This window comes from Labeo rohita, chromosome 6, assembly GCF_022985175.1.
Source record: "Labeo rohita strain BAU-BD-2019 chromosome 6, IGBB_LRoh.1.0, whole genome shotgun sequence".
NCBI classification, from domain to species: domain Eukaryota; kingdom Metazoa; phylum Chordata; class Actinopteri; order Cypriniformes; family Cyprinidae; genus Labeo; species Labeo rohita.
In genome coordinates this window covers 2,518,036-2,738,433 of record NC_066874.1, presented here as the reverse complement: position 1 = coordinate 2,738,433, position 220,398 = coordinate 2,518,036, and the positions used below count along the sequence as shown (strand labels likewise).

At 33.3% G+C, this 220,398-nt stretch overlaps 3 protein-coding genes across 3 annotated transcripts; 2 read left to right on the top strand and 1 right to left on the bottom strand.

Annotated features, from left to right (window-relative positions):
* The first annotated feature begins 81,257 nt into the window (after positions 1–81,257).
* Positions 81,258–95,183, top strand: hyi (hydroxypyruvate isomerase). The gene is made up of 8 exons (XM_051111376.1): positions 81,258–81,593; positions 82,793–82,904; positions 88,611–88,725; positions 89,828–89,906; positions 89,996–90,045; positions 92,916–92,985; positions 94,356–94,490; positions 94,746–95,183. The coding sequence occupies exons 1-8, from the start codon at positions 81,395–81,397 to the stop codon at positions 94,799–94,801; spliced, it is 816 nt and encodes a 271-aa protein (XP_050967333.1). The 5' UTR covers positions 81,258–81,394; the 3' UTR covers positions 94,802–95,183.
* szt2 (SZT2 subunit of KICSTOR complex) lies at positions 94,994–205,667 on the bottom strand. The gene is given in 77 exon segments (XM_051111345.1): positions 94,994–96,289; positions 97,701–97,769; positions 98,563–98,676; positions 104,810–105,350; positions 107,299–107,421; positions 107,500–107,683; positions 109,501–109,714; positions 114,692–114,709; positions 114,711–114,758; positions 117,594–117,668; positions 119,129–119,212; positions 121,670–121,775; positions 124,903–125,105; positions 125,679–125,804; positions 127,843–127,922; positions 129,604–129,868; positions 136,927–137,109; positions 137,411–137,532; positions 138,990–139,037; positions 140,643–140,770; positions 140,934–141,066; positions 142,456–142,553; positions 143,816–143,982; positions 144,196–144,398; positions 145,874–146,065; positions 146,156–146,332; positions 152,634–152,684; positions 158,019–158,103; positions 159,567–159,731; positions 160,195–160,313; positions 162,650–162,737; positions 163,039–163,153; positions 165,111–165,213; positions 165,308–165,460; positions 167,189–167,309; positions 167,450–167,558; positions 169,347–169,485; positions 169,573–169,647; positions 169,949–170,216; positions 171,656–171,934; positions 172,051–172,236; positions 173,550–173,619; positions 173,697–173,813; positions 173,907–174,045; positions 175,203–175,505; positions 175,854–175,932; positions 177,788–177,880; positions 177,971–178,142; positions 178,222–178,486; positions 180,146–180,273; positions 182,273–182,320; positions 184,026–184,233; positions 184,355–184,597; positions 184,905–185,043; positions 187,112–187,209; positions 188,108–188,308; positions 188,429–188,548; positions 188,630–188,744; positions 189,185–189,353; positions 191,217–191,305; positions 191,398–191,476; positions 191,574–191,810; positions 192,761–192,966; positions 193,082–193,196; positions 194,028–194,180; positions 194,375–194,520; positions 195,181–195,310; positions 195,396–195,627; positions 196,165–196,335; positions 198,907–199,117; positions 200,527–200,633; positions 200,813–200,972; positions 202,128–202,250; positions 202,343–202,513; positions 202,594–202,767; positions 204,223–204,348; positions 205,520–205,667. Coding segments are annotated over 77 exon segments (11,262 nt in total). The 5' UTR covers positions 205,544–205,667; the 3' UTR covers positions 94,994–96,145.
* A 323-nt stretch (positions 205,668–205,990) lies between these two features.
* med8 (mediator complex subunit 8) lies at positions 205,991–208,264 on the top strand. The gene is made up of 7 exons (XM_051111622.1): positions 205,991–206,109; positions 206,370–206,491; positions 206,572–206,716; positions 206,819–206,959; positions 207,601–207,688; positions 207,775–208,011; positions 208,095–208,264. The coding sequence occupies exons 1-7, from the start codon at positions 206,104–206,106 to the stop codon at positions 208,157–208,159; spliced, it is 804 nt and encodes a 267-aa protein (XP_050967579.1). The 5' UTR covers positions 205,991–206,103; the 3' UTR covers positions 208,160–208,264.
* Positions 208,265–220,398: the final 12,134 nt, after the last annotated feature.

Below are 220,398 nucleotides of genomic sequence, written 5' to 3'. Positions count from 1 at the left end.
TTACAGATTAATTAAAAACCACTGCATGGATTTTTATCATTATAGGGTAGATTTGTATATACACTGCCAACACACATTAATGTTCAAACAACATGAAAAAGTGAACTTAGCATCCAATGACCCCTTTAACGGTTAATTTTTTAACCCAACCGCTGACTCAAAACAACCCAATTGTTAGGTTTGTCCATATTTCCTATATACATATGCAACATTATAATAAAACATAAAATGTATCTACATCTTTGTTTACTAAAACATGAAAAACAGAGAATGTTTCACAAACAAATCATTCAAAATAAAGAGCTGATTCATTGTAACACAATTTAACCAGTTTATAAAAACTGACCCCATTTTTTACTTAATGTTCATGTTTGTAGTTTGCACAATTTGTTATTCCAAATAAAAATAAATATGTAACAAATTTGATATATGAAAAATAATAATAAAGACATTAAGCATCTCTTTTAAGTGAGCACTGAAATTAATCTTAATTTTGAAAGGCAAAATTATTTGCAATATTTGCAAAATTTGTTTTTTACTGCCAGCTTGACTGAGACAAACAGCAACATGATTCATAAATCTATCAGCTAAACTATCAGCATCTGCTCTGAGAAATGTGGATGACCTAAAATTGTCTCAAACTTGACATTTGCGATCAATCCACAGTTCAGAATTAACCTTTTTTCTGAAGTTTGTAAGTGCTTGAAGATTTCTAGTCATTCCCTCATCATTGAGTTTGATTTGCATTTAAATGGTGGAGGAGAGACATGGCACTTACACCACTGATAGAGTATTCACTGCCATTACATGTGACATTTTCTGACAATTACATTTTCTCTGCTAAATTACAGAAGAGGACCTCTCTTTTAGCCCTTTTTGACCGTGAAGAACCAGAATCGTAATTTACCAGCAATGAGCTCCTCTCATTAAAACTTAAAAGAGAAATCCGCAAAACCAATGTAAAGGATGAGAAAAAACGGCCATACAATGACTTGACATCATTCAGCTTTAAAGGAATATTATTCTCACCTTATTGTCTGTGCACTGCATCTGTCTTATACAGTCAGCTTATAATATGCAATGGTTTTGGAAGTATAATCATAACAAATCTTAACTATGTTCTGCAAAATCACTCACAGCTCTCAGAATACTTAATTCTGATGGGTCAATAAAATATTACAAGTTCAAAAAGTTCACTTTTGTGAATCACTTTTTTGGTTAAAAATATGAACTGATTAATTCTTTGCAGAAGTCCCTGGGTGCCATTTTGCATTTTGCAAATAAAAACACTGCTGTACATGTTTCATACTTACACACAATTTCATACTTTGTGTTGCATTTATTATAAATAAACTAAATAAATAAATAAACTAGTGCTAATCTTAAAAAAAATGGTGTAGGATTTATTTAAAACAATTTTCACTCAGAAACTGCTAGCAAATTTCAAACATTATTTAAAAAATTAATTACACAAATTAAATGTGCAATTTTTAAGTTTGAGGTTGAAACAGGTAAAAAAAAAAACAGTGTAAGTGTATAATTACTTTAAGTCAACATAAAATCAAATTACTAATAAATGCAAAGAAAATAAGCAGATTTTTCAAAAGAAAAACGGTTCACACTGTATGCTAGGTGGCATTAACTAGTATTCATTTAATTAAAAACTATAAAATTGATTACTTTTTTATTGAAACGACACTCAAAATGCAATATCATGGGGGAAAACGCTGATGGGAACGAAAACATTGAAAACATCTTTGTTTTAATAGAAAAACATGGAAATAATTTGGAATTATAGGAATTAATATTTTACTGTTTAAGCTTTTTAAAAGACGCTTCTGAGTTTTACTAGTTTTCATAATGTAAAGAGTGTTAATTTATATGATCATTTATTTTGTTTTTATCACTTTTTTTTCAGCTTTACTTTTGTTTTAGTACATCAAATTAAACTAAAATAAAAAAATAAAAAAATAGAAACTAGCTGAAAAGTTTTTCAGATTTCAACTTTAAGTATTTATTTATTTTAAACTATAACAATCTTGCACCAATTCCCCTTATTTTTTGAGAATAGTTTTTCAGATTTTAATTTTTGTAAGTTATTTATTTTGCTTATTTTTAAAACAATTTCTTTAAGGATTTACTTTCAGCTGCAGTTAACTATAATAATCTTGTACCGACTCCCCTTATTTTTGGAGAAAAGTTTTTCAGATTTTAATTTTTTCAGTTATTTGTTTATTTGTTTTTTTTAAAACAATTTCTTTATGGATTTAGTTTCCATTTTAGTTAACTATAATAATCTTGCACCAATTCTCATTGTTTTTATCAACTCCCCACCAACCATCATAGACACACTTATCAAATTATTGAAAGTAATTTGAAAATAAAGGCAAATATTCCTGCAAGTACCAGCTAGTTTGACTACACTAGTTTATCGGCGTGTACAGCCTTTGGCGGGTTATACTGGGTCACCCTAGATCCATAATAATCAGCAAAGGAGCTAATCAGCAAAGTGAAGTTATGGATTAACACTGTGCATTTTCTAAACATTCTCATCTATGCTTTATGAGGGAGCAAATCTGTTAGCCTATCTCCCGATTCGAGATTGCTACCTTATGACTGCTAATCCATTTCTATAACAGCAAACTCCCATTTCACAGGGAAGCAGTGGATAAATCTAAAGTTCAGCCCAACCTCCATTTAAAAAGGAATCGATCTGTTGTCTCAATACAGAGTCATGTGATGAATTGTATGAGGATTTGAGAGCAACCTCAGAAGAGGAACAGAAAATTGACTGGGTCTCATTGTTGACATGCAGCAGAGCAATCAGGAGCGCAGAGGTTATGAGACACAAACAGCACTTTACAGACAAAACGAGGAGAAACTCAATGAAATGGAGAGTGAAGGGTCATTTCTTCTGTGCATTTGAACAATCTCAACATATTTCACAAATAATTACAAGGAAACGGCAAGCAACACATTGAACTAAAAGTGGAAAGAATTTGTTTTTACAGTGTAGGAGTGGATGTTAAATAATGTAATTACTTTTATGCTTCTATTTCTGTATATGGAAAACATGATTTGTTTTTTATGCTAAATTAAGATTTAGATTGCATTACATATCAATATGACACGTCAATCAAAAAACTAATTTGCAGAACATAAAATAAACATTTTCTCTGTACTTGGGAATCTAAACAAAGATTTAGATTACATAACACTAATAATAATTTATGCAACACAAGGTATTCAGAATGGATACCATTTGTTTTGAATACACTAAAATGTTAGGTTTCATATTAATATCCATCTAACTGGGTAAGTACCACATTCACAACTACAAGCACAAATTAAATGAAAGGCGAACCAGATTTTATGTTAATTTATACTAAATTAAAGCATTGCGTTAAGTTACTTAACGGTCTAAAAAAACAGCAAAGCAGTGTTTTTTTTTTCCCCACCAGTCTGAAATATATTTTTTAAAATTGCACCACGTTTGTAACTGTTTAAAAATGACAAAATTAATTCAGAAGGTACTGCATGGAGCAATGACCTGGAGTCTGGTTTCACATGTGATGCCGCTGAATAACCTCCAGCTCATGTGTCATCTGTTGAGAGTCTGTGACATAAATAACACAATTTACTCCAACGGTCAATTAATTCAGCAGAGAATCGACTGGTTGATGGGTCATGGAGGGGTAAATGGTACAATTCAAATAAAGCTAATAGACCATCATAACTCGAAATGCCAGTTTATCCAAGATTGAAGAGCATCCAGTACATACTGTACTAAACAACATCGCATTAAACCAAGCTTTGCACATTTGAATGATGTCATCCCTACATACGTATGTGTAAAATTTTATATTACGTCATCAAGCTAACTTTTTCCTCTAGAGATGTACATATTTAATGTAATGCTGTTGGTAGTGAGTTTGTTCTTTATATACTGCATCTGAAGGTTTCTTCAAGGCAAGGCTGTTTCACTAGGGGATGATATGAATATTATAGCTGTGCAAGGACACAAGATGAGCTATAACTGTGACAACTGAAACTGAATCATGTCAGCCATCTAGACTTTCTCAGCTTACTGATGTAAAAGCATGGGTGTTACTGACATCTGACTCAAAAGTCAGTTTAGGATGCCGCCACACAGGATGTGTTATATTGGACATTAGGCCTTGATATTAGAGACACTACCATAAGAAAAGCCAAATTTTGAGCAAGTAAATCTGTTCAATTCATGTGCATCCATGCTCTTAGTAAGATGACAGTGATGCACAAAGGAAATAGGTTATATAGAACTAGAAACTGTAATGCGTAAGCATGTGCAAAATTCCCATGCGCATGAGTTTCTCAAGGGCACTTTTTCAGTTATTATTTTTTATTTTAGGGGCTCTCTATGTTGTCACTTTGAGAAAATCAATGAAAAAAACTGAGAAAATAAAAATATGTACAAATGACCATACTATATACCAAATATAAAGCTGAAAATAATGCTCTATGAACCATTTATGTTAAATTTGGTCTGAAAATTTTGGGAGGTTTGGAAAAGTATGGAATTTTGAAATGGAAAATGTGTTGATTATACATTGATTTTAATATCTCTTTCTCATTCATGATTTGATCAGTTTACCAAAAGATGGAATTTTTCACACATAATCAGATTAACAAATAGAAAATAACATCAATTATTTTCAAGATGATAACTGGACACCACTAAAACGATATATACGCAGTTAGAGTCAAAAGTATTCAACCCCCCTGACCTGCAAAACTTTCTGCTGCCGTGAACTATTTTTTTTATAAAGGCACCAGCAAACTATTATAGAAAGTTTAATAATACAAATTTGAATGATTCTGAGAATGTCAAGTTGATAAAAAAGTGAAAATAGCTTTAAACATTCACATGCACATTCATGATTAAAAACTCTGGATCTTCAGAAAAGCTTACAATTGTAAATTATTACAGTCTCTGGAGGTAAATAATTTTAATTACAATTGTGTGTGTGAATATAAACATATAAATGTATATAAATATATATAAATTTTGGGCATGGGAGAAATAGTTATGCAATAATGTTGACTATAAGCGATCAGAGCATTGCAGATTTTCTCCAATGATGTTACTCATGTTGACTTTTTTGTAATTTTATTTTTATATACAGTACATATTGTTATATGTTTTTTCACTGTTGTTTTTGAATACGTGTTATGCTCGCCAATGCTACATTTTTTTTTAGTCAAAAATAAAGTAATTTTACAGTAATACAGTACTTTTATGACATACAAGGGCTTCAGATATTATATTATATTATATTATATATTATATTCTAGAGCCGTCCACTTTCTAAAGAATATCTTACTATAAAATGACATTTCATGGCAATGGCTGATGCATCACTGTCCATCTGTCCTCATTTTGCTTTTTTCCCCACAATCAAATGTTACCTTCAATCGGCTCATCAAGGTCTTTTCACTATCATACCGAGCATCGCCTGTGACTGAAATCAGTTCACCCTGCTAGTCAAAGACAAAGATGAGGCCTGACACGTCAGGGGTCACGAATAAAAAAACAATCTGCACAGACCGTCTGATGAGTTCTTCCTAATGAGGAAATGTAGGCCACAACTGTCATTCCATTCATTTAGTGTGTCAGTCAGCCGCTTTCCCAGAGCTTTCTGTATGTATCTGTATAACACATCAAAGCTAAACGCACTGAGAGTAATACTACAGTAATGGCAACGCCGTGATTTTTAAATCATGATAAGTCTGTAAATGTTTTATGATAAGCCATATGCTAACAGATACTCAACAAGGGAAATGTCTTATGAAACCTACATAAAGTACGGCTTCATTATAACAAGAGGAAAGGGATCGACAATACAGTCTGCCCAAAATGATGCTCAATTTATGTCTTATTAATGGCTCCTCTACTGATTTGCAGGCTTAACTAGGCAAACTGCAACCATCTGCCACTCACAGAACAGACTTTCCTCACAAAGAGCAATTTTCACCACCTGTGGCCCTGCTTAGAGAGATAAAAACAACTGTAGCTTTAAGAACTGCCAATGCAGCAGATAGTTAAAAGTGGAGTATGACACTTTACGGTCATTCCATATGGACCATACCGCAGCTAAAGTGACAGCTTCAGAATTCCTAATGAGGAAACAGGGTCTCAGAAAGGAAGCCATGTCACGGTAAACAGCCCACCTGTGACAGCGCCGGGGATGTGCTGGTTTTATCAGCGAGTCTATAGCGGGATGCAGTTTAGCAGTCGGAGGCTGGTGGTCATGGGCTGCAGCTTCTTCATGCCTTCATGCTATGTTTATATCCCTCCATCTGTCCAAAAACAGAACGGATGAGTCAGCCCAACTGACATCAACTCCAACTCCAGCCTGGACACATATACTGTAAATAACACCTGGATTCACTTATTTCTGAGTTCATTTGCTCTGCTTAGAGTTGTGCACTTGAACTTTCATTGAGAGCATTGAAACATTGTTTATTAATTCAAGCATCAGTAGAACTGAGGTTCATACTTATAGCAATTTAAACAGTAACACTTTACAATAAGGTCTCATGGGTTACACTCATACACAGACTGTAACTGTATAAGATTTCAGTTCGATCTGAAAGCGTAAATCTAGGCTCTACGATGCTGGTTTAGACAGCATAAATTAGCAGAACAACGTATTCAGTTTGTTTACAACTACACAAGTACTTACTTGCTGGCAACCCGCCAAAATAAAAACTCATATTTTAGGTTTGAAAATTATATATATAAAAAAAAAAAATCATATAAATATACAAAAAAGAAAGAAAAAAAAATGTGAAAATGTATATATTCGTATTGTATTTTTTTTAAGTATACTATAAAAATATATATTTTTTTATTTTAATACTCATTTGTTATTTTAAAATATGATAGTAGTATCACACTTTTTAAAAAATAAACAAAATAAATAAATAAAGTGCAATAATACTACTATTACTTTTATTAATTATCTTATTTTTATAGTTATATTTAATGTCACACTATGTGCAGTGTGAGCACCGAACCAGATCTCCAGGTGCTTTCATTAAAACCAGACCGAAAAACGTATGTGCACAATGAGCTCTTTTCTAAAAGAAATTTACACTTTAATTCAGCAAGAATGCAATCAATTTAGCAATATTAACAGTAAACACATGTATAATGTCACAATAAAAAAAAAAGATTTTAAATAAACACTGTTATTTTAAAACTTTTAGAATCATGGAAAAAAGTATGATTGTTTTCACAAAAATAAGCAGCTCATCTGTTGTCAACACTGATAATAATCATGAATGTTTCATGACCAACAAATCAGCATATTAGAATGATTTCTGAAGGATCGTGACTGGAGTAATGATGCTGAAAATTCAGCTTTGATCACAGCAATAAACTATATTTTACAATATATTCACATAGAAAACAGCTATTTTAAATTGTAATAATATTTCACAATTTTACTGTATTTTTGACTGAATAAATTCAGACAATTTTTTTCCATTTTTTTATATTTATTCATCTTTGGTATAATCTTTTGCATGTTTGTATGTTTGTTGCTGTTAATAAAAATACAAGTGTTCATTGGTCATTCACGTTAGTTCACAGTGCTTTAATGGATACAACTTTTGATTTAAAAAAAAAAAAACTGTACAGTAGATGGTGAAATTTAACATTGTTAAAGGGGTCATCGGATGCAAAGTTCACTTTTTCATGTTGTTTGAACATTAATGTGTGTTGTCAGTGTATGTACAAATCTACCCTTAAATGATAAAATTCCAAGCAATGGTTTTTAATTAATCTGTAAAAATAATATCCCCTTTTTCAAATCAAGCCATTCTCAGATGCCTGTCGGTGTGAGGCCGCTCCCACAATAGTTGATTGACATGAACGTCTTACCTCAGACCCGCCCTAAATCAGCTGTAACAGTCCGACCTCCTTTGTTTCGATGCCAAAGCAGGGATGTAAGTTAGACAAGAATATCTCAGGTTGAGTGATTGAGGTGTTGTGTTGCTGGTCATTTACTCCCGACATCTGAGCCGCTGAAGATGCAGTGGATTAGGTTTGTTTGTGAAGGGAATGCGCCTCCCGATCTACATATATCTGTCTATGTTCACGCGAATCATTCATGATCCAGCTTCACTTACAGCAGAAGGGAGTATAAGGGTTTTTTTTATGAATCTCTGCAATCGCCTCTCCTAATAACGTGCTAGTTAGCAAGTTTAGAGGCTAAACGCGTTAAATGCGGCTAAAGTAAACAATCTCTCAGAGCACAGCTCCAAGAGAGGGGCGGGGCGAGCAGAGCTCATTTGCATTTAAAGAAACAATCCATCAGAACAGAATGATTTTTGCAGACAAGGTAAAAACTGTGTTGTTTTACACTACCATTGAGAATTTTTAACCAAAGTGTATTATAGACTTTTCATTAAGACCCTAAAGAATCATATCAACTTGTGGAAAACGGGCATCCGATGACTCCTTTAACAATCTGACAGACTTAAACTGAAAAAGAAGTCGAAGTCATATCAACTGCAGAGACAAGCATCAAATAAATATGACCATTCTGCTCGTCTCCTCGACCCAAAAACACAGTCAACAGAAATGTGATCATCAGCAGTATATGATGCGAACTGTGACAGGAAATTGGATTCATGAACTCTTGAGTTTTATTTGGTGGGAAAAAGAGCGTTCCTTTATCCACGAGCTGTCCAAATATTTCCCATCGCTGTCAGACAGCTGGAGCGAACGTGTCAGATGCAGTTTGTGCGGAGCAGCTCTTCGAGTTAAAGGCGGCGAGTCGGAATGATTTGATGGTCACTCCCAGTATTGAGTTCCTCCTTCAAGTGCTGCCGGTGACTGTTTAATTCCTATTGATTAGCAATACAAACAGCCGTCCTCCGAGCAGACACTGCAGTCCTGCTTTAAACCGCTTCTGCAGTCCTTTTAGCTACCACCGCAGGATAGACCAGAAAGAAAGCGTCAAAACTAGTTTGTTATTATTACGTATGAAAGTTCAAGAAGAGTCATGCCGAACAGATAAGACTTAAACTGAGACCAAATGGAGACTTTCTCAGGAGAAATAAAACTTCTCTTATTAAGTCTAAACAATCTGAGCTGCTTTTCACACTCTACCAGTCACCAATTTGACCATTTCATACTGACAGGACACAATACGTGCCCGTCTGTTACTGACCTCCCACACAGATTTCTTTACGTTGCCTCCCTAGCGGCCGTCTCTCATTAAAGTGTGTTTAATTAGGGCTCTAATAGAGGTAAGTAATGGAAAATCACATGCACTCACAACCCTTATCGCTCCAGCAATTTCCTCTCAAATTAAAAGTCATTACTGCTGCTCACTTTTATGAGATTGCAGTGTCACTTGACATGGCTTAACCATGACCAGACATCCCATCAACAGATCTGCAGTAATTGTCAGTTGGACATCTGCCACGATTTACATGAAAATAAAGTTTTAATGTCCATAATTTAAAAAAGTAAAAATCACAAGAGTTGGGGAAAAAATGGCAGTTTTTGCAGCTACGCTCTGTTAAAGTAAATGCCTGCCAAAACAAGTTCAAGTTCTGCCATCATTTATTCATCCCGATGTCAAATCAAACACAAATGACTTCCTTTCTTACAAACTACAAAAACAGACCTTTTTTTGTTTTTACGGTGTTCATGCTACTTTTACATACAATGATCGTGAGCTGACAACACTACACTATTATTTCAATGTTTTGAAAGAAGTCTCTTCTGCTCACCAATATTGCATTTATGTAATCAAAAATACAGTAAAAACAGTAAAAATGTGAAATATTATTACAAATTAAAATACCTGGTTTCTATTTGAATATATTTAAAAATGTAATTAATTCCAGTGATGAAAAGCTGGCTTTTCAGCATCATTACTCCAGTCTTCAGTGTCACATGATCCTTCAGAAATCATTCTAATATGCTGATTTGCTGCTTAAGAAACATTAAAAACAATTGTGCTACTTCTTATTTTTGTAGAAACCGATACATTTTAACTTTTCTGGATTCAGGATTCTTCGAAAAATAGAAAGTCAAAAAGAAGTGTTTAGTTGAAATATAAATCTTTTGCAAGATTATACATTCATGGCCAAAAATATCGGCACCCTTTCAATTCTGTCAGAAAATGGAACACGTCTGTCAGAAATTTGTTCCAGTTCCAAATGTCTTGGTATTCACATGATTATTGTTTTTGTTTGCACAGCAATAACAACAACAACAAAAAACAGAAGAAAAGTCAAACTTCATAACATTTCACACAGAACTCAAAAATGGACTGGACAAAATTATAGTCACCTTGTCAAAGTTGTAATAAATAATTGCTTTTCAAGCATGTGATGCTCCTGTAATTTGTATTTAGACACACCTGTGGCAAGTAACAGGAGTGGGCAATATAGTAATCACACCTGCAACCAGTTAAAGTGAAGAAAAGTCAAATCGACCTTTGTGTTGTGCGTCACACTGAGCATGGAGAAAAGAAAGAAGAGTAAAGAGTTGTCTGTGGATTTGAGAGAACAAATTGTGGAAAAACATGGACAATCTCAAGGCTACAAGTCTAGAGATCTTAATGTTCCTGTGTCCACTGTGTGCAATATCATCAAGAGGTTTACAGCCATGGCACTGTAGCTAACCTCCCTGGACGTGGACGGAAAAGAAAAATTAATGAAAAATTACAACAAAGGATTGTCCGGATGGTGGATAAAAAAACCCTGATTAACTTCCAAACAAATTCAAAAGAAAGCTGCATCTCCACCAGAGGTCATGGGTCTTCCAGCAGGACAATGACCTGAAACGCACTTCAAAAAGCATTCAGAAATGGTTACAAACAAAGCGCTGGAGAGTTCTGAAACGGCCAGCAATGAGTCCAGATCTGAATCCCATAGAACACCTGTGGAGAGATCTCAAAACAGCAGTTGGGAGAAGGCATCCTTCAAATCTGAATGAACTTGAGCAGTTTGCAAAAGAAGAGTGGTCCAAAATTCCAGTAGAGAGGTGTAAGAACCTCATTCATGGTTACAGGAAGCGACTGATTTCAGTTATTTTTTTCCAAAGGGGGTGCCAATAATATTGACCAGTGCATTTTTTTGGGTTCTGTGTGGAATTGTATCAGATTTGACTTTTCTTCTCTGTTTTTTTGTGTTGTTCCAATGCAAACAAACAAAAAAAAATAAATAAACGTGACTATCAAAACATTTGCAACTGCATTTTCTGAGAGAAGTGTTGCACTTTCTGACAGAGTTGCAAAGGTGCCGATATTTTTGGCCATGACTGTAAATGTCTTTACTGTCACTTTTGATCAATTTAATGCATTCATGATTAACTTTTTTCTAAAAAAAAAAAAGACTCTTATTATTATGGCCCCACGTTGAAGTGCAAATGAATAAAAATATAAACAAAGACATCTGTGCAGTATATTCCTTCTAAAGCAAATTAATAAGCTAAAACTACCCTAGTCATAAAGTAATAGATTTAAAATGCATTTATTTCATACTAAGTATAGTTCAAATCTATTACATATCGCTTGAGACTTACTGACATAAAAAATGTAATTAAACTTGTGCACAATGCACATTTCTTAATATTAAGCCTAAAATATGTTTTAATGTCACTATTGATGAGGATTGTATGTTCTTTAAATAATATCAGTCTTTAAATGCAAAATATTTAAAGAGTACCTACTTGCAATAGTTCCACTTTAGCTCAATCAAATATACTTACTTATATCTTTAGTTGGACTTCTGCACAATTAAAATGCATTAAGTACAAAATTAGTTGCTCCAGTTTAACAGACTTTAAATATACCAGTTCAGCATAGGCTACTAAAAGTACAACTGCAGGGTATTTTTATTAAGTACATAATATGTAAATGTATTTGTAATATACTTAGCATGAAATAAATGTATTTAAATACATTTTAGTATATTTATTTTTCACTAGGGTAATTAATGTATTAAAACCCCCTTCTCCTCAGTCACAGCTCTCAAATCTCATTCACACTTATGCATATTCAAACATGGCATCTCAAAGATGTTTTTGGGTCACTAGTTGTTTAAACACTGACAGAAAATATACAAATCTGACTTAGACAGTGAATCCCAATTTGCAGTGTGGGAAGAGGGTCACCTTCAACGACACGTATGTGTGTGTGTGAGTTTGATCGTGGCTCAGTTGGATATCTGCGGTCTCTCTATGGCAGTGCGGAGAGAAGATCACTGGCTACTCATTTTGGCTCTGTATCGGAGAGGGAGACAGAGAAGATTTCCACTGAGCTGCTGTGAGTTCAAGGCCAGTTCTCGTTTAGCAGCCCACAGATCTGCTACGGGCAACGCCAGCTTCACACAGATGAATGGCCATCAACCCACGGCTCCCGCGCAAATACTACTGAATACAGTCAGCTCACACACAAACACACAACAACAGCACGAGACACATGTGGAACGACGGTCGGCTTTTCATGTAATGTAGGCAATGTGATGTCTGTGATGCTGAAAACAAGGACAGAGTCGAGTCATAAAAACAGAATTTAAAGTATGATACAGAATGTCAATGACTTTTGGATGAATAAATCAAAAGTAGGGCTTTTCTTCACCTCCAGAGCTGCTCTGAGACACTTCACCAGTATTTCACAATTTTATTTGATAAAACTTTGTCAGATACACACAGAAAAAGTCTTCACTTAAAAAAAAAAAATAAATAAATAAATAAAAGTTCAGTCTAACTTGCAGAAATTCTGACAGAAATATTTTGTTATTGTAAAGTAGAATGTCTTTCATGTTTTTTTTATTTAAAAAAAATTGTAATTAATATATATTTTTATGAATCCAATTGATTATACATGCATTTTTTATTATTTAATTAAATATAACATAATCCAGATTAATTAAAATAGAAAAAAAAAAAAAAGATTTTGGGGAAAACAATAAAACCATTTTTATAGGCCCCTATTATTGTAAAAGATAATAATAATAAATAACTAACTAACTAAATAAATAATAATAATAATAATAATAATAACAAAAATAACAATGAATTAAATTGGTGAAGTATTATAATTCAATTGATTAGACATGTTTTTATTTTTTTAAATTAAATGAACTATTAATCCATTAAAACTGAATCTAGACTCATTTAAACTGAAAAAATATTTTGGGAAAAATAAAACATTTGGGGAAAAAGATTACATGAGGCATGTGTACGCTTTATTTTTTGTTTACTACATTTTAATTTAACCATTAAAACAGATTCTAGAAAAATTTAAATGGGAAAAACAGAATTTGAGAAAAAAAATTAAATAGAATGTGAAAATAAATACATTTAAAAAAATCATAAGCGGCAATAAACAATATGAACATCAAACAATATGAACAATTTAAATGGAATCTGGGAAAAATTAAAGTAGATAAATAAATAAATAAAAAACTAAAAAAAAGAGCAAAATAAAATTATGTTTGGTGGTATGTGACCCTTTAAGCCACAAATCCTGTCGATGGAGCTTCACTTGCATTGAATCTAAAACAAATAAACAATCCTTTAAACACATGAGCTGGAAGCTGGAACAGATGGAGGACCAAAGACCCTCCAGACACATGGAGATTCACAGCTCTGTCAATCTGAGGACAGTCTTTGGGTGTCCAGAGGAGCAGCTTTAACCTGTGAGCAACACCCACAGACAGAGCATGTAAAAGCTCCAGTCAAAAGATCCTTCCTCTAACAACGAGTGGTTTGAAGCCGCAGCTCGTGTCGTCTAAAAATGTAAGTCGACATCACCGGAGCATCAATCACTCGGACAGCAGCAGCTGCAAGCGAACAGGAACAGCAGGATAATCAAAGACTCGCACAATACAAGACAGAACTGACACCCGATGAAGAATGAGGAGAGAGAAGCCATGGAAAACACAGGGAAAAATAAATATATAACAGGTAACAAGGAGGGAGGGGAAACGCCAAAATGATGTACTCGTTTATGTAATAAAAAGTCACTGAAAAACTTCTGCCTGACTAATACTGTACATGAATGACCCTGACGGTGAATATGATTATTTCAGTCTGTTTCAGTCCGTACAGCAGTTATTAAGATTTCACTTTTTCTGCTGAAAGCAAGAATGAATCATTACACACAACCAGAGACAGCTCAATTATGCTAAATTCTACAGGCTAGAGTTGTCACGATACCAAAATGTCAGCAGGTTCTGATTTCAACTGAGACACTCTGCTAAAATAAGTAAAAAAAAAAAAAAAAAAAAATATATATATATATATATATATATATATATAAAGCATTAGTCATTTTCTAGGTAACTAATGCTAAAATCTAAAACCATAAAACTTTGTCTCTTGAAATAAAATAAAATAAAATAATGAATGAATGATTTTTTTTTTTTTTTTTTTTTTTTAAAAGTATCAGTAATTTTTGTGGCCTACCAGGTCAAGGTTATTCTAGGCATGAAATGGAATGAAATGAAATAAAATAAAATAAAATAAAATAAAATAAAATAAAATAAAATAAAATAAAATAAAATAAAAATATTTTTGTATTTAAGTATTAGTCATTTTTCTGGTCTGCCAGATCAAGGATATTCTAGTTAAAGGAGATCCTAGATCAAGGATAGTCTAGCTAAAACTGAAACCATAAAACTTTATCACTTTATAAAATAAAATAAACAGGAAAACATTTTTTTTTTAAGCAGGTTCTTCAATAACTCACAAGCTATTTGTTTTTTCTTTTTTCTTTTTTTTTTTTCGTTAAATATAAATATTAACAGATTAATATAATTAGGTAAAGACTGCTTCATCTTTGATTACTCATGTAATTATTCCAGCAAACTGTCAGTAATGAAGAAGAGAAAAGAAAATAATTATAAGTTGTTTTCCCTTTTTTTGTGTCAATATTGTTTTTTGATTTACATTACAATTTTAGTAGTCAATGGAATCATTACATTATCAAAAAGACATGGCAAAATGTGTAAAATACAGATTTATTGATCTCACCATACGATTCTCACTTGCAAATGGAATTTGTACAAGATGAAGGCTGGAATCGAACCAACACCTGCCATATAAGCATCACTGCTCCATGTGATTTGAGCACAAGCATTAGAAAACAGCTCTAACATAAAACACGATTTATGAGCAACAACTCCGTATATGTACAAGATGAGCACTTCATATTTCTATAAATCAAATTTTCTATACATTTCATGAATATTAATGAGCAGTAAAAAAAAACAACAGTGTTTCTTTGATTATTTAATGAATAAACCCAATGTGTTCTTTCCTTCACTAATTAAGCTAAATTTACCATGCATTTAAAAAGCTTCGCTAACGAATTGTTAATTAAACTCGTCTTCAAAGACTATTTCATCAAGTTCCTCTTGCACTGAATTAAATGTACGTAATTGGCCTGATCTGATGTAAAATTCATCTGAGATAAAGAACAAACACAATTACATGTTTGAGGCAAAGCCACAAATATAAATAGAAATATGCACACATAGATGATTACGTTGAGAGAGACAGGAGTGTGATTGTAGAAACAGTCCTGTAAATAATAATCACGCATAGAAACTATAACTGTATACTTGAACGACACCTTGAATTAGCATGAAAAACATAAAAGGTGGAAAAAATACCTAAGAATATCACAGAGGCCTGACTATTGAGCCAGCAACCACCCACAACACAATTTTTTAAATAAATGTATACTTTGAGAAAAAGAAAGTATTGAAGCTTATTTATGCCATGGAATAAACAAAAACAATAAAAGATAATTGAGACTTTTCTCTCTGAATTGCAGTAAACTTGGGATTCTGACTTATTTTTCTCGCAATTGCAAGTTTATCAAGTATATCCCGCAGTTCTGACTTCTTTTCTCAAAACTGTGAGATATAAACTTGCAACTGTGAGTTAAAAATTTAAATTCTGAGAGAAAAAGGTCAGCTTTTTGTAGCAGAAGGTCAGCTGAGATTGCTTTTTATCTCACAATTCTGACTTTATAACTTGCAATTGCGAGTTTATATGACGAAACTGAGAAAAAAGTCAGAACTTGCAAGAAAAATGTAAATAATAAACTATGTGAGATAAAAAGCTGCAATTACCTTTTTAATTATTTATTCCATTACAGAAACAAGCTTTCATAAGAAATCTGCTCAGGCATCGAAACAATGGAGGTCAGACTGCTACAGCTGATCTGAGGTAAGACGCTTATGTCAATCAACTATTGTGGGAGCGGCCTCTGACGGTGTGATAGGGGATATTATTTTTACAGATTAATTAGAAACCACTGCATGGATTTTTATCATTATAGGGTAGTTTTGTACATACACTGCCAACACACATTAATGTTCAAACAACATGAAAAAGTCAACTTTGCATCTGATGACCCCTTTAAAGAAAGTTTTTATGAGAGCCGTTGTTATTCTTAATTTTTGACATCAATTAAAATTTTTACACCAGACATATATATCGGTTCAAAATATCGGTTATCGGTCCACTTGATCTGTAATAACTGGTATCGGCCCTAAAAAATACATACCGGTTGACCCCTAATATATATTTTAAATACTTGAAAAAAGTAAAACATGAAAAACTACATTTGCCAAAATAACATTGCACATAAAAACAATATTAAAATAATTCTTTAAACATATATGTATAAAAAAAAATAAAATATATATATATATTTATATATGCATGTATATGTGTAGAAAAATCTGAGAAAGTACAGTTGAGGTCAAAAGTTTACATCCCCCTTTCTTTGGTAAAATAATGTTAATTATTTTACCAAAGAAAGAAAGATCAGACAAAATTCATGTTATTGTTTATTTAGTACTGACCTTAATAAGATATTTCACATAAAAAATGTTTACATATAGTCCACAAGAGAAAATAATAGTTGAATTTATAAAACCCCATTCAAAAATTTACATCCCCTTGATTCTTAATACTGTGTTGTTACCTGAATGATCCATAGCTGTGTTTTTTGTTTGGTGATAGTTGTTCACAATTTCCTTGTTTGTACCAAACAGTTAAACTGTCCACTGTTCTTCAGAAAAATCCTTCACGTCCCACAAATTCTTTGGTTTTCCAGCATTTTTGTGTATTTGAACCCTTTCCAACAATGACTGTATGATTTTGAGATCCATCTTTTCACACCAGGGACAACTGAGGGACTCATATGCAACTATTACAGAAGGTTCAAACGCTCACTGATGCTCCAAAAGGAAAAACCATGCATTAAGAGCCAGGGGGTGAAAACTTCTGGAATTTGAAGATCAGCATAAATTTTACTTATTTTGTATTGAGGGAAACATGTAAGTATCTTCTGTAGCCTCTGAAGGGCAGTACTACATGAAAAAATATGATATTTAGGCAGAATAAGAAAAATGAACACATCTTCATTTTGTTCAAAAGTTTTCACCCCCCGGCTCTTAATGTACTGTAAAGTCATCAGACAATTTAATAATAATAATAAAAAAATTATTTATATATATATATATATATATATATATATATTTTTTTTTTTTTAACATTTTAGTTTCATGCCACATACACATACAATCATAAAAAGGGGCTAGTACACAGTGCACTTGTACTCTTGTACAGTGTGCAGTGCACTTGTACTCTAAACACACTTACAGTCACTCACTTACAGGTGCCAGGGCATAAAGGTTAAAGGTCACCAGCAGCCAATTCACACTCAATCACACACACACACAAAAAAAAATTACTGCAAAGTCACAAAACAGACTCTAAAGCAGTGAGCCCTAACAGAGACAAAGCCATTCCACCCGTTGTGTCTCAGGGCGGCTGTCTCTGTTGAAGCAGAAAGCTACACATGACAGCTTCCCGCTCCGTCGCCACACTAATTGGCAGATGTACTTCACAGCTGTGTGCCTCTCAGGTCAGCCACAGTCCGGTGCGCGTCAGTCCGCCGTTTCTCGGCCCGCTGCGTTTTAGTTCTACACATTTTCCTCCAGATTCAGCGGCGACAGGGGCTTTGCTGTTCCGCAGCACTGCCGCTCGCACTCAGCTGGACACGAAATCCAATTTCACCCGCAGGGCCATCCAAGCGTCCCAGGCCTGAGATGGAAAGTGTGCCGGAACGATTAAAGCCACATTAGACGATGAACCCAGAAAGGAAAATCCTGTCATTTATTTACTCACACTCATGTTGTTTCTAACCTGAACACAAAAAGAGGATTTTCGCAGTTCATCCAGCAGAGAGACGAGGAGCTGTCAAGCTCCAAAAAAGACAGAAATGGACCATAAAACCCCCATGACTCACATCCCAAGTCTTCTGAGGCTACAGAGGTTAATTCAGGATAATCAGGAAATTTTTTGTCTTAAAGGCAAAAATGTCCAGATTTACCTCAATTCACCCTATGTTAAGTACAGAACCCAATTTAAGTTGTAATTCTTGGATAATCTTCTCTTTGAATCTTATTCTCCAGCCGCAAACTGCATATTCCACACATGAATTTTAAACTTAACAAAAAAGCTGGATGTAAACATTAACAAAAACAAAGATACAAATGCACTGAAAAATGATTTTTTAAAGCTGTAAATAAAGAATATTGGCGTATATTTTACAAGTAAATACCTTTATTTAAAGGAACAATTATACTAGCATACTGGTTGTTTATTAGTACTTACTGTATAAAGCACATAACATTGCCATATTTTTGCATGACCATATTTTAGATCCCTTAAACCTAAACTTAACAATTACCTTACTACTGTAACTATTAAAAAGCAGGCAATAAATACTTTGCAGCAAAATTCATAGATAATTAGTTAGTGATGAGAAATGGACCTTAAAAATAAAGTGTAACCAGAAATACTAAGTTCAAAAATTAAAAATTCAATTTCAAATTATAAATAAATAAATAAATAAATATACATACACACACATACATACATACATATGAAGAGTTCAGATGAAAAACCAGCTAAAAGCCATCTCGGTCAAAATTGAGATAATGATACTGAGTGAATGCTCCTGACACATAGTATATGTCCATCAAATACTTTTTACTTCAAACTTACTAAATTCCATCCTCAGCCCAATCAGAAGTACCAGTACTTACATAGAAACCTATACAAAGTAGCCAGAAAGAAATGCTCGTTTTAAAGAAATACATCAGATGGATTTAGAGGCCTTTACACACACATTTAAAGTTATTTGGCATTTTTTGGGGGGGGTTTTGCCAAAAAAAAATTACTAGCAATTTCTGAGTAAAAAAATTGTTTTTACACTTACAGTGTGGATGAAAAGAAATACCAATAAAAATTTCCAGAATACACACAATTTTCATATTTTTTTCTGTAAATACATCCCACAAATGGGAACACATTTACTAAAAAAATTGCTAGGTGCATCAAAAAAGTTATGTGACTTTGCCTCAAGTCATGTGACTTAATTTGCTCAAAAAAGGGAGAGGAAAAACACTAGGCATCTGCTATAAACTTAAAGTTTGTCAGAGAAAAATCACTTCATAAGTATAATAAAAGAGCCACAATGGCTTCCCTAGTGGCTACAACTTACATTTACACTTACTATAAATTTGCAGCAATTTGTTTGCAAATTGCTTTTGTGATTTTTCAATTTTTTGCAGACATTATCTGCCACATGCATTACATTTTACCTTTATGCAGTGACTTGCACTGTTCATGCATCCCCCAGGTATCGAACCCATGACCTTGACTTTATTAGCATCATGCTCTATAAGGATGGAAACATAGAAAAATTTACCATCAATTTCTGAGTAAAAAATAGTTTTTACACTTTTTGTTCCAGTGTGGATGAAAAGCGATATTAATAAAAATTTCCAAGATACACATGAAATGTAACATAAAATGGTTATATTTTTTTCCGCAAGATGACATATGGGAACACATTGTAGCACATCTGCTACAAACAATGTTTGTCAGAGAAAAATCACTTCATACATTTAATAAAAGCTACAATGGCTTCCCTAGTGGCTACAACTTACATTTCCATTTACTATCAGTTTGCACAAAATTTTGTTGTGATTTTCTCATTTTTGCACCCATTATATGCCATATGCATTACATTTTACCTTTATGAAGTGGCTTGCACTGCACAGTTCATGCATTCCCCAGGAATCGAACCCGTGACCTTACTAGTATCATGCTCTATTTGGATGGAAACATGGAAAAGTAGCTAGTTTGAATGCACCATTAAAGATAATGCAGCAAAAATATCCTCAAGTTCAGAGAGACAGTGGAAAATGATCATGAAAAACAAAATGATGACTGTTTTGTTTGACTTTTCTAACAATATAATTAAACTGCATTTGTTTGGATCCAATACAACTGAATGAGTAAATGATGCAAGCCTTAATTGACTTTTGTTTGTTATCCATCCAAAAAAACTCCATCCACAGGGGCTCCTCTTGGCATATTAATTCATAAAAGTGTAACACAAACAGGTTTACATGAAGTAATGCCTCAGGATACTTTAAACAAGCAGCTTATAATGCTGGTTAATGGAATATGCTATAGGTAGACGCATTTGTGTTGGCGTTTTTCATTTTTTCTGCCATAATGAGGGTAAGGGGAGAGTCTTAAACACATCCGCAGAGATCTAATTACAGTTCTGGCATGACTTCATGCAGCACTATACGTGCCTCAGTCTTCCCAATGAGTAATCGCATCGACGTATGGAAAGGACGCTTATTGGAGATGGCTAGTCTGTGGAAATTTCTCATAAGTAGCACAATTTCTCCCAGGAAACTCTCATATAGCGCAAGAGTCACAAAGACTACACTGAACGGTTTTAAAAAAGTGTGAAGATTCTTATTTTGTGTTCCTCAAGAAAAAGACGAAACAACATGAGAGTGAGTAATTAATGAAGTAAATAAATATCCTTTTAGAAAAGCTAGATGTCTACAGTGGGATTCAATTCAAATCTCTATCCCCTCACGTTATAGACTTTTGGGTTGTACCGCTCATTAATTCTTTACCTCTGGTTACAGATGGGAGGATTTTAATGAGCGATGGAGTAGAATATGCATGTCAAATCAGCCAACTACATCCTTGTGATGAATAGCCTTCTCAAGCTAGTCTGAATTAGTGTAATGAAGTGTCTGCTGGTGGCTGAACATCTCAATTTCGGATGAAAATACAGTTCGGACCATTTCTATCTGTAGTATTTTGACATCTTGCAGAATGGGAATCTTTACACTATGAAATCCAATTAAGAAACTATTTAATGCACTGTTCCGTTAGGAAAAAAAATAAATAAATCACTAGGGTAACCATCATTTTCACCAAACTACCAAATTATCGTGCCTACTGTAAAATCATTACTAGATTTCCTTTGTTTGTCCATGCAAAAGTTTCTATTGTAAGGTTATTTCAAAAATTGTTTTAATTGTTTTCATAGAGACTGATTCATTTAAAGATATAGCTGACTCAAAGAAAATTTTGTCATCTTTTACTCACCCTCAAGTTGTTTGAGAATGTTGGTAATCAAACAGCTGACGGTAGCCATTGACTTCCACAGTATATCAATGGCTACCGTCAACTGTGTGGTTGCCAACATTCTTCAAAATATCTTCTTTTGTGCTCAACAATACAAAGAAACCTGAAGAACAACTTGAGGGTGAGTAAATGACAGAATTTGATAAAACTATGACTTTTGCCTTAAACTCCTAATTTGTTGCTTATTAATAGTTAATAAGATAGTTGTTGTTTGGTATATTTAGGTATGGGGTGGATTAAAGGAGAAGTTCACTTCCAGAACGAAAATGTAAAGATCATTTACTCACCCCCTTGTCACCCAAGATGTTTGTGTGTTTCTTTCTTAAGTCGATAAGAAATTATGTTTCCTGAGGAAAAAAATTCAGGAATTATCTCCATATAATGGTCCCCCAAAGATTTAACTTCCAAAATGCAGTTTAAATGCAGCTTCCAATGGCCCTAAATGATCCCAGCTGTCTACATGAACTCTGTTTTTTTCCAGTTCAATACGGTCAATACAGTTAGGGTATATCAAAAAACTCCCATCTCGTTTTCTTCCCCAAATTCAAAATCGTCCTACATTGCTGCAGAAGAACCGACCCAGTGTTTACAAAGTAAACATGCAAAGATAATCAAACCCTTTACAAAAAAATAAAATAAATAAATAAAAAGTGTTAAATAACGATGTAGGACGATTTTGACGTTGAAGAAGAAAACAAGACCAGAGTTTTACGACATACCCTTACTGTATTGACCCAGATTACACAGACTACACATAGACAGTTGAGACGAGCATTTGAGGTTAAAAAGTATATAAATTGTCAATTTGATTCAAAAATGACCAATCGTTTCACAAGATAAGACCCTTCTTCCTCTGCTGGGATCGTTTAGAGCCATTTGAAGCTGCATTTAAACTGCATTTTGGAAGTTCAAACTTGGGGGCACCGTTAAAGTCCACTACATGAAGAACATTCCTGAAATGTTTTCCTCAAGAAACTAGGGATGCAACAATACAGTTAGTCCATGGTATGCATACCAAGGTTTTTAACCACGGTTTTCGGTTTGGTTCGGTTCTGATAGCTTTTTTTTTTTTTTTTTGCATCTAATTAACAACAAAATACTCCTGTAAACCTCTGTACACTGGAAAAAGCGTGGATTGTTATGTCTGCTTAATATTTCTTTTGAGAGAGGTAATATTTTTCCAATTTTTACGCAAAATAGGATGGGTTTCATTCATATTGGACACCAGAGGGCGCCCTCGTGCAGAAAATCCAGATAAGCGTCAAAGAGATAACACTGATGACGTTCCAGCCAGGAAATCTCTAATATGGATAATGGCATCGCTGTTGCTGTAACTGAATAAAAACAATATATAACGTTAAATGTTTTGAATGATGAAATGTAGGGACAATAAACACTCGTCTGCAATAATATATGGTTTATAATAGCCAAGGGGGGTTTTAGGCTCTTCGCTTCACGTTGTGTAAACCATGGCTTCTTGGGGCTTATTGCTTTATTAGCAATAGGGGACTATAAATGATCTTGCCATTTCAATGGAGCAGGAGAATTTTCCCCATATAAAAAAAAAACAATCCAGCCAGGAAATCTCTAATATGGATAAAGGCATCGCTATTGCTGTAACTGAATAAAAACAAGATATAACGTTAAATGTTTTGAATGATGAAATGTAAGGACAATAAACACTCGTCTGCAATAATATATGGTTTATCTGTGTTCTTCAAGCCATCTCGGGTATTTTCATAATGATTAAGTATATTTGTAAGCCATTGCTAATCGACTTACAGTATTGAATATATTGTCTGACTCATTCTATGATAAGAAGCCACATTAGATCACAAAAGGAAGATATTTCAAACACTCGACTGATGCTGTGAAGTAAAAATAAGTTATAATGTTCTCTTTTGTTGGACAACAAGTTTAGAAAGGCTTATCATTGCATTTCGTTAGAAGGGAAAATGCTCTGCAAGTGTTGCTTTTTCAAATATAATTGGGGAGGCATTTCCTCATCTCAGCATGTGAAATCGCGGGCACACACACAGCAAATTTCGAGAGAAAAAAAAAACAAGGAAATTTTTTAAATGCAAAACCGAAAAACCGCAATTCACAAGCGCGTATTGAACCGTGGATGTCGTACCGAACGGTTCAATATTATATTGAGTATTGTGACATCCCTACAAGAAACATAATTTCTTATCGACTAAAGAAAGAAAGAAAGGCATGAACATCTTGGATGATAAGGGGGTGAGTACGTTATCTGTAAATGTATGTTCTGGAAGTGAATTAAAGCTTTAAGGGATCTAAAATATGCTCATACAGAACAAGGCATTAATATGTGATTGTACTAATAAATAGCCAATATGTTAGTAATATGCATGCTGGTTAATAGTGAGTGTTAATGAATTTTCATTGGTGGGTGAACTATACCTTTAAATGAAGCTAAAAGTCATAGATAAATTAGTGGATATGCAACAAAATTTCAATGACAGAAACTTTTTGGCTGAAATAGAAAAACAATGTTTTTGGCCAAAATCATTGACCGAAACAGTGAAATTTACAATAACTAGCACTCCTCTGACTGTGCAAATGTCAATTTAAAGTCCATTAAAAATGAGAAAATTACTCTTGTATTACCACAATTACTTTACAAGTCTTCAGTTTGAGTCTTTTGTTCATTGCATCATACAGTGCTTGTTTTTGTACTCTCCATTAAATTAATCACCCAGTGTTTTCTGAATGAAAGAATCCCATTTTTTTCCTGAGTCATCTAATAGACCTCATCAGTGTTGTGCTGCCGTTAACCAACACCGGCAGCCACAATGCCGATATCTCCCCTCAAATAATCCCCATCAATACCGAGAGAGTCCGGAGTGAAACTGACGCAATGCAGCGCGGAGAGAGAGAGAGAGGAAAGATCAGCAGAGAAAACCGTGAACAGGGAAAAAGACGATTCAGCTTAAAGTTCCTCATGTGATATTACTGAAATTGCTATTGGGTTCAGCTTATTAGTCTGTCGCTTTCAGTTTCTGTCTGACAGACCTCACTGGCCGCTCTCCACACACACTTCCCATCAGTCAGTGGGCGGCTATAACACATCATTGTTATTACTTTTATCTGCACAGACACCGTCACACACTCATGCAACTCATGCAACTCAGCGAGAGGCATTTTGACAAGCCAATTTAGCTATTAATCCTCCAGTGTGGCTAGTGAAAATATGAATTACACTAGTAAAAACACCTTCAGCTTGTAAGAATGAAGATATCTGCATTTCAGTTTAACTACTACTGCAGTCCAGTCGTAACTACTTTTTGACTAATAAGAACTGTTTTTACAAGGCAAATTAACTTTATTTATGATTATAAAATGGATAGTTCCAGTCCTTGATTCTGATTGGTTGAGCTGCATTCAAAGCTGTTGTAAATTATTCTTCAAACATACACTTTTGTTTAGTACTGTGTGTTGCTCTGCAAACACTTTGTTGCAACCACAACACAACGTTTCTGAGGAACTACATTGTTTGGTGGAAGAATACTGTTTTTTTATTTTTTTATCATTTTACTTTATTTGCTGTTTTATTTTGTGAAACCTTACTACGTATATGGAATAACCGATTTATAAAAGCAATAAACCCAGTGGAGTCATGGTTTACAGTGAATTTATAATAGCCAAGGGGGTTTTAGGCTCTTCGCTTCACATTGTGTAAACCATGGCTTCTTGGGGCTTATTGCTTTATTAGCAATAGGAGACTAAAAGCTAAATGATCTTGCCATTTCATTGGAGCAGGAGAATTTTCCCCATATAAAAAAAAACAATGCATGAAGTACAAAAATAAAATACTATGCAATGTGTGTGTTTAAAATAACACATTTTCATGAAGTAACACTGTCCAACAACAACAGCGGACAACATTTATACAATTCAATATGAATTGGTCAAATGTGACAGGTATTTGTTGAGGATTTGGTGACTAAGAGTAAAAAAGGAGTTTACTTTTAAAATAATTATAGTCAAACAACAGTAGTAACAAATGTAAAATATAATTAAAAATGCTTAATGTCATTTGTCTTGATGTTAATTTAAATATACAAGACTGAGCTGTAGCGCTGGTTTCTTGTTGATAAAGTACAGTGGTGGCACGTCTTTAATCTGGAAAGCATGTAAACATCAAACGGAACATGAATTTATATTAGACTATAAACCCAAAAGATAGAGAAGGGACTCGTCTTCTAATGTCAGAAGTCCACAGCACACCACTTTTTCATGACTAATAAAAAGTGAATTATGGATAATGTGGGCCTGGGATTTTTCCCCAGACAAAATTGCATAGATGTGTTCAATGTGAATTATACCTAGAAATTACATTATAGATCTCTGAAATTGTAGTTAAGAATAGCAATACTGAGGGCAACTTGCAATGTGTAATTTTGCATATCTTTGAGATAATAGAAGATTATCAGATACTAGATTGTAGTTTTTATACCTATTTTGAATTTGTTTTTATTTCTGTTTTCATTTTAATTCCAGTTCAAGTTTTAAGTCATTTTTGTCATTTTCAATAGTTTTATATTTTTTTTTAATATGTCTATAATACTTCATTTTAATTATTTTATTGCATCAAGTTAAACCTCTGAGGTTGAAGACTGCACCGGTGCAGTCTGTCATGTTTTTTCTTGATGCCCGTGAAAAGAACTAAAATTACTCTTTTAGTTCTTTTTTAATGGCACAGATAAGAATGAGGCATTGTTTTAAACTGCAAAATGGTCTACTTTTAATTGTGTATAGTCATAATAACAATAAAACAATGTGCTTTTGTAAAATAAAGAAAACAAACATGATGCGCTCTCTGCCATCTCGGTTTTTGAATCTTGGCTAATACTTGCCTCACAGACATGATAAATTTATGCATAGAGTTAGATTTCTTGCATTATTTGCTATGGTGTTATTGTGACAACTTGTACACATTTTACTAGTTATGCTTTTCCTAAATGAAAATGAGAAATGTTTCCTTGGGAACTAGCTGAAATGAAATTTATTTTGAGTAACAATTTGTTTTTAAATGGTTGAATTGCACAGTTTGGTATGAAAGCAATCCATCATAACTCATGGAACTGAACCATTATGGATGACATTTGCATTATTATAGTACGAAATCAAAAATCAAATCGAAACAAGTGGTTTTGCTGCAATTTTATTGGTTGCCATCTGAGAAAGTAATTTAAACTGAATAGCTTATGAAATGTCTAATGTCCTTCAGATCTCCTCACTGACTGTGTTTCAGCTGTGGTGTGAGCACTCATGTGTGTTCTTCCAAGAACTAAAAATACCCCGTAATTTGTAATCATACAGATAAGAATAAGGCATCATTTGGAACTGCAAAGGGTTTACTTTTATTTGTGTATAGTCATAACAACAAAACAATGTGCTTTTGTAAAATAAAGAAGACAAACATGGTGTGCTCTCTGCCTCACAGTCACAGTTAACTATCTTTACAGACACGTAAATAAAACAACCTGTATTTCAACGAATACTTGCTTCACAGACAAGATAAATAAATGCATAGAAAGCTTAAAATGCCTACTTTTAAATGACATCATGTCAAAAATATTCTCGAATCTGTATAAAACTAACGTGAGGTAAAGTTTACCATCTGTGCTCATTATTTGTAATGTGACCACACCCACAAGCAACTTTCGCTTTTCATATTACAATCGACCATGTGAGACGCACAAACTTGTAAACGCCCACACCATATCCGTAAACAAAGCCTTAAGATCCATCATCAAGTTCATCCTGCATACTTTTTGTTTTTGGAAGATGAGGAACGGAGTGGAATAACAAATAATTTACCTCAGATGAAGAACGCGATGCACCAGTGAGTAAGATTACTTGTGTTAGGTGCTATTGTGTTATTGTGACATAACTTGTACACATTTTACTAGTTAGACTTTTCCTCAATGAAAATGAGAAATGTTTCCTTGGGAACTAACTGAAAAAGAAATTTATTTTAGGTAACAATTTTTTTTAACGGTTGAATTGCACAATTTGGTATGAAAACAATCCATCATAACTCATGGAATTGAATGTCATTATGGATGACATTTGCATTGTTATAGTACAAAATCAAAAATCAGATCGAAACAAGTGGTTTTGCTGCAATTTTATTGGTTGCCATTTGAGAAAGTAATTTAAAGAGAATAGCTTATGAAATGTCTAATGTCCTTCAGATCTCCTCACTGACTGTGTTTCAGCTGTGGTGTGAGCACTCGTGTGTGTTCTTTCTGTTTAGATGAAGTGATGAAGTGTTGAATGTAGTTGGTCATGCTGTGATGGAAAACAGTGATATCTGTCAATTTCACAGTGATAGATGTCTTAATGTGGCTCTACACACTTGAAAAGAATAAACCTCTTACACACACACACTGTTCATGCTGAGAGATGACCTGTCAATTATTACCACTCCTTTAAAAAACACACAACATTTACTACACTGCAGATGACCACGATTACAAAATAATACCATAATAATAATAACATGGACACATGAGTCAAATGTTTAAGTCTGATGTTGATACTAAAGTGCAGCACAAAGAAAAAATTTGCTGGCCAGAGGTTAGCTTACAATTTCTCCCTCTAATGTTTCTTGTCTTTCCTTTTTTTCTGTTTTTTAAATGACTGGCAATAGAAATACTTGAAATTACTTTCACAGATGGCAGCCAATAAAATGCTAGCATGTATTTCTCATTTCTCAGCATGAAGCCCTCATCATTTCACTCTTACACACCTGCTGCTGGATGCTTTTAACTGAGAGATGTACAATAGTAGTTCTAACTGTTCTATAAATAGCTCACATAACTTTATGTTCCACCCACTCATGTTACAAGGGATGCACATCACACTGCTGGATGTTCATGATAGAAAAAGACTCTTGGTTTTATTGGGACTTCTGGTCACCCGTGACGGCACACTCATATCTCCTGTACAAAAAAATGCAATCTAAAAATAAAAACAATTCAAGTATTTAAATAAATATTTGTGCATTTCAATTTTCAGAAAAGCATTTAAGGGTTTCTTGAAGCAAAACCTATATTTTCTATAAAATATATATATTTTACATAAAAAACTTCAGGTCACTTTTTATTTTAAGGTCCAGTTCTTGCTATTAACAAATCATTAACTACGGCTGTTGCCTCAAACTCCTAATTTGCTGTTTATTAATTGTAAGGTAGCTGTTAAGTTCAGGTATTGGGTAGGATTAGGGATGTAGAATACGGTCATGCGGAATATGTGCTTTATAAGTCTTAATAAACAGCCAATATGTTAATATTGTTAATATGTTAATAGGCATGCTAATAAGTAACTAGTTAATCGTGAGAATTGTTCCCTATACTAAAGTTATATCAAATTTCACATTAAAAATTGTATATTTATCATTTACCATTTTTACATTTACATTGTACAAAAAAAAATGAAAGAAAAAAGAAAAGAAAGAAAAAAAACAAAAAGAAAAAAACATTTAACAATAAATAAACCCACAAATAGTACAATTAAATACATATACACCTCCATAAACAAAACACTGCAATTTTAAAATGAATTCATTTATTAATTTTATTTATTTAAGTAAACAATGCAATATTTTTTCCATAAAATGCACTTAAAAGGTTTCCTGCAGCAAAACTTTTTAGATTTTATTTTGACTTATTTTTATGGAAGCCCATTTCCACCAAGTAAGAAAAAAATTCATGCCTTAAAAAGTCAAATTTATGACATAGTTAAGTCATAATTGGAGATAAAAAGTTAAAATTCTAACTTACTAAATCAAAATTATGACTTAAAATTCATAATTGCGAGATAAAAAGTGAAATGATGACTTACCAAGTCGACTTTAAAAGTCGAAATTTTTACTTTTTTAAGTCATAATTACGAGATAAATAGTCGAAATTATGAGAAAAAAGTTGAAATTATGACTTTACACATTTTTAGATTAGAATTTTTTAGAATTTTTTTTAGATTTTTTTTTATATTATTAAAACTTCACACTGAAAATTACATTTAACCACTAAAAATGTTTACACTTCCACTGTAAAACAAATAAAATAAATAAATAAATAAATATTTAAATAAATATTGCAACTTTTTTTTATGAAGTGCACTTGAAGGCTTCCTGCATCAAAAGCATATATATTCTACTATTTTTACTTTATATATATATATATATATATATGTATATATTCACACAGACACACAAACACATACAAGCCTTTAAAAAACTAGCTGATGGTGAGAAAAAGTAATGTAAAATTAAAACTAAAATTTCTCTACAAAAAATAGCAATTTAATTAGTTGATGTAGTTTATGTAACAAATGTTTCTCAACATCAGTCCTAAATCTGCAGTGCAATAATCATGCTCCATCCACACTGAAACCACAAACATGAATTAAATGGCAAATGGTGCAGACTGACAGAAACTGTCTGAACGGGACAAGCTCCTTCCTCTTGCCACACATTCGGGCCACAAATCTGCCATCAGAACAGCCTCAGACCGTAATGAAATGCGAACATGCCCGCAGGTCCTCTGACACACAATCAAGTTTGACAGAACTGATTGATCATTCATTTACATGCTCTGCCACCAGTCAAACGGCGTTACGCGTGAGCAGTCTTTGATTTATTTCTCCTACACTTCAAAACAAGATATTCCAGAAGTTGCTGGCAAGAAACAAAGCAAGAACAAGTGAAGAAAACTTTCCTCCAATCTTTCATACAGGTTAATCTGTTCCTCCATTAGAAGCATCCGGATCAATGCTTTTATATGCAGGCCGGCATGAGGAAATGGGAAAACAGTAGTTGGACGGATCACTTGGGAATGATAACGGACAATGAGGGAAGTTATGTTGTTCCCGTGTTTACGATTCCCCTCAAACCATCATTAAATGAAATGGGATGGGATGTTTTCTCTGAGGGCAGACTATCAACGCTCCTGAAATCCCAGCATGACGCGCAGCAGTCCTGCTGACTGCACCAGCAAACTTCAAACCACACATTATCTGTCACGCTGCCACATTTCTGCTGGAAAACGTTCAAGTTCAACATGAGCCAAGTTCCCATTATACACTCTTGCGTGACTGAGAGGTGCGAGCCTTTAAGAGCCAATGTTAATGAACTGCATTGTGGTTCTTACACATCATAAACTACACAGCAATACTAGACAAAACAAACAAGAGCATGGAAAACAAGAGTAGATCTTATGGTGCTGAACACCTGGGGACGGGTTCATTAAACATTCTTAAAGGGACAGTACTTAAAAAAAAAAAAAAAAAAAACAAAAACAAATCAAAGCTAATGATTTACTCACTCATTCCAAACTTATATGACTCAGTAGTAAGTAGTAAGATTTTTAATGATTTTTTTTTTTTTTTTTTTCCAGTTGTTGTAAATATTAAGCATTCCAATACAATCTAAATATAATACATTGATTAAACTACTACAACATTTTCTGTATTTTTCTTACCTACTATGTAAACTCCCCTATAACAGTTAATATCATTAAACTATTACACTTAATGCACTTTACATTCAAAAATGATTGTCTGGTGCTTCCTATTTTTTAAAACATATGGACAAATACTTAAGATTTACTACTGTAAAGCTTTAAACTTCTTATATAAGATGAGTCAAATGCACAAGTAGGATAATAAACAGACATCATCATAATCTGTTATTTTATTCTTAAGAAAATGAAGAAAAGATGTTTGTAAGGAAGTGTAACTTATTGCACCTACTGTATGAATGTTCTTACTTCTTACAATTTATCTTAACAATTTTCTTCACTTTTATTTCAAATTTTGTGAATTTGGCTCTGCCTCCTCTGGCTTAAACACAATCTGGACAAAGCAGGTCAGTGATAACTGAAGCAATGCCTCTGTTTGCATTTACATTCATCTCATCGTGAACACACGTATGATGCCTAACAATGCTGTGTAGGCTGATACCTCAAAGAAAAAAAGGGTTTGAAACTAAGCTTTTATCATTAGAAACAGATGCTGCAGTGATGTTGAAAGCAAATTAGCACATGCACAAATATTGGGTGAAATAGTAAATGTTATATAAAACAATTAAGGCAGCATCATTTTACCACCTACAGTTTGAAACAGATTTTGTGTTGGAAGCGCAACAAAAAATGGGTTCATGCTGTCCCAAACCTACACATTTTATAAAAATCACCAGCCAGCCTCTCAATGTTTCATGTTGGGATACATAACTGTCAACTTTACACTGCCTCAAACTTACATATGTGTGTGTTATTTGTCTTTAAAAGTGACTGTATATGCAATTAAACATGTTTACATTTCAAAACAGCTAACATACTGATTCAATTAATCATCATAACATAGTCCTTCTGAGAATTCATTTGATGGACAGCACCAAAATAGATTTGCATTGAGCGCATTTGCATTTCACAACTTTCCGGCAATTTGAGAAATATGAAATGACATCTACACAAATTGCTGAACCCAACATGTTATTTATTTTCTTAAATACGGAACTGAATGCATTAGCATGGTCACTATAAAAACAACATGATTTAACTGCGATTGACAGCCCTATTTTACCCCGTTGCGCCCCCAGATTCGCTTCTATGCAGTTGGCAGAGACGCTTAGCTCATCGTCATGGCAACAGTTTGTGATGATGTCAGGGTTTGTTAAAAATGCTTAAACATTCTAAGAGCAATAAACAGACACCATCAAAATGCTAACAGGGTTAATTCACTGATCCACTGGAGCTGACACAGTGTGAATTAGCCTTAAAAAAAATACTGTCTTGGGAGGTTTAAAATAGTGCCATGCTGAGAAAATATCAGCTATTGAAAAGAATCCTGAAATGCATTTTTTTTTAAATAATTGTATAATATGTCCTGAGGTGCACTAACTGTATAATCTCAGCATGTTTCTTTATCAAAAACTGTCATAATTTAGATATAAATGGTCATTCTTTTCCCTGAATTTAGCCTTTGATTTGAACACTCTGTTGAAAGGGGCGTGTCTGCTGCAAGCCTCAGTGTAAACACCCACTGCTGTGACTGGCTAACATTCTTGCATATGTAATGAGCATTATATGTGGAGCTCTCTCCTGAAAGCTTTTACTGTTTTCTACTACAACAGCCACCAAGATGAACTAAATGTGAAAAGGGAATCAAAAAAAAAAAAAAAAAAAAAAAAAAAAGTTGAATCAAAGGTTGCTGAACACAAACTGAGCACACAACAATCACAATGATCTCCTTATTGCAACGCAATCTCACCAATACGTTCATCTGCAGGGGGTTCCAGGTTTATATCCCGGACGAGCCCCCGATTATTACCGTTTCTGCATCAAGTCTTTACCTAACAGCAGTTAGGTATACATTCGATGATGATGCATGTTAAGGATGTGTGAAGGAGAAATTGTGACATCACGATTCTCCTGATTTTTAATGCGGGAGTTTCAGAAGGGTAGAAAACAATCATTCATATTTTAAACGGGGGAGTTTCGAAACATGCAGCATGTTTTTATTGCAGTGTAACTTCTCATATGTGCAAAAATCAAGATCTCAATTTCATGACCCCTTTAAGACAGCTGTGATTTTGATTATAACCAGTATGATCCAGGTTACTGTGGTAGATTAAGACGGTGGTTTCTCTCTCAGACTCCAATAAGTTTTTACTCAAAGTTTTGAACATTTTTGTCAGCGTGAGTCCTCGGAATCTGTGACAGTAAGCTCTCTTTCTTTCTTTCAATCCAGTCACCAATAAATGTCACATTCTTCTCTTTTCCTCTGAATTATGCAGTTCTAGCAGCAGTCCCGATAAAATAAAAAAATGAGTGTGAAGCTAATCGCAGAGCTAACTGAAAGAGGCCTTTGAAAGCATGAAGAAAGGGAAATCTCTCTCAATGCATGGCTCTTTCGTCCTTCTTTAAGATGGAGTCCTAAATAAATCCTGCTTTTTTTGCCTAATAGGGCCATCTGCTGCGATCGGGACCCTCCGCTAAGAGACGCGCTCCCCGAGGGGAAGGAAGTTCTCCTCATTTCTGCATCCTTCAGCCATGATGAAGATATATTGCTGGTCACTCGCTCTAAATCAACGTAGGAGTGACTGATATAAAGCGTGCCCAGAACCTTTCATGTTCACACAGTGATTGTGCTTTTATTGCATTTCATTTAACTGCATATAAACGTCATCTGTCTTAAATGACGATGCACATCCTACACTGGGGCGTCTGCTTGCAGATTTACCTTTGCTTGCTCTGGTGTTTAACATGCATCCACAATTTCAATTGTGCATTTGTGCCAAATCAGGTAGACCCTTAGTAAACAAAAATATATGCTGGAATATACTGTAAAATTTAATGCAATAAATTAAACAATATATGTCCATATATAGGACCACTAAGTAGCATGGGTATATTTGTAGCAATAGCCAACATAACATTGTATGGGTCAAAATTATACCCATACATACCATGAATATATCAAAACATATCAAAACTTTTTTGATTAGTAATATGCATTGCTAAGAACTTCATTTGGACAACTTTAAAAGGCGATTTTCTCAATATTTATACATAAATGGAAATCATCTTTATATTTATTCAGCTTTCAGATGACGTATAAATCTCAAAAACTATATTATACTGCAATATATGCATGTACCATGGCTAAATATTAATAAACATTGACAAATTGCACTATACTGCACTACATTTTTATATGAAGCTTATTTTAATCACTCAGTTTATTCATTCTTGTTCATGAGATAACATGAGTTTACATGTAAGCTGAACACATATGTATAAACATTACAAATTTCATTTATGAAAATATGTGTACTTGGGGGGGGGGGATCAAATATTAGAATTTTTGGACAATTAATTAAAGTTATGACAACATAGTGGGTGAAAAATGAGATTTGACATGTATAATTTAAGGATTGAATGATAAATAGAAATATATGGATATATATTACAACATATGTTTTCCTAGTAATTGTGAACATATATTGCACATACATATAGTACTTTAAAGCAATAACCCCCGTGAAGCCGTGGTTTATAGTGAATTTATAACAGCTAAGGGGGTTTTAAAACCCCTTAGCTGTTATAAATTTACTAAAACGGTTACTCCAAATACGTTTCTCAAAATAAAACAAAGCAAACAAAGTGTAATGATATTAATAAAAACATTATTCTTCCGCCAAACAATGTACACTGAAAAAAGTTTTCATCAGTTTCAACTTAAAAACTTAAGTTCAGCTGCCTTAAAATTTTAAGTTAAATCAACTCAAAACTCAAAGTCATTTCAACTCATTACAATAAAGTGAGTTAAAATAACTGGCACTGTTAAGTTGATTTAACTTAAAATTTTAAGGCAGATGCTAAACTTAAGTTTTTAAGTTGAAACTGATGAAAACTTTTTACAGTGTAGTTCCTCAGTTGCCAAGCAACACACAAATGTAAACAAAGGTGTATGTTAATTTACAACAGCTTTGAATGCAGCTCAACCAATCAGAATCAAGGACCGGAACTATCCGTTTTATAAATATATTTATACACACACACACACACACACACACACACACACACACACGTTTGTTTTTGTGAATTGTGGGGACTTTCCATAGACTTCTATAGATTTTATACTGACCAAACGATATTGTCTATCCCCTAACCCAACCCTAACCATAAACCTAGTCCTTACGGAAAACATGTTTGCATCGTTACACTTTCAGATAAACATCATTTACTATTTTTTATCGTTTTTTAACATTGCCAGACAATGTCAAAAATTTCAGGTTAGTATCCTTGTGGGGACATTTGGTCCCCACAATGTAGCAAAAACAAGTACACACACACACCACCATATTTTATCAAATGTACATCTATAAATTAAAAATGGTATTAATACATAAAAATTACATACATTATGATAAATATATAGTCATTTTTCAATAATAAAAAAAAAAAATATATATATATATATATATATATATATATTAATGCAATTTCTTTTGCATTATTCAATAGTGCAATGTATTAACAAAATACACTATTGTACATTTTCAATAAACATTATATATCGTTAATATATAAAGAAATATATTATCTTTGCGTAAGGGTGGGTTGCTAGTTGACTAAATAATCTTAAAGGCCTTCCGCTGTTTTCAGGTTCACCTGACCCCAATTAAAAACACATTTGCAATGTGTGCAGTGACACTAATCATGCAAAGAATGATGCATCTCAAGTAAAAGACAAATGAGTATTCCACCTCATTTTAATCTAATAAACATACACATGGGAGAAAATATAAAGTAACATAAGAAGGATGCACATGCTCTCAAAATCACAGATCATCCCTTCCACAACCCCATCAGAATCATGTTATTCCAGAGCCTCAACTGTTGATACAACATTAATATTATGAAAGCATGACCTGGAAGAGCAATGCCTGAAGTCAGGAGAGTTCTTACTGCTTAAGCATTTACATACTGTGTTAAGAGGATATATTAACAACTGTATTTTTATACAAGAAAAGGCGAAACGATTAAACTTATGCACACGAGGGTGTGCATTTATTGACTGCTTTATTTATTGCCTTGTTTTTTATTTATGAGTAGCTGATATTTATGCAAATCATGTGTGCAGAGTGCATGCACTGTTGGCGCCTCATGAAGTGTTTTTCAATTAGATCCTTAAAAGGAAAATAGCCGAGACTTAAATATTCAATTAAGGAGTTTATTTAAAGCACATCGCACTCGCTCTCTCTCGCTCTCATACTTGCATGAAGCCTTTGACAGTTTTCATAGACTGAACCAAAGACAGCAAAAATACAGAATAAGAGCTACTGTGCACTGAGAGATAGTAGAAATTATAGTTTGACCAAAAAAAGCACTATTACTTTACACGTTTTGGAATTGGTAAAATGTGTTTTGGGGGAAAAAAAGGATCAGAATATTGACTAAATATGCATGCACTGTAATCCTTTGGAGGACCCAAATATGACTTGTATTCTAGAAAACACTACACTTTATGGGTTTTTTATGGAGTTATATGAACCAGAAAAGATCTATGTGCTATTCCCCCTTTTGCTTTCATACGGGTTTGGAGTGGCATGAACTCGAGTAAATAATGACAGAGTTTTAGATGACTACTCCCCGACTCCCAGAGCCATTAGACACAACAGATAGTACGTAAAAGATTTGATCACAAGTTCAAGGGTTGTGCTCAGACCTTTGGCCGTGATCAGACCTCAAACTTCTGCTCTAATCGTTCACCGTTCTCTCTCCTGGAGATGGAAGAGGAAAGCAATTACCAGGCCTCAGTGAAAGTCCCTCACAACTGATCACAGCAGAAACGAATCGGACTCGACTGCAGGAGAGGCTTCAAAAGCGATTACGGCCACGCTCTTGACGGAGGGTGTGGCGTTGTGCTTGTGGTGGAGGCGTGTGAACCTCTCGCCCTTAATCTACCACTAGACCACGAAACAGGCCGGTGATGGATGGGTCGGGCACCTGGAGATGCTTTCTGCTGGAGCACCACCTCACTGGAGGACCTGTACGGACTCAAATCATCCAGGACGAGTTAAAGGCAAAAAGAAGCTCAATGCAAGGTATAATAAAGGCCTCTACTCTGAGAAAGGGCATATGGTTTGGATAGTTATCTTCAGTAGGCTGGTAAATATCATAACTAAACATTATCCAAGCAAAAAAAGAGCTCTTAAGTGTGAAATGGGCATATATTGTCCCTGTTTGCTACTCTGGACAGCACTCAGAGTTAACAGATCACTTTCTCCAGGTATTCTAGACATATCATGTTTTTTAAAATTTAAATTGTGATTTGTCTGATGTTGTAAACTTACTTTTATTGATGGGTAAATGTCATATTCATGCATGCAACTGGAAAAAAAGAAGGATGTCAGAATCTGCAAAATGTCAATCGTTTTACCAAAATAAGAAGGTTCATGCAAAATGCATGTTATTTTTTATTTAGTACTGACCTGAATAAAATATTTCACATAAAAGACGTTTACATATAGTCCACAAAAGAAAATAATAGCTGAATTTATAAAAATGACCCTGTTCAAAAGTTTACATACAATTGATTCTTAATTCTGTTTTGTTACCTGAATGATCCACAGCTGTGTTTTTGTTGTTTTTGTTTAGTGATAGTTGTTCATGAGTCCCTTGTTTGTCCTGAACAGTTAAACTGCCTGCTGTTCTTCAGAAAAATCCTTCAGGTCACACAAATTCTTTGGTTTTTCTGCATTTTTTGCATTTGAACCCTTTCCAAAAGTGACAATGATTTTGAGATCCATCTTTTCACACTGAGGACAACTGAGGGACTCATATGCAACTATTATAGAAGGTTCAAACACTCATTGACAGTGCTGGGCATGTTACTTTAAAAAGTAATTATAGTTACATCATTATAAAAGTAACTAATTACCAGAAAAGTAACTATTGTGTTACTTAAAAAAAAAAAAAAAAAAACAAATGTGTCAAATAACTTGGTCCCCAATATTAAATATGTTGAATGAAATGGACACTAAATAGAATAAATTATTATTATAAAACATTGTACACTAATACTATAATGTACTGTAATATTGCTGTGGGGCAATGTGAGAGACACCTATCAAATTCAAAAAATTATTATTAATATTATCAACCTTCTATGGACACCTTGGCAATAGAACTGCCATTAGCTAGTAATTTTTTTTTTTTTTTGTTTTTGTTTATTCACCAGACTAATATTAAATATCTATAGTTTCTTTTTTTTTTTTTAAATCTGAAAGTACATATGTGACCCTGGACCACAAAACCAGTCTCAAGTCGCTGGAGTATATTTATAGCAATAGCCAAAAATACATTTTATAGGTCAAAATGATTGATTTTTCTTTTATGGAAAAAATCATATCATGTTCCATGAAGATATTTTGTAAAATTCCTACCGTAAACATATCAAAATGTAATTTTTGATTAGTAATATACTTTGTTAAGAACTTTATTTGGACAACTTTAAAGTTGATTTTCTCAATATTTTGATTTTTTTTGTACCCTCAGATTCCAGATTTTCAAATAGTTGTATCTCGACCAAATATTGTTCTATCCTAACAAACCATACATCAATGGAAAGCTTATTTATTCACCTTTCAGATGATGTATTTTTTGAAAAATTGACCCTTATGACTGGTTCTGTGATCCAGGGTCACATATAGCAACAGTCAGTCAAGCATTATAATATAATATTTAAGAATTTAGCATTAAACTGTAGTAATTAGAACTTTAGTAATTAGAATAACCATGTATGAATGCATATTTGTCGTGTTGACTGAACTTAGGACTGGTGGTTGTGCTGAAGATAATTGTTTGTCATTTAGTGTTTCTATAAAAAAGGGGGGAAAAAAAACAAACAAACAATAATACTGATAAGATAACAAAACTACTATGAATGCTACTACCAATAACAATATAAAACTAAGGATTAATGAGCTGCTGGATTCATGAATATTAATCACGTTGTCTGCATTCGCTTGAACTGATTTGCTGAAATCAAAACAGGGACGATAATAAGTGAGCGTCAGCCAATGAGATTGCCGTTTGCCGGGGGTGAAACCTTTTGAATTTGAAGATCAGGGTAAATTTAAAGGATAAGTCCACTTTCAGAACAACAATTTACAAATAATTTACTCATCCCTTGTCATCCAAGATGTTCATGTCTTTCTGCCTTCAGTCGTAAAGAAATTATGGTTTTTGAGGAAAACATTTCAGGATTTTTCTCCATGTAATGGACTTCTATTGTGCCCCTGATTTTGATCTTCCAAAATGCAGTTTAAAAGCAGCTTCAAAAGGCTCTAAATGATCCCAGCCGAGGAAGAAGGGTCTTATCTAGCGAAACAATCGGTATATAGTATAGTATAGTGAATATATAGTAAATTATGCTTGTATTGCAAAAGACTAGAGATAAATAGGTTTATTGTGCATTCGGACCATATTTTCATTAGCAACATGAACATGCTTTCATACACAGTGTGAACACTGTAACCCATTAATATGGATACATATTTCACCTCAAGGTAAAAAATAAATAAATGAATAAATTAAAACAGAAATTTTACTTTGCATACAGAAAATTATTTTTATTATTAATATTTTATATTTATTTATTTTTGTAATTTACATTGTAAGTGACATTATTTTCATGAGAATTAAGCATATTATTGCCCACATTGCCAAAAACAAAACACTAAAGAATTTGCAAATATTTTGTTTGCTTGCATGCTCAGTAACAAACATTAAAATCATGCATGTGTTGTTACTGAAAAATTAACTTCAATAATCTCTGGTGCCAATGTTTTGTTCAGTTATTAAAATATTGAGAACTTGATTTATTTATACTGATATTAATCACCTTATAAAAATGACAAAGTCTGGTCTTATATAGGCCAATAGTCCAATAAATAAATAAATAAAAAATTTCTTTTAATTTAGATTTTGTTTTGTTTTTTGAGAGATTAGTACTGTTGTCTCTGTTGAAAACTCATTTCCTCTTCCTCTCTCGTTAAAGTGCGTGTTAGTTTGGTGGCCTGCTGTCCTGTGTTTAATCTCTCTTTCTCTTGGGTCAGAGCTCAGATTAAAAATTTTACTCTAATGGGTTTGTGACTGAATCTCCTGAACCAGCCGCTGCACCTTAAATGAGAACTAATTAGATCTGGTCCACACAACACACAAACACAACATGATGCTCACAGTTCGTTGCTTACCTGCCTCCTACCGTTGAAGCTTTGCTCATTCAAGAATGTAGAAAAAACATATTTTTATCATTTGCATATTCATAATTAGAGCCAGAAGGAATTTCATCACATAACAATGGAAGTCAAATGTGTCTGTGTAACTCAATCAGCATTCAGCATCTGTCAAGGAGTTTCCATCCTGAGTCAGAATCACTGGCATCTCTCCCTCACACAAAGACACACACACACACCTGCATGCTCATGCATATGTAAAGCTAAAGTTCAGCTGAAGGCTTACTGCAGGCACGGACAGGGTCAAAGGTCAGGGTCAAGAGTTGCATCAGTTTCACAAAGTGGAGGAAGTCTGTCGTGTTAACATGCTTCTGAAGCAACCATTGAGCAGACAGGTCAATAATGTTAGGTTATAGTTCACAAATGTCCTTGTGCTAGTGCTGCCTGATGTGTAAACAGCTGCCCTCTACTAACCCCATCAGAACAACAACAACAGAATTTTGCAGCTTTTTGGCCATACAAAAGAAAAAGCTGAAGAATTTTAAAAGACAAAGAATGGATCCATAAAACGCATAATTGCATGCTAATATATGGTCAAAACAACTGGTGAATTTAAATTTACATATGGTATGTGTGAATACAAATAAACAAAAACAAATACATAAATAAAAAACAATAATATAATATAATATAATATAATATAATATAAAATAAAATAAATGCAACAACAATAAATAAATAAATTAAATGAATAAATCAAATGAATAAAATAATTAAATATAACAATCATGAAAGAAAGAAAGAAAATTAATCAGTTATAAGAATATGAGATGTTAAACAGGGTTGCCAGGTTTTCACAACAAAACCCACCCAATTGCTACTCAAAACTAGCCCAATCACATTTCGAGTGGGGTGCCCTGTTAAAAAAGGCATTCTGCAGGGTATAATACACGTTTTTTTTTGGTGGGCTTTCCCTGATAAAATTCACATTTCAGAGGATAAATATCAAGTTTTTGGGGTCGCTTCAACCTGCAGACATGAAAAAGAACCCGCAACAGAGCTAAAGTAGCCCAATTCCATGGGAAAACCACATATTTGGCAACGCTGTACAAAAGAAAATAAGAAATACAAAACATCACTTAAAACATGTTTCATAAATTTACACACTACCTAAAAAAAAAACACTTTAGACATGAGGTTTTCTATTTTGCATTAGTATAATTTGTAATACAATAAACATTTAAGTAGTTCAGTTAATGATGAACTGTCAATAATGCAAGTTAATTATATAAAGGATTTTTTTTTTCATAAAATACTACATTCTAGCCCTAAAAGTCGAAATAAACTTGGCAGATATACATTTTCAAATAAAAAAAAAAAAAGGTGTGTACAGTTGTTTTTCCAATAAAATACTTTTTACCATGATTTATTGTAAGCTTGACTGTTTTGTTTTTATACTTTTATTTATTTAATTAAATTGCGTTTTTTTTAAAGCACAGCCCATCCAATGTCTCAACAGAAAATAATTCAAAATAGGAAAATTGTTTAAGTTTAAGTTTAAATTGTTCATTTCTTTAGGTCTATAAACACCACAGAGCAGCTGTAAAAATGGTTGGGTGAACCTATTCTGCAAACAAAGCCAAGTCAAAAACCACTGCATCACAGCTAATGCACAGTATAAGCAGCGTTTAGTAAGTCACAGAGCTATAAGCTATCACCCCGACTTATACTCTTCAGAAATGAGTTCTCCACCCAGAGCCATCTTCGACAATATCAACTAGAATCAGGTGCGAGAGAATCCGGCATACATCATCTAATTCCTTAAGATAGGACTCCTTTAATGTGTCTTCCATCAGGGCCTTGGGTTTAGTGCTCTCTTGCATTGTCTTCTCCGTTCGCAGGAACCTCGATAATGAGGTGCGCTCTGACATTCAGCACAGAGGCGGAGAGCCGCAGCCTTAAAGACATCAAACGCAACAACACGGCCTTATTCCCATAATGGATTAGCGCAGAGGAAATGTGCATCTGAAAGCGCTGAGTGCAAAATCCTCCTGCTTGGAAAAGCTAAGCGTGAGCATCTGAGCCTGGCAGGTACGAAATGGGTGGTTAATTACCGTTTTCATTTCGGGGCCATGAAGGAGCAGGGAACTCTTAATGAAGGGCGTTCTCATGCGTCTGAGACTTTTAGAAGATACGGGACAGAGGCCTCAAACACACTGTATAAGAACGCTTCCCAAGCTCAGTTTTATGTGGTGTTTCATTCAGTTCATGCACAGCGACATGCACTTCATGGTGGAGCAACAGACTGGTTTAATGGTTGAAACTGGTCAAAAATGAAATGTAACGAATAACGCTGATTCAGGGCATCATTAGACTGGTATATAATGACTTATTTTGTTACAATGTTGCTTTTTCTACTATTTTCTACAAAATGTCAAGATTCACAGCCAAATTACAGGTGGGTTAAAATGACTTTAGAAAGATGGCAGCATCATTATGTTATTGTTAGTAGCTTTGTAGAGTTTGGTAGGTCTGTTAGTAAAATCTGTTGACTTTAGCCATTTTTGTTGAAGTATATGCCAGTAGTGACCATTGAAAAATGGGGGAAAAAAGCACTTTTGAAGTTTTTCTCCAAAGTTTGCATGCTTGTAACTCAAGTAGTATTAAATATATCTTATTGCCCTATTAGATTTTGGGTCTTAACAAACTTTGTTGTTGTCATCTTCATTTTTAAGGCCCTATATGGTTCAGTTCCAGAGTTACTGGATTTTCAATATGACTGCAGGAGTAAATTGGACATCCTAAAATGTCATAAGAATAAAACCACACATCGGATCACGTCTCCTCAACAACTCTGATTTGTAATTACTCAATCCACGCAAAATCAATTATTGCACTGAAAACTGCACAAAATAAGTCTTCTTCATGGGAACAGAGCACATATAGACCTACATCCATGGCATTCTTCAAAATTCTCCTAGGTAGTCACCATTGTCAAATGCATGACTGAATGACCAAAATATTGTACAACATCTAATTAAACTGTTAAAATCTTTCAAAGTTGATCAAAGTTTGTCTTTTAAGATCAAAACACATTTATTAGTATTCTTGGTCTCTACACTTCTAGTAAGCGTAATTAAGGCACCAACACCTCCCACGTCTAGACATTTTTCACATTATTCCAAATTTAGAGGCCAGTTATGAAAACATTTGCAACCTGAGGAGGTTCAGAAACACTTGGACTTGAAGAGAATGAGTTTGTCTATGAATCTACTAATTCTTGTGAAGAGAGCAATTATAGTTTTTCAGATATCATACTCTAAACATGGCCTCAGATGCAATCTTAAGAAAATCGACCTACCGACAGCTGAATTCTCTGGACCATTCTTCAAGATTCACCTAGGTAGCCAAGATCATTAAATGAGTGGCTGAATGACCAACGTATTGGACGATAGCTAATTAAACTGTTAAAATCCGTCAAAGCTGATCAAAGTTTGTGTTTTAAGATCAAAACATGTATTAGTATCCTCGGTCTCTACACTTTTAGTGAGAGTAATTAAGGCACCAACACCTCCCACGTCTAGACATTTTTTACACCGTTCCAAATTTAGAGGCCAGTTATGAAAACATTTGTACCCTGAGGAGGTTCAGAAACACTTGGACTTGAAGAGAATGAGTTTGTCTATGCATCTACCAATTCTTGTGAAGTTAGCAATTATAGTTTTTCAGATATCATATTCTAAACATGGCCTCATATGCAATGTAGGACATCAACCTACCAATGTTTTACAGTTCTCAGGCTTCAAATTGGGACACAAGACAGCATTTCAGCACCAAAAAAATGATTCACTTCAGCTCTACAGTTCACACTACCTTACATGTGTAAATCAAAACGTTGCTCATTTCCATTTCAATATCTCTTTATTCTCTCAACCTCACATCTTTCCCTGAGGATGTTGGAGCCACAATGCAGCCCTGAGCCATTACATTTAGTTTAATCCAAACCTGAACATTGAAAAATCACTATATGCTGCGTCACAACAGCTAGTAATTACGGTATTCTTTACCTCTGAGATCCAGTATGAAATATGTTTTGTGCATATGAATGTGTCCAGTGTTCATTTTCGAGTTTACAGATGTCACATTCTGACACTGTGGTTAAATAATTTAGCTGGGAATGTGCTATATTGCTGGAGTGGGGAGGGGAATACATGAATCTCTTCCATTTTAATGGATTCTGCTCTCCAAAGGCTCAGACAAAGAACATGATTTATGCTTTTATGGGCCTCTCGGCCACTTAACATGACAACTGTATCATGCCAATCCAAAAAATACGTGGGGAAAAAGTGAATACCCATAACCGGCTAATCAAACAACAGTTGCATCCCAAGGCTTTTGAGACGCATTAAAACACAAGAAATTACATAAGATTACTAAGTGCCAAATGGCACACTTGTGGCCTTGCAATACCCAAAAGTCCAAAAAAGACAGCCATGTCCCATTTATCATTGTCTTACGACTGACACTTTTTCAGCTGCTACTGTATGTGTCCTAATGGAGCATTGCCAAAACGTAGACTAAGTGTAGGGCTTAATGTGACATTTGGGACAGAGTTTTTTATCCCTGCAAAACATAGTATCATAAATGACAGCAACCGTTATTGAAGTGGACATAATTATCTGTCATTCTAGATTCATCCATCATTATACTGACATCACCACAGGAGCTGTTAACAAAAAGCAGTGCGAGCTAGACTGGTTTTCCAATTATATATATAAAAAAACCTAGATAATTTTTCTTTCTCGATTAATAATTTAATATAGAGTTAAGGAGCACTTCATTTTACAGTCCTTTAACGTGTGTGCATACTATGTACTTATTATAGCAATTACAATAACTAGCTACCCCTAAACCCAACCTTAACCCATGAACAGTTAATTTCAAAAGTTTACATCCGCCTTTTGGAATCATTAAAAATGTTATATTAAACGCTCACTGATGCTTCAGAAGGAAAAACCATGCATTAAGAGCTGGGGGGAGAAAACTTTTGAACAGAATGGAGTTGTGTACATTTTTCTTTTTTTTTTTTTAGTACTGCCTATCAGAGGCTACAGAAGACATGTACATGTTTCCCAGAAGACAAAATAAGTTTAATTTACCCTGATCTTAAAATTCAAAAAGTTTTCACCCCCTGGCTCTTAATGCATCGTGTTTTGTTCTGGAGCATCAGTGAGTGTTTGAACCTTCTGTAATAGTTGCATATGAATCCCTCAGATGTTCTTAGTGTGAAAAAATGTATCTCAAAATCATACAGTCATCGATAAAAAAGGTTCAAATATACAAAAATGCTGGAAAACCAAAGAATTTGTGTGACCTGAAGGATTTTTTTGAAGAACAGCGGACAGTTTAACTGTTCAGGACAAACAAGGGACTGACGAACAACCATCACTAAACAATGGGATGTAAACTTTTGACCTCAACTGTAGTTACCTTATACTATCCAGTACTTTATTGGGTAAGAACACCAAGTACACATATTGTAAAATAAAGTGTAACTGTTAAGTAATGTTGTCTTATCCATAGTGACTCAGTACTTTGTTCCCTGAAGCAAAGCATTTAACAGCACAACAACATTGGGATCATAGTAATTCTCAAAGAACTTGAACCATCAATCTTTATCTGAATAGCCTTCACCTAAGATACAGCTACAGCAACTCCATTGATCATTCTAGATGATTATCACAATGCATTCTGGGATTGCCTTCTGTGAAGGATACATACTCCACCTTACAATGAGGCATCTTATAAATTATGTCTTAAAATACTATGTAGGTAGGCAGATGACATTTGACACATTACAAGCTCACTCGCAGCTACATGCATTCTCAGTCCTAGTTTTATTTATGTAGAGTAGAAAATTAAATATGTTTCTCTCTATATATAAATCCGAAGATAAAATTGTGCTTTCCCTCGTCTGTGTGCATGTGCTGCAGATTTAAATGTGTGAGGGGCAGCTGGGTTCAAAAGAGAGGCGGCTGGTGTTGATACACAACTGAAACACCATCTATAATCCATACAAATAAAATGCATCAGTGCTCTATGCTGGGAAATGTCTTTAAAGTTAGATCATGATGAGGGATATTGAAGTGAAACAAGAAATATAACAAAACAATACAAGCTGAAAAGAATATTTTAAAAATTCACACATTTTTCAGAAATAGTCTTTGCTGAAGCTTTCCACAAATGGAAAGTTAAATGGTCAAACAAACACCTGTCGAGTGATTTATAGCAAATAAATCAGCAGTTAAACAAAGACCACAAACCAAAATTTTGTCCCAACTAGCTCCTACAGTGACAGCTTCAATTAAATCAATTAATTTTATTTAATACACTTAAAGTACTTGTCAAAATTTAAAAACGTTACAATTTTTAAAGGTTTTTAATTAAATCTCACCAAGGCGGCATGTATGTGCTCAAAAATACAGTAAAAGAAATTTTAAATATAGCTGCAAGCAGCAATTACCAGGGTTCAAGTGCTTTAAAGGAGAAGTCCACTTCCAAAACAAAGATTCACATATAATGTACTCACCCCCTTGTCATCCAAGATGTTCATGTCTTTCTTTCTTCAGTAGTAAAGAAATTATGTTTTTTGAGGAAAACATTTTAGCATTTTTCTCCATTTTGCCCTGATTTTGAACTTCCAAAATGCAGTTTAAATGTAGCTTCAAACGATTCCAAATACGGTTGTAAACGATCCCAGCCGAGGAAGAAGGGTCTTATCTAGCGAAACGATCGGTTATTTTCATGTGTGCTCGAAATTAACGCTGCAAAGGTTGCAAAGTTTTCCTTTAGGCTTTATACGATTTTGAGTAAATTCGGACAGGCCCCTTTTCTAAACGACCCCCTCATAGCTTCCCAAAGGGTAAATTTAAACTTTTTTGTTTTTTGAATTGTACTACAGTGCTTTTTTTTTCCAGACCGAGCGAAAAACCTAGGACTAGTTCGCAAAAGTAGGTTTTTTACATCTCAATCATTTAACAAACAATTTGATTGACAGCAGTGGTTCTAGAGGCAAAATTGTCCAGAATGAGAAGTTCTGTCATATGATATGAATATCGTGTGTATGTGCGAAAAAACGTGCAATGTACAAACGTTTATGCCCTTGAAAAAAGCAATATTGCCCCCCCAGTTGCCGATTTCTTTCAAATTTCTCACAGACCTTTGGTGCCATGAATCAAACAGACCCACCAAGTTTCGATCCAATCGGCCTCCGTTAACCATGATAATAATAGGTGCTCAAACTTCATCGACCATGTTTTTTGAGATACGCAAAAGTCCTTAAAGTCACTTGTGGCACTTTGGACCAAGACCATGCACAGAGATTTTCACGTCAAAAGGACAAATGCTGGAATAGGTATAGCCATTTTTATGTTTTTTCCCCTCTCATAGCACCACCATTGTGTTCTGAGTTTGGTAAAGATATCTCATTCCGTTCATTAGTTATAGGCATTTTACTAAAAGTGGCGCTGCTCCTTCTGAACATTTTGCCGCCCTTTTATGACACCGAGTAGAAAGTTTGATTTTTTTTTTTTTTTTTGATAATTATTTATATTTTCTCTCCAGAGATTCTTTCTGCACTGGTTTAGTTTAAATCGAGTGAAAAACCTAGGGCTAGTTCGCTAAAGTAGGTTTTGCAAAAAATCCAAAATACTCGAAAATTTTGCCAGGCTCACGATTGAGTCATTGAGGCATGTTTTTTGTCCAACGTGAGCCCATAATTCCAACAACATAAGACACTTATGTTCTGCGACTGATGGTTTAGGAGTTTACGTACTTTTGATTGCTGTAGCGCCTCTGTCTGGCCGATTGGGGTGAACCTTGGTCACGTTGTCGGCGGTGTGATTACTACCATCCCTCCAAGTTTCAAGTCTCTATGACTCATGGTTTGGTCTGCGCGATCAGTTTTACTTGAGATCGCTGATCCATGACCATTCTAACAATTACAATAGGGTTTCAGGACTACTCACTTGAATCCCTAAAAATAAATAAATAAATAAATGTTTTCTATTGTAATCAGAATATTAATGAAGAATCTTGTGACACTGAAGGCTAGAGTAATGATGCTAAAAAAAATAAGCTTTGCATCACAGAAATAAATGACATTTTCAAATATATTCAAAGAGGAAATGGTTATTTCAGATTATAATATTATTTCACAATATTACAGTTTTTACTGTATTTTTGATCAAATAAATACAGCCTTGGTGGGCAGAAGAGACTTCATTAAGACATTTAAAAGTCGCAAAAAAGTAAACCTCTATTCACAGCAAAAATAAATTAAAATAGCTCATTGGCTTTTTGAGATGGACAAGCAACACTTTCTGAAGATCAGTCGCTCCAGTTGGAGGAAAACAAAAACAAAACAAAAAAACATTCACCCAGCATCAGTTTAACAGTTTAGTCAGCATCAGTTTAACATTAATAAGACCACACAAATGTGTGTTTATCGGTCATTTGTCTCTGTGCAAAACATCTTGTTGACTTCCCAGAAAGGCATTTGTCGCATTTCTCAGAAACTGCGTTCGCCTCCAAAGACGACATAAATCTCAAAGTACATTCTTCCCACTTACTGCTAATTATCAAAAAGGAATGTCATTAGAAAACTGTGTTAGGAAGTGTATGGTGTTTCCTGCAAGGCACTAATTAGAGACATCTTCTGCGCTCTCTACGGAAACGAGCAGCAGGTCCCAGAAACATTGATATTCTGTTTGTACACCGCTGAACTGTTGACCCTTTCCTCTCAGACACACACACACAGAACTGAATACATCTATCCAGCTGAATATCGGGTTATTATTTTGAAGGAATCCAAATGTTAATCTCATTAGAACCATAATCAAATCAAAACAAAAACACATATTAGCCACATTAAAGAGAACAAACAGGCCGTGCGAGTGTGTCTTTGTTTCCTCACAAACCAACATAATTAGTGTGATTACTGTTTGAGTGGAGACACACAGAAAGAGCAGAATGAGCGATTATTTGTAGTTTTAATTTTCCATCTCTATACACGAATGATGCAGTAATTGCATGTCTGTGATATCCTCTTCCTGTGCATGTTCTCCCATGAACAAAAAAGCACTATTAAATGTAATACAGCCCCGTGCTTGACTTTGACACTGATTGATGAATTAATTGCTGAGTAATGGAGCTGGGCAGTAAGATGGTAGAAAAGACTCAGACTCTCTTTTTTTGCTTCTCACAGTGAAAACAATAAGCTAATTTTCAGGAGCCACTGTATGTTTCAGTATGACAAGGTCATGGGTTCAACTTGATTTTTGAGGAAGCAGAATCAGTACTTTTGACTGATTCAGTAAGTGAATCATTAGGCCGATTCAGACTCATTACTGATTCATGATCGCTTTTGACAGATGCATTATAAAGACTTGGTTAATAACAATGCATGCACAGGACAACACAATCACACAATGTAAATAAATAAATAAAACAAAACAAAACAAAAGCAACAGAAACATGGAACCACTTCTATATTTGTAATCCTAATAACATTTATGTTTACTATTGAACTAATTAACTATTTTACTAACTAGAAACTACATAGGAATGACAATTACATACAGCACTGAACTCACTTTATTGAAGTGAGTTTAATTGACTTGTAGTTTTGAGTTGATTTAACTTTAAATTTTAAGGCAGTAGCTAAACTTAAGTTTTTAAGTTGAAACTGGTGAAAACTTTTTTACAGTGTATTAACTTTTTTTGACTGGAAATTATATAAGAATGAAGAATTATAGAGATACAAAACTTGACATTTTCACTGTTTTTGTTTTGTTTTGTCTTTTTTTTTTTCATGTGGTTACATTTCTGGCATGTCTGCCAGCCATTTCAATTTGCAAAATGGTTACAGCACTTCAAAAAAAGAATAACAAGGAACCAATTCAATTTTTCTAAACCTAAAGTTAATATTTGTGCATTTACACAAACACATCCTGATAAATTGTTGAACTAATCTGCAACTATAATTGCACTCTTTGAAGATAAAATTATCATAGTTACATAATACTGTGAGATTTGTTTTCAGCAGAGCTTCCCAGTTTGTGTATTTGAAGTCTACCTCATGCTGAGAAGACATAAGTCGCCAAACGCCCGTAAATCATACACATGCTTGAGCGAGATCTTGAAAACCTTCTGCTCGCCGTTAATAGCTCTACAGCAGAAAAGAGCAACTCAAACACATCTACAGCCCGATTCAATTTCAGGTCAAGATGCAATATATTACGTTCATTTCACGAAATAAGGGCAGCAAGATTTTGCTTGATTGCTGTGATTTTCAATTTCTAATAATGCCGGTGTATTTTTTTCTAAACGAAGGTCGACGTGAAGGTGAATAATCTTATTCCATTTCCTAAACATAATCAAAAGCACAATGCAAAGCCAGTAAACAGGCTCCTGAACTCAGAATAAAGGAAAAGCGGGTTTCAGGTTTTAGTGTCGGCCCACCCGTCTCCTGACCTCTCCCTCAAGACTCTCGGATACTGCGACTTCTATTTCCATTCTAATGAGAGCGGCCGGTGGAGACCAGCCACAGATCCAGAAAGAGGCCTGTGGATGCAATTCAATTCCACCCAGTTGGTTATTAGTCTCAAAGGCACAGCAGATGTGAACGTCCCAACAACCCAGAACTACATCTGCATTTCTGTAGAACAGCAGGCGGACAAATAACCACAACAGATACAAAGATGTCTGAAAATTTGCATCCTTACTCACCAGTGATGTTTAACAGTTGCATCAGTTTCGCCTTTTAATTAGGGGCGAAAAAATGGACCAACTTCAATCAGTCATATTGATGCATGAGAGTCTTACATAAAATCCAATATTCCTTCCTTTGCCCTCAAACTTATGCTGTCCATGTTAGCTAACACTATGAAAATCTTTTTTTAAGTTGAAATAAAGCCAAAAAATACAAAATAAAATAGAATAAAACAAAATTAAATAAAATAAAATTCTTAAAGCTTAGAAAATTAGAAACATTGCCTTGCCAGCCAACTATATTAAAAAAAGTTTATTGTAAATTAAAATAAGAGCTAAATACAAATACTAAAATAAGGTAAATGACAAAAGCACATACTGAAACTTAAAATTAAAATGAATATTCAAATTGTTAAAAAAAAATACAACAAAATAAAATATTAAATGAAAAACTTAAAAAAAAAAAAAAAAAAAAAAAAAATTAGAAATGTTGCCTTGCCAACCAACTACAATTTTCTAAAATAAAAAAGACACTAAAATTAGCACAAACAAAATTAAAATAGGAGCTAAATACAAATATTAAAACAAATACAAATATTAAAAAAGTGACAAAAGCCCGTAGTGAAACTTAAAATTAAAATTAAAATGAATAAAATAAAATAAAGCAAAATTAAATTAAATGAAAATCTTACAACAAAAAATAGAAATGTTGCCTTGCTAACTAACATTTTCTAAAAAAAAAAAAAAAAAGGGAAAAAAAATTCAAACTGAAATTAATATCAGAGCTAAATACAAATACAAAAAAGTTGAATGACAAAAGCAAATACTGAAATCTAAATTTAAAATGAAAAATCAAATTGTAAAAAAATAAAATATTAAATTAAAAACTTAAATTGTTGCTTTGCCAACTACCTTAAAAAAAAAAAAAACTAAAAAACCTAAAATTAAAACCGAAATTAAAATAAGAGCTAAATACAAATTTAAAAAGTTAAATGATAAAAGCACATACTGAAAATTTAAATTAAAATTCAAAATGTAAAAAATAAAACAAAATAAAATATTACATTAAAAACTAAAAACAAAAAGTTATAAATCTTGCTAACTAAAATGTCAAAAAATAAAAAAAAATTAAAAACTAAAAACACGAAAGTAGTAAAACTGAAATTAAAAGAAGAGTTCAGTACTAATATTAAATAGGTTAAGACAAAAGCACTTACTAATACATTAAAAACATAAAATTGTGCAAATAAAATACAATAATAAAATAAAATAAAATATTAAATGAAAAACTTCAAACAGAAAATTAGACACATTGCCTTGCCAACTAACAAAAATTGTCTAAAAAGGCTAAGCACTAAAATTAGCAAAACTGAAATTAAAATAAGAGCTAAATACAAATATGAAAAAAGTTGCACGAGAAAAGCACATACAGATACTTAAAGTTAAAACTTAAATTGTAAAAATGTAATATTTTATATTAAAGAAATGTATTTGAATTTTATATAAATTTTACAAAACGTTAATACAAACTGTAAGAGTATATAAATAATACTAAAATAACACTGTCCTAAACCAAGAAATAGTTCAAGAACTGTTATATAGCATATACATGTCCTAACCAAGTACAGATATCAAAACATCATCAACAACTTAAAAAAATGCACAAACAAATTAAAGTTTAACTCTGCATGTGCATGTGTCTATCAAGCTGATTGACCCGTTTACAAAAAATACTTGAAATACATTTAGATTATTTATATATAAAATAAGTGAGACTCTTGATATACGCAAATAATTGAATGCATGTAAAACCATGATTATTTGTTATGTATGTAAATAATGTCTGGATGATAAATCAAAGCTAGAAATGTCATGTTGTATTTAATTAAAAAAGTTCTGTCAGTCAGACTTTGAATTAACAGCTAAACAACCAATTAGTGAAATGAGTCTGCATCACCGCAGCAAACATGATACACCCAGACCTAAATTCCCAACATGTGCTCAGCATATCCAGAAGTCATGAATAGTAAACATCATCCAGCCTGAAACCGTGCGGATGGCAGCTTGAATAATATCTTCAATTGCTCGGTATCCAGTGAAGCACCTGACAGGAAAGAGCTGCAGTGGATTGACAGTTGCCGGGTGGCAACAGCAGCACAAACATTCAGAGATCTTATTTCAGATACGTGCTGCAGCCAACACTACTGTAGACTGACTCACGGCTCTCCGCCGCACTACCAGACACATGTGAATGTTATATGATTGACTACGCAGGGGAAGCAGAAGAAAAGGCGGAGGAGCGCGGCATACAGATAGGATGGAGATACCGGAGTAAAACTATTGTGTCTCAAAATGCAATAACTTTTAACTAATAATAAGTTTAGCGGTGGGCGGCTACTGGTTTTTAATGGCTGAACTATTACAATGAATATGTTCATGCAAAATGATTACTCTAAATATCCTTGTCATTTCTGAACATGTTAAAGGAATAGTTCATCCAAAGATTTCCTGATTATTTATTGATCCAAAATGCCACCTATGTTACATGTGACCTTCCCAACATAACATACGTTACGTGAGAGGTCATGAACTAAACCAAGGGGAGCATCTGTAGTTAAAAAGTACAAATTATTAAATCATCTTACATTTCATACAGTTGATTAGTGATGAACACGATGCAGGGAAACAAGTCACTGTGTGGTTTATCCTATTGAATACAGTTTAAATTAGTATAAAGTTAAAGATTTTGGGGCAAAAATGCCACTATATGATTTTTTTCCCTCATATATCATATGATATAGTCAAACAATTTTACACGATTGCTGTTAATTATATACAATGTGATACTGATTTTATGTCAGTATCACATTGTATTTTAGACAATATTGCGTTTATTCTCAACTTTGTCAATGAAAATATTACCTCTAAAGCCACAGCAGAACTGTTGTGCATCTCTGGTGTGTCGTTCCTGAATGAATCCGCATTTTGAACGAATCAGGTGAATCAATGATTCACTGGCCCATTCATTTCCCATTCCCATTTACTTAATTCCTTAATGAATCAGCCATTTGAATGAATCAAATGAATGAGTGACTCAATGACTTACTTTTTTGTGTAACATAAAAGACATTTGGAATAATGTTGGGAGTAATGTTGTTCCAATCAATCAAAGAATCAATCAATCTATATTTATATATTATGGCCCTATGATTTCCACGATGCAATCTCTAGAACTGCTCTGAGAGTCATTTCATGAGCATTTTAACATTTCATTTGAGAAGAGAAACGTAAAAGCATTCACAGCATCCCATCAAAATAAAAACACAGAACACAGAATTTGAAAAAAAAAACCACCTAAAAAGGAAAAAAAAAATTTCATAGGGCATTAAAATGTCATTTTTGTTAAACCTTTAATAAAGGGCTGTTAAATTGTGTACGTTTCATGATTTAAATGAATTAATTAATGCTTTTTGATTAATAAAATGTTAAGGCATTAAAAGAGTCTAGAAAAAAATGGAACAGAAAAAAAAATTTAATGGAAAAAATGGAATTTTGAAAAAATGAATAAATAAAATGGAATTTGAGGAAAAATAAAACGGATTTCATAGGGGTAATACTATGTTAAATCAAATAAAATAAAAATATTTATTTATAGACCTACTAATGCAGTTTTTTAGCATAAAAACAGACTGCTCATTTTGCTATAGAGATTACCCTTACTGCTGCTTAAATACGAATTTTGGACCATCTAAAATAGTCTACGCTGAGCTCCATTTATTTGCAGTAGATGGAGAAAAGTTCTTGAAAAAGTTCTATGTGTCTTGGATGGCCAGGTGATGAGGAAACAATCAGAAAGTTTTCATTTTTGTAATAACTATTCCTGAAATACGGCCTTTTTGCAGACAAGTCAACAAGTCAAAAGACTTTCTACAGGTCGATATTTTACCACATCTACAACAAAAGTTGCATCTGATACCCGTTCTTTGGCGTTTCCTTTGATAGAGTGGTGAAAGCTCTACACGAACTTCAAAGCTGCTCTTTGAAAACTGCAGTGATGACGTCAAACTGACTCAGCGTCTTGAAGTGCGTCTGCCCTGTCAAAGACCAGAGTACCATTATCTTCAGGAAAGAGACATGTCTCTGGCCCATTTTTGCCCGTTTCTCTTAACGCCTACAGCGGATGGCGTAACCGTTTTAAATATTGCATAATAAAACCGAACAAGCGAATATGTGCCCTGTCAAATCTGCTCAGATGTTTGCCTGGAAAAGAAAGCCTACAGTCCTCTCTTAAATGTAGACGTTTCTGTGGACTTACAGTCTCATTGACTCTATTTGCATGTTTGTGATGTTCATAAGATCATTTGGCAACCCACTTTATGCAATTTAACACATAAAAGTGGAAAAAAAACATTAAAGTCATATATGGCTTGAAATCAGATTAAAATGTATGCATATGACAAGGTTTTTGAGCATGAAAACAACACACAAGAAAGCTATTTCCACCGTATGCATAATGCATAAAAATACACTATAAAAATATATTACTGCAAATTTTTCTCACAATTTTTTTTTCCTTGCAATTCTGAGAAATACATTTCAGAATTGTGAAATATAAACTTGCAATTCAGATGTGAAAAAGTCTAAATTAGTCAAAAAACTCAAAATGCTGAAATTTTTCTTGCGATTATGCATTTTACTTTTTTCCTCAGAATTGTAAGTTTACATCTCATAATTTACATCGCTGATTTTGTTTCCAGATTTTTTTTTTGTAATTGCCATTTATCTCACACTTAAGTTTTTTCCTAACAATTTTGTTCCCAGAATTAAGTTAATATCTTGCACTTCTGCGTTTGTCAGAATTGCAAGAAATAAACTCACAATTGTAAGAAGAAGAAAAATTGTGAGATATAAAGTTGAATTTACCTTTATTTATTTGTTTGTTAGTTTATCTAATTATTTATTTATTTATTATCCCATGGTGAAAAAGTGTTTCCATACACGTTCATTCTGACTTTTATATAGTCTAATTTTATAAATGTAGTATTTATTTTATGTATTATATATGTTCTTATGCATATTTATGTATTATCATAATTATCAATTATTTCTATTCTAATGTTGATCATTTCTATTTTATTGCATTGTACTATTGCGCTGTTTAACTGAAATACTCTTTTTGCATTGTTTTCATTTTGTCAATCACTTGTACATTGGATTTGATTAAAAGGTGCTTTTTGATCGACTGATGGATATGCATTGGCTTACGCCATCAAATTATCAATAAAGTGAAGACGGTGAAGTCTGAAGACAATATTGGGTGCCGTTGGTTTATTTCAGCGATGCTCAGCAGGGTGTTTTTCCACAGCTCCTCCAGCTGGTGTGGAAGATTAATATACATCCATAAACGCACAACCTTTTTGTACAGACAGAGAGAAATCCCTGACACCTTCTATAATAGAGCACAATCCCTTTCATTTCTTCCCTCGGCTGTCGATGAGACCTTGAGATATGGCACAACAATCTTTAATAAAAAGCGAAATCTCGCCAGCTGACAGCTCGCAGACAGATCCCCCTCCCCAGGCTGATGAGCCGCTGATGGCATGTGAAGGAGACTCTCTCTCTGACAACCTCCCAATTAATGCTCTCCCAGCGTCTTCCTCTGTCATTCCCACAGCACGCTGGCTATGACAGGCCAGTGAAACACAATGCATGTGTGCTGCAGGAAGGTGGCTTCAAACAAAAACAGGAAATGACATTTTAATGCATTCTTTACTCATCTGAAGAGATCAACGGAGAATGAACATTGATTGGGTGGTGCATGAGAGTTATAACGATACGCCGTAAACAACACCTCATTTGCATAATATGCAGAAAGCGTTTATGCAAAAGATTTCTTCACCTAATTACATTTTCTTTGTGTGGTTTTGCTTCATCTGACACAATGCAATTTTAGTTTTTTTTTTAATCTATTATCTTTAAAGCTGCATATTGTTGGCACAACCAATACTTTCAATTAATTTTTTACTGATTCAGTGAAGTGTTGACAGAAGTCACCTTTTACATCCTGATTTCTTTCTACATTGTAAATAAAACACTTTTTTTTTTTACAAAAAATTGCAAAACTTTAAAATGTTACATTTAATTCAACGTGTTTCTTGCCATTTCTTTGTAATTGTTGGTGAAATTTACTAGAAATTTCTGAGTGAAACTATTTTACATACCACCAGTCATAAGCAGCACATGTATATTTGTAGCAATAGCCAAAAATACACTGTAGGGGTCAAAATTATAGATTTTTCTTTCATGCCAAAAATCATTGGGATATTAAGTAAAGATCATGCTCTATGAAGATATTTTGTACATTTCCCACTGTATATAAATTAAAACTAAATTTTTAATTAGTAATATGCATTGCTAACAACTTTAAAGGTGATTTTCTCAATATTTAGATTTTTTTGCATAGATTCCAGTTTTTTTAAATAGTTGTATCTCAGCCAAATATTGTCCTATCCTAACAAACCATATATCAATGGAAAGCTTATTTATTCATATTTATTTAATTCGTATTTATTCAATTAAAAAAAAAAAAAAAAAAAAAAAAAAAGACCCTTATGACTGGTTTTGTGGTCCATGGTCACATTTTTTTTCAGTACAGTTCATGCTACACAATTTAAAAAAGGAAGAAAAAAATTGCTAATTAATTTTACAATCAATTACAAAGAGACAGCAAGCAATTGAATTAAACATATTTTAGAAAAAACGTAAAATGGTATTTTCTTGTAAGATGTACTCTTTTTAATAATCTGTCTAATTAACGACTTCAAAAAAGTTGTGTAATAATGTGTAAAATGTTTTAGTAAAAAGTAGGTAAATAATATTGTTTAATACCATGTATTGTTACATAAATTAAACTATATATTTATATCTTATTCATTTACAAAATGATAAAAATAATGACTGAAACTGTAAGCAAAACCTATTTTCCTGTGATGTTTTGTGGTTTTGGTTGAACAATAAAAAATAGATTTGTAAATCACACCGTGACATTGTCTGTCAGGAGGTTTTTCTTCTCTAACCTGTCAGTTTCATGGAAGTGCTCATGTTTCACTGGACGGTTGAAGGAAGAAAGAACAACATACATCCCATTCCCACTTAACAAGTGCGCCTGACATGTGAAGATTCACATCAAACTTTACACTTCTGCAGATGAGAGATTCTCTCGTAGATACGGATACTGAACTCCCCCTGCAGCTCTTACAGACGCTTGCATCACCCCATCTCAAGCGCTCATGGTCTTTCTAATTGTTTAAAACAAATAATTTATGACTGGCGGCATTATTGGCTTTTCAGGTCTCAGCACAGAAATCAATAAGAAAAGCCTTTATCATCAATACAACAAACAACACGCACTCACAGCACACAAGACCTCAGGGTTACACTGACAGTGGAAACTAGGAAGTATGAGACTATATACTTTGCAGCAATAGAAAAATGCCAAATGGCACAGATTTTGAAATACCATTATACGGCAACAGATACACCACACGGCCGAAAGTATGTGGATATACTTTCCAATTCGTTTAATTGGTGCAGAGACAATTTTGACTCATAAATTGCTAGTAAATCCACAAATAATTACAAAATAATTGGTAAATAATTACAAAAAATAAATTTAAAAAAAGTCAAATGTGGTCATTCTATATCAGCTCAACTCTGGGTTCTTATTGGTGAAAGAAATAAGAGCAAAGCCAAAATATTAAATGAAATCTATTATTTTATAGAGGAGGGTAAAAATGGCAATTTTCACCTGAGATTTGGAGCCAAATTACATGGGGGTAATTATAACTTAAGAAAAAAGCCAGCTTTGTTATTTTAGTTTTACACAGAGATTGGTAGGTCTATTAGCAAAATCTGTTTATTTTACTTTTTTAATCTGTTTACCTAAAACATTTTTTGAGATTTCTTGAGTTACAACCATGCAAACTTTGGGAAAAGAAAAAAAATGTTTTTTTCTTCCATTTTGAAGTGTTGTTATTGGCATACTGTTTATGCTAATACACCTACCAATCTCTGTGCAAAAATAACATTATCATGCTGTCAACTTTCTAAAGTAATTTTACCCTACTGTAATTTGGCTCCAAATCTCAGCTGAAAATTGTAAATGTTTACAAAATATTGGATTACACAATAAATATTCTTTTGTAACATTTAATATTATGTTTGTCTTTCTTTAGAAAAACATCAACAAATCTAAAAAAAAAAAAATAGAGTCAGGGAAATTTCTTAAAAATTTGTTTGGTTTGGCAAGTACTTTCTTGGCCAAAAGTAGGGCCCTATGAGATCTGTTTTATTTTTTTCCAAATTCCGTTTTATTTTTTTCCATATTCTATTTTTTCCATATTTCATTTTAGGGCATTATGAAATGTTTTATTTTTTCCTCACCATATGTTTTATTTTTTATCAAATTCTGTTTTATAGCATCTCTAATTATTTGAATGCATATTATTCAAATTGAATCTTAAAATAGCCTTACGAAAGGTGTTTTTACCCTTAGAAATTCTGTGTTGTGTATTTAAAATGTTCTGGTTATCAAATGAAGCCATAAAACAATTTCATTTATCTTTTAATTATTGAAAATTAAGCAAACTTTTTTTTTGGCAAACAAAGGGGAATTTACTATTAAAATTAAAACATGGAAGAAATGTAGTAGTAATAGTAGTAATATATATCTGGCACAATATCTTCAAGTTAAACCGGACTTTTATTTTGACAGGTTGCCGTGTCTAGCATTACATTTCTGTGTGTATATGATATAATGCTAATTTTCCTAAAATGGAACGGTCAAATGCTCATGACCTGACTCTCAGCAGATGTTGTTCATGTATTTATGTCCTCATTTAGTGAGAAGACAGACGCTGAAATCATCGCGAGCGTCACACGCGCTTCTGTGTGTGTAGTAAACAAAACCACTGTCTGCTCCATTCATTAAAACAGAGACACGCAGAACATCTAGGATTCACATTTAAATGGTATTTTTGCGGCGTAATATTTACATAAACTAGTCCATATTGTGGTTTGATTTAAGTGATTTAAGTTATTAAATGACCTACTGATTAATTCCGTGACATTCCGCGTTATTCAAAAATTCCGTTTGTATGACTAGATTCCACGATTCCGTCCGTGTTTTTCGCGTCGCAGACATCATAGGGCCCTACAAATGTAACATACTCCAGTGATCTTTGTGTTATTTACAACTTTTTACAGTGTATAAAGACATTGCATTTCCAAGCAAAACCATCTATTTTCTGATAAACACTATAACTCATATGTGATGTACGATTTTGGTCATTCCGCCCAACCACACCATTCCCAACCATTAAAAAATATACTGCAGGCCAATGCTATTAAAGCATGTCAAAACACAAGTCATATCTCTGCTATTGGAACTGAATATAAGACTGTAAAAACGTCTATTCCAGAATAAAACTGGCGTGTAAAACTCTCCTCTGAGATAGCATCTTACCGCATGAAATTACCCACCCGAAGAAACTTCCAGCAAGAAAAGGTGATCTCACTACAGTACGAGGGTCCTGATGTGATTTTACCCAGTGTAACGCCGACATCTCCCATGTAATTTCGTCAGAACTCGGCAAGGTAACATCTTGTTTCACACTTAAGTGGATAATGGATACAGAAGGTAATGTTGTCTCCTGAAATTGGAATCAGCTTGAAATCATTTCTGACAGCCTGGCTTTTGTTGTGGCAAACATTCCCCAAATTACCCTTCACTTTACGGCATCAGCGTCCAGCAGGGCCGCGATTCACAGATGCTGCTGAAAGAGCCGTTTATGCACACAGGCTGAGGGAAATAAGCCGCAGTTTCTTCACTCAGCCGTGCAGATGTGCTGTTTTAACGGGCTTCTGAAGCACCCGCAGCTGCTCATTAAGAAAAAAGCCTCCATTGATCCACAGCGCACACCTGAAAGATTCAAACTGAATGAAAGCCCGTGTAAATGCTGTGTGACACGGTTCTTTGAACCGGCAAAAACACACAAACAAACACACACCCTCCAGTCAAACCACAGAACAACAGTTGTTGCTCTGCTGAATGTTTGCTTGTGAACGGCAGATCTGATGCATGTAATGATGCTCTTGAACGCTCAAAGGTATAAAAGGATCTGTGAGGACTGTCAAGCATCGTTAGTGATGTTTGATCAAACTAAACATCATTATAATAATTGATCATAAGTAGCTTTCAATTACTGTGTGCAAAATATACTACGCCATAAGCCTTTTTACTGTACGCTTAAGGTTTTTTAATTAAACTAAATGAGAATAGATGCCTTCAAATGCTTACTCAAATGGATTAAAAAAGACTTATAAACATTTACAAGCATCTGCCATCAAATTAAGAACCTTTTTTTTGGTGTTATCGGAATATTTGGTGCAACTGCATACTGATCTTGACATTTATACAGCCTATTACTGCATGAACATACAGAGGTTTTGTAATCTCACTTTAAATAATCTCACTAATAATCCATTAGTAATTCGATTTAGGGGAGAGTGGGGTAAGTTGAGCCAGTGGGTAAGTTAACCCACCCCTTGTATCTTGGCTACTGTACACTTTTACTGTCATGGGACCATGTATTTTGGAATCACACATCATTTCTGCCAGTCTGTGTAAAGGAGAAACACATTGGTGGAGTGGGAAAAACTGTTTTTAGCTTGTCAAAGTAAAATTTTAGCATAACAGATGCAATGGCTGTTACATCAAAGCAAATTTATCCAGTTCTAAAAATATTTATGATGCATATAGGTAGTTTAGCAACATATTAAACCATGTAAATCATTTAACTAAATACTAGCCTGAATTGGTCAGCTATAGGGCAAAGTGAGTCGAATGTGGGGGTAAGCTGAGCCAACACTGAAGTTAAGTTAAATCTCCGGAGTATAGACTGGTATTTTAATGTGACATTACACAACTGGTTTAGTTATCATATATATACATATTATTTGTAGTTTATTTACCAACTTCTTCTCTGAGAACCAGAAGATGCTTTATCACATTATAATCAAATATATATTTCCATCTGTAGTCACTAATGGTCTGCTTGACATTGCAGAAAAGCTCCCATGCCAAAAATTTTTTGATTAAAATATTTATTCGTTTCAGTGACATTTATTCTTTCTTTCTAATTCAGTTTTTATTTTGTTTTACTTAACAAACTAGGTTTTGGGGAAAGGTTAAAACTTTGGTGTTCAACATATTGTTTCAGAAATGCAATCAAAGAGTTTGAAAATTAAACTTCATTTGATTGGTTTTATTTTGTTTAAGTTAGCTTTAAGAAAAGATATATGGCTGTTTGTAAAATGAAATTTGATTATTAAGTTCATTTTTAAAAGAGATAAATTATCTTTAAAGATGGTCATCTCAAATGACATCTTACCCACTGACTCAGGTCAATTTACCCCTAACCTGGGGCAAATTGAGCCAGAGGAGCACTTTTTTTATAAGAAGCCATAATTTTAATACCCTTTGTCACATTCCGATAATTTAAAATGATAGGAAACATCCTGAAATTACTTTAGATAATTTCATTGTACTTCTATGTCATTTTCCCTTATCTTGAGGACCACATTAGTTTTAGTCCACATTAAAAATTATTAATATTACCCTACTCTCCCCTATAGCTTTATCAGAATAAAAAGCCTTCATGAAAAGATCCAGTTGAGCTTGAATAAAATGTATTTGGTTGAAAAATGGAAAAGAGTGATTAAATAAACCATAAACCAAAAAATAATTGTATGTAACCAATAAATCTGACGACTAAATCAGATTTATTCAAGGTAATACTCTCATGTCCATACAGTAGATGTCAAGTTATGGACGGTGGAATAAGCATGCAACATGGTTTCTAGATGTTCCTCATAATTCTCATATTTTGTTTAATTGCTAACATGAGCATAATGATACATATTTCAATATATAAGGCATAATTAAATATTCTACCAATTCTATACCAATTCATAAGTCAGATGACCTGCTTCTGACAGAACCTGCTAAAGATAAATGACGCTGCACACAATCAGTGATGTTAATTCACCAAAACGACGTTTAAAGACCACCAACCCAACACAAAACACCTGTGTAGACCTATAACTTAGACCACTGACAAACCATACCACATTCACAGCATCATTAAAATCTCGAGATAATTGTTTAAAGAGCTTGCTAATATCTTGCTAATATGTAATAACTGGTCCTTTTGTTTGTGAGCGTTTATGGTCCACAAAAACATTTAAAAAAATATTCTCACAGGTTCCCGTAGTTGAAGCACCAATCACACATCTTTATATCTCCCAAAATAATGTGTAAGATGATATTTAAATGCTTAGTTTTAAGATCAAAGCTCTGTTATTTTATTGGGAGGAGCATAACACAATGCAATGATGTTGCAAATAATCATTCCTCAAAATTCCTCATATTTAATTAACATTAAAAAAATGCATGGATCAGTAAACATGCATAGCAGTCCAGTAAATGTTCATTTAGAAGAACATACATAAAGTTATGTTTACTTTATAAAAAAAACATAAATGACAGAAGTAGTGTAGAGAAGTTTTTTTTTAGCAAAATTCATCAGTTCATCATTTAGAGGCCTTAGAAATTCATGTATCAGATATGATACAGTAGGCATTACAGGGTTAAAAAAGGGCCTACTTACAGTATATCTCCTCCTAAAGCAAAATATGATGTCTCAGTGGGGTGGTTGTTAGCTATCTGAAAACCCACAGTGGCAATCAAAGAGGATGGTTTTGCTTAATGACATACTTAATGATGTGAGCTATATGCACTTCTCCTCATCTCTCACACTGGCACCTCCACGTCTCTGAGCTCTGAGCCGTTCTACAGCAGTGTCCCCCGGAGAGACATATGTGGAACGGCACCGCTTAACGGCCTGCTGTGGCTCTCCTGTAAGAAAATCCTATAAAACAAGTTCAGTGTGGCACAGAAAGAGTCACACTATCTGTTATCTTAATGAGAAGCAACCAGACTGGCTTCAATTCACACTGCAGGCCAAGCTCATTCATTCCACATCTATTTACATAAGGAATAGAGAACAGGGAGAAATTAGTCCACATGTGCTGAGTCAAATCCTCATGCTGTCATCCCTCTCAGGAACCTTTTCTTGTTTCACTAACCGTTAATGCTTTCACAAGCTCCCACTTCACTCCTTTACTGTCAGAAATAAATGTATATGTATACATGAATCTGAAAAGCAGGGGTGAGACGGGGGTCACATACCTGAATCTGATGGTTTATCCCAAGGGAAATTGTGCATATAGACCTTTAGGTGCTGTTTATATCAGCTTTCAAATGTGCTTTGTTGTGTGTTGACTGAGAAACTCCTTTGAGATCATCCTACCTGTGAACTCTTGTAGGGTTAAAGCGTGGCTCATTAATATTAATGCTGTAATGTGATTGGACACTCAAGGATGGCTGCAGAACAACATCAGCATGACATAATTAATATTCATGAGCTTATGATTTATTTGCAACTTCAACTCAGCCAATCGGACAAGGCATTCTGCTCTCTGATTGGCTGCTCCTGTCATCTTCATTGCTCACCTGCAATATGACTGTAATCTGAAAAGTCCTAACAAAATTACAGAGTTGTAAATGATATTATAAAGTTCTCTGTCACATATATGGGGAATTTAATATTCTGGGAGAAATTCAGCTATTCAAGAAATGACACTTATAGAAGAATAAGATCAGGATAAAATACTACCAGAAATGTCAGCCTACCCCAACCAAATCAGAAAAAGTAATACTGTGGGAGGGAAAATACATAGAACCTTAATACAAATATTCAGAATTATGTCTTGGTTAATTAAAGGAATGGTATACGCCCCCAAAAATGGGCATTTTCTTAAAAAGAAAATAAGACACAGACAAAAATAAGACCAAAAAGAACATGTTCAGTATTTAAATTCAGCCCATGATGAAAACTGTGTGATAATTTTACTTGCCAAAAATTGTATGACATTTTTCCTCTATTGGAATAAAGTTGCTGTTCACTGATACTTCCCCTAATTTGCATCTACAAACATTTAAACTTGTTGCAACACAGTCTGTTCTGAGACATACAGTATGAGATGGCTTGCTATTATTTGCTACTATTTACTATTATTTATTATTCAGACCTAGCACTGCACATCTTGAATACCATATGTGCAACACTTTGTGCTGGAGGAACGAGGCACAGGCACAAAAATGCAGGTGAAAAGGACTTGTTACCCGAGGAGCTATTACTGGGTTTAACTCGGGGAATTTAAATGCAGTGGTGAATATGAGATAAGTTTTAGGAGTGCTGGAGGGTGACTGTGTGTCCTCTGGGACTAAAGATTCCTCTTAGACCCAGAGAAAGTTACGAGTTTGGTGTCCAAAGGGATGTAGTGACCCGAGGGAGAAGCAGAGGAAAGCGTTGCCTTGGAAACAAGGGTTTTCCAGGGTTCAGGAAGAACACATTGGCCATTGTGTGGAGATCACGTTCATCTTTCTGACTTGAGTTTGGTGGTCACATCTTCTCTTTATAAATTAATATATATATATATATATATAAATTTAAGATTTGTGTATTTGAATTCCTTATAAAATTCCTACATTCGCTAAAAGGATGTGTTGATTTTTAACACATTTTTTGCATTAACTATTTTTTGCGTTGTATATTTGTTAGTCATACACTCTCAGAAAAAAAAGTACAAAAGCTGTCACTAGGATGATATCCTTTTAAAAAAAAGAATTTAGTACACTTCTAAAAAAAATGCCATGTTTAATACAACCCAGTGCTGGGTAAAATACGGACAAACCCAGTGACTGGGTAACCCAATCGCTGGGTTTGTCCATATTTTACCCTGTGCTTGGTTCTATTTAACCCAGCATTTACAATTTGTATTAATATGTGACTTAAAATCACTAATATGCACCCTTTAGAGGTAAATAAGGTATAAAAGTATACCATTTGAAAGAGCAATGCCCCAGGGACAGCTTTTGTACCTTTTTTGCACACATAAATGAAATCAGTTTAAAACAAACATGATTTCAATAATAGTACTAATAAACTAAATGTGTTTTAAATCAATAAATCCATGATTTTTTTTTATTTATTTATTTTTTACATTTCAAAATTTAATTTTGCTTGTTTCACAGCTAGCCATAACCATGTTAATCATGTTTAACTAAATAAATGTAATGGTTATCACAATTATTTACGCTGATTCAAAGATATTTTAATAAATGCATTTTTAAATATATTTAAATTAAACCAAATAGATGCAAATAGTTAATAATAAACTACACCATGATTTACTGAGTGTGGAAATCTTACCGGTTTTATTCGTGTACGACTGACAAATATGCATTACAATTAAGCAACGTAATATATGTTTTTAATTTGAAATATCAGTTTAAAATTACATTGATTGCACACTTCTTTTTTTTCCACACTCCTCCTACATCTGTTGTGGGTGTATGTAAGTTTGGTGAACAGGTAGAAAATTCTGTGAAAATGGCAGATTGCTTTACGGCAACAACAAATGCCTTGACCTGCAGCCAGAGATTTTCTTACTATTGAGACATGAGAGAGTCTGTATTACTTACTATTGGAAAAAGCGTAACGGCTAACTTAGATCATGTGTTCCTCAATAACCAATCGCATTCCAGCCTTGACGTCACTGAATTTCAGTTCAGAGTTGTGCAACATTCAATCACTGTTTACGGATACCATAGGAATGAATGGGAAGTGCCGTAACCGAATCCCACCTATCGCAAAAAGTCAGTGACTTCTCTTATAAAATGCCATTTTTTCCATGGTAAACTCTAAAAATAGTTTAATCCAAAAGTACTGTTTAGTATAAAACATGCTGAAAATTAGGCAATAGGTGGTTGATTCATTAAATGATAAGCCATTTCCTCTAAAAAGCTGTTTATTCAGCATAGTGAAGCCTCTTCTCCACTGACATCCATTCAAAGAAAACAGGCTCTGGTCTCCTTTCCCAAACCAGAAGCGTTAACTTTAGTGGGGGTACAAAATTCCACAAAAATGGCGGATTGCTTTATGGCAGCAACAAATGCAGCCACAGAGATTTTCTTAGGGTGATGAGAGGGTCTGTATTATTGGAAAAAGCGTAACGGCTAACTTAGATCATGTGTTCCTCAATAACCAATCACATTACAGCTTTGACGTCATTGAATTTCAGTTCAGAGTTGTACGACACTCAATTCCCGTTTATAGATATCATAGGAATGAATTGGCTATAGATTGCAGGCTTGCTTTCTACTGGCTTTGTGGGTACGAAATTCCATGAAAATGACAGATTGCTTTATGACAGCAACAAATGGTAGGCTATATTTACGACAGTGAAAACTACATCCACTTGTTTTAGTTTTAGTAAAAACTGTGCTTTTTTGAGTGTAGAGGTGAGATGAAGAATATGCATTTCTTTGTTACTACACAAATTAGTGGACACGCTTGCTAGAGATCTTAAGCAGCGGCTCGCCACAACATCCTGAAAATCGATTAATTGCTGTCCATGGGACACTAGACTTCTTAAGGGAAGGAAAGCACACTGACAAGTACGTGCCAAACAATCAAGCGATCAGATAAAGGAAAAGACAGATTTCTTGTGTAATAATTAAATCATTAAAAGCAATCTGTCGGCCTCGCTTCTATAAAAAGGGCCCCTGACAGTGTGGTCTGTGAAATCTGTGATTTTTATCTCTGGAGGAGGCAGTGAAAGGGTTTGATTGTGCCATCACACTGTGCTGAGAGAATACGGAGCTCTATGTGGGTGAGACGGGGCCCTGATCTTACACACTTTTCCCCGGTGATTTTTTCAATCGTAGGAAGAACGCGAGAGCAAAAGGTTTTTCGAGCTGTCTGTTCCATTTGCCACTCCGTTCCTGTCTCTCATACCCCACAATCTGCCCACCTTTCCCGTCTTCTTCTGTCGCTCACCGGTGACAGATCAGCCGTGACCTCAGCGTATGAATACCGAGCAAAATGACAAGCTCAAATTCACATGTACCCGGTAATTGTTTTCTATCCAACTCACCTGTTCCTTTTTGGCACACGCGGAAAGCGTAGCCAAATTTGCTTTTCCGTTCGGTGAGACATTATGAATGGATGACTTTAATTAGTTTCTATCTGGATCAGTTAAGCACCTTGAACCCTGGCTGCAGGTTCGCGGAAGTGACAGGATCCGGTGAAAGCGTCATTATCGGGCCGTGTCAGCTCTTAGCTCTAGCATACATTAGAATAAGTGTGACCGCCTGTTGCACGAGAGATAATGAAGTTGACGCTAGAAGACAGAGCACTTGTAGAGCTTGAAGAAGACTCACTTTTCTGGCACGCTGCGCCATGTTCCGCTCGCTTATCGAGCGCGTTATCCGAATGTCTGCAACCCGCCGAGCGGCAATCTCAGTCGGCAATGAAAGAGGCAAATCTCTGACATGTACTTCTTTGAGCTGCTCCCGCTAGGTAACCATTTCCATGTCTGGATGGTGCCTATCAGCTGGGAAGTACAGATTTCTGCTCGAGTCCCTCTCTAACTCGGCTATTTGAATGCATTCTTGGGTAGTTGTTTCTTGTAGATGTGTTTCCTAGGGCGCACGGGTTGACTGAATATTTCCTGATTTTGATTAAAGGAGCGCTTTTCTCTGAAATGTAAGATCTGTCATTTTTTACTCACCCTCAAACCTGTATGCTGTTATTTTTGTGAAACACAAAAAAACAGATATTCTTTTCCATAAAAACATACAGTGATTACATCTGTCAATCATAGAAAATGACAAATTAGCACCATAAAAGTTGGCATTCCACAATTTCTAAAGTCATAGTTGTTTGTGTGAGCTGCTTGAAGGAGAAGTCCACTTCCAGAACAACAATTTACAAATAATTTACTCACCCCCTTGTCATCCAAGATGTTCATGTCTTTCTGTCTTCAGTCGTAAAGAAATTATGGTTTTTGAGGAAAACATTTCAGGATTTTTCTTCATATAATGGATTTCAATTGTGCCCCCGATTTTGAACTTCCAAAATGTAGTTTAAATGCAGCTTGAAGAAAAGAAAAATCCTGAAATGTTTTCCTCAAAAAACATAATTTCTTTACGATTGAAGACAGAAAGACATGAACATCTTGGATGAGAAGGGGGTGAGTAAATTATTTGTAAATTGTTGTTCTGGAAATGGACTTCTCATTTAACTTTGGTTGTAAACCTGAAGAATGAAATTAAAGAAACAGTTTACCAAAGATGTAGATGAGTTTGTTTCTTAATCAGATTTGGAGAAATGTATCATTCCATCACTTGCTCACCATTGGATACTCTGCAGTGAATGGGTGGCATCAGAATGAGAGCCCAAACAGCTGTTAAACATATCACAACAATCCACAAGTAATCCACACCACTCCAGTCCAACAATTAACATCTTGTAAAGCCAAAAACTGTGTGTTTGTAAGAAACAAATCCATCATTAACATGTTTTTAACTTAAAACCATTGTTTCAAAACCATTGAGTCCTCTATCCCTAATATTGCTTTCTCTAGGGAAAATGTCATCTTGTCTAAATCAGGACAGAAATATGCACAGATCAAGCATTGTTTACAAGCAAAAAAGTCCAAAACAGTTCAAAACAAGCATGTGGGTGGATTTTAATGTGAGGGAGACTCATATTTTAGCCAGAAACAATGGTTTGAAATTAAAAACATGTTAATGATGGATTTTTTTCTTACAAACACACAGTTTGCGCTTCACAAGATGTTAATTGTTGGACTTGAGTGGTATGGATTACTTGTGGTTTACTGTGATGTTTTATCAGCTTGTACAGCATTTTGACGGCACCCATTCACTGCAGAGAATCCATTGGTGAGCAAGTGATGGAATGCTACATTTCCGCCAATTCTGAACTCAGAAACAAACTCATCTACATCTTGGGTGAATTATTCCTTAAAGTAATTTCATTCTTCATGTTCAAAACAAAAAAAGTCCATCATTAACATGTTTTTAACTTCAAACCCTTTTTTCTGGCTAAACTATGAGTCTCTCTTACATTAAAGTCCACCCAGATGTTTCATTTTAACTGTTTTGGACTGTTGTTGCTTGTAAACGGTGCATATTTCTCTCTTTGATTCGGACAGGATGATTTTTTTCACTAGAGAAAGCAATATAGAAGGAGGACTCATATTTTAGCTGGAAGTAATGATTTAAAGTTAAAAGCATGTTAATGATGGATTTGTTTCTTAAAAACACAGCTTTTCAGCTGGAGTGGTGTGGATTGCTTGTGGATTATTGTAATGTTTTTATCAGCTGTTTGGACTCTGATTCTGACAGCACCCATTCACTGTAGAGGATCCGCTGGTGAGTGATGCAATACTAAATTTCTCCAAATCTGTTGTGAGAATCAAACAAATGCATGTACATCTTGGATGATCTGATGTTGAGTACATTTTCAGCAAATTTTCATTTTTGGATTCATTCAAAAACCCTTCTGCATCCTTAGTACTCAAAATAATATGTGGCAATTAACATCTGAATTATTCAAGAATTAAACCTGAATCTGAACTCTCATTTGTGTTTGTGTTAAACTTCTCTAAATTGTTCTCCAAATCAACAAAAGACTTTAAAATGATGCAATAAATTTTGTCAGCACCAAATGGAAGAGAATAGAAAATATAAAATTTTTATTGCTCTGTACATAGCAGAATTCTTCCTGAATTACCGTACGTCTGAGAATAACTGACTAAATGAAGTCTCAGTACATGCGAGGAGGTGAAAAATGCATGCACAAGACTTAAAGAAAGCTGGCTAAACAGGATGTTAAACATGCTAACGGCCCACAATTCTCAGAGCTGACACAGGTCTAACATTAGACGCATGCAGCTAAAATGTTCAGAAAAAAGTGCTTGTTTTTTTGTATTGTGCTTGGTTAAAGAAACAGTTAACTCAAATATTCTAATTCTGTCATTATTTACCATTCTTTTGTAGAAATTGTGGAAATCTCTTTTCAATGCCTTAGAAGAGAGAATTAGGAATAAAAAAAAAACACTGAAGAAAGAGAATATTGATCTTTATTGACCTCTCACGTTTATGTATGAAAGACTGCAATCGTGTGACCTTTGCACTAATCATGTCCTTTGTAAATCATTTTCATCTGTATCTTATTTAAATCTGTATGAAACTGCGAGGCCTTCATGGTCTGCATATGCAGCGCATTATTGTTCCTGATATGTGCGCTTCATTTGCATTTAAAGCAGTTCTTTTCAGCACGCTTCTCTTGAACGGGCCCAAAATATTTAAAGTACATCCTAATATCAGAAATATGAGGACATGCATTGTTAACTAAAAGCTCAGTGAGTAGGACACAAGCCCAAAGCTCTTAACCGTCCTCAATATCCAATGAAGAAATAGGTCTATTACTTTCTTTCCAGTAGTGACATTTACTATGTATCAAATGCGGGCCCTCATTCACTGCCTCCCCTACAGAGCAAATCCATTTCCTCCTATGATTAATTTCATTGTTGCCGGAGATATTATTATTCTCCTATTCTGCTCAGCCTGGGTCCAGGGCTCGGGCTTGATTTGTAATTCTGCTTGGGTTTCGCTGTTGTTAGGAAGCACATGCTCACCAGGGCTACACGGTAATAAGATTCCGGGCACTCGTTTCTCCCGTCAGCACCCAAAACATCATTCCAAAGCCAGGTTATTATGGCAACACAATGCCTTGCCGGATAGCGGGTCACAGCGGATTATTGCCAAATTATGACGATGAAAAAATTAGAACGTATCAAACCTGGAACATTGCGGTCCAAAGCACACAGGTAATCATCATTTACACTGATTAAGAATGAGCCATTTCTCAACAATAATGGTCAGTGTGTTTGATTCACTTATGGGTGAACGCCAGTGGATTTACATTATAATCTCGTCATGTCTTAATTATTGTTATATTTTGATCTCAGGGAGTGACCATCTTGTAAAATAATTATGTTGGTTTCATTCACTCTTATTGTTTGAATTTGGTGTTTTTTAATTGCCTAGACTGCAGGCACACACACACAAATATATACATTAATTGAATTAAAATATAAATAAAAATAAATAACAGGTGTAGAATTGCTAGTATATTTACTATTTTAGTCTTTGAAATTTAGCAATTTCTGAGTGAAAACTGTTTCAGAGTAAATTCTACACCATTTTATTTTTCAGTGTTTACCAATAACAGTAATAACTAGATAAAAAGGTTTGTCAAGACAAAGCAGCTGTAAAAGCTTAAAGTTGTAAACTTTATATAGATAGATTAGATGATTAGCATGTTGCTAGCATGATTAAAATGTAGTTAGAATGTTTCTAACATTTTTCTAGCATGTTTAACAAGTTGCTAGTATGTTGCTAGCATGTTTCTAACACGATTAGCAAGTTGTTAGCATGTTTCTAGTATGATTAGCAAGTTGCTAACATGTTGCTAGCACGTTTCTAACATGATTAACAAGTTGCTAGCATGTTTCCAGTATGATTAGCAAGTTGGTAACATGTTTCTAGCATGATTATCAAGTTGCTCACGTGTTACTAGCTCATTTCTAACATGATTAGCAAGTTGCTAGTATGTTGCTAGCATGTTTCTATCATGATTAGCAAGTTACTAGCATGCTTCTAGCATGATTAGCAAGTTATTAGCATGTCGTTAGCATGACTGACAAGTTACTAGTATGTTGTTTGCATGTTTCTAGTATGATTAGCGAGTTGCTAATGTTTTGCTGGCATGTTTCTAACATGATTAGCGAGTTATCATTATGTCGTTAGCATGATTAACAAGTTACTAGTAAGTTGCAAGCATGTTTCTAGCATGATTAGCAAGTATCATGTCGTTAGCATGATTAACAAGTTACTAGTATGTTGTTAACATGTTTCTAACATGATTAGCAAGTTGCTTGTATTTTGCTAGCATGTTTCTAGCATGATTGGCATGTTGCTAGCATGTTTATAGTATGATTAGCAAGTTGCTAACATGTTGCTAGCATGTTTCTAACATGATTAGCAAGTTACTAGCATGTTTTTAGCATGACTGACAAGTTACTAGTATGTTGTTAGCATGTTTCTAGCATGATTAACAAGTTGGTAGCATGTTGCTAGCATGTTTCTAACATGATTAGCAAGTTTGTTGCTAGCATGTTTCTAACATGATTAACAAGTTGCTAGCATGTTTCTAGTATGATTAGCAAGTTGCTAACATGTTTCTAGTATGATTAGCAAGTTGCTAACGTTTTGCTAGCATGTTTCTAACATGATTAGTGAGTTACTATTATGTCGTTAGCATGATTAACAAGTTACTAGTATGTTGCAAGCATGTTTCTAACATGATTAGCAAGTATCATGTCGTTAGCATGATTAGCAAGTTGCTTGTATTTTGCTAGCATGTTTCTAGCATGATTAGCAAGTTGCTAGCGTGTTGCTAGCATGTTTCTAGTATGATTAGCAAGTTGCTAACATGTTTCTAGCATGATTGTCAAGTTGTTAACATGTTGCTAGCATGTTTCTAACATGATTAGCAAGTTACTAGCATTGTTCTAATTGCTAGGCTTGGTTAGATAAATAGATTAGAAATATTAGAATGGAAGTTTGAATGAGTTTGAATTGATCAAAAAAAAAGTACATAAAAGGGAAGTCTTGATTTAGTCTCAAGGGATTCTGGGAGTTTCAAATTTTGACAGTTGGAGTTTGATGAGTCTTGCCTCATTTGAACATTCCGTCAATGTAAGTCTACGGGATTTTTATGATTTTTAAACTTCATTTTTATGAAAACTGTAAGTCGGATCAGTCTGAAGAGCTGGGCTGAGTTTGGTTCTCAAGCCAAACTAATAATGACTTTAAAAGCACTGATGAGAAAACAACAACAGCCCATAATAAAACATCATCAAAAACACACAAAAGCAATACATAAGTCACTTAAAAGCCATCCTAAAATAAAAGTATTTAAGATGATTTACCTTTAGAACACTCATGCAACACCTTAAGAAGATTGGAAAGACTACTGGTGCCTATAATCTGTGGTTTCTATAACCTGTAGTATTTATGCTTGCAATGCTCTTGGGAAATAGAGCCCAGAACAATGTGCCAATACGCAGAAGACCCTTGCAACACCCTAGCAACTATTCAAAACATCCTAGCAACCTGCTTAAAAGGCCTGTATCCTCTCAAACCATTCAAAGTACATAAAGCTTATGAGCTTCAGACTGTTGTAAACATCCAGACAAGGCCAACATTCATTTTAGTTAAAGGGACAGTCATCTGTCATTCTGTCATTGTTTTCTATCTTCTGGTGAACAAAAAATACGATATTTTGTAGAATGTGGTTAACCTTGCTGGCAGCCATTGACTTCCATATAGGGAAAAAATAGATGTTGTAAAGTGTATGGCTACCAGCAAATGTTTAGTTACCAACATTCTTTAAAATATCTTCTTTTGGTTTCAACAGAAGAAAGAATTTCATACAGGTTTGAAACAACATAAGTGTGAATAAATTATTTTCTTTTTAAAGCAACACTTTTAATGATAGACATTCAAGAAATCTACATAATATGAAGGCTTGATGACTTTATATTCATCCTTGTCATTCTCCTGCAGATGTGCGGTAAACATCTGTCCGAGCTGCAGTATTAGATGATGGAAAGTGCCTCCTGAAGATTGGACTGATAAGTGTGGCGGTGTCTGGCTGTCATAGCTAAAGCAGGCTTGTTAGGGCTCAGACCTGAGAGGTCTAAACGGTCCCACTTTCAATTTCCTGCTTCAGTGACCCCTGCTTTCTCACGGCAGTTCCGCCTTTCTTCTCTAGGGGGGTTTGTGTGCATCAGACCGTCCACCATCTGCTACATATAGCTTTTCTATTTACTGAACACTGCACAGTATACACTGCCTCATATTCTGTTCTTCAAAATGGCATTCAATATATGACATATACTGCCCTACATCAAGAGTAAAATTACCATATGCTTTACTTTTAATGCCATATGCAATTTTCACATGCATACCTATCCGAGTAGGCGAAGATATATGTTTATAACATACAGTTGAAGTCAAAAGTTTACATACACCTTGCAGAATCTGGAAAATGGTAATTATTTTACCAAAATAAGAGGGATCATACAAAATGCAAGTCATTTTTATTTAGTACTGAACTGATTAGGATATTTCACATAAAAGTCGTTTACATATAGTCCACAAGAGAAAATAGAAGTTGAATTTATACAAACGACCCTGTTCAAAAGTTTTGCATTTGCTTGATTCTTAAAGGGGTCCTATTATGCTCTTTTACAAAGTCTTGATTTTGTTTTGGTGGTGTACTAGAACATGCTTTCATGCTTGGTGGTTCAAAAAACGCATTATCTTTAACATAATTTACATTATTACAATACATTTCTCCCAGACTGGCACAAATGGCTCGATTAGTTCCGGGTTTAATGAAGGCCCGCCTTCCGAAAAACTAATTGTGTTGTGATTGGTTAGCTGTCCCACTGCGTCGCGACTGGCGAACAGCTTAGACGGTGTTTCAGTACTGCCACGGCCCTTGTCAAAGAAGCAAGTTCTGTGTAAAACTGTTAGCGCAAGCTAGATTAAAATGATTCTTATGTTTTAAATATGGATATTTTTCTTACAAAAATGCATCGATTCGCTACAGTAGGTCTTTATTAACCCCCCCGGAGCCGTGTGAGCCACTTTTTATTATGGATGGATGCATATTATTGGACTTGTTTTGGACTGATAAAGAGAAACACCCGTCTATGCCATTCTAAAGCTTGGGAGTGCCAAGATAAATTTTAATATAACTCTGACTGCATTCGTCTGCAAGAAGGAAGTCACATACATCTAGGATGCATGGAGGGTGAGTAAATAATACGCTACAGTAGTGTTGGGTCCTGTCGTCAGCCTGCGAGATTGCCAATACATGATATTATTGTGCTAATGTATTTAATTATTTACATACTTAGTTTCATTGCCCGAAACCAGCTCCAGCATAAGGCTAAAAGCAGCCTAACATTATCAAAGAACATCATCACTGATTAGCCTAGCCTATTCTAGTGCAGGTTTATGCATTTTAAAAAAACACTTGCATTATAAGTGAAGCTGTCTACACTGTATGATGAATAAATCTCTTACCACACACTAAATACGTCTGCGGCGCGTTACAGCTCTGAAGCGGCCACTCTAGTCAATGCTTGTGTTTATACCCAAAGATACACACCACACACTGACTAATGTTAAAAAAGTGAAAAAGCATAATAGCACATTTAATACTGTGTTGTTACCTAAATGATCCACATCTGTGTTTTTTTGTTTTTGTTTAGTGATAGTTGTGCATAAGTCCCATGTTTGTTCTGAACAATTAAACTGTCCGCTGTTCTTCAGAAAATTCCTTCAGGTCTCACAAATTCTTACATTTTTCAGCATTTTTGTGTATTTGAACCAGATCTGTCTTTTCACTCTGAGGAGAACTGAGGAACTCATATGCAGCTATTACAGAAGGTTCAAACCCTCACTGATTCTTCAGAACACGATGCATTAAGAGCCTGAGTAAAAACGTTTTGAATTTGAAGATAAGGGTAAATTTAACTTATTTTGTCTTCGGGGGAAACATGTATCTTCTGTAGTCCAAAGGGCAGTACTAAATGAGAGGAAAAAAAAAGAAAAGATATTTAGGCAAAATAAGAAAAATGTATACATCTTCATTCTGTTCAAATGTTTACACCCCTGGCTCTTAATGCATTAGTATACTATCATTATTTACCACCCTGGACCACAAAACCAGTCATAAGGGTCAGTTTTTTAAAATTAATATTTATACAATATGTGAAGGATCTCACACAGAGGATCTCACCTGGACCACCAACGTCACGTCGCTCAACAAGAAGGGCCAACAGTGCCTCCACTTTCTCCGCCGGCTGAAAAGGGCAAGTCTCCCTCCACCCATTCTCACCACTTTTTTATAGGGGCACCATTGAGAGTGTGCTGACCAGCTGCATCACTGTCTGGTACGGGAACTGCAGTGCTGCTGACCGCAAGGCCCTACAGCGGACAGTGAACACAGCTGCAAAGATCATCGGTGCCCCTCTCCCCTGCATCCTGGACATTTTCCTTGCACGATGCTCCAGCAAGGCCTCCAGCATCATGAAGGAACCCACCCATCCCTCCCACAATCTCTTCCAGCTCCTGCCATCAGGTAGAAGGCACCGGAGTATCAAAGCTCGCTCTGTCAGATTTCTCAACAGCTTCTTCCCCCAGGCTGTGAGAGTCCTTAACTCCAATCTCCCTGTCCCCCTCTGAAACCATGAAAACCTCAGCCTCTTCCCCCCAACTCATTAAAACTGCTGACAATCTTTCAAAGTGCAATTCTGAGTGTGTTACACACAGGTGAGTGGGCTATACAAACCACCTGTAGTAACACACTTATGTACATAAGACACTTTTTATAAACACTTGCTGCTACGAAGACTCAATGGGATTATATATGTTTATTTGTGCATTGCACTATGTGCTGCTTCCCTCAAAATCTCTCTTCAGCACAATTTAATGCACAAAATATCTCTTTTGCACAATTTCATGTACACGTCTCTTTTGTAAAACGTCATGTACAGTACTTATGTAAAGTTTTTGTTGTCTCAGTTTTGTATGTGTAGTCTACTATTTATTATAGTATTTATAGTATGTATAGTCAAATGGTTAACTGTTGTATAAGTCTGTAATTGCTTTTCTTATTCGTGTACTGTTGTATGTTTATATTGTTTAACTAGTATGTAGCACCATGGTCCTGTGAGACACGACATCTTGTTCTACTATATGTCCACACATGTAGCAGAATGACAATAAAGCTTGACTTGACTTGCCTTGACTTGAAAACTGAATAAATAAGCTTTCCATTGATGTATGGTTTCCACTGACAATATATGGCCGAGATACAACTATTTGAAAAAAAAAAAAAAAAAAAAAGAATCAAAGTATTGAGAAAATCGCCTGTAATATGGTCCAAATATGGTGGAAGATAGCCTTGTGGTTAGAGCTCTGATATATAGTGCAACTGCACTTCCGATGACCCAAGTGCGAGTCCTGACTCACGGTCCTTTGCCAATCCCATTCCCAACTCTCCACCCCACACTTTCCTGTCATTCTCTACTGTCCCGTCTGTAAAAAGCATAAAAAAGTTGTCCAAATGAAGTTCTTAGCAATGCATATTACTAATCTAAAATTAAGTTTTGATACATTTATGGTAGGAAATTTACCAAATATCTTCCTGGAACATCTTTACTTTATAACCTAATGATTTTTTTTGGCATAAAAGAAAAAAAATAATTTTGACCCATACAATGTATTGTTGCCTATTGCTACAAATATACCTGTGCTACTTACGTCACATTTACTCTGTACTTACTACACGCTGCAGAAATAGTAAAATCTATCTTAGTATGCTATAACTCAAATAACTCACATGTGAGCAAAGATTACATGTGCCATCATTATCACGCTTATTCTAAACAATTTGTAGCCGTAATGACATGTAATGCTCTTAGAGTGGATTCTAATGAGCTCCCTATGGAAAAACGCCAATAGAAAATACTTCTAATGGACATTTGACGTGGCTGCATTAAGGAGCGATTGTCTTAGTGAAGATAGAGAGATGCAGCTTTTGTTGACTTTTATTCTGAGCCATGTATAATGTGTTACTCTTCTCAGATTGTCCTGTAGTTTTTATATTCCATGAGCGTCGCTGAGCTCAGGTTGTTCATTAACCTTACCTGACCTCCATGTGGGTGTTGTATTGAATATTTACCATAAACATGAAATGATATGCAAGACACTCACACAGGATTACATCACCTTTCTATCGGAATGAGTAAGAAAAAAACACACAGTAGGTGTAAAACAATAACTCATTAATATTTATAAGATCTAAAAGATGATCTCAGAACTCAGATTTAGTTTCTGAGATCATCGTTTAGATGATTATACCAATATACCTAAACCTACGCATAAAATTGATTTATAGTAAGTATTTTTTTTCTCAGTTAAGCTTATGATTCTTTTATAAATTGATATTTCTTATAAACACATGGTACATAAATCATAAGTTTGATATTTGCATACTATACACTTAGATTATAACACTTCGAAAATAAATTAACATAACTGCAGTAATATAAATGATGCTTCTGCCTATAAAACTGCTTAACAGCTGCTTTCAGGAACCAAATTAATTTAATGTAAAACTATGTTAGATAAAGTTTAACAGCCCAATGTGGAGCACTTCAGCATGTGTCTTTCCTGAAAACATGACCATGGGGAAAAATAAAAACAACCGCATATATTTCATTACAACAATGCAATATAAGTATTTTTTAAAGGAGAAGTCCACTTCCAGAACAACAGTTTACAGATATTGTACTCACCCCCTTGTCATCCAAGATATTCATGTCTTTCTTTCTTCAGTCGTAAAGAAATTGTTTTTTGAGGAAAACATTTCTGCATTTTTCTCCATATAATGGACTGATATGGTGCCCTGAGTTTGAACTTCCAAAATGCAGTTAAAAAGTGTTCTGGAAGTAGACTTCTCCTTTAATAGCATGTGAAAAAAAAAAAAAAAAAAAAAAAAAGAAAAAAAGGAATGTTAACATATGTGACCACCAAATCCTAGAGGGTCAGATCGTGTCACACATGACAATGGCTCTGTATACAGTATATGTGCATGTACTTCTGTGAGATACAGCGATTTAAAACTGGATGGCTGGGTATCCATTTATGAATACTGTCGATACATCATGCATGAGGCATATACGCCAGCCAAGCAGAAAGCATTTGCACTTTCAGCGCTTCCTTCATTGCTCATTGTTATCATCTTCAAACATACGGGAACATTGCTCTCAGCACCACCGTTTCTCCTGTATCTCACATTCAAATGATCCTGTGAACACGTTTTATCTCTGTCAGCCTTGAAATTCAAAGGTAATGACTTTTAAAATCATTAAAGCAATATTGTTGAAGCTATTTTACAAGATACAGACAAAGAAAAAAGACAAAGATGTTTCTAAATGTCAAAATTTAGTAAGTCAAATCTAAAACCTGGCAATATTCATAATAAAAAATATCCTACAGGTGTCTTTTATTATTATTATTATTATTTTTAAATACATTTTCAGTACTTATAAGATTGTGAGTTAAAGTCCAGCAACACAAATAGTTCTTTTCTCTGGCATTGGTTTAATATGTTGCTTTCAAACATCTACTTACCTTAAATTAGAATAATTTGTGTGAAATCTATTCTCTAAACTTTGTGTGTGTGTGTGTGTGTGTGTATTTTATTAGATTTTTCTTTTAATTATTGTTTATTATTATTATTATTTTGCAGTCAAGGCTTTAAGGTTTTTGTCTGTGCAAAGGTTCCTTTAAAAAATATTCCCTAAAGTGTGACAAAATGTGATCCTGGACCACAAACCCAGTCTTAAGTAACACAGGCATATTTGTAGCAATAGCCAAAAATACATTGTATGGGTCAAAACTATAAAAAAAATCATTAGGATATGAAGTAAAAGTCATGTTTCATTAAGATATTTTATAAATGTCCTACCGTAAATATATCATTTTTTTATTTATTTATTAGTAATATGCATTGCTAAGAACTTAATTTGGACAACTTTAAAGGTGACTTTCTCAAAATTTTTATGTATTTTTTTGCATCCTCAGATTTTCAAATAGTTGTACCTCGGCCGAATATTGTCGTCAATCGATGAAAAGCTTACTTATTCAGCTTGATGTATAATGTATGAATACAAATCTCAGTTTCTAAAAAATGGCCCTTATGACTGGTTTTTGTGGTCCAGGGTCACAAATTAGTCCCCTCTATGTGGAAAAAATAGTAAGATCATGTATTATAATGTCAGTAATGATTATGAATATTATCAATAATCGCATAAAAGATGTATTAATGCTGATAAAACTACATGTAACAATGTGTAATATTAAATAAAATTTGGGTAAACGCATAATCGATCTAAGCGTCAGCGCGCATGCGCAGAGAGTCACGTGTTCAGTCAGCTGAGCGCTGAGGATGTAAACACTGGACACGTGTTTGGACAGCGGCTGATCAATAAGCCCTGGACTTCGCTCATTCAGTTAGTCATTAGTTTTGCTGTCTGTGTATCATTCAGCTGCATGTGTTTGTCCTGCTGCAGGCGTTTCAATGCCGCCATTAAAGTTTTGTGCCAATATTTCATGGCTCTTCACGGAATTGCCGGAGTTCACGCAGCGGATGCGCGCCGCGGCGAGTGCGGGGTTCCGGGCGGTTGAAGCGGCGTGGATTTACAACACTGACCTGAAAGAGTTAAAAACAGTGAAGGATGAAACGGGACTCGAATTTGCGCTCATAAACACACCCCCGGGTAAGACAGAAACAGACTGGAAGTGAATGACAGACAGACAAACGTAAACATAGATAGATAGATAGATAGATAGATATTAAAGCCAATGGGAAACTGCAGATGCAGTGGGATAATGAGTCGTGTTCTGTAACCTGTCTGCTCGCAGTTAAAGGTCTCCGAAGGGAGTTTGTCACTGACAGGAATAGAATAGCACTGGGTTCATTGGTCGCAGATATAATGGTGCTTCATATGCAGATAGAACTGCCTAATGGAATAGATCCGACCTTTCTCAACTCACGGGGGAAGCATGAACCCATGTGATGCAATTCTGCTCTGATGTAAGACTTGTTGCACCACACTAAATCACCATTTAACAGTGTTGCAAGGCAGAAATGCCTCTTTTTCTCCTCCACAATGTTCTGCGATTAATTCAGCTTGGAGCACTTTAGGAGCAGACTTTTTGGATCACTTCAGTCTTTGTGTTGTCAGTCTTTAGGGTTTTATATATAGTAGTCAATGTTAATTCATAAATACTGTTATAAGGATTAGTTGTAAAACATCAAATGTATTGTAAAATTATATGCTGCGAACCAAAAATGATTCAGACACCAGATATAATTGTAGATTTTTTTTTACTAGTGGGTGGAGGGCACTATAGTTCATTTATGTAAGTGAGGATAGCAAAATACAGTAAACTGTGACATATTATACCCAAAAGTCTGCATACAGTGGACAACCAGAAAAACTGACAATAATTTGGGACCAAAAATTATTCAGACACCTTAACCTGACCATGTTTTGCTTATGTGTTTGTTTGTTTGTTTTACCACAGACTGAACAAAATTAAGCATTGCTTTGTAATTAGTATTGCTAATTGTGTAAATATTCTCATACTAACAGTTGTCTGAATTTTTGGTTGATTGTAATCCATTACACACCTTTCTATCTAAGTTATCTGACATTATCAAGAAGAATTTGTTCTGACACAGTTTAACTCTGAATTCTTGTCACATTTGATTACCATGTTCTAAACTATAGCGAATAAACTGATAATGTGAGAAATGTTGAAGGTGCCTGAGTACATTTTGGTTTGACTGTATGTTCATTTTTTAGATAGCTTGGCATTCAAAATTTCAGTGCATCAATAATGTCATAATGGCCTGAAATGTCATGATACCTTTAGAAATGCATTTTTTCCTGTGTTATTTGCTGTCCTCCAGGAGATGTAAACGCAGGAGATCTGGGATTGGGTGCCGTTCCTGGACGAGAGCAGGAGTTCAGGCAGGGTTTGGACCTGGCGGTGCAGTACGCCAAAGCACTGGACTGCAAGAGGTACTAGTGTGATTACACATCGTTGCCAGCATTTCTTTGCCAGGTTTTGCCTTTGTTTTCCTGTTAACATTCTCTCTACAGCCCTCATACATCATATGTACTCGTATTCACATTGCTTTGACCGTTCTCTGTAGATCCCCACTTCTCGCACACCACAATTAGTTGATTACGTACCTGCATGCAATTGGTCAAACTACTTTTTGTTCAAGACCTTCAGAAAGTATGAAAACATTAGGAATCCAAAGCCAAAACCTGCAGAAATTGCAGATTTTCATGCATATTAATGCAGAAATCTCCTGCTTCCCACTTGAAGTTGTAATTATGAGTTTGTGGTGTTCAAGTGTTGTCGGAAAGAACAAAAGTCATTGTGGGCGGCCCATTCATGTGTTTATTCTTGCCTTTTTTTGGGGAAATATCCAGCAGGGTTTCAAAAAAATGTGTTGCATTGCATTCATTGGATAACCATATAAACGTTCACTGTGCTATCTAGATATTCGTCTGGCTCACGATTCCTAAATTTCGGTCAAATAAATGCAATTTTGACTGTTTACAATATATACAATTTTCAACAAATGGTTATTTACATACGTAAATATACATGACTGTCTCAGAGTTTTCTAGTTGTAAATATGACTTGAGAGGCCATTCAAGTCCAATTTCAGAAAGTCATATTTATGATATTTTCCGATAACATGTGAAGTTACTATGAATAAGCATGAAGACCTGGGCCCTCATTTATCAACGTGTGCATCAAAAAATCCAAACCACCAATGAATTAATTTTAAATTTTGTCATAGATTGTACTGGACACCGAAGAAATGCTTTCTAATTAAAATGTTGCCCCCACTGTAATTTTTGTCCCTACCAGCAATTGGGAACATTCATGCATATGGTGTGGGAATGTGAGGAGGTCTATGAGTTTTGGGGAAAGACCTCATCAGTACTGTCTGATATGATAGGAAAAGATAAACCGGTGCAACCAGTTGTACTTCTTCTAAATGATGACTCTAGTTTAGGTTTTACAGAACTACAAAGAAAAATTTGGTTGGCAGGACTAACATCTGCCAAAAAGATAATTGCTCAGAGATGGCTCACTCCACGTACTTTATCTGTTCGACACTGGTTAGTTCAGTTTCATGATATATTAATGTTAGAACTTTCAACAGGCAGAATAAATAAAGCTAGAGCCTCAACCATTGAGGAATGGAAAGTTATTGCAGATGGCTTGATAGAAAAACTTCAAGATAGTAGAATTTAACTTGGGGTATAATTTGAAGTTTCAAACCTCTGATGATCTATGTGGTACTCTACTTAAGTCTGTCATATTGCACACACAACATCTGTATCTGTATTTTGTATTCATTTATTTATTTTTTGTTTTATATTATTATTATAATTGTATTTATTTATTTTGTTTGATTGCAATTTTATTATAAGGTGGCCTGGACTTGGGGGATTGGAGGGGTTCAGAGGGTCAGATTGAGCTGTTTTTTTTGTAAAGAAGCAATTGTACACAATTGTATATGACGCTTTCTATGCAAAACCAATAAAAAATCGATATAAGGACAATGATAAAAATGTTGATAAATGAGGCCCCAAGATTTTAGTCCAGGGAAGTACTGCAGGGATGATGTATTTCTGTAAGCCAAAATGTACAAGTACATCTTAGCACTTCGGTTTCATCATCCTTAAGTCTTTTTTTTTTTTTTTTTTTTTAGGTTTTTTGGCTGAATGCCTGAAATAAGGCCTGTGGTGAACAACAATATTTTCATGTTTTATTCTACAACATAAAGTCCATCATTAATACACCTTTGAGATTTTAAAAGTTTTTGCTTGTCTTGAAAAAGGAGGCTGCTATCAAATATCTAGATGGGACTACAGAGGCTGTCAGGGACATTACAATTCATCAGGCCAAAGAGAGAAACTCATCTACTAGTTGCTTTATAGCCTCATTATGCTTGTAACCTCACTCTTGTAAACTATTTCAAGGAAAATGTTTTTAAATGAAGACAGAAGGAGCTGTCAGAAGTCTAGTGATGCTGACTTTAAAGTTATGCAACTGTAGTATAGTCTGTAAGTTTTTTGTTTTGTGTTTTTGTTGGTCACAGAGCTACTTTTCTGCAATAAACCAGAAACCAGTGGAAAAATTCTATTGGGTTTTTGTTAAAGGAAACAGGGTGATGCAGCACTCTATTGCAATTCAGTTTAGGCAGGGCTATTCTGGCCTGATGCAAAAATAAAGAGACAGTTTGGTGTTGTATTTACATGGAAGTATGGAAGCCCAGGAATAAAGTCTATATTTTTGTCCCACGATTTAGAGTTTTTTCCCCTCGTCGCAATTCTGACTTCTTGGAACAAGTCACAATTACCTTTTTTTTTTTTTTTTTTTAATAATTAAAACAGAATTGCAAGATTAGAATTTAAACTTGAGTTTTTTTCATAAACTCATAATTGTAGGAGTTTTAAAGAGAAAAAGACAGAATTGTGAAATAAAAAGTTGTAATTACAAAAAAAAAAAAAAATCAGAATTCCAAGTTTACATTTTGAAATTGTTTTTTTTTTTTTGTTTTTTGAGGGTGATTGTGACTTTTTCTAATGATTTTGACTTTTTTACAATTCAGACTTTTTTTTCAGAATTGTGAGATATAAACTTACAATTGTGATAAACTTGCTGTTATGGGAGGAAAAATGTCTGAATTGTAAGATATAAATCAGAACGGCAAGAAAAGGTCAGAACTGTGAGACAAAAAGTCACAGCCACAACTGTAAGATGTAAATGCACAATTCAGACAATAAATTATTGTATAATTATAAGATGTAAACCTCTCTATTTCAGAATTGCAGGTTTACATTTTACAGTTCTGGGTTTATATCTTGTAATTCTGACTTTTATTCTCAGAATTGTGAGAAATGATCTTTTTCTGTGGTGGAAACTGATTACATGTATTCTGGATTACATAAGCAGATTCCAAAAATGAAGTGCTTGTAATTAAAGTAATTTACATTTTAAAATATTTATTTATTGATTACATGATTACATATTATTTACACAATAGCAATAAATTATTCATCATTTATTGATTTTCTCTAATTCCTCTTTTTTATATTTAAAAATCTCCTTTCTAAAATAATCTACCGCTTATATACACTCAGAAATTCATGTTTTGTGGACATTCACACATAGACTAGTCATTAGTCAGGCAGTGACACAGCATTTGACCAATGGATTTACAAAAATCATTTCAGGTTTAAGAAGTGTTTCAACATTGCATCAACTACTGATGAACACATTCATTTTTATTTGAATTATACTTATTGAAGTCTACTTCCAGAACAATGATTTACAAATGTACTCACCCCCTTGTCATCCAAGATGTTCATGTCTCTCTGTCTTCAGTCGTAAAGAAATTGTTTTTTGAGGAAAACATTTCAGCATTTTTCTTCATATAATGGACTTCATTGGTGCCCCGATTTTGAACTTCCAAAATGTAGTTTAAATGCAGCTTCAAAGGCTCTAAACGATCCCAGTCAAGGAAGAAGGGTCTTATCTAGCGAAAAATTTGTATACTTTAAGCACAAAAGCTTGTGTAGCACAGGCTCTGGGATGCGCGTTCACGACACTACGTACTATTGAATCATGTCGAAAGGTCATGTGGAACTACAGACCCAGTGTTTACAAAGCGAACGCACAAAGACAAGTAAGTCAAACGCTGTTTACAAACAAAAAGGTACAACGATGTCGGACGATTCTGAAGTTGTAGGAGAAAATAAGATGGAATTTTTCCCCATTCTCTACCTTTTTGAGCCGGAGTACACAGACGATGAACTTAGACGTGATTCGTAGTAGTGATGGGAAGTTCGGATCATTTTACCGACTCGGACCTTTGAGTCTCGTTCAGCAAAATGAACAAATCTTTTTTCGAGTCATTTCACTAATTTTAGCGAAATATAATTAAAATGTTACGTGTTACTTCCCTAACACATCTACTGCTTACACAAACGTTGATCACACTACAAACAAGACAAAACTATAATGCTATAAGAAACAGAAAAGATTAATTGATTGTTTACCTGGGTCTTTAGTCTATGATTAGCTCACCTCACCTCTTATCTGACAAGTTTTCGGGCTTGAGTCGTTCGTTCATCACGTGACAGCCCCATAAGATGAACGAACGACTCGAAAAACCCTCGAAACAGGTGAACTAATTCCAGTACAGAACCAGAATAGGATGTTGCACATGTGTGACTGAATGAATCACTACCCGAGACGACTCGTTCTTCCTGAGTCACATGAAAGATTCGTTCAAAATGAAAGAATTGTTCAAGAACACGCATCCCAGAGCCTGTGCTACATGAGCTTTTGTGCTTAAAAAGTATACAAATTTTTATTTTTCGAAAAACCGAATGACAGATTGTTTCGCTAGATAAGACCCTTCTTCCTCGGCTGGGATCATTTAGAGCCTTTTGAAGCTGCATTTAAACTACATTTTGGAAGTTCAGAATCAGGGCAACAATGGGGCAAGTCCATTATATGGAGAAAAATCCTGAAATGTTTTCCTCAAAAACCATAATTTCTTTACAACTGAAGACAGAAAGACATGAACATCTTGGATGACAAGGGGGTGAGTACATTATTTGTAAATTGTTGTTCTGGAAGTGGACTTCTCCTTTAAAGGGGTGGTTAATCAGCAATTCTGTAAAAGACAATATCTCCCTTTGCATTGAAATTTGAGCATCACAACTTTGCAAATGTTGTTTGTGCTCAAACAGTGACATTACACACTAACTAAAGTTAAAAAAGTGAAGTCATAATCAAAAAATGAGATTTTAAAATAAATGTTTTAATTAAGTATCACATTTGCATGTTCACGGTTCGCCACTGGTCATATGGCTTGCAGGTAAACATAAAATATGTTAAGTGTGTTATTTTAAAATGATTTATTTTATGATTTAATTAATCACAAAGCCCCTGCATTTCCTTTAGGAACCTCAGTTTGGAAAACCTTGATGTAATATAATGTTTAATGCACTTCATATTGTTAATTACAATAAAAAGGAATATATTTTCTCACTCTTTGGATTTTTACATCATTATGATACAAGATTATCCTGTTTAAATCAATGTGATAAACGAGTTGGGTCAAAAGTAATCTAAAAGTAGTCTGATTATATTAACTAAAATGTGTAATGTAATTGATTATGTTACTGAGTACAATTATTGTCACATAATTTGGAATCAGTAACAGATTACAATTTGTAAGCAATCTAAACACATGATTTTTGTTGCTTGTTGCTTTGTCTTTTGGCGTCTGATTAGGACACAAAATGCATAATGCAGCTAATACAAGGACGAAGCATTTCATGAACCTGATTCATATTCACAGTTCTAAGCTTCATTTTTATCATGTAAAGCATAAAACAGGCCTCCCGCTCAGCACGCGCTAAAGCTCACATCGTACGAACAAAACTTGAGCGTCTAGACATGAAGGTTCACGCTGTTACTCACTAAAATAGTCAGAAATGCGCTGAAACAGGCTCCCTGGAGGCTGGCATGTGTGCAGCGCTGCCCCAGATGTCTGAACGTCTGATCTAACACGCTCACGTCCTCCACGGGAACCTCGTTTTCTCCATCAGCTGCGATTTTGCAGGCGATCTCGAGATGTTTTACCTCTGCTGAGAGTAACTCATGTTAATGTTTCTCTCCAGGATCCACTTGATGGCGGGGAGGGTGCCGGCGGGGGCGGACCGCTGCGCTGTTGCCATGGAGATGGAGGACACCTTTGTGCAGAACCTCAAACATGCTGCAGGTGTGCTCTCAAAGGTGACCTGCATACTACCGCCCCGTTACTGCATACTACAAGCTCAGGAGATCTTCTGCTAAGCTGTTTTTCGTTCAGAGCTCGCACAAGTCTCTGTATTTATCAGTATTCTGATATGTAATTCTGGACCACAAAACCAGTCAGAAGGGTCAGTTTTTTATATCAGGATGCTGAATAAATGAGCTTTCCATTGATGTATGTTTGTTAGGATGGACAATATTCGCCTGAGATACAACTATTTGAAAATCTGTAATCTGAGGGTGCAAAAAAAAAATAATCTAAATATTAAGAAAATTGCATTTAAAGTTGTCCAAATGAAGTTCTTAGCAATGCATATTACTAATCAAAAATTAAGTTTTTATAGTTTATATTTACGGAACATGACCCATACTATGTATTTTTGGCTATTGCTACAAATATACCCGACTGGTTTTGTGGTCCAAGACCACATATATCAGGCTAATTCATAGTAAAGATTCAAATAAACATCCCTAGCAGTCATAATAATGTGTAATAGTAGTAAAAAGTAAAGCCTAATAAATAATAAATCTCTCAAAGACTGCTGATTTGATCGGTAATCACTAGTTAATTCAGTTTAATGTTTGCTTGTTCATGCAACATTCTTCTAATAGTAAAAATGTACCTGTACATTTAATATTTAGTGTTGCAAAACATTTCTATTTCAAATAACTGCTGTTCTTATGCATCTCGAAAGAATCCAGAAAAATAAAATGTATCAGTTTTTACAGAAATATGAAACAGCACAGCTGTTTTCAACATTGATAATCAGAAATCCAGACTGGAGTAATGATGCTGAAAATCCAGCTTTGATCACAGAAATAAATTACATTTTAACAGATATTTACACAGAAAAGAGTTATTTTAAATTGTAATAACATTTCACATTTTTACTGTTTTTACTATATTTTTGATCAAATAAATGCAGCCTTGGTGAGCTGAAAAGACGTCTTTTAAAAACATGAAATAATTTTAATCTCTCCAAACTTTTGAATGAATGCTAGTGTATGTTTATGAGGCTCACTATCAGTGTTAGTTGTGCGTATTTTGTTTATCATCAGCTGTGACTGTTTCTTTCCCGTACAGGAAGGCATTCTGGGATTGATTGAGCCAATCAACACTAGGGTGACAGATCCACGATATTTCCTTGACTCTCCACACCAAGGTAAGAATGTTTTTTTCCAAGCATGATTATGTGTATTTTGATTTCAGATATTTATTTATTCATTTATTCATGTTTTTGTCTTTCTGAAGCTGCAGTGATTCTACAGAGAGTCGCTCATCCCAGCATCAGGATGCAGATGGTGAGTGAACTGGCACAACATTTGAGTTTACAACTGAAATCAAGGCTTAATTTTAGTCATTATCATCATTATAATTCATAAAGCTTCTATCTCAAATTAATTGAGATGCATAAATTATTAGTATTTTTTCACACCAGAAAATCATTGAAAATAATCTAATGAAGGTGATTCCAAACCAGTTGGCCCATGATGATCTTTGATTTGCTCTAACATCTTACATAGAAACATAAGAAAAAATGCCATGAAAGCATATCTTCATTCCTTATTTAGTGATTGATTGAATGATTTTCAAAGGCCAGTTGTTCAAAAAGTTTAATTTGGATTAGAATGGTCTGGATTTGAAAATCCCATGTTTTGCTATCTAGGATCAGGTAACCCATTGTACTTTGTGCCATTTTTTCAAAGCAAAATTGGATTGGATCACCCTGATCCAGATACACACTTTTTAAGATTTTTAAATCTGCATTCTAGTTTTGCATTGCATTTACACAAATAACTTCTGACTGGTCCAATTAAATATACTATTTTTGTTTGATATTGACAGCTGTTTGGGGACATGTTAAAATGTGGTATTAAAATTTTATTTGTAAAGTTTTTGTTCCTGAAATCCACCCTTCTAATAATCAATTTTTTTTTGGAGCAAAATTATCCCAGTCTTACTAAAAAACAACACAAACCAGATTAAAACCAAGAATGGATTTTGTGATCTAATCCAAATTCAGAATCTTTTTTTCTTTTGAACAACCCATTTTCAAGATTTGATCCAATCCGATGGCCAAAATCCAATCAGATTACTTTTGAACAACTGGACCCTGGTGCTGTTTGGTTATTTCTGACCAAAAAAATGTTTTTGTTTGTTTGTTTGTTTTTTGTTTTTTTCCGATTTTTATTTTTATTATTATTTTTTTTTTAACTTCATCATCAGAATGGTACAAAACTTAAAGGTCTGGCACTAGCTATGCGAAACACGTACAAAAAAAAATCATGGATAGTATTTGAAAAGATTAAATAATCCTGAAAAAATAGTCACACTTGTACTTTTCACAGTTAAAATTTCATCTATAGGAATATTATTGAAAGCTCATTTTCTGAGATACCAACTTTAAATTTAGAACACAACCTGTTTATAAAAAATTGAAGAATAGCATTTTTGAGCATTTTTCATAATAAGCAAATTATTTTTCTATAACTTTTTTTCCCTTCAGTTTCACTTTTTTTTTTTAAATGATTTTCACTTCAGCAGTAATTTTTACTAGGTGTCTTCTTTAAAAGAGACTAAACTAAAGTCTGTGCTCCAAACCATTCAAAGCGTACCTGCTTAACAGGTTATAAATGAATCACAACTATTCCATAGATAGAATTAAGAACTATATATATACAGATGTCACGGCTTGGTACGTACCTCGGTTCGAGGTTCACGGTACGATACGATTTTGGTACAACAGAAGAGAGAAAAAAAAAAAAAACATACCATGCTAGGTTTCTTTCATTTTTTTAATTTTAAACAGACAGTAGTACAAATTACAATTTTTTCTACCTACATGTGAAAGTACTAAATATTATATCAAATTAATGTCATATATAGGCTATAAAATCTGCAGTACATCTATACAAACAAGGAATAAATACTCGTAACGTAGCCTATATTTGCTGAGTTTCAGTTCAGTTTTGTGACAGAAAGGAAACTCAAACGGCAGAAAGCGACATTCTATATATGTTTTTTTTTTTTGTTTAAGTTGCTGGTATGAAGAAAGTTGAAGTAATCGCGCCGGCGCACACAAACACAAAACATATCATTCCAGGCTTCTAGCATTGCTAACTTGACAGTGCAATTGGTACTTTATCAAAATAAAACACAGTGAACCAAACATCAGCGCGCCCGCCTCACTTTCACCTTTAGAATGCGACTAAAGTACAAAGTCTGTTATTTGCATAATAAATAATAGTTTAGCATTTGGATGCATCTCAAATATGGAAATATTATGGAATATTTGGATTTGTGCCGAATGAGAAAGGTAGGATACAAGAGCACAAAGCTCCATTTCGCAGACAGTTGAGTGCACAAGCATTTAAAGTAACGTTACACTCCTTTGTCAGTGAGAGCCGTGTTCACAATCAGCACATGGTCACTGTCTAGTGGGCTTTGTTGTCAAGTGCGCAACTCCTGGCATTTGCTGTTCTTCTGCCGCCGGTTATCAAATAGAGTTGAACTACTATGGGCGCCCCCTTCTGGATTGAGAGTGAATTGCCTGTATTCGTTGTAAGGCCTCATGCTTACTGCCTAACTCCACTAATATATAAACACATATATATACATATTAAATTAAAATAACATTATTAAACTAAAGTACATTTGTTTCAGTGGGAGAAAAAAATGGTCATGGTTGACAGCCACACAAGCAGCACCAGAGGGCTAGAAATCACATTACATTCCACAGCTCAGAGAGCACACAGTCAAAGCACTCACGTTTTCTGTGAGAATCTATTCATCTGCTCTTTCAACCTGTCGTGTTGTGCGTTTTACCTTAATTGTTGTTGTGTTTGCAGCAGCTGAGAGGAATGAGCATCACGTGAAGTCATTTTCAGTTATCTTATTACGGAGCGGGCTGCTCTGCACATGCTGTCTTTTCCGGGATAATAAAATCACTTTCAGCGCTCTTTGATTCCTGTGTTGAATAAATGATATGAGGGGAGTTTGCGGAGGCCGGCGGTGCATTAGGCAGCTGCTGTGTTTGCGAACGGCTCTCTGTCTCCAGCTCAGCGCCGTCTGAGGAACACGAAACAAAACCCACAGCAAAGATGATCAACCGCAGTCTAAAACAACACAGATTACACAACAACATCACTGCTCTGTCTCTCTGCTTCTGTAGGACATCTTTCACTGGCAGATCATGGACGGAAACTTAACGCAGAATGTACGCAAATACTTACCAATGACGGGTACGTGTGGGAGTCTTAATTAAACAGGGTTATTATAGTTAATGAAAACTGAAAGTAAACTTCAGTTAAAAAAAATCCTACTTGAAACAAATATGAAAGCCCGTTTCCGCCACTGAATTAAAAAAAAAAGAAAAAAGGTCATTGCGATTTTTTTTTTTTTTTTTTTTTTTTTTTTCTTGCAGTTCTGACTTTTTTTTTTTTCTCAGAGTTGCATGATACAAACTTGCAATTCTGACTTTTTTCTTAGAATTGTGAGATACAAACTTGCAATTTGTTTAAATCAAGTCAGAATTGTGTGATATAAACTTACAATTCTGACTTTATCTTTGATTTTATAACTTGCAGTTGCATGTTTTTTTTTTCCACAGTATTCTGCCTCTTTTCTCAGAATTGTTTATATCTGGCAATTCTGACTTTATACACAAAATTGCGAGTTATCAAGTCAGAATGGTGAGATATGAACTCGCAATTCTGAGAACATGCCAGTCTTTTTTCCTCCCTCAAAATTGGATTTTATAACTCAGAAATGCGAGTTTAGATAAAAAGTCACAAAACCTATTTTTATTTTTTATTCAGTGGCGGAAACGGGCTTCCATAAATAAACATTAACTGAAAAAATAAATAATAATAATTTTATATATATATATATATATATATATAGATAGATAGATAGTTATTCAGCTAGCTGTCAAGTAAAACTTATAATATATATAAACAAAAACTTCTAAAATGACTACAAAATTACTAATTGAATTATAAAAAATAAAATATATCTATATATATATATATATATATATATTAGTCATATATTTTTTATATACTATTATGGTTTTTGTTATTAAATTATATTTTATATTTTATTTTAATTTTGGTTAAAGTTCTAGTAATTTTGTTGTGTTTTTTTGTGATTATTATTATTATTATTTTGATATATTTATACACTACTATGGTTTCTTAAATATTTTGAATTACATTTTAGATTTTATTTGAATTTTGGTTAAAGTTTTAGTAATTTTGTTATGTTTATTATTATTATTGTTATTATTATTATTATTTTAATATCTATATAGTTTTTATTACATCTTAGTTTTTAGGTTTATTTAGTTTTAGTTATTAAATAAATCAGCTTAAATAAAAAATAAAAAATGTTGATTGGCAATTAGCTGAAATAAAATATATTACTTTTTTAAAAAATATATATTTTGAGTTAATGCTAGTTTCATTTCAGGTAATGTCTAATTTCTTAAGTGTCATTTCAGTTGTTTTTGTTTTAGTTAAGAATAATAGCCCTGCTCTGCATTGGGGCTGAAACATCCATGCATTACATAAGAAAACCTGTTAATTAACTCACGTCTTTACCGCCGTCACAGGTCACATCCAGATCGCTCAGGTTCCTGACCGTCACGAGCCGGACAGCGACGGAGAGCTCAGTTTCTCGTATCTCTTCAAGCTGCTGGAGGAGCTGGACTATCAGGGCTACATCGGCTGCGAATACAAACCTCAGCGTAAGTCACTGGATACTTGACATTATGCCAATTTTAACATTTGAATACTCACCATTGCTTTCATTAGCAGGATTGACAAGTCCACCGCTCACAAAAAAAAATCTATTTTTTTTAAGATATATAGAATATAGAAAGATGAATATAAAAAGATCTTAAAGATATATAAATATTACTTACACATATGGTTAAATATTTGACTTGACGTGTTTCATATTGCATTTTTGATAGTTCATATTTGTAAATGTGATTGTCTAGGTTCCACAGAAGCGGGTTTGGACTGGCTCAGAAGATACTGGAAGAGCCACGACTGATGACCAATTTCACTTCATTAATTCCTGCTGTTTCTAAAAGACCATCAAGTATTAAAATGACGAGTGTAATTTTCTAAAGCTTAAAATTGACCCACAGACTCCCACTTTCAGTTGTTCTTTTAACATTTCACTTGTCAGTATGTGTGAAATATTCATTTTCCTGTCGTCCAAGGCATCACACATGAAGAACACTTGATGTTTTAATTTAAGATTTATTGTTAAGCGTTTTTCTTACAAATCCGCCTCTATATACATAATGTACAAATGACATTTTCACACATTTGAATTGCTAATTCATATTCGAACATTTTAACAAACCTTTCCTCCAAAAATGTCCAGTGTGCTTCAAGAAAACAAAACAGTAAAACATTTTCATTCTTCAGTTTCTGTCATTACAGGAGGTAAATCTTGCCCAGACATTTGGTTTCCTTCATGTGAAATGAGTGTCAGCGGTTTTCCAGTGTCGTCTCAGCGCTGTGCTAGTTAGTAGGACTAGTTGTTACCTGCTCTTAATGTTGATGGTATATGAAGACCGTGCAATTAATTTAAAGGAACAGCGCGCCCAAAAATTAAATCATGTCATTTACTCACCCTCATGTTATTTCAAACCTGTATGAGTTTATTTTAGCTCTTGAACACAAAAGAAGATAGTCTGAAGAATGTTGGTAACCAAACAGCTGACGGTACTCATTGACTTCCACACTAGAGAAGTCAATGGGTACCGTCAGCTGTTTGGTTACCAACATTCTTCAAACTATTTTCTACCCTCAGCAGAAGAAAGAAACTCAAACAGGTTTGGAACAACATGAGGGTGAGTAAATGATAACAGAATTAAATTTTTGGATGAACTGTTCCTTTAAGAGATTCATCTTGAAAGGTGGATATAATAGAATAGCTCCTATCAGTTTCGTATGAAATAAAATAAAGGCACTTTTGGGATGGATAAACGGCAGTCAATAATGTTTCACAACGTGATGCATTATGCGGCTAAAAAAAACAAAAACAAAAACTGAAAGATGGAGAAAGCACACAGCACAAATGAACACTAGAAGAACAGTATGGCTTTGGCAAACCAGCGGAGTCTCACACGCAATAAATACACCCTCCCGGCTAATCGCCCTCCATACAACAGGGCGGCACATTTAGCTGTTTTCCTGTGCAAAATGTTGGCAATGCAATTGCTTGAATGGATGCAACCTGGTCGACGCAGCAGCATTACACACGCGAGACGCATTCAGTCTCAGTCTGTGAGCGACAGGCGGCTCAGAGCTCCATCCTTGCACAAACCGATTCCAGATACTTTACTCCATCCGACGCACCGAGGACAGAAACGCACGCACTGGTTCACAGCAGGCCCGTCCAGAGGTTGTAGCAGGCGGTGTTGATGACGGACTCCAGATGGTGGTACATGGAGACCAGCTGCGGTGGAGGACTGCTGCTCGACTGCGTCTGCGCAGGCAACGGCTCCCTGAAAACAACCTTCAGACTCTGGAAACAGCAGAAGACAGTGAAACAGTGAGATTTACAGTAGGGTCATGTTTGATGTGCAGGAAAATTAATAAATTAATCTCATCTGACATGAACAGGTCGCATTTCACCCTGAAATCAAAAGTATGTTTAATAATAGTAATAATAATAATAATAATAGTAATAAATAAATAAAAAAGTATGTTTTGCAGCTCAATACAAGCATATTCACATCACAGTTCTTATGGTAAAGCAAAAAAAATAAATAAAAAAAATAAATCATTACTATAATACAACAAAAAGGTAAATAATAAAATAGTAATAATAAAAAGAAACAAACTCAATGTTATTTAGCATAATTTATGCATCAAGGTAGTATTTGTTGTACTGTTTTTAAATTATTTAAAATGTAATTAAATATTTAATATTTAAATAATTATATCACAATACTTCTGGATTGTAATATAGTGAGAATTTAGTGTCAAAAATAAGAATCATCATTTATAATAATAATAAATAAATAAATAAATACATTTATACTTTGCAGCTCAATAAAAGTATATTCACACCCCAGTTCTTATGGTAAAGCAAAAAATAAATAAAATAAAAGAATCATTACTATAACACAACAAAAAGGTAAATAATAATAAAATAATAATAATAAAAAGATACAAACTCAATGTTATTTAGCATCATTTATGCATCATGATAGTCTTTGTTGTACTGCTTTTAAATTATTTAAAAATGTAACTAAATATTTAGTATTTAAATAATTATAAAATAATTATATTACAATATTTCTGGATTGTAATATAGTGAGAATTTAGCGTCAATAATAAGAATAATCATTAATATTAATAATAATCAACCAATCAGTCAATCAATCATTTAATCAATCAATCAATAAATAAAAAGTACATGTTGCAGCTCAATAAAAGCATATTCACATCACAGTTCTTATGATAAAGCAAAAAAAAAAAAAAAAATCATTACTATAATACAATCAAAAAGGTAAATAATAATGCTAATAATAATAAAAAGAAACAAACTCTATGTTATTTAGCATAATTTATGCATCATGATAGTCTTTGTTGTACTGCTTTTAAATTATTACTAAAAATGTAATTAAATATTTAATATTTAAATAATAATAAAATAATTATATTACATTACTTCTGGATTGTAATATAGTGAGAAATTAGTGTCAATAATAAGAATCACCATTAATAATAATAACAATAAAAAAAAGCATTATGGCAATGATATTTTTGTTTAAAAACATAATGTATAATAATATTCTATAATTTTAGATCCATATTTTATTTAATAATAACAGTAATATTATGTATAAATATTATTGTTATTATTAAACCAGGAATAAAATAAAATAAATTAAAATAATAAAATAAAATAAAATACAAAGTGAACTCACAGTTTTTCCTGCCTGTGTGTCCAGGAAGACGAGCACAAAACAGTCTGTGAACTTCTGGTTCAGGACGGCCTGTGAATCACAGAGAGTTTATATCTAAACAACACATCGTTTAAACATTCAACATCTCGACTCCAGATGTTTGTTTCTTTTTAAATTTAATCCTGATCTTCACAATCCATTTCACACGGATTGCTGCTCAGCATTAGGAAACACAGCGTCGACCTCAGGAAACAAAGCCAGGTGTTGTTTTAGTGTATATGGAGGGTGAAACAATCATCAGTTCAGAAAATCTGCATGAGCCAATAACATCTCCAATTACAGAATCAAGCATGAAGTGGCCTTCAGACACACTTAGGGATCTGATGATTATCATCAGGAGGATTTGCTCATGTTAACTAGTTCACAGGCACCGAGGTCTCATAATGTAACAGTTTATCATGTGCCTCACTGGCCTCAAGTTACCGAATTCAAGGTCTTTCCAGGAGAATAATGAATCAAGAGTGCTTTGCCATCAGCGCTTCCAGTCTCTTAATGTACTATGACACGGCCAACGGGACTAACATCTCACACGACCCACGACACGACCGACTGTACAGCCTGAGGATCTGCTTCATGTGCAAAGCTGAACATGAACACTGAAGATCAGCACATTACAATGATTTCTGAGAAATCACGTGACACTGAAGACTGGAGTGATGATGTTGAAAATTCAGCTTTGATCACAGGAATAAATTACATTTTACAATATATTCAATTAGAAAAGAGTTATTTTAAATTGTAATAATATTTCACAATTTCACACATTTTTTCTGTATTTTTAATCAAATAAATGCAGCCTTTGTGAGCAGAAGAAATCTCTTACCAGGTACTGTATGCCGCTGTCGTCTTTAAAGTGCCTGCAGTTCTGTGGGAAGCGGGACAGCAGAACTTTGATGAGACTCTGGTACCAGGCGGGACTCATATTCAGGAAACAGTCCTAAAAAAACAATCACAAAAATTTAGACGGGTTTGGAATGACATCATTTTTAATTTTGCACTTTTATTAAAATTATTCTGTTTTTTTTTTAATTCGATTATTCTCAATTTTTTCTTAAACTAGAAAACAATAATTATTAATTATAATAATATTTCACATTACTGTTTTTACTGTATTTTTAAAGTAAATTTTGAAAGAGACTACTTTCAAAACATTAAAACATCTTATCAACAAGAAACTCGGGTTGACATAAGAGACAGAATTTTCATTTTGCACTTTTATAATGCTTATAAAAAAAAACTGTTGTTGTTGTTTGCATAGGTTTACTTGATTTTCTTTACCGTTTTACACCATATCAGCATCAAAGGCTAGATCATATCAAACTTACGAATAAGATTTAAAATTTTCTTATATTCTTAGACTTATAATACTTCAAAGAATTGTATACAGTAATTTAACAATATTATTTTACAAACTAATTAAATTAAAACATGAATCAAAAATTAAATATAAAGATTATATGCAATCTTTCAAATTGATATTTGATTAAACAAATTTATATTTTTACAGGATAAACATTAATTTTTATTTCCAATGTACTTTCTGAATAAAAATGTTTCCTAGTATCATTTAAAGCAGCACATGCCTAAATAAACAAATCATTTATATAAAGCGTTCAAAAGTTTAGGATCAGAAGATTTTCAATGTTTTTAAAGAAGACTTTTCTGCTCATCAAGGCTGTGTTTATTTGATTAAAAATACAGAAGAAACAGTAATATTGTGCAATATTATTATAGTTTCTAATATTGGTTTCCTATTTTAATATACTTTAAAAAATAATTTATTTCTGTGACACATCACTGAATTTTCATCAGCCATTACTCCAGTCTTCAGTGTCACATGATCCTTCAGAAATCATTCTAATATTCTGATTTATTATAAGTGTTAAAACTGTTGTGCTGCTTAATATTTTTTTGGAAACTGATTCTATTTTCTTTGATTCTTTGATGAATAAAGACTTAAAAAGAACAGCATTTATTCAAAATATAAATCCTTTGTATTTATATTTTTTTCTGTTTTTCTATTTAACACATCCTTGCTGAAGTATTAATTTCTTTAAATAAATAAATAAATAAATTTAGAATAAACACTGTTCTTTTTAACTTTTTATTTTTCAAAGAAATTCACAGGTCCCAATAAATATTAAGCAGCACAACTGTTTCCAACACTGATAATTCATCAGCATATCAGAATGATTTCTGGAGGATCATGTGTAACGATACTGAAAATTCAGCTTTAAATCACAGTATAAATAAATTTTAAATAAATTTTATTTAAAAGTATACTAAAATAGAAAACTGTTATTTTAAATTGCAATAATATTTAACAAAATTACAATTTTTTCTGTATTTTTGATCATATAGATACTGCCTTGATAAACATAAGTAACTAAAAAAAAACAAAATTGAACATGGTCAAAAGTGCAAAATAAAATAAAAATGACACACGTATAGTATACGCATAACAAAAATGATATGTGCATTATGAACATGAGTAAGAGTTGAAAAAGATTATTCTGTTTAAAAAGCCTTTGAGGGTCTGAAAGACTGGAGCAGAATATTTCTCTTTAAATTAGCGCGGCCTGTGCACACAAAGCATTATTATTTTTTAGATCAGATTTCATCCAGGATCTGCCGGCGAGAGCCGCAGACGCTTCAAGTCAGCGAAACCACAGGAAGGCAGTTTTCACAGTCTGGCTGTGGCAGTACATTTTTAAAAAGATGTAATTTGCTGCAAGTTTCTCCTGGTCTGATATCACAGCAGGAGTACATCTCCACTTCCTTTGTGAGCGTGTGCGGCTTTGACAGCGGTATACATCATCGCAGCGCTCAGATTAGCATTAGCAGTCGTGGCACAGGAGCGGCCCCGCTCGCTAACATTGACTAAGCGATTCTGCACGCGTGAGGGGAATACAGAAGCGTGCCACGCATCAATAGACGAGGAATCAAACGCAATTGATATGCGGGTACGGAGAGACGGCCGTCCACGGGGAATCTCTGAACGGGAGCGTGTTTGTCAGCCGTGAACCCGCGGCACATCACGGCCCGTGTCACGTATGACGCGTCAGCGGTGGAGGAAACGTTGCATCTCATTCTCCAGAGCTCAGCTGCATGGGGATGTGTGCGATACGGAGGTGAAGAGGCCAATGAAACGATAGAAACCCCGGAGAGGAGGATCAGGAGGAGGTGAAAACTTCAGGTGAAAGCGGAAAATAGTCAATATGGTCATATAAGCGCTTTTATACAGCGCGCACACACACACACACACACACACACACACATATATATAGAGAACTGGTTTCTATTCAGAATCCAAACAAATACTGAAACTGAATGATTTTTATGATTTTTCAGTTTTGCAAAACTGTAACAAAATTCTACCTGTTGGATCAACCAATAGGAGCAACTGACCACAACCTCATTATCATATTGGAAATATCAGTCAGAAATAACTCTGTAAATAAATGGATAAATACAAATGAAATTGATCCTTAGAATAAATAAATAGAATAAACTCTTATTATTAATTTAGATTAGTAAATAAATAAATACAACCATATGTGCCACGATAAAAAATAAACATTAGGAGATTAAAATCGTAATATTTCAAGAATTAATTCGAAATTACAAGAATAAAGCTGAAATACTAAGAGAATAAAGTCAATACATTTTGAGAATAAAATCAAAATATTGTGAGAATAAAGTCTAAATATTTCGAGAATAAAGTCAAAATATTACAAGAATAAATTCGAAATACTACGAGAATAACGTTACTTGAATAAAATTTAAATATTACGAGAATAAAGTCGATATATTTTGAGAATAAAATAAAAATATTTCGAGAATAAAGTTGAAATATTACGTGAATAAAGTCAAAATATTACGTAAATAAAATAGAAATATTACCAGAATAAAGTCGATATATTTCGAGAATAAAATCAAAATAATTTGAGAATAAAGTCTAAATATTACGTGAATATAGTTGAAATATTATGTGGATAAAGTCTGAATATTACGAGCATAAAGACGAAATATTATGAGCATAAAGTCGAAATATTACGTGAATAAAGTCGAATTATTATGCGAATAAAGTCAAAACATTTCCACTTTATTCTCGAAATGTTTTGACTTTATTCACATATTTAGACTTTAGAATTTAAATCTGGGCCATTTGCATGCACAATGGACTAGAATATAATCTCAAAACATTACAACTTTAATCTCGTAAATGCTACGAATTAGTTCTCGTAATTTTGACTTTATTCTCAAAACATTTCAACTATATTCTCGTAATTTTGATGTTATTTTTGAAATACTTTATTCTTGTAATATTTCTACTGTAATATTTTTACTTAATTCTTGAAATATTACAAATTTAATTCCATAATCTCAGATTTTTTTTTTTTTTTAACGTGGCACTAAAACACTAAAACGCCATTGTAAATATATGACTATATATTAAATATAAAATTTAAATACAATTTTTCCACTGGATGTATCATGTATTCTGTGCCATATACATATTTGTTTGTTTACACAACTTTTTAAAAGTTTAGGGGCAATTTGGGATTTTTTGTTGTTGTTAGTTAAAGAAATGAACACTTTCATGTTTTTAGCATGCATTAAATTAATCAAAAGTGACAGTAAAGACATTTATTCTGTTAGAAAACATTTATATTTCATTTAAATGATCTTTTATATTTTCTATTGACACAAATAATCCTAAAAAACAAAAAGTACCATGGTTTCCACCAAAATATGAAGCAATTGTTTTCATCATTTATAATAACAAATGTTTCTTGAGCAGCAAATCAGCATATTAGTATGATTCCTGAAGGATCATGTGACTGAAGACTGGAGTAATGATGCTGAAAATTCAGCTTTGATCACTGGAATAAATTACATTTTACAATATATTCACATAAAATAAAGTTATTTGAAGTCGTGATAATATTTCTCAATTTTACTGTATTTTTAATCAAATAAATGCAGCCTTGGTGAGCAGAAGACAAATATATTTAAAAATGTTACTGTCCCCAAACTTTTGAACGGTAGTACATCAGTTATTAATAAACTAATTTACTTTATATTTCACTGTTCTGATCTTCCATATAACAAATCCTCAATTTCTGAAGCTACATAAATCCATGTCGTATCAAACATGTTGATGTTTGTTGACATGAGCGATACATATACTGTAACTACCACTGCGTAATCAAATCTCGAACGAGCACCCTGTTGGTGAAAAAAACGGCGTGTCAATCTGCGTGTGTTGGTCCATGAGGGATAATTTATGGCGTAAATAAGGAACGGAGTATAATATTAAAGGGCTGATTTCCTGTGCTAATTAGCTGATGTTTATTGCGGTGTGCTGATGAGTCGGCTGTGTTTTTCCCTACGGAGTGCTGCATTAGCTCGTCTGTTGTCAGCCACATATCAAACAAACTGCACTGAGCCAGCCACTGATCAAACCGTCCTGAATAAACTGCAGAACGAAGAAAAAAAAAACATGCAATTTTCCCACGGTTTTCAGTGTGGAAGAGAGAGTGCTCCACTTTCCATGAACAGGATGTCCTATTGCTCTTTAAAGCTTCAGAGACACAAATCACAATTTATTTTATTTAATGTTTTGTTTAATTTTTTTATTCTATTTTATTTAAATTCTGAATTTATTAATTATTATTATTATTATTATTATTATTATTATTTATTTATTTATTTTTGAATTCCAAGAACTATTTTGTCAGGACTGAGTATAAAAGTAACATGCAGAGTACTTTTAAAACATATACAACATATTGTTAATTAATATTCCACAATAGTGTTAAACAATGTTTACTGCATTTGTCAACAATTCAACCTTGTTACCAAATTTAATTTAAGAACCAAATCAAACTACTTTTATTTAATCCATGCAAAATACAAGTTATCAATAACTAACAATATTTGGGCCCAAACTAGCTACCTAATTTAGGGTAAATCTGCAATCTAATTCAATCAAAAATGTATTTAATATTTATTGCTAGTTTTTGAAATTTAATAATCACACAGAGAGGGACAAAGTTAAATTTAATTTAATTTAATTTTAAAATTTAATGACATTTATAATCACACAGACAGGAATGAGGGTTTAATTTAATTTAATTTTTAATGTAATGAAATTTAATAATCACACAGACAGAGGTGAGGGTCTAATTTAATTAAATTTTTAATTTACTAAACTTTAATAAATCACACCAACAGGTATCAGGGTTCATTTAATTTAATTTTACTTAATTTATAATTTAATGAAATTTAATAGTCACACAGACAGGATCAAGGTTTAATTTAATGTAATTTAATATAATATAATTTAATTTAATAATTTATTTTTTATTTAATGAAATTTATAATCACACAGACAGGGATCAGGGTTCATTTAACTGTATTTTATTTTAAGTAATTTTAATTTAATGAAATGTAATAGTCACACAGACAGTCATAAAGGTTTAATTTAATTTAATTTAATTTAATTTAACTTAATTTAATTTATATTCACACAGACAGGGATGAAGGTCTAATTTAATTTAATTTTAATGAAATGAATGGGGGGGTACATTCATTAATGAATATTTTAAGTTAAAATTAAATAATGAATATATTCCAGAATAAATAATTTAATAAGATCTACACTTTATAATTTTTTTACAATAACTAATAATAATAATAATAATTATTATTATTATTATTTTATTATTAACATTATCATATAATTATTATTATTATTTTTTATTATTATTATTATTATTAATGTTATGGGTAATACTTGTAATATTATTCATTTCATTTTATTTAAGTTTAATTAAATTTCAATTATATGTCACAAAAAACGGGACCATGGTTATATGAACTCCTTTTTTCAACAAATTCAACAAGTTCATTGAGTATTTGCTGAAAAAGGTAAAAACTGACCCTATTCAGACCCTATTTTGTACCGATTTGTGTAAAGTGGCTGAGAAAGGAATATAAAATGTTAGATGAATGGGTATAAAAGAAGGTCTCGGAGGTGAAGGGCAGTGTATGTGTTTTCATACCAGCTGTGGGTCAATCTCAGCGACCGATCTGCTCTGCACAGCGTCCAGCAGCTCTTCCAGTTCACCGAAGGCCAGCTTGCTGAGTTTGAGTTTATCCAGAGCCAAGTGCTCTCCGTGAAAGAGCCTCCTCCAGAGGTTATCCCTGCGGCAGTGGCCCATGGCCTGCTCCACGCTGCTCTGAATCTGCCGGCGCGCAGACAGCACCTCTGAACTGAGCAGGGGGAAAAGAGGACACAGGTAGAACAGCCCCTGAGAGTCGTCCGCATCGGTAAGGCCAGCCGGTCCCGCGGTTAGGAGGCTCTCTATGGGGTCAGACTCGGGGCTGGCTGCAGGGGTGACGGGGACGGTGGTGTCCTCCCACAGGTCCAGTTCGGATTCCCGCGTCCCCACGCTGCCCACCTCCATCCGCTCCACAGGGATGCGGCCGCTGAGGTCACCGTGGTCACGGTGGATCTGAGGAAGCTTCTTAAAGCGCCGCATGTCTGCGGTCAAACGCGGGAACAGCTCCCTCTGACTGGTCATGATCACGTAGAAACGCAGCCTGAAACCAGTACAGATACAAAAATGAGTAGAACAGAAAACATGACGTCAGAATGGACCCAGATAGTTTTTTTCCCCCTCATCGGTCCACATTACTCCAAAATTTAAAGTGGAAAACAATTATAGCGTTTACTGCATTAGTTACAAAAGTTATTTTAAGAACCAAATCAAACAAATACTTTTATTTAATTCATGAAAAATATAAGTTATCAACAATAAACAAGATTTGGTGTAATTTAGTGTAAATCTACAACCAAAAATGAAATTAATATATTTTAAAATGAAGTTAATTTAAGTTAAATTAATTTAAATTATCACAGAGACAGGGATCAGAGTTTAATTTAATTTAATTTTTTATTTAATTAAATTGAATGATCACACAGACAGGGATCAGGGTTTAATTTAATGGAATTTTTAATTAAATCAAATTTAATAATCACTCAGACAGGGATCAGGGTTTAATTTAATTCAAATTTTAATTTAATTAAAATTTTAATTTAATTAAATGTAATAACCACACAGACATTAGGGTTTAATTTTATATTTTATATTATTTTATTTACTTTAATTTGTCATTTAATGAAATGTAATAATCTATAATGAAAATGAAATGACTTTTCTTTCTGCTAACATAACCATGCAGCTGGAAAAAAAATATAAAAATTTGTTTATTAATACTTTTTTAAAAAAAGTAATTAAGTATTTTTTTAAAGTAAAGAATTTAATATGATCTATAATATTATGTATTTGTATCATTAGTTTATTATACACTTTTTATAATATTATTTATTTATTAATATTATTATTTACAATACTTACAATACAAAATAGATCTATATTATTTTATTATTATTATTATTATCATTACTATATACCCATAACTTATTAATAATTATTATGTATAATAATTAATAATAATAAAATAATTACTTATTGTAGTGTTATAAATATTTAGATTATTATTTATAACATTTTAAACACAGTTATTATTAATATTTTACAAATATGATTTATGTATATTATTATTATTGTTTATAATAATAATAATAATAATAATAATTATTATTATTATTATTATTATACTTATTTTGTAATATTATTTATGTCTATGTATTAATATTATTTACAATACTTTGAAAAAATACATTGGATCTATAATATTATTTATTATTAATTATTATTATATAAATATATCTTATTATTAATTATTATGTATAATGACTTACAATAATAAAATAAATACTTATTGTAGTGTTAGAAATATTTTAATATTTTAAAAAATCATACAAATATGATTTATTTACATTATTGTAATTATTAATATTATACAAATATTATTTATATTATTATTAGTAGTGATATTATTATTATTATTTTTAGAATAGTACTACTACTAATTATTATTATTATTATTATTTTGTAATATTATTAATATTTATTTATTAATTATTATTTACAATACATAGAATAAATTAGCTCTATAATATTAATCATTATTTTGTTTTAATATTATTTTATATAAATATAACTTATTATTATTGTGTATAATAATTTTTAACAATAAAATAATTACTTATTGTAGTGTTAGAAATATTTATAATATTTCTAACATTTTAAACGTTTTATTAAAATTATACAAATATTATTTATTTAAATTATTATTACTATTTACAGTAATGCACCTATAATATTATTTGTAATATTACATAATAAAAATGGATTGAAATGGAAAAACACTATCCAAAAGTGCCAATGTATATTGATTTCCTCCAATTATTCATTTTCACACAGAAAATACCTCTCATCACATATGTGAACTATATTGCAAATGTTGTTTCATGTTGTTCTCGCCTGCTGTTTTATTGTATTAACTGCTGTACTGAGTTTTTTAACTATGTAACATTTAACTGATGCTTCACAAAATCACTGTATTCCTCAATTGCTTGTACCTGAGCAGGTGTCTCTCTCCCTCCGACTGCTCCTCAAACGGGACGGCGTTATGACAAACCAGCAGTGACACGTCAAAGTCATCATGGTGTCGCAATCCCTCCAGATCCTTAAATGAGCCAGAGCTAAAAGGCAATGACATTATTAGAATATAAATAATAAAAACATCACCAGCTCAAACTAGGAGTGAACCGATAAAGCACCTGTTCCACAGAGCGACGAGTGCGTACTCGTGCAGGTCTGCGCTCGGCGCCCCCTTTTTGTTATCAGTGGTAACTGCAGCTTTAGACATGCGCAAGGGCTTCATCCCGTAAGTGCCGGCGTGATCCGTGATGTAATTATACAGCTGATGTGCAGTGATCATCCCCGTCGATATGGAGAAACTCCCTAGGACACATCAAAATATATTACGCATGACTGTAAAAAAACACCAAAAATAAATATACCATTACCAATACAATATAAGGGAAAAACATGTCCACGTCACATCTAAACCCCAAAATTAAAAGAATATAAATACAAAATTATATTTTGGATAATGAATTTGAGATATAGACAGATTTTACAGTCCAATTAATCCAATTTAGTAACGTCATTATTATTACTAATTAGATTCAAATTTTTTGTATTTTGATGATTTTTTCAATCAGCATAAAGTACTATGATGTATAAATAATTTACATGTAAATATCTATTTTTGTTTTGCGTTACAGTAATACAATCTCCAAATCCCACTATTAAACATAAAATAAATAAATAAATAAATAAATAAATGTCACTATTAACCATAAATAAGTAATTAAAATTATATATAAATATACATTTATGCCACTATTAAACATACATAAATAGGTAAATAAATAAATAAATGTCACTATTAAACATAAATAAAAATATACATAAATACAACTATGCCACTATAAATAAATAAATAAATAATATGTAAATATATCCCACTATTAAACATGAATACATAAATAAATATCACTATTAAACATACATGCATAAAAAAAACATACATAAATACAAATGTCCCACTATAAATAAATAATCAAACAATAATATATAAATATATCCCTCTATTAAACAAACATAAATAATAAATAAATAAATAAATAAATAACTGTCACTATTAAACATACATGCATAAATAAAAACATACATAAATAAAAATATACCACTATAAAGAAATAATCAACTAATATATATATATATATATATATATATATATATATATATATATATATATATATATATATATATATATATATATATATCCCTCTATTAAACATAAATAAATAATTGTCACTATTAAACACAAGTAAATAAAATTATACATAAACATACATTTAAGCCATAATTAAACAAATCAAATAAATAATACATAAATATAAATATATCCCACTAAAAATAAATAAATAAATAATATAACTATATCCCACAATAAATAAATAAATAAATGTCACTATTAAACATACATATGTAAATAAAAAAACAATATATAAATATTAATATAAGCCAATGGCAATATTAAAACATAAATAATATTAAATGAGGTATAAGTGTATCCCACTATTAAACAAACATACATCAATAAAAACATACATAAATACAAATATAACACTATAAATAAATAACATAATAAATAATATATAAATATGTTAAATTAAAACTAAATACATAGAATAGAACAGAATGGAATAGAATAGATTTTTAAAAATAAATAATATTAAATTACGTATGTGTATCCCACTATTAAACAAACAAACAAACAATTAAATGCCACTTTTAAACATACATACATAAATAAAAATATATATAATTACAAATGTGCCACTCTTAAACATAAATACATAAAATTATGTATAAATAAATAAATGTGTCACTATTTAAAAAAAAATTAAGTATATACCTAACTAATTAAATAAATCCCATTTAAAAAAAAAAAAGAATAAAACTATATATTTTTAAACTATATATATATATATATATATATATATATATATATATATATATATATATATATATATATATATATATATATATATATATATATATATATATATATATATATATATATATATATATATATATATATATATATATATATATATATATATATATATATAACTTTTATCAAATGTGCTTTAGCTGAAAATTCAGAGTGAATTGTAAATAGATGTACGTTTCTGACGTGCGCTCACCCTGAAAGACGTGGTTGCGTCCGAACTTGGGTATGTCAGGGTGATGGGCGATGAAGTCCTCCAGAAAGGCGGTGAGCTGGTACCCCTGCCGCAGGGTCATGTGACAGCCCACGAGGTACTGATGCACCACACGCAGGTGGAAGTCGTAGCTGAACGAGTGAACGTGCATCAGATCCCGCACCTTATCGCACTCCTCGGTGAACAGCATGGACAGCTGAGGGCAGAAACACACAAAAAAGCGTTACTGCAGGACCAGAACACACCGCTGCATCACTCCACATCACCTGCGAGAAATTGTCGGATCAAAGACATCAGAAACCCAGAGGAAGAACGCAAGCAGTAGGAGGAACATCATCCCATCAACTTCAGATCCTCAAACCTAATGAAAGAGCTTCTCTACAGATGGTCAAATGAAACCAGCATTGCTGCGAGGTTTGGCGAAAAAACATGTCCAGCTCACATTTCCACCCAAAACCAAAATAAATATGAAATTATATTTTGCATAAAAACATTAAACCTTGCTTAATACCATTGACATTTGTGATGTTATTTTCATGACAAATAATCAGATTTTACACTGTAATGCATCCAAGTTATATTACTACTAAGATTCTTATATTCTCAGATTAGATTATCATAAATGTAATGTTTTTTTTTATTTTAATTTTATATATATATATATATATATATATATATGATATATAAATACTGAACAATTTAAATAGTAAATCTTAAAAAAAAGTCACTATTAAGCATAAATACATAAAAAACAAAGATACATCTATTAATAAATAAAATTATTAAACATTAAAAAAAACATTAAACATAACAAATGTAATAAATAAATTCTAAAAAGTATATAAATATTACTGCTATAGCGAATAATTGCGATTAACCACATCCAAAACAAAAGTTTTTGTTTATATAATATATGTGTGTATATTTTTTATGTATATATAAAGACACACACATACAGCATATATTTTGAAAATATTTACATGTATATATTTATATTCATGTAATTTATATTTTAACATATTTTTCTTAAATATATACATATGTGTGTGAATTTATACATACATAATAAATATACACAGCACACACACATATATTCTGTACACAAAAACATTTATTTTGGATGCAATTAATTAATTAATCATTGCCCAGCAGTAATAAATAATATTTCACTATTAAACATAAACAAATTTATCAATCAAACCAATCAATCACACTATTTAACAAATAAATAAGATATATTTAAACATATGCCACTATCAAACATAAATAAATAATTAGAAATACGTATAAATATATCCCACTATTAAACAAAAATAAATAAATAAAAAAAATACATTAGATAAAAAGCATAGAAATATTTCACTGTTATCAATCAATCATTCTCACTATAAACCAATAATCAGATAATAATAAATATGCCACTTTTTAACAAACAAACATAATAAATAAATAAATACATAGATTTTTTTAAAAAAGGCATAATTTTAACTTTTCAGTGAGGACTGGCAACTTGTCAGTGGAAACTTGTTGCGTAATGTAAAATGTGTAAATGTCATGGAAATGAAGTCCCAATGCACACAATCTTAATGGTGCTTGCTTTGGGAGCGAAATCTGAACCAGACATGTTCTTGATGGGTTTGGTGAAAACCACCCAAGCGCACCTCAAACCCGACATAAAATGTCTAAAACTGGACATGGTTGACTTGTAAAGAGCAAACCAGCAACCTGCCAAAACCTTTACAAGAGTATTTTTAAAAGCATCTGTGATATCAATCAAGGTAATAACTGTATCCTATTTAATTAAATCTCACATCAAAGCCGTGCTTACAAAAGCATTAGTGGCGAATGCAAATGATTGCAGAGGGAGAAAGCAGGAGTAATTACAGTACAATGGGAGCAGGAGGTGGGGAGGGCGCTGGTTTCGACGGCTAAACGCTATTACCGCTGCCGCTTTCATCCTGACCATTACCCTGGAACAAATGCAAATAGGTCTTATCAAATCAAAGAGTTGAGGATTAAAAAAACCCTGTTCATTTGACGCCGCCGTGGCCGTTCCATTTGCAGAAAGCAGAAAACATCCCGCGCGATTGCACCTTTCATCCGTGCGCGAGAAACGTTTTTCACGTCAACATTTTGAAATCTGCCGGTGGCCCATTTGACTAAGTTCTGAGGAAAGATAATACCGCCGGCCCATTGTCCTCTCAGTCATGTGCTGGTGCGTATAACAGCTTTTGGAAACGCGGAGCATGAAAACGGCTCCGTTCACAGCTTGCCATGATTGCAGTGGTTAGTCTGTTGTGTTTGCATTCATGACACTCTTACAGCATAATTACACCTTAGACCTGAGTCATGTGTTAACCAAATGCCAACATTCAGAGCATTAAGGCCTTCGAGAGGCCTTTGATGTTTTCCAATGCACTGAATTCTATGGTGTTTTCCCAGATGCCAAAAGGCGCACAGGTCAAGCTCTGTAACGTGTCACCAGACACTTTATAAATTGAGGAGATGGTCCACTTGAACATATAAATGAGAGCAATCATAACAGCAGCTGTAGTCCTGCCCTACGGGTAAAACAGCCAATATCCCTTGTGATAGAGGCAGAGCCACACTCAATAAAGCAGCTGAATGCATTATAGTTCAAATAGCAAACAGCCTGTTTGTTTACTATTGACGATTCAAGTTCATAGCTGGGTTTTGAGTGATTTGAGCTTAAGAAGCACTGTTTTTTAAGCTGTGATATAACTATTGTTAGATCTTACTGGAACATAATTTTGACAAACACTTCTGGAGGTTTTAGTTTTTCTCCATTCAGTCAGATGAAGCTGTACTTGCATGGCTGAAAACAGCCCAAGGCGTTACGAAAATGACCGTTGAGTGAACTTGCATTTAAGGGACTTTGGCGTCACTTAGAGAGTTCGAGGTGTTCCACTTTCTTACTTTCACAGTTTTTACTGTATATTGTGTACTTTCAGTACTTTCTGGCTGCCTGGTAAACTTACAAAATCACCTTTCCATGAAACTAGATGCAGAAGTCCTAAAAAGTCCCTAAAGGCAACATAAACATTTGTACTTTTTTAACGATGGTATCTTATCTTATTGCACAATTCTTATTTGTGCTCATTATTCCAAATACAAAATGTAAGAAAAATCTGATGAAATTGCAATAATTGGTAACACTCTATTTTAAGGTGATGTAATTAGAGGTTAAATGCACTTACTGTAGTTATTACAGTAAATTATGCGTAATTACAAGCAATTCCCCTAAATAAAACAGTGTAACAATTTTAGTGTTTGTTATGCATTATATGTACTTACTGTAGTAACAGTAAATTATATGTAATTACAAGTAACTAATGCGAAATCAAACCTGGTAACACCTTATTTTAGTGCCATTGTTATATGTAATTACTGTAGTAATAACAGTAAACTGTGCATAATTACAAGTAATTAACCCTAAACCAAACCTGATAACACCTTATTTTAACATTGTTACACGTACTTACTGTCGTAATAACGGCAAATTATGCATAATTACAAGTAACTAACCCTAAACCAAACCCAGTAACACCATATTTCAGTGCCCTTGTTACATTTTACACACACTTACTGTAGTAATAACAGTATATTATGCATAATTACAAGTAATTAACCCTAAACCAGATCTAATAACACCATATTCTAATGTCCTTGTTACACGTTACATGTAATTACTGTAGTAATAACAGCAAATTATGCATAACTACAAGTAACTTACCCTAAACCAAATGGTACTACTACTACAGTGTCACTGTTACACATTACATGTAACTACTGAAGTAATAACAGTAAATTATGCATAATTACAAGTAATTATCCCTAAACCAGATCTAGTAACGGCTTATTTTAATGTCCTTGTTACACGTTACATGTACTTAATTTAGTAATAACAGTAAATTATGCATAATTACAAGTAACTAACCCTAAAACAAACCTGGTAACACTTTATTTTAGCATCCTTGATACACACTACATTTAATTACTGTAGTAGTAACAGTAAATTACGCATAATTACAAGTTATTAACCCAAAATCAAACATCGTAACACTTTATTTTAATGTTCTCGTTACACATTACAAGTGTCTATTGTAGTAATAACAGTAAATTATGCATAATTTCAACTAACCCTAAACAAAACCCTGTTTCTAACCCTATAGTAAGTACATGTTGTTAATTAATATCACCCAGTATTTGAATGCGTAATTACATTGTACTAAGGACACCAAATAAACTGTAACCCCAACCTTAACCCTACAATAAGTATATGCAGTTAGTTAATTTTACTCAGCACTTATTTGTGTAATTACACTGTTACAATGTCACCTTAAAATAAAGTGTAATCCAAAAATTAACTGCACATTATTTCTTTTCAGTCAATATCATGAATCCATCCTGGATTTCACTCCATTTCACCTTTTACAATCTAGTCAATTTCCACTCTTCACTTTCTAGACGAATATCTTATACATCAGATTTTGGGTGTAAAATACATTGAGCAAAGCATTTATGCTGACTTTAAGTCTTTTGTTTCCTGTCTTGTTTTCAAGCGGAAGCAATCCTGATAGAGTGGAAACGCTCCACTTTGTGATTTCTTAATTTTGAAACAGTTTAGCTGTGAAAAGCAAATTATGAATGTTCCAAATTAGCCAAAAAATTACAAAGTGAAATGAAAGAAAATTAGCATTATCAGATTTGTTTCTTCTGCTTATCTGTAATGAAAAAATATTATATATTGAACTGCCTCAGAATTAAAGTTGATGATTCCCTTAAAAGGAAACAAGCAGATCCAAATCAAGATGCAAAAAGAGAGGAAGAAAATCAGGGATAATCACCAGGCAGATAAAAAAAGAGATCATTGGCCTGTCAGAGCTGCAAGAAGAGTGACCCCGTGACCTCTCAGAAGATGCCACATTCATGAGCACCTCGAGGCCTTTCCGGCAAGACGCATCGCTGACAAACACAGACAAACACACGGAAAGGAATCATCTGGTTTTCAATGAACTGCACACAAAGTTGTGATTGGGGCCGCAATAGGAAAAGGGAGGAGCCAGGCACTACACTGGGGAGGAGTCTAGAGAGAAAGACTGAAGCCTGATTGGTGGGAGATGAGCCCCGCCCCGAGGATGCAGAGACATACCGCAGAGTCAGAGGCCGTGGGCGCCTCGGGGGAACGGCTGGCTAGGAGGTTTGTTGAGAAGAGAGTCCTGATGGAAAGAAAGGGTGAGATGGGACTAGACACACACATTCACACATTCACACACACAATTGCCATATGCAGGACAGTGAGACACACACACAAACAGAGACAGACAGATGAGAAACATGCCACACAGAGAGGTTAGAAGTCAATTCTTACAAATGAACAAAACACACATGCACAAGCTGACTGTCACACACTGGTACAGACTGTGCTAATGTATGAGGGGGTGTGACAGGAAGTGACATGAGATGATCAATAATGATGAGCGTGAAGCGTGTGCAGTCTGAATAGATGAGAAGCAGCTGTGACCTTTCACTCTATAACTCTGCTAAATATCCACTTCTTACGGCTCATGTTACATCATGATCTATTCCCACTGTTCACGATTCCTGCAGCAAACGCCTGATAAATGTCAGATATATAGCAAGTATTCTCATGGCGTCCAGTGCCACTTCAATATCAACTCCATCCTGTGCTACAGCGACTAGAGGAGTATTAGTAGCAGTAAAAGCATAGCCTAAAATAAATACTATGCATTAATAATGAAATGTAACATGTCAGGGAGTAGATGATTAAAATGAAAATGAATTATAATATTTAGTATAAAAAAATTTTTGACTTAAATTATATATATATATATATATAAAATGTAAAGTTTTTTAAAGAAGTCTCTTACGTTCATCAAGGCTGCATTTATTTGATCAAAAATACAGGAAAAAAAAACAGTAATATTGCTAAATGTTATTACAATATAAAAGAATAGTTTTTATTGTAATATACTTTAAAATATAATTTATTCCTGTGATGCAAAGCTGAATTTTCATCAGCTGTTACTCCAGTCTTAAGTGTCACATGATCCTTTAGAAATCCTTTATTTAAAATAGAAAGGTTTTGTAACAATATACAGTACTGTTAAAAAATTTTTATTCTTTCTTTTTTTGAAAGAAATTAATACTTTCATTCACCAAGGATGTGTTAAATGAATAAAAAGTGATAGCATAGATTTACATTGTTAGAAAAGATTTAGATTTTGATTCATTGTTTGATTCATTGTTCATTGTTGTTCATCAAAAAAAAAAAAGAATCACAGGTTCCAAAAAAAAAATTGGCAGCACAACATTAATAATAAATCAGCATATTAGAATGATTTCTGAAGGATCAAGTGACATTGCAGACGGAAGTAACAGCCGATGAAAATTCAGCTTTGCATCACAGGAAAAAATGATATTTTAAAGTATATTAAAATAAAAAACATTATTTTATATTGTAATAACATTGTAATAACATCTGTTTTTTCTGTATTTTTGTTTAAGTAAATGCAGCCTTAATGAGCACTAGAGACTTTTTCAAAAAAACATTACAAGTCTTACTGATCCCAAATTTTTGAGTGTGTGTATATATATATATATATATATATATATATATATATATACACACATATATATTGATTTATTATATATTAAAATACAAATATAGAAATTTTTTTTATGCATTTAAAGGTAACAGGGTTGATATAAAATAATACAATACATCAAAAAAAATATGCAATTTGTATTTTTTTATAATGTTAATCTAAATTAAAACATCTTTGTTAGTTTTTTTTCCATATTAATCGTTATTTATCTCCAATTTTTATAATTTCACTGTTTTTCCATTTTAAACTTTTTTTTTTGTAATGAATTACTTGTAGGTCTTATTTCATGCCATTTTTTTAACCTTTGTCTCACTTATTTTCAGCTGTTAATTTTAAATCACTTTTTCACAAGGAATGAACAATCAATAATTGTTAATTATTCTGCAATGTTAAAGTTTTTATGCTGTGTTTTTGATTCTGGAGAACGATACATGTCTACTTATAGTAAAAGAATACAGTGGACATTTTCAATAAATAACTGTTGCTACTGTGGAAAAAGCATCATCATAAGATTCACTAATGTATATGGCGTAACGGCACTAATACTTTGAGCCATTGAGATATGAAAATATGATTTCATTAAAGTTCAGCAGTAACCTTTTCAAATGTAATATTTTATTAAAAGAATAATTTTCTGGTACAAATGGCACAGCTTTCTGACAATGACCTTTACATGTAGGTGTGACACGTCTGACTTCAAGATGATTTGCGGATTTTCATGGTGAATTTACGGGACCTTGATGAAAATGTCTACTTTATCATTCTATGATAAGTGGATTTGTTTCTCCAGGAATAAAAAGAAGGATTAACGCAGCAGAACAATTAACAATAACTCAACCTGATTGCTCATTCCTTATGATAAATAACACTAAATCGGCAGATGGGAATGTTTGTCGACACAGTCGAATGCTATGGATTCTAATAGATTTAAGTTGATGAATTTTCATTACTGACTCCTTGTGACTTTTATGCCTGTTTGCCCTCAAGCTCCGTTTGAAGAATCTGCACTTACAAACAACCAAACAAACACGCTAATGACTTAATTGCTGGATATGAGCAGCTGTGATTGGAGACACCTTATGGGCTTCTGGTAGAAATCAGAGCCCTCCTGCTGAGAAACATCTGGAGATTTACAAATATTTACACTTAATTACTCCTCATTTAGAGCCAACCTGGACCCACTGCACATTAAATACGCCATCAGAGAGAAAGAGACAGACATGTGACCAGCGAATCCTGCTAACAAAGGAGGCGATTGCTGCTTGTTGCTCATATTAAGCATCCACAGAGATTACGAGCAGACACTTGCAACAGATGCACACAAATACAGCATGAACTCTAAAACACCTCATTTATGCTCACTTTCTCTTGCTTCAACACATGCACGGTCTTGTCTGATGTTTTTTAATGCACAGATGCCGTTACCTGAGAATTAACCGTCTGACCCATGGGAATCCTCGAGCACTCCAATGCAAACTGCTTCACGCAGAAATAACAGCCCTGCAAGAGTCAGAATAACATTATGTGTTAGCAGAGAAACAGTTATCCATCAGCTGCACATAAATTCATAACTGCTTAGCTTGCCTTATTTAGGAGCTTTTTAAGGCAAAACAAATCAAAACTGGCTCCATTAACTTTCTTAATTCAGCCCGTTAATTTATGATTTGTCTGTGCACACTATTACGCTATAATAATAATATATCAAAGTAATTATTAAATTAAATTAAATTAAATTAAATTAAAATTCTAAACCCATCTATTAAAACAATCACATTATTTTGGAGCTTTTGGAATGTATTATTATTATTATTATTATTATTATTATCATTATTCAAATCATAAATTTGAACAAACCAGTAATAATAATAATAATAATAATAAAAAAATATTTTATTATTATTATTACCATCATCATTACTAGTATCATAATAATTCTTATTATTATTATAATAATTAGTGAACTAAATAGGACATGCAACCCTGCCAATAAATAAATAAATAAACAAACAAATCCTAAACCCATTTATTAAAACAAATCACATTATTTTATAACATTTTATTATAATTATTATCATCATTATTATTATTCAAATAATACATTTCAGCAAATCAGTAATAATAATAATAATAATAATAATAATAATAATAATAATAACAACAACAATAACAACAACAACATTATTTTATCATATTATTATTATTATTATTATTATTCAAATCATAGATTTGAACAAACCAGTAATAACAACAACAACAACAATAATAATAATAATAATAATAAATTGTTATTATTATTATTGATATAATAACAATATTAATATTAATATTAATAATAATAATAAATTTTTATTAACAAACTAAACAAATTAATAAATAAATAAATCCTAAACCCATTTATTAAAACAAATCACTTTTTTTCACATTTTATTATTATTATTCAAATCATAGATTTCAGCAAACCAGTAATTAATAACAATAATAATAATTTTTTGCCCCCAAATTTATGGACTTTTATGGCATAAATCATCTGCTGGTGTTGAAATTTCTATACATGATTTTTGTTTTACTTGTGGTTAAACTGAGATTTCAGTCAGAATTCATGATTGCATTATTAATCGCACACATTAACATGTTAACTTTGATTGCCCTAATCTAAAAATCAAGCCATGCCATTAAATTAATTTGAATTTGAATTGGGAGAGACTTTAGACGTGAGCAGGGCTGGAGATCAGATAATGACGCAGTGTTTCCTTGCTGTTGATTCTGTGTGTTCAAATATTAATAAGCATAAATAGTGCGAGAGCGGGGCAGAATCCATTAAACATCTCTCTCCTTGACGTCCGCAGAGACTTTCACAGCGTTCCTGTGAAAAGCCCAGTGTTTGCTCTCGGCTGATGTGCTAAGAGGCCGATTCTATGCCCTGATCTGCACTGAGACACACAGACAGATGAAGGTCTCACTTGAAAAGCCAGTTCCATCAGCACGATTCCTCCCGGCAGCGCCCTCTGCAGGTGATACGACGTCGAGCTCGATGCACTGCTCTGCTGAGAGACGCAAAAAGTACACAATTAGTGCGTGTGTGTGTTAGTCATTGTCTGTTACAATGGTGCCAGTGCAAGTCATTTTATTGCAGATGTATTACTGTTCAAATTTTAGGGTCAGTAAGATTTTTTTTAAGCAATTAATATTTTTATTCAGTAAGGACGCATTAAAGGAGTAGTTCACTTCCAGAACAAAAATGTACAGATAATGCATGTTCATGTCTTTCTTTCTTCAGTTGAAAGAAATTATGTTTTTTGAGGAAAACATTTCAGGATTTCTCTCCATATAGTGGACTTCTATGGTGCCCCTGAGTTTAAACTTCCAAAATGTAGTTTAAATGCGGCTTCGAAGGGCTCTAAATGATCGCAGCCAAGGAAGAAGGGTCTTATCTGGTGAAACGATTGGTTATTTATTTATTTTTTTTAATTACTATTTAAATACTTTTTAATCTCAAACGCTCGTCTTGAACGCTCATCTTGTCTAGTTGTTTTTTTCTGGTCGTGACAGTTAGGGTACGTCTAAAAACTCAAAGTCATCTTACGTCACTGCAGAAGTACCAACCCAGAGTTTACATGCAAGTGAACATGCAAGGAAGATCAAACACCTTTACAAAAAAAAAGGTAAAACAGTGATGTAGGACGATTTTAAAGTTGAGGGAGAAAATGAGATGGGAGTTTTTGGATGTACCCTAACTGTCAAGACTGGAAAAAAACAAAGCGCATGAGATTAAAAAGTATATAAATTGTACATTTTTTGGAAAATAACCAATTGTTTCGCTAGATAAGACCCTTCTTCCTAAGCTGTGATCGTTTAGAGCCCTTTGAAGCTGCATTTAAACTGCATTTTGGAAGTTCAAATTTGGGGGCACCATAGAAGTCCATTACATGAGAGAAATTCTAACACTTTTTCCTCAAAAACCACAATTTCTTTACGAGCGAAGAAAGAAAGACATGAACATCTTGGATGACAAGGGGGTGAATACATTATCTGTAAATTGCTGTTCTGGAAGTAAACTAAACCTTTAAGTTGTTCAAAAGTGATACTAAAGGCATTTATAATGTTACAAAAGTTACAAAAATTGATATTTTAAATAAATGCTGTATTTTTGAACTTTGTATGTATCAAAGAATCCTGAAAACATGTACCACAATTGCTGAAAAGTCAGCTTTTTCATGCAGAAATAAATTATATCTTAAAATATATTCAAATAGCAAACAGCTATTTTAAGTTGTAATAATATTTCACAATGTTCCTGTTTTTGCTGCATTTTTACTCAAACAAATACAGCTTTGACAAGCATTAGAGACATCTTTCAAAAACATTTTCAAAAATTAGCTGACTCCAACCTTTTGAACAACAGTGTTTACATTTTTAAAGTGAATGTATGTGTTGCACATTATTAAAACATCTTTATACATTATTTTTAATATTAAGGGGAAAGTATGCATGCATGGAAGCATATGGGTAGCAAAATTCAGTTTGAAATGTAATATGCAAAATGACAATGTATTTATGTATTTAAATTTACATTTTCCCATACACATCTGCAACATTTAGTGCAAAATGAAAATAAAAATTAATAATTTACATTGGCCATTTCTTACAGTAGTTTGCAAATTAAAAACATATTTTAATGCTTTATAAGTTCAAGCAAAAACTGCAGCAAAATTATCGTTTAAATGCAATTTGCAAATTGCTAAATGCATTTAGACTTACAGGATCGACACTTGGGATTGCATTTTCATCATAATACGATGTGATAATTGTAGCAAAATGCAGTGATAATTTCAGAATGCATTCTGAGCCAAAGGTGCGGCAAAAGGGTAGAAAAATGGTGATTAAATGTCTTTTATTTTTCTTAAATGCACTGACACTTACATATAAAGCGTTTTAATTGGATTTTAAATACCCTGTGTTGAACGCAGTTTAAGTCAATATGGATTTCATTTAGCACTAAATGTTGCACATTATGTATAAGAAAATGTAAGTTGAAATACAGAAATACACTGCCATTTTACATATTACATTTCAAATTAAATTCTGCTACCCATGTGCTTCCAAAGTAAAGTGGTTATTTTTGCATTTAATTATTCTGTTGTTTTTTTTTCCAGTTAATTATATTAAACATCATTTAAACATCATGTTTGTGTGTTTTGTTACCAAACACTGATTTCAAATCTGATCTGATGAAAACTAATGACAAAGACAAAACGTAAAAAATGATCAAATGTCCATATATGGATGAAAATTCTTCATTTAAGGTGTGAACAGCCTTTGTATTTAAAATCATGTTTTATTCAAATATGATTGCCTTTATTCAGAAGCGTGTCAACTGAAAAAGGGGCGAGCGTGTGTCTGAACTTTAATGCACACGGACAAATGTATGTGAAATGCAGATGTGAATTAAGAAAGACCGGAGTGTGACTGAATGGTTGAATATGGATGAGCAGATACAGTACCTTGGGGCTGTCTTCACTCTTCTGCTTATTATATGAGAAAGAAGAGAAGGAAGATCTGCCTTCGGTGGATAAAGAACTCAACATGGCGGCTCGGGCTCGAGCGATGCTGCAGAGAGAATGAATGAGAGAAAGAGAGAGAGTGAGAGCGCGTGCGGCCCGTCGGGCATCTGACCCCGTCAGTAATGCGGCCCTCATGCTGCCGGTCAGACTGAATCACACGCTCCTGCTGCTTAATGCAGTGTGTCCAGCATTAGCACATCACACACACTGTACAGAGTACAGTTGCCTTCTGCAAAAAGCACTTGCTGTTGAACTTCCTGTTGCTGGATGACTTTTGTACAAAGTTTGACGTTACAGTTTGGCTGCTATAAAAGCTATTTTAGCGAGAAACTTTGACGTAAATGGCATACTGTGCAGACTATAATTTGTGACAGAAAAAGTGAAGTGAATAACAGTGTTTATGACTGAAATGCACAGTTCGAAACCACTTGTTTGATATCCGGAAACACGTCACATTTGAGATCTGCTGGGAAGGTTGTATTTATGAGTCTGGAGGAAGAGAGGAATGTGGCAATGTATCTTTTCTATATAAAATTCAACAGGATTTTTAAACACTGTATAAATGACACATAAAGAATGTGCTTTTTATGTTTTTATTCAAATTATATAGGTGATGCAATTTTAATAGTTATGTATTCTACTATAATACTACGCTATTTTGTACATGCAGCTTAACTGAATATTTTTTAAAAATTCAGGTCACACTTTAATTGTTACATAATAAGTATACAGCAATAAAGCACTTATAAATCATTTGCAAACTAATAGTTTGTAGTCAATTCAAAGTTGTCTCCTCTAGACTGCTGTTCAAAAGTTTGGGGTCAGTAAGATTTTTAATGTTTTTTTAAAGAAGTCTCTTATGCTTATCAAGGTTCCATTTGATCAAAAATAAAGAAAGTAATATTATGAAAGATTATTGCAATTTAAAATAACAGTTTTCTGTTTTAATATAATTTTCAGCATCATTACACCAGTCTTCAGTGTCACATGATCCTTCACATTATTCCAATATGATAATTTTTTGGAACCTGTGATACTTTACACAAAATAGAAATATTTTCTGACAATTTAAGTCTTTACTATCACTTTTTATCAATTTAACACATCCTTGCTGAATAAAAGTGTTAAGTCCTTTCAAAAAAAGAGTGAAAGAAACAAAAAACCACTGACCCCAAACTTTAAACGACAGTGTATATTGTTACAAAAGATTTCTATTTTAAATAAATGCTGTTGTTTTTAACGTCTTACTCATCAAAGAATCCTAAAAAACGTATCACGGGTTCTATAAAAATATTAAAAAGCAAAACTGTTTCCAAAACTGATAATAAATCAGCATATTAGAACGATTTCTGAAGGATCATGTGACACTGAAGACTGGAGTAATGATGCTGAAAATTCAGCTGCACATCACAGAAATAAATTATATTTTAAAGTATATTAAATCAGAAAACCACTATTTTAAATTGCAATAATATTTCACAATTTTTTCCGTATTTTTAAATCACATAAAAGCAGCCTTGATGAGCAGAAAAGACTTCTTTAAAAAAACAAAAACAGCAGTGTACATTGCTGATACATTAATATGCTGTGTACAAACACTGAGTTTATTGTGGCTAATTTACAAATGATTATTGTTTAATTAGCTGTAAAGACTTATGTATTTGTATCCTTTTTTTTTTTACACTCATTGTCTCTTAACGATAACTGATGTATTTAAACAACATGATCTCAAGAGTATTTGTATGTATTTAACATAACGTACATTACTTAATAAAATACATACAAAAATTACAAATGTACATGAAAACAATCAATATTTACATATTAATGTAATTATTGTCACTGTTCTTTTTTTGTCTATTACATTTTAAATATTTTTAGAAAGATTTTTTTTGTGTAGGACTGGGTTAAGGGATCTAATATGTGACCCTGGACCACAAAAGTAGCACGGGTATATTTGTAGCAATAGTCAACAAGACATCATATGGGTCATAATTATTGATTTTTCTTTTAATCCAAAAATCATTGGGATATTAAATAAAGATCATGTTCTGTGAAAATATTTTGTAAACATATAATCAAAACTTAATTTTTGAATAGTAATATGCATTGATAAGAATTTTAAAGGGGATTTTCTCAATATTTTTTGTATCTCGGCCAAATATAGTCCTATCCTAACAAACCATACATCAAAAGCTCATTTATTCAGCTTTCAGATGATGTATAAATGTCGATTTAAAAAAAAACTGACCCTTATGACTGGTTTTGTAGTCCAGGGTGATATTTTACACGCAGCATATAAAAGCATCAAAAAGTTATTAACTGACAGTTAAGAAACTTAAGGTTTATGTGTGAAGTGCTACACATTTTTAATTTATTCATCTATTTATAAATGCTTTAGGAGCACAGTATTAACGCAATTAATATCTAATGAAGGTATAGCATTACCTTTAATTTAGTACTTTCCATGACCTAATCAAAAGTGACAACCATTTACTCCTGATAACCATTAACAACACCTTTACTAATGGTTAAAATACTGTACATCAATTAGGTATGACTAACAAATGGTTAGTAAAGGATAATAAAACATTTTCTAACTCTTTTACATATAAGCTCATTAAACAATAATAACTCATTAACCACTGTAACAATGAATGAACTCACTATTTGAACATAGCATGTTAATGTAGAGACAACAGTTTATAAACTATAAATTAACTATTAGTTTGTAAATAATTTAAAAGTGCTTTGTTACTGTATACTAACTATAAAAGGTTACCAAAAAAAATAAAAAATAAATACAGATGCTGCATTTATTGCATTTGCCATATTTGTACTAAAATGCCTCCAACTTGGAACTCAGGGATTAAAGAAAATGACAAGTTTTTCTATTAAATATGACTTTGTAGACTGCAAAAAGTGGCAACCTCCAAATGTTATCTTAAAAACCTATTTTTACCTGATTTTAACCCATAAAAATGAATTTTGTTGGTGTAAATGATTGTATTTAGGTTGATTCAGTGATGTTAAATAACACTCTTGACTTGAAATCAATTTGTTTATTTAGATAGGTTACTATTTTTCAGTGTAAAGTGCATTCAACTCATAAATCTGATCTTTCCAGCATGAATTGAACGTTTAGTTAAGGTGATTTCCTGCGGGACACAGACCTGCGTGCGGGCGACTGTGGCCGGACCTGCACCAGGATGAAGCCCATGCTCTGCAGGTACTGCACATACTGCTGCAGAAACATGCTGGAGATCTCCTGCAGCCACGGCTCCTCCTTCAGACGGCTCGGAAGCATGTCTGCAGAATCCGTGCTGTAGCTGCGATCGCGCCCGGACGCCGTGGAGTCACTGGAGCGATGCCGCTTCTGTAAGCCGAGAACGAGAGTCAGACACTCAATGGGTGAAATCTGAACTGAATTCACTGCACAGACTTTTCACTATCAGCATAAAATCTGGTTCATATCGAGCCTAAAACCAACCACTTGGGAAAGAAAAGCAAGTCTGTTATTGTATGTGACATTTAGTGTGGGTCAATCTAAAATTCAGACGCACTGAGGTGCACAGTGTGTTTGTGCTAACTTTATATAAATAAATCCCCATTGCTTTGACATTTTGTTATCTCATGCATGGCACTGAATGACATTTTAAGCATGGCTTAAGTGTCCAAACACTTTTTGTACATCAGATGAGATATCTGTAAATGCCGTCTGAGGCTGAGACTCGCCTCTGTATCACCTCGATCATCAACAACAACTGACCAGCGACCACGAAATCATGATTCGTCTGTTGCTACACTGACACATGTAATTAGAGGTGATATTTACTGTTTATTTTCATCTGTTCAGCACTCAAATGATTTTTTTTTTAACAGAAGCGTTTACTGCAGTCTAAAAGAGGAGACAGACTTAGTTGGATGATGAAGAGGAAGAGAGACAGACCTTCATCTGTGGTTGAGGCAGCTGTTCCTCTTGAATCTGTTTCCGGAAGACGGGGTCGAAGAGCAGCGGAGTGGCGCAGTAATGGACCAGTCGAGAGGACTGCTTTAGTGTGTCTAGATCCGCCACCTGAACACACAAACACACACCGGACACATGGAGGACGTTTCCAGATTTAAACCTATTTGCAGCAACTTCTAATGCTTTATAAAGGTGAAATGTATAACATTTAATGTGTAAATATGATCCATTTAAGTATAATATGTAGATTTTATCTAAAAAATATGTGGTACTTTCAAAACATAAATCAAAACCTGTTCAACACGTTGAGACAACCAATGGTGTGTATCTGTGTATCTATACACTACAGCTCAGAGGTCTGTCAGATTTTTTTCCTGATTGCTCCAAAATAAAGAAAAATCAATTGTAATATTATTACAATTTAAAATAAACATTTTCTATTTGAATACATGTTAAAATGTAATTTAATGCTGAATTTTCAGCATCATTACTCCAGTCTTCAGTGTCACATGATCTTTCAGAAAAAGAAACATTTTTGATTATTATCAATGTTAAAAACAGTTGTGCTGCTTCATGTTTTTGTGGTTATGCTTTTTATTTTTCAGGATTCTATGATAAATAGAAAGTTCAAAACAACAGTATTTATTCTTTATTTATTTTTTCCTTTTCATCTTTGTTTTTCATTTTCTTTCTTCCTTTCCTGTCTTTATTTTCATTTTTCTTCCTTTCCTTTTCAGTTTCTTTCATGTTCTTTCTTTCATTTTTTCTTTCTTTTTATGTCCTTTCTTTTCTCTTTCTTTTTCTCATTTTTTCTTTCTTTTTATCTTTGTTTTAAATTTATTTCTTCATATTCTTTCCTTTCTTTCTTCCTTCCTTTTCAATTTCTTTCTTCATGTTCTTTCTTTTATTTCCTTTCCATCTGTTTTAAATTTCTTTCTTCATATTCTTTCCTTCCTTCTTTCCTTTCTTTATTCCTTCCTTTTCAATTTCTTTCTTCATTTTCTTTTTTTCATTTCTTTTTCCTTCTTTTCATGTTTGTTCTTTCTTTTCATGTGCTTTCTTCCTTTCTTTGGTAAGATTTTAATTTTTTGACGTCTCTTCTGCTCAACAAGGTCGCATTTTTGGTTAAAAAATACAGAAAAATTTGTACAATTGTGAAATATTATTACAATTTAAAATAACTATTTTCTATGTGAATGTATTGTAAAATGTAATTTATTCCTGTGATCAAAGCTGAATTTTTTTTGTACAAGAAACATTTCTGATTATAATCAATGTTGAAAACAGCTGTGCTGCTTCATATTTTTGGTGATGTATTTTATTTTTCATGATTTTTTGTCGAATAGAAAGTTCAAAAGAACAGCATTTATTTGAAAGGAAATCGTTCGTAACATTGTAAATGTCTTACTGTTACTTTTGATCAATTTAACCCTTTAACTGTCATCCACATCTTTGAACATAGATGTGAAAGTGCACTACACTATCGTTATAATTCATGAATAAATACATTTTCTAATATTTCCTCTGATTTTGAAGTACCATTTCAATGGTAATGCAATGTTAAATTTTAAAATGGGTTTTTAAAGGATGAATTTTGGAGTTTTAAACTTTCGGTGAGAACCCTGTTACGGTATAGATTTTTGAGGTCCACTCTTGTCATAAATTAATCTACTACTGTTCCTACATAATTTGTAACAAAAACAGTGGTAAAATATCTATTTAGGAGTCTTAGACCTTTCCAACGTGTACTTACAGTAAAGTAGCAGTGTCCTGCACAATATTCAGTATAACCTGCAGTACAATAATAACATATTTGTCTGGATCTCAGCAGTGTGAAAGAGCCTCAGTGTGGATTCAGAGGAAGTGCGATCACAGCGAATGACAGAGACATCTCACACACTACAGCATCTCCTAATGTCCTCGCCACATCTCATTAAACCCAACCGGGCTTTACACACACGGATCTGCATGTGTGAGGCAGAGGATCCGCACGCACCGGGATAAATCTGGACCTGATGAGCCGCTGGGAAAATCATGTTCTGAGAATGTGATGGAAAATACCCATCACACATTATCACACACAGAGTCTGTGTGCAAATATGACTGTGTGCAGCGGTGTACTTGCAATGAGTGTGTGTGAACTCACAGAGATGGGCATGTTAGACTGAGCCGAGCGCTGCTGCCACGTCACAAATAGATTCTCGATCTTCATCTGTCTCTCCAGCTCTGAAACATACAACAAACATCTCAGGATAAATCACTGCTTTCTGTGCGTGTGATTCAGATTTCAAAATTATGCCACAATCCTTTTTCTTTCTTTCTTTCTTACAGTTCACCCTTTTATACTTTTTTTTGTTCATTTTTCTTTTTCACACAATTGCAGTTGTTTTCTTTTTTCGTTTGTACTTTCACATACTTTTTTTTATTCTTTCATTTTTTTAACTTTAATTCATACTTTCTTTGCTTCATACAAACTGTAATTCTCATTTCATATTTTTTTCAACAGTTTTTGTTTTTTTCCCCATTTGATCTTTAATACTTTCATATTTTTGTACTTTTAATTTTTTCTTATGTTATCCTCTTTCATTAATGTTCATTCTCACTGTTCTTTCTTTCTTTCTATTTCATACTGTTGTTCATTTTTTTTTAATTTCATTTTTCATTTTTTTTTTTACTGTTGTTCATAATTTAATTTTTTCCTTTGTTCTTACTTTCACCTTTAAAAAAATTGTATATTATGTACTTTATATTATTTTTTGGTTCTTTCGTTTCTGTTTTTCGTTTTTTTTTTTTTTTTTTTTTTTTTTTTTTTTGTGTTTGGTACTGTATTTTGTCATTTTTTTCTTTAACTCATATATTTTCTTTTTTTAAATAATTTTCTTTTTCATACTTTTTAATTTTTTGATACACTTTTCTCTTTATTTTTTTTCCTTTTCTTTTAATTTTTCTGTCTTCCTTTCTGTCTTTTTTCATGTTCTTTCTTTTTAGTCTTTCTTTTTTTACACCAGTGTTTGTTTTTTTCTTTAATTTATATTCTTCCATATCTTTGTCATTTCTGGGTTTTGCACATATATTTTCTTTTTTCTTTTGATTCCTCTTATTTTTTTATACCTTTTTTCTTTAGTTTTTTCTCTTTTTTTTTTTTTTCCCATCTTTTTTCATTTTCTTTCTTTCTTTCTTGTTCCCTCTTTCTTTTTTCATCTTCTTTCTTTCTTTCTTAAACTAGAAATTACCTTTCTTCTGTTTTGGACTGAAGGTCCTTTTATTCTTTTTTTGTTTATATTTTTCCATATCTTTGTCATTTTTTTTTTTTTTTTTTGCTTATATATTTTCTTTTTTTTGTTTTTAATACATTTTGCATCTTATTCTTTCTTTTCTTTCAATTAAAGGAGTTTTTTTAAGTTTTAACTGAAAGGTTTAGAGGTTTTGTTGAAACATTTTCAGAATGTTTTTATAAGTGGTGCGAAGTACAGAATGTCAAAAAAGACAATATTTTGTCTCTTAAACTATGTTATGGGTACAGCAAAACTGTGGGTGGAATGGACCCAGTGAAAATTTTGAAGGGTTTAATCACAAACTGATTAAAAATTGAATTTGCTTACTATGATTTGATGGGAGATTTAATAACTTTCAGAGAAAAGTGGTGTGTAGGTGAAGTTTTATGTTGTATTTAAGAAGAACAACTTCATTCTTCATTTTTAAAAGGTTGTTGAAAGTATGTCTTGGTTTTACATTTTACTAAAAGGAATAATGTTATTAATGAGGATTTATTTATTTAACTGAATTAATATTAATGTACTGAAGAAAAATTGTATTTAACAAATTGTGTTAAACCTCCTTCTTTCTTTACTCCTCAATGCTCTGTGATGGTGGATGTGAGTTGTGTGTGTGTTTGATGTGTTTGTACCTCTGCGTTCAGCTGCTTTGACCTCCAGTAGCTGTGCTCCATGGCGAGCGACTATATCGGGCCCGTCCTGACTGGTCAGGGGCCTCACAGCGTTCACGTCTCTCAGAGCTTCATCGAACGGCACGAGTTCTCCGGGGAAGGCCAGAGGAGGAAGAACACGGGCAGAGCCGCCCAGCCGGCCCTGATCCTTACTCGCGGCCGGAGGAACCGGACTCCTCAACAGAGCGTCCGCCTCGATCGTGGAGCTCAGGAACGGGCTGGGCTCCTGCAAGCAAGCAAATACATCAGACAGGTAAATAAATAAGAAGGTAAACAAATAAAAACAAGTTCAATTAATGAGTACCAAGAAAAAAAGTATGAAAAAGTCTGAAAAACCAGTGGTGTTTTATAAAATCGTCACATTCTCCAGGCCTCTTTCATGTGATTTCAAAGCTCAGCTCTCATTGCCCTTCACAAACTCGCTTAAAGATTCTGAGATTTGATGTCAAACTCCTCTGAAATGGGCAGAGTGTGTTCCTCAAGCGTTAAACTCACTGACACGCAAAGATCAGGCCAGCATGAGGACCTTTCCTCGAGACCAACAATTAACACACAGCTGATCACCATCAGAGCAAAAATACAAAACCCCATCACACCATACGAGAGAAGAACTAACAAAACTCCTTCTGAAGACCTTGCCCCTCTTCTTGTGGGAACTTTTGGGTGAGTTAGTGTTTGGAAGACTAGTTAAAGTCCTCCAGGGCGAGTTGAAGGCTTTTCTAAAAGAAGCCGGAGCAGATGCCCGTGTTCCCGACGGGCCAATAAGCCAGACTTAAGCGCATGAACTCCGCCCCCTGGGACTCTGACAGATGATTGACGGTTAGGGCAAATTTTCTGCTATGTTGGATCCGCCTTCTGTTAGATTTCATTAAGTGAACAGATTAAAAGTGTGGAACCACTGACGAGGAAATAAAAGAGTTCTGGCTTTCACTTTCTAGGGAGATTGTCAGTTATTTGTGCTTCAATAACACGCTAAAGTGTGTGTGTGTGTGTGTGTGTGTGTGTGTGCCTAAAATACATTTGTGACCTTGAGAAATCTCTTAAATCCCAAATGTTTAATAATAAGAAATGTTAATTTTCAAATATAAAACTTTTTTTACTCTGATTAGAAACTAAAATTAAACACTGCAGAACTGACCTTTGTGATACTGCAATGTTTTTTTTAATTTACTGAAATTGCTAAATTATCAAGCAACATGATTAAAAAGTCAGTCAACTGAAGACAGGAAAGTCTAATTTGAAAGTGTTCCTAATGTTCACTATGGTAATGTTAACTCTTTAATTAAAATACCATTTTTACCAAAATGCAAGAAAATACTCTTGTATCTTCTCTGGATACACTGTGCCACTATTATAAGTGACATGGCAACAGTGGTTTACAATATTTTTGCATAATTTGCAACATTTGAAAAAAAAAAGAAAAAAACTTTATAAATCACACACACACACACCCCTCAAACTCATTACAAAATCATTACACAATTTTACTAGCAATATTACAGTAAATCAACCTTCCTTAGGCTTACAAAAACTTTTTCTCTTTCCAAGCATGAAGGAAGTTGGTTGAGATGATGCTAATTTAGTAATGATGCAAATTTAAGTTGTGTGTGGGATTTATCCTTTTTTATATTAGACTTTTTTTCTGATGCACCTATGAATGATTTGGGTGTGCAATACACTATACAACTTTTATTTAAAATTACGCATATCCATTAAACGATTAATGCATTAAATTGATTAGCAAAAACAAACATTAAAGGAGAACTCCACTTCCAGAACAACAATTGTCATCCAAGATGTTCATGTCTTTCTGTCTTCAGTCGTGAAGAAATTATGTTTTTTGAGGAAAACATTTCAGGATTTTCCTTCTTATAATGGACTTCATTGGTCCCCCGATTTTGAACTTCCAAAATGTAGTTTAAATGCAGCTTCAAAGGGCTGCATTTAAACGATCCCAGCCGAGGAAGAAGGGTCATTTTTTCCAGGAAAAAAAAAAGAAATTATATACTTTTTAAGCACAAAAGCTCATGCAGCACAGGCTCTGGGATGCGCGTTCACATACTCTTGAATCACGTCGAAAGGTCACGTGGAACATAGGTGGAACCACAGACCCAGTGTTTACAAAGCAAACACGCAAAGACTAAAAAGTGCAAGTAAGTCAAACACTGTTTACAAACAAAAAGGTACAACAATGTCGGACGATTCTGAAGTTGTAGGAGAAAATAACAGAGTTTTTCGACACACTCTACTTTTTTTCAGCTGCAGTACACAGATGATGAACTTGTGGTGATTCGAATACGTGATTCGTAGTAGTGATGGAAAGTTCGGGTCATTTTACCGACTCTGACCTCTCGTTCGGCAAAATAAACAAAAATGAGCAAAATGAACAAAATTCATTTGCTAAATGTGACATCTCGTGACAGCCCCATAAGATGAACGAACGACTCGAAAAACCAGAAGACTCGAAACAGGTGAACTAATTTCAGTACAGAACCTAATATGATGTTGCGCATGCGCAACTGAACGAATCACTCCCCGAGACGACTCGTTCTTCCCGAGTCACATTAAAGATTCATTCAAAATAAACAAATTGTTCAAGAACGACCCGTGGACGCGCATCCCAGAGCCTGCACTACATGAACTTTTGTGCTTAAAAAGTATACAAATTTTTATTTTTCGAAAACAATGACCCATCATTTTGCTAGATAAGACCCTTCTTCCTCAGCTGAGATCGATTAGAGCCCTTTGAAGCTGCATTTAAACTACATTTTGGAAGTTCAAATTCAGGGCCCAAATGAAGTCCATTATATGGTGAAAAATCCTGAAATGTTTTCCTCAAAAACCATAATTTCTTTACGACTGAAGACAGAAAGACACGAACATCTTGGATGACAAGGGGGTGAGTAAATTATTTGTAAATTGTTGTTCTGGAAGTGGACTTCTCCTTTAATAATGTATTACTAACAAAGATTTCACATAAATGCTGTTTTTTAAAATGTTCTTATTCATCTGTGAATCCTGATAAATAAAATGTATCACCATTTCCACAAAAATATGAAGCAGCACAATTGTTTTCAACATATTAGAATGATTTCTGAAGAATCATGTGGCACTGAAGACTGGAGTAATCATGCTGAAAATTCAGCTTTGATCACAAAAATAAATTACATTTTACAGTATATTCAAATAGAAAACAGTTATTTTAAATTGTACTAATATTTTACATTTTTACAGTTTTTACTGTATTTTTAATCAAATAAATGCAGCCTTAGTGAGCAGACAAGACTAAAAAAAAAAAATAAAACATTTTACCAACTTCAAACTTTCAAACAGTAGTGTATCTTTTAATTGTAATTTAGTACTGAGTGCTTATGAGAACAAACAGCAGCTAAAGAGAATGTGGTACTGAATTAATCATCAAAATATCTAGCTGATTATTGATATGATCAATAGTGACGCTCTGAACAAAAATCTACTTCGAAATTCTAGTCAGCAGCTAAATCAGTCCCACCATCGCATTCTCTTCTTTTTCTCACGTACACATACACAAAGGTCCAAAACTCAAACAAAAGAGCCGACAGAGGCTGACTGACGTGAAGGGATCAAGCAAAGTGAACAATGAAGATCTCTGTGGCGTCTCTCCTTCAATCTGTTTCCTTAAGGACAGACACAAAGTGATATTAGAGTCTGTGTCGCACTGCTCACTATCCACGGCCTCAGAAGAGCCTGTCTGCTGTCGCAAACCAACAGCAACATTCAGAGAGCCGGTATCATCTGACAGACTAAACTGCAGATATTCTCAGCCACAGCCCCGGACGTCAGGAAACAAACAACAGCTCAAACCCTACTGAATGTCTGCTGGAAACTCAATGCGTCTTTATTCTGCAGAAGAATCTCGGTGGGTTTGTGTTTATCTGCTCCCACACAGAGACACAGACAAGCATCACTTTAAACAAGTCATTTAAAGAAGTTTTGTAGCATTTGGTTTGTTTTTCCTGATGTTCACTTCTAATGCTGTGGTCAAGGGTAACCAGAACGTCATCATTTAGTTTATCTGTGTAAAAGCATACAATTACTTACCAGCTTGAATAGAACCTAATGTGATGAACTCAGTGAACTTAAATGTGTTAACTGAAAGTTATCATTCAGATGATGTCTGTCTTGAAATAGACATGCACATACTGTAAATAATAAAAGCCTGGTTCATTTTGAGAACGATATGAATGAAAACTCTGTAGCTGCAAAAACAAGATTCTATACAAAACATGTTCTTGATTCTGATTGGCCGATGAGGCATTTAATGCTCAGATATTTGTATATAATGACACTGAACTGTATAATGAAGTGTTTAACCAGACTTTACATTAATAATTATGCATTTGGAAGGCGTTCAAGGACTGACACTGCATGTAAAGAATACATTTGTATTCATTCATGCATTCCTAGCTTTGCTGTTAAAGCTGTTTTAAAAAAAATGTAAACTTGAATAAACAAAGAAATTAACATTAAATATTAATTTATTATATTTTCATGTATTTATTATCTATCAAATCTATTTATTTATCTATCTATCTATCTATCTATCTATCTATCTATCTATCTATCTATCTATCTATCACATACATATATATACACATATATATATATATATATATATATATATATTTATCACCCATCTACATCTATTTTTATCTTTATTTATTGTCTATTAATTGATCCATCCTTCCATCCATCATTTAATCTATCCATCCATGTATAATTTTATCCATCCATCCATCTTTTACTCTATCCATCCATCCATCCATCCATCCATCCATCCTTTTTATATATCCTTTTATCCATCCCTCCATCATTTTATCTAGCCTCCTCCTTTTAACTAACCATCCATCATCCTTTTATCTATCAGTCCTTTTATCCATCCATCCATCCTTTTATCCATGCATCCATCCTTTTATCTATCAATCCTTTTATCCATCCATCCATCCATCCATCCATCCATCCATCCATCCTTTTATCTATCAATCCTTTTATCCATCCATCCATATCCATCCATCCTTTTATCCATGCATCCATCCTTTTATCTATCAATCTTTTTATCCATCCACCCATCCATCCATCCTTTTCCTTATCCATCCTTCTGTCCTTTTATCTATCCATCCATCCATCCATCCATCCTTTTATCTATCCATCCATCCATCCATTTTTATCCATTCCTCCATCCATCCTTTTATCTATCCATCCAGCCATCCATCCTTTTATCTATCAATCCTTTTATCCATCCATCCTTTTATCCATGCATCCATCCTTTTATCTATCAATCTATTTATCCATCCATCCATCCATCCATCCATCAATCCATCCATCCATTTTCCCTATCCATCCTTTTATCCATCCTTCTATCCTTTTATCTATCCATCCATCCATCCTTTTATCTATCCATCCATCCATCCTTTTATCTATCCATCCATCCATCCATCCTTTTATCTATCCATGCTTTTATCCATACATCCATCCTTTTATCTATCAATCCTTTTATCCATCCATCCTTATCTATCCATCCATCCATCCTTTTATCTATCAATCCTTTTATCTATCCATCCATCCATCCTTTTATCCATGCATCCATCCTTTTATCTATCAATCTATTTACATTTTTATCCACCCATCCATTTATTCTTATTAGAAAAGCACTAAAATTCATGTTGCCCCTTTAAAATGTTGATAATAAATGTGTGTATGCAGGCGCATGACTGTCATAAGTGTTTCCGTTAAATGCCTTTAGCTTTAACACAAAAGCTCTCGATAACGACATCAACAACTGTCTGCTTTCCCAAAATAAATCCTGACATTTGGTGTGAAATCTTGACAAACAGCTGACAACTGAATCAATAACAGTGAACGCGGCGACAGAAGGTTTCTCCTCTTTACTGACAGAACCAACAAACATGTTCTGCTGCATTAACTGCAAACAACTAAAACACAGCGTGATTCAATCCGCTCTGTTCAAACGAGCTCAACTCTGGGCAGGAATAAACTGTTTTGGCAGTGCAGTGATGTCTGATTTCGGTAGGACCAGCGCTCTGGATCGTTTCCAGGTGTTTGGTGCTAGCAGGTGTGCTGGAGTGATTGGCGTCCTGCCCTGCGGCCGGGACAGCTGTCCGTCACTCGGGGTGATATGTCAGACCACCTCGGGGAGCGCCGGACACTCATGTGCTGCTTAAAACAAATCACTAGAGCTATCTGTACTTATAATGTGCAAACACACACTGGCCTAAAAGCTCATCCTAACCAATCTCCAGCAATCCATGACAGCTTCCTGAGCATGCATGTTGAGAATGCCATACTATCTACTACTTTTGACAGAAGGTTGCAAGCAGTACACTGCCATTCAATAGTTTGGGGTAAGTAAAAATTACTATTATTTTTACATAATAACTGAACACCTTTATTCACCAAAGATGCATTAAATTGACCATACATGCTTCTTTTGAACTTTCTATTCATTAAAAAAATCATAAAAAATAATTGATATAATGAAAAATATGAAGCAGCACAACTGTTTTTAACATCAACAATAATCAGAAATGTTTTCAGCAGCAAATCAGCATATTAGAATGATTTCTAAAGGATCATGTGACACTGAAGACTGGAGTAATGATGCTGAAAATGCAGGTTTGCATCACAGGAATAAATTACATTTTACAATATATTCACATACAAATCTGCTATTTCAAATTGTAATTATATTTCACAATATTACTATTTTTACTGTATTTTTGATCAAATAAATGCAGCCTTGGTGAGAAAAAGAGACTTCTATCTAAAAAAAACCCTCAAGCCTCAAACATTTCTGCAAAGTATGCAAATGTGCAGTATAGAATTAGAGCACACTGTGGCTGAATGCTTAACAGCATTTCTTTAAATAGCAGAAATAATAAAAATAGTATGCTACTATGCAAACATGCTATTCTGAATTCGGTGTGCCTTGCAATGCTCACAAATTAACAGAAATTAACCAGGAATCATGATATGAGTCATGAACTGTGAACATACACTTCTTAATTTTTTATATTTTTTTACATTTTTTAAAATGGTCATTTTGTGTGTTTTTGTGTTGTTCATATAATTGGATATAACTCGCTGAAATGCATAATGCATAATGTGATTATGTGACAAACAGCATTGCAAATTACTATTAAAAATGTTTATTGTTTTATATACTGTTTCTAATTAATCATTTGCAGTATTGCACTAAGAACACAGCCGGTGTGTTTGCATACTGACCTGTTTCAGGTCCTCATGTGTAGGTGTATCAGAGAAGCAGTAATGATGGAAAAGGCCCATTTTCTGACTCAGGAGGCAGTTGACCACATGCGCGCGGGCGTTCTGCCACTGCACCAATCTGACCAGACCCTGATTCAGAGAACCGCCCAGATCCACCGACCAGTTATACGTGTACAGAGTCACCTGGAAACACGGAAACATAGTGAGATAATATGAAAGAGTAAGAACAAACTTTACAAATCCACACTGAGTACCAAAGTCGATCCACACTTGAAGACAAAAATGCTGCATGACGCTGCAAAGTCACAGTGGATTAGAACACGTTAAGCCTTTAACATGCAGCTGTGTGGTATTTCAGACAAATGAAACTGCACCGTGTGCAGCAAAATGTCACTTTGACTGTTAAGACAAAAACATTCATGCAATAGAGATTTTATTCTGTGTTGCTTACACGTCACGGCTGATTATAGTCAACTCAACTGACCTTCTTATTGACGACCTGTATGTAAAGGAAGCGCTGGCGTGGAGCCACGCCCTTCACAGCCTGTCCTGGGCTCAGCCAATCACTGTGCTCCAATGCCTCAAACCGCTGCAGGCCCTTGTGAGCTTTAAAAAAAGAGAGAGAATGTTTTGTTATTGAGTAAAGAAACCTATAGCAACTTATAATGAATTTATTCAGTTTACCTGTGAATAACACCTATGATTTAAATCATAAAATCAAATAAATATTAAATCATAAACAGAGCTAATTACATTTAAAAAAAAAAAAAATTAATTAAAAAAAGGTTTCACAGCCTTGAGGCAGGACATGTTTATCATCTACAAACTGTGTTTAAGGAGAGATTGAACGCAGAAGTCACTCTCTAGAGTAATAGAGGGCAAACTGAAGGTTTTATGACATTTTCTCCTTTAATAAAAGTTTAATATCTTTTAAATACCATCATCAGATTTAGAAGTTATAAAAAATGACAAGCAGTAGGTTTCAATGGTACATGCAGGGCTAAAAATGATCTTATATACATGCATAAATGAGTGAATCTTCAATTATGGGCATATTTAACTACGGAAAAGCCTGAAAAAAGAAACTTCTTTAAATGCATGTTATTTATTTCAAAACATTTATTACACATCCTGGAATAAAGTAGATTTCAGCATTAAATGTGATGATAATGGAAGCAGCATGTAGGCCAATGACTTTTTTGGAAATAAAGTAAAATAAAATAAAATAAAATAAAATAAAATATTTATTAAAATAATAAAACAGTGTAATTTTTTTTGGTCTTGGGCAAAAGTAAATGTAACAATTTCAATTTCTCTTATGAAATTTCATAACTGCATTACAGTGGGAAATAAGGTATTTCTTTTAAATTAAAAAAAAAGTAAATAAATAATTACACACACACACACACACACACACACAGACACACACATACATACACAAATAATTAAAAATGTGCCTTTTATGGTACAGGGTAAAAGCAAAATGTACAAATGTTCATAAATGTATTATAGTGGAAAGGTTTGTGATTCTTTTGTTTTATTTATAAACGAATGAATATATAATGCATGCATGGATAATGAATGCAGGAATGAATGAGTGAATTAAATATTATTTGAATTATAAAGCACAGCTGTAAAGAAAGAATGAATAAATGTATTTATTTATTTGTTTATTTAACAATAAATGATTTCTATCATTTCTAATGAATTTTCATAAATGCACTATAGTGGATTAATGAATTATTATTATTATTATTTTTTTTTTTAATGGCCTCAAGTAAAAGTTACAGTTTTTCTGATCAATAATATTACTTTTATTTAGTGTGGATGTTTAAAAGTATTGTTTAGGACAAGCCAAAAAGCACAAACACTGGCAAATTTTTGCCATTTAAAGAAATTTTTTTTTAAAAATTGGAAAATGGAGCGCCTAATTGAAGAATCACTCAGATATATCATCTCTGTTAGAGTGTGTCTGTGATGTAATGGAGTGATCTGGAGGAAGGGCCTCTGCTGTCGTTGTAACAGTGAGGGCCACTAGGGGCCCCAAAAGGGGCCAAACTTACGTGTGCACCTATTTAGTACAGGACTGTTCTCTTCATCTGAACTGTCTTCTGTGGGCAAACAGAGATGAGCACACACAGCTTTGCAAAACGAGACAACTCTGTGTTAATGCTGCATTCACACACACACACACACACACACACACACACACTTTTATGCACGCACACACACACACGCAGCTTTGCAAGCAACAACATGAGCAAAAGAATCTATGAATCTATGATAACAGAATAGCAAGACATGTACTAATCATTCAGTAAATACTCCTAGGCTAAAAGAGATGTACACACTCGGCAATACTAAAAAACACACAAAGAAAGGAAAAAAAAAAAACATTTGTTAGCAAGATCAGCGGAAGATAAAAACACAAAGCGCAGCGATGTAGCGAGAGATTGGAGCAGAATGTGATGCATCTGAGCTTATGGTGAGAAAGCTGTTAGACTATAAAGAACTGAAGTTAATAATGTTATAAACTTCAGCCTTGGTTGCAGGTTTTAATGCTTTCACACAGAGAGAACGGTTAGAAGCCAGATGAGCTGTTGACCACAGAATTCAGTAATGATCTTACATTGCTTAAAGCCTGTTAAACTTCAGGAAAATAATGAGTCTGATTTTTTTTAAATCAGTATCATGAAGCCTGAATGTCACAGGGGAATGTTTCGGTCATATTTTACCACAAAATCAAAAGATCAAAAAACAAAAAACTTGTAAAAATATATAAATAATTTCAGGACTAAACATTAGACTTGATAAGACATTCATTTTTATATCTCACATTTATTAATTAATTTCAGGTAATACAATTATATGCGATCATATGCATTTATTTTACACATTATTATTTATTTTCTGTTTTTATTCTTAAATTGTTTATTGCTGTATTTTTCTGACCTATATATATATATATATATATATATGTGTATGAAGAGTTTATTTGTTTATTTGATAACTCCGCTTTTTTTGTTATGTTATCATGTTTTTTTTGTTTTATTGTGTTAGTTAGCTGTATTTTTTTATATTTACTTTACATCAAAATAACCCAGCTGCAGTTTGATTGAGATTAACTGGAATGCACAATGAAAAAACATGATCTGGAGTTATCTGTTTTTGCAAATGAACTCTATATAATATATATTTTTACCTATATAATATATATTTTTATAGAGATTATTTCTTAATTAATTATTTTTCCTTTTGAATTTGGGGAGAAATATGACTTGATTATTTGATCATTTTTTTATGAGGTTTCAGCTGAATATATAATGCATTAAAAAGGTTATTTTTATGCATTATAATATATCAACAACGCCTTATATTTTGACTTGAAATCCTGTAATGTTCTCGAGAATATGTGTAACCACAGTTAAATTCCATCACAGTCACTTCTTAGAGAGTATAATGCATTATAGCACATGATCAAACATGTGTATTATTGGTTATATTAGCATTTATTTATTAATGAGCTATTAATGAGCTTGTAATGAATGTTTTAAACAGGTATCAGCCTGTTTATGAAAATATAGATCAAATTACAATATGATTCATTGGAAAGCACTGATTCTTTGGATTCAAGTTGAATCCATTAAATCATTCCATAAGAGTGTGTAATCAAAGAAAACATGATATTTGCTGAGTGAACATATTGTAGGCGGTACCTTGTTCTGTACTGCAATGCCACTGGCTGAAGTTGCGACCAATGAGAATGAAGCTCCTGGTGGTGCCGGGTGGTTGGCTGATGTGCTGGATGATTGACAGGGGGGCATAGATGTCTCCCTGAGGACAGCTGGAGACACACAGGAAACAGAAACGTCAGAAACTGAATCCACAGATGGTCCACTGAACAGCTAAGCATCTCCTGTACATACTGAAGCAACTAATCACATCTGTTCAAACATAATCTGCAGTGACAGACACGTCTGGACCGCTCGGATGATACTGGAACGCACCTGGTTCTTTCGAACACTTTGACCGTGGTGTCATTAGCCAGCGAGCTGACCAGATTGACAATCTCTGTGAGGATGGAGGGCAGGAGGAAATGATGCGAGACTTCAGCTGAACAGTGCTGGATGGACGGACAACCTGCAAAAGAAAATAATTCACTGAATATTTTATTAGGGGACTTTTATGTCTGTTAGGATGATGATAAAAATAGCTGAACAATCTTATTATAATCACTTTAAACTTTATTACTGTATCTCTTTAATTATTCCTACTTAACTTTTAAGTGCTGAAAGGTGAAACCCTCTATAGTACATTTATAGAAAATGTTAAAAACAGGAAAAATTCGATTTTGCACTTTTTCTTAAGAAATTAAAGTACAAACTGTAACATAATCACCAAATTACGTGGTAATAAACAGATGAATAGGTATTTATACAGTCGTAAGCAATTTTTCATTTTTTAAATAGTTTTCTATACTGCAGCTAGTTTTTTAAAAGAGCTTTTAATTGGTTGTGTAAATTAACTTTAAAACGAAAGAAAATTAAAGACATTAATATTGTCCAGCACCACATTTTGATCTAATAACACTTAACATTTTAAAAAAAAAAAAAAATAATATTTAAATTTTTTTTTTTTTAAAAATAAATATTAACAACATTTAAATATTTAAGTCAAAATATATACATATGATATATATACACACACATATATATATATATATATATATATACACACACATACATATACACACACACACATATATATATATATATATATATATATATATATACACACATATATACATAAAAGTCAAAATTTTCCTATTCTTGCATATTAACAGCTGTGGGAATGACATCTAATATTTGTGAAATATGTTGCACATAAAAATACATATTAATTAAATTAATTGGAACACACACACACAAAAACATATTTATAATTAATTTAATTAATACCTGGTATTTATGTGTACAATTTGTAATATATATTTGTGACCCTGGACCACAAAGCCAGTCTTAAGTAGCACAAGTATATTTGTAGCAATAACCAGCAATACATTTTATGGGTCAAAATTATCGATTTTTCTTTTATGCCAAAAATCATTAGGATATTAAGTAAAGATCATGTTCCATGAAGATATTGTGTAAACTTTCTACCGTAAATATATGAAAACTTAATTTTTAAGTTTTTGGACAACTTTAAAAGTGATTTTCTCGATATTTTGATTTTTTTGCACCCTCAGATTTTCAAATAGCTGTATCTCAACCAAATATTGTCCTATCCTAACAAACATATATTAATGGAAAGCTTATTTATTCAGCTTTTAGATGATGTATAAATCTTAATTTCCAAAAATTGACCCTTATGATTTCTATATACTTGAGGGCTTTTGAAGGCTATACAGGACATTTTAGTGCAGTTTTTACAAAGTTTAACTTGAAGAATCGCCAAATAACCTTTATTATTTCATTGCAAATTCCACCAGAGCCATAAATCAGACCGAAGCATGTGGTTGTGGGGACTCACCCAGTCTGTTCATGAAGGTGACCCAGGGCAGGTACGTGGTCTGGTAGACGGCCTGAAGAGTGCCTGTATCACCTTCCTCCAGCTGGACTGCATGTCTCCTACAACACACACATCCAGACACGGGTCCCACGAGTGAATACTTGATTATAGTCCTGTCCGAATGCCAATTGCTCTACACGGGTGGTTGAGGTCACTTCAGCATTTACGTCTGCCATCCAGATCTGAAATGTCAGTATTCTTTCATCCCAACAACTGAATAATCTGCTGTATTCAGACAACGACTGGGCGGGATTTAATAATGTAATTACATCCAAACAGACATCTCAGAGACTGACAGGAAGAACTGGCCCAAAATCATTCAAAAATCAGATTATTCTGATGTGCACAATAATGATAAGTTGGGTATTTGGCACAATGAAAGTGTGCTACAGTTTGAAATAAACTCAAAAAAATAAAACTGCATCGCCATCCCACAATTTTGACTGGGAGCACAGAAGAAAAAGGGCAAAATAAAACTTGAAAAGTACACACATTCTCTCGTTCCTGACCATTTCATTAAAATTAATTATATTATAATTATATATATTTCATTCTATATATATTTTATATATTTCAGTAAAATAAATTATATTAACAATTACACTTTTAATAATAATAATAATATATATATATATATATATATATATATATATATATATATATAAAATATACACTTATATAATATATATATATATATATATATATTTTTTTTTTTAGTATACTAAACTGGTTTATTAAAAGTCTGCTAAAATTGAATGGCTAATTTTGTACTTAATAGACTTCAATTGTGTGGAAGTAGTGCTGAATTCCAACTAAAGATATATTTAAGTATATTTGATTGTGCTAAAGTGGAGCTGTCGCAAGTATACTTTAAATAGTTTGCATTTAAAGACCAATATTATTTAAAGAACATACAATCATCATCAACAGTTACATTAAAACAATTTTTAGGCTTAATATTTAGAAACGTGCACAAGTAGTACTCCAAATAAAGTTTAATTAAACCGTTTTTTATTTTTTTATACATTTTTATGTCAGTAAATATGTTAATAGACTTGAATTATACTTGGTACAAAATTAATGCATTCATTTTTTACTAGGGTTACCAAAGCTAATCTAATCTAATCTTTATACTTTATATTATATTTCAATTAATAAACATGTTTTTAATGGCTTTAGTTAACAATAATACACCACACAGGACATGTCACCTGTTTATTTGTCTTACCATCTGAACATGCTCATTTTATCATGGAAAGCTTGTGCGAATGTCATTTTACAGACATAAGTGTGAGAAACACAGCTGTGTGTGTGCTTGTACCTCTGGGCCTGCTCTTGTTCTACTGCCATGGCTTTCTCGTGGTTCCACTGCTGTTTGACGCTCTCAGTCTTGTGTCTTCGTCGATTCACACGACTGTCCTCGACACGCTCTGGTACAATGTCATCTGTCGTCTTTGGACTGCCAAGCTCAGAAGTTTCTTGTTTACTCTAGCAAACACACACACATCATAAGACAGATAACTGGCAGCAGACCAGCGAACATAAAGCCCAATCATTTCCCCAGTGTTTACGCTTCACTGAGTCCAGATCAACCGCATCATGCTGACCATCAATGCAATTTTGGAGGCGTTGACGGCCGTAATTAATGAGAGTAATTTGCTGTTAATGGAGACCGCACATGCTGAGTAAGCGCACACGCACCAGAATTTCCCAGAAGCTGCGCCGGGTGGTTTTGCCGGTGGGTGTGGTGGACTCAGGGGTGCTGGTTCCAGTGGTCGGGGTGGAACTGGGCGCAGAACTCAGGGTGATGGGAGACGGGCTGCTCTTGAGCCCGTGAGCTCCACTGGGCCGACGAGCGCTCTCCTTCACCTCCTTACTGTCAGACTGAAGGAGACTCAAGGGAACTACACGGACACAACACACACGATCAATGAAATAGTCTCTTCTGTACACCAAGGCTGCATTTATTTGATCAAAAAACAGTAAAATTGTAAAATATTATTACAATTTAAAATGTTTGTTTTCTATGTGAATATATTATAAAATGTAATTCATTCCTGTGATTCAAAACTGAATTTTCAGCATCATTCCTCCAGTCTTCAGTGTCACATGATGCTTCAGAAATCATTCTAATATGCTGATTGGCTGCTCAAGAAACATTTCTGATTATTATGTGATTACATTTATATATATTACAAGAAATCTTTGTAATGTTATAAATAAAATAAAATAAAACAAAAAAGACAATTAAAAACGTATTTTATAAAATGTTACATTTTTTTTTTACATTTTATTAATTAAAAATTAAAGAACTTATTTTAAAAACATATGTACTTACAATGTCTACAAAACTTATTTCTAAGTATTTAAGTACATGTTTATCATGAGAAACTTTTAGTCAGTCAGATTTAATATTAGTTTATAATTTTGTCTTGTTCTGTTATTTTAGTATTACTGAAATATTATTGATATTTTAATATAGTATTATTGACGTTATAGTTTCTATCAAAATTTTACATCAGTTTTTATTTTAATATTTTCTGTTTTCCTTTTGATTTTAGTTAAAGTTTTAAAAATGTAGCTGTGTCTTTGTCATTTTATATATATATATATATATATATATATATATATATATATTTTTTTTTTTTTTTTTATTATATGCATATACATTTTTTATTATTTTTATTTCAGACTTAGTTTTAGTACATCACGTTTAGGACAAAAAATATGTTTTTTACATTAATGTTTATTTTATTTCAAGTAAATAAGTTTTAATTATTTATTTATAAATGTTTAAACATGTATTAATTACATTATTTAATTTTTTTATTTAATAAAACAGGTGGTGTGTTATTTTATTTCACTTAATGCTTATTTTAATTCAAGTAATTTTTTTTTTTTTTAATGGATTTAATTTTAGTTTTGGTTTTAGTTAACTATAACAACTTGTTTACCTGGAAAACTGACAACATATTAAAACAAAAACTATAATATAGAAGCAACATTTTACAATAAGGTGTCACTGTTGATATTATTAATTTATAACATTAACAAACAATACATTTATTACAGTATTTATTAATCTTTGTTAATGTTAGTTAATACAGTTGTTCATTGTTTGTTCATGGTAGTTCACAGTGCATTAACTAATGTCAACAAACACAACTTGTGATTTTAATAATGCATTAGTAAATGCTGAAATTGCCTAAGATTAATAAATGCTGTAGAAGTGTTCATTTTTAGTGTAATGTAGTTAACAAATGAACCTTATTGTAAAGTGTTACCAATATAATGACCAGAAGCTGTCAATTTCCAAAAATGACAAAAAACACCATAAAAGTATTTCATACAGTGCATCACATGTGCATCCACTGCTCACCTGTGCTCTCGTCCCGTTGGACGGCTACAGGCAGGCAGAAGGTGTCCAAACACAACGGGTTGGGCAGCACGCGCATCTCCATGATGACGTCGCAGAGGGCGTGACGTAGAGCCGCCCTGAGCCTGTCGGTCAGCTGCATCGGGCTGATGTTGCCCTGCTCCCACACGTCGAAGCGCACTCGCACGGCTGCACCTGTGCACAGGCGTCCCAAAGCTCACACACATGCATCACGAATCACTACCGTTAAGCACTATTTCTGTTTGTTTGCTAAAGGATCCCAACCTGAGCTCTGGCTGCTAGAATCCACTTTGATCACAGTCGTCAAGGCCTCAAACTGGTCCGGCTGGAGGGAGATGCTGGAGACGTCGCCTCTGAGAGGCGGACCGCTGCCGTCCTGAGCGGGAACCTGCAGCGCGGACCCTTTCGCGTCCACGAACGACAGCGCTATGCAGGCGATACCTGGGGAGAGCAGCGCGTTAACAGGGTTAGAGGAGAAAGTGATGGAGGCCAGAACTAAACGAGCTTGACAGAATTGCATGAATTATGCAAAAAATGACTCACATCAAAGCAATAAATTCAGATGCATGCTCATGTCTCTTCAAACAAAGCGTTTTATGAAAAGTTAAATATTTTTATTGCTGTTGTTGTTATGTGAAGGTCACATTAAATCTGTTTTGAAAGTTTTTTACTTATCTTCATTTATTTTGCTTGCTCTTTAAATGCTTTTATACACAAATCTGATGACCCTCGACACAGCCTTTCAATTCCAAAATATGAAAAATATTGCATTTTAGAAACCATGCTGATTTTATTTAAAGATACATTTTTTCTTTAATATAAAGGTCACATTAAATATGTATTTTATGTTTTTAAGATATTTACAAATAATTTTGCGTATTTTTAAACGCATTTTAGGTACAGATCCAATTACCCTTGACACAGACACAACCTTTTAATATTAAACTATGAAAAGTTTTGAATACATTTTCGAAACTATGATGATGTTAACAAAAAGTGAAAACCATTTCAGTATGTATTGCTTGAAAATGTCTTTAATTTTTACAAAAACCATCCTGTCCTTCATAAAAGTAATTTTTCCCCAATTACTTTTTTTTTTTTTTTTGGTAAAGTTGTGTTACCAAAAATATGAGATGTGATAGAAGAAAAAAAAAAAAAAAAAAAAAATGAGAGCATAATTCATTTCCAATCAAGCTTATATACACACACACATGCACACATACATATATATACACATATATACATACATATACATATACATACACACATATATATATCATTCATAAATCATTTCTGGTGAGTAAAATAAAGCTGAAATAAAATTAATAAAAATAAATAATAAGAAATATAAAAAAAAGTTGACTTGGCAATCAACTAAAATAAATACATTTAAATTGAATCACCAAAATGACTAAAACTAAAACGGAAATAAAAAAGCTAAATAGAAATATAAAAAAACAAAAGCATTTAACTTTAAAAAAAAAATTAAATTAAACAAATTAAATTAAATTAATATAATAAACAAGAATTACATTTAAAAAAATCATAGTTATCATAGGCAAAAATCAAGAGCATCGTTTTGTTGGGAGTCATTTTCAATCAAGCTGTATTGTACGCAGAGTGTAAAAATATAACTTAATTGTGTTTTTTTAGGACACATAAAATGCTAGCCATGGAAAACTGACTGATTTTACTCCAAAAATGGTTAAAATAATTTTGATATATATATATTTGCGTGTGTGTGTGTGTGTGTGTGTGTGTGTAATCTTTGGTGTCTATAAAGCTGAAATAAAATTCATAAAAATAAATAAGAAAAATAAGATCAAAACTTAAACATTTGTTGCCTTGGCAATTAACTAAAATGAACACATTTAAAATAATAAAAAAAAAAAATAACTAAAACTAAAATTGAAATTAAAAAAGCTAAATAGAAATATAAAAAAAAGCATATAATAAAACTAAAACTAACATTTAAATCAAATTTTTATTTCACTTTCAAAGTAAACATAGTAAGTGTATAAAGTGTGTTTTAAGAGAGTTTATTTTCTAAAAGTCTGAACCATTCCCATACTTGAAGAAACATGTGCAGCCTTAAATAATACAAACACAACAATATTTCAGAAAACAATGCCTCTACTTGAGTACGAACTCTCATAAATCCTTTAAATGGGTTTTTATGCTGTTGTATTGACTCGGTTATGCTGTTTACAGCATGAAGCCAGGAGGCCTTGGGAAGCCACGGCTCTGATAAGCGCAGAAAGAGAGAGATTTCCATCATTAGATTCTCAGAGATCGATGGCGCCTTCGCTCCAGTGGCTGCGGCTATAAAAAAGCCTCGCAAACAGAGCGGCGGTCGCATTAAAAGGCATTAGCAGCAAACAGTGGAGCGCGAGCGGGGATTTATCCAGCTGCTTGTATTAGCGTACGCCGTTGGCGGTTTGAGGCGTGATCGATGTGTAAGCGTGTGTGTGTGTGCGCCAGATTTCAGATACCAATGCACCGCACACAATCACCTGAGATGAATGCGCACCTGTGCTCTCACATGTTAAAGTGTGCATGCATTTTGCATTATTGCAGTCTGGAACATATAACGCTTCCATCTAAGCAAGCTCAGTTTCGTCCATCGTGGTGTTTTTGAAATACGATTCATAATGCAACGCATGTACGTGTTGCTTTCAGAGCGGTGCCAATCAATGTGCGGCTTCCCAGCATCTTTGGCCTCTCATCTAAGAACTCCATTTGCTGTGATCTTTTAAGAGCACTTGATGAGGTGTGATGTGGTGTGGCGTGACCCGCGCGGCCCCTGCGCTCCGGCGAGACTACATGAGCATACGGAGAAGGGCCCTTCAGTCTCTGCTGGACTCTGGGGCTTCAGTCAGACAGACAGAGTGATTGTGGAAGTCACTTTCTGATTTATAATGACGGCAGTCAGCGGCAGAGAGAGTGAATGAGATGATTTTAGAGTCTGAAGTGCCTGAACGCAGACAATCTGATCCCATATACACTGCACAAAATGATCATTTTAACAAAGAAAAGAATGAGAATACTTTTTGTGCGCAAAGAAAACAAAAATAAGGACTTAATTTAACAATTCTTCTCCTCTGCGTCAGCCTAGTGCCATATTGGAGATTATCACGACGCATGTGCAGACTTTCCTCACATGCTGCTGACGTAGAACATGCATTTAATAAATTTGTTATTTTTGTCTTTCTGTGCACAAAAAGAATTCTCATTAGCTTCATAAAATTACGATTTTATCACTGATGTCACATGACTATTTTAACAATGTGCTTACGACCTTTCTGGACCTTGACCATGGTAGTTCCCTTGCTGTCTATGGATGACTGTCTAAATATATTTGTGTTCAGAAGATGAACGAAGGTCTTATGGGTTTGGAACAACGTAACGGTGAGTAATTAATGATTTTTATTTTCATTTTTGGGTGAACTAACCCTTTAAAAGTTATGATGAAAATCAGTGAAAGTTTTTAAGGAAGAAGTACGCTTTCAGAACAAAAATTTACAGATAATGTACTCACGCCCTTGTCATCCTACATGTTGTAAAGAATTTTTAAAAAAATATGTTTTTTGAGGAAAACATTTCAGCATTTTTCTCCATATAATGGACTGATATGGTGCCCCAATTTTGAACTTCCAAAATGCAGTTTAAATGCGCCTTCAAACGATCCCAAATGCAGTTGTAAATGATCTCAGTCAAGGAAGAAGGGTCTTATCTATTGAAACGATTGGTTATTTTCATAAAGTAATACAATTTATATACTTTTTAATGTCAAACGCTTGTCTTGTCTTACTCTGCCTGAACTGTTTTTGTTCCGGTTCATGACAGTTAGGGTATGTCGAAAAACTCCCATCTCATGTTCTACTTCAACATCAAAGTCGTCCTATATCACTGTTTTACCTTTTTTGTTAAGGGTTTGATCTTCTTTGCATGTTCACTTTGCAAAGACTGTGTCGGTACTTCTGCAGCGATGTAGGATGATTTTGAAATGATTTTTGAAGTTGAGGGAGAAAATACGATTGGAGTTTTTCGACATACCCTAACTGTCTTGAGTCAGAATACACAGAGATCAGGGAGAGAAAGACAAGACGAGCATTTGAGATTAAACCGTATTTAAATTGTATTATTTTTATGAAAATAACCGATCATTTTGCTAGATAGGAACCACATTTGGGATCGTCTGAAGCCGCATTTAAACTGCATTTTGGAAGTTCAAAACCGGGGCACCATATCAGTCCATTATACGGAGAAAAATGCTGAAATGTTTTCCTCAAAAAACAATTTCTTTACGACTGAAGAAAGAAAGACATGAACATCTTGGATGACAAGGGGGTGAGTACATTATCTGTAAATGTTTATTCTGGAAGCAAACTTCTCCTTTAAATGACTAAATGCAATGAAAAAAACTAAAATGCATGAATAACTACTTTCTAAGGAAATTTCTACATGCAGCTGATCTGTTTTGTCACAAATTACACATCTCAGAATTACTAATTACTAGCATTAATAGTAACTACCTAATACCATTTAAAAAAACTAGAAAAATAAATACATAAAAAATAAACAGTAACGCTAAAATATGGTCCTATTAGTTTCCTTATTTAATGCATTAACAAAAGTTACCAAACAATGAGCAATACACTCATTACAGTATTTGTTCATCTTGTCATCATTAGTTACAACTATTCTTTGTTCATGTTTGCTCAGTTTATTTAAATGATATCAGATACAACTTTTGATTTTAATAATGTATTACTAAATGTTGAAATTAACATTAAGATTACTAAAAGCTTTAGAAGTATTTTTGCTTGTTTTGTTCTTGTTAACCAATGTAGTTAACTAATGTTGATTAAACAACTTGGAACTTTATTAAAGTATTACAATTTTTTTGGTAAAGTTGCATAAAATAAAGTAATATTGTGTGATGTTACACTATTACTGTTACTATGCAAAGAAAAACTTTTCATGCAAAAAAAAATGTTATATGAACTCTATTTTACATTGCATGGGTCAAATTATTTAGTTTTTTTATGCCGAAAATCATTAGGATATAGGTAAAGATCATGTTCCATGAAGACATGTTGTAAATTTCCCACCGTGAATACATCAAAACTTAATTTTTGATTAGTAATATGCATCACTAAGGACTTCATTTGGACAACTTTAAAGGCGATTTTTTTCAATATTTAGTTTTTTGCACCCTCAGATTACAGATTTTCAAATAGTTGTATCTCAGCCAAATATTGCTCTATCCTAACAAACCACACGTCAATGGAAAGCTTATTTATTAATCTCAATTTCAAAAAAATAAGGTTAAATTGACCCTTATGGCTGGTTTTGTGGTCCAGGGTCACAATATGTAAATCTATAATGTGACAATATTAAAAAAAAAAAAAAAAAAAAAGATAGAAAGGAAAGCAAGGTTAATAATAATAATAATAATAATAATAATAATAATAAACTGAACTTATTTTCTTATGCCACTTTTACTAAACCTGGAACTTCCCTTCAAAACAAGTAGAAGATTTATTGATTCTCTTCAAATGAACATGAATAAATGAGACACTACAAAACACAAGATTTCACAAATAATGCAATACATACCATTTCCAATGTGTACACTAATATTGATTAAAATTCATTATAATATGAAAGGCAGGGGTACCACAGTCACTTAGGATCATCCCATATTATTAGATTTGATTTGTTTAATAACGTAAAACACAAAATGAAAGCAGAAACACACATGCAGCTCATCTCATGCAGGTGTGAGCAGGATCTGCTTCAGAAAAAGCTCATCTCTACAACAACACTGCCAAAGAAATTAAATCACCAAAGCTAGTGGCTCACTAACATTTTCCCCCACAGATTTCAATCCCTAAATACATTTACATCAGTATTTGAAAATTAATTTCTGTATTTGAAAATGAACATCAACTCTCTTTCTAGCTTCTGGAAACAACAAACAGTGATCAATGAGCTCAAATTCACACTTACAGACCCTACCGTCTGCAACTTAAACACAGTTTGGTACTTCTTAAGCAAACTTAAAGGCACATACTGCAAATTCTAGTGTAAAATGTCAATCGTGGTCTATGGTGATCACTCACAATTAGCACAGTGCTCCTTTTCTTAGTTTCACACTGAATGCGCAAAATGACTGTCAGAAGCTTTCGACAATCCATACAGTTAGCAAGGCGTTTTAAGTTGGTATTTGGGCAGCTAGCTTAAAGGAACAGTTCACCCAATTAAAAAACATACTTAAAAGTAAAGTTATTTTCTCTAATATCTCATTTGCATTCATCTGATGCAAAACTGTAATTAAAAAGATTAATATTTTCAGTCATCAAAAAGCAGATTAAATTTCCATCAGCTCATCACACAACTTCAAAAGACTAATATAGTGCATAGGTCAGCTTCCATCTTTCTATGATGCATCTGGGATTTTTAAAAAAATCATTTTTGAAGCCCTTTCAACTTCATTATTCAGCATAAATGCCAAATTCATTATTAGGTGCACATTAGAGATCATATTAAACTGCCCCTTTTGTGTTCCACAGAAGAATGAAATTGAGTTAGGGTGAGTCAATGATGACAGAATATTTATTTTTGGGTGAACTGTCCCTTTAAGATGTGATCATGTGACCATGCAGTACCACACTCAGCCAGTGGGGGCGCCACAGGACACACAGCACAACAGTGAAGCGGGTGGAGGCTCTTATACCTTGAAACTGAGAGGTTGGGAAGAGATTCTGAACAAGGTCCGACATTGTACCTGAGGCACAACAGACACCCACAGACAGAAATGATGAATGACAGATCGGACAAATCATGAACACCAACTCAGTGAATGACCAATGAGGATGACCAATGGGGAGGGAAAAGTAGGTAGGGTAGCTTAAAGCTGAACTGTGCAGTTTCTTTGCCACTAGCAGCACTAAATTAAACTAAACTCTTTGAAGATGCACAATTCATGTTATCAAAAAAACAAACGAAAAAAAAAAAACAGATTTGACCAATTCAACTCATCAATTAATGCTGCTCGCTGCACAAATTTGTACATTTTCCTGGTAGATATACAAATAATTAGACACTACTGTTTAACACTACTTATTTTCAAAACGGCTATATAGAATTTATGGTGTTCAGCATTAAAAACCTCTCGGATTTGAAAATCTAAAGGTGTCGGATTCAGCTTTCAGATTAATTTTAAATGACGTCATCTTTAAAGTCGAAAAAAGTAATTTTTCTAGTCTAATAATTATTAGTCATAATTAAGCTATAAATGTGAATTTTAACTGTCCACATTCAGTTTGTTGATGAAGAACGGTATTAAAGTTTGCAGAAAACACAAATCCTTTAGCTGGTTTATAAGCAGGAAGATTTTGCGTGACTAATCTGTATTTCCCATAATTTTCTGTGGCAGCAAAAAATGATAAAACACACACATAAATCATCAATTACATAGCTAATGCACATCGTCATTATGCTGCATTAGTGCTTGAAAGCTCTTTGTCATTAAGAAGAAGCAAAAGAATATAACATTTTCCAGCATATCCATTTGTTTTAGTAGTACATCAGTTTTCAATTTTGATGCAGTCTAACCAGCACCCTAATTGTTTTTGCAACAGGTGAATACTGATTTAAATAAATGAATAATAATAATAATAATAAAAAAAAACTTCAGTCAACTATCTATTTGAAATTCTGAGTAGCTTGGCAAGCTACAGTTTCAAAACATCTTCCCCAACACTGAGAGAGATGAAGATAGAGGGAAATTGCCAAATTTTACATTTTCAAAATTTTAAATTTTAAAAGTTTCAAAATGTACAATGTTCAAGGTTTCACATTTTCAAAATGTTAAATGTTCAAAATTTCAAACGTTTAAATTTTCAGAATTTCACATTTTCAAGTTTAAAATTTAAATGAAACTCTGAAAATGAGACTGTCAGTATTGTTACTGTTAACTAAACCTAAAACTATTATATTTATTATATTTTAAAATATAAAAATGGCAAAAGAACTTTTAAAAAAAAGCACTAATTAAAATGAAAACAAAAAATAAAAATAAAAGCTCATTCAAAATAACTTTTTTATATTTTCAAATATAAAAATGGCAAAAGAACTTAAAAAAAAAATAATCACAAAAATTTAAGTAAAATTAAAATGAAAACAAACAAACAAAAAAGCTCATTCAATATATCAATAATATAAGGCTTGCAAATTGTAAACGTTGTTACTGTTAAATAAACCTCAAACTGAAACTATTAAAATAATTTTATTCACTTGAAATAACGCTGTACTAAAATGTTGAAATTAAATGAAAAACTTAGCAACTAACTGAAATTAAAAATTCCTAAAGTACTAAAACCTAAAATGACTAAAACCTAAAAGCAAAATTAAAATGTAAACTAAAAAAACTATAAAATAAAAGCTCATTCAAAATAGTACTAATATTAATGATGTATATAAATAATAGCAAATAACACTAATTGTACTTGTGTAGTAGGGTAAGTTTTGAGTCATACCAGGACATGGGTTGGCTTGTGGGAAACTCAAAGCCGTTTCATACCCACACTGCTCTGGTCAGGCTGATAATATTGAACATTTCACTGAAGTCCTGCCAACTGGCTGCCTTTCAAAACCCTGGAGGAGCTGCTGTGACCTCACAGGAACTGATATTACTGTCATCCTGCATCAATGAACCCACAAGGAAACAATTCCAGGAGCCACAAAGCTCTTTATTTACATTCTGATGAAGTGCATGAGCAGTAATGGTGGAGAACATCCTGTAATGTTCCTTTTAATAGCAGGTGCATTAGGAGATCTTCAGGAGCAGCTCTGGCAGGTATTTGGGTGGACTGTCAGTTCATTAGTGGTCGGGAAAGCGGGGAAGAGGAACCCTGTGGCTCCAGGCCGAAGCCGTTACGACTACCCCTGTCTCCACCTGACAATTATCTCTCTGCAGTTTGGGATCAAGTCATATTAGGACCCTAAGAGGCTTGTTAAAGACCCTTCACGTTAATGAGACAGACCTGAAGCTTCTCCTCCGCAGCTCACAAACTTCCCACTTGTACTTCATATTTATAAACTCCACATGTACTCAAAAGGAGTGTTAGTAAAAACTCGGTTTGAAAACCTAAATGGGTCGGATGAGATTTCAGATTCGATTTAAAGTTAAATATCTAACTCTGAAGACCAAATTTAAACTTCAAAGTAATTTTGCACTAAAAGTTGTTTTACACTCATTTTTTTTAACCTTAAAAAATGTGTGTTATAAGTAGTGTTTGGGAAAGTTACTTTAAAATGTAATGCATTACAGTATTGAGTTGCTCCCTAAAGTCATTACGTTACTTAGTTAATTTTTACGGTAAAAAGTAATGCGTTACTTTACTTTTGCGTTACTTTGTAAATCTGGGCAGGGCTTGCTTGTTTGTTTTTAATATAAAAAGTTCTATTTTTTGGCAAATGTAAAAGCTTTTTCACACCAAAATCCTTAGGCTTTGACAAAAGTAAATTCACATCTGTACAGTAGACCACAGAAGAAAGAAAAAAATTCAACTCTTCAGCAATAAAAAAAAAAAAAAAAAAAAAAAAGGAAAACAAATCTTGAGTAATTTTTGCTTATTAGTATGGTTAAATGGGATCATCTAAGGTTGGCAGCCAAGACATGGGTTAATAAAATGGAATTAAATGCATAAAGGATATTTGTATTATTTAACATATTTAATTATTGCAGGTTTGCGTCATATTCTGAGTTGAATTTCACTGTTTTTATTCATTTTGAGGAATACTGAATCTCTTTTTTTTGTGAGCGAGATGAATTAATGCATGTTCACATTTATTCTAGAACTAATATCTTACTCCCGATTTCTCTCAACATGGGGACAGGAGAGCTTTCAATCAATAAATGGGGGGGACTGGTTGTTGGTTGGAATATCAGAACTAAAAACATCATAACACACTCATGTGCATTAATCAGTTCACTGAATGCTTGTCAGCTAAGAAATAAATAATTATTAGCTTGGACGATCCATTTGTTTTCAAATCCACATCCATTTAAATATTGCAACATTGATGTCTGTCAAAAAATAACATGCACAATACATGGTAGTGTTTATGAAAAATCGAGATCTAGGGAGTACAAGAATTTCCCCGAAAATCCACACTCCAGTGCATGTTGTGACCACATTATTGCTTTCCGAGAAGAAGCAGAAAATGCCGGTCTGATCGGCTTCAACATGCTGTCTGTCAGAGGCGATATCGTACCTTATACATAACACACGCAAGTGTAAATTTGTTCTTCACTCGCTGAAAGTGAATGGGAATGATTGGCGAACTGTGTGATATAATTCACACTGCATGCTAAAAAGAATAAACAGCACTTTGCCGGGTTGTTTTAAGTGATATTTTGACAGACATTTTTTTATGCATAAACTTCGCATTCTGATTTGAATATTTTCAATAACTTTCTATTCTTGACTGATTTTTTTTTAAGAATTTTGGCATAATAATTTCATAATTAAGTAATGTTTGGACTCCCATATACAGGGTTCTAAGCTTACTTTTATTTTTAGGAGCACAGTCCAAAATTTCTGGAGTACCTTCAAATGAAAAATCAAAATATCTGATCAAAAATTAGACTTCCCATTACAAGCTGACATTTCACTCAAAGTGATTTACAGGGGATTTTTTTTTTTTTACCTTTGTATTGGCATTTTTCTAACTTTATTAAATGTATGTCATCTTTTATGTCCAATAAAAAAAATGTCTGTTTTAAAATGTCTAATGAAAGCAACAGAATAAGAACAAGTAGAATAAGAAGAATAAGTTACTAATCAAATGAAATCAGTGTTAACCAAATTAATTTGAACTGCAGAGGTGGCACAGAAGAACACAAAAGTGGCTATAAGTGCTCAGGAGTGGCATGAGTGCAATTAATTTCATAAGTTCATGTTGAGATTAATGTTTTAAATATAAAAATTTGAACATAAAAATATTAAATTATTTAAATAACTAAAAAGATACTTTAAAATGAAACTAAAACTGCCAGTAGGTGGTGGAAAGTCACTGATTTTATTGTGGAACCATTCATTCATTTGATTCGTTCGAACGACTGTCTTTATGAATGGGTAACTGATTCATTGACTCATTAGATTTGTTTAAAAATGCACGTTCATTCATAAACGAAACAACACTGTGTTTGAAAGGAGATGTGCAGCGGCTCAGCTGTGACTTAGTTTCAAACTATTTTCAAAAAAAAAAAAAAAAAAAAAAAAAAAAAAAAAAATCAGGCAATACTGTTTTAGTCAGTGTAATGGTCGCACTCTAGAGCCCTGATATAATGATACACAGATTCAGGTGATTTTATAAGACGTAGTTTGATCATTATCTTCTTAGTTGTTTAAAAGATTAAGGCAGTTATCAAAGTTTGATAAAATGTTGTTTAATTGTCTAATAAAAGATTATTTTTACATGATTTGTTACATTTAATTACCCTTTTGTAGAGTTTGAGCCCTTTACATAAAACATTGCACAGTAAAATTACTAAGTAACTCCCCCTGTAGAGACCAGCTATTAACCATGTTCGATGTCATGACTAAATTTTTCATAAAAATGATCAACATTTGTGTCCTAAATATTTCATTTATAGTGCCTCTCCTACCTTTAACCATTGCTTAATACCCCTTAGCACCTCTATTAACAATTAAACCTACCTATTAGATCCAGCAACAATTACTTTAAAAACATAGATAAATAAAACTATGAATAAGATAGTGAAACTGTAACAGTAGATGTATGATTAGGTCATTTGATCAAACAGAAATGTGCTGCGCTTTTTAATCAGGGTGAAACGATACAACACTGACCAGTCAGCAAATCTAGCGAGATGGAGAGAAACGACCAACACGTACTGATGGAAGAATAAAATAAAACTCACTAAATAATTTCTGGAATGTAAACAAGCAAAGTGTGTATAATTCAGGAGCTCAGGAGTGAGATTTAGAAGCATGTAAATGAGTGAAATACAAATCAAAACTCAGAAAACGAGAAGCGGATGATGTTTCCCTGCTGAGTTAGGAGAATATAAGAATACATGTCTCTTTACCTTTGCCTCCTGTGCCCTGACCTCCAGGTTTATTGTACAGGTAGATGTCATGATCAGGCAGCTCACTGCTCAAATGGAAGTAATGCTAAGAGAGAACAAACAAACAAAGAAATCAGATTTTTTGGGAGAATAATCACGTACAGTATGTATTTTATATCAAAATGCACAACATATTGATTTTTCATTGGTACTGGTCTGACTGGGATGACACTGGGGAAAAAAAGACCTTTTTTTTCCCCAATTCAAACAGTAAACTCTTTATCTGTGCAGGTTCCAAAGGCTAACAAGGCAGATAAGCTGTGGCTATAAATCACCTGTTCACAATTTTTCCAGAAAACCACCATGATTATAGTGCACTTTAAATTCTAATCACATACTGGCTTCCAAAAAAGGGACATTTAAGTGACAACAGAAATGCAATGAAGTGTGTGTTTATGTCTTTTCTCCCAGTGCAGTAGTGCATTATGGGAGCTCTCTAAATGAACTCTCAGTGACCTGTTAAACCGAAGTGCACAACAGCATAAAAGTATAAACGCATTTGCAGAGCCCCGCTGTGGTCACGCTTTATCTGCGGTGTTTCGCTTCACGCTCACATGGAGGTATAAATGGCTCATTGCAGAACAATTTGTTTCATTTTCTGAACATCTGCGTAATCACCAACATGGGCAAATTTGCAGCAATAGCCAACAATATATTGTATGCGTCAAAATGACTGATTTTTTTTTTTTTATGCCAAAAATCATTAGGATATTAAGTAAAGAGCATGTTCCATGAAAATATTTTGAAAATTTCCTACCGTAAATATATCAAAACTTAATTTTTGATTAGTAATATGCATTGCTAAAATCTTCATTTGGACAACTTTAAAGATGATTTTCACAGTATTTAGATTTTTTTGCTCCCTCAGAAACCAGATTTTCAAATAGTTGTATATTGTCAAAATATTGTCCTATCCTAACAAACTATACATCAATGGGAAACTTATTTATTCATTATTTAGATTCTGATATTCAGCTTTTGATGTATATATATATTTTTATAATATTATAATATATTATTATTTAATAATTTTTTTTTTTACACATACATACATATATATTATTATATACATGATATATTATATTATATACATAAATATATTATTAACTATTAATAATGATTACTAATATATTTATTATATACATTTTTATTTTAATTTTGAAATGCACTGAATAATAATTTACAATAAATAATTTATTATTACTATTATTATAATTATTAATATTTTATAATAAAAACTGTGACTATTTGTTAATATTTTAATAATTTACTCTACCTCAGTGCAATATTTGTTCACAAAGGCTTAAAATAATTCTTATTTTATTTTGCTTGCTGTGATTTTGCAGTATATGAACTGTATTTTCATTTAAAACATTAACAACGCATAAATTTGTATAGATTTTTTTTTTTTTTAAAATAAATCTACAGCAGTGCTTCTCTGATTTAAAGATGTGACCATCTCTATGAACCAAACGCACTGGGAATGCGTCTGTCTGTCTCGGTGGATACCTTAAAGTGGTGCTCCATGTTGCTGTCGGTGTATTTGGGGATGTGGAGGAAGATGAGGAGGTTCTGACGGAGGTAGTGAGCCACCGCCTGGATCCATGGCACACAGTACTGAGGCAGACAGAACTCCATCACCTCTGTCGCCGGAGAGCCGGGAGGCTGAATGAACTGAGACAAAGAGGAAAATAATTATGTGTAATAATCAAAAATTATCGGCACAGTTTATTATCCAACCCTTAATTCATCTCAGACGACACCCTGCTGAAGAAACAGAGAAAAACAGTGACCGCACTTTCAGTGGCTTTGGTTCTAAAAAATATTTCAGCAGTATTTCCAAAAATCTTCAATGAAGACTTCTAAACCTACTTGCTCTGAGATGAATCACAACATTACAAGCTTTGAATCAAAGCAAAAAGTATTTAAAAATCAGAAAAAAAGATACCAGATATCACACAGCTTCAGAAGACCTGAAATACAGCACGTGTTGTATTTTACGATACTTTAATGTCTATCTCTGCATAGGGTGGACTAATATAATTCATCTGCTGAATCTGTTCTGAACAACCTGCGGTGAAGAGCAAGTCTGTCACAGACCGAAGATGGTCAAAAAAAAAAGCAATAGAGAAATCACCTCCACATCTGCAGGTGTCAGTTTGCAGTTCCTGACCAGCATGACCGTAATAATGTCCAGGGTGGCCTCGTCCAGACGCTTCCTCAAAACCTTCACCAATTCATCAGTGATCTCTGGACCTGTTCATCACACAATATCATATCTCACTTAAAAATGTGTCACAATATGGAAATACAACGGTTCACAGATTGGAAGTCGTTTCATAGTGACTTTAGCTTTACAAATTAAATCTCCCGAGCAGGTGCTGAAATTCCTCAGAGCTGCTCGCTAAACCCAGAAACGTCCCAACCAATTATAAACGCACATTTAAAAACAAACTGATGAAACTGGAAAAGATTTCCCTGGCTACACTTTGGGAGTGAAGTAATACATTTACAGGAAAATAAATGACTCATGGTCCTGATAAAAGCAGAATGAATGCAGAGCAACAGCGCCTCCTGTTAGCAGCTGATGATACTGCAGGTGATGCTTTAGCGTCCTGAGAGTATGAAAACTAAAAATCAATGGTGTTGTTTGTTGGTGGTTGGAAAAAAAGGTAAATTTTTCATGAAACATACACTCATCCAAATTCAGCCAAAACAGCTTACTGCATTTACTGTTCAGAGATCATAAAAAATATGTGTAAAAAAAGGACATTTTGCATTTGTTTGCACATATTTTTGTGATCTGAGCAATAAATGCAATAAGCCTTTAAAATTTGGATGAGTGCGGATCTCCTTCACTTTTCACGCACCTTATATTTGCATCTACTGGACTGCTGCTTTGCTTACAAAGTTTGAGTTTGCCTAATATGTGTGTGTGTACTGTGTGTAATTATTATGTATAAATACAAACACATTAATTTATATATTTAAGAAATATTTACAACTATATGCATTTATTATAACACGTATTTATTATATACACGTCACGTCCTTTCCCCTTATAAGTTTAATATAATTTGTATTATATATAAATAAAAACATTTTGCAAATAAATAACATATTTCTCTTAAATATATACATTAATTTGTGTGTATTTATAGGCAAACTCAAACCTTTATTTTTTATGCGATTAATCGTTTGACAGCCCTGATATATTATTATATACATACATATATACACACAGCTGATAAAAAAATATTAATAATTAATAAATAAATATTTCATTTATATACATATTTAAATAGTAAAAAAAAATCAAATATGTAAAAAATATAAGATAAAATTATAACAAATAATATTTAAAAATAAAATAGAACAAAAATTATATAAAAAATAAAAACAAAAACAAAAAAGAATCAAATTATATAATAATTATATAAATTAAATAAGTAAATACAAATAATAACAACAATAATAATAATAATAATAACAATATTAATAATAATAATAGTAAATTAAAAAAAAAAAATAAAATAGGCTTTTGGCTTTTCCCGATTATGGGTAGCCACAGCTGAACATCCGTCTCCATTTTGCCCTGTCCTCAAATTTTCCTAATATTGTAAAATGTGCAAAATAGTCATAATAAAGAATGAGCCATTCTTGCTTTCCTTCTCCGCTATTTTTTAATTGTTTGTTATTTAAAAATACATTAGACAAATGTCTTTGGTCAGTGTGCCGCATATTGCTCCTTTTTCAACATATCGCACAATCAGCGATGCATATTTAAGAAGATGTGTAAACGTTAAACCATTTCAACTTCTAAAAACACATCTTAAAGGTGCTGTATGTAATTTTTTGACTGTACTAAAGCATAAAAATACCCATCATGTTTGCAGATATTTAGGAAACATACTTGTTTCTCCAAAAATAATGCTACAACCAGTTATTTCACTTTGAATTACGCGTTGTGTCTAAATGTCTGTTTTTGTTTTGGTCCATGTGACCAAATTTGCCAATTTACCCAATAGTATTTGACACCCTGGGTTGCCAGGTTGCAGAAAACCAAGCGTACTACAGCCATGGAATCCAGCAAATAAACTGGATTAGAGATCACAGATTCTTAACAGCCTTGGCATCCATCAAAAAAGCTCTATGAAATATTAAAACACGGATAAATCAACTCATCTACTTACAGTGTAAGGCTCATCATCTTCCATTGCCAATTGCGATTATTCCTGTTGCATGACCTAAACGTGGCAACCCGCACACGCTCTGAGTCTGAGGAGGATGCGGCAGGGAAACATCCTTCTGCCATAATTTCAATGTGGACTGCAGTTCCCATTTCAACCCTTTAGCTGTCAAAATTACAAACTGCACCTTTCAGATCCCTGTGCTCTTTTATATTGAGTTGGGCTCCATCCAGCTGTTTACAAATGCAAGAATGCAGCCAAACTGGATGGTTCCTTAGTCATTTTGCTTACAGTAAGTGTGGATGGTGTAGCGGTGTAACATCCCTCACAAAAACCAACACACATTCATTTTTTGTTTTGTCATAATACTGTGAGTGACATTTATCCATCCCTCTCTCTTACCTGCGGTCCCCACGCCATGCACCTGCAGCAAAATGTGTTTGTCCACCAGTCCAACCGGCCTTGAGCCTTCCAGAGACGAGCGTGATCCCTGTGAACATGATACATGTGATCACACACTTACATACAACATAACACACATCACATCGGGCTCACGGGAGCACGTTCTACGCCTGCTTTTCAGGCTATAAACACATAATTGCTCACATCTCCCATTTCTATAGCTCGTCCCGTCAGGATGATGCTCATAAACGACGTAAACACAAGGACAAGTCAGTGCTTTGTGAGCGGCAGGTAAATCAGTCACTCTGGAAGGCGATCTGAGCCCTAATGGCTCCTGAGGGCTCTGGTTTCCTAAAGCGTAATGAGAAGTGACAGTATGTGAATGTTACCGCGAGGTCCTCGGAGCCCAGGGGCTCCTGGCTGCGGGCCAGACCGACAGAGCGTGACACGTGCACGTTTCCATCCAAATCGCTGTACTTCCCTGCCTGAGACGTCTCGGAGAGTCTGTGGAGATGGATAGATGGGACAACGAGGTCAACAACATGAAATGAATTCAAATACATTCTAGTGATCACCAGTGAGACTGGAAGAGAGAAGCTACAGATGGAGAAATTAAAGAGATATTATAGGGGCAGACAGATATGGCAACACATTTTTTGCTTTCAAGTCTTTCTTAGTGACCTACATGTAAAATATTTATATTAAATGCATTATATTTTTTTATATTAAAAATTGAATATACACAAATGTATACATACAAAATGTAAATAGATTAAATAGAAAAAAAATATACATACAAAATACAAAAAATAGATACAAATATAAAAATAATAATAATAATAATAATAATAAAACAAAATGTATATATATATTGTGTGTAACATGTTTTAGTCACTACATAATTTTCATATATTCCATGCATGTTGTTTCTGATTTTTCTATTCTTCTTCTTCTTTTTCTTCTTCCTATTCTTATAATTCTTAAGCATAGCCACAGCTGAACATCTGTTTCTGTTTTTCTCTGTTCTCCAAATTCTATTCTATTCTAAAATGTGCAAAATAGTCATAATAAAAAAAATGAGTCACACTTGCTTTCGTTCTCTGCTATTTTTTCAACTGTTTGTTATTTAAAAACGCATTAGATGGATGTCTTTGGTCTGTGTTTGCCGCTTTTTTAACATGATGCAACATGACTGACACATATTTAAGAAGCTGTGTACAGTTTAAACTATCTCAACTTCTAAAAACGCATCTTAAAAGTGATGTACGTACTTTGACTGAATTAAAGCATAAAAATAGCGATATTTAGAATGACAGATATTTAGGAAACATCCTAAATTCACATACTTCAGGAACTAAACTAAGTCTCTATTAAGAGAACAAGATCTTTTTAAATGAGATGACAGAATTAATTTGGCAATCAGAGCTTGATTTATCTGGCACAAAACAATGAGGATTGGGTGATAATGCAATGAATTAAGTAATAAACGAATATGAATTTTTTTTATTTTTTATTATAAATAAATTAATACTTTTATTTAGCATTAAACTGAATAAAAATGACATTTATATTTATATATCATTTTTTAATACATATATATATATATATAATATAATATACTATATCATATCATTTTTAATAATTAATAATTATAATAATAATAATAAAAAAGCCAAAATAATACAGAATAAGTAGATATGACTTGATTTAATCAATCTTTCTCACTTTCTTTCTCTGTTACTTTTTTAAATTGTTGGTCAATTTAAAAATATGTTAGATGGATGTCTTTGGTTCTTGTGCTGCGTCTTTTGCTTTTTATTTTATTGCACCATGAGCGATATATATTTGAAAAGCTGTTTAATATTTATACAGTTAAAAATGCATCATGGCTTCCACAAAAATATGAAGCAGCACAACTGTTTTCAACAATGTTAATAATCAGAAATGTTTATAGAGCAGCAAATCAGCATATTAGAATGATTCATTATTAGAAGGATCATATAACACTAAAGTCTGGCGTAATGATGCTGAAAATTCAGCTTTGCATCACAGCAACAAAATTACATTTTAACACAGATCTGCATAAAAAAACAGTTATTTTAAATTGTAATAATATTTACATTTTTTCTCTCCATTTTTGATCAAACAAAAGCAGCCTTGGGTGAGCAGAAAAGGCGTCTTTCAAAAATCTTACCAGCTCCAAACTTTTGAACGGTAGTGTAAATTAACATTCGCATTTATATTAATGCATTTGGAAATGGTTTTTATTCAAAGCGGCTTACTTTCTACTCAAATTAAACATGCTATAAGTTCATGCACTCCCTGGGAATTGAACCCACAACCTTGGTGTTGGAAGCAAGATGCTCTCGTGTTTACTCCGCTCCTCAGATACCAGCATCACCCACTGAAAAGCTCATGTAGGTCAATAACTAATATGAAAAAAAGCAAGGTTCTGACTCACCGGAGGTAGAACACAGATTTGGTGGTGCGCTCTTGATAAACAAACATGTTTTTGCGGTTCACCACACAGAATGCGTTTAGAACAGAACGCAGAGCCTGGATAGCTGAAAGAATCAGAGAAAACAAATCATCTTTAGATACAAGCTTATCAGTTTTCCATAAAAAGCCACCTGATTGGTCCGCTGTGGTGTCACTCACCCCTAGACACGCCCATGTTGGGCCCCATTTTGAGGCGCGGGTGTATATAAATAACGGTGCTCCAGACCACGTCACAGGCGAAGTAACCCGGGATGAACTGCATGGTGGCGGCAAGGTAGTCCCGCGGCTGATAGCTCTCGTCTGCATTGTAGTCTGGGGTGGAAAAAAGGTACATTAATGGGGATGAGACTTTCATTTTACAAATTTCATAACAAAAGGGAGATTAGCAGGATTAGCTGAACTCAACAGGCTGCTGAGTACCTCAAGTTGTACAATACAAATGAAGCATTTGAGCGTTCATCTCTGTGGTCGACCGGATCCAATTCATTTGCACAGTCTGAGGCAGAGCGATAGGCCATATGAGGACATTAGTGCGGTAATTCACGCTAAACAGCAGTTATAAAATTGTAGTCAATGAGGCGAGTGCTCAGACTCGTATTGCCGTCTCATTATCGCTACCCTTGAATTGACCTTCCCGATGGGCTTTTGTGTGAGAGTCTGTTTGTTTGCATTAGTGGAGATTGTGGTGCATTTTACAGCAGTTTCATAAGGCGTTATTAAATCTGTACTGCATATCAAAGTGCAACAATATCAGCAGATTTCATTTAAACAAAGCTTTACGCATGCTTTGGGTCTGGGTGAGCACAGGGCTGCACAATTTATTCAAATAAAAAAAACCGAAATCAAGATACGGCTTTGTGTTGTTATCGCAGGGGCTGCAATTTAATTATATACACTGCAAAAATTACTTTCTTACTTTGCATTTTCATCTTATTTTCCAGTACAAATATCTAAACATTCTTAAATCAAGAGACATTTAGTTAACATAAGATATTAAGTATTGTTTTCTGTATCAAAATAAAGCAAGTTTATGCTTAAAACAAGAAAAAAAAGGCAATGGGATCAGAAATCCATCTGATTTACATTTATTGTTTTTTTTTTTTTTATATATATATATATATATATATATTTTCTTGTTTTACGCATAAAACTCAATTTTGACACATTTTTCAGAATGCAAAACTTAACATCTTGTTTTATACTGTGTCTTGAATTAAGAATGTTTATATTTTAATGCAATGTTAATATTAATATAAAAACATTTTTTTTGGAGTGTAAATATATGCGCTGCAAGTGTTTGGGTTTTGGGTCAACAAGTTTTGAGATATGCATACTTATAACCGCCTAAAATAATTTCCTTATTTTTAAACATTAAACGATCAAGTTTTTAAGACAGCAATATATTTTGTAATTTTACAGTTTCAAAAAAATTATTTTACTAATATTTGTCATAAATATATATATTTTTTATTTTTCAATAAAACATTACAATAGTAATATTTATTATTTTGTTTATTTTATTTAATAATGTTATATATTTGCTATTATTGTTATTATTATTATTATTATTATTATTATTGTAAGGGATTTTATAGTAATACTGATACATTTGTACAATTTTTTTGCCCAGCCTGTTTTTTAGATACAAATAAAATAAAATATGCGATTAAAAAATTTCGCAATGACTTGGGCATGAGCATGGATCGTAACAAAAATAGTGAAAAAGATACATTTATATTAATATTATTATATATGTATTTTTTATTTGCACTGCATTTCATTTATTTATTTTCTCATTTTGCATGCCAAACTATTTGTTGCACTAAACCTTAAGGGTTTTATATATTTTTGAACAGTATGGGTCACTATCTTCTCTCAATTTTTTTTTTTTTTTTTCATCACACATTTGGAATCTTTTGGGATAAAAGACTCCAAATGTGTAATGAAATTAAATTAAATATAAATTATATATATTTTTAATAAAAAACATAAATCGGCGCTTCTTTGGCATGCATATGGCTGTGGCATTGGGCACTGTACCATCAGAGTTGGTCATCCTGGGCCGGTAGAGCGACTCGTGCTTCCAGATATCCTCTTCACTCTCAGCCACCAGGAGAGAGTGACACACACGACTATCATGCAGGTCCTGCAGCAGGAGGCGCTGTGGAGAAAGTCAAAGGAGGTTAAAGAGTAAAAAAGTGGAAAACAGTGCTAAGAATCTGATATAGTGTGTTTTTCTGCCCAGAATGAGCTACAAAGTGGACCAGACTTGATACTAATAGTGCAAAGGCTGTTCTTTACCTGGTTGACTATTCGGCACATTTCTCCAATCCTCCTCACCACTAACTGATGAAGACGCAAGTATTCTGGGATCTCCTCCTCTTCCTCCTCTTTCTCTTTGTTAAAACTCCTGCCAACACAATACTCAGGATTCAAAACAGTACAAAGTGTTTTAACATTCTCAGCTGGAAAATACAAAACTCGGTTTTGTTTGCATGTCTGCGGAAAAGCATTTGCAATTTATGCACTACAAACAGATATGCTGCTCATTTGTATGCTTCATATATTTACAACACAACTGAACACAAAAACTCATTTATAGGCATAAAACTTAGACAACAAAACTAGAGGCATATTTGACACTTTCCATGAATAAGAACTGAACACCTTCCATAAATTACAGGGGAAAATGTTGTTTTTTTCTTATGATAATTTTGTTAACAGCTTTGAAGTCAACAATAAAAGCTGGAAAATAGGAGATTATTTATTTATTTATTTATATTTTGCCCTAATTTTTTATAATAATAATAATATACATTTTTAAAATAATTAATGTAATATTATATGATAATATTATGATACAGTTAAAAAGTAATTGAATAAATAAAATTCAAATAGCATTAAATAATTAATAAATTGCATAATAATTAAAAACAAACAGTTTTTGATCATTATCATGTTTTTGATCAAAAATAATTTTGAATTATACATATATGGTGTACATGTATGTAATAACAAATAAAATAAAAAAAAAAAAAAAGTACAATTATTATTTTTTATGAAATAAAATTATGTTATACCACTAATATTTAATCTAAATAATATTTAAAAAAATATATATATATATATATATATATATATATATATTTAGAAAAATAATTTTATAATTTTATAGTTTTTTTTAGTTTATGTTAATGATATTGTTGTTATTGTAAAGGATTTTATAGTAATACTGATACATAATCAGTAATTTTTGGGCCAGTCTGCTTTTTTTTTTTTTTGCATTTTAAAAATTGGGAATCACAATTTTATTAGATAATAATTCAATTAAATAACTACAATAAAAAAAAAAAAAAAAATGCAATTTCATATATAGTAATATGTAAATAAATGTACAAATGATGCACTAAAATAATGTTAAATTATATTAAATAAGTAAAATATCTAAATAATATAAAAATATTTTCTAATAATGATATCTAAATAAATTAGAAAATGCTTTAAAATGATATGACATTATATTAAATCAATTAAAAATATCCAAAAAATAAAAATGACATCTAAATAAAAAGAAAGCACTAAAATGCTATAACATTATATTAAATAAATCACAACATTAAAATCTATAGTTAGAAAATTATGAGATCTGCTAGGGATTATATTTAACAGTGTTATTACATTATCAGAGTTTTAAAAGTTCTTATCTGACAATCTAATATTAACTGACACCAATAAATTACATTTATCATTTGTGACCACAAAACCAGACTCATAAGTCCCACAGGTATATTTGTAGCAATAACCAACAATACATTGAATGGGTTAAAATTATTTTTCTTTCTGATGCCAAAAATCATTAGGATATTAAGTAAAGATCATGTTCCATGAAGATATTTTGTAAATTTCCTACTGTAAATATATCAGAACTTCATTTTGATTACTAATATGCATTGCTAAGAACTTCATTTGGACAACTTTAAAGGTTTGACTTTTTTTTGCACCCTCAGATTCCAGATTTTCAAATAATTGTATCTCCCAAATATCACTCCTCACCAAACATGTCAACAAACTATGAGATGTGATGTTAATCCAGCCTTTTAAAGGTCTCCCACCCAATTCTTTAACTTGCTGATTTATGCTTGCATTTGGCGCTTTCTAATGTGAATTTCGTAACCTGAGTGCATCTCTGCAGCAGTACCTGGCGTGAGAGAAAACCTCCACTCTGTCCTGATGAATTCGGATGATGAGCCAGAAATCAGGCATGAGCGGCGTCTGTCTCTCCTGCTCATTCATAGTGGGTCCGTCACACTCAGAATCACTGCTGCCGCCATCATAACCTGAAACACACACCGCAGAGAGCAGGAGGAGCATGAGGACTGATGACTGTGATGTTTTAGCATGCTGCGTGTTGTGTGAAATCTCACCCAGCATGTCTGAGTCCAGGCTGCCCTGACTGGAGACGACGCTCTGAACTCGACTGGGCCGCAGTTTCCCGCTGCCTGAAAGCAACAGGAATCAAAGCCGCTTGGAGTAAATAGTATAAACTTTAAAAATAAAGAAACCAAAAAATAAAATAAAATAAAATAAAAAATAAAATAAATAAATAAAAAATTAATTAATAAAAATTAATTAATTAAAATAAAATAAAATAAAATAAAATAAAATAAAATAAAATGTGTGTGGAAGCCACAATAATCCAAACTTTGTTTTACAAACAAAATTGTGCTTTTTTAATTCTCATTAGAATGCAGGACTTTTTGCCTAACTTCACCACCAGGATCTCAGTCACTCAGCACTCACTGTGAGTTGTGGACTGCACGGACTCGGCCAGACTGGCAGCGGAGGGGGTTTTGGGAGGGGAAGCGTGATCAGACGAGCGCTCGGTGCTGCTGCTGCCCGTCTGCAGGTGAGCAGCGCCGCTGACGGCACTCTGAGATCGAGCCTCCTCCGCGTCGGCCTGTTTGAGCTGCCCGGGGTCAGAGGTCTCGGAGAGAGACTCGCTGGCTGAATCAGCTGCTGTAGGCCGTGTGTCCTCATCAACCCTCCGTGTGTCTCCACACTCCACCTGCTGTGGGGAAAAAAAAGAAAAAAAAAAAAAAACACCAAAAAAAACCCAACACATAAATCATATTCCAGATGAACAAACAAACAACATTGTAACACAGCTCTTTGAGATATTCGATTATGATCGATCAATCACTCCATTGTCTTCACACATGATAAAATAATTTCCATTTAACATTATTTTAACGCATACTTCATTTATGTATTTATTTCCATTTCCATCATAAATTCAGGTTTTGGGTCAGTTTATAATGTCCTCTTCTGTTCAGCAAGGGTGCATTTATTTGATTAACAATACAGTAAAAATATTAATATTGTGAAATATTATAACAAATTCAAAAACTGTTTTCTATGTAAATGTAATGCAAAATTTAATTTATTCCTGTGATGCAAAGCTGAATTTTCAGCATCATTCCTCTAGTCTTTAGTGTCACATTATCCTTCATAATCCATTCTAATTCTGATTTGTTACTCAAGAAAACATTTATTATTATTATTATTATTATTATTATTATTATTATTATCAATATTTAAAACAGTGTTTTTAAAACACTCTTTGATAAAGAGAAAGTTTCAAAAATCAGCATTTATCTGAAATAAAAAGCTTTTGTAACATTATACAATATACCATTCAAAAGCTTGGAGTCAATTTAATTTTTATTTTATTTTATTTGTATTTTTTTTATAATATTAAAAAAAATATATAATAATTTAATTTAGCAAGGATGCTTTAAATTCATCAAAAGTGACGATAAAAGCATTTATAATGTTACAAAATTTCAGATAAATGCTGTTATTCTGAACTTTCTATTCATCAAAGAAAACTGAAAAGATTCTACTCAGCTGTTTTCAACATAATAAAAATAATAATAATAATAATACATGTTTTTTGAGCAGCAAATTAGAATATTAGAGTGATTTCTGAAGGATCATGTGACTGGAGTAATGATGCTAAAAATTCAGCTTTGAAATCACAGGAATAAATTAGATTTTACAATATATTCAAATAGAAAAGAGTTATTTTAAATAGTAAAATTATTTTAGTGTTTTTGCTGTGCTTTGGATCAAATAAATGCAGGCTTGGTGAGCAAAAGACACTTTAATAAAAAACATTAAAAATATTTGTGTTCAAAAACTTTTGACTGGTAGTGTATATCTATAATTTATTCATTTATTTATAATTTATTAATTTTATTCAACAGCTAAAACATTGCTTAATTTCTTTATCTGATCTACAATTGACTATTTAACCCATTTCTGTGTGTATACCATGTATTATGCTTTATTAGAGTATTGTGCCGTTAGCTTGACATAGTAATGTAAAGTTCTATAGAAATGAATTGTAAGTCTGAACTTGCACATATTTATTTAAATCACACTAAACACATTTAAACAAATGCAATGCATTTCTTATGGCATGTTTAAAAGGCTTTTGACAATCACCTCAGTGTCGGGCTCTTTTTTCTTGGTCTCCCCTTCTCTGTCTGGACCTTTGTCTGACATGCAGATGTTTGCTGAAGCTCTGGCTCCGTCCTCCACCTCAGGACCCAGGCTGTTCTGCTGGGACGCTGTTCCTGCGGCCGTTGAGTATTGAGCAGCGATGTTAGACAGCTGTCTTGCAGCCTGGAGCCTGTGAGACTGCTGCCGACTCAGCGAGACGTAGTGGAAGTTGTGTTGCTCCGCGTTCAGCAGGTAACCAGGAAGCGATAACCTCTTGAACTCCTGCAGCGAGGAAGCAAAGATGTGTTATTAAACAGCGGGGTAGAACATAATCTTGTTCCTGACCTTTCCTGGAGAGTCTTATCACCAATAATAGAGGTCATCGCATGAGATCAAACCTCTTGAAACTTTTCCAGCGACTGCTCGGGACCAAACACAAACTGCAGGGGAACGACCTCACAGTGGCACTGCGGGCGGCCGCTCGAGCGACACACGTGCGCCGACACTTTCTGCAGGGTGGAGGAGTTGATTACGGACGAGTGCCGCAGAGCGGAGACTATCTCATCCTCCAACAGCCAACGGATCTGAAACAGATCAGAGAAATTATATAATATATTGTTATATAACAGATATTTTAAAAGAAGAAACTATTTAAATCTATTCATTCCAAGGATAAATATATGAAAATATTCCACATCGAAATCCAGATCAACAGTGTCGTCATTGTTAACTATAATTAAAAATAAACGAAAATAATTAAAAAAAAATAATAATAATTCTAAAACTAGAAACTGATTTAATTAATTGAAATTAAGGATATTAGATGAACATGCTAAACTTAAAAAAACGGAAAATGTTACATTGACAACTAACTTAAATTAAGTTTAAGTTAAGTTCTAAAAAAATATATAATATTATTATGATGCTAAAATTCAGCTTTGAAATCACAGGAATAAATTACATTTTAAAATATATTCAAATAGAAAACAGTAAAAAGAGTAAAAAATATTTTTAAATTTTAAGGTTTTTGCTGTACTTTGGATCAAATAAATGCAGGCTTGGCGAGCAGAAGAGACTTCTTTAAAAAAAAACACAAAAAATCCTACTGTTCAAAAAAGTTTGCCTGGTAGTGTATTTAGGAAAAAAAAAAAAAAAACTAATAAAATGGCACAAACACAACAAAATTACTGAAACTTAAAATTAAAATGAATAATAATAAAAAAATAAAAACAAATTCAAATTATTTATAAAAATGTACTAGCTTATTAATAATACTAAAATAACACTGGTTAAAGCCAGACGAAAATAATATCTGAAATAAAGAAATCCTATTTTTGCAATAATAAACACTGAACTTTCATGCATATTTCATATATTGTGCTTGGAAGTGTAGAAAAATATTAACTTTGATTACTGGATCAATGATAATTAATAATTTAATATTTGAATGACATTTTACAATAAGGTTCCATTTGTTTACATTAGTGAACTACATTAGTTAACAAATTAACAGTGTAACATTATACTTTATTATAATCATTTATTAATCATAGTTAATTTCAACATTTACCAATACACTGTTATAATCAAAAGTCAAATCTGGTAATTTATGGAATTGAGCTAATATGAATTAACAATAAATATAATTTTTTAATGCATTACTACCAAGAATTGTTAAAAAAAAATAAAATCTATTATTATTTTTTTTATATATTATATAATTATAATTATATTAGTTATTTATATTATATATATATATATATATATATATATATATATATATATATATATATATATATATTTATATTATATATTTTATTATTAAATTAAAAAAAAACATAAACAAATAAAAAAAAAATTTTTTTTCACAATTTTATTTAAATCTTGGCACTCTCACCTCATCCATGGTGGCTAAAACAGCCATTTTGTGTGGAATAGGAAGTTTGGACAGGGGATCTCCAGACATGCTGCAGATGACAAAATAAAGAGTTAATACTCAAGATATTTAACAACAGATGAAGTCTGTTGAGCTCTGAATGCTCACCTTTCCACTCCAACCCCGCGGAGGCTGTCCAGATTAGCCATGAGCTCCTCATCAGAGCGGTAGGACGAGGGCTGTCCAGGAGAACGGTTCAGAGACACGCTGCTCTCAGACGTGTACCTACAGTTCATTAACACCAGCAATCAGGAATGCTCTAGCTGGAGCCATGCTGTTTGTTTTTTCCTAAATCTAGGACGCTTCACAATCACTGACCTGTTGTGGTGGAAGTCAGGAGCCATGACCTCGATCTCCAGAGGTAATGTGAGCACAAAGATGTCAAGAGTGACAGACAACTCGTTCAGATCCACCGAATGAAGATTCTCAGCGTTCTCAAGACAGGTAATGACTTCACCTGAAAACAAAAAAAATACTAATAACAATAAAATTCACTAGCATTATTGACAATACATGAACCAGATTAATACTAATCAGAGGGATAAAATTTGATAAAATTTTCTTTATTTATATTATATTATTGTATTTATATTATTTATATATTATTATAGAATTTATTACTATTTTAAACTAACATTTGTTTTTATATTTTCATTTTTTTTATTTTAGGTTATATTTTAATAATTTTATGAATTACTTTGTTAATGAATTTTTAAACAATTTAGTGCTTTTGTAATTTTTTATTAGTTTTTTTTAGTTTTTCTATTTAACTTATTTTTTTAATTATTGAGGTTAGGTTTTAATATTTTTTAGTAACTTATTTTATTTTAGTTAGTTGTCAATGTAACATCATAATGTAACATTTCCTGTTTTTTTTATATATATATATATATATTTATTTATTACACCTTAATTTCAATTAATTAAATCAATTTCTAGTCTTATTATTTTTTTAAAAATATTTTACTTTTATTTTTAATTACAGTTAACAATGACAACACTGTTGATCTAGATTTTGATGTAGAATATTTTCATATATATTTTAGCCTTGGAATTAATAGATTTAAATAGTTTCTTCTTTTAAAATGATTAAATCAACCAAAATTTTCATGATTTTTCCAGGTCACGACCAAAAGCTAATTAACATTAAATGTAGGTGTAAACCACCTACATTTACATATTACAAATACCTATTTAGTATTATTTAGCAATATTAAGATGATTTTTAATGTGAAAAATAAAGCCAGTCATGACAAAGCTCATTTACATACAGAACAAAGCTCATTTATAACTATAATAATTTATATTTGCATACAGAAATCACATGTAGTGTTATTCAATTGTAACCTGATTTGGATAAAAATGTAAAAAAACATTGTATATAAATATACAGTGCAGTTACAAACAACTTTAAATTTAAAAAAATGGCCATGAGAAACAAAATTATACATTTTTGGTCAATAAATCTTGACTGACTCTTAGTAGACTTCAGGGGGAAAAAACAAAATGCAACAGAAGTGTAGACTATGACCCTGTTAAATGCCTGTATGTGCATAGAGTATAAAGCAGGTTTAGTCAATAGCTGAACCCTAGGTGGTGTGTTCAGTGTCTCACCCAAACAGGTTGGCAGTGTTTGCGTGGGCATGGAGCCATGGCAGCTCTTCATATTGACGGAGCAGGTGAGGTGCACAAACAGAGGCGGCATCTCCGGTTGCGGACCCTCCACCTCCAGCAGAGAGTCTCCGTCCAGAATACTGAAAGAATCCTCATCCTGGTTCACAGTGTTGGAATCCGACGGGGACTCGCCTTCACCTGCTTCCGGTTCTCCAGCCTCCGCTTTGCCATTCCCACAATCCTGATACTCCACCTCCAGATCCGTGTCACTCTCCGTCACGATACAGCAGCCCGACACATTCTCTGTGCATATGCATGGACAAATACAGATATGCATGTTTGAATATACTTCAAGTTTACTAACACCATGCTCGTGCATGCAAGGAAAAATATTATTACCCTACAACATCATAGTAGACTTTGCACAATCCACCTGAAACCTTATTTATCTCATTCGATTTTTAAACACGTTTAAAACACTATTATTTTTCTATGTATAGATATTTAGTAAGGGAAATATTACTGTTAAGTGCTTTAAATATGTTGCTAATGGCAATTTAGTTACGGAATGTGAACTTTATCAAAACAGCCTTATAGGAGAAATTAAAATGCAGCTCTGAGGCAGCAAATTCAACATAAATGATGACTAACCGTCTTCTGTAGCGAGTTCAGCTTCAGACACCTCACAATCCTCACTGGCTCTCCGCTCTCCCTCTCTGTCCGAATCCTCCTGCAGACGGTGAACGAGAGGGAAGGAAAACAATCACATAGACCATTCATGTTTATACAAGTCCTGTTATAAAGATGAGCACTGATTTGACAGTCAATCGTTTGACTAGGTCAGACTATTCCAGTGTTTCCTACACAGATCTGTGTTTTTTGTGGAATTGACTAAATAAAATTCAACTATTTTTTTGTAATGTCTATATAAAAATAAAATGAAAACTATGTATTAAAACAAACTTTTTTTGTGAATGTATATCTATTACCGCTATATAAAGTTCTAGTCAGAAAGATGTTAATTTAGTAACTGGCAAAATTAGATAAGGACAAAGAAGAAGGAAAATATCCACTGAAGAAGAAGAAGAAGAAGAAGAAGAAGTACTATTTTACTATAAAAAATTATTGTGTTATTTAAATTCTACAAATAAAACAAGTTAATAACATAAATATTTCTATAAAAATAAGAAATTAACAACAACAACAACAATAAAAATTATTATTATAATTTTATTATTTAAAAATTATCAAATTATACAAATGAAACAAATCATTAAATATAATTATTACTATGTAAGACTAGTTACTGTGAATTAAAAATAAGAAATTAACAACAATAAATTATTATTATTATTATTATTATTATTATTATAATAATAATAATAATAATAATAATATTATTATTATTATACTATTTAAAAATGTTATTATTTAAATTACACAAATGAAACCAATAAATATAAATATTACTATTTAAAACTATTTACTGTGAATTAAAAATAAGAAATTAACAACAATAAATTATTATTAATATTATTATTATTATTATTATTATGATTAATAATAATAATAATAATAATAATAATATTATTATTATTATACTATTTAAAAAAAATATTTAAATGAAACAAATCATTAATTAATAAATATTACTATTTAAGACTAGTTACTGTGAATTAAAAATAAGAAATTAACAACAGTAAATGATTATTAATAATAATAATAATAATAAAATATTATTATTATTATACTATTTTAAAAATGTTATTGTTTAAATTATACAAATGAAACAAATCAGTAAATCTAAATATAACTATTTAAGACTTTTTACTGTAAATTAAAAATAAGAAATTAACAGCAATAATAAACTATTATTATTATATTATTTTACTACTTAAAAATTATTGTGTTCTTATTTATATTATACAAATGAAACAAATCAATAAATATAATTATTACTATTTAATGCTATTTACTATGAATAAAAATAAAAAATTAACAAAAACAACAACAACAACAACAACAACAACAACAACAACAATAATAATACATTATTATTATTATTATTAATATTATTATCATCATTATTACTATTATTATTAATTTTATTATATAAAACCCCAGTACAAATGCGACACTAATATTTATGGCTTTTAAAAGTTAAAGAACTTTTTATTTTGACTTTAAAGCTCCTCTTTTACAATAGTTGGTAAACTTTTATTTTTGTTGCACTTTGTTCTTTTCAAATGCATGTTAAATACAACCCAAACTCAAAGCTCTTGCAAAAAAAAAAAAAAAAAAAAAAAAACGTATAAATATGAAAAAATAAAGTTGTTATATAATTTAAATTATACAAATGTTACAATAATTCAGAACTGTAATATATTTTGTCTTTAAAATATTATAAAAGATTATTTTGTGTCACATTTAATTCAGACTGCAAACTCTTAACATAATGAAATGATGAGAAATTCAGCAGCAAAAACTGGAGCTTATTAATACTGCTAAAATGCTTATTAAAAAACAACAACAACAAAAAAAGAACAGAATACTAAAAGGTCAACTAAAATATTTCTGTAACGCACCTCTTTTTTGGAAGAAGGAAGGCAGTAAAAGAAATAATGTGGATTGGACGGTACAGTCTTGAAATATTGAGCACCAATTTCCATGAACTTGTCCTGTAAAACAAACAGTATGTGTGATATTGCGTTTGCACAGCTGTTGTGTTTTAAAAATTCTACATCCCTGATGCCAGGTTTCAGCTATACCTGTATGATTTTGTGCAAATCAGGATACACTTCACATTTCTGCTGAGACTGGAGGAGCGACAGAGAAAATTCTGGGATTTTTGGGGACTTTGGTTCATCCAGGTCCAGCGGGGATGTGGGAGCGGAGGCTTTCCCTCTGGAATCGGCTTCGCTCACATCCTCCAGCTCAATACTGTGACAAAAATACAAACAATATATAATTATGAAAACAAAGCATCAAGTCCCACAGTGCATTGCTCTGTGGTGAGTACCTGGATGAAGACACCAGCGTGGCTCTGTCAGCTCCTTCATCCTCTCCCTCTCCGATGATGAAGGTGGTGGGAGCGTTACTGGACTTGCTTATGTTCACACCGCCGTGCAGATCGTGGCGCTCACGAAACACACGCACGTGTCCGCACAGCGTCTGCAGGAAGGAAGTGATGTCGATCTCCTGCAGCGACTCCTCGCAGTAGTCCATGGCCGTCAACAAGTCCTGCGAACTCACATTGTAGGACTGCTGCAGACTGCGATAAACACCTGTCAATCAACATGGGCACAAGGTTGATGAATATTTTTTGGCATATTTTTGTATTGTGACATTACTTTTAAGAACACATTTTCTGCCCCTAATTCACATTAACGAACGCATTATTTCTACATTATTTTTACTGTAGATCTGCCGACACATTTTATTTTAGACTAATTTTAAATATTTAAAAATAAATACATTAAATAAATAATTAATTAAATACCTTTTATTTAGACAAATATTTTTTTTAATAATCATGTATGCGGACAGGGCGATTCTCATTAATGACTTCATTAATTAGATACTGATGAAACACCACTGAGAACATAACAAATGGAAGCTGCATAAAAAAACGGTTGAAAATATAAAATAAATAAATTTTATTGTATTTTATTTTATATTTAAATTTTATTTTAAAATAATAATAAAATAAATGTAGATTAGATTTTTTTGCATTACACTAATAAAATTTGGGAGATAAATGTGATTTATTTGTTTATTTATTTTTATTTATTTGCTTATTTATTTATATTTTTATTTAAAAATAAGAATAAAACAAATGTAAATTAATTACACTAATGAGAATTTGGGAGATAAATGTGCTTAAATGCTTAAGAATTATTATTATATTTTTTGCTTATTTATTTATATTTTTATTTAAAAATAATAATAAAATAAATGAACTTTAAAACAAATGTCTGGACTCAATTACATAATAACACTAATGATACTTCAGGAGATAAATGTTCTTAAATGCTTAATTTTTATATATATATATATATATATATATATATATATATATATAAAATTTTATTTATTTATTTATTTTTTTAAATAATAATAAATGTAATGTAAAATGTCTGGACTCAATGTAGTAATGAGAATTCGACTTTTTTTGACATTACACTAATGAAAATTCAGGAGATAAATGTGTTTAATTGCTTAAAAATGATTTGGTATGTTTTGCTTACTTATTTAAATTAAAAAAAAAAAAAAATAATAAAATGAATGTAATTAAAAAATGTCTGGACTCAATGAAGTAATGAGAATTTTATTTTTTATTTTTTAATGATGAATGAAAATTCGGGAGATAAATATGCTTAAATGCTATTTTCTTATTTATTTATATTTTTATTTTTAAATAATAAAATAAATGTGGCAACACTTTATAATAAGGTTCCATTTATTAACATTACTTAACTACATTAGTTAACATAAACTAGCAATAAAAAATACTTTCAAGTATTTATTAATCTTAGTTCATGTTGATTCCAACATTTACTAACACATTATTAAAATCTAAAGTTGTATCTATTAATGTCATTTTATAAACCTGAGCTAAGATGGACTAACAATGAACAGTTGTATTTTTTAATTAACATTTACAAAGAATAATAAACACTATAAAAGATATACTGCTCATTGTTAGTTAATATTAATAAATGCATTAAATATAATTAACAAATAGAACCTTATTCCAAAGTGCTACCATAAAAGTAATTTAAAATGTCTGGACTCAAAGCAGTAACAAGATTAATTTTTATTTTTTTGCATTATAATATTGAGAATTCTGGAGATAAATGTGCCTGAATATTTTTTATGTTTATTTATTTACATTTGTATTTATTTAAGCTCTATGCCTATATAAGCATATGTTAGCATGTGACCTTTGACATAGCTCTGGTAGTAGTGTTCCTGTAGCAGGCTGCAGTAGTTGGCCAGTTCTTTGTGTTTGTGAGGGTGCGTCATGAGCTCCGTCCAGGAGGAGGCGCTGCTGCGCTCCTGAGAGATTGACCTGCAAGAGCCACACACAAACACACACACCAGATAACAGCAGGCCACAATCTGCCAGACATTTCCTACAACACTACACCAGACAGCAGCCTAAAATAGCACAGACAAGCAGCAGGAAAAGCAATATCCAAGTCAAGTATTTATCCATATGTCTACAGAGACAAACCGGCTTTTCTGCTGCTTATTTCAACTTTTGTCATCAGATCAGCATTTTGCTATTAGCAAATGCATTTAAATAAATAAATAAATAAATACATTTCTGAAAAAAGACACCATTATGAAAATGCTATAGTGTTAGAAAACAGAGACAAACATGCAACAAACATCTGTCCAACATGTGTGTCTATTTTCAGATTTTTATTATTGGGGTCTGCATTTATTGACTATACTACGTGCAAGAACAAAAGTGATAATGGACCCTATTATATATAAACAATATAAATATTGATTGCTGCTGGTGTTGATTTTAAATATCAGCAGCCAAAATATCAGTATTCTTGAGTCTAATACCTTATTTTAGGCAATAGGATTACATTTATCTACAGTCCAGTGGATCATCAAATGTAAATACTAGTCACGTTTGCTGCTGAACAGGATGTGAAAATATCAAAGCAGTCATACTGCAACAGTATCAAACCAGCTTTAAAAGCATGCAAAACAGATTTACAGCCATAAAGCAACAATACCCAAAATTTATACGCCACAGGTTTACCATTTTTGTGGTCAACAAAGCAGGAAAAATACATTTAAAGAAAAAGCTTAGTGGAAAAAGACGTTAAGGACACCAATATAACATGTAGCCTAAAATTTGGGATCCTCAGATGAGACAGACGTTTCTCAGCAGAACATACCAGATCAGCAAAGACTGATGAACACTAAGCCCACAAAAAAAAAATAAAAATAAAAATAAAAAAAATCAAGAGGACATAAGTTGTAAGTTATATTCCAGTCATTTAGCCTCGTTTCGAAGGTCTTGAGATGTCCTAAATGTCTCTATGCAGGGAACTAACCTGCTAATTTAAGTATGTGCACTACCAGTCAAAAGTTTGGACACATTCACTCACTTCATTATGACACTTTTCCACATTTTTAAGTCATGAAAATGTCAAAATATAAACAGAACTATGGGCTAGAGTATATTAGTATATTTGACCTTCTTTGTTTGGAAGAAACATTCAATCAATCAATGAAGTATGTCCAAACTTTTGACTGGTACTGGATATCAGAAGAGAGAAAACAACACTTGGTAGGATATGAGGTCCTAAAACACATAAGATAATGTAAAACAATCCAAATCACTAAATCAAACAACTGCTGAAAAGTTTGGTGTCTGTAATACAGATTTCAATGTTTTTGAACAAACAAAGAAGTCTCCTTGGCTGAGCAAAGCTGCATTTATTTGTTCAAAATACAGTAATATTGTGAAATGTTTTTACCATTTAAAATTTGTGTTTTCTGTGTGTGTGTAATTTATTTCTGTGAAGCAAAGCTGAATTTTCAGCATCATTACTGCAGTCTTCAATGTCACAAGATCTTTCAGAAATCATTCTAATATGCTGATTTGCTGCTTAAGAAACATTTCTGATTATTATTATGCTTTCAGGATTCTTTGATACACAGAAAGTAAAAGAACAGCATTTATTTAAAATAAAATATTTTTGTAACATTATAAGTGCAATGCAGCTTTGCTGAAAAAAGCCATTCATTTATTTCCAAAAAAAAAAAAAAAAAAAAAAAAGTTAATTACTGACCCCAAACTTTAAACTTCATACAGAGACGAACATGTTAATTCTGTTATTTTAAGACCTCATATCCTTTCAAGTCTTCAGTAGCTTAACATCCCCTCATTACAGTCACCTTCGTAGAACAGCAAAACCCTCCAGAGAAAAAGAAAGAAAGAAGGGCCATTCTTAAGGTAACAGGGCTAAAACGGCCCATACCCTCCCCTCCCGCCCCGTCCCCGCTGTAGGGAGGCAGCAGGAAGCAGTAAGCAGGGCTACCTGTATTTGGGCTGCTGACTGAACTCCCAGGAGTCTGTCTCTTGAGCTCTATTCTCATCCAAAGAGAAACCAGACAGTACAACATTAGGACGACCACATGATGCCCTCGGAAATGATCAAACACAACAGCTCTGTTCCAAAACACAGCCAGCCGCCTACCTAGGCAACATTATTAGACATCTTAAAGATGATCATGATTAATTTCTATTCAGTCACTTATCCGGGTAATTACAGTTAATTAAAACTTTCATTACTTTTTCATTAATTTTTCATTACTTGGAATAAAATAAATGTTAACTGAAATTAAATAAAACATAAAAACTTAAACTTATTTTATTTTAACATTTCTCATTTTCATTTAGTTTAACTTGAAGTACTAAAATAACTAAACAAAATAAAATAAAACTAATAAATAAAAATTAACAAAAACAAAAAAAAGGAAATTAATAAAATGACAAGCACAAAAACTTTAACTAAAATTAAAGTGGAAACAGAAATAAAAAATATTATTAAAAATAGAAAACAGAAAATAAAATATAAAATTTTAAATTTTTTACATATGAAATATTAATTTCCATTGCTCATTTTCATTTAGTTTAACTTGAAGTAGCAAAATAACTAAATGAAATAAAGCAAAACTAATAAATAAAATTAATATAAAAACAGACATGAAAGAAAGAAAGAAAGGAAAAAAGAAAAATGACAAAAGCACAATTACAAAAACTCAACTAAAATGTAACTAAAATGAAAGTGGATACAGAAATAAAAATAATATTAAAAAAAATACGCAAATATATAAAATATATAAAAAAAAAAAAACCTATTCAAAATATTACATTTTGAAGTGAAACTAATAAATAAAAAATAATAATAAAAACAGAGACAAAAAAAAAACACAAACTTACAAAACCTTTAACTAAAATTAAAGTGGATACAGAAAAAAATTATATTAAAAATGGAAAAATAGAAATATTTTTCTCTTTTTTAAGAAATATTAATTTTCATTTTTATTTTTCATTTAGTTTAACTTGAAGTACAAAAATAACTAAATGAAATAAAGTGAAACTAATAAAAAAAAATTATACAAAAACACATGAAAGAAAGAAATAAAAAGAAAGAAAGAAAAATTAATAAAAATAAATAAAAATGGCAAAAGCACAATTACAAAAGCTGTAACTAAAATGAAAGTGGATACAGAAATAAAAATAATACTTAAATATATATAAATTATAAAATATAAAAATCAAATTTAAAATATTAAATTTAATTTCTCATTTTCATTTAGTTCAACATGAAGTACCAACATTACGAAACCAAATAAAGTAAAACCAATAAAAAAAATTAATAATAATTATATAGACATTTTTAAAACAAAGAATGAAAAGAAAAAAAGAAAAGAAAAGAATGCATAAAAATTATAAAAACACAAAATTACTAAGCCTTTAGTTAAAAGTAAAGTGGAAACAAAAATAAAAATAATATTAAAAACAGAAAACATTAAAATAAAAATAATATAAAAATAAAATGCAAAATATTAACAAAAACTATAATAGTACAAACTGTGAGTACAAAATCAGTGATACTAAAATAACACTGTCACTTATAAGGTCCTCCTTCAGTTACATGCTGCCTAAGTAGGGAGCTGTCTAGGTATCCAGTAGGCCTCTCTCTATGGTTTGAAACAGAGCTGATGACCTGAACCCTTCATGCTACACACAGTAGCTTTCGTCTGTATGTGGGAGTGTCTCAGTACCTGAAGAAGACATCTCTGGGCTGGCGTCCTGAGCGCGGATGGACCAGCTGCTCTTTGAGGGAGTCCAGTGAGCAGTTGTAGATATAGATGGGACAGCGGGGTCGTGCGGCGTCGGCGCTGCTCTGCTGAGACGCCTGTCTGCCGAACGTGATGTGACAGTCTCGCTTCTCAGGCTCCTGAAACTGAACGCCGTCCTTCTCCTCCGAAGCTAAAAGTTACGGGACAATTATGAATATAAAGATCTCTCCCATCCATGCTTTAACGTTTGAAGCAGTTTTTTTGTATTGAGATGAGTTTGAGTTATAAATTATTAAATTTGACTCCCATACCAGCATCACTGTTCATGCTGCTCTGTCCTGTCCACGTCTTCAGCGCTACTTCCGGTTCCGCTGTGGATCCCTTCCTGTCTTCTCCATGTTGACCTGTTCCAACCTGTGGACCGTTGGCAGAGCTACCGATGGAGTCAGCCTGTGATTGGCCGTTGCCGTGACTACAGGTCTCCTCCTCTTCCAGGAGACTGCTGCTGATTGGAGGTTCAGTTTCCAGCCCAGAAGACATCAAAAGCTGCACATCTGCACAGTCAAAATAAAGCTTAAATTGAAATTCCAATCATGTAACTGGTCTCTTAAAAGGTCTGAAATATTTACATTGCAAGCATGAACTACTAAATACCCACCAAATTGAAATTGGTAACATTCTTCAGATGGTAATATTAGTTTGGTCAAAAACTGCTGGGTAAAACTGTGGGTATGTTTCATGTTTGCAGCCAAAAATGTAAGTGGCTAAATAAAAGCATTTAAAAAAACTTCAATCTCATGATGTGTATAAATATAAAGGACTATTAAGCTCTAATTGGTGTGGCATTGACAGATGATGCACCTGTAAATGTAGCTGGCAGGAAAGTGAGCAGGATCTGCTGATGGCTGATGTACTTGGCGTAGCATTTCCAGTGAGGAGATAAACCGTCCTGCTCTGCGCCAGCTGGCTCGTCATCCACGAGATCTGCATTACTGAAACTCTGCCAGGAGCAAACACACACACACACACTGTAACAACTCTGACAACAACAGAAGGATAAGTACACTGTCACTTGAAAGTTTGGGGTCAGTCAGGTTTTTTTTAATTAAAAAAATGAATACTTATATTCAGCAAGGACTAATTAAATTGATCAAAAGTGGCAGTAAAGATTTCTAATGTTTTTTAACTTTCTTTTCATTAAAGAATCCTAAAAAAAAATGTATTACTAGGTGTGTTTCCATTACACATTTGCACAAAACTTTTGCGATGTTTTTTAAATGTTGATAAAAAAAAAAAACTGTTGCGAAATAACAGCGTTTCTATTTACCCATGTTATGCGACTACAACCAGTGTCGCCAGATTGGGCGGAAACTGGGTTCTTTTGATCGTTGATTTTTGCTTTGCTTTGATCTTTAGTTGTGTTATTTTAATATGTTAGAGCTCAAAGTATCACAGTAAAATAATGTGCAGTCCAGTCATCAACTCAGTTTTCTTTAAAGGGGTCATCGGATGCAAAGTTCACTTTTACATGTTGTTTGAACATTAATGTGTGTTGGTAGTGTATGTACAAATCTACCCTATAATGATAAAAATCCATGCAGTGGTTTTTAATTATTCTTTAAAAATAATATTCCCGTTTTCAAATCGAGCCATTCTCAGATGCCTGTCGGCGTGCCGTCACACCCACAGAGGCCGCTCCCACCATAGTTGATTGACATGAGCATCTTACCTAAGATCAGTTGTAACAGTCCAACCTCCATGTTTTGATGCCGGAGCAGGGATGTAGGTTAGACAAGAATTGAGCAACTGAGGTGTTGTGTTGTTGGATGTAATAATGAACGTAGTGGTCGTCATTTACTCCCGACATCTGAGCTGCTGAAAATGCAGTAGATTACGTTTGTTTGTGAAGGGAATGCGCCTCCCGATCTACATATATCTGTCTATGTTCGCGCAAATCATTCATGATCCAGCTTCACTTACAGCAGAAGTGAGTATAAAGGTTTTTTATGAATCTTTGCGATTGGCTTTTCTTAATAATGTGCTAGTGAGCAAGTTTAGATGTTAAATGTGGCTAAATGCGGCTAAAATAAACAGGCTCGTCACTCCACAGAGAGAATAGAGGGGCGGGACGAGCAGAGCTCATTTGCATTTAAAGCAGCCTCGACCAGAATGGGATGATTTTGGCAAGGTAAAAAGGGTGTTGTTTTACACTACCATTGAGAATTTTTAACCAAAGTATATTATAGACCTTTCATTAAGACCCTAAAGAATAATATCAACTTGTGGAAAATGGGCATCCGATGACCCCTATAAAGGTTTTGGTGAGCTTTTGTGCTGGAAATAGTCAACCCGATCTGGCAACACTGACTACAACATAATATTTTCGTGCCGTGACAAGTCATGCCCAAAAAAACACACCTCATGCGAGAGTAAAAAAATTTTTGGCGATATATGACAGTTTTTGCGAAATTGACCCATTTCCATTAAGCGTATTTTCAATTTGTGCAATTTAAAGAGTAATGGAAATGCAGCTACTGTTTCCACAAAAATATTATAAATTTGAATAATATTAATAAGAAAAAAAAATCTTACTGACCCCAAACTGTGAGACAGAACATAATTTTAAGCATATTAAGGGTTTGTGCAGGTCACTTTCATTGAGAAACACACACACACACACACACACATATATATTAACAATTAACATATAATAATATTTCTAATCAGCCACAGAAATTTGCAAAATTTTTAACTAATTATATAAAAATAATGCAATTGGAAATGTTTCCAAAATGGAAATGTTTTTTTTTTTGTTTTTTGTATATTAGTGACACACAAACACGCACCTGTAGCTCAACTAGTAAGGCATTGGCTTGCTAGCAACGCCGGGGTCATAGGTTAAATTCCAAGGCAGCATTAAATTGATCTTAAATTTTCCATTGTGTTGAAGTGTGAATTGCACACTTCAGTTTCATTAGTGAGGGTCAGCTATTATGTTCCTGGTAAAGGTATCAGACAACTAAGCAAGTTTTTACACGTTAACTGAGATGTAATAAGAGATAATGTACCTGTAGTGTGCTGGAGGAGCCTGTCACCTCTTTACTGCTTCCTATAGTGTGGAAAGAAAGAACAGTGTCCTGCCTCTCTGGAGGCTTCAAGCTCTCTTCTGAAAACACACACACACACACACAGGTAAACATCATGAGGGTAGATCATGGCTCAGACTCTTCTTATGTCACAAGTAATTGCTAATGAATCAATTAAAGGTCATTTGGCATGTCTGGCATCTATTAGCGTGAAGTTTTTCAATTAGTGTGTTTTAAATCATCTATTAGTTTAAACATCTCGTTTCTTTTTCACTGAGCGCAATGCCATTCAATTAATCAAACACTTTAGCAAGCGTAAATGAAAAAACAACAAACCAACAGTCGTTATTTTGTGCTTCCAGATTAAAGAAATGTTCAGGGTTTAATATAAACAAACAAATGACCAACTAGTTAACATGGGGGTATGATTTATCATTTTGAAAAAAGTCTATTCTGCTCACAAAGGCTGCATTTATTTGATCAAAAAACATGCAGGAAAAACACTAATATTGTGAAATATTATTACAATTTAAAATAACTGTTTTCTATGTGAATATACTGTAAAATGTCATTTATTTCTGTGATCAAAGTTGAATTTTCAGCATCATAACAACAGTCTTCAGTGTCACATGTTCCTTCAGAAATCATTCTAATATACTGATGCTTAACAAACATTTCGGATTACTGTCAATGTTGAAAACAGTTGTGCTGCTGAATGTTTTCGTAGAACATGTGATACTTTTTTATTTTTCAGGATTTAGAGATGAATAGAAAGTTCAAAAGAACAGCGTTTATTTAAAATAGAAATCCTTGGTAACATTATAAACGACTTTACTGTCACTTTTGATTAATTTAATGCATCCTTGATGAATAAAAGCAGGGAGCTGTTTTTTTTAGTCTTTTGAACAGTAGTGTGTGTTGTTATTCGGCTGCATGAATGTTATAGACATTTTAGCCCTAAAAACAAAGCCGAATCACCTTTAATGACAGGAAGTGAGAATGGAGCCACATGACCATCTCTTTCCCGCTCTAGGATGTGATGCATGAACGTCACATGATCGCCGTCAGTCAGCGAGATCTCTCGATCGCTGAGCTCGTTCTGCAGGGAGCTGTGGAAGAGACTCAGGAGGATGTCGTTGGGCAGAGAGGAGGCGCTACGGGACGCATCCGCTTGTGCCTCTGTCAAAGGTCAAAGATCAACAGTGAAATAAGATCCAGCGTTCACCGATTTGGATAAAGGAATATGAATGTACAGCATGACAGGATGAGGGTTGGGGTGGATGGAGGATCGATTCGTACCTCGACTGAAGGTGTAGAAGAAGAGTTCGATCTGCTGGCACTTGGGCAAGAGTTTCATCAGGTTAAACTGGAAAGGCACAGTGTGTATGCAGTCATCAGCAGCAGCGGTGGGGATCTCACCTACAGGAGTAAAACATCACACTGAGCATCGGATCTCATATGATTGTGTGTAAGGAGATGGGTGACGGTGTACTTTCGTACCTGGAGCATCTCTGGCGCTGCTGAGAGGACACACCTGCTCTTTATTCTGACACAGCTGAATGAGGTATTCAAATGTGATCATCGTCGCCATGCACGACAGATCACGTGGAAAAATCTGGAACGGAAAAGCGCAAAACGTTAGTAAGTTCTCAGTAAAAAAGCCTAAATACATTGCAGTCAACATGAAATCAAAACACATGTCATGAAAGCAGCAAAATGTCATGTTATTTTGTTTTCTTATTTCTTTTTCTTCTCAAACTGTAGTGTTCAGTGTAGTGGAGCGATGACATAATATTGAAAACTGTATTAAAATACTACTTTTCACAATTCAGTGCCACCCTATTTTCTTGAATATTCCCTAAAAATCCACTCAGAGATAGATTATAGGAGTTAAAAGCTTTGTCCATGCCACTTTTATAAATGCTCATATAAAGCTTATATCATTACTGACCACTGTCAAGTCCCATGATTTTGTAAAATAAGTACAATAACTGGACATTTTCATTTTTCTGTGACATTTCACATGTGAGTGGCAGTCATGATGTTGTCACTAACAGCCTGAGGGATCTCCTGGTACATGAGCTTCTGAAAGTGTCTTTGCTGCTCCAGTGAGCTGCAAACGGCTCCGCTCTGTGGCTCCACCCAGCACTCAGTCACCAAACTTAGCTCCGTGTCCACGTCTATGGCCTCCACCTCAGTGTCATTGTCATCATCTGTGGAGAAACTGGAGACAGGATGCCAAAAACAGACAGAGTTAAACCAAATGCCCATTATAAGACTATGCTTCCACAAAAAAAATGCCACTATTCTAGTCTTTCAATTGACTTGCAATTAATGCACCAAAAAAATTTAGCATTTTCCGACTGAGCAATATTTATTTAGTTACTGTCATATTTTATTGTTTATTTGTTTTCATGTATTTATACATTTGTTTTATTTTGAAGCTATTAAAAATAAATAAATAAACAGCTCAGACCGTGCATAAAGGCAGATTTTTGAAATGTTACTTGTCAAATAAAATCATTTATTTTAACTAATCCTAAATGTACTGAATATAATATAATCTATTATTTAAATATAATATAATGTCATTTAAATTTATTAAAACAATAAAAAAAAACTGTTAATAAAAAACAACTATTAAATTAAATTAAAACAAACTTTTTTTAAATATACATTTACATTACATTTAGTCATTTATAGTCATTAATAAAGGCAGATTTTTGAAATGTTATTTGTCAAATAAAATTATTTATTTATTTTAATTAATGCTAAATGTACTAAATATAATATAATCTAGCATTTAAATATAATATAACATCATTTAAATTAATTAAAACAATACAGAAGTGTTAATAAAAAAAAAAAAAAAATTATTAAATTAAATTAAAATAAACTTATTTAAAAAGCAGACCCTTTGGCTTTTATCCAAAGTGGAAGCGAACAAAATCAACAAAAGAGCAAGGATATGCAAGTGCTATGACAAGTCTCAGTTAGCCTTACACAGTACACATAGCAAGGTTTTTTTTTTTTTAATTATATAATAAATACAAAGAAAAAGAAAACATAAAATAGATAAAGAAGAGTGCAAGCTAGTGTTAGAGGCCTTTTTTTGCTATATATAAATATAATTAAATAAATATAAAATATATTATTATTATTATTATATATTATTTCATAATATTATTATTATATGGTAAATGTTCTACTGATTTTTTTATTCATTTTATTCTTTTTAACTGTATACTACATTTTATATGATGTATTATTTAAATTACTTTAATTAATGCTAAATATAATAAATTTACTAATATCTTCAATTGTTAATGTGAAATTAATTAAAACAACAAAAAATGTTAATTAAAATGGAATTCTTTAAATTTATTTGAACATATTTAATCATTATAATTATAAGGTAAACGTTATATTGATTTTTTAAAAATGTATTTTGTTCTTTTTATTTGCATACTTAATGCTATTCTATGCTTTAAAAGTCATACACTTTCATTCAGTTCAGTGAGATCCCTGCAGTTGTAAAGCCATTGTAAACTCAGCTTCAGACTCATTGTATGCAGATACTTTACACTTTCATCTTGTTATACAAGATTAGCAGTGTTGCCAAGTCTGTGGTTTTCCTGTGGAATTGGGCTACTTTAAAACTGTTGCTGCGGGTTGTTTTCATGTCCACGGGTTGACAACGTTATATTTAGCTCTTGAAATGTACAGGGGAACCCCTCCAAAAAAAAACATGTATTTCACCCCCCAATTGCAATTTTTACCAGGGGGACCCCCCCTCCAAACACAACTGGGCTGGTTTGGGCTAGTTTTGAGTAGCAATTTGATGGGTTTTGTTGTGAAAACCTGGCAACCCTGAAGATTAGGTTTAATAAAATCAAAAACGTTCAAACTACTAAATCAAAAGCTCTCTAAATGTGCACAGGGTGATGATTGATTTCTGTCATTGTGCACTGAGCCTTACAAAGATCTGTTCTAGACCATTAAAGCATAGAAATCATTCAGCTGAAACCAGTGAAGAATTTAGCAGTGAACAGAAACTCTGGTTTGCACAAGTGTGATGAAGCATTACCTGTCCTTGGTAGAAGTGGAATGAGGTGGAAAAAGGATGTACTGGACTATGCAGGTGTGTTTTTCTCCGTCCAGATCAGCAGACAGACTCTGCATACACATTTGTGGCTGAAAGTTAGAGATGCATCGCTAACAATACGCTAAAACTGGTACATACAAGCAGAGAGTGTTCATACTTTCACCTGCATTGGCAGCTCTGCAACCATGTTGACGATTCCCTCCCCACTGGCGGCAAAGTGGAAGCCTTCAGACAGACGAATGCTGCGTAATCGAACACAGCCATTAGTAATTTAGCAAATGCTATTATCTGAAGTGACTTAGCACAGGTCAGAGTTTCCCAAGGATGTTTTAGACTCACTCAGAGAGCATAGAGAGGACATGAGCGACTGCGTGCAGCGATACGGCGGTTCCCGGGCCGTTCTGTACGGCCCAAACCCAGCGCTGGTGCAGGAAGTAGCGGGACAGTGACGCCATGGTGGAGGACGCCGTCCTGCTGGCAGCCATGCTGAGAGGGGCGCCCATGATGGGTGGCTGAGCGAACGGTTCCATGTTTAAGATGAAAGGGGTACGGAAATCCGATGGAAGTTTCTCGTACCTGCAGGAGGACGTCAGAGCAAGATAACGGGCACAGATTCACTAAATCATAATCAAACCTCGGAGTTACAGGAGAACTAATTGAAGGAGTTATTTTTAACTAAAACTATTTAAAAAAGTAATAATGAAAATGAATATAAAATTAACAAATAATAACAAAACATGACAAAAGCACAAATAATTACAAAATTAAACAAAAATTAAAACGGAAAATTAAATAAAATAATTATGAACGTTAATGTGAAATTATTAAAAAAATAAAAAGAATTAAATTTGAAAAATGTAAAAAAAAAAAAATTTCAAAAAATGAGAATTCAAATTGTTGGCAACTATCAGAAATAAAATATAGTGAAGCTGAGGTACTAAAAATCACTAAAACTGAAGCAAAAATGATGCTAAATAGAAATATATCTAAAAAAAGACATAAGCACAAATAATTACAAAATTACACTAAAATAAAAAAATACAACAATTACTAAAACTTTAACTAAAATGAAAACAGAAAATATTTTTAAAAATCAAAACACGAATGAATATTAAATTAGTATATAAATAATAATAAAAAACACTTAAAGTCTACATTTATACAGTGTTTGTAAATCTTTGTCATTTTGGAAAGTGACATTTCAAAATAAAGCATGATATTAAACAAACAAACAAAAAAAACATTAATCTTTGGAATTTAAATCCAGTTTATCTATCAGAAAATTATCATGAAAAGTGTAGTTTAAATCTACAAGACTTACAGATGTTTAAATCTAAATAAAACACAAAATATAACAAGAAAAGGGCTTGGTATCAGCCAAAAATGAAAGCTGTTATCAATTTTACATTTTTTTATATTTTTAAGTGAAATATTGACTCTTGACTGTAGGCCTGTCAAAACTTCATGGTGTTAAAATCAGTTAACAGTAATGAGATCTATTACTGTTTTATGTTCATGTCACTGACCTGATCAGTAGTTTTTCGAGAGGTTTGTTGAGCACCACCACACACGGCCGGTCAGACAGCGCAGATTTGGCCGCAGGAAGAGGCGGGGACTTGGAGGGCGACGCGTTACCCAGAATCTTCCGTTTGGTCTTTGGCGTTGCCTCCTTATTCTGGACTCGATGAGGGAACCGCAGCCGTAGAATCTGCTCTCGAAGTTCATCCACAATCTACAGAGTGTGAAACAATCATTCTCTTATGTGACTCCTTACAGTGCTGCTGTTTTGAAAACAGCTTTCACAGCAATCAAATGAACTGAACTCTAGTGTGAAATCGCCGCCTCACCTTGTTCCTGGTGTGTGCCAGAGTTCCTATCGGGAAGCCCAATCGCAGCACCATGCAGGGAGCTTTAGAGATCAGACGCACCAGATAGAAAGAGACGGGTGGCGACTCAGAGGCACTGTGGGAATAATGCTTGTTAAAACATCGCTAACAGTTCTGTAAATCTTGCAAAAGAACTGTGCAAGAAACAGTTCTATTTTAGTATAACCAATCATACGATTACTATATATTTTTCATTTTAATTTTAATGAAAGTTATGGTAATTTTGTTGTGTTTTTGCCTTTTTTGAGTAGATTTTTTTATATACGTCTACATACATTTTTATTTCAGTTTTAGTTTGAGTTATTCATCAAGGTAAACTCAAATTTAAAATTAAACTAAACATTGATTTTATTTCAGGTAATGAATTTATTTATTTATTTTATGTTTCACCTTTAGTTTAACATTACATTCATTACCACCAAAAAGTATTTGGACACTTGTGTCACACAGTGATTTTACTGTTAATTAAAACTATTAAAAAAAAAAAGGTTTGGTAACTGAAAAAAGGCTAAAATAAAATAAGACACAAATATTACATTAAAAAAATTAGAAATGGTGTTAATTTGGCTAGTAACTAAAATAAATGTTGAAGTGGAAGTATAAAATTACTAAAACTAAAGCCAAAGTAAAAATTAATTAAAGCTGTATGGAAATATTTTTAAAAATGACAAATGCATTTAACAAGTATATATAAATGATAAATAAAATATAAAAAATAAAAATATAAGGGAGAAATAAACATAAAAGCTCATTCAAAATATTAATAAATAATTTAACACTATAAATAATACCAAAACAACACTGGTCACCTACAAAAGTCTGAATGTGGGAAAAATGTCTTAATCTACCATTGGAATAATGCTTGTTAAACTGCTCTGTAAATGTGGCAAATGAACTGCACATGCACCTGTAAATAAGTTTGATGTATGAGTATCCCTCCACCAGGACAAAACTGCTCCAGTCCCTCAGCAGAGAGGTGAGCGCAGAGTGGGAGATCCGACACTGAACGGTACTGAATCGACCGTTACTGCCAGCATTGTGCACATGCTTTGGGACCGGGCTGAAAGAGAGACGCAAAGCAAAACAGAGTCAAGAAAACAGTTTACTGCCACTGGGATTTAATAAACACTGACATTTTATATGGAGAAGTTTCTCCAAATCTTGTTTCTCTTATATCATTCCAACTCAAATTAAAATTTCCCAACACTAGCAGGCTATATTGACTGCTGACCAATCCAGGCTGTGTTTACTCACATGTCATGCTCCAGAATGATAGCGATGCGATGCATGTGCAGCCAGCGCTGCCAGAAGTTGGCGTCCATGGACAGGATGGGCTTCCAGTAGGAGGCAAACTGCGATTGACTGGAATCTTTAGAGCCACTGTGCTGGAGGGAGAGGACCTGATGGAGAGCAGGATTCTGGTTAGCATGTTAATGTCACCAAAACACAACAAAAACATAAGACGCTTGAGACGTGGGATGCTTTTATCCACAGGATTCACTACAGTTCAAAAGTTTGGGTTTGGTATGATTTGTAAATGTTTTGTAAATGTTTTGAAAGAAGTGTCTTCTGCTCACCAAGGCTACATTTATTTGATTAAAAATACAGTAAAAATAGTAATATTCTAAAATATTATTACAGTTTAAAATAACTGTATTCTATGTGTGTATATTGTAAAATAGAATTTATTCCTGTGATGAAAAGCCGCATTTTCAGCATCATTACTCTAGTCTACAGTGTCACATGATCCTTTAGAAATCATTCTAATATGCTGATTTGCTGCTCAATAAACATTTCTGATTTATTATCAATGCTGAAAACAGTTAGCTGCTTCATGTATTTTGTGGAAACTCATCATTTTTTAGGATTCTTTGATAAACAGAAAGTTCAAACCATCAGCATTTAACAGCAAAAAATATTTTTGTAACATTATAAATGTCTTTACCGTCACTTTAGATTAATTTAATACAAATTGCTGAATAAAATATTCATTTCTTTCAGAAAAACAAATCTTACCAACCCTAAACTTTTACACTTTTTAGTTTTGCACTAACACTCACCGGTGTGGTGGATCCAGGTGGGATGTAAAACAGAGGAACCCCATTTTTCGTGCTTTCGGGGATGGTGTAGTGTTCTGGGATGGAATTAAAGGACTGCAGGTGCACCAACATCTGGTCTGTTTGATTTATGCTGTTGAGGAGAAACGATAAACAGCATTACTTTACATCATCAAACTAAAATAGCTCAAGATGACTGAAAACGACAGAAATCTGACCTCTGCAGAGTGTTCCAGAAGCGGCGGATGACAGACGTCCGGTAGGGGCTTGTGATTGGTTTCCGCATGGTGCAGCTGATGTCATGGAGGATGTCGTAGCTGCCCTCAATGGTCACTTCCACCCAGGTGGTGCGTTTGACTGGATTCAGGGGCCAGGATGCCACGGCAAGGTACTCGATGCGCATGTTATGCTTCCAGAGGAGCACTAGCTTCACCTCCAGCTGACTTCCTCCTTATAAAAAGACAGATTAGATGATTATTTTGAAAGCGAAGACCATGTTATTTATATTTGATCATTATAGAAGCATATGTGACCCTGGACCACAAAACCAGTCTTAAGTCGCTGGGGTATATTTGTAGCAACAGCCAAAAATACATTGTATGGGTCAAAATTATTGATTTTTCTTTTATGGCAAAAATCATTAGGATATTAAGTAAAGATCATGTTCCATGAAGATATTTTGTAAAATTCTTACTGTAAATATATGAGAACTTAATTTTTGATTAGTAATATACATTGTTAAGAACTTTATTTGGACAACTTTAAAGGCGATTTTCTCAATATTTTGATTTGTTTACACCCTCAGATTCCAGGTTTTCAAATAGTTGTATCTCGACCAAATATTGTCCTATCCTAACAAACCATACATCAATGGAAAGTTTATTTATTCAGCTTTTCAGACGATGTATTAATCTCAATTTTGAAAAATTGACCCTTATGACTGGTTTTGTGATCCAGGGTCACATATGTGAACACCTTATAAAGTACCTTTAGTGATGTTAATCTCTCGGATGGTGTATCCCTCTCTCAGTCTGATGGACAGGACACTGATCAAGTCAGCGTGCACTTCCTTCTCTGTGTGTTTCTTCCTGCGCATCACTAAAGCGGGGTTTCCACTGGCCGACACCAGGTGTTCATTAAAAAGCTTGTGCTGGGAGACTAGAAACACACAGACGACACACATCAGCCATTACAGTGCTGTGTGCATTGCATTACGCAAAGATAAATCCTAATAATAATGAAAACAAATTCATTTAAATTTATATATGGCCACACTTTATTTTAAGGACCAATTCTCAGTATTAACTACAACTTTTGCGTCAATAAACTCCTAATTTGCTGCTTATTAATAGTTAGTCAGGTAAGGAAGCTATTAAGGATTAAGGAATCTAGGAACCTTATACAGAATAAGGCATTAATATGTGCTTTGTAAGTACTAATAGCCAATATGCTAGTAGGGCTGTCGCGATTCGTCAATTCTAGTCGACTATTAGATTTTTAAAAATCCCCGATTTAATTTTGCCCGCGTCAATTAACCGCCAAAATACCGGAAGTGGCGCATTTCACAAACGAGAATCCATTAAACGCATTATTAGACTGTTTTCCAAGGCTGCATGATATGTATAAAAATCATAATTAAGCATAACTGTGAATTCACAAACACTGTTCAGTTAATTAAATGTATGCAATGCAGGTTTAATTTATGTGCTTTATTTACATGCGCGAAGGTTATGTATGTGAGTGTCAGATCGGCTCGTTTCTCACAGTAAATGCTGCTACACAAACTGTTATCATTTACATGTGAGGAGCATCTCAAACTCCATCTCTGCATGTTGCTGTAAGTTTGGGTTTATTATAACGTTAATCTGGGAATGCAATGTGTGCCATTTCATCAGATTTGTAAAGTAAACCATTTATAAACCTACGCAAACTCAGAAAAACCAATATCAATATGCTAACTGTTCATCGCGATTTCAAAATAAAAGCTCAAACCCTCACTCTTTTACACGTTTTGATGTCCACATATTCATTACATTACAGTGGCTATAGCATTTCTGTCGTAAACAAATGGCCACATATTAAAGATTAAGTGGACATTTGAATTAAATAATGTTTAATCAATATTAGATCACGCAGTAAAGTGTAAAAACAAACAGGCCTTTCCTGTAATGTGTAATGTACATTAGCACTGTTGTTTATAATAAATTATGTATTTTTAACAGTTTTGTTCAATAAAATGATTTCTTGCTTTTGGTACTTTATCAAACGAATTAGTTTAATTTTAAAGGCTACTGTTCACTTACATCTATTTTTATTACCACAAAAAATGTATAGTAAGTTTAGGGCCCTATTGAAATCAGTTTTATTTCCAAATTCAGTTTTTTTTCCATTTAAATTTTTTCTTTACTTTGTTTTAATGGTTAAAATAAATTTTATGAATCAAAAAGCCTGTCTAATTAATTTAAGTTTTATTTTTACCAAATTCTGTGGGTGTGTGTGTATGTGTGTTTTAATGGTTCCAATTAATTGATTTTAATTTTTTTTTTAAATGAATGTATTATTTATATGTTTTTTTTTTTTAAATGAATGTATTATTTATATCTTTTTTTGTTTGTTTGTTTGTTTTTTAGAAATACTATGTATTTACATTTTTCTCCTAAATAAATTTGTTGACTTTTTTTGTGGAAAATTAATCGTTTAGATTAATCTATAAATTAGTCAATAGATTAATTGATATAAAAATAGTCGTTAGTGGCACCCCTATATGCTAGTAATAAATAGTGAGAAATGTTACTACATACAGAAATTCTGCACACTAGGCAATCAAATCCTAGCTGTATGCAGATTTTTTTTTAAAAGTGAAAGTAAAATCAGTTGTGGTTCCCTGCAGTCAGATGCTTCATTTCACAAACGATTTAGCAACTTTTATGAAAATCATATGACATCTGAAATAACTTTTGACCAAACCTCATGAGCAATTATGAAATTGCTTTCGATGTGACATGAATTTAGCTCGACTATGAGGCAGAACTGAAAGTGCACAATCAGGACTGATATGAGCGCTGAGAGCTCTGCTATTGATTTCTTTGCAGTCTAATAATGTGTGGTGAATTAACAAAGAGTGTTAAGTGAACAGTGCAGAAATATTCAAGGACTCAAACATCTCTGAATGCTTTCCATCCTTCTGTGTGGATCTCACATCTCATGTTTGCCTAATAAAACAACAACTGCGTAATCCCTGTTTTAGACATTTTAGACAATCTACATTGGTTCTAAGTAAAGTACTTGGACAATTAAATCACACTCTGTTACTGTTAAAAATATTTTTGGTGATTTAAAAATAGCTAAAATAAATAAATAAATAAATATCAGATGAAAATGAAATTAGAAAGTTGGGGTATTAAAATTACTAAAACTAAAACTGAAATAAAAATCTATATGAATTAAAAATGTAAAATAAATAATAAAAATGCCAAAAGCACTAAATATATAAAAACATTTTAAAAAATTGTTAGTAGATGTGGAATATGTCTGTGGATAATTTGATTCTCTACACCTGTGTTTTTGTTTTGTTTTTTTTGTTTTTTTGCTAGAGCACCTGTATGATTCAAACACACTAGGATTTCAAAAATGATAAATAAAAGTGATGCTAGTGAAAAAAGAAGATCCTGTGGCATATAGATTTGATCTTCAGATATTTTTAGGTGTGACTTTTTGAGTTGAGCTTACAGCAGTAGTATTCTGGGTTCATGGACTCGCCGGTCCTCAGGAAGGAGTACGTGAGGAAGGCGCGATGGTAAGCGTTCATCTCGTCGCCTGTAGAGTCGGACTCAGGACACATGGACAGGTAGGAGCCAAAGGTTGCCATGGAGATGAACTTCATCAGCTCCACATTGGGGATGTAGCCAAAACTACAGTCGTAGGAGTAAGCACCGCCCACCTGAGAGAAACACATTCACAAACACAACACCTCAAACCTGTTACACAGTAGAACAAATATACTGCATTTACAATTTAAAAATTTAAGGTCAGTCATTTTTTTTTTTTAAAAATTAACACTTTCATTCAGCACTGACACATTAAATTGACCGTAAAGTGACAATAAAGACATTTACAATGTCACAAAGGATTTCTATTTCCAATTAAATACTGCTCTTTATAACTTTCTGTTCATCAAGAATCCTGAAAACTAAAACGTATCATGTCTCCACATACTAAACAGCACAACTGTTTTCAGCATCAATAGTAATGCTTAGTATCAGTGTTGGGGAAAGTTACTTTTAAAAGTAATGCATTACAATATTGCATTACTCCATTAAAAAGTAACTAATTGTGTTACTTAGTTACTTTTTATGAAAAATAATGCATTAGGTTACTTCTTTCATCTAAAAAAATAAAAAAAACACTTGCTTATTTGTTTTTTAATAACACAAAAACTGTTTTGTGTTACATTTTTGGCAACTGTAAAGGCCCTTTCACAACAAAAGTGAAATGAATAAGCCTCAGACTGAAAAAAAATGTCTCTGGAAGACTTAAGGTCCAACATTCTAGTTTGCGTTTTCATATTCGTCAAAATTCGTTGAGCGTCAAGGTGTCAAAACACCAAAACGATTAGAAATTTTTTATGATGGACAAAAGGCAGTGTGTAAACATGACTGACACAACGTGAGGTCGTATTTATTTTTTAGTAAGTAACTGGCATTACTTATTTGAAAAAGTTTCTTGTAAATTTAAAAGTAGTGCATTACTTTACTAGTTACTTGAAAAAGTAATCTGATTACATAACTCGCATTACTTGTAATGCGTTACCACCGACACTGCTTAGTATGATAGTAATGCTTCTAGCAATGGCTGCTGAAAATTCAGGTTGCATCACAGGAATAAAAATGATTTCTTTCACAAAAATATTACTAACCCCAAACTTTTAAACAGCGGTATATGGTAGACAGAGTAAAATTATTATGCAAAATGTAATAACAACACATGAACTGGTGTCTTTTATCATATTGCTGTTGCTCCCATTTTATAAAATCAATATCACTACCACCGACACTGCTTAGTATGATAGTAATGCTTCTAGCAATGGCTGCTGAAAATTCAGGTTGCATCACAGGAATAAACTGCATTTTAAAATATATTCAAAAAGAAAACTGTTATTTCAAATTGTAAAAATATTTCTGTTTTTACTGTATTTTTAGTTCAAATAAATGCAGCCTTTTTATTTACCTTATATACCTTTTTAAAAACACATTTAAAAATTGTACCAACCCCAATTTTTTTTAACAGTAACGTAAATAGTAATGTTTATACCGTCATGTCATACTGTCATATTTGTAATGTAAAATGCACCTGAACAAAAGAACAGGCGATGGTTCCACTTCTCAGCTGGTTCAGTAGAGTTTCACACACAGCTACATCAGGAACGCTCGTCACTCCATCTGTGATGATTATTATACCTACAGGACAACACAAAAGACACAAGCACTTTATTCACAACTATTTATGCATTCATTAGAATGCCAACTTGAACAGGAAGAGCCAACATGACTGACATGTAAAGCGACCAACCACAGTTTTATTCCTAAATGCTTTTTACTGGATTTCAACATTTGGTGGGACGTATGGAAACACTTACCAGCACCAGAGTTTGGCGGCAGGAGTTGCAGTGCCAGAATCCCCTGCCTCACCATACTGACCAGTCCCACATCTGCTGTCACCATGGAAACCCCTGGCTTCCTCTGAGACGGTTCCTCCACAGCATCATTGGAGAAGGACTGATAGACAGATCCACTAAACTGAAGAGCAAACAAAGATACAAACATGTTTTCTAATGTAGCATTTCAAGTTCAAAACTTTCTTTAATGTTTTTGAAAGAAGTCTCTTCTGCTCTCCAAGGCTGCATTTATTTGATCAGTAAAAACAGTAATATTATAAAATATTATTACAATTTAGAACAGCTGTTTTCTATTTAAATGTTTAAAAATATCATTTACTCCTGCAATATAAACCTGAATTTTTAGCATCATTACCCCAGTCTTCAGTGTCACATGATCTTTCAGAAATCATTCTAAGATGCTGATTTGCTGCTCAAGAATGTCTAAAACAGTTGTGCTGCTCCATATTTATGTGGAAACGGTGTAATGCAGTGCATTACATGGATTTTACCATGGTTTATAAGCTATATGTGACCTTGGACCACAAAACCAGTCATAAGTAGCACAGGTATATTTGCAGCAATACAAAAATACATTGTATGGGTCAAAATGATAGATTTTCCTTTTATGCCAAAAATCATTAGGATCCATCAAGTAAAGATCATGTTTCATGAAAATATTTTATAAATTCCTACCATAAATATATCAAATATTAATTTTTGATTTGTGATATGCATTGCTAAGTGCTTCATTTGGACAACTTTAAATGTGATTTTCTCAATATTTTGACTTTTTTGCACCCTCAGATTCCAGATTTTTAAGTAGTTGTATCTCAGCCAAATATTGTCCTATCCTAACAAACCATAAATAAATCGAAAGCTTTTTTTATTCAGCTTTCATATGATAAATATTAATCTCAATTAAAACTGACCCTTATGACTGGTTTTGTGGTCCCAGGTCACATATTTAAATTTATACCAATAAATATCCTTTAAAGGGATAGTAAACAACCCCAAAAATTTAAATTCTATCATCATTTACTCACTTTCAAGTTGCTTCAAACCTATATGAATTACTTTCTTCTTTTATTCTTCAAAACACCATCTTTAGTGCTTAAAAGAAGAAACTCATACAGGTTTGGAACAAATGGAGGGTGATTAAATGATGCCAAAATGTTCACAATTAGGTGAACCATCCCTTTAATTTAAGTAAAATTGCTGTACTGCACTGCAATGTGGCTTATTTCTGCGTATTGATTTACTGTCAGTATGAAAATCACAAGTGTGCTGCTCTTGCCTGATTGTGCTGCTGCTGTAGGACATCAGCGATGCTGCTCTCTACGGCTCTCAGCTGCTGATAGATCTGATGCAAGAACTGCTCCAAATCCATACAATCCAGCTGACAGCCCTGAACCAACACCTGACAGGCAGAATCATGGGATATAACTGATCAGAACAAAAAAAACCCAACTAATGCGCAGTTATAGATTCACAAACACCTGAGATTCACACCTGATGAGAACTAAGGCCAATGATGGAGGAATACGCCAGAATAGTGATGAAGATCTCTGGCTGGAACACGTGGGTGGTTCCTGGGACTTTAAAGGGTTTCGCCAGACCAATCAAGCACCGAGACAGAGCATGGAAGACTTCATCAAAGATCATCTCTCCTGTGCTGTCATCCTAAAGACAAAACACTGAGTCACTTTCACTGAAAACAACACCTTCTTAAGTGACTGAATGTAATGATGATGGTGTCGTACCACGATCCCGGTGGACGGGCTCAGGTCCAGCTCGATGATAAAGCGGTACCTGCGTGCCAGGAAGGTCACGCGCGTGGAGGGAACCAGCAGACACGGGCAGGACGAGGAAGGAGAATCGGGCTGCCATCCTTTTGGGAGGACACTCAAAACATCCAGCTCATTATCTGACTTCAGCTGATGGACACACACACAGATTTTCACAGGATATGATGGGATACAATGTCATGTGGTTTATGAAGAATTCATCTGATCTGGGTGATGTGATTCAGCACAAAAATTGAACAACAAAAATTCTACTGTTCCAATATGGGCCTTCAAGGTAAAGAAGGAAGGCCTGTGACATGCAGGGAAAGATAAATATTTTAAAAGGTAATATATTAAAGTAAGATTAACCGGCTGATATTTGGCCATTTTGTGGTTATTGCACCAACTCACAGCCATTTCTGCCTGGACATTTAACAGGAGTGGAATTATGAGTATTATTACGAGTAAATACTGTGCAAAATAAGCATTGATTTTAATGACTTTGTCCAATCTTATTTGCTATCATTACCACTCAAAAGGTCAGTAAGATTTTTTAAAAAAGCAAGGTTGCATTAAATCGATCAAAAATGACAGAAAAAAACACTTATAATGTCACAAAAGATTTATATTTCAAATAAATGTTGTGTGAAAAACTCAAAGGGTTTTAAACGGTAAGATTTTTAATGTATTTTTTTTTTAAGAAGTCTCTCCTGCTCACCATGCCTGCATATTTGAAACAAAGTACAGCAAAATTTTTAAATATTTCTACTATTTAAAATAATTGTTTTCCATTTGAATATATTTTTAAATGTAATTTATTCCTGTGATTTCAAAGCAGATTTTTTTACTGATCATTACTCGAGTCACATGATCCTTCGGAAATCATTCTAATATTCTGATTTGCTATTCAAAAAAATATTTACTAATATTATGATGTTGAAAACAGCTGAGTAGAATTTTTTCAGGTTTCTTTAATGAAAAAATAGTTCAGAAGAACAGCATTTATATGAAACAGAAATCTTTTGTAACATTATAAATGTCTTTATTACCACTTTTGATCAATTTAAACCATCCTCATTTCTTTCCCATAAAAAAATTATACTGACTCCAAGCTTTTAAATGGTATCATGAATAATTTTACAAAATCTTTTTATTTCAGATAAATGCTGATTTTTGGATCTTTCTGTTTATCAAAGAATCCTGAAAAAAAGTACTCATCTGTTTTAAATATTGATAATAATAATAATAAATGTTTCTTGAACAGCAAATCAGCATATTAGAATGCTTTCTCAAAGATCATGTGACACTGAAGACTGGAGTAATGATGCTGAAAATGCAGCTTTGATCACAAGAATAAATTACATTTTAAAATATATTCAAATAGAAAACTGCTCATTTTAACTCTAAAAATATTTCACAATATTTCTGTATTTTTGATCAAATAAATACAGCCTTGGTGAACAGAAAAGACTTCTTTCAAAAACCTGCCAGCCCTAAACTTCTGAACCAATTAATTCAGTCATCTTTTTTTCTAGACACTCGCATTGAATCATTGCAAAACCCATTAGTCGATTACTAAATCAAACCGAACTCGGTCTCTCTCACCAGCTCAGACGGTGGACTGGGCCGAACGACCTGATTGAGACGGTTGAGGAACCAGGACAGACGCACGTTGCGTGATATCCTGTACTCCTCTTTCATCAGCAGGTACACCTGCTCAGCCTCCTCCACCTTCAGAAAGAAAAACACCATAAAACAGACAACAAACAGCATTTAACATCTGCAGGTCAATATAGAAGGAAATTACTGGCTAAAAAGCTTGTCTTTGGTTCTTGAAATGAGAAATAAGCTTCTTTTTAACAGATACAAAGACAGCAATAATCCTCATAATGTTGAATGGGTTATGCTGTTGTTATGTTCACCATCTAACCAGTACAAAGTCATGAAGATAATAAAAATAAAGGCCCATCTGCATGTTTATAAATACACTGACTAAAGAGAATATTGTATAAAAAAAAGGTACATTACAGAATAATTTAACATACAAATGCTAACTCTGTCTTTGTCTGCATTTTTCTTATTTAATACTGGCTAAGGGGGTGTTATCAAACATTTAGCATATTTCATTAAATTTTATTCCTATCTGGTCATGTTTACTACGGTTTTAATGGTAAACACGGTACTGTCTGAAAGTGTTGTTGAACTCTTTGTTATTATGAAGTGATTCATTTAAATGTATTAATTTAACGTAAATAGACAGCAACACCAACAGTGGTTTATATGGTTGAAAATATACTATCATACAAGCTAAAAATCCCCTCAAAAATCAATCCAAGTCAGCAAATTAAGAAAACAGTTAAAGACAATGATTTCATAAAGTGGTGACCAAATAAAGAATGAAAACAAACACAAAAAGGTCCTTATAGCTTGATTCCTGACAGGGTTAAATATGCATCCAGTGCTGAAAGACACTGCAGTGTTTATAACACAACCTGCATCCACTGTTGGACAATTTCAAAAAGTTGCAGCTAAATATTTAGTTAAAGAACAGAGTTAAGATGCAGTGTGTCCACAATTACTATCACTTAGATATGGAGTATATGAAGAGCATGTTGTTGTTGTTGTTGTGTAGTCTGAGGGAGGGGCTGCAAACACATGACAGAACTGCATTAAACTGATTTACTTCTAACCTCCGCCTTAAACCTCTCACAGATATGTCTTCTTTACTTAACAGGTTAGAAAAAAGCATTCGGTGCAAGAATAACAGAATAAAAGTCTCGCATTTTTCCTAAAACAAATGTTTTTCTCCTGTTCTGTTTATTTGCTGTTACTTAACCAGTAAACAATTCCGAAGGAACCGGATAAAACAAACAAAGCTGCTCCAAATAAGAGTTTAGTTTACCTCATTGTCCTGTCTGTCTGCCATGCCGTGCTTCTCATTACTGGCAGGTTGATTTTGACCGAGTTTTAGACGGTTTGTGTCAATATCTGTTAACTGCAGTTCATCTGACTGCAGCTGCTTCACTTCCCGTTCACGAATTCAAAATAAAAGCCCGCGTAGACGTTCATATGCGCATTAATTATTATAACAATATTTTAAATTTAAATCAAATGTATTAAAAGTTAGATTAAATACAGTTTGTAAAAGTCAAATTGCAAAATGTACCTAAAATGTAATTATTTGTATTAAATATGTATGTTTAGTTCCATGTGCAACGATGAATTTTGCTCCGTACTTCGTCTGATAAACTGAAAATATAAACATTTGAGATCTTAGTTTTCGTCTGAAAATTAAATTCGAAATTAAAATACAACACTGGTCTCAAAATGATTCTAAATATGTAGCGATGCTATTTACGTGTATATATTAGCTTACAAAAGGTAGGAACCGTTCTCTCATGCGCGTTTTGACGGACGGTCTCCATTTACTGAAGCAAGTGTTTGTTTACTTCCGTTTAATTGTGCCGTTCGGACAGTAGCTTTGAAATGCAGGTAAATTATTAAAAATGTCTACTTTATGTCTATTTTTGCTTCTGTTTCACGTTTTAAAAAACTCAATTACAATTAATGACGCAAACACGCATGTAGCTTGCTAAAATTAATTTTTTTTTTCGCTTGGTTTAGTTTGCGTATAGAATGCTATCATGCTAACTGTCGAGCTCTGCACTGCAGAAAACACGTAAAACATTTATTATTGTTTTATTATGCCATGTAAGAGCTGAAGGGTGATGTGTTTGTCTATATTTCGATAGCAGCGGGAGGAGAAGCAGCTGGAGGCGTCTCTGGAGTCTCTGCTTGCTCGTGTGGCTCATCTGAAAGGTTCCCTGCAGAGTTTCATCTTGAAACTGGAAAACGAGCATGACAGACTCACATGGTGAGTATGAAATGCAAATCTTTCCTGATAAACTCCACTGTAGATCTGTTACTATATTGACGCGGATGTTTTCAAATCAGGCCCTCGGTGTTGGATAATTTCGCCCTTCTGTCCGGGCAGCTGAACACCATCAACAAGGTGTTAAAAAACGAGAAGACCCCATCCTACAGGTCCCAGGTCATCATACCCCTGCTGCTGTCTCCTGATCGAGATGAAGAGCTGGTGGTGAGTGTATTCACCATTCAAGTCACTGTAGTTATGACAATGCAAATGGCTTTTTTTAAGGTGCAACCTTCACCGTTGTGTTACTTCTCCTAACAAACACAGAAACTAACAGAGCAGCGAGTGCCGGTGTTCAGCCATGAGATCGTGCCGGATCATCTCAGGACCAAACCAGACCCAGAGGTGGAGGAACAGGAGAAACATCTGAGCGCCGAAGCGGCCCGGATCGGACCTGAAGTAGCTCAGGTAAACAAACGCATGAGCCTTCTTGACCTGATTTAACACCTTAGCAACAATCTACCAAGGCCTAAATCTTTGTCTTTGGATGACATTCAGACTAAATAAATAAAAGCTTCTTTAATTCTCTTGCATAACCTTATGATTGTCGGCATTCAAAACAAACAGAGAACGTTAGGTGTATTTTTTTTTTTTTAATGAAATGACTCCATTAAATGTTTTTTCAATAATATTTATTCTTTAAAATGTTGTATTTTGAAGGGATTTCATGGTACTAGACAATAAATTAATCACAATTTATTTCTATATAATTTCTTTATGAAATACAAATATATTCTTTTTTTTAAATATTATTATACATAAATATTATCATTTTTTTTTTGCTTACAGGAATATCTGACTTAAGTTTATTCAATTTTGCCATTTAATTTAATCTGATTTGTAGATTATAGTCCATAAAAATATACTACAAGTATATTACAAGTGATTACAACTCATTACAAGTGCCACAAAAATCACCATTCCAATTAACATTTTTAAAACTTCAAAACAATGATCGAAAGCCACCCTTAAACTAAGCTTGAAACAGCTGTTGACATTTTAAATGTGATGTATATCTATTAAGGTTGGTTGTTGAATTCTCTTTTTAGAAACAGATCCAAACACTGAATAAACTTTGCACGAATCTTTTGGAAAAGCTGAATAATCCTCGTGATGACAGAGACTCTGAAACATCAGGTAGTTTATCCGTTGCTCCTGGTTTTCTACTTGCCTTTTTCTCCTGTGTGCGACGTCATTAATGTTGCATGGATGTTTCTATTCAGCTTTGAGACAAAACAAGCCATCCTTCAATCCCGCTGACACGAATGCTCTGGTGGCAGCGGTGGGGTTTGGAAAGGGACTCTCGAAATGCAGACCACCCGGATCCGTCCCTCCTGGTCACCCTGGACAGCCGATGATGTCAGCAGGTCCCACACTACAACAGGTCACGATCGCTGGAACCACGGGCCATCAGCCCGGCATGGGAGGACAAGTCACCCAACAGCAACCTGGTCAACCTGGTACCACATTTAATAACATTCACACACAAATTTGTACACAAAATCACTGTTTATCTTTAATTCTACACTTTCTGTTTTAACAGGTAAAATGCCCAGCAACATCAAGACTAACATCAAGTCTGCATCCATGCATCCTTACAACCGATGAGTTTCATTCATAAAATGCTGCATTTTGTGCTACAAAGTTTGTTATATAAAGCAAAGAAAGCTCATTTGTTTTGTGCATTTTCAATAAACTAATTTGTTGAAATCATGTGTTATCAAATTTCCTTTTATCACATTAGATTTCAGGATTTCAAAGAAATAAATTCAAATTTACTACTGAGAAACAGAAGAGACTGCAGTGAAATGAGCATTACTAGTTTAGTCACTAGGTGGCAATGTTGGCTTTTTTATAAATGTGTGTGTGTGTGAGGGCTAAGCACACTACCATTCTAATGTTTGGTGTTTTTTTTTTTGTTGTTGTTGTTTGTTTTAAAAAAGAATAATAAATACTTTTATTCATCAAGCTAGTTGAAATTGGTCAAAAGTGACAGTAAAGACATTTATAATGTTACAAAAGTTTCATATTTCAAATAAATGCTGTTCTTTTGAACTTTATTCATCAAAGAGTCATGAAAAATAAAATATATCACAGTTTCCACAAAAATATGACGACGTGCAACTTTGAACTTTGATGATAAAATCATCATATTAGAATGATTTCTAAAGGATCATCTGACACTGGAGACTGGAGTAATGATGCTGAAAATTCAGCTTTGATCACAGGAGTAAAATACATTTTAAAATATCAACAGTTCAATTTTGGATCTTTTTTTTCCAATGCATTTTTGAGTCACTCACACATTTACATAGAAGAAATTGACATAGAAAACACTTTTTCACAACTTTACTGTTTTACTGTATTTGTGATTAAATAAATGCAGCCATGGTGAGTAAAAGTGACTTCTTTCAAACAAAACAAATATTACTGGCCCCAGACATTTGAATGGTAGTGTATCTTCATACAAAAAAATAAAAAATTGTCAGTTCAAATGCTGATTTGGGAGATTTACAATTTCAACATTTAATGTTCCTTATTCAGGAGTAAAAGTGTTCTGATTTCTGTAAAGTAATTGCACTTTTGATGTTTTATTCCAGCTATCTTCATTTTACTGTTCATATGAATGATGCAGTGATCACAGCTGATGTTAAACATTCTGTTCATAGCTTCAATAACAACAAAATACTACATCTCCCATTGTAATTCCATGCTTTTTTTAAACACGTATCTTGTTTGTTTGTTTTTTTTTTGTTGTTGTTGTTTTTTTCTTCTTTTTTATGATGATGATCATGCACGTATTGTGTTGTTCCATAAACAAATAGAAATATATTTGCTTGATCATCACAGAGTTTAGGACCAGGCAAAAAGGCATTTTTCTTTTAACCCCACTGCAGCCCTTCACCCGTGACACGTGAACCTGACAGCAGCAGCAGCAGCAGCAGCGCTGATCCCACAACATCACACACCTTCAGTATCACCTCACATCGCGGGGGTGTTTAATGGTAAATCTGCAAGTGAAAATGAAAGTAGTTTGGGACCCTTTTGAGTTCTTTGAGCCAATTAGCACATCAGGAGCATCGGCGGGTGATACATGAACCTTCTCAGAGGATTCCTAAATTTAATCACATTCCTAGTTGCGCACATAAATCAGGTATAAAATTTCAGTTCCCTTTTGTGTTTTGTGGGTGTTAATGAATACATAAGAGGAAATAATTGCTGAGAATTAACTGATCTGACTTTCACACTTTTACCCACCAAGTGTGTGCAAATATTTACCATTAAACATAGAATGACTGTAATGAAAAATGTCAAAATACGGCAGTATATATTTTTTTAAAGACGACAGTCATGCTGGAACAAGTTTTGATATTTTCTCAGCCTAATATTTTTTACATAAAACCTTATTGTTCTGATTTACAGGTTTTATTGATCAAGACATACTGATCTTGAAATGTCATTCTTTTTGATCAAATGGACTTTGTGGCCAAAAACACAAGATAAACTGTTTGCATTGAGTGCAGTGGGGACCTGGATTGAAACCCCAGTTCATCCATATAAGTGTTTGTTTTAATGAGCTAATCAAAATGATGCTGCTGAATGTATAGCAGGAGTGAGAGGCAATTATCATGCATTTTATATAACTGGAATGGAGAGCAAGTCCCAGATGAGGAATATAGAAACAAGCGATATGCATTCACACACCTAGCAACCACTCAGAACACCCTAGCAACGAGTTACAGAAGCATTTGTATATGTATATACAACATATATTTTTATATCATAAAAATCTGACTTTTTCCGTGTTTAAGTGCAATAACTGGGTCCCCAATGCATCTACCAACTGAGAAGACATGAAAATGACAACCCAGTAACTTTATTTTGGTTAGCCTTTTCTGCAATCATGTGAAAAACAAGCTGCTCAGATTTCGCTCCTCCTGTGACACAGAAAGGGGATTGTTATTATAATATTACCACCCTCTTGTTACCACTGCTCATATAGAATATGTCATATATCAGACATTTATGGTTTAAAATGCATGATTTCAGCACAATAGACATGATAATCTAAACCAAACAGATGTATCTGAGGTACAAGCTGTAAAGGCACAGCCCTGTTCTGGAAAAGGGGACGGGGAGCAGCAGCTAATTTGCCTTTAAAGAGACATGCATGAAAACAGCATGTTTCTGCTTCCACTCAAAATAGCCATTTTCAAAATGATATAATAAATGATTTGTGGGGTATTTTGAGCTGAAACTTCAGACACATTCTGGGGGCACTTGAGACTTATATTACATATTGTAAAAAGGGGTGCCATTTAGCCATCTTTAGGCAGACTATACAATGCTGCTCAGAGGTGGCATGAATGCATTTACACAGTAATTGTACTTTTATACAGCAGTGACTTTGATAGTATGACGGAGGTGAATAAGAGCTGGTATAATTTAGTCTGGCTTTTATGTGCCACTGCGTCACAGTGCACCCTGGGGTTGTAGTTCTTTTCCTCACTAAAGCTGTTTTGTACGCAGTTTTGTGTCTTTGTCATTTTGTTGGTTTTTCTTTACATTTTTGGCTTCAGATAAAAGTTAGTAATGTTGTGATTGTCCTCAAGGCTGATTTCTTTTAATTAAAAAAAAAAAAATTGCAACTTTCTCAGAATTGCAAGACATAAACTCACAATTTAGATTTTTTTCTTGCAATTGCAAGTTTATATCCCTCAATTCTGACTTCTTGTGTGAGATATAAACTTGCAATTGTGAGTCCACCCTAGTAAAAAAGTAATAGCTTTAAAATGTATTTATTTTATATTAAGTATAGTTCAAGTCTATTAACATATATTTACTGACATATCGCTTGAGACTTACTGATATAAAAATTATATATATAAAAAAGGTGTAAATAAACTTTATTTGGACTTGTGCACAATGCACAAAATAGTGTTTTAATGTCACTATTGATGAGGATTGTATGCTTTTTAAATATTAAGGTCTTTAAATGCAAAATATTTAAAGTGTACTTAAGGTATACTTGCAATAGTTCCACTTTAGCACAATCAAATATACTTAAGTATATCTTTAGTTGGACTTCCGCACAATTAAAGTGTATTCAGTACAAAATTTGTTGTTCCAATTTAGCAGACTTTAAATATACCAGTTTAGTATACTAAAAGTACAATTGCAGGGTATTTTATTAAGTACATAATATGTAAATGTAATTGTAATATACTTAGCATGAAATAAATGTATTTTAAATACATTTTAGTATATTTATATTTCACTACGGCAATTCTAAGGGAAAAAAAAGTCTGCGGATAACTATTGGGACATTTTCTTACAATTGCAAGTTTATATCAGACAATTCTAACTTTGTAACTCCAACTGTGAGTTGAAATCTCACAATTCTGACTTTAGAGAAAAGTCAGAATTGCAAGATACAAACTTGGAATTGCTAGAGAAAGTCAAAATTGTGAGTTGCAGTAATTATTTATTCAGTGGTGGAAACAAGCTTCCATAGTTTACTGCTCTTGTTGTCATTGGAAAAATCTATCATCTATGATTTAAAAATGAATTTTCGAGTGTGTGTCTTGCTGTCATATTGCAGGGCATTTCCCGGCGTTCAGCCGGCAGGATGATGTTTTGCTCGACAGAGGAACTCAACGTGACAGCGGCCTAATGCCTTGAGTCTCAAACATGAGCTCTTCTGAAAACTCATCTGTTCACAAAGAAATGTAGAGCTCACCAGATCTATACACAGAAAAAACAGTCCCACATGACTGAGCTGAGACAGAAATAACAACAAACACCGACCCGGGTAACCCTGAGTACGCACACCTAAATAACTTATCAAACAAACCAACTTAACCTGACCCAACAAACCAGCGGAATGCGTCAGAAAAGAGTAAAACTGCAAATCAAAGAGGCTTTTTGTTCTGCCAAACGTACTTTTAATCCTTCAAAACAGTGATAATTGTTTGACAAGAAAGACAGAATAGACACAGGTCTGGATGAGCAGGACTCTGACAATCTGCCATCGGCTTTCAAGGATATTGAGATTTTATCCGCATCAGCGCGACGCGTCCCACACGCCCTTCGCTTTCGCGCTTTGTTTGGAATTTGTGTTTCAAAGAGATAAGTTTGCTGTTTGTCTCGAGGCGCTGTTTTCAAAGATGCGCAAACGCACGTCTGATTCATTAACACGAGCCGCTTTAGGCGCTTCTCACAAAAGCAGCGCTGTTTAACTTCCAACACCCACATCGCGAAAGTTCATCTCGTCAGAACTGGCAGCGTTTCCGCGATTTTCGACGCGTGCCGCGGTTTGATCCACATGAAAACGCGCGGCTCTTTTTTTGGAAAAGTTGGTGATCAGACGCGCATGTGATCTCCCCACGGGTGCGCAAACGGGACACTGTTACGTACGTCCTCCCGAATTAAGCAGCAATTCAACACCGGCACCTAACCTGATCTCTATTCTCTCTCTCTCTCTCTCTCCTCTGTGACAATGCAACACCAGCCATTAGGGAGGAACTTTGCGCTCCTGCTTTGATGGAGATGAAATCCCCGCAGCTATGCGCAATTCACGACCCTCATCCGGCGTGTCAATATGATAAAGCCCTCGTGCAGAACACTTGAAATTTCTTTGCTCGATACAGACGAGAGGAGATCAGACGCGGCTCATCCTCCCTCTGGACACGCGAGATCTTCGCTGCTCCTTAATCCCCGCACGGGAACAAAGACGCGCGGCTTTAATTCCTGCCCTGTAGACCTGAGACATGTTCCCATCCGCCCCTGCGGCGCGCACATGAGGAGGATGTGTGTGCATTGTACTGGCATTGATACGCTACATCATACGTGCATTATGCAGAACGCGCAAACAAGCGCGCATGTTGTTTGTACAGGACAAGCGCATCATAAAAGCCTCATTCTGTTTATTTTTTGCCTCATGCTCCATTTTTCAGCAGATGGATTTAGGGATGGCATTTCAAAACTTTTGGAAAAAATACATTGCATTTCTGGAATGTTTGTTTATTTGAATAAAAAGTGATTTCTGAGAGCTCTCTCTGTCTCTCTCTCTCTTTTATAGTGTCTGTGTACATTATGGTCCAGCTTACAATTTGTCTTTGTCCTTGCACTTTTTATTTAACCATTCTATGACATTGTTTGCTTTTTCGTATATCACGTGTTTTTTTTTTTTTTTTTTTAATTAAAATCAGTATTTTATTGTGAATGCACTTATATGGCTAATGAATCCCAATAATTGTCAATTTCTTCAGGTGTGTTTCTCTGGTAATTTGAGTCTCAAAAATCCATATAATGGTCATTATACTCATGGTTATATCTTCAAAGAGTTAAATGTGTTAAATTAGTAAGTATAATTTATTATAACTATAATACACCCAGAGTGTAGTAGCATTAGCCAACATTGTATGGGTCAAAATGATCGATTTTTCTTTTATGTCAAAAATCATTAGGATATTAAGTAAATATCATGTTCCATGAAGACATTTAGTAAATTTCCTACCTTAAACATATCAAAACTTAATTTTTGATTAGTAATATGCATTGCTAAGAACTAAATTTTCAACAACTTTAAAGGCGATTTTTTGAGTATTTTGATTTTTTTGCACCCTCAGATTCCAGATTTTCAAATATTTGTATCTCGACCAAAAATTGTCCTATCCTAACAAACCACACATCAATGGCTTATTTATTCAGCTTTCAGATGATGTATAAATGTCAGTTTTGTGGTCCAGGGTCATATATATATATATATTTATTTATATATATTTTATAGTATTCTTTAGTTAATTATATCATGTTATAATAGATAATTCTATAACATTTTTGCATTATTCACTGAGAATTTTTAATACATTCTCTTTTTGTATTTTTTAATATAACATATTATAATTATTTATATTCAAAAATATTATATATTAAATAATGAATAGTAATGCATTTTAATGAATAATGAACAATGTGTGTGTGTGTGTGTGTGTGTGTGTCCTGGTAAACCCTAAGTTATGAGGACAAAATGTCCCCACAAAGATGGCAATATCCAAAATCCATGTGCTTGTGGGGACATTTTTTGGCCCCCATGAGGAAACAAGCTTATAAATAACACAGAAACAGTTTTACAGTTTTTTGAAAACCTAAAAATGCAGTTTTTTCCTGTGAGGGGTAGGTTTAGGTGTAGGGCGATAGAATATGCGGTTTGTACAGTATTAAAACAATTATGTCCACCACTGTCCCCACAAAGCATGGAAACCCAACATGTGTGTGTGATTATAAGATGTATTTGTAGGTTCTTATAATGCATTATAGGTGACCCTGGATCACATAACCAGTCAAAAGGGTCAAGTTTTTGAAACTGAGATTTATACATTATCTGAAAGCATTTAAATAAATAAGCTTTCCATTGATGTATGGTTTGTTAGGATAGGACAATATTTGGCTGAGATACAACTATTTGGAAAATCTGGAATCTGAGGGTGCCAAAAATTAAAATATTGAGAAAATCACATTTAAAGTTGTCCAAATGAAGTTTTTAGCAATGCATATCACTAATCAAAAATGCTTGGCATAAAAGAAAAATGTATAATTTTGACTCATATATTTTTGGCTACTGCTACAAATATAACTATGCTGCTTAAGACTGATTTTATGGTCCAGGGTCACATATGTAAATTTCAAGTGGAGGCCAATAATAACTATGGGACAGATCTCTGAAAACTTAAAAGGTGGAGCACAGATTTTAAATGTATTTATTTATTTACATTTTCTTTCTAAATGGACACATGAAATGTGTTTTTATCCCACGTTGGGTAAGTGTTTTGCTGGGTGATTTGTGCTGTTGTCTTTTGGCTGGTGTTTTGAAGCTCAGTCCAGCGGTCTGATTCACTCAAAGGTTCCTGCTCTGAATTCAATTTCAAAACAAGGTCCCGCTCGTGGCGAATGAAAAATGGACTACAGAGATACTCTAAATGGTGGCCATCAATAAACGTGCGGCAGTTTGCTTTGCATTCATCTTCCCCCCTTAATTTGTTTTCCAGACATCAGTCCCTCGGCTGCTGACCTTTGAGAGAGACGCTCCTGAAGCGGCAGATAGAGTGAGACGCTTCCCGCCGAGAGCGTGTGTATTTATGAAGTGCAGCCCGGAAACAATAGACTGAAGCAGCTGGAGAAATATCACAGCGCATTTAACCAACGGAGCCCACTGGAGTCATGTTACTAGAGTAAAACAGCATCCAGGGTCATTCTCTGAAAAACGCTGCCATTTTTAAAAAAAAAATATTTTATTTGAAAAGGTTATTTCTGAACTAGTATTCAGATAAGTGGTCTGCACATTTGTGACCCTGGACCACAAAACCAGTCTTAGGTAGCACAAGCATATTTGTTGCAATGGCCAAAAACATATTGTACGGGTCAAAATTATCGTTTTTTTTTTTTTTTTTTTTTTTTTTTTTTATGCCAAAAATCATTAGGATATTAGGATCATGTTCCAGGAAGATATTTTGTAAATTTCCTACCATAAATATATCAAAACTTAATTTTTGATTAGTAATATGCATTGCTATGAACTTTAAAAGAGATTTTCTCAATATTCAGATTTCAGATTTCTAAATAGTTGTATCTCGGTCAAATATTGTCCTATTTGACCTATGAAAGCTTATTTATTAAGCTTTCAGATGATGTATACATCTTAATTTAAAAAAACAAATGACCCTCATGACTGGCTTTGTGGTCCACGGTCACATTTGTGTGAGTTTTCAGTGGTCGTCAATCATAAACAAGTGTTTACAGTCTGGAGCAAAATGTGCATGAACAAATTCACAGAAAAAGCCAATAAGAGCAAAATATAGGCAAAAGTTGATTTTTAATGCACCATGAAATAGTGATGCATTGGACTTGCAAATTAGATATCAATGAAAAAAAAAAAATAATTCACTAAGTTCATTATTCTGTTTTTCATTTTTCTGCAGGTTTTTAGACATCTTCAATGTGTGAAAGCCAGAAAAAATGTAGAATATTTCTCAGCTGCATCTGGAAGTCTGACACATTGGGATTTCTTTCAGTCGACATCTGCTTAAACTTTGACCACAAACTAAAAACACATTTGCAACCTCTAAAAAGAAAAATGCTGTGTATCAGCACAAAAATCATCCAGTTTCACCTGAGAGAAGGAGATAAACACCATTTGTTTTCATTAAACTGTTTCTTACAGAACATAATAGGGATGAGTGACAGATCAGTGACTGGATGGGTATTATTATATGCTATTATTGGAAATATTTAAAAGATTATTTCCAATTCAAACAATAGAAAAATGACGTAATATAAACTCTCTTGGATTCAAATAAATATCCTAATGATCTAAAATATTAATGACATTTTACATAAAATTAGTACACTAAAATATGTGACCACATAACCAGACTTAAGTAGCACGGGTATATTTGTAGCAATAACCAAAAATACATTGTATGAGTCAAAATTATCGATTTTTCTTTTTTGCCAAAAATAATTAGGATATAAGGTAAAGGTCATGTTCCATTAAGATATTTTGTACACTTCCTACCATAAATATATCACAATTTATTGCTAAGCATTGCTAAGAACTTCATTTGCACAACTTTTAAGGCGATTTTCTTTTCACCTTCAGATTCTAGATTTTCAAATGGTTGTATCTCAGCCAAATATTGTCCTAACTATACTAACAAAACCATACATCAATGAAAAGCTTATTTATTCAGCTTTCAAATGATGTATACATCTCAGTTTCAAAACATTGACCCTTATGACTGGTTTTGTGGTCCAGAGTCACATTTGTGTGAGTTTTCAGTGGTCGTCAATCCTAAACAAGTGTTTACAGTCTAGAGCAAAATGTGCATGAACAAATTCACAGAAAAAGCATTTGAAATAAAACTACTTATTTAAAACACAGCAAAATATAGACAAAAGTAGATTGTATTTGCACCATGCAATGGTGATGCATTGGACACGCAAACTCGATATCAATGGGGAAAAAAAAACATTTAAAAATGACACAGAGTTAAATGTATTCACTAAGTTCATTATTCTGTTGCATTTACAGCACACAAATGGCACTGTTTCTCATTTTCCCACAAGTTTTTACACATGATCTTCAGTGTGAGAAAGCCACATCAAAATGTAGAATATTTCTCAGCTGCATTTCAAACTCTGACGCGCTGTGATTTCTTTCAGTCGACATCTGCTTGAACTTGGACCAGACTAAAAATATTTTGGTCACATTTGCAACCTCTGAGAAAAAAAAAAAAAAAAAAAATGCTGTGTATCAGCATAAAAATCATCCAGTTTCATCCGAGAGAAGGAGATAAACACCATTTCTTTTCATTTAACTGTTTGTTACAAAACATAATAGGGATGAGTGATAGATCAGTGACTGGATGGGTATTATTATACGTTATTATTGGAAATATTTAAAAGATTACGTCTAATTCAAACAAAAGAAGAATGACGTAATATAAACTCTCTTAGGTCAAAATAAACCAATGATCTAAAATATTACATTTTAAAATAAAGCAGGCCATGGGTTATTATAGTTAACTAAAACCATGAAAAAATTGTATTCTTAAAATAAAATGACTGAAAAACACTAAAATTTGTGACCCTGGAGCACAAAACCAGTCTTAAGTAGCTTGGTTATATTTACAACAATAGCCAAAAATACACTGTATGGGTCAAAATGATCGATTTTTCTTTTATGCCAAAAATCATTAGGATATTAAGTAAAGATCATGTTCCATGAAGATATTTTGTACATTTCCTACCGTAAATGTATAAAAACTTAATTTTTGATAAGTAATATGCATTTGAACTTTAAAGGCGATTTTCTCAATATTTTGATTTTTTTGCATCCTCAGATTCCACATTTTCAAATAGTTGTATTTTGGCCAAATATTGTCCTGACAAACCATACATCAACGTAATGCTTATTTATTCAGCTTTTAAATATAAATATAAATAAAAAAAAAAAATTGACCCTTATGACTGGTTTTGTTGTCAAGGGTCACATACGTTGTATTAAAACAACAAACTATACCATAACAAACACGATACCGTCTGTCTCCGCAGCGTTTAAATGTTGTTACAATGTTTTCGTTTCTGTCAAGTTTTTACTTGCATCCCTCCCTGTTTGCTTCTTTGTATGTCTTTCTTACTTCTAACTCCTCTCACAGCACCGGTCACCTGCTTTCCTACTCACACACACACACAACACCCTATACCTTTACACATCTGCGCGGCACGACCATGTACATATACACTCAGCGTTCTAATCACTCCGACCTTACAGCGCACACAGACATGGAAGACATACTCGCACACAAGCGCGTACACGCCCGCACATATCTCATTCAATTGAGCATCACACGCAGCGTGCAGCATTAGCTACACACACACATCTATGGGTGCACTAAGGTTTGTCACATGGAATGTGAATGGAGCTGGCTCCAGAGAGAAGAGGTTAAAAATATTTAGCCAGCTTAAAAAACTACAGGCAGACGTTGTTTTATTACAAGAGACTCATAGACCTGCCACAGCCACAGATGAACTTAAAACAACTGAGTTTCCTAATGTGTTCTCAGCCTGCTATAACTCTAGGCAAAGGGGGGTAGCAATTTTAATACATAAAAATGTTAATTTCACAGTACTTAACACAGTTATAGATCCAGAAGGTAGATTTTTAATCTTAAAATTATCTATATTTAACGAAAAGTTATGTATTGTCAGTGTATATGGTCCAAATGTTGATGACCCCTCTTTCTTTCACGTTTTATTTACTGCACTCTCTGAACACCTAGATTGCGCACTTGTTCTTGGGGGAGACCTCAACTTTGGACTAAATAAAGAAATGGACAGGCTCAGTACAGCTGGAACTCAGCGCAATTGGGAATCCACAAATATAGTCAAACAGTACATGAGCGACTATGGACTTTGCGATGCATGGCGTTCTTTTCACCCCAACAGTAGGGAATATACTTTCTTCTCACATGTCCATCATTCTTACTCTCGTCTGGATTATTTTCTAGTCAGCAGCTCACTGCTGAGTGACATTTCAGACACAGAGATACACCCTATTGCTGTCAGCGATCATGCTCCTATATCTTTAACTCTAGTGAATAAGAAGGCCACTCCACCAAGTAAAAACTGGAGATTCAATACATCATTGCTTAAAGATGAAGATTTTATTAAATATTTCAAGAAAGAATGGGCTTTATATTTAGACTATAATGACCTGCCTGGAACATCAGCATCTGTTCTCTGGGAAGCAGGCAAAGCTGTGATGAGAGGTAGAATAATCTCATTCTCATCACATAAAAAGAAAAGAGAAAATAAATGTATTCAGGAACTAGAAGAAACCATCAAATCCCTAGAAGAAGCCTACGTATCCTTCCAGGAACAGGAATTGCTGAACAAAATACGTCAAGCAAAACTAGAATTAAATGAAATTATTAATAAAAAAACTCAATTCTTAGCACAAAGACTTCGCTGGCACAAATTTGAATATGGTAACAAATCAGGTCAATTCCTAGCTAACCAGTTAAAAATAAATAAAGAAAAAACAACTATATGTGCTGTTAAAGACTTAACTGGGGACACAGTATATGACCCTGAAAGAATAAACAATATTTTCAGGGACTTTTACAAATCTTTATATTCGCCACAGATAAACCCGTCTAAAGACGAAATTAACCAGTTTCTTGATAATATAACTCTTCCGAAACTACCAGACAATCAAGCGATGGCATTGGACTCTCCACTGACATCAGATGAACTTCAGGAAGCCCTGAACAGTATGCCCAATA

Excerpts from the sequence above, each read along its gene's own strand:
- hyi (XM_051111376.1), top strand. The coding sequence starts at position 81,395 with ATGCCGCCATTAAAGTTTTGTGCCAATATTTCATGGCTCTTCACGGAA. Across the intron at positions 89,907-89,995 it reads CCTTGACTCTCCACACCAAG|CTGCAGTGATTCTACAGAGA; the intron begins GTAAGAATGTTT and ends GTCTTTCTGAAG. Across the intron at positions 90,046-92,915 it reads CCAGCATCAGGATGCAGATG|GACATCTTTCACTGGCAGAT; the intron begins GTGAGTGAACTG and ends CTGCTTCTGTAG.
- med8 (XM_051111622.1), top strand. Across the intron at positions 207,689-207,774 it reads CAGAGACTCTGAAACATCAG|CTTTGAGACAAAACAAGCCA; the intron begins GTAGTTTATCCG and ends GTTTCTATTCAG. Across the intron at positions 208,012-208,094 it reads ACAGCAACCTGGTCAACCTG|GTAAAATGCCCAGCAACATC; the intron begins GTACCACATTTA and ends CTGTTTTAACAG.